This window comes from Labrus bergylta, chromosome 1 (assembly GCF_963930695.1).
Source record: "Labrus bergylta chromosome 1, fLabBer1.1, whole genome shotgun sequence".
NCBI lineage: Eukaryota > Metazoa > Chordata > Actinopteri > Labriformes > Labridae > Labrus > Labrus bergylta.
This window is the reverse complement of record NC_089195.1, coordinates 14,475,641-14,687,046: the sequence shown is the minus strand read 5'-3', so window position 1 is coordinate 14,687,046 and position 211,406 is coordinate 14,475,641. Positions and strand designations below refer to the sequence as shown.

Genomic DNA, 211,406 nt, shown 5'->3' with positions numbered 1-211,406 from the left:
CAATTCTAGAGAAAAGGAACAAAATCATATTGAGTAACACACAGCCTGTCCTTACAATTTTAGATGCGCTTATCTGCAGAAATTTTCATTTATTATACAGAACAGATTAAAAGTTAGTTAAACGGGTCTGACTCGGTTAAATTGGTTTACAGCAGGTTCCTTTTCGGCAGCACATAAATCAGAGATCACATCAGACAAAAGACACAACCAACCAGCAGAGACTGAACGGCAACACCGACAATCAGGTGGGGAATAACTGAAATGAACATTATATGAATTAAATCAGCGATTACAAGTTTTTCCGTTCGTCCGGCTGTGTTTATACGCCTGCTTGAAATGCATCAGCAAGGTTAAGGGGTACTTCTCATGTCTCTTATTTTTAGTTTATCTCCTCGATCCTCGTTTGAGCCGGAAGTCATTACATGCCGCCATGTTGAAGGATGTCTCAAGTCTCTTATTTCATCACAGAGGAAATAACTTAGAGGAGCTTTGATTGAGGAAACATGGTACCAGCCTTCTCAAGAGAATTTGTACTGACAGGCCCGCCCCTTGTTTGAATATCACTCATTGATTGGACGCTGCAGCGGATCGCACTCACAAGTGAGGGAAGCAAGGGAAGGAAAAATTGGAGGCAATTTAAAGGGATACTTCACCCATTAAAACATGAATCTGTATTGACATTGGGTCATATATGTAGTAAAAATGTGAAATACATTTTGAATGCTCATGTGGATAAAAGAAACCAAATCCCAGAATGCACAGCACTGCAGGCCACTCCCACTAAGGTCCTCTAGTTCAGAATCAGAAACACTTTATTAATCCCAGAGGGAAATTCGATTGTTACAGTTTCTCCAAAAAATACAATATAGCAGAAGAAATATTGTAATAAAAACATTTAGAGACATATTTACTTCAACACATGAGGCCATTTCCTCAACAGATTCCGAAATTTCTTGAAGAATTGATCTTGGAAATTCCTGGCAGAAAATAGACTCTATGTGTGTATCCATAGGCAAACAGTGAGAGCACCGACACTACCAGTCCGCCCCAGCTCGAGCCGGCCCCGGCTCCTCGTCCTCGGGTGGCTATTACTATATTGCGTTGTAGTTTCATCCTGCTAACTGCAACAGCTTCCAGTGACGCAAAAATCATCATTTTGCGTCACTGGAACCTCCTTTTCCGACTTACAACAACAAAGATTTCCCACCTCGGGAAAATGAGGGCAGGATGCACGACCATTCAAAAATACTACCAGGTTTCTAATGATACAAAGCTTAATGCAAATGGGTGAAGTATCCCTTTAAGAGACAAGAGAACGAGAACGACCTCTGACCCAAGCTAATTTTTTTGTAAGCAGGTACTGGGATGAAGGCCCGTGTGAGTGGTCTAGTGATGCGTTCCTGACTCGTGTTGGATCTAGGAACTATAGAGCACCAAGTCCTGGGGACGAGATGATGTCATGGTGTCACAGTGAGAAGAGTGAGGGAAGGTTTCCATAAATCTTATGAGCTCAAAACTTTTTTCACTTTCTTAGACTATATTTTATATGGTACTTTATAGCTTTCTCTGAACCATTCATTGAGTCCGTCATGGTGGACGGTGCATGCACAGAGACGCCTGCTCTTGGATTAAGTCGGCCAGAACAGTTGGCTGTGAGTTTCCGCTCGAGCCCCTGCAGAGACCATTGACAGGGCGGTGGAGATGACCAACGGCGAGTAGAAGATGTTCTTTCCAAGAGCGGCTTCAGCGTTCAGCCTTTTGTAGAGGGCAAATGCAAAGTCAGCATTGGGAGAGGACAGCTTGTTGGAGGTAATATCTCTGGTATGGCTGTGTTCAGAGCCGTGGCTCTGATGGTGGTCTGCACAGGCTGCAGCCAGCAGCAGTGCTGCAAGTGCACAACTACTGACGATAGCACACATCTTCACACCCAATCAATGTCCTCTTCAGTGCCGCTTAGCAGAAACTTTGATATTATATTCAGTCGATCTTACAGTCTCAGCCAACAGATCTGTTAAAAATTAACCAGGAGCAGCCTCCTCTTTCCTGTTACTGGAAATTCAACATCATGCAACAAACACAACATGTGATAAGTACTTATATTGAACAGGTGGGTGTTTGGTCTAAAGGTTATATACACCAGGTATATAACTTGTGTTTTTATCCTATACACCAGGTTTTCGCACTTCCAATAATGATCTCATTTGAGACACATCATTCTTCATCAGCCACACAAAGGGCCTTAACCCTTGTGACTCAAATACTAAAACATCTCCCCTCATCATGCCATTAACCCTTTCTCCTATTCCTACCCAACTGTTTTCTTACTTTGCTTTCAAGCCTTATATCCTGATGACTTGCCCTTCTGTTTATGTCTCCGCTATTATCAAGAGTTTGTTTCTTACATGGACCCTTTGAAATGTTTTGCCTCTCAGGATGCTTTCCTATGCAGACCCTATATTTCCAAAAAAAATTTACCTGGTGAACTACATTTTAACTGTACCTGTCTTGTGTCCTTGGTCTGCTTTCAGTTGTCAATATACCAGAAACAAAACACTGTACAAGCTAGAGTCATACAAGAGAAGCAAAGTAATTGTAAATTCAAATCTAAATAACCCTAAAAACAACGGACAATACATTGTATACTTTTAATTTCAATGCAGCTCATTTACTGCATTGTCAACAAAACAAGTTAAATAGACTGGACATGAAAATGGGCAACACCTCTCCTTGTAGAAAAATTAAGAAAAATACCCCTGCGAGGGGCGCTGATATTGCACTGGTGACTTTGCTTGGAGCCAAGACATGCTCAGCAGGGATCTGGTTGATGGAGCCACTGATTTAAAAAAAAAAAAAAAAAATTATTGTGATAAGGTGAACAAGTACAAAACAAAAATGTGCACATAGACATGACAATTAAAGCGACGGCAAATAAACAAAAACAGGCAAAACAGAAATAAACAAAACAAAATCAAAATACTCAAACATTAGCAAAGACAAATGAAGTAGATATAATAAAAGTCAAGTAGTAAGTTGAAGTAGTGTATAAGAAATGTCTGAATGTGTGTGTGGCAGTATAATACATTAAAGTGAGTGGCTGAATGGGAAGTAGCAGGAAAAATAAATAGCAACAAAATTTAAGATAATTGAGAGGAAGAGAAAAGAAAGGAGAAAAACAAAAAAAATATATATATGCGTCAACATTAAAGGAGAGAAGAAAATTTTAAATTTTAATTTCAGTTGGAGGTATGATTTCTTCTGAGATTTAGGTGAATTATGAATGGATTCCAGGTGTTATTAAAGGCTGATATATTGTTATTCTTGCAGGCTGTGATTCTTTCTATTACAATGTGTTCTGTGAGTAGGTTGGTTTAGGATTTATTGTCATATTATGGGAAAACTGATTTTCTCTTGAGTGATCTATATTTACCCAAAGATGCTATCATGTGTTCAAGTGTAAACTGTAATGATATATCTCATGGGAAATCCCTCTGTTACTTGTGTGATGGAATTATAGGAGCTATGCATGAGGCCAGTACTTGCTCTAAGAAGGCATTCAACATCAAACTAGGCTGGAATAAACATGTGGCTATACATCACGAAGCAAAGGAGGCTTTCAAGGCTTGGAATCAGGCAGGTCGACCCAGACAGCCTGGATCACAAGCTCACTAATGCTAGATTTAAATATGCTGTCCGTTTTGTGTGTAAAAATGAGCAGGTAATGAGAGCAGACTCATTGGCTGAAAAACTGCTCTGTAACAAAGTCATGGATTTTTGGAGAGATGTAAGAGCTCTAAATAAGGGAGCAGCTGGGTTATATATTATATATAATATATTGGTACCACAGATAACCAGTTTGGCTTTAAATCCAAGCATGGTACTGTATTTATGCCTTGAAAGAAGCTGTTGAGGTATATAGGAGGAACAACTCCTCAGTCCTGATAGGATTTGTTGATGCCTCTAAGGCCTTTGATCGTGTCAATCATCGAAAGTTGTTTATGAAACTAAGTGAAAAGGGGGTCCCTGATTATATATTAAGGCTTCTGGCGTACTGGTATGCCAACCTGAATATGCAAGTCAAATGGTTGGATAAAATGTCCTCCCCCTTTGGAGTGAGCAATGGTGTGCGATTGCTGCTTTCTCCTGCACTCTTTAACGTATACATGGACGATCCATTTAAACAACTGAATGGTTGCAAAACTGGTTGTGTGTTGGGTAACAGTATAATCAATCACCTCATGTATGCTGATTATTTGGCAATTTTTTCCCCTAGCAGCGCTGGGTTTCAGCAGCTGCTTAATATATGTTCTGATTATGGTCTAACATGATGTGCAATACAATGCTACAAAGAGTACTGTGTCTTTGTCACCGGTGGTATTACATAATTGCTCTTTAGATTTATTCTAGGTTTTAAATGACCACATGACTATCTCACCTGCCGTGATTGAAAGTGTATTTAAATCTCACGCAGAGGTCCCTTCCTAAACAAATGCTGTTTTGATTTGTCAGATTTGTGTATTTTGGAGTTCATAATTTGGCTCCAACATTTACATGCACGCCATGTTATGTGATCTGTCTACACAATGTGGGATTGTTGAATGTGCTCGTGGTGCTGCAGGTGTGCAAAATGAAAGACCGCACGCTCAACATGGACCTGAACAGACGGAGACAGGGGAGAGGTGAGGGGAAATATTTTCTCTGCAGGTGACAGACTTATCACCTTCTCTTCCTCCGACCGAGAGAGTAGGACACCTACATTTAAGAAGAGATTAAACTATCGGTACCGAAAGAGAAGTTCAGGTAAAATATTTCCTGCATTCTGAGACAATTTGAGTCTTTTAAAAAAAAAAAAGTAGTTTATGTGAATGTATGTTGTTGTTACGCCGATTTCAGCTGAAACGACAGAATCAACGTTGACCTCACAACATAACATCACGATGAACGCCACCCAGAGCAACTCCACTTTCTGTTCAGCCTATTCGCTTCTTTTCGTCTCAGCCAGGTTGATCCCCTGCTGCCTCAACGTCGTCTTCAGTCTGCCCGTCAACGGCTTCATCGTGTGGCTGATTGTGTCTGGAGCGGCCGGGACCATGGCCACCGAGTTCTTCACTTTTAACTTGGCAGTGAATGAAATTCTCGTCTGTCTGAGCTGTCTGTTCAACGTGCTGGCCGTGAATACGAATCTGTTGCAGATAATACATGTACTACTCTTGGAAGTTTTCCTCACAGTTATCCGGCCGCTGTTTCAGACTTTGATCTGTCTGGAGCGCTACCTGGCCGTCTGTCAGCCTGTATTTTTCCTGCGGTGTAAACCTCTCAGGTACAGGGTTGCCTTTTGCAGCGTGATCTGGATGCTGTCTATAATCTGTTACCTACATATAGTTTTTCACACTCAATCACAAATGACTCACTTCAGCTTCGTATTCTTTTACGTCTTCATATTTTTGCTCATGTTTTTCTGCTTGGTGTCGGTGCTCAGGGCTCTGAGACAGCCGGTGCCGAGCAACGATGCAAGGCAGACGGAGAGCAGTGTGGGGAACGGCATGAAAAAAAAAGCTTTTAACATCACACTCATCAACATGGCAATTCTTACCTGCTATATTCCCTTTTTTGCAGTATCCCAAGACTGGATCAATTATGACCAGGGGCAATGTTTTATGTCTGTGTCTCTCCTGTCGATGTTGTCCTTTTTGACTGGCAGCATTCACCCTCTCCTCTACCTGAAAAGACTGAAGAAACTCCCCTGCATTCAAGAAAAGTGAAGCTCACTTCTCAGCTGTTCTCTTTCTCTGAACGGATCATTATCGCGATTTGAGGTTTCCCAATAAACACATCGCCAAGGTCGGAATTTATTGCAATGAATTAGAAAATGTATCTATCGCGAACTGGCACTGGCATGTCCAGACTTTTTGGACTTGGGTGGCTCAAGGGCACTGACTGAAGTCTGTGCGCACATAGCTGAATGAAGAGCATTTATTTACCCCTCCTGTCTGCACTAATGTCATCGACTACAAGATGGTGACATAAACATCTTCTTAGTTTAATTCTTCAAGGACTCAAAACCATATCTAAATATGGAAAATTTAAATATTGCAAACAAACATCTGCACACTGAGTCTTACATCTGGCAAGGCAAATAGACAATAATAGTCAGGGATTTTGGGGTGGCTAATAAGGTTTCAAGGGGGGCCCATGCCAACCTTTGAACACCCCTGCAAACAAGCACTGCTTTCTCATTTAGCTTGTGTACATTTTACACGCTTTCTCACCGTTTCCATGCAGTCAGATTCAACTAAAGTCAGTTCTCAGCTCCCTTCAGAGTAATTATCGCAAATTTTGTGGTAAAAGAAAAGCTTGTTTTGTTTTAGATTAGGGAAAATTTGCTAAAGCTGATACGGATATATTCATATCATTTTCACAATATTGAAAAAATAGCATTGTGCATCACATTTTTAGATAAAGATAAAATAGACGTCAAGTTCAAAATGATTAAACAATATTTAAATATTTATTGTCCATATTAAAGTAAACTCACTGCATCTGTTTGAAATTAACTTTTTTTTGACCAAATGCTGTTGATTGTTTTGTAAATATATATTTATTGTATTACAGCTTAACAGCTTTTCAGTACATTTTCTGAGAAAATTATTTTTCTTATTCTTGCCAGGACTTTGAAGCAATTCTTAATTTCAATGTTTGGTTATCTTTACAAGCCCTCAGGGTTTCTTTACCTGTGAATATTTTTTGTGATATAGTGTATTTTTCTTTGCTGTGTTTCCCACCAAAATAAAGATCGATAGTGTTGAATCTTCCTTGTGTCAAATGGGCCATCCTTTAAATACATGGACTCAGAATGGATGTCAAGGAATCACATTTTAGGATATTAAAGGTCACATTTAAAAAATTAAAAAAAATTGATAAGTAAAATATTTAAAAAGATAGCTTAATTTGTCCAAAATGTCTGATGGATTTTGGGAGCTCACTTTTGTGCACTCCCAAAGGGCACAAAATTTTGCACTTTACATATATTTATTATTATTATTATCATTATTATTACTGTATGTATTATTAAATCAATATCGAAGCATTTTGATCGATATCGAATCGTGACCCAAAGAATTAAAATCAAATTGAATTGTGAGGATGTGGACAATACACAGCTCTAATACTTTTCCTCCATTATGGTACAAAAAGTTGACGATAAGAAGATGAATGATTGTTACAACCTGACGGGATGTCAAAGAGAACGAGGAGAGTTTAAGGCAGAGTAGGGACAAGTGAGACATTAGTCAAATAAAGGCTGCATGCAAAGTATCGTGGATTAATTTCCTTACATGTTTCTAACAGAACCAGGTGCAAGCGAGTGTTCACAGGAGAGACACCGTGACCAAAGCACGTCAGTGTAAGTGATTTCTATTTTTATTCTAACACAGCGATAAACAATGATTCATGTTTGTTGTCATTTCTTCTTGTTCTTTTTAATTCTCATTTTTATCATCAATATTGTTGTAGTATTATTCTGCATATTCCTTGGAGTGTTCGTGTGAACTAAGAGGATATTTTCATTTTAAATTAAATGCCAGTCCCCAACACATAATAGTGAGGGAATATTACATCTGAGAATAAATTCCTTACCAAGAAATGTCCTCACTAATGTGTTCATAAAGGTGAACCATAACACAAAGATTTAAAATGAACTCCTGTGATCTATTTGTATGTATTTTTAAAGTAATGGATAAAATATGCAATTTTAAATATTTTAAAGCGACTCGCAGCCCCCCTCTCTGTCCCAACCCTCACTTTGGGAGCCACTGATGTAGAATCTGGAGTAGACTCAGACCTGGACCCCTGTGACATTTGACACTGTGGGGCAGTATTATTTTAAAATATTATTTGATATATCGAAATCAACAAATAAAGCTACTTTTAAAAGGTTGTTTTTTTTTCACCAAGGAATGAATTTTGTGCTAAACAAATGTTTTCAATGGATTCTGAATCTTAAAAAAAAAACCTAATTTGACCCCTCACAAGCTACCTAAGGCAGTTCAACAATAAGGGTCTGGGTACCCCAACGTTGAGCAGCTCTCACAGATTTTCCTACAGGAGCTAAAGTTAAAGAGGACATATTATCCTCCTTTTCTACCTTTTCAAACAGTCCCCTGTGGTCTAAATGAAACATCTATGCTGTGCTTAGGACAAAATATAACATGAATCAAGCACCAGAGGTTTGTGACCCTGTATAAACCAGCTCTCTCAGAACGCTCCGTTTTGGTGTGTGTGTGTCTCTTTAAATGCAATGAGCCCACCTGAGTTTTCCCCATAGACATCACTCCTCTGTAAAGAGAATGAAAATGGCCGACCTGCACAAAAGTTTTGTTCTAGGCTGGAGGTGGAGTCCATGGGTGGAGATACCAGGGGAGGGTTTTTTTTTTGTTTTTGTTTTTTTTACCAAAATCCCACTGTGACATCACAAAGAGAGCACATTTCAAACGGAACATTTTTCTCTGTGTTGTAAGACTTATGCAGACCACAAACAAAGGACTGGATGGGTTTATTTCACATGTTGTTTTTATAATATGTCCCCTTTAAATAGTTTTATATATGTGTTATAAGACACCTTTATGATGACATTTCTATAAATGAAAGGAATTTACTCCAAGATTAGCCAAATATCTGATCAACTTTTCTGACTATAATAAAGCAAACTGAAATATTGTCATTAAATATCAGCAGCAGATTCAAGATGAGATAATCAGATGAATTTCAGCCGATCTACCTGATTGCTCTAATCCATTATATCTTATATAGCATATATATGTGGACATTTCTGTAATTTAACACAAGTTAGTTAATAGTTTTCAGACATTTAGTCTCTCCTTTTTGTGTTTAAATAATTGAAAATAACCTGGAAATAATAAAAAATCTACAAAAAAGAATGAAGTGTGTTACATTCTGATCTTTTTTTTGTTTATTTAGGGAACTCTTATTCTGAAAAAGAAAAATGGCCAACAACTCCACAGTGAGTTTTTCCCCTGTGCTGCAGATGTACTTCTTCATAAACTCAGTGGACAACTTGATCAGCATCCCAGTAAACAGCTGGGTGCTGTGGCTGATCGTCTCCGGGAAGAAGAGTCTCTTCGAAACAGAGTTTTTGACTCTCAACCTGGCTTCCATGGAAATTGCGTCTTCCTTGTGTTTCTTTCTGTCATTGCTGAGTATTCTTTTAAAGGTTACAGCTCTTAACCCTCTGACAAACTTTTATCACGGTAGTGCCTCTGTGGGGAGAGCCCTGTTCCAGTGCCACATCTGTGTGGATCGCTACCTGGCAGTTGTCCATCCTGTGTTCTTCATCAGGTAACTCAGCCTTCAAAGAAAGATCCTCACTGAATCAGAAAACATCAATGAAAGTTCACTGATAAACACAGGGTCTGACATGTGAGTGCAAACCATTGAATATGGACAGGGTGTCTCCATCTCTTTCTGTCCAGCCACTGACAGTCTCCAACTGATTTAACCCGTGGTTTTATTAACAAAAGCAAAGTCAAAGTCTTTTCGATAGCGTCCAAAATCAGGGAGAGAGAGAGAGAGAGAGTGGGGAATGACATGCGGGAAACGAGCCACAGGTTGGATTCGAACCCGGGTCACCCGCCGGGTCACCACAGCCTCCATTCATGGGGCATGCACAGTAACCTACCGGCGTCCCCCTCTGTTCTAGTGTTTAACTCATTCATAGGGTTGTAGCTAGCTTGCACAAGTATTCTCTGAATGTTCACTTAAAATGCATCCTAGAATGTATTTTTATTTATTTACATTTATGGCCTATGACATCCTCCTGCCTGCTGTTTGCTTGATTATATATATCCGGTTTGATTTAGACTGTAAAAAAACTCAATCTGGATAAAGGCTGATATCAGGATTTGTTGGCGCAGCAATGACACGAAAAGGCGCATTCAGAGAAGCATTAATAAATTATTTATTGAACGCATCTGTTTGAGTGAAAAATCTTGTTTGAAAAGTAAAAAAACAACAACGTGTGTTTTCTCCTTCTCTTTCAGGTACAAAAACATCAGGTACAGGGGGACCTGTCTTGCTGCTTTGTGGCTGTTTGTTGTGTGTAAGTTGTGAGAAAATATTGAATTATCATATATACATTTTAATACGTCACAGTATATGAAACATCCTAACATTTGAACTGTTTTATTTTGCTTATATATAGATTCTGGACTGTCCAACGGCTTCTTTCCAAAGGCAACCTTTGTAGTTTCCATGGGTGCAGGTATTCTTTTGGCCCCTGCCTTGGCCATCGAGGCTTTCTGCAGCCTGTCCATCCTCAGGATCCTCAGAAGGCCGCACCCAGGAGACAGTGAAGCCAATAAGAAAAAGGAGGGGAACAAGCAGAAAATGAGAGCCATCAAGATCATCTGGCTATCACTTTTTCTGCTTATTCTCAATGTGTTTCCATTCATTGCGCTTCCATACTCCAATCATGGTTTAGTTAGGGATAGGCTCACAATAGCTTTCACAATATCCACTGTTGGGAGTTCATTCCAGGGAATTTTATTCCTCAGCAGGTCTTGGCAGCTGCCATGTAAGGGATAAAGCTGTAGGAGCAATTTGTGAAGCTACCGTGTGTTCATATCAAAAGCAAAGCGACATGATGCAACATAAAAATCTTAATTTCTCGTGTCATTACACCCCAGAAAGAAGCACCCATTCATCTGTTTCTGGTGAGTCTCAGTTGAGCTGTAAATAGTAAGTTACATAAAGGCGTCACTCTGGATTACTTCAGTGAAATGAACTTGGAAAAAAAAAAGGTGTTCATCCATCTAACATGACTTACAGGGACACTTCACCCTGACTCTGTATTGACATTGGGTCATATATATAGTAGAAATGTCAATTCAATTTTGAAGTTGCTGCCTTCTTGACTGAGAAAAGGCAGAAAGTGTCTTTTTGGCTCATGTGGATGAAAGACACCAACTCCCAGAATGCACAGCACCGCAGGCCACTCCCACTAAGGTCCTATATTTACAGACTACACATACACATCTCTCCTTGCAGCAGCTGGAGATTGATCACATCTGTGGCAAATCAACAATCAGGGCCAGAGTGTGTGCCTTGACATTGAGCATGCTTTAGTGTATTCCTTCTGTGGAAGGAGGGTGTTTATCATATTAGTTATTTGACTTATTTAATGAAAGATTGGCTTCTTGTTGTTAGTTTTGTGATGGAAGCTTGTTTTGAATTGTGAATTTCCTTGGTTTGTTAATAAATGATTTTCAAATCTGCTTATATTTAGTTTTTCTTATTTTTCCTGGGGTGTCATTTTATTGTTACTCCATTAATACCCTACACATCTTGGACCCGATCACAGTTCTTTTTTTCAATACAACATGATGTTTAATTTTGGAAATAATGGTCCCACTTTGAATCAAATAAACCATAAAGCATCAGGGACCTTCATTACACACAAACATAGAGTTAAAACAAAAAATCAGGAGTTTCCCCTCTGGCCTGTTCAGCGAGGCCTTTTGTTCAGGGCTGTGATAACAGCAGGGATCAGGCTTTTCCCAAGGCGAGCTCTTCAGCATCTTAAGTGCTCTGTACCTCCGTCCTGAGTGAAGTGGTGTGAGGTGGGTGTTCAGAGGATATGTGATGTTCTGTTGTTGAGTTCTGCTAGGTTTGTTGTGAGATGAACAACACAGTTCAAGAAACAGAGAGGCCTAACACCATTAAGACAAGAAAACACATATACACTTCCGGTGGGCGTTAGCCTGGAAATGAAATCACAAGGATTTATATAGGCTACTAAAAAGAAAAGGGCCAAAGAAAAACCAGTTAGAAAACAAAAGAAATCCATCTCCTCGTTAAGGCCGGGAAAGGAAGTGGCCCTGAGTGTGCAGATCCCAAAAGTCCCCTCTGAGATTTATGGGGAGGACTTCAATGGCCATGCCTTTTGTAGTTTCTGGATTAGTGTGGCCTGCTGTTCGAGTTTTTAGTCCTTATAGCGTATTTATGTTCAGCCAGTCTGTCACGCAGTCTGCGTTTTGTGCAGCCAACATAAAAAACAGCCACATACACGTCCAAGTCTGTATATGAAATGTGTTGGGTTGCAGTTAGCGAAGCTGTGGCAGATGTACCTATATAATGTATAATGTCTAATCTATAATGTACTTCACATTTGGCCGGACTTGTCTTTATTTCAACTTTGAAATTCCTTCATTGGATCATTTAGCATGCACTTTTTTTCCCTCTGCAACAACGTACTTATTTTTGTGGTATGTGAACAAAACAGCAAATGGGAGTGTCAGTGTGCATAAGTGTAGACGTAGGGACAGAGAGAGGGACAGTTACAGATGCATACTTTCACAGCTGCACCTGTCGAGCAGGTTGGGCTGGGTAAACTTTGCAGGTGGTGGGTTAGGAGGGTGGGGTTGAAAGTTGAAAACACAATGACGGAAGAAAAGAAAAAAAAGGAGAGGAATGCAACAACTCACGAGCAGACGTGAGGATTAACAGAAGGAGAAAAGACTACAGAGAGGGAGAGAGACAAACAAACACGCTGCATCTGTTTACCGACCCCGGTGCTGAAATAGTTTCCTCTCTGCCACAGGTAAGACACAAACACATTGCAGTCCTCGCTATTCTTTTTAGAGTCTGGGTAATATCTGCTCCACGAAGAGGCCTTTTGAACACTTTTAACGGCCATAATGGTTTTCTACAAAACCTAAAAAATGCTAAAAAATGTATTATTATTTTTCTAAAACAATTTTTTGCCTGTATTGGATAGGTCAACTGAAGAGAGACAGGAAATGATGGGAGTAGAGAGTGGGGGATGACTTGCAGCAAAGGGCTGAGGTCAGATTTGAACCCATTGGCTATTGCCTCCGTAAATGGGGTGCATGTCATAACCGTTAGGCTACCAGCACCCTGAAAATTAAATAATGAAAGAGTGCTCAAGGTTATACATAGAATACATAGCAGGTGGTAATGACGCTACGTCATTATCAGTATTAAAATCTATGGGCAACTCTGATCCTGTGAGAACCCCTCCTGTTAATATGTTCTTCATGTATCCAGATGAGGGCCATTTTAATTTTCATCCATTCATTATTATTAAAGGTATATTGTTGTGAGATGTGTGTGAAAAGTCACGAAATGGGTGTGGGTGGAAAGAGAGCTTTCAATGAAAGTGTAGAACTCACAAATTCCCCCATTATGAGCCGAACATTTGTTCCTGTAAGGGTTGAATACATGCACGTGCTTCAGACTACTAAATAAATAGTGTACAGATAAAAACTGCCAGAGAACATGTGTCAGCTTAGAGGAGTGTATTCACGGTGTTGTTTTTGTCATTTCACTATTCAGAACTTTGCTTTTGACTGATTACTTCTTATGTAAGAACGTAGTGAATTGTGCTGTCGACAGGTGATGTAGACCTGTGCTGTGTAACTTCAACGTACACCTGAGACATGACGACAAAGATCAACAAGTTAAGATTGAGAGAACAAACATCTCAGGGTGGATTTATTGCTAATTTCCACATCGTTCGTCCACTCTGCATTCAGTCAGCGCTGGTTGTCACGTGGGAATAAAGAGAATAACGTGCTTTGTCTTTGTCTTTCTGAGGTTGTTTTGTTTTTCATTTGATGTTGATAAAGCGTTGGAAAATACAACCAAGTTCTATTTTGGAATAGCCCGGATGCTCTGTGCATTTCCTTGTCTGACATCCTGGATTTATTCTGTCCAACCAGCGGACTCCATCGAAAATAGCGTAGAGGCGCTGCTGGCACGCGCCGGAGACGGACCGCATTGCTTGCTTTGCATTGACTAAAGTGGCAGCGAATGGCGCAGTGGTGCGCAATGCTGACCAATCGCAGAGCTGTTACTTGAGGCCGTTTCTGCTTCTCCCGTCTGATAGTATGAATTTCTTCTGTCATCTTTGAAAATTGGCTGGCTGGTGGGTTAGGCCTTACCCCGCTCGGTGGAAGCAGAGTTACCAGACAATTCTCCAACTTTAGGGCTTTTTTTCCCTGGTTTTGCGAGAGCAAAATGGCAGAAAAAAAGTGTCAAAAAGCACCAAGACAGCAGCAGGCATGTCTGTTTGATGTGTGTGTGTGTCCCCCCCTTACAAAATATATCAACCCAATGTTTTCTGCGCTCCTGAAACTTTCTAGAACATTTCAGAGGGCTGGTCTCAGGAGGAAGTACATTAAGTAAAAAGGACAACGGTAATGTTCTCCCTGTGCATGCGGGGGCTACTTCCAGGTCCTCTGGCTTCCTCTAACCCAACCAACCCTTCCTCCCACAGTCCAAAGACATGCTCATTAGGTCAATCAGGTGATTGTTTAAATTTGACTGTTTGATTACCACAGCAGAAATTTCAGTCTGTAGATTTATACTTTTGGCTTGAAACGTCACAACAACCCAGTCTGAACTGTCTTGGGTCATCTGTCCCAGATATGATCACTATGCCTAGGTTGTTTACTTCATACTTGTAACTCTGCAGCTTTGCTTCACCAACGGGAAACTGGTGCTACCTGTACTGCAGCCACCTTTGTGTGTGTGTGTGTGTGTGTGTGTGTGTGTGTGTGTGTATTTATATGTGTCCTCAGGTATGTTGAGAAAACTCTCCCTAACCCGTGTACTTTTCATTCACCAGATCCAAACAGGCTTTGTTCTGGAGTTTGTTTAGAATAATTTCTTTAATGGAAGTGTGTGTGTTTGTGTTGCTTCATAAAAGGATACAGACAGTTAAATACAAAGCATTTACACTGCTCGCTGTGTGACTCAGCACTTCACCTTGCTAAATAAACAACTGATGACGCAGAGACTGTTGCTTAATCCAACACTGCAAAAGACATGAGGCCCATTGGACACCAAGAGGAGTCAAACTATTTTTAATCCTGGTTTCTCTTTTTATGTATTGCTGAGTTGGATGCAGCGTGGATGGATGAATTATTGGTGGTATTTGAAGATGACAGATTCTGAAGCTCCCAAAGCTTTCTTTGTTTTCAGAAATTCACTGACAATGGTTTAGTACCAAAACTGAAACATTGCAAATTCATTTGTGCTGTTTAGATGGTGTGCATGAGTTTGCCTGACATTTTGGGTAATAAAAAAAGAGCTTCCCAGCATTGAGTGCCTAGGACTTTAACTTTTTAACTCAAGTCTGGCCTGGTAACAAACCCATCACAAACTTAATTCATCAACCTCCTTTGTACACCCATGAATCTCAGAGACTGATATGTTAAAACCTCCAGAAATTAAACAAAAATGATTGCATGTAAGATACCAGAGCTGAGAGGCAACAGTGATTAGGCTGATGATACTTTCTTTAGATTCATGCATGGTACAGTTGACTGTCATAACACAGCTGTAGCATAGCTTTGGAGTGATGTTAAAGGAGTTGTAAGAAATCTGCATAGTGGTTTGGAAACAGAAAACAGTCAGTGAGATCAGTGTTACCAAGTGTCGACCCAGTACATGGTATCTGTAGCTGCATTGCTGAGTGACAAAACATCAAGATATTGAAAAAAGTAGAGCTGGAAACCTGTTTGCTCTTTTCCTGTGAGAGGTTGATTGTGTAATCAGTTGCTGCCTCAGTACATCTGATAAAAAAAGATTGCAAGTGTTGACAGAAAGAAAGGGCCTTTTCATTGTCGTGAAACTGTCCTAGCAGTGTTTTACATAACCAAACAGAACCTGTTTGAGATGTTTCTGTTGCCTCGAGTAGCTTTCATGGGGTGACACCTCAAGCTGATGTATCTTTGTGATGCTTTGTTTTCCAAACTGAGAGTCCTATAGAATATGACTGAACCGACAATCACCACAATCAGCAAATGAGACTGAACGAGAGGGACTTGTATTCACAGATACAGATTCAATGATGACCCATTAACTACCAACTGCTATTGTTAGCAGACACATAACATAACTGCTTATGAGTGTTATACAACAAGCTATACACAAGCTTTGGCGAGTGTGGCTAACATTGGCCGTTGTAGCATCGCCAGCCATTGGTCTTAATGTTCACAGAGCTGTGCTGGTTACACATTGATACGATCACAGGGCCAGTTTAAACTGACACAGCCTGCAAATGACTTTATCTCCATTTTAGATCAAAATACTGCCAAACAATGCTGCTCCTGAGATGCTATCTGTCCACTTTACAGGCAGTAGAGCTGGGACAGCAGGTATTTTAATCTAACCTAGCCTATGGCTACTTTGGTGGGGGGAAGGGGTACAGCTTGGACATAACAATTGACCATTGAGGGCCCAATATAAATATTTCAATTTCATTGAACCAACTAATTCAGGTGCAAGGTTAAAGATGTTTGATTGTTTCTTTGGCTTATCATGCACATACCATTTCACGCAACTGTTGGCTTGTTGACATTACCGTCAACCAGGAATTTACTCCTTTCCTGAATAGTGCACATACCACTCCATTTCTGATCTGTGATTATTAAACTGTAGTTAATGGGAATTGGACACATTCTGAAGCCATGTATTGAGAAGTGTTGAAGTATGGCTGGATTTTCCTTTTGGTTTCCCCGGTGTATTGTCTTGTCAATTGCTGATCAAATTAGATTTTTAAAATGATTTTTTTTTTTAGATTCTCCATTTGCAAAGTGAAACTCAACAGCATCTGTCAGTCCAGAGTAAAGTGCTTGCCATGTGAATATGTATGATGGAGTCATATTTTTCACAATGAAACACAAAATTAAGCAAAAAAAACTAATGCCTTTCATGCAGACTTTGAAAACAATTTAAAAGACTATAACCAAACGTCTGCCACCCTGACAGTTGTCTCTGACAGTATTTGGTCACGCCGTCACGGACTAAGATTTTGCAAGCCTGGAGAAAGGGGAAACTGCTGAAGTTATGGAGAGAGCAAGAATGACGAATGGACAAGTTGGACAGAAATTGCTGTGGCTCTCAAACCTGGGAAAATATAGATTACTTTCATATTTGTAATTATTATCGAGATGTCCCTGATTTTGCTCTATGGCTGAAATATTTCCCCAATGAGGGATTTCTGTCCACCTTTTTCCTTCTCTACTTTTTTTTGGTACAAAGAGGAAGACATGTCAAAGAGGTATTCATGCGCTCTCTACAACTCAACCAGTTCCTCTACTTTTCCACAGTCCAGTAATTGCATTTTCCTATATGCCTCCTTGTAATGTTTACAAGTTTACAGCTTCCTGTTTGTTGTTGGTGAGACTTCTCCAATTGGTTGTTGACAAGTGTCACGTCATAAGACAAGTCTAAAGACTTGTGATACGTCGCTTTGGACAAAAGCGTCTGCTAAGTGAATTGTAGAATTGTTGAATATACACGTTTGATTTTAGAATAACGCCAAGAGAGGAAAAAGCATGGCTTAAAACAGAATTTGAATTCATGACCACCTTATACCAAATGACTGAGATCACAGGAGCTTCCCCCAACTCTAGCAAAACTCTAATGATTTTATTCTGACTTGTGTCTGTGACGTCAAAATTGCTTGAAAAGTAGTTTGGTTATAGCCAGCACAAAATAATTCATTCTGAATATTTTTTTTTCTCTCAACAGCATCTCTGGTACAGGTGAATGGCGTTGCCTGCTTCCTTTCTGTCCGAAGACCAGTTCACCTGCTCGATCTGCCTGGATGTGTTCAACAACCCGGTCTCTACACCATGTGGCCACAGCTTCTGCCAGGCCTGCATCTCCTCCTACTGGGACGGAGGGAGAAGAGGAGGTGGAGGAGGTGGTTCCAAGATCTACCAGTGTCCTCTCTGCAAGGAGTCCTACCGTAAGCGACCAGAGCTCCAAATCAACCGAACCCTGAAGGAAATCACTGAACAGTTCAAATGGTTGGCCAGCGCTGGTGTTTCAATGGATGGAACAGACGGAGGAGGAGACGAGGGTCTAAACTTGCATACTCAGCATCAGCAACAACCAGCCCCGTCTCAGCCTCAGAGACCGGGGGAGATGCCAGACAGGATCTTTGCTGAGATGATGACTCGTTTTCAGCAGCTCCCATCGCCCGGGGTGCCTGAAGACAGCATCTCCAATCCCAACATCTCCCAAAACCCTGGGCCTGTCAGCACTCGCCCGTCCCTCCAAGCTCAGAATTCAGTGCATCTTGACCTGCCTCCACCTTACTCACCTCCACGCAGGTACCAAACTACAATCCCAAATGTGTGTTCAGATCAAATGTAATGAAAAAATCAGGGCAAAAGCAGGTGACGCTAGTTGTGCAATAACACAAGTTAACCTAATATTTACAGGGTTCAAAAGATATAAACTTAGACAATTGCTTTACATCGTTAAGTGAAATTGACAGAGCATTAGGAACATAATCAATAAATCTTAATTTGTCTGGTGTCAAATCATAGCAAATGTAATCTCAAGACACTTTACAAAAAGAGCAGCACTCTTAGTTAAATCTATATCTACAAAGACCAAACGTTGGATTGTTCGTTTGGTTGGGGTGGTGTGAATGCTCAAACAAACTCTAGTGCGCACCACAGAACCAAACTCTGGTCCGCTTGAAATTGGGGGTCTTGTTTTGCCTCCAACTGCACCAGAGTTTGGTTCTCTGTACATTATGTAAGAACATGATCCGAACCAGACAATGGAAGTGGACCGAAAAGCAGTGCATTGTCTGTAAATGGCCGTCTGTAAATGGTGTCAAATAGGTTTGTATAGCGTGGTTAACGTTAGGATTGCTAACAACACCAGCCTTCAGTCTTACTTGTAGTCCACATGACTGTGCTAATTGTGGTTTGACATTGTTCTGGTCGATACACCAGTTAAATCTGACACCGCCGACAATTTATGTATCTTCATATCTTTTATAGATCAAAAAACAGAGAAGCTTTCATGAGTCTGAAGTAAAAGAGATACCAACGTCGATGTCAAACATTTGTTTAAATGCTGTAACAGGTACACTGTGAGCGGTTCCACTGAATTTTCCTCCAACGTGCCTCTGTGCCCCACCCACCTGAAAGGTCTGGAGTTCTTCTGTCATACTGATAACACCTGCATCTGCTGTGTCTGTATGGAGACACAAGGGCACCGAGGACACAACGTAACTCCAGCCAAGAGAGAGTGGCAAATCAAGAAGGTGTGTGTGTATGCGTGTGTATGTGTGTGTGTGTGTGTGTGTGTGTGTGTGTATGTGTGTGTGTGTCAGTTTGATGGTCTGTTTGAAGTTGTCTTGTTCATCTTCTTGCAAAAATCGTAAATAATTGAAGGGTTGCTTACTAGTTGCAAATGCTACATACAGGAAATTTAAGGGTTGAAAAATGAAGCCAGTGCTGAAGTGCGAAATGCTGCAGGCTAGCTCTAAAAGAAGTCCCACACAGCCCTTAATAAAATGTTTATTTTATCAGCATGAATGAATATGTGTACAGAGTGGTACAAAAAAGGATTCGATGATGTTGAGGTGAGGTGACAGTGTTTTAAAATGTGTGTTTCCTTTCTTCTCCAGTCCCAGTTAAGTATTTCAGAGGTGGAGCTGAAGGATATCATCTGTGAGAAGGAGAGGAACATGGAGGAAATACAGAAATCTTTACGAGAGATACAGGTGAGTTTTAATGAACTGGGTCATTTTTCAGATTCATATCATATTGAAGAGCTTGAGCAGGAATGTTTTCTTAGTTTCAATGTTTAATGTTCTTCACATTAATCAGTTTTCCCAACACATGAGTAGCACGTTGAGGAAAGTTCTTGTCAACGACGTAACGAAACGATTAAACGTACTTCTGAACGGCATCTGAACTTTTTACAGACTTCACAAAGGGAAAGGATGCACATCAATAGATGTGATCAAAGTTTGGATGAACCTTAGCAACTCTCTCAATGTGTATGTGCGTCTATGTGTGTGTGTGTGTGTGTGTGTGTGTGTGTGTGTGTGTGTGTGTGTGTGTGTGTGTGTGTGTGTGTGTGTGTGTGTGTGTGTGTTTTTCTCGGCAGTGGCAGACAGGGGAGGAGGGGCGAACGAGGGCAGACGGTCTTATGTATTGATAACAGATTATGTTGATCACTCAGATGGATAAATAATATTTAAAAAAAAGAATGTGACATTTTTGGCCAAGTTTACAACACTATATAATCAGTGATGCATGTTGTCAAAGTCAATCAGCGAAAAAAATATGTTTTAAATTCTGCTGGACTTGCAATATACTATAACACTCAGCTCACATTTTCAAACCATGGCTGTTCATATCTTCATTCAGGCTGCTGCTGAAAGAGAGACGGGCGGAGTGGTTTCTGTGTTTACCAAGATGATCTCCAGTGTGGAGCGCTGCCAAGCTGAAGTCTTGGAGGTAACAGTGACACAGGAGGTGTTTTCTAACATGTAGAATGCCCCCTGATTTGTTTTTTTCAAACAAAATGCAGTATTTTGACACCTCCACATTTACTAAGATCTGTGTGTTTCCTGTTGCCTGCAGGTGATAGAGATGAGTTGGCGAGCGGCTGAGCGTAGAGCTCAAAGTCTGCTGAGCGAGCTGGAGGATGAGATATCCGAACTGAAGAGGAGGAGCACAGCTCTGAACCAGCTTGTTCTGTCTGAAGACTACGTACACTTCCTCAAGGTGTGGATGAATGGGGGCTAAAATATGTAAAACCCACTTGTCTAAATTCAAACCTATGTTTGTCAATGTTGAGCTTTATGGCAGCAACAGTTAGGAAAGTGTGTGTTTTTGCTACGCCTGTTCATCAGTCAAATTTCATACATCCTGCATCCCACAGTTAGAATCGACTTTATTAGTGTGTTATGTGTGCACAAACAAAGAACTGCAGATTAAATCAAGGACAACAAGCTCAGATAGGTCCAGAAATATGAATATATATTAAATAGTATATTAAGGGTTTGAAACAACAACGATTATTATGGACAGTAAGACAAAAATACAATGGTTAAGAGTGCAAAAGATGAAGAAAAAATGTGATGTGTAAGAACGTTAAACCTCTTATATGTACATTAGTTATGTTACATATTTGACTCATTGTAAACGGTGTATTCTCCTCCGCTTTCCTCTAGCTACACACCTCCAACCTCTCACCCATCGTGTTCACATGAATGAGTTTAGCTCAAGTGACGGACAAAATAGTCCTTGCAATTACCTGTGTCCTGCATTGTTGTGTTAGCAGGCTGATGTTAGCGCTCTTTAGTTAGCTCATAGCTTCACACTGCATATTGACACAGAATGACCGTGATCTAAAAACACTTAGTATGTGTATGTTATACTTCTCTTCTCTTGTACTTGACTTAAAATAAGCTTTTATATGCCAGGGGAGAAGCTGGCTGTCCTGTCCACGTAAAAACAATTTAACACTGTGACAACAGCCAGAACTGGCCCTAACCATTTTGGTGCCCTAGGCAAGATGTCAGCCATTGCCCCTTAAATTATAGCCTGTTTGACCACCAAAGACAATATTCATCCAATTCATCCACTTGAAGAAAACTGGCTTACAGCTTTACATTTAACAGAATTTCTTTATTTTAAAATAAAAAATACTTATAAACGAACATGAATAAAATGGCAATAACACTAATATTTCTTATAAATACATACAAAATAAAATAAATATAAATAACTAGTGTAACAGAACAAACAATATCAAACAGTGCAGGGAGCAGAAGTGGTCAAAGACGGCCCGGGGATGGCAGGGGATGTTTTAAAATTGCATCTGGAGAGAGAAGATGAGAATTTCTGAAGCAATCTGCATTTTATAATATAGTGTGAACACATTATATTATATTATCTTCAGAGCAGTACAGAAACCTCAGCATTGTTTTTCATGAGCCCAAATGTTTTCCTTAAAACCAGACCTACAGCATGCACAACCATCTATTTAGTGGGAACTTCTAGCACAAAATCCATACATGCTCTCAGACATCAATACTCTAAAGGCAAGAGCTTGAAACTATTAATGACAACATTTTCTTAAAATGAATAATCTTTACCTTATGAAAGTACAGTGGAAATAAATTGATGTTAACTCAAGCTATTGATTAGGATTTAGGAAACACTGACGTTACTATCATCCATCCATAACAAGCTAGTTTAACTACAACAGATAAATCATTGAGCTGTGCAGCACCTTACCTCACCTTTTTCAGATTTTTCCTCCTCTTCATTTTCGTCTCTGGGCTCCCGAGGGCTTTTTTTTTTTGACATTATGGTCGTTTATAAATGTGATATTAATCGGTATACTCAGTGTCACTCACTTCCAATAAGTCGACTGCCCTCCTCCTCCACAACGAGCAGGTAACGAGTAGCTGTGCTGTGATGCGCCGGGTCAAGCAGGAGGCAAGAAAATATAAATATGTGATGTAGCCTTGTTGTGGCTTCATGGCATCTTTTGTATCATTACTAAATAATAGTATTAAAATGTTATTCTATAAATAATATTTAAACAAATTTTTCCTTCTATTTCTTCTTCTTATCTTCAACTTTACTGCCTCACTCATTTGGGGCGCCAGCGGCGCCACGGGCCGGCCCTGACAACAGCACAGCCGGCAGGACCCACACATCTCACTCATTGTAGACAGTCATGACTCAGAGAGATATTTTCAGAGGATATACTTGATTTCTGCTTTATTTCTGTGTGAAATGTTGCACATTCTTCCCTCAGTGGAGAAGTCAGTGACTGATCTATTTGTAGATGAAGTGATTTGGATCTAAAATTCACAAAAAGTGTTATGTCTTAAAGAAAGCAATGTTGTCTCTGTGCTTAACGTCTCTCTCATTCTGCAGACTTTTCCTACTCTGTCCAACCCCCCACCCTCCAAGGACTGGTCGGGGGTCTCGGTGGTGTCTGAGCTGACGTCAGGAGTGATTCTCAGGACCATCACTCAAACCGTGGAGAGCCTTCATGAGGAGCTGAGGAACCTGCCAGAAGTCTGTGAGTCTGCATTCTGACTGTATTGAAAATCTATTCAAGAAGTTTCCTCAGAGGAAAAACTCTCAGGCGGGAATTCACTACGAATGGTTTGCAATCGCTAATAGCATTATGAATTGTGCATTGGTTGCCCTGCTCTGTTTCAAGGTCGTATTCACAAGGCATAGTCCTGCTCTGTGCAGTTTTCTCTTGTTTTTTATCTGATTGTTAAGAAAAGCTGTGGTCATTTCTACTCTGTGCTGCTGTGCTGTGCTGCGCTTTTATCCTTTTTTAGTCACCCAGAGGGGGAAGTTTGAATGGGTCATCCCGTATCAATACTGCAGTGCAGTTACCGCCAACTCTCAACAGATAATACATTTTCACTCAAATTGTGCGTGGCTATGAGCGGCATCTTTTTTTTAATTAGACTTTTTTTTTCAGTGAGCCTTATATGCTGAAAAGCACCAATGCACAGAGATGCTTTTTACAATGCAGTTTGGGATGTTATGGATGTTTCTTTTCAATTTTGTGTTTTTACAAATGTTTCTGCTGCATGTATGTATGCATTAGAGCCCAACCGATCAATGATCCAGCCGATAATATCAGCCGATATTAGCATATCCAGTGACTATCGGTATCAGCTCATTTTATCTCAGACGAGCCGATATTACTGATTTATTCACTTATCAAATAAGATTTAGTTTAAGTTTCATTGTATTACACTGGTTGTTATCTGTCACCAGCAAAGTGCGCTATATGGACTACATTATCACTCTCCAGAGGGTCAAGCAGTGATGCATGTACATGCCCATGTTACTTTCCAGTTGAGTGACCATCTTGTCTTCATGATATATCTTTTCCACATGCAATATATGTGTAAATCTATACCTAGCTCTACAGATCGAAGATAGACATAAGAAAGATATCGCCCAATATATCGTATTGGATTGTTTCCCTAGCCAACATCGCTAACAATATCAACCCCAAAAAAGTCAAATCCGTCGTGCTCTAATCTGCATCATATAAGCCAGTTGTCTACCCAAAAATCATTTTATTCTTGAAGCTTATTATGTCTCTAAATCAGAGTGTAAATGACTGTATGTTAATAGATAAATTATATTTTTATCCAACCATTATTCATAAAATTTTTTTTTCTCTGATCAACAGGCAAGCGATCCCTGTTGGACCAACCTGTAGCCAGGCCCAACCCAAGTAAGAAAATGTTATTTAAACCCAGTTTTCCTGCTCATTCTGAGGTCAATCAATCAATACAGATGTGACAAAATAAAAGATGCAAATATTCTCCTACTTTCAGAGATTAAGAGGGTTCAAGAATACTCAGGTATGGGTGTAATTTTTTTTTTAATTTGACATAACCGCATTAGTTGTTACATGTCAAATTTGTCCAACCATTACTCTCTTTTTCACTTTAGATGACATCACTTTAGATCCCAACACATCCCACCCGCGTCTCATCATCTCAGTTGACGGGAAGCAGGTTCAATGTGGCGAGCGCCATCAGTCAGTACCGGACAACCCAGAGCGCTTTGACCGGGTGGTGTGTGTGCTGGCCCGCCAGGGCTTCAACTCAGGACGTCATTACTGGGAGGTAGGTGGACACAATGTGAAGGGTTCTACATGTGAAATTAATTATTCCTTTATTTCAGGCCACCAGCCCATTTTCTATTTAATTCCTCCATCTCATTGAAAATCAATTAATTGGTCTGAACCTCAGCGTCTTTGCAATAAACTGTGCCACACTTCCAGGTGGAGGTGGGAGGAAAGACTGACTGGGATCTCGGAGTGGCAAGCTGGTCTGTCCACAGAAAGGGCAAAATCACTGTCAGCCCCGCCCATGGATACTGGTTCCTCAGCCTGCGGGATCGAACCGAATATGCTTTCCGAACAGAACCCTCGACCAACCTGACAGTCAATATCAGACCGTCCCGGATAGGCATCTATGTGGACTATGACAAAGGGCTGGTGTCCTTCTACAACGTGGATGCCAAAGTGCTCATCTACACTTTCAAAGATACATTTTCTGACACCCTCCATCCCTTCTTCAGCCCCTGTACGAATAAATCAGGAAGAAACGAGGCTCCACTTATCATCTGCCCTGTCTCAAAATAAAATGAACTAAAAACGTATGGAAATCTTACAAAAGACAAATTCACATTTTCTTAGAAGAGACTGAGCTCCTCAAACAAAGCTAGAACATATTTCATTGCAGGACATTAGCTTACAGGTTGTTTTAGGCTGTGGTGTCACTGACACGCTCAAAACTTCAGACTGAAATCAGCACTATCCAATATTTCTGTTCAAATATTCAGAATCCTCACGTCCAAATATTGGAAATTAGGAGTATTGAGACACAGCTTTATGCATGTTTTAGAGCACAGAGACTCTCAGCTCTTGCTAAAATCCAACAAAAAAATGACAAAGCCTAAATAACAAAATCTGTGAAACTTCTTCCACCAACCAGAATAATTTGATGCATGGCAGAATCTTGGCACTATGTTGATTGCCAACTTAGATCTTCTGGAAAGTTTCACAAATATTAGTTTATATGATGCAAAATCGTTTTAGTTGCAGTACCACAGTTGACCACTGGTGCATTGACTTGTCATTTGTATTGATCTCTTTTAATGTACCATAAACCAACCAGCTTCCAAAGCAGTTGGACCGTTGTGTAAATTGTAAATACAACACTGGAGACTCAATATTTCATTCAACATAGCACAAACATGACATATCAAAAGCTGAAACGGAGAAATGCTTTGGAAACCGGTTGGTTTATGGATCCATTAAAAGAGAAGATTACATTAATACGAGTCAACACTGCTGTAAATATGCACCAGTGGTCAACTGTGGTACTGCAACTAAAACTATTCTACAATCATATATCATTTCCCACATAGACTGCTACAATAAAGTGAGACATTTGTAAAGATTAAAATAAAATATAAAAGCTATTGACAGGACAGGAACACTGATTCCAAAAACGTCCTGACCTTTTCAGATTCAGGGTTGTTTTCCTGCTTATGAAAAAGCTGTTTACCCAAAGGTGAACAAAGACGCTGCACATAAAAGACACCAAAAATGTTTTCCCTCTTTCCCATTAGCTGCAGGAAGACAAGTTTCCGCTGCAGTGTATAACATGGCTGTTTTTCAATACAGTAAATGTACACATGAAATTACATTCATGTCATATCAGTGTGAAATCTCATTTTTAAGATTTAGATGTGTGACAGAGTATATTCCAAATTTAACAAAAAAGAAAACTCTGGATACAAGAAAACAGTAAAACAGACCTATACAAATCAAATCAAATACTGGACTGTGTGTTGTTAATATGCTAACATGTTAAGTTTACACAAATGGTAGGAGTAATGTATAAAATGTGATTTTTTAATAAATGTTAAATGTATAACTATAATTTTATGAACAGTTCCCAGAGAAATTAATGAACAAAAATCAGCAGTTGTTAGAACACATTTTCTTCTTATGTCTTCAGATGTTTGATTTGACAGAAAAACCATAAAATATTTGAATGACGTCCAATAATATCAGACGGTAGAGTTGATGAATAAATAAGTGTGTAATTCAGTTTGATACAAGGTGAAGGGTTTGAGCATGGCGGATAGTATGCAGTGGCGCTGCCAGGATTAAATTTCATAGTGAGCACAAGAACCATTCGAAGGAGTGTCTTCTTGGTTCCCACGCACACATATGATCCCAGTAACTGAGCGAGCAAGAGAGATAGAGAGAGAGAGAGAAAGAGATTTATATACCCGCAATAGCCAATGAGAGCGAGCAGACCGGGAAACGTCACCAACCGAATGTCGCAAACTTTGTTTACCGTTATTAGTTATGTTACACCAATCATGCGCCTCCAAATGTATTTACATCATGAAGAAACAAAAATAATTAAACACAGGTTTAGCTTTCATAGAAAATAATTATAGTGGTAATAAAATGTACGCTGGATGTGTCCAGGGTTATGGCTGGCGGCGCCGCTGATAGTATAGTTTACATGTTTACAGAAAAGATGACAATAATTAAACAAATAGTACAATAGTTTTTAACGTGTCCTGTTAAATCTTTTGTTCTGATATGCTATATGAATAAAAATGGACTGATTGATTGATCTCATCGTCATGTAATGATTTATACATTTAACTGTGGTGATTAAACATGACTACAATGTTGAAGTTTGGTTGTTATTCTTTCATATCTCTGTCATCAGTGTCGTTTCTGTTAAGCCTCCTGAAGAAATAATTTGTCTTTCTTCATTTTGAAAGAACAGCAGGCACTGGGAAACTCCAACACTGAACCGACCAATGGTTTGACTTCATCACCCAGTATGTCAGGAAACATTCATTTTGGTTTATATCTTTAACGATAAGTAGATGAGACTCAGACGAACTGCCTCAATATGCAGACATATTTGATCTAAACACACAGTTGTTTCTCAAGTTGCTTGTTGGGCTTTAAAAAATGCAGGCTCTCTGGTTAGCTCACAGTAATCCAATCTGTGACAAATCTACTTATGGCAACATGCCATCGATCAGATCAGGTGGGGACACTTTCTACTGCTCTCTTGTAACACTGATACAGATTCAAACACCTAATGTTGAAGCATTTAGACAAGCCTACTACAGCTGGGCCTCTCATTTAAGATTTTAAATCTGTGTTCAATTTAAGCCAGAGCTCTTACTGGCAAAGATGCCTCACTCATGCCTCACTCATTTGGGGCGCCAGCGGCGCCACGGGCCGGCCCTGACAACAGCACAGCCGGCAGGACCCACACATCTCACTCATTGTAGACAGTCATGACTCAGAGAGATATTTTCAGAGGATATACTTGATTTCTGCTTTATTTCTGTGTGAAATGTTGCACATTCTTCCCTCAGTGGAGAAGTCAGTGACTGATCTATTTGTAGATGAAGTGATTTGGATCTAAAATTCACAAAAAGTGTTATGTCTTAAAGAAAGCAATGTTGTCTCTGTGCTTAACGTCTCTCTCATTCTGCAGACTTTTCCTACTCTGTCCAACCCCCCACCCTCCAAGGACTGGTCGGGGGTCTCGGTGGTGTCTGAGCTGACGTCAGGAGTGATTCTCAGGACCATCACTCAAACCGTGGAGAGCCTTCATGAGGAGCTGAGGAACCTGCCAGAAGTCTGTGAGTCTGCATTCTGACTGTATTGAAAATCTATTCAAGAAGTTTCCTCAGAGGAAAAACTCTCAGGCGGGAATTCACTACGAATGGTTTGCAATCGCTAATAGCATTATGAATTGTGCATTGGTTGCCCTGCTCTGTTTCAAGGTCGTATTCACAAGGCATAGTCCTGCTCTGTGCAGTTTTCTCTTGTTTTTTATCTGATTGTTAAGAAAAGCTGTGGTCATTTCTACTCTGTGCTGCTGTGCTGTGCTGCGCTTTTATCCTTTTTTAGTCACCCAGAGGGGGAAGTTTGAATGGGTCATCCCGTATCAATACTGCAGTGCAGTTACCGCCAACTCTCAACAGATAATACATTTTCACTCAAATTGTGCGTGGCTATGAGCGGCATCTTTTTTTTAATTAGACTTTTTTTTTCAGTGAGCCTTATATGCTGAAAAGCACCAATGCACAGAGATGCTTTTTACAATGCAGTTTGGGATGTTATGGATGTTTCTTTTCAATTTTGTGTTTTTACAAATGTTTCTGCTGCATGTATGTATGCATTAGAGCCCAACCGATCAATGATCCAGCCGATAATATCAGCCGATATTAGCATATCCAGTGACTATCGGTATCAGCTCATTTTATCTCAGACGAGCCGATATTACTGATTTATTCACTTATCAAATAAGATTTAGTTTAAGTTTCATTGTATTACACTGGTTGTTATCTGTCACCAGCAAAGTGCGCTATATGGACTACATTATCACTCTCCAGAGGGTCAAGCAGTGATGCATGTACATGCCCATGTTACTTTCCAGTTGAGTGACCATCTTGTCTTCATGATATATCTTTTCCACATGCAATATATGTGTAAATCTATACCTAGCTCTACAGATCGAAGATAGACATAAGAAAGATATCGCCCAATATATCGTATTGGATTGTTTCCCTAGCCAACATCGCTAACAATATCAACCCCAAAAAAGTCAAATCCGTCGTGCTCTAATCTGCATCATATAAGCCAGTTGTCTACCCAAAAATCATTTTATTCTTGAAGCTTATTATGTCTCTAAATCAGAGTGTAAATGACTGTATGTTAATAGATAAATTATATTTTTATCCAACCATTATTCATAAAATTTTTTTTTCTCTGATCAACAGGCAAGCGATCCCTGTTGGACCAACCTGTAGCCAGGCCCAACCCAAGTAAGAAAATGTTATTTAAACCCAGTTTTCCTGCTCATTCTGAGGTCAATCAATCAATACAGATGTGACAAAATAAAAGATGCAAATATTCTCCTACTTTCAGAGATTAAGAGGGTTCAAGAATACTCAGGTATGGGTGTAATTTTTTTTTTAATTTGACATAACCGCATTAGTTGTTACATGTCAAATTTGTCCAACCATTACTCTCTTTTTCACTTTAGATGACATCACTTTAGATCCCAACACATCCCACCCGCGTCTCATCATCTCAGTTGACGGGAAGCAGGTTCAATGTGGCGAGCGCCATCAGTCAGTACCGGACAACCCAGAGCGCTTTGACCGGGTGGTGTGTGTGCTGGCCCGCCAGGGCTTCAACTCAGGACGTCATTACTGGGAGGTAGGTGGACACAATGTGAAGGGTTCTACATGTGAAATTAATTATTCCTTTATTTCAGGCCACCAGCCCATTTTCTATTTAATTCCTCCATCTCATTGAAAATCAATTAATTGGTCTGAACCTCAGCGTCTTTGCAATAAACTGTGCCACACTTCCAGGTGGAGGTGGGAGGAAAGACTGACTGGGATCTCGGAGTGGCAAGCTGGTCTGTCCACAGAAAGGGCAAAATCACTGTCAGCCCCGCCCATGGATACTGGTTCCTCAGCCTGCGGGATCGAACCGAATATGCTTTCCGAACAGAACCCTCGACCAACCTGACAGTCAATATCAGACCGTCCCGGATAGGCATCTATGTGGACTATGACAAAGGGCTGGTGTCCTTCTACAACGTGGATGCCAAAGTGCTCATCTACACTTTCAAAGATACATTTTCTGACACCCTCCATCCCTTCTTCAGCCCCTGTACGAATAAATCAGGAAGAAACGAGGCTCCACTTATCATCTGCCCTGTCTCAAAATAAAATGAACTAAAAACGTATGGAAATCTTACAAAAGACAAATTCACATTTTCTTAGAAGAGACTGAGCTCCTCAAACAAAGCTAGAACATATTTCATTGCAGGACATTAGCTTACAGGTTGTTTTAGGCTGTGGTGTCACTGACACGCTCAAAACTTCAGACTGAAATCAGCACTATCCAATATTTCTGTTCAAATATTCAGAATCCTCACGTCCAAATATTGGAAATTAGGAGTATTGAGACACAGCTTTATGCATGTTTTAGAGCACAGAGACTCTCAGCTCTTGCTAAAATCCAACAAAAAAATGACAAAGCCTAAATAACAAAATCTGTGAAACTTCTTCCACCAACCAGAATAATTTGATGCATGGCAGAATCTTGGCACTATGTTGATTGCCAACTTAGATCTTCTGGAAAGTTTCACAAATATTAGTTTATATGATGCAAAATCGTTTTAGTTGCAGTACCACAGTTGACCACTGGTGCATTGACTTGTCATTTGTATTGATCTCTTTTAATGTACCATAAACCAACCAGCTTCCAAAGCAGTTGGACCGTTGTGTAAATTGTAAATACAACACTGGAGACTCAATATTTCATTCAACATAGCACAAACATGACATATCAAAAGCTGAAACGGAGAAATGCTTTGGAAACCGGTTGGTTTATGGATCCATTAAAAGAGAAGATTACATTAATACGAGTCAACACTGCTGTAAATATGCACCAGTGGTCAACTGTGGTACTGCAACTAAAACTATTCTACAATCATATATCATTTCCCACATAGACTGCTACAATAAAGTGAGACATTTGTAAAGATTAAAATAAAATATAAAAGCTATTGACAGGACAGGAACACTGATTCCAAAAACGTCCTGACCTTTTCAGATTCAGGGTTGTTTTCCTGCTTATGAAAAAGCTGTTTACCCAAAGGTGAACAAAGACGCTGCACATAAAAGACACCAAAAATGTTTTCCCTCTTTCCCATTAGCTGCAGGAAGACAAGTTTCCGCTGCAGTGTATAACATGGCTGTTTTTCAATACAGTAAATGTACACATGAAATTACATTCATGTCATATCAGTGTGAAATCTCATTTTTAAGATTTAGATGTGTGACAGAGTATATTCCAAATTTAACAAAAAAGAAAACTCTGGATACAAGAAAACAGTAAAACAGACCTATACAAATCAAATCAAATACTGGACTGTGTGTTGTTAATATGCTAACATGTTAAGTTTACACAAATGGTAGGAGTAATGTATAAAATGTGATTTTTTAATAAATGTTAAATGTATAACTATAATTTTATGAACAGTTCCCAGAGAAATTAATGAACAAAAATCAGCAGTTGTTAGAACACATTTTCTTCTTATGTCTTCAGATGTTTGATTTGACAGAAAAACCATAAAATATTTGAATGACGTCCAATAATATCAGACGGTAGAGTTGATGAATAAATAAGTGTGTAATTCAGTTTGATACAAGGTGAAGGGTTTGAGCATGGCGGATAGTATGCAGTGGCGCTGCCAGGATTAAATTTCATAGTGAGCACAAGAACCATTCGAAGGAGTGTCTTCTTGGTTCCCACGCACACATATGATCCCAGTAACTGAGCGAGCAAGAGAGATAGAGAGAGAGAGAGAAAGAGATTTATATACCCGCAATAGCCAATGAGAGCGAGCAGACCGGGAAACGTCACCAACCGAATGTCGCAAACTTTGTTTACCGTTATTAGTTATGTTACACCAATCATGCGCCTCCAAATGTATTTACATCATGAAGAAACAAAAATAATTAAACACAGGTTTAGCTTTCATAGAAAATAATTATAGTGGTAATAAAATGTACGCTGGATGTGTCCAGGGTTATGGCTGGCGGCGCCGCTGATAGTATAGTTTACATGTTTACAGAAAAGATGACAATAATTAAACAAATAGTACAATAGTTTTTAACGTGTCCTGTTAAATCTTTTGTTCTGATATGCTATATGAATAAAAATGGACTGATTGATTGATCTCATCGTCATGTAATGATTTATACATTTAACTGTGGTGATTAAACATGACTACAATGTTGAAGTTTGGTTGTTATTCTTTCATATCTCTGTCATCAGTGTCGTTTCTGTTAAGCCTCCTGAAGAAATAATTTGTCTTTCTTCATTTTGAAAGAACAGCAGGCACTGGGAAACTCCAACACTGAACCGACCAATGGTTTGACTTCATCACCCAGTATGTCAGGAAACATTCATTTTGGTTTATATCTTTAACGATAAGTAGATGAGACTCAGACGAACTGCCTCAATATGCAGACATATTTGATCTAAACACACAGTTGTTTCTCAAGTTGCTTGTTGGGCTTTAAAAAATGCAGGCTCTCTGGTTAGCTCACAGTAATCCAATCTGTGACAAATCTACTTATGGCAACATGCCATCGATCAGATCAGGTGGGGACACTTTCTACTGCTCTCTTGTAACACTGATACAGATTCAAACACCTAATGTTGAAGCATTTAGACAAGCCTACTACAGCTGGGCCTCTCATTTAAGATTTTAAATCTGTGTTCAATTTAAGCCAGAGCTCTTACTGGCAAAGATGCCTCACTCATGCCTCACTCATTTGGGGCGCCAGCGGCGCCACGGGCCGGCCCTGACAACAGCACAGCCGGCAGGACCCACACATCTCACTCATTGTAGACAGTCATGACTCAGAGAGATATTTTCAGAGGATATACTTGATTTCTGCTTTATTTCTGTGTGAAATGTTGCACATTCTTCCCTCAGTGGAGAAGTCAGTGACTGATCTATTTGTAGATGAAGTGATTTGGATCTAAAATTCACAAAAAGTGTTATGTCTTAAAGAAAGCAATGTTGTCTCTGTGCTTAACGTCTCTCTCATTCTGCAGACTTTTCCTACTCTGTCCAACCCCCCACCCTCCAAGGACTGGTCGGGGGTCTCGGTGGTGTCTGAGCTGACGTCAGGAGTGATTCTCAGGACCATCACTCAAACCGTGGAGAGCCTTCATGAGGAGCTGAGGAACCTGCCAGAAGTCTGTGAGTCTGCATTCTGACTGTATTGAAAATCTATTCAAGAAGTTTCCTCAGAGGAAAAACTCTCAGGCGGGAATTCACTACGAATGGTTTGCAATCGCTAATAGCATTATGAATTGTGCATTGGTTGCCCTGCTCTGTTTCAAGGTCGTATTCACAAGGCATAGTCCTGCTCTGTGCAGTTTTCTCTTGTTTTTTATCTGATTGTTAAGAAAAGCTGTGGTCATTTCTACTCTGTGCTGCTGTGCTGTGCTGCGCTTTTATCCTTTTTTAGTCACCCAGAGGGGGAAGTTTGAATGGGTCATCCCGTATCAATACTGCAGTGCAGTTACCGCCAACTCTCAACAGATAATACATTTTCACTCAAATTGTGCGTGGCTATGAGCGGCATCTTTTTTTTAATTAGACTTTTTTTTTCAGTGAGCCTTATATGCTGAAAAGCACCAATGCACAGAGATGCTTTTTACAATGCAGTTTGGGATGTTATGGATGTTTCTTTTCAATTTTGTGTTTTTACAAATGTTTCTGCTGCATGTATGTATGCATTAGAGCCCAACCGATCAATGATCCAGCCGATAATATCAGCCGATATTAGCATATCCAGTGACTATCGGTATCAGCTCATTTTATCTCAGACGAGCCGATATTACTGATTTATTCACTTATCAAATAAGATTTAGTTTAAGTTTCATTGTATTACACTGGTTGTTATCTGTCACCAGCAAAGTGCGCTATATGGACTACATTATCACTCTCCAGAGGGTCAAGCAGTGATGCATGTACATGCCCATGTTACTTTCCAGTTGAGTGACCATCTTGTCTTCATGATATATCTTTTCCACATGCAATATATGTGTAAATCTATACCTAGCTCTACAGATCGAAGATAGACATAAGAAAGATATCGCCCAATATATCGTATTGGATTGTTTCCCTAGCCAACATCGCTAACAATATCAACCCCAAAAAAGTCAAATCCGTCGTGCTCTAATCTGCATCATATAAGCCAGTTGTCTACCCAAAAATCATTTTATTCTTGAAGCTTATTATGTCTCTAAATCAGAGTGTAAATGACTGTATGTTAATAGATAAATTATATTTTTATCCAACCATTATTCATAAAAAATTTTTTTCTCTGATCAACAGGCAAGCGATCCCTGTTGGACCAACCTGTAGCCAGGCCCAACCCAAGTAAGAAAATGTTATTTAAACCCAGTTTTCCTGCTCATTCTGAGGTCAATCAATCAATACAGATGTGACAAAATAAAAGATGCAAATATTCTCCTACTTTCAGAGATTAAGAGGGTTCAAGAATACTCAGGTATGGGTGTAATTTTTTTTTTAATTTGACATAACCGCATTAGTTGTTACATGTCAAATTTGTCCAACCATTACTCTCTTTTTCACTTTAGATGACATCACTTTAGATCCCAACACATCCCACCCGCGTCTCATCATCTCAGTTGACGGGAAGCAGGTTCAATGTGGCGAGCGCCATCAGTCAGTACCGGACAACCCAGAGCGCTTTGACCGGGTGGTGTGTGTGCTGGCCCGCCAGGGCTTCAACTCAGGACGTCATTACTGGGAGGTAGGTGGACACAATGTGAAGGGTTCTACATGTGAAATTAATTATTCCTTTATTTCAGGCCACCAGCCCATTTTCTATTTAATTCCTCCATCTCATTGAAAATCAATTAATTGGTCTGAACCTCAGCGTCTTTGCAATAAACTGTGCCACACTTCCAGGTGGAGGTGGGAGGAAAGACTGACTGGGATCTCGGAGTGGCAAGCTGGTCTGTCCACAGAAAGGGCAAAATCACTGTCAGCCCCGCCCATGGATACTGGTTCCTCAGCCTGCGGGATCGAACCGAATATGCTTTCCGAACAGAACCCTCGACCAACCTGACAGTCAATATCAGACCGTCCCGGATAGGCATCTATGTGGACTATGACAAAGGGCTGGTGTCCTTCTACAACGTGGATGCCAAAGTGCTCATCTACACTTTCAAAGATACATTTTCTGACACCCTCCATCCCTTCTTCAGCCCCTGTACGAATAAATCAGGAAGAAACGAGGCTCCACTTATCATCTGCCCTGTCTCAAAATAAAATGAACTAAAAACGTATGGAAATCTTACAAAAGACAAATTCACATTTTCTTAGAAGAGACTGAGCTCCTCAAACAAAGCTAGAACATATTTCATTGCAGGACATTAGCTTACAGGTTGTTTTAGGCTGTGGTGTCACTGACACGCTCAAAACTTCAGACTGAAATCAGCACTATCCAATATTTCTGTTCAAATATTCAGAATCCTCACGTCCAAATATTGGAAATTAGGAGTATTGAGACACAGCTTTATGCATGTTTTAGAGCACAGAGACTCTCAGCTCTTGCTAAAATCCAACAAAAAAATGACAAAGCCTAAATAACAAAATCTGTGAAACTTCTTCCACCAACCAGAATAATTTGATGCATGGCAGAATCTTGGCACTATGTTGATTGCCAACTTAGATCTTCTGGAAAGTTTCACAAATATTAGTTTATATGATGCAAAATCGTTTTAGTTGCAGTACCACAGTTGACCACTGGTGCATTGACTTGTCATTTGTATTGATCTCTTTTAATGTACCATAAACCAACCAGCTTCCAAAGCAGTTGGACCGTTGTGTAAATTGTAAATACAACACTGGAGACTCAATATTTCATTCAACATAGCACAAACATGACATATCAAAAGCTGAAACGGAGAAATGCTTTGGAAACCGGTTGGTTTATGGATCCATTAAAAGAGAAGATTACATTAATACGAGTCAACACTGCTGTAAATATGCACCAGTGGTCAACTGTGGTACTGCAACTAAAACTATTCTACAATCATATATCATTTCCCACATAGACTGCTACAATAAAGTGAGACATTTGTAAAGATTAAAATAAAATATAAAAGCTATTGACAGGACAGGAACACTGATTCCAAAAACGTCCTGACCTTTTCAGATTCAGGGTTGTTTTCCTGCTTATGAAAAAGCTGTTTACCCAAAGGTGAACAAAGACGCTGCACATAAAAGACACCAAAAATGTTTTCCCTCTTTCCCATTAGCTGCAGGAAGACAAGTTTCCGCTGCAGTGTATAACATGGCTGTTTTTCAATACAGTAAATGTACACATGAAATTACATTCATGTCATATCAGTGTGAAATCTCATTTTTAAGATTTAGATGTGTGACAGAGTATATTCCAAATTTAACAAAAAAGAAAACTCTGGATACAAGAAAACAGTAAAACAGACCTATACAAATCAAATCAAATACTGGACTGTGTGTTGTTAATATGCTAACATGTTAAGTTTACACAAATGGTAGGAGTAATGTATAAAATGTGATTTTTTAATAAATGTTAAATGTATAACTATAATTTTATGAACAGTTCCCAGAGAAATTAATGAACAAAAATCAGCAGTTGTTAGAACACATTTTCTTCTTATGTCTTCAGATGTTTGATTTGACAGAAAAACCATAAAATATTTGAATGACGTCCAATAATATCAGACGGTAGAGTTGATGAATAAATAAGTGTGTAATTCAGTTTGATACAAGGTGAAGGGTTTGAGCATGGCGGATAGTATGCAGTGGCGCTGCCAGGATTAAATTTCATAGTGAGCACAAGAACCATTCGAAGGAGTGTCTTCTTGGTTCCCACGCACACATATGATCCCAGTAACTGAGCGAGCAAGAGAGATAGAGAGAGAGAGAGAAAGAGATTTATATACCCGCAATAGCCAATGAGAGCGAGCAGACCGGGAAACGTCACCAACCGAATGTCGCAAACTTTGTTTACCGTTATTAGTTATGTTACACCAATCATGCGCCTCCAAATGTATTTACATCATGAAGAAACAAAAATAATTAAACACAGGTTTAGCTTTCATAGAAAATAATTATAGTGGTAATAAAATGTACGCTGGATGTGTCCAGGGTTATGGCTGGCGGCGCCGCTGATAGTATAGTTTACATGTTTACAGAAAAGATGACAATAATTAAACAAATAGTACAATAGTTTTTAACGTGTCCTGTTAAATCTTTTGTTCTGATATGCTATATGAATAAAAATGGACTGATTGATTGATCTCATCGTCATGTAATGATTTATACATTTAACTGTGGTGATTAAACATGACTACAATGTTGAAGTTTGGTTGTTATTCTTTCATATCTCTGTCATCAGTGTCGTTTCTGTTAAGCCTCCTGAAGAAATAATTTGTCTTTCTTCATTTTGAAAGAACAGCAGGCACTGGGAAACTCCAACACTGAACCGACCAATGGTTTGACTTCATCACCCAGTATGTCAGGAAACATTCATTTTGGTTTATATCTTTAACGATAAGTAGATGAGACTCAGACGAACTGCCTCAATATGCAGACATATTTGATCTAAACACACAGTTGTTTCTCAAGTTGCTTGTTGGGCTTTAAAAAATGCAGGCTCTCTGGTTAGCTCACAGTAATCCAATCTGTGACAAATCTACTTATGGCAACATGCCATCGATCAGATCAGGTGGGGACACTTTCTACTGCTCTCTTGTAACACTGATACAGATTCAAACACCTAATGTTGAAGCATTTAGACAAGCCTACTACAGCTGGGCCTCTCATTTAAGATTTTAAATCTGTGTTCAATTTAAGCCAGAGCTCTTACTGGCAAAGATGATTGGAGGTCAAACCTCATCTGATTCAGTAGTACCATTCATTTCTTACAAATGGAGTAAAGATGGTTAAAGTTAACCATATCAAAAAATATACTAAAGCCTTAACATTAGGCTGATTATCTCCGGCGAATACTTTTGTGGTCATTTCTGTAACACAGATAAGAAACATCAGGACAAGACAATGGACACCATGAGATTGGCTGATTCGTGAGTTTAATATGATGGTATGCAACATGAAGCAGAATTAATTTGACATAAAAATTAAAGTAGAGATGACTTCAAGTCTAAACTGAGTTAAAATGAAAGTGAAGTGACAACAGCCACCTGGACGAATGTGCACTCAGTCTTCATTGCGTCTGCAGAATTATACTCACACCTGTGAAGTTGTACATCACTGTTCTCTGTGACACGTCTGATCTTTGTCTTATAAGAAATTCCTTATAAGAAATTCCTACAGATGTCTCTGAAGCCTTGTTCACACCTGCACAAAACTCCTGAAAAACTCCTGAAGTTTTCGGGGTGAGCTGCATATGTGAACATAAACAGCCAAATTTTTTCACTATTTCACTATTATCTTGGTGGGGGGAAATTTTTTCATTGCAATTGGTGCAGGACCATAGACTGTCTTCACATGATTGGTATGATCTTCATGCACATAGTTAAACTAAACTAAAGGCAAATATTCTTATTAAAGCGCCTTATAGCGGATTCTGATTCTTCGTTTGCCACTTCTGCATGGTTCTTTTAATACCATGTCTTGAATAGACACCCCCTGCCCCCTAGTCCTTTCCAACAGGTACATGTCTCATGCTGCGAGGTGCATGTGTGAACAACCCGATCAGGAGGATTTCAGGGGAGGTTCTCCCAACATTCTCATAATATTATGTGCATATGTGAAAACGGCTTGAGACTCAATTAACACATTTTCCAACCAACTCACATTTTCTTTAATATGTAAATTGCTAAATAAACAAATAAAAAAAAACTAGTTGTGATCAGTAATTTACACTTTTGGCTACGTCTTCCTTTTTTCCTGAAGTTCAAATGTTATTAATACAGTTCAGTAACAAACACTTTATACTTTACTCTGTTGCAGCATGAAGTTAAAGGAAGAACGTGCGACATATTAATAAAGCAGAAATCAAGTATTACCTCTGTAAATGTCTCTCTGAGTCATGACTGTCTACAGTGAGTGAGATGCTCGAGTCCCTCCAGCTGAACTGTTATCGGAGCCGTGTTTACATGGAGGGAAAGGCCGGCTCCTTCCCTTGTGTATAAAAGCTGTTTTAGTCAAGGACTACAGAGAAGAAGAAGAACAAACTCACTGATTATTTAGATGTCACAGTTTTTAGATCACGCTAATTCCGTGTAAATGTATGTGCAATGTGAAGCTATGAGCTAACTAAAGAGTGCTAACATTAGCCTGCTAACTCAACAATGCAGGCCACAGGTGATTGCAGCTCGAGCCAAGGACTATTTATTACACGAGTGGAGGGGGGCTGGAGGTCTGCCGCTGGGGCAGAGTTGTTGTTTGGTTTCATGCTGGTGCTCAAGAGCGACATCTACTGGATCAAAAAGTCGCACATTCGTCTTTTAAGTTAACACACACCTGATCTGAATTGGACAGTTGATTAATTACAAAAAGAAAACATCATGCAAGTACAGGAGGGAAAACTCCACAATCTCTGTCAGCATACGGTACATTCAAACTGCTGATACAAGCTGTCATAAAACAGGAAACAGGCTACATAAAGGTAGATTAACATCGAACTAAGATCTCATTTTAAAAAAATAAGCAGCACAAACCAGAGAAAACTTATTTTTTCTCATCAGTCAAACATTCACACACCGAAGTGTTTTTGGTGACATGTTTGTTTTAAGATATGTGAATATTAGCATGCTTTTTGAATACTATGTGATTTCAACAGCTCAAGTCTACAGTGTGCTCGATGTATATCAGAAAATAAATTGCTGTACAGTGTTTGGGAAAGTGCTCCTGAAGGTCAGAAGTATAGAGGGGACAGCATGAGACAAAGCATTCCTTGGTTGTGCAGCTGTACAGATAAAATCTGTGTTATAGAGGTTATGACTTATTTGTGGTGCAGATCATGATTTTGATTTGACAGTTTGTGTGTTTCTCTGTTTGTGTGCGCTGGTTCACTGAACCTCCACCAACAGAGGCGTAATGGTTGTGTTGATTGGACAGCTGGTGGTGTTTAAGTTTTCTCTCTCAGGAATTTTGTTGTTGAAAAAAAACACTATTATATTCATTAATTTCTAACAAATGTGTTCAAATACCACAAAAGCATAATAAAGCACCACAGAACCCTTATTCGCTGATCAAAGAGGTTTCACTTTCCTTGGTCTTTGCTGCCCCGCGCTGCCCTGAATAACACTGTCTCAGATATGCAGTAAATATATTCATGTATGTACATTATTATAAGTGTGTATCGTTGCATCATATCCTCTTACGCTCGCTGCTTTGCTTTGTGAGAGCGTCTTTCATTGTACCCAGGCACCTCACCCCCTCCAGCATCACGGGAGTCCCATGATGTGGGTCTGAACAGAATGAGAGAGAGAGAGAGAGATGCAAACAGTGAAAAGACAAAACCTGCTTTTTTTTTAGGGTTGACACACAAACACAATTCTTGATATAAGGCTGATAAATAAAACCGTACTCAATACCTATTTTCATAGCACTGTACATTGAAAAAAGTCATGTTGTTTTGACTGCGTTAATCATGTGACATCTTGTCCCTCTTGGCGCTCTATAAGCCATTTTTGAGGTTTTTAGGAGATTGGTCTGTATCCATCCTGAGTCAGGATTTCATTTCACACAGTAGCTGTGCAGCACTACTTTAAAAAATAAAGGTAACATCACGATCATAAGGTTAAATTCTTTGCATTACTTTGATTCCCAAATCAAGAAAATCACAAGGACTTAAAAAACGTTTTACATTTCAAAATGATTGAGTTTAAAAATATAAAAGAAGTTATAAAATAATTTGATTAGCACTTATAGACAGGAGAGAAACACACAAAATACACATTTCAAAAATCACCAAACCAGCAAAATAGAAGCACACATAAAAAAAAATTACTGACTACTTAAAATAAAACATTTTGCCTTAAGTTCCATTGACAGGAGCATTCAAAAATTAGCTGTTTGATGGATGTGTGTTAGTCTGAGTGTTTAGTAAAGGGACTACATATCCATGAGCTGTAAATGTGTGTGTAGAGGAGTGGTACATACCAATGACCTTGGCCTGGAATCTGACCTTCAGACTGCTGTCCTTCCTCCCTTTGGTAACCAGGGTGATCTCCTCCTGCAGCACCCCCTCCTGGTGAGCCCTGTACTCACACTGGACTTTCACTCCTAAAGATGGGGAAAGAGAGGGTTCATCAAACTCAACATTTTCATTCTTTGAGTTTTATTTGTGTGTGTTAGAGTCTGTTCCAGCTGATCAAGGACACTGTGATTTAAAAGTGATATCGAGGAACAGATAAATAAGAATAAAGGAGCAGAGAGGGAGGGTTATTTTAATCAGTCACTGTTCAGGGTCATCAGAGAGAAGTGCTGACAGAGGAGAGGTGTATTTTCGCCTCCTGTGCTTTAACTGCACTTTGAGACGTTTCGTGTATGTGCAGAATATTGTTAACTCAGCACTACAGTAAAACCTTCAGTCCCCTGAGACAAAGTCGGATGCATATTTGATGCACAGGCTTCATTTGGCCTCTTTGGAGGGCTGGATATGAAGGCTGAGAATAAGTCAAAATCCCACCTTAAATCTATGTAAAGCTGCTGGTTAACTACCTTTGTCTTTTCTAATGCCAGGCGTCTACAGTATGGTAAAATGTGTATGAGCAAAAATCAGGGCATCACCAACATTCAAAGGAGAAAAAAAAGTTACAGAGCTATAAATCTCGGGAGAATATATGTGTAAATTCATCTTATACTTTAAGATGAAGGAAACGCACAAACTTTGGCATCATATAGTGGTGCTAACTGACCTCTAAGGGGATCCCCTACATTAGGACTCCTTCTCGGATTATCACATGGCGCTTACAGACTCCCATTTGAAGGCAGAATACGTATGTCCCTGTTATGCCTTGCTTGCAGCATCAATGATCAATGATGGGGTGGAGTCGTGGAGTCCCTGATCCGCCATCAATGCAGCTGAACTCCAAACAGAGTATTGCCGACCATCCACTAAACCAGTAATGAGACTGTAAACCTGCCTGTGTTAGCAGAAAACAATAAAGTCTGAAACAGAGGTCTGCTCATGTTTCCATCTCTGTTTTACGAGTGTGTTGTAGTCAGCCCTGTCTTTAGTGTCTGATGACGAATACAACAAAGATGCTCATGGATCGACTTGTGAATGAATCAATATGAAAACTGCCACCGTGCATTCAGGAAATCATTGTGGTAGACCAAGAGTAAGACAACCTGGTGCAGACTTGGTGAAAAGCTCCCTATTTCAACCAGACCATCCATGCACGTATCCACATCAACCTTAAACTTTATTGACCCTTTGTTGGCTTTCTGATTGGTCCGTGGACTCACCAATCAGAGGGCTGCCTCTCTTAACAATCGATGGTGGGCTACATCCAGTTAGACAGACTTTAGCCTGGGCTAATTCTTTTCAGTGTGTTGGGGTGACATTTTTACAGTTTTTTTTAGAGATTCTGAGTTGCCCTCATACACCCTACTTTATCTTTACAAATCAAATCAATAAAAAAAATTAAAGTCTTTGAAATCGTGGGGGATTTTTACTTATTTCAAATGGGAAGGAGCCTGGTGACATAAGATTTGGTCTTACCTATTAACAGTATAAGGGCTGGACTTGACAGAGGGTTACTTCCTGGTGAGGGCGGGGCTTGAAAAAAGGGTCAATTTATCTCTGAAGGGTAATTGATTTTTCGGTAAGGCAAAGAACAAAACATAAAACCAACTGGGCCTGCCCGATATGAAAGAAGTCTGAGATGTGTCCATCCATACGTTGTTCAATATTGTGATGAGGACATAGCGTGATAGTGCAAATGGTTGTAGTTTCAATGCATTTCTTCTGTTCTTCATGTTTTGCACGTATTTGGTTTTGTCACAATGGTTTTTTTTAACTCACCTTCTAATGTCGAGTTTATACGGTGAATCCGGAGGCTGGCAGGTTTCCGAGATGGAGAGCAGGAAGGAAGACAGGAGAGCTCTTTTCCCACTGTGGGGACATCGGGGACAGTGAAGACGATCTCATAACAGTGATGGCTCTTCAGGAAACCAGCCTAGTGAGGGAGGGGGTAGTTGTTATAGTTTCATACTCTGGACAACCCACCGGATCCCCCTTCAGCTTGCGAGGAACCGTTGAGAATCTGCCACACATATACACAACAGACCAAGAGAGCCAAAAACACGGACAAACCTTGACCAAGTAGCTGCCATCCTTCTCGAGGACAGCAGTGAGAGACGAGAGATTTGAGTGGTCATCTCTCCGTGTTGGGGAGCCGGGGGGCTCATCGTCATCAGGGAAACGCACCCCGCCCGCCTTGGAGGTGGAGTCTATAATGACAAAGAGACGATACACCTTAAATATCCCAACAATCAAGCATGATCATGATGTAATGAAAATACGTCAAAAGTCAAAGCAGATATCCTATATAAAAAAAAGGGAAATTGGTTAACTAAAGAAGAGCACCAGGTAAACAATAGTTACTTTAGCAGAAGATCACTGTCCAACACAAACTATTTTTTCAAAATTAAGACACATATTTACGAGAATTCAGGGCACTTCCTTTAGTGTCCAGACTGGGTTCAAGGACAAAGAAGCCTGATATATACTTATTATTGACCCATCCGTATTGAAAATATGAAGCTGCCAGTCATTTTTATACTTTTGTTCTACAGTGTAAAGGGAAATATTCTCTAAATACAACGAAACATCAGTGAATTGACGTTCTGACTAAGAATTTGCTGTTTTTAGAAATATAACTAGTGTCCCGTGTGCTGAGCAAGGGTCACACGTGCTCAAAACTTGCAGTTTATCATATTATCTCTGATTTTCTTCAGGTGTCAGGGGATGTAAGCATACGTCATTTTGAAGTTTCTTTAGTTTCTCAAAAGTGCTTTATACATAGTTTGTGTTATTATCACTGCTGTGGTGAAGGCAGACCTGTTGGACATCTTTCCATAATTTTAGGTCATCTAAATCTGTACATTTTCTCCCCTACCTAATGCTGACATGCTGCAGATGAAAACAATCTGCGGGAGCTCAGAAAATGTAGGGTTAAGATAAAGTTACAAAATAATGAAAAGAGAGCATAGAGAGCGGAGAAACATTTAATAAAGACGTCCAGGACTTTAATCTCTGTGAGTCCGGTTAGAGTAATTTTGTATTTTTGTTCTTATTTAGTATAATAGTGTTTTGATGCATTACTCTGTGCAAGTAAGTTGCACAGAGCTGTGTGCCTTTATTGTCATTGCTCAGACTTAAAAGAAAAAAAAGAGCAGAGCCATTTGCGGCAGAAAATGAGAACATTTAGCGCCCCTCCCTTTCCTATGACCCATTTGTGAAGCCTTTTCTTCCACCGATTCTTCCTGCAATTCAATATCTGAACATGAAATCAGGAGGAACACTGCCCCCTGGTGTCTGCAGCCAGACATAACTGTATGAACGCCGAACTAGTGAAGGTCATCACAAACACTCTCAGATAGGTTTTTTTACCCTTTATCTTACTATTTTTAGCTCTAATATTAAATACATCTCGCTATTTTTTAATCTAAAAGAATATATATATATATATATACATGAAAGATAAGACGATAATGGCGATGGCCAACAGTCCCCATGTGACGCACACGCACACACACACACACACACACACACACACACACACACACACACACACACACACACACACACACACACACACACACACACACACACACACACACAATCTTACCTTTTCTTCCCGTTGCCATGGTGATGCAGTTAGGAATTTGGATCAGTTAGACGATATCCGAGTGATGTCATCACTGACCTCCTGAGGACGGGGAGAAACAGAAAGAGCCAACATGACACCTCTGCACAGGATCAGGTGCTCCGGCTCACTTTTTAAGAAAAACTGGAAAGGGTCAACCTGAGTACTAGGCTATACAATCTTTTAAAGGTTTCCAAATCTGGATGTTTCAGCGCTCTTAATGGGACTACATGCTTCACACTTTGTCCACAGGGGGGCACCAAATCCACCAAAACGGAAAGTTCCTCACAGTTGGATGCAGCAATCCAAGAGCAAAATATTACAAGAGGAAAAGACTCAAGGCCATCTGAGCGCTGTAGTTCACACTTTAGAATTACGTAAAGCCTATACTCGTCTAAGGATAGGTGGGGGGGAGAGGGATGATATTTAAATTACAACAGAAGAATGGCTCAACGCGTGCAAAAAACAACACTAAAATACAAATTGATGGACATGGAGGGAGTTTGGGTGGAAAAATCCACTCTGGGAATATGTATAAAACACGACTGAATGAATTTGATCATGAAACCCATGAAATTAGGGTCTGTTGTTTGAGTCATGAGGAATGAGATGGGAAAACGCTGTCAGCTGTAAATGTCAATCATTTTAAAGTATTCAGAACTCCTGCTGAAGCGGAGTGATACATTTTCCACAGCGAATCGATTGTTAGCCATTCAAGGTAGACTTTCCACAAGCTTCCTGAGTTTGAAACTATCGTAAATGCTCCTGCCCAAAGTTTATAATATCAACCTGAAGAAAAATATGGCTTATTTATGATCTCCTGAAAAAGATCTACTACAAAAAACCTTAGGGTGTCACAACAACATCTCTGACTGGTGAAATCCGCTGTTACCATTGAACTGTGGCTGTAGGCTGCTATCCAAGCCCCCAGGAAGTGCGCTGACCATTGAAGCCCATTTCACATGGTGGCCGGACCAGGTATTGCAGTGTCACAAGATGCCATTGGGTCAAATAATACCCCCATAAGCTTACATCTGGAAAGAGATGTCTATCTGATTCATTTGTTTGAGGCACATCACCTGCATTCATGTTGTGTCAGACACATCAGAAAAACGAGTTTGCACGTGAACGCCTGCTCATGTTGAAACAAAAACTCAAACTCGAGAAGAATTTGATTCCCGACTTGACGTCAAAGCCTACTCATCATCAACATTGCGGGAAACAAATGTTTTTTTTTACTTTTAAATTATTAATGTATTGCGTTTTTGCTCCAATATAATTTATAATATGGCATTACCATTGGTTGTTTTTAACAAGAGTGACCTAGAAGTTAGAAAAGTTAACACTGATTCATTCCGGCTTTCCAAATTGAAAGCACGTGAACACACCGAGGTCGGAAGAACGACTTCCCAACTCTGAAACCTCGACCATCCGAGGAGCACACGAAAGTCAGTGATGTTGTTCTGCTACATCCTCACTGCAATGCCTCTTGTCCAATCCGATTGCTAGGTGTATAATGATGGACATTTAGGCCTAACCAAATGTTTTGCAGACAAGTAAGATGTTAATAACAAGAAATAGGGTGCCCCCCTGCAACAATAGCTAGAATTTACAAAAGATATCTGTATGGAAAACATGATCATCATCTGAGACTGAGATAAAATGTTTTTAGTTACAAATGCAGGAAATGGTTGATTCATGTATCAATGTAAAATGGGCTGTTTTAGTAGGTTATAATTACGTTGTCTACTCCTTGTCCTTCATTACCCATGTTTATGCACATAGTAAGTTTAGCACAAACTTAAAATCAGTAAAAAAAATAAAACGTTTCTGAAAAAAATGTCGGATTTTTTAAATCTTCTTCAGTTTGACCTACTTTTACGTTATCTATCTATCTATCTATGTTCCCTTGAAAATCATTCCCATGGTTTTAGGAGACATAAACATTTTTGGCGAGGCCATAATCGCTTCGTCATTGTGAGGGAAGTGATGTTGATTTATGGAGAGCAGGAGAAAAGAAACAGGCCTGATTTTGATTTAATAAGTGTCCCATAACTGTTGGGACATAGAGGAATCAGATATCTACATGCGTCTATGCTCCTTTAAACACAAAACACAGATACACACGCCTTGTTGTCGCGCACCGTGCAGCCTCCCTCCTACAAAACAGACCATCAGTCATCGCTAACAACATCACAGGTGAACGTACCTCTCAGCGAAGATGAGCAGGACGTTTTTCAGTGCAGCTCTACAGCCATCGCAGCAGCGGTGACACGTCGTTAGCTGAACAGAGACAGAAAACACTCTGTCCTTGAGATGCAGCCGCGACGTACAGACAGAGGCGAGGATCAAACATGCTGCGTGCGCGCGCGGGCGTGTGCCTTCACAGCGGACTCGCGCGAGGCGTCCCGCGAGGCAGTTTATGGGACACGGCCCAGCAATGTGGTGAAATGGCTCTTCATTTAGTAGCCTATTCCGGATTTTATAACTCATCTGCAGAGTTATAGTTTGAGGAGTTAGTGTAATAAGTGCGCAAAAATCAATCAATCAATCAATCAATCAATCAATCAATCAATCAATCAATCAATCAATCAATCAATCAATCAATCCATCCATCCATCCAGCTCTCAATCGATCAACTTGATTTACCGGTAGCATCTTTCAGACTTCAATTGCAGTTCAAAGTGCTGCAGGGGAGAAAAAAAAAGTGATTTGACAAAAGTGAATTTGTTAGATGCACACCAATAAGAATTCAAGGAAATAGCATTAAAATAAAAAATATGGACAATAAAAACAATAAGAGACAAGAAATAAAAGACCAAGCATTGAAGTAAAAAGTTATAGACATACAAAATAATATTTGAATGTTAGTAAAATACAATACAATTTTATTATTGGATGAATTAAAAACATATTTTATATTTGTATAATAAAAAAAAATATAGGCCTATAAATTAATAATGTGTTAAGATAAAATAAGATTAACCTTTGTTAATCACACAGCGGAGCTAAAATAAGAAATGTTAAGAAATGGCCTAAATACAAACACCAAAAGACCAAAATGTAAATTTAGTAGAATAACGATAGTGTAAATAAAATAAGTAAATAAATCATAACCCTGAAATTATTAAGCACACAAAAGCCAGACTGAATAAATCACTTTTTAGATTTTGTTTAAAAATATCAATATTCTCCGATCCTCTGGAAGTCAGTTTCAAAGTCTGCATGCGTAACAGCTGAATGCAGCATCACCTAACGTTTATGTTTAGCTCTGTGCAGTGACGATTCTAGAGTCTGTTGGGGCCCTATAGACAAAAATCAATTGGGGGGCCCTCCAACCATGTCACTTCTCCTGTCTTAACTTGTGTCGGTGCTCATGTTTTTGCAGATTTACATTTTGCATTTAATTCTGAGCTTATTCAAAAAGTTCAGTGAACATGCCAGTGCCTTCTCAGAGGATGGCATGTTGGGGCCTGGCGATATAGGGCCTGGCGATATAGTTGCCCAAGGGCAACTATATCGCCAGGCCCCCATGGCAATTGGCTACTTTTGCCTATTTATAAAACCACATATTGTGATGTCACTGAGGCCATGTCCATGTTTTCTACAGTCATGCTCTGAACCCATTGTCCCATATTAAAGGGATACTTCACACGTTGAAACATGAATCTGTATTGACATTGGGTCATATATGTAGTAGAAATGTGAAATAAATTTTGAAGTTGGTGCCTTCTTGGCCGAGAAAAGGCAGAAATTGTCTTTTTGGCTCATGTGGATGAAAGAAACCAAATCCCAGAATGCACAGCACCGCAGGCCACTCCCACTCCCTTCTATTTCAGAATCAGAATCAAAAATACTTTATTAATCCCAGAGGGAAATTCGATCTTTACAGTTTCTCCGAAATATTCAATATAGCAGTAGAAATATAGTAATAAAAACATTTAGAGACATATTTACTTTAACACATGAGGCCATTTCCTCAACAGATTCAGAGATTTCTTCCAGAATTGATCTTGGAAATTCCTGGCAGAAAACAGACTCTGTGTCTGTATCCATACAGCTGCTAGCATAGCATAGTGGCCCCGGCAGCCGGCTATATTTATATCTTTTTGCCATTATCAGCTTTCTCCATAGAGCCTGTTAGCATAGCTTCCAAGCAATATGGCGGACATTAAGTTTCAATTTTGGGAGTGAGTTCCCATCCACTGATCTGTGATAGGTCTGTAGCTTCAGTGGTCAAAAATATGAGGAACTAGCGTTGTAGTTTCACCCCGCTAACCACAACAGCTTCCAGTGACTCAAAAAATGTCATTTTGCATCACTGGAAGCTCCTTTTCTGACTTAGAAATACAGAACTTTCCAGTCTCAGGGGGAAATGAGGGCTGGATGCACGACCATTCAAAAATACTACAAGTTTATACAATTTGTTGATCAATTTCAAAATAAAACACAATATACAGTCTCCCAATCTTATATTCCATCACTTTATCAACATTTTGACAAAAAACAGGAACTGAATGAACAATGAACCTAAGAAAAAAAAAATCAACAAGATGTCTGCATGATTGAAACTGGCTCAAAGTGAAGGATTTTAAGAACGTTTTATTTTATTATCTTTGATAAATTCATCATGGTGAACACACTAAAAATAAAATATCAACACCCCTTTCCTTCTGTTGTCAATTGAAATGCAATGCGAGTTAATGCATTTTGTTTTAAATGAGTTCAAATTTCGGCCACAAAAAATCTGAACGATTTAACCACATTTTATTTGTGTCCAAATGTTGAAAACAAAACAATTTATAGGCTTCATTTGTGTTAAGACTTCAGCCTGTGGTTATACAGCCATGAGAAGTTAAAATTACAATAAAAGTTATTTGATCTAAATATTGAACATTATAGCACAAATGTGAAAGTCTTCGAATAATAAAACTATTATTTTAAAAACTGTGATTTTGATGATCAAGTTTCTAACATAATATTTGTCATTTCCTGTTTAAGAAGAAAAAGTAATAAGTTAAGTAAATATTTTCCATCTGCTTTAAAATGTATGAAATGTAAAAATCTACGTGATTTTACATTTTTAAGCCTTCAGTAAGGCACACGCACTTTATACTCGGAAAACAACATTTTTGTTTTAAAATGCATATTTTGCACAGAATATGGATTGATGTGGATACAGAAATATTTTGAATTAGGCTAATTAACAAATAACATTTAGTCTAATCTCTTATAGATATGTGTATAGGCTAGCCTATGCTAGTTCTGAGGAACTGTGAAACTCAGTCTACCTTTGAGTTTATCTCAGCACTGATCATGTTTAATTATTCATAACTTACTGAGCTCCATACAGCAGACAAACAAAGGATCAATAAACATAAACTCTAAAACTCACCTTTTCCCCATGAGAAATACAAGTGTTTCAGTTTTTATTGATTTATTATGAAAATCAGCTGAAATGTTCACGGTGTCAGTGAGCAGTCTGACCAAACTGCAGCCCAGACCTCAGCCATCATCAGTGTGTTTGCTGCCATCAGAAAAACGTGATTTTATCATAAAGTGATCATCAACAGATGTTTGTTTTCACTCTGAGTCTCTGAACAAACATCCGCAGCTGCAGGAAAACGACTTTTCATGGAGCTCTGATGTGATTTTAATGATTTTAGGAGAGAAATGAGCGTGAAAAGCCGCCGAGCAGAGCTGGTCGGGACGGTGAATGTGTGAGGTTTGGAGGCTCCACAAAGAAAAATGATCGAGCAGCAGAGCTCAACATGACTTCAATATGAAGAGACACAAGTCCCCTATGAGCTCCTTCACTTTCAGCCTTCAGCACGGCTCCTACATTTAGTTAGGACTATTTTTATCACCGACAGAAAACACAAGTTGACCGATTTTAACACGGCACAGAGACGCGGGGTGGGTTGAGTCTCTACGGTTCTCATGGTGGGTTTAAGGGCAGCCTCGAGAGCAGGGACTCCCAATAGTTGATCCACTTCCTGTGAGAGAGACACTCCGAGAAAACTATGGCAGAAGTAGCACCAGCCCCGGCCAAAGAGGCAAAGAAGAAGGCCCCCAAGCCGAAGAAGACCGGCCCCAGCGTCGGCGAGCTCATCGTGAAATATGTGTCCGCATCCAAGGAGCGGAGCGGCGTGTCCGTGGCCGCCATCAAGAAGCTCCTGGCTAACGGAGGCTACGATGTGGAGAAGAACAACAGCCGCGTCAAAGTCGCCATCAAGAGCCTGGTGGCTAAGGAGATTCTGATCCAGGTCAAGGGGATCGGAGCCTCCGGCTCGTTCAAGATGAACAAGAAGGCCGAGGAGAAGAAGACAAAGAAACCGGCAGCCAAGAAAGCCGCTCCTAAAGCAGTCAAGAAGCCCGCAGCTAAGAAACCTGCGGCGGCCAAGAAGCCCAAGGCATCGGCAGCTAAGAAGCCAGCAGCCGCCAAGAAGTCCCCGAAGAAGGTCACGAAACCCGCAGCTGTCAAGAAATCAGCCAAGAGCCCAAAGAAGGCCGCCAAGAGCCCCAAGAAGACAGTGAAAAAGGCCCCCGCAGCAAAGAAACCCTCCGCAGCCAAGAAAGCCCCCGCTGCCAAGAAGGCCCCCGCTAAGAGGGTCGCCAAACCCAAAACCAAGAAGGCAGCACCCAAGAAGAAGTGAGCTGTCAATCAGCGACCCCACTAAAACGGCTCTTTTAAGAGCCACCCACATCAAACATAAGAGTTCATTCCTACCTGTCAAATGTATTAATTGTTTTATAAAGTAAATTTAGATCAGATAATAATTCAACTTCAATGTATTTTATATGGATGGAATTAAGTTATTAATAGATCAGTACCAAGGAAAATAATAACTTAATAATAAATTGTCCATGTGAGAGATTAAAGTTAAGTACTCTGCACATGGATTAATGGTAGATTCGATTAATGAAAAGGTTGGAGATTAAATGGACTCTAAACCTACCCAAATCATTACCTGGAGAAAAAACAATGTTGAACTGTAGTATAAAAGGCACAAACCAGAGGTCTGGGAACACATTAACTGTTCACTAACATTTCAATTACCTTGCCAATGCCCTAAGCAGAAGTTGACATGGACAGGTGGAATAAAGAGCTTGAACTATAATACCCCTTAATTATACAAATTTGAAAACAAAAGGAGTATAAATTAAGGCCCATTACAATTTGAAATGATATGTTCCATGGAGGACTAATTAGATAACCAACAGGATATTTCTATACACGAATAAACAGGATAAAGTAGTTTTAGCTGCTTGGTTAATTTCTGTAAACGTCCTGTGTTATTTTAGAGACGATGAAAATTGGTGTCAATTATTATAATCAGTGGTATAGTTTTCTCTGAATCCTTCACTGATAAGACTGGTACTGTGAGTCATAAACACAAGGTTGTTATTTATCGGCACATGATTTGACGACGGAGGATTAGGGCCACGTTAAAGAAAAAAAACATGACTTAAGTGACTGCTTTGAAAGTCGGTTTATTGATCATTCATTTTGGCATTTGAACATTTAAAACAAAGCTTGTTAATTTAAATAATTAAAAAAAAAATGTAAAAAAAAACAACAACAAAAAAGTAACACATCACTCTTAAGAATACATTAGAAATAAAAGCCAATACGCTTGGCGGAGTACATTATTTGTTGCGTCCTTTGACATGCTAATAAACAGTTTATATTGGACATACAGTTGGCTATAGTAGAGGATATTTGTATTTTAAGGCTAGTCTTTTCTAGTGATGTGTAGTCCGTGATCTGGGTGAACGAGCTGAACTGAAACACTTACTGAAAAGAGTTGTTCATTTCTCAACTTCAGTTGCGCTCTCCTCTCTCCCGTCCCGTATCTCTCTCTAGACCGCAAGAGTCGCTCAAAGCCCGCCCTCCCTCTCATGTCCGTGATCCGTACTGACTTATTACTCACCACCGGCTGTTCTCAGTACGATCGCGAGCAGAACTAAACGTTTGGCTGTGTTTCAACTTATTAAATTCTGAATCACAGACAGAAGTGCAGAGAAGTACATAACGAATCACTTTCCTGAACTGCTTTTCCCATCACTAGTTTTTCTGCAGAGCAAAGCCCAGTAATGTGTCCGTGCTAGATATTTGTCTCGTGGACCTTATTGTCGGCATTACCTGGTTACAAACAGAAACCATTTCTGAGTTTGTTATGGATTTCGTTAAGTTTAAGTCATTTGGTTTCTTAGAGTAAACCTGTACCTACAATTGCATCAGTCTGAATAATCATTAAAATACATTTCCTCCTGAGCACGACCAACATCTGAGACTGAGATCATAAAACATTTTCATTTCGTACAGGTATTTCAGCTCTTCCTGAAAGAAGTGGGTGGTCCTTAGAAGGACCTTTGGATGTTGTTTGTTAATTGATCGGTAGTTTTACTTGGAGCTGGTGTACTTAGTGACGGCCTTGGTGCCCTCAGACACGGCGTGCTTAGCCAGCTCTCCGGGCAGCAGCAGGCGGACAGCGGTCTGGATCTCCCTGGAGGTGATGGTGGAGCGCTTGTTGTAATGAGCCAGACGGGAAGCCTCCCCGGCGATACGCTCAAAGATGTCACTCACGAAGGAGTTCATGATGCCCATGGCCTTAGAAGAGATTCCAGTATCGGGGTGGACCTGCTTCAGGACCTTGTACACGTAGATGGCATAGCTTTCCTTCCTGGACTTTCTCCTTTTCTTGCCGGTCTTGCTGACGGTCTTCGTAACAGCTTTCTTGGAGCCCTTCTTGGGCGCTTTCACTGGATCAGGCATGGCCGGTATCGAGTAAGAGACAAAGACGGATAGGTATCTGGTTGTCTCGTCGTTGCCTATATAGGGTCTTGATGCAAATAACATGTGCTGTTGCCCCCAAATGAAATGTGCTGTTGCTCGCACAGGATTGGCTGAGATTGGAGCGCGTGAGGCTGAGTAGCAGTGGGGGAAGGAAGGCTGAGTCCTACTCAACAGTATAGACAATACATGGAGTCTGGACCCTTTGAAAATATATAACTTTGGGCCATAACAACACAGAGAAAGGCATAAGTGACCCTCAAAGAGCTTTAAGTGACTTGTGGGGTTGACTGCTTCAACTGGTGGGTCGGCTGCTTCGTCAGCCATGTTACCAAGAATCACACTTTGATATTATCACGTGACCTTTTATTCATTTCTTCTGCACAGCTAACTGGAACAGCATTTCGTCAGCAGCCATGGAGTACAACCACAGACTGTAATTACTGGACGAACCCTGACCCGTCTGTGACATAGGCAGCAAATGAGTTCAATCGAGGGCCGCATCCATATTGGATTTGCAGTCTCAACCTAACTTCGGATCAACCTAACTACAGCAGTAAGGCGGGACCGGCGGGACTTAACTCCGCCCATTCAGCTCGACGTTAGCAGTCCACTTCACAGCATAGCTTACGGCTAGGCTGCTATCATCCAATACTGCTTTCCTGCTCGTCCTGAGTTATTTCTATAAACAATAAGTTAACATTTAACTTTTCTACAACACAATTAAAACGAATTATCTTCAACCCAAATATTTAATTAAAGTCTTAAAACTACACTTTTTAAAATATACATCTATGGTTATTAGTTATTAGTCAGAGCAATTACTAGACTTTGTCAGTGTTAGCAAAGTTTTATCCATAGACTGTAAATAAATCTGTGAGACTGTCAGAGAATGTCAACAGCGACGTGGGTGAACATGACAATTGAAAATTAATGTTTTGTTTTTATTATAAGACATTTGTTTTCTCTAGAACCCCATGAAGTCATGGAGTCTGTGGTCAGTGTCAGCTTCACACCAAAAACTTTAAGTATTAGAAAAAAATGTGTTTAAGACTGGCATCTATTATTATGAGTTGCAGGCTTTTTGAATGTGGTTTTTCAGATTAAATAAATATTTCTATATAAATGCACTCCTTTATGTCTACTTATGAGTATACATTTCAGATTTGAAATGACAAGACTAAAATGTGCATTAATGCTCAACTCAATAGCTTAGGGAAGGAAGTCTACTTTTACACAACTTCTTATTCTTTTGACATTTTTTTTTTACCAAATACTAATGTAGTTCATTTCTGAAAGTGGGATGGAACAGAGTCATTGCAAAATATGCCCTTAAACACAGCCCCATTCTTAAATCAAGATACACCAACAGTAAATAAGATCAAGATCAATCAATCAACTGTTGAAAAGTCATTCTGAAGAAGCTCGAGCATGTGACATGGATCCAGGAGAACATGGACTTTTAGTGAGGGGTCTTCAGGATGGCAAAGAAAGAGAGAAAATATCAGTTATTCATTAAATCATTTTTTTGTGCATTTTCTGTATTCATTTACGTGTAAGAGCACATTTATAAATTCAACAGTGTACTACCCAGACAACAAAGGTACAGTATTCAGATAATCAACATCTGTTCAAAGTTAAGAAGATAAACCTTATTGTAATCATGCTGTTTTCAGCTCTCTCACTCACACAATGATATTCCACATCAAATGGTCTCAGATTTTGTGAGGAAAAATTAAGCAGTTTATTGTGGATAGTACTTCATCTTAACATGAAACAAATATAACCTGAATTATTTTAATCATTAACAGGTCCCAACTCTCTGTGCTTTAGTACAGAACATACAGTAACTCATTTATTATTAACATGAGCTCGGTACATGGCTGTATTCTTCAAACTATTTCTTGTACTAATTGCTTTATATCTTATTTTCATTCCATATGTTATTTATATTTTATATTTATACTGCTATATTCTGTGTAAGAGCATCTGTAATGATTAACAACTATATTAATAACCAGATTAAATTTCCCTGAACTCATACAAATTGATTTTTTTTAAAATTTGTTAACAGTTTGCTCAAATCTTAAGACACTACGTCAACCATTAATGTCATCCTCTATAACCTATACAGCATGTTAGGTTCAGTTGAGTTTAGTTTAAGTACTGACAGATAATTACTACAAAGTTTGTTTTTCAATGTTGACATTTACGTGGAGTATAACATTCATCATAACGTCAGATAACCACCGAGGTGAACCTTTAGCTTCTAACATCACACAAACTCACTATTTTCAATATCTTAACAACAAACATTTTTGAATCATTGTAAATAATGTAAATAATGTAAATAATGGGCTACACTGAGTACAGTTAGCCGACTGGTTTATAAGCTAACGCTAAACAAGCTAGGTCCGTAAATATAAATACCGACACATGAGTAAGCAGTAAATATAACACTACTATATCACTTACCGAAAAAAAATGAAGCATCAACTTGTTGGATGGTCTGTTAACCGCACATTCAAGCTGTTAGCCTCCTGACCTGCTATACATCACATCATGTATATTTATATGTGATTGAGAACATAAAACTCAACATTAACCCTGTGTTACACCCTGAAAATCAATGATTAATTAGTAAGGAAGTGAGTTTCTACATGATCTTTTTAACAGGGATAAATCAAAGACCTATTGTCCAGTTTTCTTTGCTTGTCTGTTGTAAAGTCAAATTCTGTAAACGTACAACTGAGGAAGTGTGATCTTAGCAACTCAACAGTCATAATCATAAAACACAAAATGTGTTACAGACCAACATAACAGGAGGCTGTACATGTGTTCACTGTTAGACATTTTATTGTAAATTGTTGATTTACAGCATCACTACTGTAATTAATTTTTAAAGTAAAACAGTCTTACCGTAACTGAATGTTACAGTGAGATTGAACATGTTTATATTTACAGTAAAAATGTGCTAGTAAAATTGTGGATTTGAATAGGTTTATAGACGTACAAACTCTTATTCAGACATAATTCAATCTATCAAAACTCTAACTCACTGACAAATATTAGACTCTCACTACAGTAAATTCTCAAACACAGTAGATAGGAAACAGATGAAAGCTGAAGCAAAATGATAAGTTATTTTAAAAGGTCATGGCAGCAGGGACAAATTAGTTTCTCATTCTCTTTGTGAAGAAAAGTGAACTTCATGCTGGAAAGTTGTGCTCAATTAGCTGCTCAATATGTTTCACAGAAAACTGTGCCATAGATCTAAAACCAGGACAATGACTGGTTTTGAGCTTAGTTATATGAATGATGAACGAATGCAGATTAAAATTCAAGATGATGTGTTTCTGACTTCCGTAAATGCTTTCGACTTTTAATCAAAGCTTTGCAATTCATCAATGCATGGCGACAGTAATTAGTTTGATAACATATTAAATAAGAGTTGCAGTCTTGGGATTGGGTTAAATTTGCCAACTTTGATGTGCCGACATTGAAGTAGGCTATTTTATCAGGAGAGATTCTCCCAGGTCTTTGGTTTGATAATCAGCACTGTATACACTTCATTACCGTGTAGCATTCTGGATAAATAGCTGTATTTTCTTTACTTGTTCTTGGATAATTACTTTATGTAAATTTCTCTACTTCTATAAAATAGATTATTAAATTAGCATTCTGGCTGAGGCCAACATACATCAAAAAAGGCCTTTCACATTCAGGTTTTAGCATGGTTGATGTGATTGCAAGCTATATTTTCAGCTTCCCTATTCTTATCTTGGCCTACTGCAGCATCAACTAAATTTAGACAAAGCTCACAACTTACTTCCCCCCCACTTCAACAATCTCACTTAATATCTTTACATAAGTTACAAACTTGTTATTCTATATTATGTCTTTGAGGAAACGTTCATGATGTTTTGATGAAATTGTAATCATGCGGTAAAGGAATTAGCGTCTCTGTTGAAGAGATGGGTGGCTCTTAAAAGAGCCGTTGTGTTTATTTAAGCCGGTTGTGGATGTTTACTTCTTGGCGGCTTTCTCGGTCTTCTTGGGCAGGAGAACAGCCTGGATGTTGGGCAGCACGCCGCCCTGAGCGATGGTCACTCCTCCCAGCAGCTTGTTGAGCTCCTCGTCGTTACGGACAGCCAGCTGCAGATGACGGGGGATGATACGGGTCTTCTTGTTGTCACGGGCTGCGTTACCGGCCAGCTCCAGGATCTCAGCGGTCAGATACTCCAGCACAGCCGCCAGATAGACGGGGGCACCGGCTCCCACACGCTGAGCATAGTTTCCTTTGCGGAGCAGCCTGTGAACACGACCGACCGGGAACTGGAGTCCGGCCCGAGAAGAGCGAGTCTTTGCCTTTGCTCTGGCTTTGCCGCCGGTTTTACCTCTTCCACTCATTTTGGGATATTCTTTCTTGAGTTAAAGCTCAGAGAAATGATGCTCGATACTCGGCTACAACCGGCTTTATAAGCCCACTGAGCGCGCGGGGTCGATCCGCTGGACCAATCAGAAAAGAGGCCTCTAGTGGGGCAGCAGAGGGCGGACCACTTCAAGATTTGGCGGACAGTTTGAAAAAACAATTCTCCAATTAGCAGCGGAGATTGAGGCAGGGGCTCGTGCTGCATTCATGTGATGTCGGTAACATCAAAAACATTAACAAAACATATTTTGCCCCCAGGTGATGACGACTCTGTCATCAAGTCGGGCACCTAATTATTTTCCAAGTTGTTGTTCCAACTCGAGCAGGTGTTCATGCGCATTTTACAACTCGGAAACTTGTTGTTAATGGTAACATACTTTTTATTAATTCATGTAGGCCTATTGCACATACAAGTTTTGCTCAAATGTAACTTTTAACAGTTACATTTCACTGATCGTCTTGAATCAGCGCTGTTTTGTGCTGTTGTTACAATATTTAGACTTTTTGTACTGAAATAACGACTTCTCAACTCGTAAGTTTGACCACCCGAGCAGCACTTGAATGCAGCATCGCTCCCCCCGGCTGGGCTGAGCTCGAGGAGCAGTCCGTGACCAATCAGAGGCCAGAGCTCTGAAGCAGCGTCACAGTTTCACATCCGCTCCTCCGCTTTAAGAGCAGCTCGTCTCCGCTGCTTTCATTACACTTTTTCTCCTATTCAGAGAAAGAAGAGAAGATGGCAAGAACCAAGCAGACCGCTCGTAAGTCCACCGGAGGTAAAGCCCCCAGGAAGCAGCTGGCCACCAAGGCTGCCCGTAAGAGCGCCCCGGCCACCGGCGGCGTGAAGAAACCTCATCGTTACAGGCCTGGTACCGTGGCTCTCAGAGAGATCCGGCGCTACCAGAAATCCACCGAGCTGCTCATCCGCAAGCTGCCCTTCCAGCGTCTGGTCCGTGAGATCGCTCAGGACTTCAAGACCGATCTGCGTTTCCAGAGCTCCGCCGTCATGGCTCTGCAGGAGGCCAGCGAGGCTTACCTGGTCGGTCTCTTCGAGGACACCAATCTGTGCGCCATCCACGCCAAGAGGGTCACCATCATGCCCAAAGACATCCAGCTGGCCAGAAGGATCCGCGGAGAGAGAGCTTAAACTATCTGCTCCTTAAACAACATCCACAACGGCTCTTTTAAGAGCCACCTACCTCACACTGAAGAGATTCATCCTACACTGAAATACATTTTTGAATTGACACTAAACATCATGCATCTGGAACTTAACGGGATACTCTGTCAATTTGCATTGAGCTTCATATCATTAGAAACCTGGCAGTATTTATTTATTTATTTATTTTTCCCAATGGTTGTGCATCCCGCCTTCGTTTTTCCCTGAGATGGGAAATCTTTCTATTTCTGAGTCTGAAAAAGAGCCTCCAATGATGGAAAATAGCGATTTTTTTTGCGTCACTGGAAGCTGTTGTGCATGTACATGGTTTTGAAACTCCAAGCTCCAAATAAGGTTAAGTTAATTTTGTTCCTATTCCGATCCAAACCCTGGTGATATATCTAAGAAATGAAACACATACTTAATCATTACAATAAGCCATATGAGAGTCATAAAATTACAAAAAGGAGAAAAAGTATCTCTAAGTTTAAAATCCCAGTCTAACAAATAGAAACACATGCAGTTGTCATACAGGAATATAATTATGTTAAGAAAATTTATTTCCGATAATAGTCCATTGTCGTGTTTGTGTAGGTCATTCCAGATGTGTTTGTTCACCACCTTATTTGCCTCGATGAAGGTTTATTCTCTGATGGGCCCACTGCCCAACAGACCTGTAGTATTGCTTAATATGTAAATATGTAAACACAGCAAATAGTGATTTATAGTTAAATTGGATAAATTGGTGGATTTATCTTCCGAAATAGAGCAATAATAAGCTAAATAAAATTAATGTGTATCAAAAAAAGAACAGCTATTAGGATCTAAACCATAAAACAAAGCGATGTAGGCATATTTACCTCTCTGCATAGAGTTAAAAAAGAAGACTGCGATGAACTGTAATACACACTTCTGTCCGGGAGGTGGCGATAATGCAGAATGAAGCTGTTTGTTAACCGTCAATAAACCACAGAAGAAGAAGGAGAATGCGCATGTTGAGGAGCAAAAAGAGACGATTGAAAGGTGACATTATCTGCTTTCATTCTGTATTAATGTATCTGTGTCATTATAAGTGTTTCTTGTAGTTTCCAGCTGTTAACGCTTTCATTGTAACATTTTGAATACGCTTACGGCTGCTATGGTGTCACTCTTTGTCCTCTCTTACCTCCTCATTTGAAGGACGACAGAAAGAGTGACATTCTTGAAAAAGCCACGTATAGGTATTAATATCTATAAACACATGACCGACCTCTTTCTATAAGTTGTGTACCTCACAAAGTTACTGAATGTGAGCACAGCGAGGATATGGGCTGGTTAAAGCCAGAATGATGCAGGCAGGTGTTATATCGAGAAATGCATCCCTGCCAATAATTGCATGCACCTCGCGGAAGTGTTAGAAAGCGGCATGTCTGTGTAAATATGACCTGCAAACAGTGTTAGACTCTGAAGTGTTTGTAGAGTAAATGAAGGGTGCATATTAAATACAGCAGTGTAGAAATTGTTTCTGCCATAATTTGCATTATCCTGCAAGGTGCATGCAATTCTCGACAGGCATGCATTTTTCGGTATAACACCGGTGTTACGGTTTACACGGTGACTGTGTTAACACTTTCAGCCTGAACGGCGTTTTTAGTAATTTGGAGGCCACGGGCAAAGAGAAATATAAGGCGTCAACATAAGGCTGCAAGTGTTGGGGAAGGAAAGCAATCAATCAGTCAGACTTGTAATTGTCCTGTTGTGATTTTTCTGTGTTATTCACTCTTCTAGAGTTGTTAGTGTGTTCATGGACATGACAAAAACTCGTATAAATAAATTTTCCTGTTTAATTGACCAGAGTTGTTTCTGTCTGTGCAGGAAGGAAGCAAAGATGAGGGTTTCCACGAGTCACCTGCAGCAGCTCACCATCTTCACCACCCTGCTGACCGGAGGAGGGATGGGCACCATGTACTACCTTCAGCAGAGTGAGTACAAGTGCTTATACTATGAAGCGAGTTCAACTCACCCAGGGTATCTATCAGGTTACCTGGAATTACTAACCCTGACTTTAAAGATCACGTTAAACAATCCCACCGAGCCTGCTGTCAGTGGATCGTTATATATGAGCAAACTATCGAACTGTTGAAAATGATGAAGAACAACCATCAGATAGAAGAAAAATCCCCGAATGCGTAAACTCAAATTAAGGTTTATGATACCGACAAGAATGACTAATTTCTTCCCTTCTTGAATTTATTGCTCTGATTTTTTTTCTTGTGGAGTGTATGACAGTTTTTAATGTAATATTTCAGCGGCATGGAACCAATACAAATGACAATGCAAAGTGATAAGTATGCATCCTTTTTAAGGCTTGTCAAACAAACAATTTTTAATCGATGGATTTCATTAGTTATTGTTATTTATTGCTTCTTTGAAATTTCATTATTTTGTATTTAAACGTTTTTAATAGGCTTTTATTTTGAATTATTTTACTCACTTCAGACTGAGGGTACTTTACTTCCTGTTTGAATACAAACCTGCATTAATTAAAAAATAAATAAATAAGGACATTCGGGTAGATTAGAAGGTTATGACATTAACTTAACTATGGAAAAAGGTGGATTAATTTCAGACCAAAAGTGGAGAAAATATTCCGCTCATGTTGTTCCAGTGAGTTTGGGCACTAAGGGGAGCTCATATCAAAAGAAAAATAAATATTCACACCAGGGATTGTCACCAATTACACATCATTTCTTGGTTAATAAAATCACCTGGTTGAGATTTCTTTGATGGAGACCAAGTACTGTCTTTGTGTCGCAGCAAAAGTTCATCTGTTTCTGGTGAATCTCAGTTTCACTGTAAATAGTAAATTTCAGAAAGGCTTCACTCAGGCTTACTTCAGCAGGATTTTGCCAAGAAATAAACTTAATGTTTGCAGAAATAACAACACCATGCAGCAGATTTGTGAAAAGTAAAAAGTCAAGCTTTGTCAGGTCTTGTCCTCAAGAGGAGAAGAAAACTTGTGAAACTTTTCTTGAATGGAGGTCGGAGTTCTCCTTTCTGATGACTTCAGGGTAGTCAGGAACTCTCAAAGTGTGTCAAACTCATTTGTTGATTTACTTTAAAAAAAATCTTGAGCTCATGCTTTTGACACATATTTAGCCTCGCTTGTTGCACATTCAAGCATGTGTGAAAATGCATCGCTCAAAGACTTCACCTTGCCTATGTTCTAAACACTTTTTCTGTGATTTTGGGAAATGTTGAGCTCTGTGTGAAGGTTTGAAAAAGTTCTGCCTGTAGGTTTCCACACTACTGATGACACATCGAGTCAGCTCACATTTTTTTCCTCAACCAACACTTTCTGTCATAAATATTAATTTATTTATTTTTTTACTTCTCTGTCCGCTTTGTATTAGAGAGATTCAGTGAGTCGGACTATCACCGACTGGCTCTGCAGAAATTAGAAGATTGTCCGGTTGCCATGGAGAGCCTGGGGGCACCGCCTTTAAAAGTCCACAACATCCATCTATCTGACAGACATAACCGAGTAGATCTGCACACTTCACAGGTACTGTCGATCATAAAGTCAGCTTAGTCTTATTTGTGTGTTATAGTTAAGCTTTAACCAGCCCTTCATTGGTGTCCCTGTGTGTCTCATTGCAAGTGTTTGGTTTTTTTTGGCTCCCTTGTCCTTGTAATTTCTTTAAGACGTCTGAGTTTGATCATAGCTGCATTAAACCCAGGTTAACTTTTAGCTTTACCTTGGAGTTTTTCCATTCAGTAACTGAGCTACAGTAATGTCAGAGATCTCTTTCAAAGCAGACAATTTGTGCCAACAAAAGTTAAGAGTTTGTTCCAATTGAAAAAACCTTAAAGACACTGGAGAGTTTCAAGTCGGCAACAATATGGCACCAGCAGGATGGTATTTAATAAGGGGCTGTTTCCAGTGTTAATCTTCACACCATTTTCTAATTTAGTCATAGTTATAGTCTCCTGACGAAAATGTCCTTTATATTTAATCAGATATTAGTCATTTGTTATTGATTTAATTTAGTCAATTATTCACTGACTAAAATTGCACATCATTTTAGTTGACGAAGATATTTTAGTCAACAAAGCGGGGCTTCACGGACCTGCAGGCGAGAGGCTCCAGGCTGCACATTGTTGCACTCACCACACACGCTCACCTTTGATGAAGTCTGCTGTGGTTTACAATGATTTTAGAACAGCTGAGGGGGTTTAACGCTTCTTTATCAAGGACGTGATAATCCTCACTTGATGATGAAGTTATATTATTTATAAAATTGTCAAATAGCGGAGTTTCTTCTCTAACGTCATAGTTGACTAATTTAAAAAGACCTTTGTCAACCAAATTTTACGTCATTTATTTCGTTGACGAGATTAACACTGGCTGTATCACAAGCTATTTTATACCTTTATGCGCATTGTAGTTACGCTGCTATCACGACTCCCTGCTCCAGCTATGATGGAAAAGTACAACACTGAACTTTTATAAAACTCCCTGATGGCTCAGTTGACCTTTCAAGAGTTCTGTAAAATTAGGTTTATAGGACACTTTATACTTATTTTTATTTCGGGGCTTTTTAAACATTTATTGAGAGCCAGGAGAGTGAATAGAGTCAGATATTGGGGAGAGAGTGGGGAATTGATATGTGGAAAAGAAGCCACAGGCCGGATTCGAACCCTGGCCACAGGCTTCGAGGACTTATAGACTATGTACATAGGAATCTCCTAAGCAGCTCCGCAGAGTGCATTTCTAACAAACACCTGCACGTTTATACGTCTTTTGTAAGCTTGATGTTGATTAATGTTTCAGCTTGTGCGCCACACCACCATGGTGTCTTCACCTTTAACAATCAGTCCAAGCACTTGTACACGTACATTTTGGTGTGGTTTGTGTTGCAGATAAAGATTCCTGTGACCGGGTCCAAAGATGGAGGTTATCTGTACACTTCTTCAATCAGAGATTCTGACACCAACAGGTGAGTACTTTCTGAATTCTTAAGGGTTTCGTGCAATGTATTCTTAAACTTAAGTGTCAAATCTGTAGAGAATATTCTGAGTCAGGTACAGCCCAAGACTTGGGATATGTTGTACTCTAACAGACTCAACTCCAATTTCTATCTGACACACTTTATTTTGAAGGTACATGTAAATATGACATATGTCAGAATAGAATTTGCGGAACTCTCCCGCAGCCTGTCTGACCTGTCTGTCCCTCCTGCAGGTGGAGACTGAAACAGGCAGTTCTGAGGCTCCGAGAAGGACAGACCATCGACCTGCTGAGTCCTCCATCAGCTGCAGACGACACACAGGGCCTGGATACAGGCCACTGGCAATGACTGAATCTAAAAAGGACACTCAGTACGATTACATGCATTTAGAAGAAAAGCATTTATTTTGTTAGTCCGACTGAAATTGTAATAAAATTTCTCAAAGTTACACTAGCACACCTAGATCACGCTGTTTGGGGTTGATTTACTCTACATGTAAACACCTCATTAGGACCCAAACTGGACTATTCATTCTGAGCATGGTCCTCAGTTCCTGCGCCAGGCTTTGATCTGAAAGTCTTGCAACATAAATGCTTAACACAGCAAAATCCACCTTTTCATCAATCCATCAATCAATCAATCTTTATTTATATAGCGTCAATTCATAATAAGTGTTATCTCGATACACTTCACAAAAAGCAGGTAAAACACCATCTGTCTTCGGACATCACCTTAAGTTGGGATAGCGTGCTCACATTTGAACAATAAAGTGTGGAGTATATAGGAAATGTACAGATGTGTAGACTTGTGCGTGTAAACGTACTAATTCACCTGATGATGCAGGTGTATATACTAAAGGACATTTCTTTGACCTCTGCAGCATTTTGGAGTTTGAGCAGGTACTCATGATGCTCCTTTTACAAACACTCATCTGAATTGTCTATTAAATTATTTGATTCTGACTGTTTCATTATTTATGTTTTTAATTAATTCAAGGTGTGATGTTTGACATTATGTGACAATTAGTAGACGGAATTTCAACTTTTATCATTCAATGTTTGTGCCCTCTTTGATAATTGAAGTGCTGATGAATCTTTTTGAATCATTGGGGCTTTAAACTCAACGCGACATCTGGTGGTTTGTAAAGCTTATTGCCGCCTTTTAATGCCGGTCTGAAGCAATCCTACTATCCCATTAAAACTACTGCTGCATTGCTATTGTTAATATTTAGCTCTAAACTTGCCGGCAAAACAAGTGACCTTTAGACAGCTACATTATATCTGATGAACTGTGTGTTTAAAAGAGGCAGAGAGGGTTTCTTTGAGACTTTGACCACATCCTCTTTCCTGGTGACCAAGATAGTCACCACTTCCAAAAACAAAATATGTTTCCTCCTCCTAAAGCACAACACATAGCCTACAAAGGTAAGCAACTGAGTTCTTTGAGCTGTGTTAGTGAACATTATGTAGAAATGAGTCTAAATTGGCCTACAGAGATATGTTTTTATTATGGTATTGTGATGATATTTCTTGTTGTAGGCTACTTTTTGCTCAGTCATTATTGGAAATCTGTACAACCGAAGTTTGAGACAAAACATGGCTCCAAAATCAATTTCTATAAACAGATGGCTGCTGGCTGCGAATGAATCTACTTATGGGTACAAATGAAGTAACCTGAAACTGACTATTGACAAGACATTTGAACTCTGATCTGCCCTTTGTTTCATCATGAAGTAGGCTAGGCTTACAAAGTTCTTTAATAAAATGTATTTTTTGTTTGTTTGTTTACTGTCAGTCATCCTCCACCACCCCAAACTCAGTATCCACAGAATATGACATTATAAAATATGTATGACCGCACATTCAGTCTACTTTAAATGCCTGTTCACTTTGTTGCAAAAGTTTGTTCAACAGCGCCTTTTCTTCCTTTTGCTCCTGTAGTCTTGAAACTGCAAGACATGTTGCCATGGAAACATGATGTACCGTAGAGATCCGCTCTAAACCCATAAAGCAGCTCGACCAATCAGAAGCGTGGGACGACACAGTAGATTTACATACTGGCCGTATACGTCGCCCCTCCTATCTGAAAAGCCTGTGAACGACGCATGAATTCCTGAACCAGCGAGATCAAAGACACCAAACCATAACCATGACATACCTGTGAGAAACTACCCTGTCCTCCAGAAAACCAGAACTGAGCACAACATTTAACACCCCCATGTCATGATCACCAGCAAGTAGACAAATGTCACATGATGCACACACCCAGATAAATGACAATACATAAACTGTAGATATTTTGGATGTGTCTACTTTCGTTGTATTTTGGTGCATTGGTCTGCATGTTCCCTTCAAGCCCTCTGCCACCCCCAACCTTCAGATAGCTAAAGGCACAAGCCCTGAGCTATCCCACCAGGCTCATAGTCCATTTTTAGACTTCTACTGGATTAATTCCAGATTTTTCTGAATCGAGGTGACTCATGGATAGCCACATGACAATGGGAAACATTTTACAAGATGAGTTTGGTGAAAACATGAAAATGACATGACAGCCACAGTAATAAATGTTTTAATTTTAAAAATTATACATGAAAAAGTTTGTGTTAAAGCACACCATTTACACAGTCCACTCCCATTTTTACTGGGGAAGCATGTTAAATCCTGGTACACACACAAAGGTTAAAAACAAATGTTAGCTGCTTCCATGACAAAGACAGACTGATATGTTCAGATGAATTTATTTGAAAATCCACTTCAGTTTCTTCACATTCTCTTTAAATGTTCAAGATACAGCTTTCATTTGAAACACCTTACATAAACAGTGCATCAGACCCAAACATTAATGACTGTACTCTGGTAGGACTGCTCTTCTTTTCTACCACAGCTCAATGCTGCCTACAGAAGCTATTACATGGCATGCAGCCTCAACTTTGTTGACAAAACATCCCGGTGTTTCAGAAATGTCTAATAACATTAAAAAGGTCCCAATAGATTTGGTGTATTTAATAGTATTCAGTGGGTTTTGTCCAGGTAGTGACAAACACATAGTCATAGTCATTATGGGCTTAACATTATAATAACTGTAATCTAAAGTTTTACAGTACAACACTTAAGCTGAACATTTACTCTTCAGACGAAGTGGGTGGCTCTTAAAAGAGCCGTTGGGTTTGCTTGGCAGAAAAGCAGTTTACTTGGAGCTGGTGTACTTAGTGACGGCCTTGGTGCCCTCAGACACGGCGTGCTTAGCCAGCTCTCCGGGCAGCAGCAGGCGGACAGCGGTCTGGATCTCCCTGGAGGTGATGGTGGAGCGCTTGTTGTAATGAGCCAGACGGGAAGCCTCCCCGGCGATACGCTCAAAGATATCACTCACGAAGGAGTTCATGATACCCATGGCCTTGGAGGAGATCCCGGTGTCGGGGTGGACCTGTTTCAGGACTTTGTACACGTAGATGGCATAGCTCTCCTTCCTGGTCTTTCGTCTCTTCTTGCCGGTCTTGCTGGTGGTTTTGGAGACGGCTTTCTTGGAACCCTTCTTAGGGGCGGGTTTCGATGGTTCAGGCATGATGATGCAGAACTGTCACCTACCCTTGAGCGAGCTCCTGCTTTTATATAGTCTGTATGCAAATACTACTGTGTTGTCTCTCGCCTGTGATTGGTTGACGCGCTGATATGTGGTTTCCTGTTTTCATGGTAACTTGCCTTCGTGTAAACTGGTTTACAGATATAATCTGAGAGAAAACGTCCAAAATCAAAGTGTAAATTTACACCTTAACACTGTTACACTGCCTGTCTTACTGGTCAACTTGTAGTCAGCAAACTTCAGCCTTGTATCCTCTTTTATGCAAAGATCAAGACCAGCACTCTCACCGACATTACATTAATATGAGAATGTAAGAGAGAAATAAAGAGAGACAAGCTGTGTTAAAGGAATATAAGGATGATTTATTTTAGAGTGGATCAAAACTGCTACAAGTCCATAAAGATATATAACTGAATATATTTTAGCATAGTTGTATGAGGTACTATCAATGGTAAGTTTATTACCCATAGAAATGTTCTCTATAACGAGAAACTAGACAGTATACTGGCACATGTGCTAGGCTATACATGCTCAAAGACAGGTGCAGTTTCCCCACATAATTTAGCAAATTTGTAGGACAAAATGATCCAAAAACAATGTTGGCTTGAATGTAGATGTATAGTAAAAAATTGACAGCGTTATACTTTTCCTTAAAAGCCTGTTTCTGTCAATACTATTTCACAGGTGCACTGCATGCTGCAGACTGATCAGCTGTTAGGTCTGCTGCAGGAAAAGTGACAAAAAAATACAGCCTAACACAAAATGATACCTCTGTAAACCAGAACAAGGAAGACTGAGTGGGCCAACAGGGAGACAGCAGAAATTTTCTAAATCCCATGGAAAGTCTGAATCGGGCCAAACAGCTGATCGGCCCGCTGCGTGCAGTGCATCTGTGAAATAGCACTAAAACAAACAGGCTTATTTTGTCCTACAAATTTGCTTAATTATGAGGAGAAACAGCACCTGTCTTTGGCAATGTACTGTAGCCTAGCATGTGTGCCGGTATTCTGTCTAGTTTCTCATTAAAGAGGATGAGATGACCTACATTTATGTGGGTAATAAACTTACCATTGATACTACCTAAAAACTGCACACTGCGTTGCTCGCAGTCAGTCAGTCCAATAGGAAACAAAAGAATCAGATGGATTTTGCTGCTGACGCTCGCTCACCTATTTTTTCTGTAGAACTCCAAGGCCTTGTGGACCCACACCTGAAACAGAAATCAGCAAATAAAACAAATGCATTTGAAAATGATGCACATCTCCTTAAGTTATGGATGGATGTTTTATTTTTCTACTTTTTATGGAGGCAGCTGTGAAGACATGGGAACATAGTGACATATCTGATTAGAAATTGCTTCAGTATTTTGGTGTTTCGGGACAACAACTAATAATTAGATTTATCAGGTGACCCTTCCTGTAATGTGTTGTAAAATACACTTTGTTTGCTGGAAACGTGGTGATAATTACATGCATGTAGATCGGGGTCATCTGATTTTGAAACTAAAAATTTATGATTTCTAGCACTCAATGTTTATACATTAAAAAAAGCAGCACTCATCACATCCCATCTGAAAGCTCCTATATGCAGAGCTGCAGACTGGGGTCTGTGTGATCAATGACCACATGTTCCATACAGTATGATGCTTAACATGCACAGAAAGTTACCATGACTCCATATTGCTGTTCATGACCTGTTTTTATTTATATTTTAAATATAATTTTAAAGAGAGAGAGAAAGAGCATGCGTGCAATGTGTACGCTAGACACCGCACTGCTTGGATCTCAACTGTCCTTGAGCCCTCGGCCTAGGCTCTATGTTTTAAAAAGATTCACTCTCTGTGGGGAGACAAGATGCAGCAAAACCAAGAGAGAACAGAATAACAGATAGGTTCATTCCTCTTATAAATGCACCACCTTGCTCAGTTAAACTGAAGTCACTCATGGCTTCATTTCAATAACATTCATGTACAGCTGCGTGCCGCTCTTTGAGTAATAACAGAATATCGCGTGGAACTTTTTAAAACACGAGACGTAATCCCGATGTTTCTGTCTGTGCGCATGTGTGGAGAAAAAGAGGACAAAAAATGGGAATGGCGCAGCGGGGGGCAATCGTGCTCGAGTACAGCACGGTACAGATGACCAGTGTGACCGCGCCCTTAGAGCGCCGTTTTTTCAACAGCTGAACCGACGCTGCTGATTGAGCTGTGTGTTTAGAACTCAAAAAGCACATGTACATAAAAAATTGCTTTTTTTAAATTTAGTCTTGAATGTGTAAGTACGTCGGAGGACTAGGGCCATGTTTCTTTTTTAAATTTCGAGATTAGAGTCGTAAGTTTACCGACTACATATTTGTATTTCCGGAGCTTTATGTTGAGCTTTATGTTGGCTTCAGGCAGAGCACACAGACGAGAGTGCGCCAGGATGCAGCCATACAGTCTTAGAAATGATGGATGATGATTCTGCGAGATGGCGGTGTTGGGGAGGAGCAGGGGCGCACGAAACATAAGCATGGAGGGACTAAGGGGGCGGTCACACTGGCCATTCGTACCGTGACCAAGCACGCTTCAACGCTAAAGTCCAGTTCGTTTGACCGCTCCGTATTGTGCTCAGGCACGGTACACGTGGTACACGTCCTTGGCTTTGGCACACTTCATGCACAAGCACGTGGGTAAACAACGTTGACAGCCTTCATTTAAAAGAAATCAAATTTCATGGCTTTCTGATTTAAATGACACAATATAAAACATAACGTAGCTGTCATGTTCTGTGTGTTGTTCTCAGATGTGTGGGCAACCCTTCCTACTGTATTTACTTACCAATATAAATGTTTCGGTAACAAAACTTTTGTTAAGTTAGAAGAGTGCTGGCAGGTATATTAACATTGGTAACTTTTAATAGTATGAAGATTTGGTTGTTATTGCTAATGGATGATGACTCTTCTATGTTAAAGTGGGCGGCCCTTAAAAGGGCCTTTGGTTTTAGGGTTGTCAGAGATGGATGTTTAACCTCCGAATCCGTACAGAGTACGTCCCTGTCTCTTCAGGGCGTACACCACATCCATGGCGGTGACAGTCTTCCTCTTGGCGTGCTCGGTGTAGGTGACGGCATCACGGATCACGTTCTCCAGAAACACCTTCAACACACCGCGAGTCTCCTCGTAGATCAGACCGGAGATACGTTTCACACCACCACGGCGAGCCAGACGGCGGATAGCGGGCTTAGTGATTCCCTGGATGTTATCACGGAGAACTTTACGGTGACGCTTAGCGCCTCCTTTACCGAGTCCTTTACCTCCCTTTCCTCTTCCAGACATAGTTATGAGCTGATTGTTTTCAACCGAAGATCATGTGCTGAGAAATGCCCATCAATATATATATCACAAGAGGACCTAAATGAAGACATGGCGCATGTTCTTCTTCTGTTAGTTGATTATTTACTAACTCTTCTTAGCTTTAGCGCCCCCGACTGGACGGCAGAATAAAGTGAATCAGACACAGCTTGAGTGAGCTCCACATCGTCCTGGAAGAAAATGTCTGTTACTTGCCTTTGCTGAAAGAGTCATGGAAAAAGTTAACAAAACCCAACCAAAAGTCTGACCATTAACGAGGACAAGAACATTAAAAAAATTAAACTGTATTTGATAAATATATTTACAAAACATGGACACCCTTAGCGATCATATCACAGACACACATTACTCCATACATCACTCATTTATTTCTTGTAAATGAGTGATGTAGCATGTAGGCCTATTGATTTATCCCAGCATAACAATGTAGGGTTTCTTATAACGTGTTAATGTCTTGAAATATCGAGAAAATAAATAACATAATAACGCGTTATCATGTCAAAAAAAAAAAAATCTTGACTGTCTGCTTCGGACTTCAGGAAACCAAAACGTCTTAATTTGAGTTCTCATTTCAGGAGCAAACAAACAGGAAGCAATGCTGATCAATTTTACAATAATGTCCTTATAGGTAAAACATTGTAGGCTATCGTCTTTTAACTTCACCACCAAGTTCAACACAACCGTAAACATGCAGAGAAGATTATGTTCTCATTGTCTTATCACAAAGTTTTCTCATTTGTTGTTTGAATTGTTTTCCTTTCCTTACATGAAGCAACCCTGTATTTTGATGTAGAAAATCTGATATAAAGTCAATTTGTTGATGCAAATAAAAAAACACACGGATGATGAATAAATAAAATCGCAAATTTCACCATTAAGAAAAGCCAAAACATTAATTCAGCTCCTGCTGTTGATTAGTTGAGTCATGTGAGTCTTGTCCACAGCACTGATAAACCTTTGTGTCCAGGCCAAATGGCTTGAATGTTACATCCACAGCTGCCCTTCCAGGCCATTGAACCTCTCCCGAGCACAAGTTTGAAAGCCTAAAGGTGTAATAATGTTCTAAAGTTACAATGAACATCCTGTGGCCCCTCATTCATTTTCATGAAATAACGAGAAGGTGAGATCTGTTACAGACACTGACCCACTACTGGGAAGAAAAGAATGTGCAGTGGGAAAAACATTTAACCTTATCCTTGATACTTAATCACAAACTGTTTCAAACTTCTTCCATGTTATACCACTTCCAAATAACAAAAAAGGACTTGTTAATGACTCATCCAGACATCTGTTTATTAATGGTAAATGTCTTCGGACTACTCAAAGCACTTTCACACTGCACGTCACACACTGATAGTAGTGGTCGCTATGTAGATCAGTAGATTTACACTTCCTCAATCACTAAAGCTTTTGTGTTTGACTGATCATCCGTTCTACCCTTCACTAGATGTTTAATTGATTGTGACTGCTATTCTTTTCTCAATCACAAGATCAGGTAGCTTTTTGAGAGAAGATGAGACTTCCCACCCCAAAGTTAATCATTTCAGTGATGGCGCTGTATTGTTTATAAACAGTGTAATACCAAACACTTCATGATCACAGATGAATATGGTTTAAGACGTGAGTATTTAGGCTTATACTTTATTGGGTAAGATTTTTTTTTGTACTGTGTTCACTTTAAATTTCCCCATTGTGAGGTAAATAAAGGATTCTTATTTTACATGCTTCAGTATTGAGAGGATAGGATAAATGTCTTTAGTGTGAGGTAGGTGGCTCTTAAAAGAGCCGTTGTGGATGTTGTTTAAGGAGCAAATAGTTTAAGCTCTCTCTCCGCGGATCCTTCTGGCCAGCTGGATGTCTTTGGGCATGATGGTGACCCTCTTGGCGTGGATGGCGCACAGATTGGTGTCCTCGAAGAGACCGACCAGGTAAGCCTCGCTGGCCTCCTGCAGAGCCATGACGGCGGAGCTCTGGAAACGCAGATCGGTCTTGAAGTCCTGAGCGATCTCACGGACCAGACGCTGGAAGGGCAGCTTGCGGATGAGCAGCTCGGTGGATTTCTGGTAGCGACGGATCTCTCTGAGAGCCACGGTACCGGGCCTGTAACGATGAGGTTTCTTCACGCCGCCGGTGGCCGGGGCGCTCTTACGGGCAGCCTTGGTGGCCAGCTGCTTCCTGGGGGCTTTACCTCCGGTGGACTTACGAGCAGTCTGCTTGGTTCTTGCCATTTTCTCTTCTTTCTCTGAATAGGAGAAAAAGCGTAATGAAAGCAGCGGAGACGAGCTGCTCTTAAAGCGGAGGAGCGGATGTGAAACTGTGACGCTGCTTCAGAGCTCTGGCCTCTGATTGGTCACGGACTGCTCCTCCAGCTCAGCCCCGCCCGGGGGAGCGATGGTGCATTCAATTAGTATCCGACACATCGGTAAAACGAGTTTCCTAGTTGTGAAATGCACATGAACAGTGGCGGTTCTAGACCACTTTTACTGAGGGGGCCAAACTGGGCCAGTTGTTTTGTCAGAGGGGAACATTAAACCCAGGTGAAAAATATATATATATATATATATATTCTATTATTACTGAACAGACTGGTCAGGAGGGCCAGTTCTGTCTTGGACTGTCCTCTGGACTCTGTAGAGGAGGTGGGTGAGAGGAGGATGTTAGTGAAGCTGACATCCATCATGGACAACCCCTCTCACCCCCTGCATGACACTGTGGGGGCCCTGAGCAGCTCCTTCAGCAGCAGACTCAGACACCCACCCTGCAAGAGCGCTACTGCAGGTCGTTCATCCCATCTGCCGTCAGACTGTTTAATCGGACTCTTTAACAACATCACCACCTCATGCTACACACTGTGTGTTTTTGTAAGAACAAGTTACTGTGTAATTTTACATTATTGTATTTTTTATTTTTTTTATTCAAATGATGTAAATACGTTTGATCTGTTTTTAACTTCTATTTTTATTTTTAATAAGTATATTCCATTCCCCTGTTTTCTGGAGTTGCTGTAATGCACAAATTTCCCCCACGGGCGATCAATAAAGTTTATCTTTATCTTTATTATGCCAAATAATAGCGCACATAATTAAACAACACAACATAAATTACCATGACTTTGTTTCAGTAACACTTTTTAATACTAGATTGTGAGTCTTGTTTTTGAGTCAATACTGTGTTATTAGGGAGGCTTTTGGAGGCATCGCCACAGGTGGGACCAAGCTCAGTGTTACAGGTAGGGTTACCACCTTCCAAGCAGAAAAATAAAGGACAGGGTGCAACTCAGTAGAGGCCTGACCACCACTAGCCCAACGGTGTGGGGCACCAGTTGTGGCGAATCATTTTTTAAAACGTTGTTTTAATGAAGTAATAAGAGTCATACTTTTAAGTGCTTTATTAACACTTTTTTTCCCTGAAATAATTTATAAAAACGCAAAACAAAGTGTAAAGGCAGATACAGTAATGTATGCACAATGAAATGCACCTAACAGGACTTCAGCAGATGATTACTACTAACTAGGCCTATCTAATTTACAACTTAAGTTAAACTTCAAATAAAGTTATTAACTTAACATTAATTCATTAACAGAGTATTATTGAAGTGCTTTTGACACTGCTGTAACATAGAGGGGAGGATGACAGATTTTTAATTAAATAAACGGTACGAATTTAATAGTATTTTTATTCATTTCTTTCTGTCGTTTTTGTTGTTTTCTCATGAAATCATGAATGATACTATTAATATGGTTTTGAACTATTTTCTTATTGTATTAATTAAGTGTCTACTGTCGATATATTGATGTTGTATTGATGATATCTCGCCCAGGCCATAGTGTGAATACAGATTTGATTAAAATAAATGTCATCTTTTTTTTTTTTTTACGTACCGAAAAATATTCACACTATCCAAACCATAGGCTACTGGAATAAACTATCTATAAACATAGGAGAAACTATATTAAGTAGGCCTACAATAGTTTCCTTTACATTATATTCATTTTCACTAACACTATCAAGCCAGGCTTTACTTTCTACTCACGTCTGTATTTCTGCATCCGTTTACGTTTCAATGGTGCACGGTGCAGGTATCAGAGGCAGCTGCAGACATGTTTCCTTCTGACTCCTATGACTTTCTCTCACCCAATCACTGACGAGCTCTCATTGTTCATGCCAAAAAAGAACCAAACAAACCAACGGACACTCTGAGGGGGCGGGAACTAGCCGGCTGAATGATGCTGAGTTCAAGGCATCTTGGAAATACGGGACAACCCGCGTCCCGTACTGATTCAAAACGGGACGCAATATCAAAGTGTGGGACGGGTGGCAACCGTAGTTACAGGGGCACTGGCCCCTGTCGACCCCTGCCTAAACCGTCCATGCACATGGACACCTGTTCAAGGATGTCATAATCGTCATCACCTGGGGGGCAAAATATATTTTGTGAATGTTAACATACTTTTAATGAATTCACATATTTTACCTTACTTCACCAACTTTAACAGTTACATTTAACTGATCTCCTTTGTCGCATCAACGCATTTGTGCTGTTCTAACTACATTCCAATTTTCCAAACTGAAATCACAACTCCTAAATTTGAGTATGAAATAAAATGTATGGAAAACATTGATTTTTTTATTTAATACATTAAGTCACTGTTAACCAAGATGCATTAATGACGTTGAATACAATAAACTCTTACTGTGGAAACATTGGAACATGCTTTTCTACTTGCCTTTAATATGTGACCCAGTCCACAGTGTTATGTGGCTCTTGAAAGAACTGCTGCTATGTCTTGTAAATGCTGAGGGAGTGGAGGGTAAGTGGTAAGGTAACCAATGGGATTTCCCAGAACCGAGTGAGCCTAGATAAACATATATGGGAGCAGTCTATAAATAAAGGGCTCATAATAAGTAATTTTAAACCGAAAGGTAAAGGTAAAGAGAGACTCAGCAGGGAAAACAAGGAAAGTACAGTTCAATGGGTTTGAACTGGGATGTTGGTTAAATAATGATCAGACAGTTAATGAGTCGCAGTTAAGATTCACAATTTACAGGTCATGAATGCAATTTCAATGTGAAGTTCTTTTTAAAGTTTTAAAAGGAATTCTGCCCTTTATGATGTATTGAACTTACAGGATTCACATTAATAACTTATGTATGTTTTACAAAAACCACACTAGATTTCTATTTTCTGATATAATTTAAAACATACAGATGCATCTAACAAAATTAGAACGTCGTGGAAAAGTCATTTTTGCCCTCTGTAATTTAACTCAAAAAGGGAAATTTTATATTCTAGATCCATTAAACACATCACACATTTCAAGCCTTTTAATGTTTTGATCTTGATGATTACAGCGACAAGTCCAGTGTTGAATTAACGCCCACAGAGTTGATTTCAACCTTTTTTCAGGGTTTATATAGCTCCACACTTTCTAGAGTCAAATTAACACTTCTGAAATAGTTAAACATTTAACACTGATACTCACAAGGCAACTATGTGAAACATATGCCTGCATGCTGGGACAGTGCGGTTAAGAAATAAAAAAAACAGAGAAACATTAGCTTCAACCTCAAAATGTAAACATAAAAAAAGCATATTTTCAGTTGCTACAAGCTTTAAAAGTGCCTTATTTATTTTCATTCATGACATTTAAATTATTTTAAGGGTTAGCTAACTGCACGAAGCAGCTTGCTTACATCACTGTGACTGTGGCCATTTAGTTCATGGCAACACATACCAAGCTTTACTTTCACTTTCACAGTTTCACTTTCATTGTGACAAGCATTTTGTGGGTTGGTGCACAGAGACAGTATATAAGCAGCAACAGCACACACTCAGAACTCACTCTTCACTTCAACTGCACCTTCTTCTCTATTCTTTTCAGCTTGAACATTGCTGACAATTACTACAACCTGAAAATGTCTACAGGTAAGTCATGACAATGAATCCATGACTTAAAGTTCAATAATTTTGCGGCAGTTAATCAAATCTTTATGCTTATTTTTTACATCTGAAATGTTAGAATACATTTAAGATTTTTCAGTTGCAAAAAAATGTTTCTTTGGCATTTGATGACTGATAAAACAAAACAAAAAACTTGTGACATGAGTCTGGTTCTGTTTCTGCTTCTTACCTGAGAGAGGCATTGTCTAGAGAAGGGAGGGACGATGCTGAAGGGGAAACATAAGAGACTACATTGACAGATTAAGTTTTTTCTTGCCACTGTAACTTTGCTAAATGTTGCTTAGTGCTCATGATGGATTAATGTTGGGTCTTTGTAGAAAATATACCAAAGAGTAAGGTATTTTACCTCCTGTTTTGTAACATAACAAAGAGTAAGGTCTCGATTGATTTTTCAGTTTTATATCAGTTAAATAAGTTAGTCTTGAAAATGTGTTTGAAATTTCCTTATGTGTTGTGTGTGGACAGCTGATGTACATTAAAGTTCATCCTCACTCTTTCACACAGGATACAGCAGAACAAATAACCAGGAGCTGAGAATGGTGATGGTGGGGAAGACCGGCATTGGAAAGAGTGCCACTGGAAACAACATCCTGGGACGAAAATGCTTTGAGTCCAAGTTCAGTTCAAAGTCGATGACTGAGGACTGTTCTAAGGGCAAAGCTACAGTAGATGGACAAAAGGTTGCTGTTATTGACACCCCGGGCCTCTTTGACACCAGGTTTGGCATGGACAAGACAACTGCAGATTTAAGCCAGTGCATCTCTTATGCTGCTCCTGGACCCCATGTGTTCCTGGTGGTCATCGGACTGGGCAGATTCACTGCAGAAGAGAAGCAGACAGTGCAAAGGATTCAAGAAATCTTTGGCCAGGCAGCAGACAGATACAGCATGGTTCTCTTTACTAGGGGGGATCAACTTGACGAAGACCAAACCATTGAGGACTTCTTAAATGAGGACCAAGACCTGCTGGAGCTCGTGGACAGATGTAACGGCCAGTACCATGTCTTCAATAATAAAAAAAAAGATCCCTCTCAGGTCACTGAGCTGCTCCAGAAGATCAGAAGTATTGTCCAGAAGAACGGAGGAAGCCACTACACCAACGAGATGTTCCAAGAGGCTGAGAGGGCAATCGAGGAGGAGAAACAACGCATCCTGAAAGAGAAAGAAGAGCAAATACGCAAAGAAAGAGAAGAACTTGAGAGGGAAGTACAGCAAAAGTATGAAAAGCAGATGAAGAAGATCAGTGATGAACTCCAGGCTGAGAGAGAGAGAGAGAAACAGGAGAGGATGAGGGAGAAGCAGGAGATGACCGAGGAGAGAAAGAGGGAGAAGGAGGAGAGAGAAGCAGAGAGAAAGAGAGAGAGAGAGGAAAAAGAAAGACAGCTGAGTGAATTAAAGGAAAAGTTTGACAGTGATCTGAAAGACCAGATGCAAAATCTGCAGAACCAGCATGAATCTGCGGCCAGAGACGAAGCAGAGCATTCTAATCCGTTATATTTTCTGGTAAAAGCTGGCCAAAGTATTGTTAATGGTGTGAGAGAATTTGGAAAGGCATTGAAAAGCTTGTTTGGGTGAGCGGTCCCACTTTCATGTGGTTGAGAACAACATGCCCACAGTTATCTTATCTGCTTGAAGGATGAAATGATTTGTATTTTCCAACTATACCACATTATTGTATGTTTTTATTAGAGGTTCAAATGATATCAATTCATTACAAACATTACGTTTGACTTAATTATTTTTATTGTCTTTGAACAATGGTGCTTTATTCTCTGCTTTACTGTTATCCATCATATGATAAAAATGTTCTCACTGTCATCTGATGACCTTTCGGCTTTTCTTCAGATATGTTGACCTCTGCCAATGTTTGTATGAAAAGCCTGTTTAATCTAATGACTGTGATCGTTCCAAGCTTCAAAAAATCAAGAAATAAAGATGTGAAAATCTGACTTAATCTTTTTCTGAGTTATATTTAAATCAGGGATGTAATTGGTAAATAAGGAATATATACCCTCCACCCACACTGCACAACAGAAGTACAAAAAAGTCGTAGTAAATACTGACGTTTCTCAAGGGGTTTTGCATCTCATAAAGATGGCAAAGTTATAATAATGTTTTAGACAAAGTGCAAAGAAGGTGACAACAGTGAAATGTTGTCAATGTGTTGAATTAACACATTGAAGGAGTTCACATACAATTGTTCTGTAATTATAAACAATAAATTACCGTATTTTGGGTGCAGTCTAAAATAGTGACTTACGGTCAACAATATATTCAGTTGTTGATATAAAAATATTCTTATTAAATTACCATATTTCTTATTCCCAATGGTCTTTTTTGCATTTACAGGCTGTGCTGCCCTCTTGTGGTAAAATTAAATTATAACAAACAATGTTCCATAAAACTTTAATTATAACATGATCCCAATAAACACCAGGCCCCTTTTACTAGCTGTGTGCGGTTGCATGTTTTATTCAGTCAAAAAGCAGATGCATGGAGTGCTGCATGGGTGTTGAAAAAAGTTTGGATAGTTTGTCCTTCTGGTGCTCTTCAGTGAGGGCATCCAACTTAGAAGCTTTTGAAGAAGTTTGAGGCACTGAGAGAGTTAAGCATAAAAAGCCTTTAATTCATCAGGGCAATAGATTCATAAAAAAATGCCAACAACTTTCAGCCATATAGGCCTTCATCAGGGCAGATACAAAATGGCCGCCAAGCTACTTCCTGTAAAGGTTTAGAGCAAGTCACATGATCAGAAGTAGCCACATAGTTTAGTAAAAAGGTTACACATTTGAACAAAGAAAGTTAAACATCAAAATGTATACATGATACCAAGGCAGATGACAATTTCAATATTTAAAAGTGACTAAATATACAAGCAAATGACTCAAAATTGCTAAAAAAACAAGCTTAGTATATGATAACTAGCTGAAATTTCTGAAGAGCTACAGCTGCCATGATGAACCTCTTTAGAATGTAAGGACCTTGGATATTGTCGATTTTCTGTACTAATGGCATGTTTGTCTTCAGCCAATCTTGCCGTCAGTTTACCAGAATGAACATGAATGAACATTTCTGGCTTTCCACTATCACCCAGCCATGTCTCAGTGTTGTCTAAAGGTCTTACGTTTGCAAAGAAGAGTTAAAGATTGAATCAGCAGAAAAGATACAAACAACACTTTACTTTCCCGTCGAGTTTGAGTCCTCCTGTGAAGCCAGAACTCAAACTGGACTTTGAATATAAATTCACACCATGAATATCTTAACTTAACCAGTCTTTGCCTTACCGCGTCCAAACATTTTATAAAAACTGTAGTTTGTCAAGTGGCTGCTCGAGGCTGACTAAAAACTAATCCCCTTACAGGCCCAATATTACATGGCTCAACTTTACAGCAGAGCAGAGGTGTAAAGAGTACTAATATATTCTACTCAAGTAAAAGTACTGTTACTTTGCTAAAATTTTACTTAAGTACAAGTAAAAGTACCAGTTTATAAAAGTACTCAAGTGAAAGTAAAAAGTAACTCCTTTAAAATGTACTTTAAGTAGACGTTACTTTGTTACTTTTTGTAACAAAGCATGTCTTGTGTGTCCTGAAAAAGGGACGAGAGGATATTAATCTCAAAGTTTTTTTTAATTAAAGGCAAATCTTAGCAAAGATTGATCTTTTCAGATAAACATATTCTTTTCTACCCCATTGACAAAAACAAAATATAGCCTACATAATGATGGAGAAATAATAAGGATTATATGTTCAAGTAATCGTTAACCGTTTTATGAAGGGAAATGATTAAACTATTTTAAAAAATACTAAAAGGGTCTTTGTCTCAATCATATACAGTGTAAAGAGTATTGTTTTTGGTTTTATTATTCTGAGGCTGGTTAGTTTCAAAGACAGCCTCAAAGGCTGATTTAGCTGCAACTAAACCTGAGTCCATTTATTGTTTTAAAATGAGCCTGTATGAGCTTATAGCCTATTAGATGTTTTAGTCATTGTTTGTTTACCTATTAGCTACTGAAGCTTCTAACTGAATCTGTTTGGTTTGAAGTATTTATTTTCAGTTTAAGTTGCAGCAGCTTATAACACCCAACTTTCTCAAACGTCTACTTCAAAATAAAAGCACATCACAGAGCTGTCAATAAGGGACTTTTACTGTCAAAGCGATTCCGGAACTAAATGTGTTTATTGCTCGGAGCTTTCACGGAGCTGCAGCATCTAAAAAAAATGAATATTGTGGAAAAGTCCTTTTTTGCCCTCTGTAATTTAATTTGAAAAATAAACTTTCATTTAGGCTATTCCAGATTCATTACACAAACACATTACACGTTTCAAGCACTGTTTTGATCTTGATGATTACGGCCTACATAATGAGGCCAATTTTAAAAAGCATTTAGCCTACAAATTTCGACCTTCTGAAAAGCACGTTTATTTATGCACTCAATTCTTGGTTGGGATCCTTTTACACAAATTACTGCATCAATGCACAGTGACAGGAAGGAATTCAGCCTGAGGCCCTGCTGAGTTGTTATGGGAGCCCAGGTTGCTGAACTAGTCTGTATTGTTTGGTCTGCTGTCTCTTGTTATGTCAACATTGACAAAATATATTTTGCCCCCAGGTCATTTAGGTCAGGCACCTAATTGTTTTCTGATTTTCCAAGTTGTTGTTTCAACTTGAGCAGGTGTTCATTTGCATTTTACAATTCGGATAATCGTTTTTCTGATGTGTCCGACACATGTCCGACATCACTTGAATGCAACAAAGACCACCCGAGCAGCACTTGAATGAAGCCGCATTTCCACAGACTTTAAATTTTTGCACATAGATGTGCCTAAACATGCACATGGAAAATAAACTAAAGAGCATATAAAACCAGAAAAAGCATAATATAATCCCTTTAATACTCTCATATGTCTGCATCACTCAGAATACTTCACCTTACTTAAAGGGATTCTTCACCCATTTGCATTAAGCATTGTATCAGTAGTAAACTGGTAGTATTTTTGAATGATCATGCATCCAGCCCTCATTTCCCCCTAGGACTGGAAAGTTCTGTATTTCTACGTCTGAAAAGGAGCTTCCAGTGACGCAAATATTGTCATATTTCGTCACTGGAAGCTGTTGCGGTTAGCGGTGTGAAACTACAACGCTAGTTCCTCATATTTTCGACCACTGAAGCTACAGACCTATCACAGATCAGTGGATGGGAACTCATTCCCAGAATTGAAACTTAACGTCCGCCATATTGCTTGGAAGCTATGATAACAGGCTCTATGGAGAAAGCTGAAAATGGTGAAAAAATATAAATATAGTGGCGAAATGGCTGCTGCCGACAGGCCGTTCTCGTGTTTTGGTTGCAGCGGCCGCCGCTAGCGCTGGCTGCCAAGGTTGGCTGCCAGGGCCGTCGCTGGCTGACAGGGCCACCGCTAGCCTTCAGGGCCGCTAGCCTTCAGGGCCGCTAGCGCTGGCCGCCGCGACACAAGACCGGCCTGTTGGCAGCAACCATCTCGCGGCTATATTGTTATATTGCTGGCCGCCGCCGGCCGCTGCCAGCTCAGCAGCAGAGACATAAGGCCTGCCTGTCGGCAGCAGTGAGGACGAGGAGCCGGGGCTGGCTCGAGCTGGGGTGGACTGATAGTGTCGGTGCTCTCACTGTTTGCCTATGGACACAGACATAGAGTCTGTTTTCTGCCAGGAATTTCCAAGATCAATTCTGGAAGAAATTTCTAAATCAGTTGAGGAAATGGCCTTATGTGTTGAAGTAAATATGTCTCTAATTTTTTTTATTACTATAGTTCTACTGCTATAATGTATATTTTGGAGAAACTGTAACGATCAAATTTCCCTCTGGAATAATTAAAGTATTTCTGATTGTGATTCTGAAATCGAGGACCTTAGTGGGAGTGGCCTGCGGTGCTGTGCATTCTGGGATTTGGTGTCTTTCATCTGTATGAGCCAAAAATAAAATTTCTGCCTTTTCTCGGCCAAGAAGGCACAAACTTCAAAGTGTAGTTCACATTTCTACTACATATATGACCCAATGTCAATACAGATTCATGTTTCAACGGGTTAAGTATCCCTTTAAGTAAGTTGAGTTTACACACATTATCGCAAAAATATGTAGGCTACATAAAAGAGATTAAGCAATAGTTGAAAAACAAGTGAAGGCAAAACAACTATGCCTTCCCACTAGGCTGCATGTTAATGAAAATTAAATGTATACAGTTCAGCTTATCAAAGAAATTAGCTATGTACAAAAGAGCATGGAGACTCTCCCATTTCCTCTGAAAAATTACTTCACTAAGGTTCTGTCAGCATATCAAATGATGTTCACTCTGACATCTACTCAGAGTTGGCAAAATGGCAAAGCTTTAATTTAAAGTCAACAGCATTGACAGAAATCAGAAACGCGTCAAATAATCTTGAATCTTAATCTGTTTGATCATCATTCATATAACAAAGATCGAAACCAGTCATTGTCAAGAAAAGTGAGCTTCCATGTTCTCAGTTTGTTAAAAGCTTGAAGTGACGACATAATCTGCCTCTAGCTGCTTCTGTCATCCATTCAGGTTCATCAAATATTATGTTTGTTTCTTATTATCTCTCAGCAGCCAGCTCCTCACAACAGTTCTAGATGAATGTAAACGACTACAGAGCATTTGAGCTAAAGAAGATAGAAAGTTGAGTTCAATTAGCTGTTCTCTACATTTCACAGAAAACTGTGCCGTATCTTTCAGGTCAAGGGGATCCTCCTTAGTCAACCCTATTAGCCTAATACTCCCAATTATGAAACAAAACAATTCAACCCACAACCAGAAATTAAGCCTGCATGCCACCTGGTGTGACAAACTGTGCTATAAAGGAAACATTTGACCTGGTTTGAAAGCTGCAGCTGAGGATTATAGATTGGACTACAGATGTTGAATTCACATCAGTTAAAAAGATCACAACGTCAACTACTAACATACATATTTATAACCAGCAATGAAGGAGGGGCAGTGTAGTGTACATCCATGAAGATTATTTTTCTTTGCCCTGAGCAGAGGTCAACAGATGTAATAATATATGTTTTTTCCCCTTTCTTAATATGGACCAAAATAGTAACATTGTCCTGTAAAGTTAATTTCACTTCTTTATATTCCAGTTGTATACATTTGTTTTAATGTGATTACCTTATCTATTCTGTTCTGATTTTTATTGACAACCTTCTCAGTAGGATGGCTACGCAGAGGTACATTCAGGACTTCTCTGTGCTGTGTTTCTGTGAAACGTGGCTCGGAGACAGGACTCAAGACCCACGGGGGAGGGACAGCGATTCTTGTCAAAAAGTCCTGGAGCACCAACAACACGGTAATATCGCAGTTATGTACTGAAGACGTGGAGTTTATTACCGTAAAGTGCAGACCATTTAACTACCTAAAGAACTGCAGTGCATTATACTGAGTACAATGTATATCCCCCCCTCTGCTAACGAGGATAACGCACTCAAAGTACTGCACGACATGATCTCTAGACATGAGAACTCATACCCAGATGCTGCTTTTATTATCTCAGAGGGATTTTAGGGCGCCATTCCTACGCTGGCCGGCACGGCCCGCGGTCATACTTGCCAGGACTAACCGTGCTTAAGCACAATTATCTCTTGTAAATAACGTCGTAATACAACACATGCACACTTTATGTTATTATGAAGCATGCTCAGTTTACAAACAGGCGGACGAGAGAGAGAGAGAAAGAGACGTGCAGTCGAGTCCGCATCTGCACATCAGAGAAAAACACAGAGAGCATGACAACTACTTTACTGACTTTACAGCGTATTTTAAGCCATTTTAATCAGACACAGCCATAAATAAATAAAAAAATAAATACATTGGAGACATTGGAGAACAACACAGAGAACATGACAGCTACTTTGTGGCTTATATTGTGTCATTTTAGTCAGATACAGACATGAAACTCTGGATTTCTCCAGAATGAAGGCTGTCAGCATTGTGTACCCGCGTGCTTGTGCTCGTCCATGAAATGTACCGTGCCGAATCACACCTCTCCGAAGTGTACCGTGCCTGAGCACAATACGGAGCGGTCACACTGGTCAAACAAACTGGACTTTAGGGTTGAAGCGTGCTTGGGCACGGTACGGATGGCCAGTGTGACCGCTCCCTCAATCACTGTAACCTCCGGAAAAGTATCCCCAAACTCCACCAATTCATTAACTTCCCCACCAGGGGTAACAACACATTGGATCACTGCTACAGTAACATCACAAATGCTTATGCTGCTGTCCCCAAACCTCACTTTGGAAAGTCTGACCACCTAGCAGTCTTGCTACAGCCTACTTACACCACAAAGCTAAAAGCAAACCCAGTCACAGTCAGAACTGTGAAGATGTGGACTGACAGTGCACTGGCAGAACTGCAGGGCTGCTTAGAGGCCACAGACATGAATATTTTTAAGGAAGCCACAACAAACATTGATGAGTACACGGACACTGTAAGCAGCTATATAGACTTGTGCACCTCCGTTTGTATTCCCTCCCGGACCATTCGTGTGTTTCCTAATCAAAAGCCCTGGTCCAATGCAGATATACGCATGAAGATCAGGAGCCGGTCTGCAGCTTTCAAGTCAGGGGACACCGTGGAGTACAAGCATGCTCGGTACGAGCTACAAAAGTCCATCAGAGCTGCCAAAAGAACATACTCCCAAAAGCTTGAAAGCTGCTACATGAACAACAACACGAGGAGTGTGGCAGGGAATACAGTCCATCTCCAACTACAGAAGTAACACAAACAGAGTCGAAGTTTGTGACTCCACCCTACCAGACACACTGAACAGTTTCTATGGCAGATTTGACAGACAGAACAGCGACACCCCTACAAAGTCCCCCCATAACCCCGAGGAGACTGCACTACAAGTAACACACACACAGGTCCTTCGGGCTCTGAAGGTGAACCCCCACAAGGCTGCAGGCCCTGATGGAGTGGCACCAAGAGTCCTAAAAGCCTGTGCTGAACAATTGGCAGAGGTGTACACAGACATCTTCAACACCTCTCTCATGCAGGAAACCGTCACATGCACCCAGGCCTACAGAGGATTCGTTGAAAGCATCCTCACCAGTGGAATCACTGTGTGGTTCGGAAACACCACACTGTCTGAGAGGAAATCGCTTCAACGGGTCATAAAGACTGCAGAGAGAATCACTGGCTCCAACCTCCCCTCCGGACACACTGTACACACAGCGCTGCAGGGGAAAAGCACAGAGCATCCTCAGGGACAAACAGCACCCAGCTCATGCTCTGTTCAGGTGGAAGAACTTGGGCTATAACCTGCGACTTCACAGGCCAGAGAACATCTCCACCCACAAGGCCCGCTACCACAACAGCTTTTTCCCTGCTGCTGTGAGACTTGTAGCACAGGACATTAAGCTTGGAAGGAAGTACTTCACCCCTCACAGACTAAATGAACAGTTGACCACCTCACAGTGCAATACAAGTGTGCAATATAACCTTAAAAACAAAAAACAGTGCAATAATATAATGTGAAAAATATGTGTGCAATAACTTCAGGTGCAATAAGAGATGTAGAAAGTTAGAGACAAGAAAACATATTTATATTTTCATCTTATTGTACAGTGTTCCCCTTTGTTATTTTTTTTGTATTATATATTTGCTTTAATACAGTGTATAGCTTTATTTTTTTATTTTTTGTACTTTTCTACTCTTTATTTTTTCTTATAATGCTATTCTATTTTATATATAATTTAAACTTTTTTGTAGAAGCTGAGGAGAAACACACAAGAATTCCAATGTACCTCTACTGCCCTGTACCTGTGCAAATGGAAATAAACATCTATTCCATTATATTATATTCTAATATAATCTTATCAGATAATCAGCTTTGATCATTCTTCTTAGGAACAGTAACTATTCAGAAAAGCAAGCTTCAGTGATCTATTGTTTATTCTAAAACCTTATAGTGAACAGATGATTTGCCTCTTTCTGCTTTTATTTATGAGTTTAAAGTTGGCATTTATAACATTTGTAAGAGAGGAATATGTCTCAAAAGTCAATGTGACCAGTTGTAATCTTAGTAATAAACCGTGACATGTTAAAAAAGTAAAATAATTGAGTCGAAAGATGTAGAGGTCTGAAAGGTTTCAAAGACAAATTCTTAAGAACTGATTGAAACCATAATTTAGTCAAGTAATTATACAAATCAGTTACACACTAAAAATGGTCCAAATGCCTGTAATGAGAGTAATCTATTATTTGTTCTTTATTTATTAAAACTGAAATAGAGTTGATATTTTGTACACATTTTTAAGGTATTGTGTTGACTTTAGTGATCAGTAAAGAGAGTCTAATATTTGTAAGTGAGTTAGAGAAGAGAGTTTAATAGATTTGATTATGTCTGAGTAAGAGTTTGTATGTCTATAAAACATGTCTATAACCTCCTGTTATGTTGGTCTGTAACAGGTTCTGTGTTGATTTGATCCTTGATTTTCAGGGTGTAACACAGGGCCATGTATTGTCTATACTGCTGAGTAGGGCTCAGCCTTCCCCCTCTGCTGGTCAGCCTCACGCGCTCCAATCTTAGCCAAATCGTGTGCGAGCAACAGCACATTTCATTTGCATCAAGGCCATATATATTGAGCGACCTGAAAGCTATCATAACATTCGTGTCGAAATATATTCAACAATGCCTGATGTAACAAAACCCGCGCCCAAGAAAGGGTCGAAGAAAGCCGTCGTTAAATCCACCACCAAAACCGGCAAGAAACGGAGAAAGTCTAGGAAGGAGAGCTATGCCATCTACGTGTATAAAGTCCTGAAGCAGGTTCATCCCGACACCGGGATCTCCTCTAAGGCCATGGGCATCATGAACTCCTTCGTGAGTGACATCTTTGAGCGTATCGCCGGGGAGGCTTCCCGTCTGGCTCATTACAACAAGCGCTCCACCATCACCTCCAGGGAGATCCAGACCGCTGTCCGCCTGCTGCTGCCCGGAGAGCTGGCTAAGCACGCCGTGTCTGAGGGCACCAAGGCCGTCACTAAGTACACCAGCTCCAAGTAAACCTGCTGATTTATCAGCCAAAAAAACGGTCCTTTTAAGGGCCACACACCTTGCATCAAAAGTGCTCATTTCCTGTTAACTTACGTTACGTTGTAGTAGTGTAAAATTCACCACTTGACCAAATTATGATTTATTATTTATGGTTGTATACAACTATGAACTTACTTCACTCCAATACTATATTTAAAAAAAAAAAAAAATACTCAAAGCCTAGTACTCTTGATAGTGGGTAATGATTTAAATTTACAAATTCTAATAGTGATTCAAACATAATCGTGATAAAACAAAACTTGCCTACATCTATACAGTTTGTCCAGTCTGTCAGAGAAGGCATTAAATAGTTTACACAGCCTAACTTATTTGCTTTTGTTTATATATTCTATCTAAATAAGACTGATGCCAATGTTATTTGTGTTTCTTAAACCACTTCAATTGAACATCTCCCATTATCATCATCTTGGGTTTTTTTGTCATGTATGCCTACATACTTTCTAAATATGAACCTTTTATTTAAAGGCTAAAATTATAAGAAAGGGATAATAAAAACACCATTCCTACCACCTGAAGAACACCAAATTTGTTACACATTGGACCAGTCCTTTTGGGTGTGTAGATAGATTTTATTGTCTGTCCCAACAGAGACAGAAATTCTCCTTTGACAAAACTTGAACAATAAACAGAAAGTGCAGTACATTAAAAGAGGACTTTAGAAAACAGTTTCTTAAAAGGGGGGTCCATCTGATTTTGTTCAGAATGGTTATTGCAGAGCAAATGTATAGTTTTTGTCCTCCTGAGGTAACATCATGTTTTTAAAAACAGTCACTAAATCATGTGCTGATTAATAACATTGTTGGATCTGGTTTGCCAAATCATTGTGTTTGACATTGCCAGTCAGGAAAATGTTCTTGTCAGTGAATGATTCAGAGAAAACTACAAGTATTATTATTGATAATAATTGTTAATCTGTGAAATAAATAAATCCACATAACTACAGCTCACAGGAAGTCTGTTCACAGAGACTAACCAGGGAGCGCCACAAAGGCACTCAGGTATTAATTTATCCCATCTATATATATATATATATATATATAAATCATTTAATACATTATAGATGTCTTCGGTTGCTGAACTTTTGTTTAAATATTTCAGTTTTAAAATCACCAAATATTAATCAATAAAGAAGTTTTTGTTCTGGCTGTTTTATTTCCACCCATCCATGATGCACTAATAAGATTTTTAATTAAGGCAATTCTAATTAATAGTGAATAAAGGTGTACCCAGATCTCTATAATACACATACCCGTTGAGAGCTTTCAGAGAACAAAAACAAATAATAATAATTAATTAAGGTAAAAATACAATTAACATTTAAGTAAAAAAATAAAAAAATAAATAAAAGGTATGGATGAACTCTTATGTTTGAAGTGGGTGGCTCTTAAAAGAGCCGTTTTAGTGGGGTCGCTGATTGACAGCTCACTTCTTCTTGGGTGCTGCCTTCTTGGCTTTGGGTTTGGCGACCCTCTTAGCGGGGGCCTTCTTGGCTGCGGGGGCTTTCTTGGCTGCGGGGGCCTTTTTCACTGTCTTCTTGGGGCTCTTGGCGGCTTTCTTCGGGCTCTTGGCTGATTTCTTGACAGCTGCGGGTTTCGTGACCTTCTTCGGGGACTTCTTGGCGGATGCTGGCTTCTTAGCTGCCGATGCCTTGGGCTTCTTGGCCGCCGCAGGTTTCTTAGCTGCGGGCTTCTTGACTGCTTTAGGAGCGGCTTTCTTGGCTGCCGGTTTCTTTGTCTTCTTCTCCTCGGCCTTCTTGTTCATCTTGAACGAGCCGGAGGCTCCGATCCCCTTGACCTGGGTCAGAATCTCCTTAGCCACCAGGCTCTTGATGGCGACTTTGACGCGGCTGTTGTTCTTCTCCACATCGTAGCCTCCGTTAGCCAGGAGCTTCTTGATGGCGGCCACGGACACGCCGCTCCGCTCCTTGGATGCGGACACATATTTCACGATGAGCTCGCCGACGCTAGGGCCGGTCTTCTTCGGCTTGGGAGCCTTCTTCTTTGCCACTTTGGCCGGGGCTGGTGCTACTTCTGCCATAGTTTTCTCGGAGTGTCTCTCTCACAGGAAGTGGATCAACTATTGGGAGTCCCTGCTCTCGAGGCTGCTCTTAAACCCACCATGAGAACCGTAGAGACTCAACCCACTCCGCGTCTCTCTGTGCCGTGTTAAAATCGGTCAACTTGTGTTTTCTGTCGGTGATAAAAAGAGTCCTAACTAAATGTAGGAGCCGTGCTGAAGGCTGAAAGTGAAGGAGCTCATAGGGGACTTGTGTCTCTTCATATTGAAGTCATGTTGAGCTCTGCTGCTCGATCATTTTTCTTTGTGGAGCCTCCAAACCTCACACATTCACCGTCCCGACCAGCTCTGCTCGGCGGCTTTTCACGCTCATTTCTCTCCTAAAATCATTAAAATCACATCAGAGCTCCATGAAAAGTCGTTTTCCTGCAGCTGCGGATGTTTGTTCAGAGACTCAGAGTGAAAACAAACATCTGTTGAAGATCACTTCATGATAAAATCACGTTTTTCTGATGGCAGCAAACACACTGATGATGGCTGAGGTCTGGGCTGCAGTTTGGTCAGACTGCTCACTGACACCGTGAACATTTCAGCTGATTTTCATAATAAATCCATAAAATAAAACAGTTATATGCAGGGAGAAACCGACTTAATTTGATTCTTAAACATACTGAATAATCTCAGCTGTAGAGAGCAAATAGTTTATAGGCTACAATTTGTATCTTAAGTGAGTACCGAGGTACGGCTAGGCTACGGCTTTATTAAATGATTTCATTACTTTTTAGAAACATATTAGAATAAACAAATTCAGGATTAAAACTCCCCGATGGGGCTCCACAAAATATCTTAAATGATCATTATTGAACAAAATATAACATTTTTTTAAATTAAAAGCACATTGTTTTAGTGTTAAACATTTTTCACAGCATTTTTATGTTTGAAAATAAATATATTTTTATTTATTTGTTCAACCAAAATCTCAGTGAATGAAGCAAACTTTGCCCAAGAACTAAATAAATGATTCCAGTAAAAAAAAGAAAAGAAAAAAAACAACCTTATGCAACAACCAAATTGCAAATGAAATGGTAGCAATGATGTGAATGTGCTGAACATGTTCAGGAATATATTGCCAGGATTTGCTATGGCCAAATAATTGCAAAAATGAATAGTTATAACAAATACCCTGTTACCAGCCAATCCGCACTGGCCAAAAAAGACTTATACCTCCAGAAACATAAAAAAACATCTCCAGTCCATTTTATATGGAAGTATTTCTGCCTGATGAAGGTCTAGTACCGAAACGTTGCCAATAAATGTTTGTTTGCAAGACAGTGTGCAGGAGTTTATCTTCAAGTTTTTAATGGACACATTGCTCTCCTATGCACCTGTCTTGTGATATGCAAAGGTTTATTTTTCCATTTTATATGGTTTAAGTATTATCTTGTAATTATTTGCACATATTCACCCATTTGTGGTATGAAAAAAGTCATTTGAAGTTGTTTTTTTAAATAAATACACATTAAACATTAAACGATAACATGTCATCCATGGAAAATAAATGGAAAAGTAACTTGTAAATTGTGTTTATCTAAAAACCAGTAAATGTTTGTTTTTATGACCCTGCTCATCTCCGTGAAAGACAAACATTGATATAACATTTGTTTGGAGTTATTTGAATATTCTATCATTTGAAATGGACTCATTGTGGCTGACAGACATTTATAATTATTTGTTTGTTTTGTGGCAAAAGAAGATTAAAGCATGTTTCAGATGACACATCATATATTCCCTTGGAATATATACCAGGATTTTCAAGTAAAAAATTGGTTGAAACCAAGCATCATCCTCCGGTGAAGAAAAATTAAGCCTATGCAGATGTGTAAAATCCTGCAGTTTGTTGAGGAGACCCATAAAAGCCTGTTTTTACAGCAGAAACAAGTTTACAGCCTGGTACCAAAAAACTAGGTTTCCTCATGGGCACACACTGTACTGTACGTAGGTGCAATTTCGTCATAAGGATTAAAACCCGCCCCAGCTCCAGCTCTAAGTCTGTTGTTAAGTTGACTGAAGGTTAGGCTGACACTGGATTTCCAGCATGGCGGCTGCTGCCGTTGAGCCTCCAGAGCCCCCTGCAGTAACAGATGGCTGACGTCACTCAGGCTTCGTCCATTAATATTTACACAATATCAACAATTTTTCAACAAGCTAATGTAGAGTAGCAACATCAACTGTTAACAAATTACTATATGTCATTTTAACCTTGAAAGAATGAGGGCAATTCAGAGTGTAGGCAGAGTGTGGCTAACGTTAGCAGTGCTAGCACAACCAGCTTGGTCCTCCCTGCAGGTTAACATCACACGGCCGTGCTACATGTGATTAAACATTTATCTGGTCTATATGCCAGTTCAATCTGCAACAACACACAAATCACTCGGTTCAAATCAATCAATCTTTATTCGTATGGCGTCAAATGTTATCTCAAGACACAAGCACAAGTCTTCTGTCATGCTGAAATGCATCCCTCTGTTTTTCACTCACAAAGACTATCACTTGTAATTTAATGCACAATTATGACTAAAACAGGTTAAAAAAAAAAATGAGCTGGAAGCGTTTGTCTTTGTAGAGTCTGTAGAGTTTAAGGGTGGATGCATTTCCCAGCATTTTGCATCCAGCTGATTTCCAGCTTTAGAGATCATCACTTTTAAGTAGAAATGTTTTAAAATGAACTTGTGGTTGGAAGAATATTCTGGCTGCCCAGACTTTGTCAGTTATTCATACTTAATGGTTTTCAGTCAGGAGGACTATCATTTTTAGATTTTTGACACTGCATATTGACAGTTGTTTTCAAATGAAAGGGACAAACATGTCAGGCCTTCATCCACATTTTCATTACATCACCCATAACTAAACTTACAGCTGCATAATGAACTTAACAGCACTGTGGACTTTTGATACAGAGGAAAGGAGCTGGTTTTGAATTTCCCTAAATTTGCCTGATGGTTTCACTGATATTGTTTATTTAGAGTGTCACATCAATCCTCAGAGCACCATGGAGAGGACGTTCCTGTGTGTCCTGTGTTTCTCAGGTCAGTAAATTTCCCTCTGTTGATTTCTGACTGCGTGTTATTTTTTTAATTGATCACAAGTGTTGTACTTGTGATCAATTTAAAAAAATATACATATACTTTGTTAGTAGTACCACGAAAACTTAAGCAGTTTGGCAGACGATTGTCCAGACCCCTAACAGGGGGCAGTCATCGAAACAAGTAGGCTAAATGAGAATAAGATTTCAAATGACATTGTGATAGCTTTTCTTTTTGTGATATATTTTCAGAGTGAGCTGATGCGAGAACGCAGCAAGATATAATCAGGAGAATTCACCTTGAGTGGGTGAAGGGGCTAGTGACGCTTAATTGTTCCCTGCACTCGGTGCATGGTGAAAGACTGCATGCATGAGACTGTTACGATTTCAGAGCATGTAAACAAACTGATTTTTTTTTCTGTTCTCCATTTTTGTTCTTCTCCACTCTTTTGTTGATATTGTGATTCTGTCAAACTACACATAGCATTGTTATAAAGGCAAAATATTCACCTTACAGCATTGTCTAGTGGACTCTGTTTCTTTGTGTGCCACTTCCACGTTGTTCTTTTCATGTGATGTCTTGCTAAAGACCCCCTGCCCCCCTTCCATCCAACAGGGACAGTCTCCCGCTGTGAGGTGCATGTATGAAACTAGATCAGGAGGATTTCAGGGGCTATCCTATACTGAAACTCTCAAGACAGCGTATGTGAAAACGTCTTATCTCAGCTGTTTGGGTTTATCTTGTTCTCACAGGCTGGATTGTCTCCTTGTACCTTCCCCCTAAGTACCAGTATGTTGCCAAGCCCATGACTTGGAAGTCACATGGAAGAAATGGAGCAACTTATATCCACAGTCCCTTCACTTTATCAAAATTATTTGACCTGGATCGGCGTGTACAGTAAAATCACATGGAAATGGTCGGACGGCTACAATGGCAGTGGGGCTGATTTTAGAAACTGGGAAGCTAAAAAAGAACCCGACTTCCATGGTAATCAGTCCTGTGTGGCTATTGAAGATGATGGAAGATGGTTGTATTATGAATGCTCTTCCAAGATTCAATTCATTTGTTACAGAGGTAAGAGGAGACGTGAAATATTTTGGTTTTAAGGCAGGTTTATCTTGAAGTTTACTATAAGGACTAAACACTTTCAAACTGTTATTGCAGGAACACAACAGGATCCTGAATTTGTTCATGTCAATGAAAGATTGGATTGGTCCAATGCTCAGAGGTACTGCAGGGAAAAATTCTTAGACCTGGCAACTGTGAGAAACGACATAGAGAACCAGAAGATCCACAAACTGCGGCCAAGTAAGTGGGGATTGACTAAGGATTGGGCATGGAGTAAGGATTGGGCATGGATTGGTCTGTACAAAGATCCTGACAGCTACTGGTCTGATGGGAGTGACTCGTCGTTCCGGTTCTGGGATGGAGGTTCAAACCTGTTAGCCTCCATGAGTGTGATATGTGGCGCTGTGGATTTGCAATTATCAGGAAAATGGAGGCCAGTGTCCTGTGAAAAGCGATTCCCATTTGTGTGCTACAACAGTGGTAAGTGTTTAACATGTGCTTTGGTTTAAGAGAGAAAAAGCATAACGTATAAACAAAACTACTGTTATACTAGCCTATACCTAACTATGTGAGAAGTCAATGTTCATTTATATGAGTTGTGCACCAGTCTCAGAATACAAGTCATCATCCGCTCCTGCTCTCTCATGTCTTTATACATTCACACATGCAGCTAACCTCTAGTTTTCAGGAGTTTTGTGCAAGTATGAAAGCAGAAAAACAATACATCCATGACACATTTGTCTTCTTTATTTCTGTGCACCAGCTCATAAACAGTTTATAAAGGTGAGAATGAAGCCGGAGGACTCCTCTGTGGATCTGAATGATCCTGCTGTGAGAGCAGACATCTTAAAAAAGGCAAGTCTGCATTTTTAACACAAATTTGAATTGGTTGAATTCCTGTGGCGCTTGTATTGTTTGTTAGTTTGTTTGTTTGACTGTTGTTCTGTCCTGTTTCCCCTCCAACTAACAAAACAGATTGGAGTGAATGTTTAAAAATTGTTTCTCTTTGTGTTTTCCAGTTCCAGGACAGGCTGAAGGAGAATGGATTGAGCGGAGTCCGTCTGAAGTGGAGAGAGTGGAGCGATGGGAAAGTTTTCCACAAGGAAGGGGAAAGTCCTCTGAAGAGGAACAGAGAAAAAACTGAACTCTAGCTGTACTTGTGCATATCTGAAATCCATAGTGAAGGCTGATTATTGCACTAAAGCTGGCCACACACTAACGATTTACAAATCTTAACTGATTTTAAGAATATGAGAGACCACAGACAGTTTCCTCAGATTTTTAATAATAAACACTCCAAACGCACACACTAGACGAGTTGGCCAGACCAGGAGAACTCCAATGTGCAAAAGCATGTGCCTGTTAAAGCTTTCAGTTTGCAAACATTATGAATGACAATTAATTTAACTTAATATAGGCTACATGTCAGCAGGAAATATGCATGGCAACGAATATATCCTATGCCAGAACAGTTATATTTTAAATTATATACGCAGGGCAAAAAAATGATAAAAAAATAATAATATATATTTTTTTAAATGGGCTTAGGCTACTTTATGAGTCTCTCTCTTCCTCTCAGTCAGTCAGTGATTCATTCACTGAACGAACCTCACTCTTTTACACAGGATACAGCAGAACATATAACCAGGAGCTGAGAATGGTGATGGTGGGGAAGACCGGGATGTTCAGTTCAAAGTCGATGACTGTGGACTGTTCTAAGGGCAAAGCTACAGTAGATGGACAAAAGGTTGCCGTTATTGACACCCCGGGCCTCTTTGACACCAGGTTTGGCATGGACAAGACAACTGCAGATTAAAGTCAGTACATCTCTTATGCTGCTCCTGGACCCCATGTGTTCCTGGTGGTCATCGGACTGGGCAGATTCACTCAAGAGGAGAAGCTGAGTGTAGCGACTGTGAATCACCCGTCAAAGTACTGGTTTTGTAATCTATGCCCAGTCACTTTTATTTAACATGTTGTTAAATACATTCTGTCATTAATAGCTTCTGTTCAGTGAGGCATTTCTACATTTGCCAGCAGGTGGCAGTGTAAGCTCTTTTGCTGCACAGGAACATGAAACTTAAAGAGCCCATATTATGCCCTTTTTGGGGTTCATATATTTAATCTATGTACCTACTAAATTATGTTCACAATAGCTTAAGTTCAAAAAAAGTGTCTGTTTTCATGTACTGCCGCTCCATGCACCTGCTCGCTTCTGACTCTCTCTCTAAGGCTCTGAAGTGTCCACGTTCAGAGTCCCCACGTGTGCCAAGTCTGATCTGATTGGTTGGCCTGTCAACTCTGCCGTAATTGGTCAGTCGCTCAGCACGGTTCTCGGAAATGTCCCGCCCCTTTTACCATATTGGGAATGCAGCCACTGGCTCCGTCCGAGGGTAGCATAAACATTAGCACCTTAGCACTACTGTGCTACCGCAGGCTACGGCATATTGTGGGCGTGCTACAGAAGTTAACGGGCGTACAACATGAGCTGCTGGGTTTGCCACAAGGAGCCAATGAGCTTAGATCAGTGATATCACACTGACAAGACGTCACACTGGCAATTTCTTTTGAGGGGGGGGGGCGAGCGTTACATGCAGCTAATGCTGCAGCTAACAGGAGGACGTAGGAGAAGCTGCGTTTACACAGACTTTGAATTTTTGCAAATAGATGTGCCTAAACATGCACAGGACACTTGGAAAACACACTAAAGAGCATATAAAGCAGAAAAAGCATAATATGGGCCCTTTAAAGAAGTGGTTTGAGTAAACAGTCTGAGTTTGCGTTGCTAATGAATTGTGCGCAATGCGCATGGTGCTGATGTAGGGCCTACCGACAGCTTGTATTTTTTGCCATCCTTGCCTGTGGAGTGATAAAGTGAACGTTTTCTACATTATAAGTGCCGTTGCAGACTGAGTCCTGTAACACATGTTTAGGAAAATTGTGTTTAACTAATAAAGAAATAAAGATGTTAGATTGAGACTTAACCTTTCTCTGAGTAATATTTAAATGAGGGATGTAATGTGTTGTGAAGGAAAATATCCCCTCCACCCACACTGCACATCAGAAGTACAAAAAAGTTGTAGTAAATACTGACGTTTCTCAAGTGGTTTTGTATCTCATAAAGATGACAAGGTTACAATAATACAAATAGACAAAGAGCAAAGAAGCTGAAGAAGTTAAACAAATAAATTTGCAATGCTCCGGTTTAAATGTTGTCATTGTGTTCAATTAACACAGTGAAGGAGTTCAATTGCCATTTTTTTTAAATTAAAATCAATAAATTACCCAGTTTTGGGTGCATACAGGACTTCCACTTTAGTTTGTGAGGTATCAAGACAGGTATCAATATTTGGATGTACAGTGTTACAATTTGTATAAAAAATATGAAAAACAAGAACCACACCAACATTACCATATATTTTTTTAAACATTGGATCAGAATATATTTATTCCCAATGGTCATTTTTGCACGTACATGCTGTGCTGCCATCTTGTGGTAAAATCACATTAAACAATGTTCCATAAAACTTAGGCCTATAACATGATCCCAATTAAACACCAGGCCCCTTTTTAGCTGTGTGCGGCTGTATGTTTTGAGGAATGATTGGGCACATGTTTGCACAGTCATCATATATGTCAAGTAAGAAATACAATCTACTGCTGAGAAGACATTGCCGACACCAAACTGCCGATAAAGCCCTGTGCTCCTCCTCAAGCTCCGAGTTATCCCACCAACACCAAAGGCCCTGAACAGTGGCGGTGCCAGGGATTTTTTTTTTGCTGGTGCTATGGGGTTGCTCAACTTTTAAGCGAGGGTTCTCTGAGAATTAAGATGTCGGTCACCAGTTTAATTTCCACTGCAACGCTGGAGGCCTTGACACACACGTGTGCGCACACAGGAACCCACTCTGCAACATTCTGTGGTTAACACGAGGCTAGATATTCAGCTCATGGGATACAGATGTACGTCAAAAGCCTACCTATATGTAAACACACCTCAGTGTCATCATCACATGTATGAGCCCTATTTTGTTCATCACACTCGATTCCAGGTTTTGATTGAGTGGACTATTAGGGACTAGAAAACAATAAAAAATGTTCCCCTTACATATTGTGCTCTAATAACCACAGGAAGTGGAGTGAAGTAAGGTCAAAGTTCAATGCTTGCTGCACCTATTGGCTAAATCACCTGTGTTGGTTTAATGTCTTATGTCTATAATATGTTTGTTTTATTTATGTAGGCTATTAATTCATTTTTCAAATAACAAATTATAGTATTCACACACTGAAAAAGTTCTTGGGGGTGGTAGGGGGTTGCTGTCTATAGGGTTAGCCACTGCTTCCCCTTGCCCCTCCCTGGGTCCGCCCATCGCCCTGAAGACCATTTTGTTTGAACTGCTGATCATTAGATTTCTACCCTTCACTGTGTTTTACTTTTTGTCTTGGTTGACTCCTGCCGTGTTTGTTTATAAGTATACCCCATTTTAACATTGTCAATATCTAAAATGAAGTAAAACACAATGACACAAGTGACCTCTGTATTTATTTTACGTTGGGATTGTTTTGGAGCTACAGATCCACAATTTCCCAGTTTGGGATCAATATAGTGAATCTATCGGTCTAGATAGTTTAAGCTCTCCCTCCGCAGAGCCTTAAGGCCAGCTGGATATCTTTGTCTCCGAGTGACCTTTACTTTCTACTTTTCAATTCTGTATCTTACATTTTGTTGTTTTACATCATTTACAGGATTTATCTGATAGCCTTGTATACTTTATTGTTTGTAATATTAAGTCTCAGCATGTTTAGTGATCATAGATTAATGTTTAGTATGTGTATATAACAGTTACATAGGCTATATTATATGCTTTCTATTGAGATAATGTTGGTGATTATTAGCACAATACAAATTGGTGGATTTCACAGCCCTAAACCCCATTGGACTGTGGGACAGGCACTTTGATTATTGTTGATAAATGACCAGGTGTAGAAGATGTGGATCTACTAACAGTTTATTGTTTGTGTTGTTTGTTCATTCAGGTTGTTTTTCTAGTATGTCTAGCACTAAATGAATAGAAATATAACAATTGTAATTAAGATATGGTTAATCACATTTGTGTACATATACTCATTAAGTGTCTGTGTAGGATGAATGTCTTTTGTGTGAGGTAGGTGGCTCTTAAAAGAGCCGTTGTGGATGTTGTTGAAGGAGCAGATATTTTAAGCTCTCTCTCCGCGGATCCTTCTGGCCAGCTGGATGTCTTTGGGCATGATGGTGACCCTCTTGGCGTGAATGGCGCACAGATTGGTGTCCTCGAAGAGACCGACCAGGTAAGCCTCGCTGGCCTCCTGCAGAGCCATGACGGCGGAGCTCTGGAAACGCAGGTCGGTCTTGAAGTCCTGAGCGATCTCACGGACCAGACGCTGGAAGGGCAGCTTGCGGATGAGCAGCTCGGTGGATTTCTGGTAGCGACGGATCTCTCTGAGAGCCACGGTACCGGGCCTGTAACGATGAGGTTTCTTCACGCCGCCGGTGGCCGGGGCGCTCTTACGGGCAGCCTTGGTGGCCAGCTGCTTCCTGGGGGCTTTGCCTCCGGTGGACTTACGAGCGGTCTGCTTGGTTCTTGCCATCTTCTCTTCTTTCTCTGAATGGGAGAAAAAGTGTATTGAAAGCAGCGGAGACGAGCTGCTCTTAAAGCGGAGGAGCGGATGTGGAAACTGTGACGCTGCTTCAGAGCTCTGGCCTCTGATTGGTCACGGACTGCTCCTCCAGCTCAGCCCAGCCGGGGGGAGCGATGCTGCATTCAAGTGCTGCTCGGGTGGTCAAATTTCCGACTCTAGAAGTCGTTATTTCAGTACGAAAAGTCTAAATATTGTAACAACAGCACAAAACAGCGTTGATTCAAGAAGATCAGTGAAATGTAACTGTTAAAAGTTACATTTGAGCAAACCTTGTATGTGCAATAGGCCTACATGAATTAATAAAAAGTATGTTACCATTAACAACATTAACAAAACTATATTTTGCCCCCAGGTGATGACGACTCTGTCATCAAGTCGGGCACCTAATTATTTTTCGAGTTGTTGTTCCAACTCGAGCAGGTGTTCATGCGCATTTTACAACTCGGAAACTTGTTTTTGATGTTACCGACATCACATGAATGCAGCACGAGCCCCTGCCTCAATCTCCGCTGCTAATTGGAGAATTTTTTTTTCAAACTGTCCGCCAAATCTTGAAGTGGTCCGCCCTCTGCTGCCCCACTAGAGGCCTCTTTTCTGATTGGTCCAGCGGATCGACCCCGCGCGCTCAGTGGGCTTATAAAGCCGGTTGTAGCCGAGTATCGAGCATCATTTCTCTGAGCTTTAACTCAAGAAAGAATATCCCAAAATGAGTGGAAGAGGTAAAACCGGCGGCAAAGCCAGAGCAAAGGCAAAGACTCGCTCTTCTCGGGCCGGACTCCAGTTCCCGGTCGGTCGTGTTCACAGACTGCTCCGCAAAGGAAACTATGCTCAGCGTGTGGGAGCCGGTGCCCCCGTCTATCTGGCGGCCGTGCTGGAGTATCTGACCGCTGAGATCCTGGAGCTGGCCGGTAACGCAGCCCGTGACAACAAGAAGACCCGTATCATCCCCCGTCATCTGCAGCTGGCTGTCCGTAACGACGAGGAGCTCAACAAGCTGCTGGGAGGAGTGACCATCGCTCAGGGCGGCGTGCTGCCCAACATCCAGGCTGTTCTCCTGCCCAAGAAGACAGAAAAAGCCGCAAAGAAATAAACACCCACAACCGGCTTAAATAAACACAACGGCTCTTTTAAGAGCCACCCACATAACTTCAAATGAGCTAAAATCTTAATGCTTAAGACTTGGATAGGAGTTAAAATTACTTGTAACACTAAACTCTCACTCAGTTGTAGTCTATGTGCCTTCTAAACTATTGCTGGTTTAAGTCTGTAGCAGAGAATCAAAAAGGTCAAAAAGTGGAAAGGAAATAAAATGCATGGTTATCAGTGACGTGATCAACAAGAACATCAATTCCATTGTAACTTTCAGGAATTTCTGCCATGTGCAGAAATTAAACATTCCAATTATCAAAAGCAATGTGAACCCTAAACTAATCAGTACAGCCTGAAAAATGTGAGAAGCTTTGTTTACATAACATAAAGACTGTACCATTGCAAACTCATACAAAGGCCTAATTCAGTACAAACCTGAGAGTTTCATTCTCATTTGATGATATAAGCTGTGATTGAAAACCAATCTTAGTTCAAGAAAGTGAGCTTCTATGTAAGTTTGTTATGAAAGCTCAGAGTGACTCTGAAAATTTGAGTCTTTGCTTTAGTTCACAACTTGTGATCAGATATTTGCTAGGCTATATTTAATTATTCAAATTTCTGTTTGTTGATGAGATGCTAATAATGGTTTAGCTACCTAAATAATGACAACACTCAACATTATTCACATCACACATGACATGAAATGATAAACATTATTTAGTACAAAATTATAGTAAAGTATATAAATAACATCAGGTTCCTATAATACCAGTGCAAACACTCAAAGACAATCATCCATCAAATTCTGCTCCTAAAAACGCTATATCAGGACGGTGGTCCAACCAGGTGAATATACCTGAGCACCTCAAGACTTACTTTTCTAAATTCACAGATCCATTCTCACTTGCAGAAGTCAATTCTTCAAAGAGACTTAGAGGCAGTGAATTACGTGAAAAGGCCTCTGTATTCCCACCTGGCAAAAAAAAAAAAAAAACAGTTTCTCTGTAAATTGAAAGGACATTCTTCTGTTCTTTAATTACAGTCTTTATTCATGTTGTTTATATTAATTACTTTATTAGTCTTCTTTTTGCTCTGGTCAGTACAAATGTAAAAACAGATGTTGCACACTCACTCATAAACTTCTCATTTGCTGCTTTCCGTTTGAATGTCATTGATACTGTAGTAAGCCCTAATGATTATTATTTTCTAAACAAATGAATAAACAGTCTGTCAGTAACATTTACAGTTCAGTGCATCAGACTACAAAGCTGGTGGGCTAAATTAAAAATGTTCAGATATAACTCTGCTCCTTCTCTCTGTGCCAAGAATTTAGATAGGCTTTTAAAGTTTTCATAACATTTCTAATGGAGGAAATATGTCTTGAGTGTCTGTTTAGTTGTAGACTAACAATCATTAACTGTGACAAGTAAAATGATTTTGTCACAAGAAAAAAAAAGTGTTAGGGGGTCTTCATTGAGCACTTATCCTTTAGTTAGGGCACAAGTACCCTTTGTTACTGTTAGTAGATTATTTATGAGCAGTACAACGTTTTCTTTTATAATATTGACATAATTTAGGTGGAGGCTTCCAATATGGTCTGTGTTTTTTGCATCTTACTGCACCTTTTTGTCAATCTTTGTTTTTCTGTATATGTTTTTATTGTGCATATAAACGTTATATAAATCTGTCTAACATCACTCACTGACCTGCTCCTCACACAAAAGCTAAGTTAATGTTCAGATATAACTCCGGTCCTTTTCTCTGTGCTCAAGAATTTAGATGTTAACGTCTTTATAACATTTCTAATAGAGGAAATACATCCTGAATGTCTGACTCGTAGTTTTGGACTGGAAGTACTTGCTTTTACGACAAAGAAAGAAAGTCTTGTAGTAATATTTTTTATTAAGTTTAAGATCAGCAGAATTAAAAGCAGTGTCTGTGTGTTTCTCTAAAACTTCACATGTCTAACCTTTCGTTGTGTTGGTGTGAAACAACACCTATAAAGCTGCTGGTTAGCACTTAATGATTTTGTTTCCTCCGAGTTCCTCATTGTGCACTCACTTTCAGATGTACCTGTAAGTGTTCGTTAAAGGAAATGTAGATTTTGTTTGTTTGAGCTCGCTTCAACAGAGTCTGCATCTCAGGTCCATAGGGTATAGGTTAAGTAACTTTTCAGTTGCCCATATTTGGGGTGAGGGTATCTACACTAACCGCTTATTTCTCATTAAAGGGCAAAAGTATGATGTGGTAATTTTAATGTGAAAGACATTCAGACTGTTCAATTGATTTAAAAAAAAAAAAAAAAAAAAAAAAAAAAAAATCTTTTCAGTTATTTTTCAGGGCTCAACTCAGTTTAACTTAATTTTTTGTGGTATTAATTGGTGTAATTGAGTCTGTGATTAAGCACTCAGACATAATGAAAGGCTCACACACACACGCAGCAGAAACATGAGAGCCAATGCATCCCCACATGAGTTTTAGTAATTTAATGTTATCCAAAACCTCAGTGAGAGAGAAACGGAATTTGCCCGGGAACTTAACATACATCTCTTTTTTAATACAGAAAGTTTTCATAGTCTTAAAATAATTAGTCATTGATGAATAAACTATTGGAAAATAAATCTTTTAAACACTTTCAGGATTATTGCGCCTAGTTGACAAGGTGGGTGGCCCTTAAAAGGACCGTTTTTTTGGCTGATAAATCAGCAGGTTTACTTGGAGCTGGTGTACTTAGTGACGGCCTTGGTGCCCTCAGACACGGCGTGCTTAGCCAGCTCTCCGGGCAGCAGCAGGCGGACAGCGGTCTGGATCTCCCTGGAGGTGATGGTGGAGCGCTTGTTGTAATGAGCCAGACGGGAAGCCTCCCCGGCGATACGCTCAAAGATGTCACTCACGAAGGAGTTCATGATACCCATGGCCTTGGAGGAGATCCCGGTGTCGGGATGAACCTGTTTCAGGACTTTGTACACGTAGATAGCATAACTCTCCTTCCTGGTCTTTCGTCTCTTCTTGCCGGTCTTGCTGGTGGACTTGACGACGGCTTTCTTGGAACCCTTCTTGGGGGCGGATTTTGGTGGTTCAGGCATGATGAAGCTGATCTGTAAAGTTGGGTAAGAGAGCTCGTTTTCTTATACAGCCTGTATGCAAATAGCACTGTGTCGTCTCCCGCCTGTGATTGGTTGACGCGCTCTTGTGTTTGGTGGCGTTCGCACTGCGGACATTTTTTGTTTCCATGGTAACCCGCCTTCGTGGAGGCTGACTTGCAATTTCTAAAATAAAGAAGGCCTCTAAAAAACGCATTCGATCTTACTTTGACGAGCAAAAGCATGAATTCAAAGTAAATTATTCACATTTTAGTGGATGTAACTTCACAAACACAACATTTCTACTGCTCTTTAGTTTAGCCTCACCTTTTGTCAATGGTAAGACAGAGAAGGTGATGCAAAACGTCTGAAATGTTTTTTAGGTTGCTATTATTATAATGTTGTTGCATTAGCCGACTAAGCAGAACTAAAACTCATAAAACCTTTCAGATAACTAAATATTGAATATGTGGAGATCTTTTCTCCTCTCACCATTTTTTTTGTTCATTTTAAATTTACAGATGTATTTCAAACTAGGCATATATTGGGCCCCCACCCCATTTGTACAGTCAAATATTTATAAATCGTTGCTAAATATTTAGAGTCTTAGCTAAATATTTAGAAATAGTTGCTAAATATTCACAATCTTAGCTAAATATATAGGATCAAAGCTAAATATTTAGAATGTAAACTAAATGTTTAGAATCAGGACATGTATTTTTAACATTTATATATAACATTTAACATTTAGATAAAACATTCAACATTTAGATATAATATTTAACATTTATATTTGCCAATGAAATTATCTTACATTTTTATTCACAAAAGTAAATATGACAAAGTTCACAAATATTTCTCTAAATGTGAATAAAAAGTGATGTTTTAGGGCTAAATGTGAAGAAATGTTGTTGTTATTTGTAGCGTGCGCAACTTTACAATCGGCACCCCATACTGTCATGATCGTTACTTAACCAACATCCCAGTTCAAACCCTCTGAACTGTACTTTGCGTTTCCCCTGCTGAGTCTCTCTCTGTTTCAAATGAGTCATTATGAGACCTTTATTTCAGTTTCAGTTCTGGGAAATCCCATTGGTTACCTTACCACTTACCTTCCACTTCCTCAGCATTTACAAGAAATAGCAGCAGTTCTTTCAAGAGCCACATAACACTGTGGACTGGGTCACATATTAAAGGCAAAGGGAAAAGCATGTTCCAATGTTTCCACAGTAAGAGTTTATTGTATTCAACACCATTAATGTATCTTGGTTAGCAGTGACTTAATGTATTCAATAAAAAATGTATTCAGTGTTTCCAAACATTTAAAAATATCATGTAGGCCTACACATTGTTGAGTTAGGACTGGTCAAGTCATCGGTAACCAACTGAAAACCTATAACCGTCTCATATGGTCGTCAGTTCATCATTAACAATATAAACAATGGATGAAGCCAACATGATGTCACCCATTGGGGTATGAAATAACTCCTCAAGTTCAGAATTTGGCCTCTGTCATTTTAGAAAAATGTAGTCAAAGCTTAGTTATTATAATAAATAAGATGCACTATAAAGACCAAAACCATATTTAAGACCATATATGACTCTGCTGCAGAGGTGCAAATTAAAGAATTAGGGCTACATTTACTCATGTTACTGTAATTGAGTAGTTTTTTTGGTGTAGCCTACTTACTACTTTTTAAGTCGTTTTTAAAATCTGTACTTTTACTTTTACTTGTGTAGGTTTTCTGTTAAGTATTGTAATTCGCTACATTTTAAATCACATCCGTTACTGAGTAAAAAATAATAGGCCTGCTATTAATGATTTTACCTCATCGCACCGGAGCGACCAGAGGCAGAGAGACAGAGACCCTTTTCTTGGCTCGGTGCCACTTCAGCTACAGTGCAGCACGGATAAGCACCCCCACTACAGCGGGTCTACCTGCTGAAGGTGTTAATAAACGTATGTCTCGTTGTCTTAAGTCCAACTTGATTCAAATAAGTTGGCTGGACAAACAAGTGGCTGAGAATGCTTTTTCTCTCGCTGCAGCTCCGAGCGATAAACACATTTAGTTCCGGAATGGTTTTCACAATACAAATCTCTTATTGACAGCTCTGTGATGTGCTTTTATTTTGAAGCAGCCGTATGAGGATGTTGGGTGTTATAAGCTGCTGCAACTTAACACATCTCAGATGTGTGAAAATAAATACTTCAAACCAAACAGATTCAGTTAGAAGCTTCAGTAGCTAATAGGTAAACAAACAATGACTAAAACATCTAATAGGCTATAAGCTCATACAGGCTCATTTTAAAACAATAAATGGATTATCTTTCATCTCAGGTTTAGTTGCAGCTAAATCAGTCTTTGGGGCTGTCTTTGAGACTAACCAGCCTCAGAATAATAAAACCAAAAACAATACTCTTTACACTGTTTATGATTGAGACAAAGACCCTTTTAGTATTTTCTTAAATAGCTTAATCATGTCCCTTCATAAAACGGCTGATTACTTGAACATATAATTCTTTATTATTTATCCATCATTATGTAGGCTATATTTTGTTTTTGTCAATGGGGTAGAAAATAATATGTTTATCTGAAAAGATCAATCTTTGCTAAGATTTGCCTTTAATTAAAAAAAACTTTGAGATTAATATCCTCTCGTCCTTTTTTCACGACACACAAGAGATGCTTTGTTTAAAAAAGTAACTAAGTAACGTCTACTTAAAGTACATTTTAAACAACTTACTTTTTACTTTTACTTGAGTACTTTTATAAACTGGTACTTTTACTTGTACTTAAGTAAAATTTTAGCAAAGTAACAGTACTTTTACTTGAGTAGAATATATTAGTACTCTTTACACCTCTGCTCTGCTGTAAAGTTGAGCCATGTAATATTGGGCCTGTAAGGGGATACGTTTTTAGTCAGCCTCGAGCAGCCACTTCACAAACTGCAGTTTTTATAAAATGTTTGGACACGGTAAGGCAAAGACTGGTTAAGTTAAGATATTCATGGTGTGAATTTATATTCAAAGTCCAACTTAAGTTCTGGTTTCACAGGAGGACTCAAACTCAATGGGAAAGTAAAGTGTTGTTTGTATCTTTTCTGCTGATTCAATCTTTAACTCTTCATTTTCATGAATCCATACATCCATGTGATGTACAAGCAAAGGTTAATACCTTTGTATAGATTTGCAAACGTAAGACCTTTAGACAACACTGAGACATGGCTGGGTGACAGTGGAAAGCCAGAAATGTTCATTCATGTTCATTCTGGTGAACTGACGGCAAGATTGGCTGAACACAAACATGTCATTAGTACAGAAAATCCACAATATCCAAGGTCCTTACATTCTAAAGAGGTTCGTCATGGCAGCTGTAACTCTTCAAAAATTTCAGCTATTTATCATATACTAAGCTCAATCAGAGCTTTCAATCAAGATGTCTTGGTTTTGTTTTTTAGCAATTTTGAGTCATTTGCTTGTATATTTAGTCACTTTTAAATATTGTAATTGTCATCTGCCTTGGTATCATGTATACATTTTGATGTTTAACTTTCTTTGTTCAAATGTGTAACCTTTTTACTAAACTATGTGGCTACTTCTGATCATGTGACTTGCTCTAAACCTTTACAGGAAGTAGCTTGGCGGCCATTTTGTATCTGCCCTGATGAAGGCCTATATGGCTGAAACTTGTTGGCATTTTTTTATGAATCTATTGCCCTGATGAATTAAAGGCTTTTTATGCTTAACTCTCTCAGTGCCTCAAACTTCTTCAAAAGCTTCTAAGTTGGATGCCCTCACTGAAGAGCACCAGAAGGACAAATTATCCAAACTTTTTTCAACACCCATGCAGCACTCCATGCATCTGCTTTTTGACTGAATAAAACATGCAGCCGCACACAGCTAGTAAAAGGGGCCTGGTGTTTATTGGGATCATGTTATAATTAAAGTTTTATGGAACATTGTTTGTTATAATTTGATTTTACCACAAGAGGGCAGCACAGCCTGTAAATGCAAAAAAGACCATTGGGATTCTTTAATAATAATATTTTTATATCAACAACTGAATATATTGTTGACCGTAAGTCACTATTTTAGACTGCACCCAAAATACGGTAATTTATTGTTTATAATTACAGAACAATTGTATGTGAACTCCTTCAATGTGTTAATTCAACACATTGACAACATTTCACTGTTGTCACCTTCTTTGCACTTTGTCTAAAACATTATTATAACTTTGTCATCTTTATGAGATGCAAAACCCCTTGAGAAACGTCAGTATTTACTACGACTTTTTTGTACTTCTGTTGTGCAGTGTGGGTGGAGGGTATATATTCCTTATTTACCAATTACATCCCTGATTTAAATATAACTCAGAAAAAGATTAAGTCAGATTTTCACATCTTTATTTCTTGATTTTTTTTTAACACAATTTTTCCTGAACATGCTCTTACATAAGAGATGACAGGAATTATTCAAGCTTGGAACGATCACAGTCATTAGATTAAACAGGCTTTTCATACAAACATTGGCAGAGGTCAACATATCTGAAGAAAAGCCGAAAGGTCATCAGATGACAGTGAGAACATTTTTATCATATGATGGATAACAGTAAAGCAGAGAATAAAGCACCATTGTTCAAAGACAATAAAAATAATTAAGTCAAACGTAATGTTTGTAATGAATTGATATCATTTGAACCTCTAATAAAAACATACAATAATGTGGCATAGTTGGAAAATACAAATCATTTCATCCTTCAAGCAGACAAGATAACTGTGGGCATGTTGTTCTCAACCACATGAAAGTGGGACCGCTCACCCAAACAAGCTTTTCAATGCCTTTCCAAATTCTCTCACACCATTAACAATACTTTGGCCAGCTTTTACCAGAAAATATAACGGATTAGAATGCTCTGCTTCGTCTCTGGCCGCAGATTCATGCTGGTTCTGCAGATTTTGCATCTGGTCTTTCAGATCACTGTCAAACTTTTCCTTTAATTCACTCAGCTGTCTTTCTTTTTCCTCTCTCTCTCTCTTTCTCTCTGCTTCTCTCTCCTCCTTCTCCCTCTTTCTCTCCTCGGTCATCTCCTGCTTCTCCCTCATCCTCTCCTGTTTCTCTCTCTCTCTCTCGGCCTGGAGTTCATCACTGATCTTCTTCATCTGCTTTTCATACTTTTGCTGTACTTCCCTCTCAAGTTCTTCTCTTTCTTTGCGTATTTGCTCTTCTTTCTCTTTCAGGATGCGTTGTTTCTCCTCCTCGATTGCCCTCTCAGCCTCTTGGAACATCTCGTTGGTGTAGTGGCTTCCTCCGTTCTTCTGGACAATACTTCTGATCTTCTGGAGCAGCTCAGTGACCTGAGAGGGATCTTTTTTTTTATTATTGAAGACATGGTACTGGCCGTTACATCTGTCCACGAGCTCCAGCAGGTCTTGGTCCTCATTTAAGAAGTCCTCAATGGTTTGGTCTTCGTCAAGTAGATCCCCCCTAGTAAAGAGAACCATGCTGTATCTGTCTGCTGCCTGGCCAAAGATTTCTTGAATCCTTTGCACTGTCTGCTTCTCTTCTGCAGTGAATCTGCCCAGTCCGATCACCACCAGGAACACATGGGGTCCAGGAGCAGCATAAGAGATGCACTGGCTTAAATCTGCAGCTGTCTTGTCCATGCCAAACCTGGTGTCAAAGAGGCCCGGGGTGTCAATAACAGCAACCTTTTGTCCATCTACTGTAGCTTTGCCCTTAGAACAGTCCTCAGTCATCGACTTTGAACTGAACTTGGACTCAAAGCATTTTCGTCCCAGGATGTTGTTTCCAGTGGCACTCTTTCCAATGCCGGTCTTCCCCACCATCACCATTCTCAGCTCCTGGTTATTTGTTCTGCTGTATCCTGTGTGAAAGAGTGAGGATGAACTTTAATGTACATCAGCTGTTCACACACAACACATAAGGAAATTTCAAACACATTTTCAAGACTAACTTATATAACTTTATATAACTATTAACTGATATAAAACTGAAAAATCAATCGAGACCTTACTCTTTGTTATGTTACAAAACAGGAGGTAAAATACCTTACTCTTTGGTATATTTTCTACAAAGACCCAACATTAATCCATCATGAGCACTAAGCAACATTTAGCAAAGTTACAGTGGCAAGAAAAAACTTAATTTGTTAATGTAGTCTCTTTATGTTTCCCCTTCAGCATCGTCCCTCCCTTCTCTAGACAATGCCTCTCTCAGGTAAGAAGCAGAAACAGAACCAGACTCATGTCACAAGTTTTTTGTTTTGTTTTATCAGTCATCAAATGCCAAAGAAACATTTTTTTGTAACTGAAAAATCTTAAATGTATTCTAACATTTCAGATGTAAAAAATAAGCATAAAGATTTGATTAACTGCCGCAAAATTATTGAACTTTAAGTCATGGATTCATTGTCATGACTTACCTGTAGACATTTTCAGGTTGTAGTAATTGTCAGCAACGTTCAAGCTGAAAAGAATAGAGAAGAAGGTGCAGTTGAAGTGAAGAGTGAGTTCTGAGTGTGTGCTGTTGCTGCTTATATACTGTCTCTGTGCACCAACCCACAAATTGCTTGTCACAATGAAAGTGAAACTGTGAAAGTGAAAGTAAAGCTTGGTATGCGTTGCCATGAACTAAATGGCCACAGTCACAGTGATGTAAGCAAGCTGCCTCGTACAGTTAGCTTGGCAGAGTTCCTTTTAACACTTAAGAGCTTCACATTGAAAATGCATTCATGACCTGTTAATTGTGAATCTTAACTGCGACTCATTAACTGTCATGATCATTATTTAACCAACATCCCAGTTCAAACCCATTGAACTGTAATTTCCTTGTTTCCCCTGCTGAGTCTCTTTCGGTTTCAAATTACTAATTATGAGCCCTTTATTTATAGACTGCTCCCATATATGTTTATCTAGGCTCACTCGGTTCTGGGAAATCCCATTGATACCTCACCACTTACCCTCCACTTCCTCAGCATTTACAAGAAATAGCAGCAGTTCTTTCAAGAGCCACATAACACTGTGGACTGGGTCACATATTAAAGGCAAATGGAAAAGCATGTTCCAATGTTTCCACAGTAAGAGTTTATTGTATTCAATGTCATTAATGCATCTTGGTTAGCAGTGACTTAATGTATTCAAAAAAAAATGTAGTCAGTGTTTCCAAACATTTAAAAATATCATGTAGGCCTACACGTTGTTGAGTTAGGACTGGTCATGCTATTGGTAACCAACTGAAAACCTATAACCGTCTCATATGGATGTCAGTTCAACAGAACAAACAAATAACTTCAATTCATTTGCTGTTTGATTTTTATGCCCCGGTCAAAGTGAGTGACTGCTGCACACAAGTTGATGATTTTACATTGATGTTTATGTACTTGGTCCTGTCTTGGCCTCGCCCTGCCTTGGTCTTGGTCTACATCTTATTTCAAGACACTCAATAAGTAAATTTTCTTTCCCCTTTGGCAGATTTCTGCCTGACAGCTGAAGGGGAGGACTGACAGGGATTTTTGGATTCCGTCGATGGCAGTCGCCATATTGAAAATATTGTCTTAACCTAACTTTTGGTCAACCCAACACCAGGCATAGACCTGGAGCTGAGGCGGGTCTTAGGCCTCCTGACAAATGAGTTACATTATAGAAGGAGGGATGAAGAGACTTTCAAACTTCCACCATAAATTCTGACATAAAAACACAAGAATACAGGAAATAAAGGGTTTGACACAGTATATTAACAGCCAGTATTTTATTTTTAACAATTGATTTTCAGTTTAAAAAAAAAACATTCCACTATCAAATATCATTTCTTAAAGAAACAAAATCGGAAAATTGGTATCAGCGGGTCAGACCTTGAAAAAAGCTGAAATACGCATTGTCTGAAGAAATTGCAATGGGTGCATCTCTATCTTCCCATTTATCCTACTGTTTGCATAAAATACTTACACAAATAACCTTATCAGAGAATTATACACTCTTCATCTCGTTGCTGTGATTGCCTTCTCAACCTCGCTCTTTCCTCTTCCAGTGCTTTTTCCTGTTGTTGCTGGAGGACCATTCTCATATTTTCTATCTCCCTCTCTTGTTCCTCTTGCTCTCTCTTCCTCTCAGCTTCCATTTCTGCCATTTCCACCATCCTCTCCCTCTCCCTAATCTGCTGCTCCAACTTTCTTTCCCTTTCTCTCTCTTGCCGTTCCCTCTCTCTCTCAGCCCTGAGAATCTTATTTCTTTCCCTCATCTCTCTCTCGTATTCATCCTGAAGTTCCCTCTCCAGTTTCTCTTTCTCTCTTCTTTTTTGCTCTTCTTTCTCTTTCAGGATGCGTTGTTTCTCCTCCTCGATTGCCCTCTCAGCCTGTTGGAACATCTCGTTGGTGTAGTGGCTTCCTCCATTCATCTGGACTATATTTATAATCTTCTGGAGCAGCTCAGTGACCTGAGAGGGATCTTTTTTCTTATTATTGAAGACATGGTACTGGCTGTTACATCTGTCCACGAGCTCCAGCAGGTCTTGGTCATCATTCATGAAGTCCTCAATGGTTTGGTCTTCGTCAAGTTGATCCCCTCCAGTAAAGAGAACCATGCTGTAGCTGTCCGCTGCCTGGCCAAAGATTTCTTGAATCCTTTGCACCGTCTGCTTCTCCTCTTCAGTGTATCTTCCCAGTCTGATGACCACCAGGAACACATGGGGTCCAGGGAGAGCATAAGAGATGCACTGGGTGATATCTTTAGCTGTCTTGTCCATGCCAAACCTGGTGTCAAAGAGGCCCGGGGTGTCGATAACGGCAACCTTTTGTCCATCTACTGTACCTTCACCAATAGAGCAGTCCACAGTCATAGACTTTGAACTGAACTTTGATTCAAAGCAGTTTTGTCCCAGAATGGTGTTTCCAGTGGCACTCTTCCCATTTCCTGTCTTCCCCACCATCACCATCCTCAAAATCATTTCTTTTTTTTCTGCAAGGAAGAATAGATAAAATTAGATTTGAATTGATGTTGAGATACTCTGAAGCTTTGTATTAGCATCATTCAAGGTCCAAGAAGAATCCTAGATACAATATTTTAATCCCTTGATCTTTCCTGCTCCAGTAATTCTGTTTTAAATAGTGTTATTAATGCTGGTTTTTAACTTGATAGCTTTGCCAGGTCTGTATCTTCACAGTTAAAAACATAGCATAAGTAAAATCTTCTTCAACTTACAACTTGTCTATCTTTAGCTTCCTCAAAGTCATCAACATTTCTGCATTCTCTAAATACTTAAAAAGAAAGGTTGAAGTCCCTTAACCTACTCCCTTTATATTTAATAAAATTATCAATGGAGGCTTTGACTGCTTCCCGTTCTATGGTCACTCACTGTAGATGCTGGTTGAAATACAGGCTCCTCTGTTGTTGTTCCTGTTGGATATAAAAATCTTACACAACACGAGCACAGCGACTTACCACATAAGTAGTTGTATCTGCCGGCCATGTTTGAGGTTTCAAAGTGCAGGTGTCAAGTGGAGCAGACTCAGAGGTCTGAGTCTTTCTGCTGCTTCTCCTCTTTGTCATACAACTCCATTCTGCAAACCACATCCACATATATCTGAACATTTAGTTTCAGTTTCAATTTAGTCAAAGTGAAAGTGAAGCTTTGGTTGCGTGAGCTTCTAAAAGTCTTTGGAAATATTAACACCCCTCTTTGTATATTTTTTTGCCTCAAAGATTTCATTTGCTCATTTGTTAAATAAACTTTAGCGAGTTTTTGCTGTCAAACTGTTTATCATGATTACTAATACTGTAGTTATAAATCTATCTTATTCATTTTTGTTGTTGATCTGTTTGTCTCTATCCTTCTTCCTGCATCTCACTCTAACCATTTTTCGCTTATGGCAGATTAAAGGTAACATTGTCTCCTTCTTTTCAACAAGTTTAAATAAATCTCAGAGCTCCCCGAAACCTTTCTGTGAAGTTTCTTGTTCTAAATCCACTCTGATCATGTATTTGATCATGCCTATAAACCCCTCTATTTCAGCCCTGCTCAGAACAGGCTGTTTCTGTGTCTGTACCTTTAAATATGCAAATGAGCTGTGTCTGACCACGCCCCTCTCTGGAAGGGCCAGGTGTCTCTGGCTTTCTCGCTCCATGTCCTATTGTTTACGGTGAGAAGGCAGACTCAGAGGGCAGAACAAACACCTAGCTGTGGGAGTGTCACCTACCTGAGGGAGGGGTTACTGCCCTTTGTGATGTCATGAAGGGAAAATCTCCAAACGGCCTGTTTGAGCACACATTTTCTGAAAAGTGGAGCAGGCAAAAGACAGAGAGGATGGACTTTTGGTTTGTAGACAGACTAGGGACTAGGGATTTGTTATGAATTGGCACTATACAAATAGAGATAGATTAATTCTCTTTCACCTAAACAGGCCAGTAACTCACATGTAAAAATGTAGTCAGCTTTATTATTTCAATTATTTTTAGGCTGCTAAACCAACACTGGCTACTTCTGAATCACATTGCATGTAACACTGAAGGTCGAAGAGACTGATACAGTAGACTTCTTCTAAAAACTTTAAGAAGGTAAAACATCAACTGTGTATGTTATTATTCAACTCAACTTTTTTATTTCAGGATCAAAGTCTGTCAACAAGAGTACCTTATTACACCATGTCCGAGTGAAAGATCATGGAAACAGAACTGTCTTCTAAGAGATTGTTTTCTTTTTTTAAATACCGTAACCTTGTAGCTTTTGGAGCGCAGATGGACTAATGGTTAGTGCGAGTGCCCCATGTACAGAGGCTATAGTCTCGAAGCAGACGGCCCAGGTTCAAATCCTTTCCTGCATGTTATTCCCCACTTCCTCTTCTTGATTTCCTACTCTATCCACTTCCCTATCAAATAAAGACAAACAAAAATCATACAAAAAAAACCTTGTGTCTTTTCTGCTTCATTAAAGGACTGGGATTTTTTGATTGGATGATTTTAAACATTTATTTATTCCCCCCTGGGATTGATTATCCTGACAGATTCTCTGTTTAAGTATTACTCTACTTATCTTTGAAGCAACATGTTTTTTATGTTCGTCTCTACAGCCCTCAGATAACTCGACACTTAAACTGCTGCTCGCCCCTCCCGCCAACATTTACAGGAAACTGCAGCAGCTTCACTTCACATATTCCCCCAGAGATGGAAAGTATGGAGTCAAAGAAGTTACTGAAGCCACGAGTAAATATATTGTTTCGTACCCGCAGATATTAAATGCCACGCACATAATAAAACTCTTTGCACACAAATTCATCGTCAGAGAGCTGCAAGAGTGAAATAAATCACGGGCGAGGACACAGAAGGTCACTGTCTGCTTTGTGAGCACAGGACTGCAGCTGCTCTCTCTGTCTCTCTCCTCGCTCGTGGTAAAGTTGTGCTCATGTGTAGAAAAATGTTTTGGAGGGGGAGAGCAAGGCTGGCTCTTCCCCTCTTTTGATTGGTCAGTGTCAACACCATCACTGTCACATCATGAACTCATTCAACCTTCAGTAACAGTTTTAGTTGAAGCCCTCTGATAGGCTGCCAAGAGAGACAGAGGAAGACGTGGAAGGGGATTTTATTTTTAGATTATTTATATAAATAAGTGAAACTGAAAGAGATTATGCACATCCATATTTTTTATTACAGATTATTGCACGCAGGTTTCTACCTGCAAGAACAGAACCAAACTAGAAATGAAGCGATCCATGGTTTAACATCAGAAATGCTGGGATGAAAGTTATCCTGCGAGGATCCATCGCTCTACCTTTCAGTCAACAGCACATACTGTACACACACAGTGTGTGGAATGATCTGTACAATAAATATTCATACCTGCTTCACATGCCACTTTTTAAGTTACAACAGAGTAATCAGAATGTACATGGACATACATGAGATTCATGTGAGACGGGACTGGATGTCAAAGGATGAACGCTGTGTTAATGGTTGGGCCAGAAGCACACACACATGAAACACCAGTAGCACAGGTTTAAATAAAGCACCGCCTAGTCAAAGCATGGGGTCTTACTGCAAAGTGCTCCAAGATGAAGTGCAAAAATAAAAAAAGGTACATGACAAGCTCAGGAGGAGAAACCAGTCTCTCTCTTTCTCTCTATCACATACATACATACACACACTCAATTAGTTCAACTGCTATAAAAACTGTAGGAAGTCTGCTTTTTTTAAAAATTCTATAAACATCCCTCAATGCACTACAATTAATCAGTTTAAAATAGAATCAACACCTTTTTTTTTTTTGCCACCCGCATACGTTCATGAACCTGCAGCCACACTGAGCTGGATCGTCATCTGTTCTCCCAGCAGAGCCTCCGCTTGTGTTCAGACTAAAAGGAAAGATTATTTTTTAAATAGGCAAATAGAAAAGAACAGAGGCGAATTCTCGCTTGGCATTGTGAGTTGTGAGTTGAGCATCACAAATCACGACAATGAGCCAAACAGCCCAATCACTGCTGTCACTGCATCCTAAAAACCTTACAGCACCTGAGATTCTTCTGACGTTCTGTTTGCATCAAAAACAGTTTGTATAATTTTATAGTGCGTTCCATTTGATCTTGTTAGTTGTTATTTTCAAGTTGCCGGTCTGATACGTCATCAGGAATGCCTCCTTAAAGTCTTAATTCCAACTTGGAAACTCAGAGAACCTTTAGTAGCCCGATTTAAAATCCAAGATGGCTGCTACGTGCATTAAGAGTAACGTTTAAGCTGTAACTATTGTGTTTATTAGCAGCTTAGTCCTTTTTTAGTGTAATTAAATCAATCAGTCACACCGATAGTATCATGCTAAGTTCTATCTGTAGACATGTTGTCATGTGACACGATGTGTGTTGGCGTCGCCTGGTATTAGCTAACAAAACAAAGGCACTCCAGGAGGCGTCCGTGTTACTTACAACTCGCAACTGGAATGCTGTTTACTCGGTGGGACTTCATTCCCAGATTATCCGAGATCCGAGGTAAATGGAGAGCACCATAAAACATGGACCTTACCTCAGTGACATCACCCATTGGTTTCTGAAGCAAACTTTCGAAGCAGATAAAAACAGATTATAATAAAAATGAATCCCCCTGTACAGTGTGATCTGATAAATATATGCGCTCTTCGGACCAAATTAGTTTTTTGAATCTGGCTGTAAACATTTAAATATCTGAATGGGAATTTTTGAATGATTATTTAAGTGACTTTTGGGGATTTTTTCAGCCAGCCTCAAGTGGACACTTGTGGGACTGCAGTTTTTTGCACTTCCTCATTGGCCTAATTTTCAGCAAAGAAGTTTGCCGTGTGATCAGAAAGTGTTTTTTAAAGTTATCTCGTCTCGCGTATCCGAGCCTGGACCGCCCGCTTAGAGTGTTAGCCTCTGTAAATTTAGCGTGCGCACTAACCACTATGCTACCGGCTCAATCTTTTTAATTATGCCAGATTTCAGCCGACATGTTCGATACGGTAAAACTACCACTCAGCGGAGAAGGATGGACAGATGCTCGAGAGCTAAAATAGTACACTGCTAGTTGGTGTCCATCGAAGCAGTCCTGGTCCTGTTGTGACCTGTTTGCCTCAAGTAACTGGAAACAGCAAGAAAGTTGATCTAAACACAGTTCATAGAGAAATAGAGGGAATTCACCGATCAGTTTACGCCTCCATGGGATTTCATGAACCTGGACACGTTATTTCCTTTGAGTGTCTGGATGGAAGAATATTTGTGGGTTGTGTTGAACAAACAAAGACACACAAATGATCCCTCAATCAAACTTGGTCAGGTAATGCAGGGTCTAATTATCCTTCACTTTTAGTCTGAACACATCTTATCATTGCGGGATAGTGGTGGTTAGTCTGATGACCGACATGCAAGGATGTCCTTAAAAAAAAAAGGTCAAGGTCAGCAGGATGCCTGTCTGTAAACCATCATAATGTGCACAGGAGACGGTTGAGGTCACTTTTCTGACCAATGTCTTTGTTTCTTCCAGAACATAAACTTTTTTAATCAGGTCGAAACGTTTGCTGATTTCAGCAATTCACTTTGAGAAAAATGTTCCCATTGACCTTAAAAAAGGGAAGAAGTTATGTACAAACAATTTTGTAATAAACTGCAATTACACTATAAATTAGCTTATTCAATTGGCCCCAAACACTTAATTCCCCCGTGACATCCTCAAGAACAGAATTTAGCACCATTGAGTGCAAACTGAGTCCAGTTTGATTTGGTTCAGTACTGATGAGGTGTTCATCACAGACTAGCTGCTCTGTTTGAATCAGAACCAGTAAAGAGTTACTGACCCTGACTGTGTGTTTGAACCAGAGCTGCCACTTTAACATTTGATGATCAGTGTTTCCCCTAGGTTTACAGCGTTGGGTGAGGGGGGGACACGCCGACATGCCGACACAAACACTTGAAGGAATCTTGGTGTTCATGCGTTACTTTTAATGACAGCTGTCCTTTTCTATCGGAAAGGTATCCTTAAATGACTTCTTTCCCTGATTTTCGACTCTATCCACTATCCTGTCCCTACAATAAAGGCACAAAAAGCCCAAAAATAAATCTTTAAAAAAAACAAAAAAAAAACCTTCAAGGTTGGGGGGGCGGGGGGCGTTGGAGGGGCGGGCCGCCCCCCTAATATAATGGTAGGGGAAACACTGATGATTTCAATCACCAGTTAAAAAGAGCCAGAGCCAACTCACATTTTGTCAGTCGAATCTCAATGCAGAAACAACAGCATGGCAGACTGTAAACTTTACACAGACTTTCAGTGTAATTTTCAACAGACAGTAGCTGAGTGATCCGCAGATTATCCTCCTTCCCAAAACAATCTGACCCTCTTCAAAAGCATCTGTATTTATCTGAGCTGAACTTGAGCTTTCTAGCTGCAGCAAGTCATTCATCTGCTTGAGCGATAAAGTTGAAAATTGATGGCTACCTTACCTGCGAAACAAATAATGTAGAAGACTGGAAATGGTCTAATATCCTTTTATGGTGAAACTTTGATATATGTAAACATGAGACTCGAGTCGAACTCTATATAAAGCCAAATTTGATTCGCCTGACAAAATTCTGAGTCGGTTACTGCTTTAGTTTAAACCTGTCTTGTTGAAGTGTTCAAAGTTTGCCTTCAAACCCTCTTACTTCAAACTGCCGTGTTCGTTAGTGTCACTGTGATATTTTTGTGATTAAATCCTCAACCCCTCCACGGTGGCACTCAATCAACAACATCTACTGCGTGCTGTAACTGTGCTGGATTAACAACACATCTTATTCGCTGGGGTCAGTATTAGGTTCTCAGTATTAGCAAAGCAACATTTGGAGTTGCTCCGTTGTGCATCAACATTATATGCTGGTGCTTATGTCTGGGCCTCTGGCAGGGAACGGCTTGGCTCACATGTGACAGAGGGTCCGGCTACTACGAGTCCGTTCGAGCTGCGACAGAGTAGAGCTTTGGTTGCTGTGGCTGCTGCTGTTGTTGATGAAGCGCTGCCACCAGTTATGGTACCGTTGAGGTTCTGGAAGGGGCGCTGCCGTGGTAACGAAGCCCTTCGACGGGGGGTAGGCACGGCAGCTAAACCACGGAGGCACACCGAGGGGAAACTCAGACCCACCAGACAGCAGCCAGGACAGGAAATTACCTCATCCGGCTCAGAGGGGCCACTGACCTCCGAGGAGAGGACTTGGGCTTGGCTGTAACCATTTGAGCACCCTCCTCCACCCCACTGCACCTGCTGGCCAATCACAGCAGCGGAGCCGTTGTTGTTGTCCAGTCGTGGCAGAGGAGGCAAAGAGGGTGGTCCGTTGGAAATGGGAAGTCGCCAGCCATTGGTCCGTAATAAGGAGGAGGAAGTGGAGGTGAGCAGGGCTCTACCGGGTGTAGATTCCAAGGCTCCCTCTGCTGGCTCTGGAGACTTTGTACAGTCCATGGGTTCTGTTAGACATACACTCTCCTCATCTTCCTCTTCCTCCTCTAACCGTTCGAGAGACACCGTCTCCAATCCGACAGAAGAACCTGAATCCTGTCCCACCCCACCCCCGTCCTTTAACAACTCTCTGTTCTCAGTTACCTTTAGGGGGTCTACCTGCACCCTTTCATCCTTCTCTGATGTTTTCTTCCTCATGCTGTAATCCTCATCTTCCCCTGTCCTTCCTGTAACGACTCCCACTCTGACGGCCTCAAACTTTTCCTCCTCCATACGCCCTGTGTCTCTTGGCAAGGCTACAGTCCGGCTGAGCTCAGGGGTACAGGGGAGGGACTGGCATCTCCTCGGCGGTGCTCTCGACCCTGGCATCCCTCTGAGGAGGTGGGGGGAGGCACAAGGGTCGCAGAGCGCCGGGAGGGTGAAAGTCAGGGAGATGACAGACTTGCTGGGCGTGTCTAAGAGTTTACACCTCCCCCCGTTTAGGTCCTGTCGGAGGGAGAAGGGGTTGACCCGCGCTGGGGTCCCAAGTAGAGGATGGGTCAGTGTTGTTGGAGGTAACATGTCTGACTGACTCCTTGCCAAGCCTTGACGTTGCTGGCTGCGGTCACCGGGTTGACCAGGAGAGCTGAGGCGCCGGTATGGACTGACATTTACTGCCACAAGTTCTGCATGAGAAAGACAAGGGAAAGAAATGTAAGTTTGTTAAGACGTTAGCTCTACTAAGGCAAAAGATCAGCTGAGACAATAAAGGTCTCCGAATGTCCCTTCATTGAGGGGAACTCCACAGTTTTGATCCTTTTTACATGATTGGTCTCTGAAGGAATAACATGTACAAATGTTCAAACCTGAAGCAACACGACTGAATATGTGGCGAATTTAAGTACGGTCCCTAAAATTATTTTTTTTGCATCAATAACAACAACATCCACAGTAGCATGATTGACTCCATTCTCTGCACAAGTCATGAACAAATATCTCCCTGTTGATGATGCGAGTGGTTGCCATGGTTGCTTCTTCTTCTTCCTAAATGCGAAAGCAGGCCAGCGCGGAAGAGGGCACGGTATACAAAACCATTGTGCCTAATGTTAAAACGCTCTTACCCCCAATTCACACATACTCCGTGCGCGCCGCGGTCCGTCAGTGCAGCGCACTACGTTGTACTGCCACTCTAGTCAATCATTGTGTTCACACAGCGTGCGCTGCGGTCCGTCTCCGGCGCGTGCCACCAACCGCACTGCGCTCTGCTCCGTTTCATATACGCAGCGAGTCTATTTTCGCTGCAGGCACGCGTCAAGATGGACAGAATATGACAGCCCGGACAGGAAGTGAGACAAGGCAACGCACAGAGCATCCGGTCAATTTCAAAATAAAACACAATATACGGACTCACGATCGTATTTTTCATCACTTTATCAACATTACGTCAAAACAGGAACCGAATTAACAACAAAGCATCCTCAGAAAGACAAAGCAACATGTCGTTTGCATGTTTTTCTCTTTTTTTTCTCTTTTTTTTTCTCTCTTGTAGTTCTCCTGTGATGTGTCATGGGTGCGCTCCGCTGCGCTGACGTCCCAGAAAAACGGATCCAGTGTGAATGGGCGCGAGCCGTTCGACGGAGCAAAACCGTGGCGCTGACGGACCGCAGCGCGCACAGAGTATGTGTGAATTGGGGTTTAGTGTACCTAAAGTACTGTGAGCGTTAAACCCCAAGGATTACGTCACAGCCATTAACATGAAGCCCTGTTTCATGGCTGCATGCTAAAGCAATCAGCTGGAGCGATTAAAAAAAAAATCTTTTGCACTTACACAAAATGAAAAACATAATTAATCGGGTGCAGGTTAAGAAAAAACCTCATAACCCTTAATGTTTAATATCCAAAGAGGAGATTGGGGTCAGTGTATTTACCGAGTGCGATGGGCTTCTCTGCGTCTTCTTCTTGCTCTATGCTCTCCAGTGTGAAGACGATGTCGGAGAAGGAGGGACGCCTCTCTGCACTCATCTGAAGGCACAATAAACCAAAAAAGGGATGGTATAGTTATGATGATAAATGTGAATCTTAACATCAATTAAACTCGGGCTGTTATAGCACTGCCAGGTTGTAAACAAACGTTGCTTTTCTACCCAGACTAACCTGACTTTTTTGCAACTTTTTGGAACTTATTTTCGCAGGGGTTTTCTTAATTCTGTTGTTAGTGTTTTTTTAAATTGGAAATTCTGGTACTGTTGGAAGTCAAGCACAAAAATTCCAATGTACCTCTCCTGTAACTATGCAGATGGCAATAAACATCTAATCTAAGCCCTACCCTTGGAGCAGGGACTTATTGGGAGGGGAAAGTAAGAGTTTGTCTCCTCCTTCTGAGTCACACTAACATGTTTTGGGTTTCCCCAGAAAGTCCCTGCAGCTGTGTGTGTGTGTGTGTGTGTGTGTGTGTGTGTGTGTGTGTGTGTGTGTGTGTGTGTGTGTGTGTGTGTGTGTGTGTGTGTGTGTGTGTGTGTGTGTGTGTGTGTGTGTGTGTGTGTGTGTGTGTGTGTGTGTGTGTACACTTACATTACAACAGGTGACAGCGAGGCTAAAGAACACAGGAGGACAATCCCCAACCAAGTTCTCAAAAGCACCCACGTCTAGACCAAAGTCCTGCAAGGAAACACACACACAAGCTGCTGTCACACGTGCAAAAATACAGAAAATTTAGGTATGCTGGTTTTAGAGGACTATTTCCTGCTCGCCTGATAGGAAAATTTTTGTGAAGATGTGAGGAGCCAACCGAGAACACAGCAGAAAATGCCAGCTGGAGGGGGTGATGACGTATTTATCAGGCGATCAGTTCGATCTTCTTACACATTGTGAAGCCTCATACACTTTTTTTGCTCACCAGTATGTTATTTTCATCGTTCAATTGATGCTGTTAATATGTTAAACTAATGTAGAAATAAAGGCAAAAAAACGGCCATTATTAGGACAGACTCTGTTGACTTAAGCCTGGCTTAGACTGCAGGATAATCAGGCTGATTTAAAGCCCTGACTCCATCATTATCTTCCCATTTTATCTTGTAGAGTGAGTTCTATAAAGATCCAATCTTAAAAACCCCCATCTGATCAAACATTGTCCAATTTATATCCAACATGTTTGATATTTAAAATTGTGACGATTACATCATGAAAGGGTCTGGCAGAAGTCATGTGAGACTACAATAACCGCGGGAAACAACAGAAATAAGTGTAAAGCAGAAGTGACCAGCGGAAGGGCGAAACCCGCACAGGTGCGCCGGACAATGTATGCATTTGACAGTTACAACCTTACCTGCAGCTCTTGCTGAATCACAGACAATCCACTGATACTAGTGTTCATGGCTCTGTAAGATAACATTTAAAACTCAGTTTGCACCTCACCTCTGTCCTCGGTAAGAAGTCTGGATCAGCTTCAATCCGTGCGATGATCTCACAGAGGATGATGCCGTACGCAAACACGTCCACCTGAGCAGGGTTGGAGGAGTGCATGTCAGCAAAGGAAATTCATTTTAAAACAGTTTACTTACATGGATTTTGCATGCCATACATAAAACTAATTAAATATGGAAGAAAAGTAACAGTAAATAGTAAATGGACTGGTATTGCGCTTTTCTAGTCTTCTGGCTGCACAAAATGCTTTTACACTGAAGGTCATACCTACACATCCACACACTGATGGTAAAGTCTGCTATTTAAAGTGTCCATCAGAAGAAACTAATCCATTCATGCACATTTACACCGACGATGAAGAAACTTGGGGTTAAGTGTCTTGCCCAAAGGGACACTTGGACATGTGGCTGCAGGAAAGACCTGACCTTCCGGTTGACAGAGGCCCCGACTCTACCACTGAGCCACAGCCGCCCCAGTTAAGTTTGAATTTGTATCTTACCTGAGCCCACGTCTGTGTGGTTCTGTAAAGAGCCTGACAGCTTATGGAACACCATGCTGTGTAAAGTCTAAATGAAACTTTCTCGTTGTTTCAAGAGTAAGAAAGCAGGTTCACCTTCTCATCGTACAGCTCTCCTCTCAGGACTTCAGGAGCCATCCAGTAGGGGGAGCCCACGATGGCCAGAGGCTGCTTCTCCACACAGTCACTGCAAAGAGACAGAGGAAGAGTCCGTGGAGTAAACGTCTCTACACTCGAGAGGGATTTTCTGTGCGATCCTGCCACGATTTCAACGTTTTAAATGTTCACCATAGACTAAAAGTAGAATATATTCTATAATAAAATGCAATCTAATAACAAAAACTCCTGCATTATGTCAAAGACCAAAAGGTCCAAAAGACCGGAATGAAAACTGGTTCTGTGCAATTTTTCATTCACATACAGTATAATAATGAATATGTTTATTCTAGAGGGTGTTTCATTTCCTAATCTCAAACATTACAGGTGTGTTTTAATTATTAGCTCTCATGCTCCCAAAATTCACTGCAAAGTGAGTGAGCGGAAGTGATGACGTTTATATTACATAGTCAGGGCGAGCGCCTTGCTCGTGTGAAACTGCTTCACACTGTTTTCTTCTCTTTCGTTGTTTTGTAAGCGAGCAGTAACTGGGAGCCAGTGGAGTCTCATCCATTTGTCTTTGTGTTCTAAGTGATTGTTGTAACTCGAAAACTAGAAGAAAAAAAAATGCTGTACGTTTTTTTCATTTCCTCCCACTGACCTGTAATCAGGGATCTTCTCTGCCAGGCCAAAGTCTCCCACCACAGCCGTGAACACGCCGTTATCACAGCGGACCAGACAGTTCTGCAGAGGGAGCGATAACGTGAATCTCTCAGGTGCCAAAGCAGCAGCACAAAACAAACGTAACTTTTGTTCGATTTGCATCGTTTTAATAAACACAAAAGTGAAACACATTCGCAAACAGTTACGCGGACGGCTGTCTGTCTGCTCATCTCTCTCTTTCTGTATCTCAGCACAAGTCTGTCTGCTTCTGCTCGAGGTTAGGGTTTTACCTCACATTTTACTTTCCTGAATGTTGACAAAGTGTTTGCTCGTGTTGGATTAATGTCTGTTCTCTGTAATAATATGACAAAGAGTACCGTCTCGGCCTGCTTTATTAGGTACAGAGTCTTCAGATAAAATCTGTTATGATTTTGAGTTATGCAAACTATTTAAATTGATTGATGTGGATTGTAAAACAGATTCTGTTTTTACAACCTTCAACTTTTTTTTGTGCAGATTTCACTTTTACTTTTCTCTCTCATGTTCTCAGACATTACCATAGACTACATTAGTATGAAGACATTTTCTAACAGCACTTGGAGCTGCGTTTCAAACATTACTAGACAAATACTGCCACCTTGTGGTATGATTAAGTCACTGTTCACCAGCATTCAACATACAAACCTTAAGGGTGAATTAATGCGCTTAAGACACAACAATGCTTTTCAAAACAACTGGCCTTCTCTGAATATAAAATACACACTGTTTTGGGGCACTGGTGGTGTAGTTTTTAGTTTGTGCGCCCCATGTACAGAGTCTGTAGTCCTCGAAGCCAGCGGCCCGGGTTCAAATCCGACCTGTGGCTCCTTTCCCGCATGTCATTGCTCTCTCTTCCTGAATCTGACTCTATCCATCGTCCTGTCTCTCCATTAAAGGTGTAAAAAGCCCAAAAATCGATCTTCAAAATACACACTGTTTCACCGTTGAATAATCAGCAAGTCTGAGTATACACCCACAATCCTTTGCAAAATGCTTTCTGCCTCAGTCGATTTCCTCTAACCTGTGAGATCATGATTAAAATCAAACTGTAACTTTCCCGCCCCCTTGTCAAGTTAACTCATGCAGGCCTCCTGATCCGCTTGGCTGCTCCGTACCTTGGACGTGAGGTCTCTGTGGAAGATGCCCTTGCTGTGCAGGTACTTCAGCCCTCGGGCGATGTCCAGAGACAGACCCATCCTGACACCCCACGACAGGTACAGATCGCTGTCCAACAGCTGCTCCAGGTTCCCTCCATTTATGTACTGCAGAGAGAGAAGAGAGAGAGGGCGAGTCAGCTCATGTTTACTACGAGAAGTTTTTACATTTACTACATTCTGATCTTTTTTTTCAATTTGAACATATTGAGGCATCAAATAGTTCTTAGGTACCGCGTTTTGAGAAAAGTAAAGCTAATTTTCAAATATAGATTCACTCTTTGCAAGCTCCTTTTGTTTAAAGCAAATTTGGGATGTTCCTAGCCTCGAACTAACTGCCTAGTCGATCAAACGGAAATTTTTAATTCAGATTAACCAACTCAGCTAAGGGTCAGAAAACACCATTAAAGGCCCATTAAACAGGGCTACAGTCCCAACTAGTGGCAGAAGTTTGCGTTACAGCTTGAGCATCAAAGCGCAACATATAAATATATAAACAACTTGTTATAACCACGGGTAATTCTGGTGGCAACAATTAACCATTTAGTTACCCAATCATACACACCCTTAAGGCAGATACATCTGCTGAGTGACATAAATAATAATAATAATTTTGCCATCAGTTGCTTCAGGTATTGTGTCAACCGTCAGTGTAGTCACAGCTATATGGCACAGGGACGTTTATTAAAAAAAGAAGAGAGGGATCAGGTTCAAATGGGGATAGACAGTTTCTAAAGTAATGTGACAACATTTAAAAAGGAGAGATGTGAGTGACGGTCTTACCTCAGTCAGAGCGTGGAGCTGACCTTCATGCACACAAACCCCGAGAAACCTGAGGAGAGGCACACATGGGCAAAACAATCCCAAGTTATAGAGGTTAACACAACCAGAAATGAATTCATGTTAAAAATGCATGCTCACTATTAATGGGAAAGGATACAGTGTTTTAGAAAAGTGATAAAGTGTCACAAACATAAGATAAGGATGCTGAAGTGAATCAATATTTAACTATCTTTAATTTTTGAAAAAGTTTCTGTCTTAAGTGCCATAACTAAGCTCATAAAAGTTCATCATAATGACTTACCTGAGTATGTTGGGATGGCAAAGCCTGTTCATGAGCTGCACTTCTCGAAGCATGTTAGCTTTGTTGCTGGCCAGCGTGTTCATCTTCAGAGCCATCACCTGCCCTGTGATCCGATGCTGCACCTGGGAAACATCCAGAGGAGGTTTGATGTGAGGGGGAGAGTCACACTGAGGGAGCAGGTGAGATTGCTTTTCAGTTGAAGTAAAACTGAGCTAGCTGTTCCTGCTGACTCGTTGTTTTTTGCATATGTGTGATTTATCTGACAGCAAATAAACATACTTCATGCTTTAGTTAATTTCACTTTTAACAGCAGATCACAAATGCGGGTTTTAAACAGTAAGATGGCAGAATGTAAACAGGCTTGTCGACACGTTTTTAATCTGTGAACTTGACACACTCTCACACTCTTGATCTTACAAAAGATTTCACAGGAAAATTGGAGATTCAGTAAAAATTAATGCGCGTCTTGTATCAAACAGAATGAAAAAATCTGCAAAGTACTTTGAGTTTGAGCTTCCACCTACGAGCTGAACCTACAGGTGAAGCTAATCAGACGGATGTCAGAGGGGAACCACATCAACAAAGTCGGCAGGGCACTGTTTTGGAGGTTGTGAATCACCACGGACCTGTGTATGAAACTAAACCGAGTCAAGAGTCAACCATGTGGAAGACTCCGGTCTAAAGGATGTCCTCAGGTCAGAATGTTGTGAACAGTCATATGCCTTAGAGTCACAGGGATCAATAGTTTGACGCATACAGGACCCGTATGAAACAGAGAAAGGGATCATGGACGTCAGTGAGTCACTCTGCCGTTTGACCTCATGAACTATCTTTGTCTGAGAAATGATAAGAGAGTAAACAATCTCGACAACAGCCAGGTTTTTATTGACCCCATAATTAATACTCACAAATGATCCCCTGTAAGGTTATATGTGCTGCTGCCAGCGATGTGTAAAGCATCAACCTTACTCTTTTGGACGCACAGTGATGTTAATCTGTCACTATATCTCACACTCTCATTGTCACTGAGAAGCAGACAAAAAGCTGCTCTGTAGATCTGAGCTGTCAGGACAGAGAGCAGCAGCAACAGCAGGCCGAGGTGGACAAAACAATCCATTCAGTGTCTGGACCTGCAGGTTCATGAGTGTGTGTGTGTGTGTGTGTCTGTGTGTGTGTGTGTGTGTGCGCGTTTACATGTGCATGAGTGTGGGTGTATTAATAGCGTTGGACTAATAGGCTTTCTGGATTTCCCATCACTCCTCCTGATCTGCACAAATCCACAGAGCCATTACCGAGGCCTCAGAGACACACACGCGCCGACACACTGAGCAGAATTTACTAAAGACAGAAGGTTAGGAGGAATAAAAACCAGAACAAACTAAGTCCAAAGTGAATTCTGATTCATATTATTCATAGGGGCTACTTTGGGGGTTTAAGGGGCTTCAGCTGGTGATTAGAAAGAATGTAGGTTTAAGACACTTCTGCATTGGTTTCACATTTTAATCATAATCACAGTAACATGTTGTCATGAAATGTAGGACAAAACCAACTCACTTTTTATAATCATTCATCTGGATGCTCTCACCCTCTAAACTTGTCGAAAACTCAGCAAACAATTCCCTTATAGCTTAATGTAAACGTGCTTTGACTACAATTGTTCTCTCCAGTAACTCATTGATTTGGTGTTATCAACAGAAATTGGAATTGCATGCAAGCATAAAGCGATCCTCTGATTCAATCAATGACGACATCTTTGTCCTTTTAAATATTTTCTAGTATGTCAACGCAGACTGTCTCTGACGCCCACGATCAACTCAACACTATCCACAGGTTTCTCCCAACCATGACCATGCAAAGCTAGGCCATGTCACACGCTGGTCTGAGTGTTTGCTCAGGGTGAGGGTTAATACTAAGTGGACTGCACATACCTCTGTTCCTTTCTGAAAAAGTCGAAGCTATTGTACAAGCTCACGCCCAAAGACATCAGAAACCAGAGGAGAGGTGCTCGGTGTAAAAGTACTTCGGAGAACATTGTGTACTGAAGCTTTTAACGTTGTTACACCTTTTGAAGGTGCGGTTTAGAATAAAACTAGTGTCCACAAAAAGAGGTCCTCACGTGTTTATCCTTTCCCATCTGCAAATAAAGAGAGTTTCTATAAAACACTAAAATCTGCTGTGTATTCCTTCTGTTTCTTACTCACAGGTAAGGGAGCTGACAATAGATTATGGACATCCATTGCATTCCATCACCCACTTTTACTGTTAGCAATCTAATGTTAGCATTTAGCTCAAAACACTGCTGATAGCTGTGTTCTTAGGTTAGTTCTGATCAGGGCTGTCGATCCGTTATATTGGCCTGTTCTTCCTGCTCTACTACCCAGATGTAAACAAGCACAGTGAACGGACAGCATCTCGTAGGAGCAGCGGGTTTTCAGTATTTTGATGTAGAAAATGTAGATGGAGTTATATGAAGGGTGTTTCAGGTTGTACTGGTATGGTATATCAACCAGAGCCTTGTGTTACCACATTCAGCACAGGCACATGGACGTTAACCTGCAGGTACAGGACCTAAGGCTGGTGGTGCTAAAGTTCACATTCGTCACATTCGGCAATCCAATTTGACATCAAGTGTTTTCACACCTGCACAAAACTCCTAAAATTTTCAAGGTTAACTGTATGTGTGAATGCAAACAGTCAAATTTCCCAAAAGTCCCAGAGTATTTTTTTAAAAGAAAGTCCGAGTGAGCAGATGTGAGAATGCAGCAAGATATAACCAGGTGAAGTGGTGGTGTTTATTCACTGTGATCGTTGCACGACCATAGACTGTCTGTATGCGACCTGCTGCATTATGTTTTCCAGTATGTTCTTCTCTGCTTTTTTTTGTGGATGAATGTGATTTTGCGTACAGGGGAAAGACAAACCCTTGAAACTTCCCTCTTAATCACTAGACAATCAATTCCTCTGTATCAACATGTTCATGATCAGATTGAGACTTAAATAGAGGATGGAACAGGGTTTCCTCTAGTGCTGGGCCATCCAGTACGGCAAATAACAAAAAAGTCCAGAATACTTCTGGCTCCAAAAATTCAAGAAGTTGATGACCAAAATGCAAAACTCAAGGGTTCAAACGTTGGATCAGAAACCATTTAGTGATGTCATCATGGTTTGTCCACTTATATAGTCATTGTTTAAAAAGCATAACTTTGTCTAGGTTTAAGCCTATCATCCTTGCTTCTGTGACACTTTTGGGCTCCAAAACCAAAACATTTTGGAATAAAACTAAACCCTGCTCACCTTGTTGTTCTAACTGCTCTCGTGTAGTTTCATTCTGCATTTCAAGACTCTACTTCTGCCTACGACTGAATATATTGTTGGAGTGATTCCTGTGTGTGATGAGCCCTATCAGCTTTGTTTGAGGCTGTATACTCAGGCACGCACATGCTCAGTGTGCATGAACGTTCATGTGACCTGTGTTGTCAGGTCTGTTAGAATGGACGGAGATTAGCTCTGAAACGATGCTAAATCGCTCGTCTGGACGGAGGTGTGCGAGTAATCTACTTAGGATGATTGGAGGACAGGTCCCACTTTTCAGACTGTCTCCGCACAAGCAGGCAACATGCGCACACACACTCACACACACACACTCACACACACACGCACACACATATACACTGTCTGTTCAAAACACAGCTTACATGTAGCACTGAACACACACACGTTAACTACATGTATGACCAACATGGCACAGATGTAATGCACAAACATGCAACATATATTATATAAATTATGCAGAAATAAAAAAACATAGTAAAGATGTTCAAGTTCTATAAGGAGTCATCCATGTTACACTCAGCCTGACCTGTGCATTATGCATCATGAACCCATTGAAGTCATGTTTTCCTCGTGTTTCATCAAAGAAGAATGTGTGACTTTTTGATCCAGTAGATGTCGCCCTTGAGCTCCAACATGAAACTAAAACAAACCGCTGTTTGGCGACACCTCCGCTATTCTGAAGCCTCCGCTCTCCTCCAGCCTCACGCCTCCAACTCCTTTCCACTCACATTCCCATGGAGGAGTTATGAATTGGAGCGACCATAATCTCCTGTGTCCTGCATTGTTGTGTTAGCATGCTAATGTTAGCACTCTTCAGTTATCTTGTAGCTTCATATTGAACATAAATTGACACAGAATGACCGTGATCTAAAAACTCTTTAAAAATGTGTCATTCAAATAATCAGTGAGGATGTTCTTCTTCTTCTCTCTAGTCCTTGACTAAAACAGTTTTATACACAAGGGGAGGAGCCGGCCGTACCGTCCATGTAAACACGGCCCTGACAACAACACAGCCGAGGGGGCTTCTCACTCATTGTAGACAGTCATGACTCAGAGAGACATTTACACAGGATAGACTTGATTTATGATTTAATTGTGTAAAATGATGGCAATTCTTCCATTAAATATCAGACTTCTTTCACCTGCGCTTACTGTACTATGAAAGTTGTTTCACTGCACTTCCAGTTCGCTCTGTAGTGACCTTAGGGTGTTTATAAATTGCTCTATTTTCTCTCTTTACTTTATTCAAGAGAAGTCCACAATGTAAGCGTAAAAACAATGCAAAGGAATCCTGTACTGGCTTATGTGGCATTCATACACACAAAATAACAAAAAAGTAAAGATGAACTAGTCAGTGATTGAAGCATTACCGTCTCTGAGGATTGTTTGTTTAAATATTTTGCCCAACAGTCTGAAGGTAGGAAGACCTTACCTACTTCCAACAATCTCATTATTCTGTATGTAAGTGTCACAACCTACTCCCACTCGCTCGAGGTGAATTCCCCTGATTGTATCTTAATGCGTTCTCACATCAGCTCACTCGGACTTTCTGCAGAAAAAATACTAGCGGGGCTGGAAGGGGAAACTCCAAATAAAGACTGAGAGAAAAATATGTTTTTTTTTGCATTCACACATACAGTTCCTCCTGTATTGAGTTGCATGAATTGCAAATGTTATCTGCATGTGTGAAATCCCTATGAGGATCTGCAGACAACAACAAGCAGCAACAGTGAAAGACAAAGACACAAAGCTCTGCTCTGTAGTCAAACAGCAGCTTTTCTTAATGGGATTGAGCCGCTCAGCTGCAGGGGGAAGTGATGCAGGTGGGGGGGCCATTAACTAGTCAAGATTAGTCTACCACCTTCCTGCCCGCTGGGAATTCAGATCAACAACAACACTGCATCAAAGAGAACAAGCAGATGCTTTGGCTTTAGGAAGTGTTGCTACGAGTACACACGTAGTGTCCGGGTGAGCTGCACACATCTGAATCTGTTCACTCCGACTTTATGAGCACTTTCATTCCTGCCAGTCCGCTGTAAAAGTCAGTCAGTGAGAAGTCGAGGTGAGTCTGTGTGTGAATGCAGCTGGTACAACGTAGGGAAATCCGATGGAAATGAGCGATGACATCACTCACTTTGAAAAGAGTTTGTACTCTTTCCTGCTCGCCTCTGCTGTCTGTATGGTGGTGTTTGTGTTGTGCACACATCCTTAATATCAACACAAGCTGGAGACCTTACTGAACAAACCTTCTCTTTCTGCATGCTCTACCCAAATTAGGAATATGATGTGATACAATGCCATACAATATGATAAAATACAAAGCCACAGGATATGAAACGAAATCCAAATTGATTAGACATGAAATTATTAAAAACGATACTACAATAGGTTGGGATACAATGCAATGCCATACTATGCTATGTGATACAATAGGATACAAAATGAAATGCTACAATGTGGTATGATTTTACACCACAGGATAAGATACAATAAATACAATGACATAATTTGAAGTAAAGAAGGCGATATTCTTTGTTGAAAAATGTCATGCCACGTTCAAAGTATGATTTCAATCTTTTGGAGAAAGCTAGTGTGTCTCGTCAAACATTTAGTTCCACACACTAAGATACTGGCATGGATCTGCATTTTACTGCACAAATCACATATTTGAGACAAACTTTACCAGAGACAGATATTTGCATGAAGTTACTGAACCAAATGATATGATAAGCTTTATTGTCACCTTTGTGAAATTTGTCTTGGACTTAAGTGCTGTACACATTTAGCTTTAGGGTTTCTTAGAACCACATCCAGTTCCAGAAACACTTCTGCTGAGTTTGAGGACTGAGCTCAAGTAAAGATAATTAACCCAGGTGAGCAGATGGCTTAGTGGCTGGTGCGGGCGCTCCAAGTACAGACGCTGTAGTCCTCTGGGCATGAGACCTGGGCTCAAATCTGACCAGTGGCTTCTTACCTGCATATCATTCCCATCTCTCACTCTCACTCTCCCTGATTTCTGACTCTATCCACTTTCCTGTCTCTACAATAAAAACATATACAGCCGAAAAATAACCTTACATTTTTTAAAAGATCTTTTATACCCTAAGTAATTTTAAAGTATCAAAGTGCCTGAGATGGGGTCATTTGGTTTCAAAGAGAGTGTACATGAAATTAGCACATTGCGATATTGACATTTTACTTGTGTCTGAAGCAGGGCTAAACAAGTCATGTTTATCTAATTAAATATTTCCTTCATTTAAGCTGTCTGTAAATCACTGGCGCTTCCCCGAAGTTACAATGATGTCTGGATACAAACTAAAAGGCACAATTTGAACAAACCCAGATGAGATGATTTTCAGAAAAACAGCTGCACACTGTGGTGAAGTGGATGTTCAATGTGACCTCTCTGCCCCTCTGCTACTTTTGCTGATGCATGCAAAAGGAAAACTTGTGATTTATCAAACGACCCCCTGATATCACATTAGTGCAGCCGTTCACGTGCAGAGTCTGTGTATCCGCTTCTTGTAGACATGTATGTGATGCATAACTCACCTTCTGGTTCAGGTGTGGGAAGAATAGATTAAAACTAATTAAAAAATAAACATTATTATTAGTTATATGTCTGTATAGGGATAGCAAACTGCATTGTTCTGGCATCATTTTCTATACTTTTTTATATATTGCAATATATTTTGCAGAAAAACACAAACTTGATTTTGATTGTGCACCCCTGATCTGAATATCAGTTTGAACTATGTTGGCAGGAAAGAGTCAGCGCATTCAAACAGCCTTTTGTAACATTGTTATGGTCCTTAGTATGAAAACAAGACGAGCCTGCATCCTAAATCATAAATTCTAATTCTAATCAAATCTGTCTGCTCGTCTCCCGGGCTGTTTGGTTTTTCTAAACGGCGTTCTATCAGTGTGAGTGTATCTGCGCACTTTGCTGTGGAGTCCTGTGGTTCTGTGACTCTGCCTGCGTTGTTGCACCTGCTCCCGATCATCTCTGCCCACCTGCAGGCTTTCTGACCCTGCACCTGGTTCCCACATGTCTTCTACCTTTCCCCTATAGGACTGTTTGCTAATACGGCCTTCTTACCCAGTGTTTCGCCTAGGTTTAGAGCTCTGGGGGGGCGGGGCGGGGTCCTGCGAGTTGTTCCTGCAACTCCCGTTTTCTGAGTGCACCTGAATGCATCTCTCATTGTCTGAGCACCCCTAAATGCAGCACACTAACAGCGCATCCCCTGAGTAACGGCAGAGAGAGAGACATGCCCAGAAAAGTCCGAAGTCAACTAAACCGACACAGAGAGCAGAGGAGAATTGTAAACGCGCAACCATGTAGAGACAGAAATGACATACCGTCGTGTAAATAAGATAAATAACATAATTCTCTTTAAGTTTGTTTCATAAAAGGACGAGGTAAAGACCTGTTCTATAGGAAAGGTATCCTTATGACTTCTGTTGTGATCTGGTGCTATATAGAAAATAAAATGAACTTGACCATCAAGGGGGGCGGGGGAGTGCCGTTGGGTGGGCGGGCCACCCCCCTAATATAATGGTAGGGGAAACACTGCCTGTTGCCAAACCTGCTGCTTCACGGACCCGGTTCCCTGTCAGCTGAGGCCTGAATTGTTACAGAGATTCTTACGGCTTCTATCCTATCTGTTGAACTGAACTGTGTCGGTGTGTGTGTGTGTGTGTGTGTGTGTGTGTGTGTGTGTGTGTGTGTGTGTGTGTGTGTGTGTGTGTGTCCCAAAGCTGTAAACCTAGGGGAAACACTGGTGTTATTTATTATCTGTGTGATCCTGTACTGACTAAAGTGTAAGACGTTTCCTACAACACCATTGTTTACGTGTGTAATTGGCTCTCATTACCACCCGTCACACTCAGAGGTTTCTTTAAAGAGTAACTAAACCCTATAAACCTCTGTATTTGAGTATTAAGTAGTGTTATGGATCAATCCAAGTCCCAATCTCAACATATGAGTACAAAGTATTGAAATTTGAAATATTGTGTTAGAAATGTGCAGAGTGTTTGCCCTTCCGTTTGAAAAACTCTAACGGCTGTGTGGAGTACAGTACTACGTAGGAGTGAATTACTACATCACCAAACCTGTAAAAGCCTCGTCAACCGACTCTGCGAACTGTGGGGACTCAAGTGTGTGTGTGTATTTGTGTGTGTGGGGCAAACATTGTATCATGTTGCAGCTGATAACGGTGCGAAAGGAGTGAGTGGGCGAGTTTACCTAGGGAGGGGGGCGGCCTCCTCCCTCTCCAAGTTGATACATTGACATTATAAATGCATTTTTTGAAATTCCAGGGTAGAGCAGTACAGCTGAAAATATGGGGTTTAGTTACCCTTTAAACAACAGAGAGCTTTCAGTTTAGTCATTCAGCGAGGGCACATACCTTGAAGACCTCTGAGAAGAAGCCTGAACCGATCTTCTCACAGAAGAAGTCATCAATGCGAGCCAGACTGGAAACGGCGCTCCTCAGGGCTCGATACGAGGATGGGCGCATCCTGTTAGGGGCATGGATACTGTGGAGCGGCGGTTCGTCTGGGTCGCCGTGACCCTCCTCTGGATCACAGAGGCAGCACTCAGCATGGTAATCCATGGTGCTGGTATAGGCTGACCCAAGAGGTCTGTTAGACCGCAACAGTCCGGATGCACGAGGTGACGGTGGCAGCCCCCATCATAGCTTCAGAATGATCCCAACGTCTCCCGTAAGTTATGTGGACGAGCTTTGACTTGAGGATTTAACTTTTCCACAAAACTATCTGACAACACCTGCTGAACAGGTCCATTAAGGCTGCAGAAGACCTGAAGTTAGTTCACAAATACAGAAAAAAAATGTATTCTACTCTAACAAGTCTCAATTCTTATTAGTTCCGCATCCTCTTGAAAATGTGAAGTAAAGGTGAAAAATGAAGTCTGACAATCCTCTCAGATTTGTTCATCCAATCAACCAAACTGCCCCTTAGCAAGACTCCAGGTTCAGACCAGCTCCAGGTTCAGACCAGCTGCAGGTATGCTTCTACACGGCTCCCACGTCACAGAAATGTTTGGAAAGTCTCATAAATGAAAGTGCCACGGAAGGTTTTAAGAATTCCTGCAGCCCTTGAACCCTTCCTCAGCATGGTGTCAGTACGTGAGGAGGCTCGGTTCCCTCCGTCATTGCGTTAGTGTGGAGGCTGGGATGACTGACGCTGCAGCTGCATGGCACCAGGGAGGGTAGGAGGGCTGTGCAGCCAGCTGCCATAAAGAGTCTCTGTGGAGGATTTACAACACTGTGACATCATAAAAAAACACGATCTTTACAATATTATACAAGCAAGTAAAATATCACCAGTGTGTTATAGTGATTTAAGAGCCTTATCTGTGGGCCAAATGCTGACAGTGTGTACAGTAGCCATGTAGACTAGTAGCCACCGGTAATCACCTCTTGGTTTAATAATGGGAGTTTCAGCTTTTTTCAGTGAGTCGGATCTTTTGGCTCAGATTTGCAACATGATCTAACTCTTTTGTCTTCTAAACAGCTCCTCATTCAGTATTTTAAAATACAATCAAATTGAGCAACATTTAGACCTCGTTTGTCCAATGTATCACTTCAATTATTTATTATAATAAAACCAAGCTTTATAATTTCTAAACAACAATATTTGAGCGCCAAAAGAAAAAAAAGACGATTCAAATTGCAAATCAAATCCTCTCTGAATGTATGTTAAAAATATCAATACATCAAACGACTGTAGAACAAGCAGAACATAAACTTAAATACGACGTCTCTGACTTCTAGCAGTCACCTCCCCTCTCATCCATTTACGCATGTGGCTCGTGCTGGATAGCCAGCTGATTGACTGTTTGTTTCTTTTGACTGGTTCCGGACGCTCCGCTGACACCCACAAGCTAAATGTGGGTTGATTTTAATTTCAAAGAGCAGTCCACTTCATGGTGGTAAATATTTATCCCAACAGTCATGTTAAAACTGTACTAAACCGCATATGACGTAGCTGCGGCTACTTGTCCCTGCTTCTCTGCTGTCTGCAGACGGGTCATCACGGGGGCACGCAGAGACGAGACATCAACATACATGGCTGCAAACGCACACGCACACACACCGGATCGCCGACCACCGCGCGCACCTGTTTACTTGTAGTGCAACTGTGCAACGGAACACGGTCGATCCGCTATCCGTATGGACCGAGTCGGGAATGCACGTTCAACTTTTCTCCGTTCACTTCCACCGTGTCTGCTTTTATCAACAATCAATAACTTAACAATCGTAACGTCAGCCAGCTGTAGTCTGTGAACTTCTCCACACAGACTGTCAAACAGCGCTGCGTTATAGCCAGCAAATATATTTTTATTATTTCTCAATTTCCTGATCTGATCAAATGATCCAAATTATCTGTGACTTAAATCTGTGATTATTTGACGTAATACCTTAGTAACTCAAATAAATGTACTTAAACAAATGTGTATGTAAAACGAAAACACAATTTAAAGGAAAAGAGCAGCCATCATAGGAAGAGGGTGAAATGCATATGCAGGACGTGACCTTCCCTCTCCCAAATCATTACACCCCTCTCCCTCAAAATCTCACTCTTCCCCTGTGTCACCGTTGCAATTAAAAAAAAATTCTTTACCAGATTTAATTGGTGTTTCAGTAACTTAAGCATAATGATAATATTATTTATAAAATGGTCAGAAATAACAGGAAATGCACAGATTTCTGTCAAATAAGGTAATACAGACTTGTAAACTATACTGTTATAAGCGGGTCGAACGTTTACTACAGCGCGTATAGTCACCCCCCAAAGGCCCATTCTGAGCCAGGAAAAACCCTGCTGAGAAAGAGAGGGGGAACCAACTCAACATGGGAAGTCTGACAGTGCTTGTCTTTAGATATTTATATAAAAATGTAACGTTTCCAGAAGACATTTAGCATGATGTAATAGGATCGCCCCTTTAAAAGGTACAATATGTAGAATCTGATGACGTCGAGGCCAGCGGGGAATCATGGGAGCCCAAACTCGGCATTGACGTAGTAAAGACGAACGGGCGACACTGGCTTGAGAAAGAGAATATGTTTACCAACGATTTATACAAGTATAATTGACATGACGTTTTTATCACAGCAGCACAAAAAAGTCATGTAAATTATACTTGGATGAAACAGTATGGCAGCTTTCAGTTGCAATTCCTGATTCCTTATGTAGCGGTCTTTGACGTAATATCTGATGTTTCCACGTAGGGCTGAGAATCTTTGGGTGTCTCACGATTCAATTCTTGGGGTCATGATTCGATTCAGGATCTATGCTCGATTCAAAACGATTCTGGATTCATGGATCTATGGATCTATGGATCTATGGATTAAAATCTATGTTTAGACTTTAAAGTTCTATACTTCAGGATCTACTCCAGACATCTGTGAGGCTGGCTGAATTTATTGCTGCGCCAAAAAAAATAAAAAAAATATTGGTAGTTTTGAATCGATTCAAAATCTCAGAAGAGAAGAATCTCAATTTTTACATAAAACGTTTTTTTATCTCCACCTCTATTTCAACATCAACAAACACCCTGTCTGTCAAGGTGGCTCATCATGGCGGTCACGTTACAACTATAAAATTAATAATTTCTTTGGCTTTGATGACTGTTGGAAATATTTGAGGAAATGTTAGTACTCAACTAAATAAATATAAAACATAAGTTTAATCCAATTTAAATAAATGTAAATATTTAAACAATGTCATAATTGTACGTTTATATCTTATTAATATTTCACGATCAAAAAAGGAAATTAAATAAAAGACTTCAGGATCCGGTTCTCATGCGGGAGTCGGTTCTTTGTACCGACTCGTTGACGGACAACCCATCATCACTATCCTCTAACATCGACCGAACTGTTAGGCTTTAAATTAATTACAGGCCTCACTTACACATGATTTTAATTTATAAAAATAAAAAAAATACAATAAATATAAGATATCATAAAGAAATGCACGGGAGGCTGAATAAACCGGAGAATTAATCGTTAACATTTTCATTTTGAAAAAAATAAATCTTCGATACCGTTAATAAATGCAGCTGAAGATGACAAGCGGGCAGAGAGACTCGGTCGGCGGGTTACCTCTCTCCTCACGTCGGTCTGGATGGAGGTCCGAGTGTCGGAGGTGAATTGTAGCCGGAGATATCACTTGGCAGCTCGGCGGTGTCTGCTGCTGATAATCCCGTCTGGATTCCTGCTTTACGAGCCGCTAGTTGGGACGGCTACCATAATGAAACAGCCCGGAGTCAAACTCGCTGCTGCGATACGCACAACTTCCGGTACAAACCTTCACAATAAAACGTTTCAAACTGAACTGTCAATGTGTTCCTGTCTTAAGTCCTGTCCTCTAATTAAAAATAGCCTAAGTTTAAAATTAAAAAAAGATCCAGCAAAACGTGTAATATGAAGATAAACTTTATTTAGGCTACTTAATAAAAAAGTTAATGGATATTGTTTAAATTGCACATATATTTTTATCCCTGCAAGCAAAAAAGCTCATTTTTACAGCAAACATTAATATGTTTACAACCTGATTCAAAAAACAAAAAAAGGGTCTGATTAGCTCATGTCCTGATCAGCACACTCTGTAGGGGGGTTGAATATCTGAATAACTCATCCATAAGAGTTATTGATTGACAGACGGGTGCAATGTTTTTTTATTTTTTGTATTTAACCAGGTAAATTATCCATTGAGATCAGGATCTCTTTCACAAGGGTGACCTGGCCAAGAGGGCAGCAGCACACGTCATAAAAAGCATTACATGATAAAGAGAGAGTTTATAAACAATGGTTCGTCAAGAGGTTTAAAAGCCAACTCAGCTCCAGCGACAGCCTGTCGTTCAAATGACTGAAAGTTAGGGTGAGACAGGATTTCCAGCATGGAGACCACCATTGATGAGCCTCCAGAGCCCCCTAAAGTGGCAGATGGGTGACGTCACTCAGGCTTCGTCCATTAATAATTACAGTCTGGAGAACCAGCGACTTTTTTTCCTAACATAACGAGATGATAACTGAATCTCACGGTAAAACTGAGGGACATAAAAAGTATGGATGAGTAACGTAAAGAAAACTCTGCTCAAAACAGACAAAATGTTCGTGCTAGAATGTAATATTATGAAACTATAATCTTGTTCAGGCGAGTAATATATATTTTTAATGATTATTTGTGTATAATTTCACTTCGTTTCATCCCTTTAAGACTTCTATTTCTAAAGCACGGATGGACTTCTTGTGCCTTTCTTTCTGACTCCGTGGAGCTTGACGCCTGCCTGACACACTTACGCCAGGGCCAACTGCGCGGCTCTGATTGGAGGAGACGAGAAGGCAAAGTCGAGCACTGACAGCTGATCTGGAGTCAGTCTCTCCTGATTGGAGGGTCGCAAACCCCGAGGATAAAAACCGACCCAGGACCAGCTGCTGATCCGGAAGTGGAGCACGGACAATGACACACATTTTGCAACCTAAAATAAATAAATAAGCCGATAATTACATTAAAAATCCATATTAAACACTACTTTAACGAGCGTCTTGACTATTTCAACACCATGCATAAGAAAATAGAGATTATCTTAAATCTCTTATCTAAAATAATACTTAAAGATAATCTTCATCCTCGTCTTCCTCCTCTTGTGTGCTACTGACATGATTTCCCTGCTCACGTTGGAGGAAGTGATGATGGAACTTTTTCGATCATTATTTATTTATTTCTCGGCTTTAACAATAAGACCTCACCATAGCACAAAATTAACACATCTGCTTTGTCATTCATTTTAGCACAACATAAATATAACACAGAGAGAAAAGCTAAAGCTGATATCAGATGGAAAAAAATATAGCCTATATTTTTCTGAAATTGGAAGTGAAAAGTGACGTCATGTTTGTCTTGAAAGCAGCAAGGATGACATCATTGTTTGATTACACCTGGAAGTGCAATACACCCCCATTAATTTTATTGACGTCATAATGTTGAGTCATAAACGGATCATACATCATAATTCATACAATGTAAAAAATAATAAAAAGTAAATTTTGCCACAGAGATCCGTTACAGCCAGAGGATATAGATATAAATGCTACTCGTGTTTAACATAGAGACAAACACACAAAAAGAACTGACACAATAACAGAACAATTAAAAAACAGAGCATTTTTCTCTGTGTTGTAAAGCTTATGCAGACCACAAACAAAGGACTGGATGGGTTTATTTCACATTTTGTGGGTCGGTAGACGCTCAAAAACACTGTAAAATTTGATTTTTCCCAATATGTCCCCTTTAACATCTCATTTCTTACGGACAATTTGATTCTAACTATTTAATGATAATTTAAGAAATATACTGCAGTTAAAATGTTACAAATATCTTAAATTAATTTTCTACAATGAAACTGATTTGTCAAAATCATAGGATGTTTATATGATTTCTTAAATTGCACCTTATTGGACTACACAGGAGTAACCATTTCAGATTTCTGCCATACAAACACCAGCAAAATTTTTATCTGTAACAATAACAACAAATATTATTGAATTATTCAAAATGTCTTCAACTCTTTTCAAAGAACGTCAGAATCAAAGGACTGTTAGCGTGCAGCTATCACAAATAGACTGATAAATACTGATTCACAGATCAGTGATTTCCTTTTACCTCGTGGAAGAACAAACACAGATATCTACCTTTGAATTTCAAAGAGCTGAAGGATGACGATCCAAATTAGTATTTGAGACATGTCTGATAAGCCACAATTAAAATATTTAATTTGGATGTGTAAAGTGAAAATAAAGATTTCCACAATCGTAATTTGAACGGTCAATGTGGAACATCAGCATTTGAAGATCCATTTCTAACAATCAAAAAGGTCTTTAATGTTTCCTGAAGTTGGTCATACTGTAACTTCTTCTGTGGTAAATCCACAAAGGTAGACGATGAGCTCATAAATCAAAAATCAACACAGCACCCCGCTGTACCCCAATTTTATTTTACGTCATCCTCTATGAGATCTTATTTTCATTTTCTTGGCGAGATCACTAAGCGCATTGGAGAACAAACTTTTCCGTTTGGACCCTGTAGTGTTCTCCATGTTGTCATAGTCCGGGTGTGGCCGGGGTGGAGGGTATTTGGGGACACCGGTATTCTGGAAATGAGGAGCTGTTGGCCTGGACGGTATAAACAGAGATGATTATTTTCAGGTAGAGCATTCTGTTCATGACAGTTCACTGCCATATTTTTCTGACCTTAGCCACGTTGTGTGACAATTGTCATAACCCGGCTCTTAAGGCCTGACAAAAACCAGGGAAGTGGTTGGTTAATCCCCTGGAGGAGGATCATCTGTTTTTGGTGAGTCTCAGTATAACTGTAGATAATAAGTCACACGGGGGCTTCACTCTGGATTACTTCAGCTGTATGACTTTGAGAAATTAACGGATTTCTTGTGAAACACCTCCAATTAATGGGTGTTTTGTTAACAGAAATAAAGACATTGATGCAGATTTGATAAAAAATCAATGTCTGTCCTTATGAGGAGAAGAAAAAAAAACATTTAAAGTGTTTGCTAGTTGAATGGAGGTTGGATAAATGATTTCTGACTAATTTCTTGAAGTGGGAAAATCTAAACGCTGAGTGGCTTTTGCGACTCTAATCTAAATATTTGAATTAGAACAGATTGATGTAGATATCTGTCTACGGAGATAAATAAATCATCATCAGATTACCACTGATGGGAGTCTGGATGTCAAAATGGTGGATTGTATTTTGCCTAACAGGTTGTTTTTCCTGTATACTCCAACGCCTTCTGATACGTGATTGGACGATACTTATCAGAGTACAAACAGAAACCAGAACACTTCAAATTCTAAAATCCAGATACTCTCCAGTACAGATTTTAAATGTATATTTAGAGTCTGTACGGTGTGATATCCAGCAGGACAGGAAAGGTTCATTGTGCTTCACACCCAGTCATATTTAAATATTTTAAAATTGTTTATTTAATCTTTAAAAGTAATTTCAGACTTAATTCAAACCTTGACCATCTTGTAACAATAATAACATTTGGCTTGGCACAGTTGGCAGTAGTTAAAACATGTTACTGTTGTCTAATAATAGCAATGGATATATTCATATCTTTATGAGGTGTCTCTTTATTGTTGTTTTTGTATATTTGCCAATGTTTGACTCCTCTGGTTGTTGATTTCCCAACAGGGAGTGGCATGTCAGTGCAGAATGCTGCAAAGCAGCTATGCCTACCTTTGGTTGTTGAAGTCTGGTGGAATAAACATTGAGCGTGCAATTCTCAGCGGTTTGGGTCGTGGGTAATCCATTTTAGCCATTGGAGTTGGATCACTATGGCTGTCAAAAGTTCAAAAAGACAGTTAGGGCTTGTATAGCAGAGCTGGGGGAAATTTCCCAAGCATAATTATTCAAGTTTCAACACAAATACAATCTCATTGTTTTTATCCTGGAAAAGTAGAAGTTTCACATTTTAATATATTGAACCTACAGAAAAATAACTGAACCAAACTGCATGGCTATGTACAAACGAGGCAATCAGGATAAATCTACATTTTTCAGCAGCCATGAATAAATGCAATCATAGTTCATCACAAGCTCATTACTTTTTAAGGAAAAGATAAGTCATAAATTAGAGTTATTTAAATGATCTTGATGGCTGAAATCAGGTGTTTTCCATATACTCTTATCTCAAGGACACATAGCCTTTTCCTCCTGACAAATAGCCTCATTATCTTGAAAAAAATAACACAATATCATGAGACAACCATCATTGCCATCTCAGCAACATGATCAAATTTCCAAGCGATCTCTTAATGGTGTATAAAAAATAACTGCTTAGCCACTTGCTACGTCCATAGTTCACATATTCTCTACCTGATTATTTTGTTGTGCGCTTTCAATATTTAAAATTTTCTGAATGTCTTAATTCAATTCCCATAATTTTGCCTCACAAAGTAATCAAGAACACATATTTCTTACTGTACGCTGAACATGTTGAAGGTGTTTCTCTCCAGAGACTTGTTGAGACTTCTTTTTACAAGAGTGCTCTCAGTTTTGCCTCGCTGTGTCTCTTCTCCCTACTGAAGGGATCAATGACGTTATGTTTCAATGACGCCTTCACCCTGACTGTGATTTTATCTTTAGTAACTACAAGTACAAGTATAACAAGTTCTGCAGTGTAAAGGAAGCTGCAGTCGGGCTGGAGATGCTGTGGAGAAGTTTCTAAAACTGCAGTTCTTAAGAGTCCACTTTTGGCCTTCTCCAAAAATAAGTGCCATACAAAGAGCTATCATGGTAAAATGTCCAACTTTACTGCAAATATAAACATGTGTACAGCCTGGTTTAAAATGGGTCTCCTGCTCATTTATCTATTCGTGACAACCGTACATCGTATATATATATTTTTGTCCACCTCATTTATTTAGAATTTATTACAGCTTCATATTCCACTTAATTCATGACTGACAGGTGGAAGCTGCTAGCTGTCTGCAGAGTGTCACCTCAGCTTATTCAGGCTGGTAGTGTTTGTGGTGGTGGAGCCTTTGTTAGAATAATATGAACGTAATATATGAAAAACAGCCTGTCTTGATGTGAGGTTTATTTTACTAACAGACCGTCCAAGAAGTCTTGTTTGTTTTCAGTGAGGGAAAATATAGCATTAAAATTTTTAAGATGTTAGCAAATTAGCAGATATCTGTGTATAAGAAAACATGGCCTCTGGGCTGTTACTGAAGAAGATACACTTTAATTTATTGAGAGGAAATTCATTTTTTACACTCTGTTATTGAGACATGCTACACACACATAGGCTGAAATACACACAACATACTGTTTCTCATAGGCCTACATGGATTTATTTTTGCAACCTGCTTTAAAACCAGCGCTGTTTATGCCAACAGCAGTGCGTAGTGATGAGAACAATTGTTTTAAGTAAATACCTAGATGTAATTTCACTCAATATGCTACACCTCACAAACTGTCATAGTTTTTTTAGTCTAATACAATGGTTCTCAATAGTGGGATTAGGCCCAACAATGGGTCACCGAGCATCTTTCAGTGGGTCGCAAACGTGCGCCTAGAAAAATAATTATGTCAAAATGTCTCTGAAGCCTATTTCAGACATTTTTTTTGGTTAGTGATTTTTCATGAAGGAGCTGGTGGTGGATCCTGAGACTCGACCAATTGTTAACCACTGGTCTAATAAATTGCATATAGGTCTTACCTGGCTCATTTGCAAGATAAAAAAAATAAAAAACTCTTATCTTAGGCTGAATAACTTAAATAAGTTTTGTTTGCAAAACTTCGCCACTCTGCAGCCCCAGCCTCTAATCCAGATTTGGTCACTTCTTGCTGCAGGAAACAAACAGAATCCTTAACTCAAGGCTTTAAAAAGGTAGTGGACAAACCATTAAATTCATGTATTCATACACTCCACAATCTAAGTTCATATAAGCTCTAAAAATGGGACAGGTACGATTGTTTCACAAGGAACCAATCAGCAGTGACCTGTTCTAAGTCACCAATCAGCGCCTGTTGTAACACATTCGTCCTGATTGACCTCCACACCTTTGAATGAGTATTTATTTTAGCGACTACAAACTGCAACTCTGAACTAAGCTATCAAGAATTAACCATAGCGAAACAGGAAGTTATACATTTTACATCAAATTAAAAACGTTATATGTAAATGTTAATTAAGTTTGTTAAAAAAAAAACATATTTTAAATGATTAATATTCGAAATGATGTATAATATTCACCAAGTGTAAGATTTATTTCCCAAGATAATGCTTCTGTATGTCTGATTGTACATGACGTTTTTATAAATCTGTTTTAATTTGAAGGTGTAAACCGGAAATAGTATTCTGCCTACTGTGGAGCGTCTAACTTGACGTCAGTGAACGCTGAGCATTCATTTTACGCTAGCGGCGCTACCACCGGTTACCTCGGCCTTCTCGGGGAAGGATTCCTACTTCGTTTCTTGTGTGGCACTAAGATAGAAAAATGGCCCTACTAACGCCGCTGTTTGCTTTCTTGTATCACCTGCCGCTGGTGTACAAGTGGCTGCTGAAGCCTTACTATGTATCTTCTCTCTTCATGTCTGTAGCATTTTTAGCTGTCCGCAAGACGCCCGGTATCTGCGACCATCTGTCCTCCCAGCGAGAGGACGGCAACCCCTGCGACTTCGACTGGGTCTGTACTAAATACTACACTGTCTGTTATATAATCACTTTTCTTCTAGGCAGCTAGTCAGTCATTTGAGTTCGCTGGAGAGGGATCGCGGCAAGGCCAGCTGATATGGGCTCAAGGAGAGAAAGCTCCGCCAAACTCCATTACAAAAATATACAATTCATGCTGGTTTGCTTTTGGGCCGTGAAACTCGCATCATAAAACCTTAATTTCAACTATTTTGCATCAGTAACATTGCTATCCTGTATACGGCACACATAGACTCTGCATGGGTGTTTATTAAAAGGCAGAAATGACTTGAAGTAGTCACATTACGCCATTCATTATTGGCATGACGGTAACAAGCTATCGGAAGCTAGCTGATGCTAGCAGAACAATTAGGGTAAAAGGAAAAGGTTACACTAGGTCAGATAGTGAGCCAAATCAGCAGTGGATCACAACTAAACAGTGAAAATACATGTGTTTAACATTGCTATAAAGAATCTACTTTAGAGAGTGACATTTATTAAAATGTGTATATTTTTATATGGAGTCTGGTATGACATTGTCAAGGATGCTTGCGTGTTTTTACGTCGCAAGGTCGCCTTGCAAACATCCGGTGTCCACGTGCTGTAGAAAGTGTCATACATTTTATAGTTTAGATATAAAGCTTTAGATATGAAGTTGAACACTATTCAGACACTGATGTTGTATTTTCTTTAACATTAACATATTGGTCCTTTTACTATTAGATGGTCAATTACAGTTTTCCTAAATGCTAGTGTGAGATTATGGTGTACCACTGTGTTGCAAATGCTCTCTTACATGTTTTCCAAGGCGACACAGTTGCATTAATGTGTATTTTTTTGTTTAGCTTGAAAACAAAAGTGTGTGTACTGTCAGCATCTTGCATGAAAACATGTTGTTATGGCTCTTTAATGATGTAAACAGACCTGGTGAGTAATCGTGTTTGTGTTCACAGAGAGAAGTGGAGATCCTCATGTTCCTCAGTGCCATCGTCATGATGAAAAACAGACGAGCGAGTGAGTGTTTTCCTTTTGCTCTAAATTTCCAGATTGGAGCATTGTTCCCTGTATCAGTTTATAACAGTGTGTCTCTAAACTGCTGCCTACAGTACATCGAGTTTCAGGAAGATTAAATTCAGGATGCATGTTGTGATTGAACCATGATCAGGGCGAAATGTGATCCTGAAAGGAAGAGTCAGTAGCTTTTTCCTAAAAAAAAATACATACACATTAACAAAAGTATTTCATCACTTCTTGGCCTCTGTACATGTGTGGTGGTGACTGTGTCTGCAGAGAGTTCTTTGACTGGCTTTTCATGTTCTGGTTTGTTTTGGGCGGGGAGCTGGTGTATTTCCCCCCAGCCAATGACAGCTTGAAGGGGAATTTAGGAGTGGCTACAATTCAGCGATTTGACATGATTCAAACCTGCGAATATGAATAGGAAGGACACTGACTATCCCGCAAAGAAGATCAAATATAATCATATGGGGCGAAACGCCAAGTGGCTAAAGTTTGTTCCCAAACGAGGGTGAACTTTGGGTTGGCTTTCACCCATGCACACAGAGTTGGTCTGCTGGTACCAAATAGCTTGCAGTGTAGGTACAAGCAGTTCACGTTCACACGTCCTGCAGCGATTCTGCTCTTCTGGTGGCGACGAGCCCAGGAGGAGGGGCCCAGTTTGAATGTTGTGTTTACAAGCTACAACAAACATTTTTTACTGACTCTACCTCTAAACTCTTAAATTATTGTTTTTCAAGGCCATGTTCTGCCTATCAGATCACTCTGCTGGTTTTATATAGAAAATGTTATTCTCTTTTTTTATTTACGCCTGTATGGATTTTTACTGACTATCTACTATCATATTCAGTCAAACCGCATTATTTTTGATCTTACAAACAGAAGTGCTCTGGACTTTGAATGAAAATTGAGCAACATTACTTTCTGCCAGTTTAAATGTTTTTAATGTCTTTTGGAAAAGCAAAACATAAAGCGTCTCTCTCGCTCTCTCTCTCCTTGTCAGTTACCGTGGAGCAACACGTTGGCAACATCATCCTGTTCAGCAAAGTGGCTAACGTCATCCTGTTCTTCAGACTGGACATCAGGATGGGACTGCTCTACCTGACGCTCTGCATCGGTTAGTCCCACCTTACACAAATGCATCAACTGGCTGTTCAGCGGCTGAAGCGCTCACTGAAGCATTAGAAAACATTCTGTGTCTATGAGTCAAATAGACCCTGAAATAAGTAAAACAATAGACTCCTTGCTTATAAAGTTAGGACCACTCTTGGCTAACGACTCCCCTCTCCTTATTAGGCACGTTTAAAACAATAAGCAAGCAATCAGAAAACAAATTGATCGTTTATAGGGCTTTCGCATCTGCAGGAAACTCCTGGAGGTGCTGCATGTGTGAACGCAAACATCCACATTTTTCACTCGAACTTCCCCCCCCAACCCGGGGATTCTCCTGTCAGCCCCCTAGTATTTTTCCCAAAGCTGATGAGAGAACAGAGCAGGATATAATCAGGAGAATTCACCTCGAGCCAGTAGGACAGGGCGGTGATGTCTGTATCCTGTGACTGAAGCAAGGTGCATAGAGTCTTTGCACGCAACCATATTCTCATTATGGCGTCGTAAAGCAGACTCTGTTGCTTCGTCCGCTACTTCTGCGTTTTTTTTTTAACTTCACGTTTTACCTCAGGAGGAGTGCAGTGTGTTTTTGCAGGTGTGAAAACGGCTTTTGTCTCAAATTAAGTGAATAAGTCCTAATGTTCATCCTGTTGTGTTGCTCCTCAGTGTGTATGATGACCTGTAAGCCTCCTCTTTACATGGGACCCGAGTACATCAAATACTTCAGCGACAAAACCATCGACGTGAGTAAAAAGTGGTAGAAGAAGCATCTGTTGGTCCATTTCTCACAGCTTTCTTTTTTTTTATCCATCTGATTCATCAATTTTTATTTGTATAGCGCCAATTCACACATCCTACCCTTCACATCATATCATCCAGCCTTATCCATTCTTTATGAAGCCTCTTGTTCTGAAACTATACCGTCTCCTTTGTTTTACTGAATGTTATTATTAAAGTGCTGAAGTTTTAAGAAACTGCATATGCTCAGTCATATTTCTAACCAAAAGCTGCCGCAGGTAAAAGAGAGAGAGCACTGCGTAGATAGATTGCGCAAATATGTTGGCAACACTTCAATACAGAGGAGTTGCTGATGTATTTGTGCAATCTAGACATTATGCAGGAGTGCGTCTCCATTATTTGGTAATTACAAAATAAGAAATTAGGCGGTATTGGCTGCCAAGGACTTGTATTTATGTTGCCGTGGTAACCAAACAGATATTGATGTTGTTGGATGTTAAATGGAATCGTATCCAAGTTATAGAAACCTAATCTCAAGATTTTAATTACGTGTGTGTGTGTGTAGGATGAGCTGGACAGAGACAGTCGTGTGACGTGGATCGTTGAATTTTTCGCCAACTGGTCTCCAGAGTGTCAGTCCTTTGCTTCAGTATACGCTGATCTCTCTCTAAAGTAAGACTCCCCCCCCCCCCCTTACAAAAAATAGCGAGTGCATGAACAGGAGTGAGTATTTCTGGTTTGTGTTTCAGGTATAACTGTGCCGGTCTAAAGTTTGGCAAAGTGGACATCGGGCGTTACGGAGAGGTCTCGAAGAAGTAAGTCGTGTTTTATCTTAAGACGGTAGACGGAGAGAAATGTGAACGTGTCGTCTCTTATGGTTTTTATTCCTGCTCTGTAGGTACAGGGTTTCTACGTCCCCGCTGTCCAAACAGCTCCCCTCCCTGGTGTTGTTTCAGGGGGGGAAGGAGGTGATGCGGCGCCCCCAGGTGGACAAGAAGTGCAGAGCGGTGTCATGGAGCTTCACTGAGGTCAGACTGGACAGTAAACTTAAGATCTGTGTCTCATTAATTTCCAGCTAACCTTTCATTCTAGAGATGTTTTCAGCCTCATTTAAAGGGGCTCAGGTGCTTTTGAAGAATGATGTTTAAACACCTCAAAATATTTTGCTCTCCAAGGACCACCATTATGACCAACAGTGAAATAATCCTAGGGCTATTAGCTGCTTATACAGTTTACACAGGAGGGCATTTATATTCCTAATATGAATATTACTTATTATCAGCGGCATGGTATGAGTCACACAGAATGATAGGTAGACAGGTTTTCGATGCCTTCCTGTGTGATGATATCCACTGCATTCAGTGAAGTCGACCCTGTACGGTATTGCGCTCTCAGTCTACTGTAACAATGAAAGTTGAGAAGAATGGACCTGCAACCGAGTTGCCAAGAGTCGTGCTGCCCACCTCTTTAGTTGAGGAGTCTTATCAATCAAACCAGCACTCCACATCTTTATTCACTCACACGTATACCACCTTTTTCTTTAACCGCTGGATTATGACCTAATGAGGGAGAAAAGGTGATAAGAAGTGGTGCCACCAGCCTGGTCTGTGTAACTATGTACCCCGGCACAGCTTGCAATACTCGATGAATGTATTTTTCATCAAGTTAGATCTCGTGCAGTCTGTGACGGAGGCAGCTGCAGATAATAGCACCATTAAATACCTCTCTCAGCATTTTCTACTTGTATATAGGACGCAGCTCACTTTTTAGATGAGAAAAAAAAGATAGTAACAGTGTGTCTTGTACACCTTTTGACGGCATTAGTGGGTGAATTATTCTTAGTGACATTAGTATAGGAAGAGGTAGTAACAGAAGAGTCAGCACTGAAACTTTGTTGATACCTAATTCTGAAATCTTTTTGAATTCAAAGTAACTCACATCAGTGACTGTCTCTGTCCCGCTGCATCAGGAGAACATCATCCGAGAGTTCAACCTGAACGAACTGTACCAGAAGTCCAAGAAGCTCAACAAGAACAAAGGAGAAAAGCTCAGCCAATCACAGTTCCCCCCGGTCCCCGAGGAGGAGGAGCCAGAGCAGCAAGTAGACGATGCCCAGGAGGAGGAGCCAGAGTCCAAGAAGGACAAATAAAGACGGTTCGTGTCTTTCACCTCGGACTTGTTCTGGATAAAAACATGTGGCTGCTCTTCAAAGTGTTCCGTTTGTTTGAATGAGAATAAGACTGATGTCACCATCGATCAACCCTCCCCCTCCTCCTCCTTCTCCTCCTCCTCTTCCTCCTTCTCCTCTTACTGGAAATATCACAACAAAAGAAAAGTCCAGACCTTCATATTTTTTTTGTTTCAGACCTGTCAGAGTCCCCGGACTGTTGTTTTATTATTTGCTTGTTTCTCTTCAGCAACATTTTCCTCTAAACCTTCTTTAAAAAAAACTCGACCTTGGTGCAGCTGCAGTGACCTTGCGTTATCTTTCTCGTCATTAGAAAACAAATAGAACACTTTAGCGGAGGAGCAAGCTGGAGACTTCGCAGCAGGGTGTCATTTTAAAGCCTGGTCCAGTGTTTCAACATCAGACCAGGAAACGTGCAGTGCAGACATTCAGATCAGAGAGCTGGACTACGAAGTGAGACTAATGGGTAAATTAGTGTTCAGAGTTTTTAGTATCATGAAGCTGGCGCCTCTCTTGTTTTTCATTCATCATTTTCCCATTGACATTCCTGGTAATAACGCCACAAAAGAAGGCCGTGCAGTTAGCGTAGATCAAAGTGTGTGCATCAGGAATCTCATGCGCTCGCATTGTGATGCAAAGGAGCTAAAACACTTTAATGTTTTAAAATGGCCGATGCATCTGAACCTGTTGAACAAAAGTGAAGCCAAAATACTCGGAGTCAAAGTCTGCCCAGTAAGGAATCAGCTGCTGGAGTCGCTTTATGACATCACGCAGCTTCATCTAACGACTCTTATGTTAGTGTTTCCTCTCACCGCTCCTCCTCCACTCTAATCCCACGCAGTGCTTCAGGGGCCTCATTTGTTAACAGAGCTGTCAATCATGACATCATACATCTTTTCTACAGCATCAATAATGGAAAAATTAACACTGACATAAATCGGCATTAGAAGTGACTCTTAATACAGAAACCACGCTTGCGAAAAAATGCTTCTGACATGAATTTGAATTATATAGTTTGAACCCATGTCCAACATATTGGGTGCCTATCGGACTTCTATTTGTGTTGCTATGGTAACGAAGCAGGTTACGATACTAGTCAAACTCAAAGTCTAACAAAGATGGGTAAAAACCAGCTTCATGATACGTTATCTCTAACTGGAGCTTCAGGCTTTGTTGATCCAGATTCCTCAAAGACGGTCTGGAGAAGGTGAACGTGTCCTGTAGTCCAGCCCTCTCGTCTGAGTCGTCTCCGCACGTTCATCCTGATGAAGCTGTGAAGTCTGAGTGAGCGGAGGTTTTTACTGAAAGGGAGCAATGAATGTGAAGCTACTTTAATGTTTCTGATACAGATTATTTTATGCAACTAATTTAATTTTGAGTAGATTTTTTTTGTAATTATTCTATGATTAACTGTGTTTTTGTAAATGATCCTGTTACTCAAAGGTACACACACACACACACAGAGAGAGTACGCTTTGTGCCGTTATGGTAAAGTATTCAACCACAGTGTTCGGGAGGGATCAGAGAAATATTGAAGCAAATTCTTGACACAAGTCGAAGAAGAGATTTTTTTTTTTAGCTTAATAGAAAATAACTCACCTCGTTTTCATCTGAGGATTTCGTTGCAGCTGTTACAGCCTGTTTCATGGCGGCAGGCTGAAGAAGTTCTACAAATGAACGACTTGTTCACCTAAAACAAAAAGTATAAAGAGGTTTCAGGTTGAGAACTCCCAGATTAAAGGAATAGTCGAACAGCGTCTCTTTTCTGCTGTCGTGAACTAAACTCGGCTCTGCCTCAACTTTAATCAAATTTGACTGATTCACACTCCTTTTGTTTGTCTCATTGTTTCTTAAATTCATTTTATTTGCTTCTTTAATAATGAACCCGTTTGCTGTCTGCTTTCATCCCTTAACTGCCAATTTCCACATAATTTGTGCAAGCTGCGTTCAGTCAGTGCCACGGTTTTGCTCGGTCGGATGTCGTGCGCCTCGCCCCACTGAGTCTGATTCTGGAGCGTGAGCGCAGCCATGAGCAGCAACTACAAGATCACACGGGAATAAAGAGAAATAATATGTAACTTTGTCTTTCTGAGGTCCGTATATTGTGTTTTATTTTGAAACTTACTGGACGCTCTGTGCGTTTCCTTGTCTGACTTCCTACCTGGGTCGCTCTATTCTGTTCAATTACACTCCCAGCGTATTTGAAACAAAGCAGAACGCGGCGCTCGCTGTGGAAAAAAAACCATTGACTGTAGTGGCAGCAAACGGCGGCGTAGTGCGCGGCGCTGATGGACCGCAGCATGCACAGAGAATGTGGAAATTAGCTGAGACCTTTTTGTGATTTATCTTTAATTCTGAACGGGTTGCATTTCTTGTTTGCCCAAATGTAACGTGAGCAGCATGATGAACTGACGGCATGTTTGCAGCTTCAAACTGAACTGTGGTCCTAATGAAACATCTCATTCCAATGCAGTACTTTTTAAAATCATGTTTCCTTCATGTTTGTTATTTTCAGATTCTTTCACTACTTACTTTGGACCAATTAAAGAGTTGTTTTAGATATTCGATTAATGCACAATGATTCCCCACTCTTGTCTCTAACATTCCTAATGTATTTTTATTCCATTGTTGTCATATTTTCTTTTTTCTATTTTTTTCCTTTTATTCCTGAGTTTGTAACTAAAACTGTTAATTTTATTATGTATTGTACACACTGGTCATGTTGCATTTTATTCCAAGGCTTTGATGTAAACGTACTATTTGTGACAGAAATCTGCTGAAAACACCTCGGAGAAGTCGGCCTCTTTTTGTTATTCATGCAATAAAAAAATGTGCACATGATGAAGCGTGTAAATACTGCCATCATTCTCCTGACAGGGTTTGAATGAAGTGTGAACAGAAACACAAACCTCCCTCGACGAGGTCAAGAAGCAAAACAGAATAATTAAATCTGATTACGATGGGATAGGGAGATACGACCTCAAATCAATATCAAGATTAACTGAACATTGAACCTCGAAGATTAATATAAGATTATTTTGTTCTTGATTTTTGCGCTCATCGTTCACTGACATGGTCTCTACTGTAAATATGCTCAACTATTAAAGCAGACATTAACTTCTCTTAAACAGCAGAATATAAATAACTTGCATTTCTTGCCAACAGTTTTTCCCGCAGTGTTTACATTTGACTTCTTTTTGTTCGGTGTCGTGACAAGACAAAATAAAAATAATAATCCATGTCGCGGATTGGATGTGTTGTGGAGATGTCCTTAAAGGAAGAATATTTGACTTTTTGATCCAGCAGATGTCGCCCTTGAGCACCAGCATGAAACCAAAACAACTCGCGCTGAATTGTTGTGTTAGCATGCTAATGCTAGCGCTCTTTATTATGCTAAATTGTAAATTTAAACTAAATGACCATGATCTAGAAACGCTTACATGACATTTAATTAAGCAGTGAGTACAGTATGTTCTTCTTCTCTCTTGTCCCTCAATTAAACAACTTTTATACACAAGGGGATGAGCCGGCCGGCCGGCCGGCCTGTCCATGTAAACACGCTGTAGATACGGCTCGGAAAACATCACAGACAGTGGGACTCGGGTGTCACACTCATTGTAGACAGTCATGACTCAGTTATTTTCAGAGGATTTACTTAATTTCTGCTACATTTAAGTGAAAAATCGCATATTCTTTCTTTAATGTCTGAAATAACCACCACCGGACTCTCAGGGCAGACAACTTATTTATAAGACAGTTCAGTTTCAACCAATCAGAAGGGCTCTTTTTATGCTGAGTCTGACAACACAACCTCTCTTTGAGTCGACATTAAAAACTCTTCATTTATCAATAACTATATTTCCATACAAATTCATATAAAACAATTTCAAATTAAATAGGTGACATAAAAAAAAAACACTTGAATTTCTCAAGGCAATCGCTCGAGGAGTTAAATTTTCTAGAAAAAATCTGCCTCGTTAAGGACCGCATCAACGACAAAAGGCCAAAACATGATTTCCTTGTTCACTTTAGTTTCCTCACTTGGTGTTTGTTCAAACAGACACAGCAGAACACAGCGGCCTACAGTGGCTCGAAGTAATAGTAGTGCATGCTGCAGCCACTTAGAAAAAAAAAAAGAAGAAAAGAAAATCCACATTTAAAACCACATCATCCTGTACAAACATGGAATCATATTCACATCTAAGAATTTATCAACAAATGAATCAAAGAAACAGGGAATCAGCATGATGACGTCTTTTTCTCTCCCCCCCCCCCATTGTCACATTTCATCCCTCGGTCAAAAAGGCAAAAAGTCACATCACGCAGCAACATCGATTAATCGAGAAGTTCATGGGTATCGTTCCCCTTTCTGCCGCTGGTCGATTGTCACGAGTCCAGAGTGGATCCTGCTCAGTGCCTGATTATCGACCTCTTGTCGTGTTGTGCGGTTTCCAAATGAAAAGGAAGGTTGTGAAGGAGGACGACAGGTTGCAGGGATCCTGTCTGGGCTTTTACCGACTCCATGCATCACACAACACCTGAACACAAACTACAATGCAATCTCACCCCACTATATTTATTAGACGCTATTTTTCAAAGTAACCGACGATCGGGGCCTTTAATTAGATTAAAGGGGAATTATATTATTGATTGAACTGGGCTCTGTCTTAACATGTCAGGGATTTAATTACTCGTAGGTAAAAACAAGATGTGCTCTGATTTGATCCGACTGATCACATTTAGTTCACTGGTCGTCAGTGGGCAGCCCTCGACTTCGAATGGTTACTCTGATCTTGATCGGGCTACATGTTATCATGTCTTCATGACGGGCTTTTGTGTTCTAAATGTGAGCATGAAAATGATGACATATTAACATCCGCACCTTTTTTTTTTTTTTTTTAAACCTAATGCAGCTCAAGTCCAAAGTGCATATATGAGCCGTCGTAAATCCAGAACTCCCTGTTGGACCCGGTGGGGGGGGGGGGGTCGAGCTCCTCGCCCTGGCAGTGTTTACGCATTGCGCTGCTGTACTTGTATAATGTAAGACCCAGACCTACCTGTGCTACCTGCTGAGCTACAGTGAGGACAAGACCATCAAAAATTAGCCAAATCCTCATTCCTGTTTGGTCTAGAAAAAAAAAAAAGAAGTCTGTCACAGCCCAGAGTTAGCGAGTCCTGGCTCCAACCGCCATCTTTAGTGCAGTTTTTAAGTTGGAGCTATGAGGGTTCAGTTCACTTTAGCTCCACATTTATCGGCCAACAAGGAGAGAGATCTGGACAATATGGTTCAACGCATCCATAGATGTCTATGTTTATGTTTTTTTTTTTTTTATCTCTCCTCCATGTCAAAGAGAGATGGCTGCATCTTAGCTTCTTCTCATTGGTCCTTTATGCAGGCGGGCAGGCGGGCAGGCGGGCAGCGGCCACTCAGACAGAAATCTCATAGGTTGTGCCCCCAACGCCCGTCACCTTCTTCACCCCACTGCCCTGGGGCTTATGGGCGGGACTCTGCAGCAATGTCGAGCTCGGATAGGCCAGTCCGGGCCGGGCAGACACGCCGATCGGGTGGGAGGGAGAGGCAGGGGCGGAGCAGGAGTAGGTCGGGGAGAAGGGCTGGTTGCCGTTGGTCCGACTCAGATGGTTCATCTGGATCAGCTCATCCCTGATTTTAGAAAAATACAGCAAAGATATAAAGTGTGTTTCTATTCATGACAGGAAGTGCAGTTCATGAATGCAAAGACGGATATTTGAAATAAGAATTTAATCAATGCTACTTTTAATCACGTTTTTTTCATTTTTTCACATCTTTGGCCATGTTTATACCTCGCTTTAAAATCAATCCTGGGTAATCAGACAACAACTGGATATCATTGAAGTACAGGCATTTACATTTTGCATTAACAACCCGTCTCCTTTGAATTTGGATCTCACTTGCCTGCCTCACATGTAAATAAGTGCCTGACTGAATGAGTCATTGTTTACATGGTACAGGTTGGTCCTAATGCTGCCCACGATGCATCAATGTCTTCACTTTTAAACCAATATGAATGAATGCATGTTACACCACCTCCGTATGTAGTCTGAGCTGTCGGATCTCAACCTGTCCTCAGGATGTATCACAGTTTGTTCCCACCTTGCATTGATGATATCACTTGTAATCAGATCACCCAGGATATATGTTTATGTAAGGTATACACAGGGATTTTGTTATTCTCTGTCTTTTTTCAAATGAGCTTTGATGTATTTAATTTGTTTAAGTCCCTCGTCTTTAACTGTCACATCTTACAGGTGACCTTTTTTTGCCCAATTAAAGATTTAGATAATCAGCAGTTTTGTACAAAAGCTCACTAGCTTTAAAATCGATGCGACACAATGTTGCATGTTACATTATTTGCAGATTGGCCGATGTTTGTTTGCATCCTTTTGATTAACTTTGTGTGTGAAATATGTCACCAATAATTAACGACTTCTTGAGTAATGGGTTGGATACATTTTTATAGAAGGTCAAAGTTACCCCATGATATTAAAATATAATCACTTCATCTTTAATTCTAAATTAACGTTTGTACCAGTTTACGATAATCTCTCCAGGCCTGCATAAGATATCAGGCCTGGAGGGAGAATCTCATGCAAACAGACGGACCAAACCACAAAACGCCAAAGGCAACAGCTGCCTGTCACATCTGCAGAGGTAAAAATTAAAATCCAGTATTCTTGGATTTTTTTTTTTTTTACCTTTATAGTTGGTTAAATCTGAATTTAAAACACATTCACAATGTGAACACATCATTCTCATTCGGGACACTCAAGCCATGCAGCTGTGAAATATCTGCAGACAAAGCAAACCCTGAGCAGAGTTGAAAAGCAAACCCCAAGTCACAAAATCAATTAGATTATCATGCAAAAGTCTAAATGAGAAAGTCTTGTATATTGCAAAGGATGTGAAGAAACCACAGACTGTATATACAAATGGACAGTATGCCTTAGCCTGCTCCTGTTGAACAGGATGAAACCAAAGTATCCCGGGGCAGGGAGGTGAAATATTGGAAATTTGCAAGCAGAGTCTGCACAGTAGTGATCTGCTGGAAGAGCTGCAGTATTGAGCTCATGCTGCTTCTGCTTACCAAAAAATAGATTTGACTTACTGATAAAAAGTCAAACATCAAAGAAAAGTGTTCAAAAGTTATGTTTCCTCTCCCAGTTTTTGCTGTACTCTGATTATCTGGTGCACACACCTGCCAATTATCAGAAGCATTTCAAACCGTTTTACAGCATCAAATTAAAGAGAAACTTCAACTCATGTTGAAACTGGGTTCGAAAAAGAGAGGTGGGGTTAATGACCTATGCTGTGAACGGTCAGAAGGGGGAGCTCTAAATCTTCTGGCTTCACTTGAGCTGAGGTATTCTGCTGTCCATTATTTATACAGTCTATTGAAGAAACACACAAAGAGTGTCATGAAAAGTTTCCCTCATATCATATCTGATGTGATTATCTGAATATCAAGTCAGATATGAATGTATTTTTTTTTATATTAGAAGAACATTGATATTGACCATAAACTGTAAGAAGGAAGTGGACACAATCTCATGGCTTTTGTTTGGCATTTTCTGCTGCTGACACCTTGATCATATTTTAAGACAGGGGTGGAAGTGAAGGGGAGCGTGGGGGTGAGGTTACCCAGTTGTCAGCTTTGTAAGTAAACGCCTGACTTTCCCTTTCTTGTTTCAGTTTGGATACTTATTTGGCACCTGGAAAAAGGTCGGAATCCCCCTGCTGGACACTAAAAGGAATGCATTATGAAAGCCACATTCAAATTGGCGTCACTTGTAAGATCAGGCGGCTGAATCCATTTGTTACAGGCTATTATGTAAACATGTGTTTTATGTTTCTGCCAAGACTTTTGCAAACCCTGGATTGATGTATTCTACATTTACATCCTAATTTGTCCTCTGAGTGCAATAAAGGCAACTCAATTTTCTTCTTTAGAACTTTGAGGTTTCCTATGGACAGAATCTGATCAGTTTATTCTATACACATCTATTCAGCTGCTGTATAATAATAATAATCAGTCAATCTGTGCCTTCAGCCTTTTACAGAAGGAGGACAAATACAAGCATGCAGATAACATCTTTACTCAGTGAAAAAACAAATGCAAGACAAGCAGAGGGAGAAGAAGGAGGAACTCACAGGAAATCTGTCAGGAGGAGGAAGAGGAGGAGGAGGAGAGAAGGGAAGAGGAGCAGGAGGAGCAGTCAATCAGGTAGTCAGGTTTTTCAGGCGGGCGGGTGTTTTTTTTTCAGGGTTAGCAGCAAACCAGTCGTCCTGACAAAAGGCGAAACTCATACTCACTTCGGAGCTTGTATTCCTCCTCCTCCTCCCATCCCTCCACCTCCTCCTACCCCCGCTGCATTCGCTCCAGCTGACGCAGAGGCCTTTCGGACCAGCCTGTACTGCATTTCGGCGGCAGCAGCACTCGAATAAGACAGTGACTTGCCCAGAGGTGGAGGATGCGGGGAGCGGGGAGGGTGGGTGGTGGAGGTGGAGGAGGAGCCCAGTGGGGTGTCTGTGGAGCGGGTGCGGTAGGGATAAGCGTGGTGTGGCGGTGCGTGAGGAGGAGCAAAGCGTGGAGGGCGGGAGGTGGAGGAGTGGTGGTGATGATGGGAGTGGTGGTGGTGGTGGTGATGGTGGCGATGATGATGGTGTGGGAGAGGTGGGGCAGAAGAGGAGGGGGGAGCAGAGGTTAGATTGGCTGATGGGGGATGAGCGCCAGGCTGTGGCTCTCCCAGCATCCGCTCCCTCTCTAGAAGAGGAGGCGGGGAGGAGGATGTCGAGGAGGACGAGCGATGGAGGAAGGGGTGATGGTGTTGGTGGGCTGAGCGGTGGTGGGGTGACTGAGAGGTCTGGGAGTGCATCTCGGCTCCTCTCTGCTGCGACGACAGGAAGGGGGAGGTGTAGCCACCTGATGCTGGCGTACAGGGTCTACCAGAGGGAACCTCAGGGGCTGCTGAACCAGCCACCACCCCTTTGGCTAAGTCTTCCCCACCTGCCAGTAAGCTGTCATATGACAGGCTCCCGTTGCGTGACGGGTGATGAGGCGGTGGGGTCTGATTGGCTAAGCTCTTGAAACTGGTGGAAGTGGTTGTTGCCTCGGAGACGTGTGCTGCACCTGCCGAGGTGTGCGTGGAGCTTGAAGATCGCGACGCCACTCCTGACAGAACGGTGGGGTCGGAGAAGGAAGGATAGGAGCGTCCGCCAAGGGTGTAGCCGGGGATACCCCCTCCTCCAACCTCTCTCCCTGCCTCCCTTCTCTCCCCACCTCCTCCCCCTCCCACTCTGTCCGATGAAGTGTCCCTGCGGTCCAGGCTGGGCTGGGAGCGGAAACCAGGCTGCTGGCTGGACTGGAGGAGGGAGGAGGTGGATGAGGAGGAATCTCTGGCACTGCCAACGCTCTCCCCTCGACTTAACTGGAGGAGGCAGGGTGAGGAGGTGGAGGAGGCAGGAGGGAGGAGGGGGGAGGGGGGTAAAGAGAGGAGGGCAGAGAGAGGGAAAAGAAACAAGAAGCTGAGCAAAAAGGAGGAAAGAGCAATGTGGGCGCTTCACCTTGAGTTTCTGCAAAGCTTGAGCTCCCTCTAGTGGTGACATGTCAACACAACAACTCAGCGCCGGCTTTGGAAGAACTCATACTGTTGTGCTTCATTTTAATGTTATAAATGTTTTTATATTCAACATGTAAACTTTCATAAAGCTTACGAAAGATCTAAAACAAAACGAAATTGAGAAACAAAGTCTCTGCAGTTTAAAATCTTAAAACCAAGCTCTCAACCAAGTTACTGGACCGGCATCACAGGTGTTGCCAGTGTGATGGCATCACTCGTCAATCATTTATCCTGATGAAGGCCTTGATTAAAAGTATGTCTACACATTAAAATAAGATTCATTTCATTGGTTCTTTCTCTATCCACTTTAATTTGAAATATTTTAAGGTTTCCATTCCTCTTTTTGGTGCAATGATGCTCTGAAAAAACTGTAGATTACAATGGTTTATGAATAACGATGTTGTATTGTCACTCAGGGTTAAGTATCCGTTGATGTGCTTTAATAAGAAGCAATGACAACAAAGTTTATCTTAAACTTCTCGTACACTGCTCGTCTCCATCTCCAAAGCCATAAATGACGAAAAGACAGAAACAAGTTGATCTTTTTTGAGTCGTCTCATATCTAAGCAGTTTAATTTGTAGGGGCGATAGTCAGCCTTTATCTGAGGCATCAAGATGTGTTTGTTGTCCATACCTGACCAGCAAGAAGAGCCTGAAACATCAAAACTAAAGAACAAAACTTAGTCGCAGGACAGTACTAAAGGGAAAAATTGACGGTAAATTGAATTTGGTAACATACCTGAGCTACATGGGAACAAGATGTTTGTAAAGAATCTACAGGAGACACGTTTCTAATCAGGGAGGAGGAATCAAAGTGAAAAGGAAACAAACACACAAAAGAACTAAAGAGAAATGAATGAAACCCAAACAAAAGAAAACGGCACAGAAAGCTGGGCTGACAGGTGTGAGGAGATGAACCAGATGTGGGTAGAAATACTGAGGGGGAACCAGCGTCACTGTAAAAGGCTTTAGAGGTCTTCACAGGTCAAAACCAAAAGATCAAAACCCAGGTATCGTCAGAGTGGGTCATCCCTTGATTCTATTTTAGATCATTTCCAAACAGGGTTATGGAAACAACCATCCCCCACTGCACAATTCCTGCTGACCCCTACAGCCTGCATGTTTAATAGAATGTAACCACAATAACAATGACGACATTGAACAACACAACGAGCTAAAGATGGAAGTCAAAGCTTTTTAGCTGCAAAAGTGATCATATTAGATAGGTCAATAGATCTGTGATTTTTATAGATCGATTTTAACTTGATCTTGTAGAACATCATAGACCTGGGTCTGGAGTCTGATTTCTTGTTTTAGGGTCCTGAGACCCATGAAGACCTCTACCCACACAAGGCTTTGATGTAAACTAACCAAATTAATTTTCTCTGCGTCCGTTTTATAGTCTTGTTTTTTCTTTTATTTGGTCCAAACTGACATATCGCTGACAGTTACAGACGTATTCAAACAGTATTTTACCCACATCCCGAGCACACAGCGGCGCGGACACAAAGTCGTGACAAGAGAGGGAAAAAAATGCTTCCAGAACAATCACTTACTGATACTGATCAACAGAAAGCCACTGAGAAACCAAATGAAGATGGTCGACAGGAAATCAAAAAGAAAAAAACAAACAAAAAAAACATGAGTTTTGATGATTACTGTCCTTGTTTATTACCTTGCTGTGATTTGTGTGTGTGTGTGTGTGTGTGTGTGTGTGTGTGTGTGTGAGTGTGTGTGTGTTACCTGATTAGCGTAAGCATGTGTGAGCGCTGTGTGGTTCTTGCCGGGGCTGTAGGTGGGCCTGTATTTGTACATGGTCGGAGTGGGAGGGGCTTTGTTCAGCAGACTGCACTCTGCAGGAGGAGGGGGAGAGAGATGTTTCAGACAATGCTCAAGTACAGATTGTTTGTAAAAGTCAAAGAGCTGGATTAGGAGGTTGGTGGGGTTACCCTCCGTGTTCCCCCGGGTGATTCCGGGGTAGCGGAGCTCCGGTTTCGGAGGAGGAGGAGGCTCGGCGTCACACGACTGGCTCTCCATCATCTCCAGACTGGACTTAGACTGAAAACAAGAGAGAAGACAGAGACGAAATCAAAGTCAAGAAGTCACATTGTTGACTGAAAGATGGCCACCAGAAAAGATCTAGCTCTGGGTTAAAATTCCTGTCTCTTACAATTAAAGAACATTGACCATATTCAACCCCATATGACAAGACCTAACGACTGATCTCACAAATAAATAAACAACAACAGTCAATCAGTTTGCAGTTTTTAGCTCACAGAGACGGTGAATGTGGACTCCTGTTTTCCGCCTAAGCTTCAACAAAATAAACTGCAACCTTAAACATTACAGTAATGTCAAGCGGCGTTTTCAACTACAACAAAAGGTAATTTAACTGTACTACGTTATTAGACTGAGGAAATTATCTCTGAAAGCAGGAGTACAAATCAGTAGTCATCATTTATTTCTGAGGGGTGTAATCCATCACGGTGAACACCCTGCTGACACAGTCAGTTAACCTCTCTGCTCCTTCTCATCCTCCAAGTTATCCCACCTTTCACAACCATCACCATGACAACCGTATTTTACAGAGGACTTTACACCTACTCAGAGCTAGGTGTAATATTTAAGGTGTAACTTCTGCCTTTGTAAGAAATGTCTCAGCTGCAGAAACATCTTAAATGTTAGTAGAGTGTTAACTACGTTTGAACCTACACAACCCCGCGCTGCACTCTGTCTTGTTTTTCTGTCTTCTTTGTGAAGCAGCATTACAGACTGTCTGCACTGATAGTTGTGGTTGTATTTACTCATGTGACCTTACCAGATTTCTGGCTTTTGAATTTCAAACAGCCGTTAAACTACCTGCGGCCATCTGGCCCTGCCTATATGCAAACCTACCTGGCACAGATTTGAATGAAAACAGCACACTTGCATAACATCCATCTACCAACATGTAAAAGAGAGTCCTTTTCTATCAAAGAAAAGACATGGTGATATATAACAGGTGTATTTAATGACACTTGGTAAGTTTGTCCCTCTGAGCGCCCGGTCCTACTGATCTTACCCGGTGCAGGTCTCCCTGGATGCCGTTGTCCAGAATCTTTGCGGCCAGCTGGGCCTCTGTCAGCTGCGGCCGCAGAAAAGGAGGCTGTACACACACACTCTGCACACACTTCTTTCTGCCCAGATACCTGCAGGGATCACAGGTACAGTTTTTAGAATCTCTTTCTTCAATGTTTTGACACACTAACCGAGTATTTAACATGCTGTTTAACAGCAGTGCAACTTTTGCAGGTTTTCAAATAAAAAATCTGCCTTGGTGTTTTTGCGCAGAAGGGCCTGTGTCCACTAACGGCATCTGGCAGCGTCTACAACCTCAATTTCAGAGCGCTTCTCAACGTTGCTTCCTGTTGCTAGGTTACAATAGTTGTCTTGCAGCACTTCTGCTTCCTTAAACTGTGACCATTGAGTCTGCATTAAACTGCTCTGTATATTTAATGTTTGCTTTTATTCAATAAAACTTGAGGAAAAAAATATGGAAACAATGTAAAGGAATCATGACCTGTAATTAGTCGCAGCTCTAGACCTGGAAATCCTACCCTCAAAAAAACAAGTCTGGGTACACCGGCCCCATGTTTCTCAAACGGGAGTTCACACCAGAAGCTTGAGTAGTCAGTTAGGGAGAAATTAAATCGATGAGCATTTAATACATCACTATTCTTATACTTATCATGTCAGATAAATTAGTCAAATATCTAGATCTTTGTCTGAGAGGAATGTTTATAAGTTACAGTTGGAGACATGCCTTTGTAACGTTATGTAATGCTATGAACCAGAGACAGGAATCGTTCATTAAGAGGCCAAATGAATCACCTGGGTGCCTGAGAGCTGCAGAGGACATGCGAGACATTCTTCCAACATCCATTTGTGAATGGGTTCACACCTCCTCTGAATTTACCCGTTACCTGAAAAAAGAAAGTAGAGACGAATATAATGTATCTTTTACTAGTCCCTGTGCTTCTCTTTTTTTAATCTTGAACGTAAGATTTATCTGTTTCCTACCTGTTCGTTGGTCGTCCTGCCTCTGGCCACCAGCACGATGTGGAAACCAGTCAGACCAGCAACAGGGATAAAAAACAAGCCTGCGACACACATTACAGCCAGCCTGAGAGCACACAGGTCAAGGAGTCTTGACCAGACAGAAAGATGAGGGACCACAGAGAATACTTCAAAAGGTTATCAGTTAGATGTTTGGATTTCTTTTTTTTAAAGGTTTATTTTGGGCTTTTATGCCTTTATTTATAGACAGGACGGATGAGACAGTCAGAAATCTAAGGGAGAGAGAGAGAGTGGGAAATGACATGAGGTAAAGGATCAACAGGTCGGAGTCGGGGCTGTCCGCCAAGAGGACCTCAGCCTCCGTACATGGGACGCACACGGGACGCACACACTAACCACTAGACTACCCTAGATTTATTTCCCATCGTACCTGATGTGTTCAGAAACAGAAACTTTGAGGCTTTTTCTGCAAGAGACAGATTAGTCTGTCGCAAGGTCAGTATATTTGGCAACATGACCAGGTGTTGAAAAGCTTCAGGAATTGAGGGTAGAAGATGACAGGTGAACTCAAGAGTGCAGCCATTTAATTTATCCTTATGAAAGAAATGCAAGGCAGCTAGATTTTTAAGAAGGCACCTGTCAGGCCATATTAAAGACAGGGTTGTTAATTTTCAATAAACTAGCATGATTTTGAAAGTAGCATTCCCTCAGTGCTCCGTCTACACCCCCTCCCCTCTGTGCTCCCTCTAAAGCCACGCCCCTCACTCACATGCACGGGCGCCGTTGCTTTTATTTAAGTGAACCATACAGACTTTGTAAAATGGACTATTCAAAAAGACATGCTACAAGGATACGTGACGATGGCGTGCAGGCGGTCGATGTTCTGGCGATGGTAGAGGATGAAGAGCAGGCCGAAGCCGAACACGGCCATGATGTGGGCCGTCAAAGAAAGGAGGAAGAGGAAGAAGTAGCGGTAGTTCCTCCTGCCAATGCAGTTGTTCACCCACGGACAGTGATGGTCGAAGTCCTGCATTATAAATGTTTAAAGACGGCATTGTTACAAAAAAATACTAGAGTAGCAACTTCAACATAAAACAGCTGTTCTCATCCTGTCGGGAATCAAAGCTGCAATTTACATTCACATCACAACCATATGAAGTGGCCCAACTCTCAGACATAACTGTTTAATTATTTATGTTGATACTTGACTTTAACTCCTGTTGACTGTTGTAACAAAAGTTGCTTTCCTTTTTGTCTTTGAACATGTCAGGCTATGTGAGCTTCAACCTGAAGTTAAGTTTCATTAATTAACATCAAGAAGCAAATTACCAAAAAAGGTCCCCTTATAGCTGAGCGGACACTGTGTGGTTTAAGGCCGATTTACAGTCGTACATCTTATTTTGAAGTCGGGCCAAATTTTCGGTCGTACATATTAATTTCTGGCATGTTTGATGTTTTGATCGAATGATTGCACACACTCAGCAAACCTGTTTGACATTGATTTACTTTAGATGCTGTAATCCCGTGTTTAGCCAGATAAATAAATGTGTTTACTTAAATTTAGCCTTGATTGGCTTCTTTTCCCCCATGGCTTGCTACTCTAAATCATTATGGGTAGGTCTGTATTACCATTCTAGGAGTGTACTAGAAGTTTGTGGTGCTTTTTATCGATTTAAGACATCTTTTTATTTGTTGTCAGAACATGAAAAATGGATAAGAAGGTTAAGATTTTTGTGTAAGACTTTTCTGTAAGCTATACTACAGAAGTGTCAAAAACACAACAGATATTTCTCACAATAAAAAGTGATTGGAGGTCGTGCGCATGATTCCCGCATAGTATTAATGAACCAGGACTAACATGACAAGCTTTCTATTCAATACTTGAACTTGTAATCAAGCTGTGGTACTGAGATGTATCACATTATTTATTTTTTTCTGAAGCCTATGCTGCAATGTTTAATATCAGTGTGGTCGTGCAGAAGTCTCCATTGACAGTTTTTTAAATAATACACGTTTTGATAGAATTCTCAAAGAAAATAAAGCGATAATGATCATTGACTCCTTTTTTCAAAGACTGAGATAGTTTTTTGATGCACTGATATCAACTATTTATAGCCCGATCATTTTGATTGATCAATTAAGCACCCACTAGGAGAACGATGTATGTGTGCTGCCTCAGGACTAGAAGCCTTCCAGAATCACTTTGGGTACATTACAGAAACATTTTGCAGATGTATAATGTCTCTAAAGTGCTGCTGCTTGTTTTAGCGTCAGTGTTTTGTTCATTTAAAGGATGAAGAGAGGCTCTCTAACATCCACCCAAACTGTCCTGCCACATCAGGTCATCACCCACACTCCTCAAGGCATACTGCTGATAAAGTTTAGTCAGATATATCTACACTGCACTGGTTTTAAAATCTGATTTTTCTTAATGGACAGGGAGCAGCTGATATAATCTATTTGAAGAACATAGATGATATGTGCATGTGTGAGTGTGAGTGTGAGCCCACCTCCACACAGTTGTCGCAGACGGAGCAGTGGGAGCACCGCGGCGGTCTGTAGAAGCGGCACGTTGAACACCACTTCATCCTGACCTGGATCCCTCTGATCTCCACCGTCTTGTAGAGCGGAGCACGGAAATCGTCCTCCTTGTCCTCGTCCTCTTCCGCTACAGAGCGAGAAAAGAAGACACAAACATGAACCCACACAACTCATATCGACCGTTAATTGAAACATCAACCTCGGTGTTTGTTTCATGTTCCATTTCTGAGTAAAATTAAAGCATTAGACATTAAAGGCATTTTGAATAGAAAACGACTTAAAAGGTTGTAGAAATAGAATCATATAACAAGAAATATAAACGATAAAAATTTAGCACAATGTAAACACAGTGCAGGTCAGCAACACACAAACAGTATATGTACTCACCTCTGGGGAAGATGCCAGGATCCATGAATGTGGCCATACAGAAGTTTGCCAGAACAAACAAGAAGATGACTCCATTATAGATCGGCACAGCTACGGAGAAACGCTCCGACAGCCACGGACAACTAAAACACAAACGCAGAAGATAAGCCCTCGACACCTTGAGGATGAACGATAATGAGATTCTTTCATATTCTGTGGTTCTATTGTAATCTGAGGATTTAAAAACGACTCATGAATAAAATACATTTGTTTATAAGCAAATGTTTCTCATCAGGATGAAAAAGTGCATTGTGGGAAACTTTCAGACTACTTTATTTATTTAATTTCTTTATATGGATTAATGCAGGAGTTGCAAACCTTTTTTCCCCGACTCCACCCCAGACTAGGGCTGGGCGATATGGACCAAAACGAATATCTCAATAGTTTTTCACTGAATGGCGATACTTGATATATATCGATATGTCTTTTATTAACAGTCAGTTGCACAACTTCAACATGTACATGAAAATAAACTACCTGTTTGTGAAGTCAATTAATTTTATGCATAACAAAGTAAACACAGTTGTTTGTTTTGTTAACCATTTAGTTTGTTGAGTTTGGCTCAGAGATAGAGAGAGGAGCAAAGTGAAGAGGGAGAGACAGTGACATGATAAATACGTGAACTGGCAGCTCTACCGAAGACGTATAAAACATTATTTTAATGCAACATGAACTATATCGATATTAACAATATTGTCTTACCCTTTATCTCGATTGAAAATATATCGATATATCTTAGAAACTTGCTATATCGCCCAGCCCTACCCCAGACCAACACAAATAGTGGTACACATTTGTCAAAAATGTATGAATGACCTAAAGACCTTTGTATGAACTATCCAGTAAGTGTCTTATATTGATTTTGGTTAGTTTGTGCAAATTTAATTTTGACCACGCCCGGACGTGTTGTCAGCATTTTTCAGGATCAGCTTTACCTCTCTGCCTCTTACTAGGTTCACCACAAGTTAGGTTGAGAGAGCATTTTCAATATGTCGACTAACATCAATGTACTTCAAAACACCTCTTCAGTAACCAATGGGTGACGTCACTGAGACTACATCAGCTTTTATCAGTGGCTGCATTAGGGACAGGCATGGTAAATGGACTTGAGCTTCTATAACGCTCTTCTATTAAACTATTAAAAAAGTGTTTTTACACCGCAGGTCACACCTACACATTCACACACTGATGGTAGAGGTTTCTATGTAAAGTGACAATCAGAAGTAACTAATCCATTCATACACATTCATACGCCACCGATGAAGCAGGAGGAGCAACTTGGGGTTAAGTGTCTTGCCCAAGGACACATTGGACATGTGGCTGCAGGTGTTGGGGATCAAACCTCCAACCCCTACAACCGACTCTACCAACTGAGCCAAAGCCGCTCCCATGTGAACATTAACCTGCAGGGGGGACCGGAGGCTGGCGGTGCTAACACTAGCCTGACATAATTTAGCTGCTGACACTGCATGTGATCCCGTGTTTAGCCGTGTTCGATATACTGTGCTCAATTTCAGAAAGAGAAATACATTTGTTTGCCACAGTTGCTCATAACACCAAAATCAGTAGGAAGTACAGATAAGTTTACATTTGAGCAGAATAAGAATAGCCGCCTGCTCTGAATTTAAAATGTTGTTTAATCCACAGGACAATGAGTGGCTATGAACATCCCTAATCCAAGTCAAAACAGTGTTTGGTTATCCGGCAGGAATAACAAATGTTAGATATTAAGTCACATTTTGAATCAAAACGTTTTATTAAAAAAATGCATTAAATAATCCTTGCAATGGCTGTTGTGACATTAAGTTGCCATTTTATTGTATTTGACAATCTGTTTACTCCATAATAAGACATCTTATCAAAATGATAAGCCTTACGGCCCTCATGGTGTTTCTTTGTTATCATGTAGGGAGTGAGAGAGTGACGATAGGCCGACTCGGAGAGAAACAAACAGAGAGAGTCTGGATGATGGGCTTTTGTCAGAGTGACAGATGTTGGCCTATTTTCTCCTCGCTAATCTGAAGCACAGAGCTGACTGCCCACCACGCTGACCACACACACACACATTACATTTTCTCCCATACGAGCACTGTTAGATACCCACATGCACACACACACACCTGTCAATCTGACTTTCTCACTTTAAACATTGTACACGTTTTTCCCCGACAGACATTGCTTCACACACTCCAGCGCTCACCAACATTTTGTCCTTATCACACACACACAAACAAACACACACACACACACACACACACACCAGAGCGAGGCGTCTGCAAGATTAGTGATGACAGTCTATAACACCGTTGACTTAGCATTCTGCAGAGACACTCAAGGGGTTGAAAGCCTGAAAAGTCTGTTTATACATGAAAACAAACTGTTCAGTTCAAATATCTGTTTTCAGGTTTTGTCACAAGAAAACATATTTATATTTTCATTTCATTGTACAGTGTTGCCCTTTGTTATTTTTTGTATCATATATTTGCTTTAATACAATGTATAGCTTCTGTACAGTTTATCTTAATTTACTTAGCTGTTCCTACAACTTATTTATTTTATTTCTACTCTTTTTTCTTCTTTATAATGCTATTCTATTTTATATATAATTTAAACTTTTTTTGTAGAAGCTGACTCAGGGAAAAACACAAAATTTCCAATGACCTGTATTGTCCCGTACCTGTGCAAATGGCAATAAACTGTTTGTTTTTTAAGTTTTGCATCTAAACTTCAACTTCTCAACTGTAAAACCACCTGAAAACCTTGTTCCTCTCATGACCTTTCATACACACTGGCTGTTGGCAAAAACGGCCGACTAGTCACCTGATTACAGCCTCTCTCTATTATGTTTTTATTTGTTTCACTGAATCTATTGTTCAGTGTGTGAGGTATTTTTTGGGGTTGATAATCAGGCCTGTATGTGTGTTCGACACTTACGTGAAGCAGAAGAAAAGCGTGGTGGAGCCAACCAGGAAGAACGTGGCCGCCGACACCGGGACGTAGCGGGAGGGTCGCAACGGTCTGCTTGGTGGGACGACGGTGTGGGGGAGGGGGGAGGAGGATGGACCCCGCCCTCCACTCTTACTACTCCCACCTGGCATCACTTGCTGTGTGGCTGTCTGCTCTGCTACTACTACTACTCCAAGGGATATCTCATTCAGAGCTTAATGTTTCTTAAAGTGTTTATTGATGGGTATTTGGGGTAGAGGCGATGGAGTAGCAATAAAAAATAAAAATATGGCGATAGTTGATGATGGGTCCTTTATGTAAAACAGACAAACACACTCCTGTGCATCACAACACGGAGATAGTAGGAGAAGCTTGTCTTAGGTCAATCCTGATCTTCTGTGGGTGTGTGTTCCAGATTAAAAGAAGCTTACAGGTCGCTCTGCATGTAAAGGCCTTGTTTTTCTATCAGCTCAAAAAACAGGTGGGAAGGTGGGATGAACAAATAAGCCACTGATGGGAAGAGGAATAGGAGTCCGGCCAATCTCTTAAAGACTTTTAGATCAATTCAGACCACCAGTTTGAATCTTGTCTACTCAATGATTCCATCAACTACGTACGAAAGCAAATATAAAAGTCATCATTCTTATGGGTTTAAAAAGATGTTCTGCTTATTTCACAGCAGTGTGAATAAAAGGCTTGGTGAAAGAATAATAATAATAATGCAATTAACGAAAGATGGATGACATTCAAAAGTAAAATATAAATAGATAAGGAAACCCCTTTGCAGACACAGAATTACCTCTAGTTGTTCAGTGGTGTGAGAGTCTAAAACTGAGGGACAGGTGAACTTATGAGCCAAAAGTCTGATATTTAACTGATGCAGTTTGATTGAATTGGTCAATAACTGGCAATTTAGTGAGGTACCAGAGTAAGGAGAGGTAGACCTGTTTTAGAACAACTGCAAAGAAATGAAAAAGAGAAAGAAATAATCTGAGATTTCTATTTTTCTTCCTCTGTGACTCTCTTCATCAGAGAAGCAGTGCAGATGAAGGTGCTATTGGAGAATGAAATTTGATTTATCGCACTGGCAGATCAACATTTGATGTGAGAAAAAGTCTTGAAAAACAAAAAAACAAACAAAAAAAACAATAACCCCTCTCTCCTGCTCTCTGTCAGAGAAGGAGACAATTTGCTTTCAGTCCAGGACTCGTATTAGAAACAGGAGTCTGTAAGCGGGCCAGTGGAGCAGCCTGGTTTTCCTGTGTCGGGGCATCCCTAAACCCCGTCGGTGGCTGATTCAGACCAGCTCACCTGCCTGTTGCACCGGGGATGTGATTGGAAGACAAAAAGCAGGAAGTGATGGAGGGGTTCTTTCCGAAACATGTGAGGGAAAACCCAGGAGAACATCCATCAGTATCCATGTACGTGAAATAATTTGAGAAAGAGCTACGATTAGAGTGAATAGATAGTCATCATATCTGATATATCAGTCAGATCGCATAGAACATCTCAGTTCCCTCCCTGTTCTGCTGCTTTACTGGACTGTTAGTTATGCAACTATTGGCCTCCCAAGGCCGTTTTCTCCAGGGCCTTCCCTCGGCTTCCTTCCCCAGCGGAGAGCACTGAGGCTTGGATAACGCCCTCTTGCAACAATCCCTTCGAGGGTTCAGACTCTCCAGAGCAAAAATAACCTCAATGAAATGTGAAAAAGCGTGCACTTTATGTGTTGAGGATGAAGACTCCCAGGGCCATTTCTATCTCAAGGATTGTTTGGGTCCTTCTCCAATTTCTGAAAACTCTTAAATCCAACGGATGTAATACAAATGTTGATCATCACGGGTGAAAAACATATGGATCCAGCCTGATGGTTGGTCAGGATGCTGCACCTAGAAGGTAAAGAGAGGAAGGGTGAGTTGGTAAAAGAGTGTACACATCCTCTACAGATTTATTTCCAATCAGTCAATCGACACTGCAAGAACAATTAAAAGCCTTGTATGTACAGTCAGAGCTCTGGTTGCACTCTATCAAACTGAGAGCTGTAACTAAACAAACTCCAACAATCACCGGTGCTGGATAACAATTATAAGGGAAACATGGACTTCCTTAACTTGTATGAGAAGAGTCAGACTCAGCCAAAAGACTGGAGGACAAATGTTTCACGGTGTTTACACTGTAGGAACTTTCCAGAGGGACCAATAACTTGGAATAACTCTGGAACTCAGACACTAAAACTGGTACTAAATTACCGTAAATAAATGAGTCACACAAATCTATAAGAGGCACACGTCTGTTTTAAAGGGTCAACCAGCAGGAGAAAAGGTTTGAAGTCCACAACATGCAGTTTCTGTGCAGTTCTGATTTCCACCATGTGGAGTTTGTAGTCCCAGTGTTGGTGTGTGAACCCAACATCGTCCTCGTATCATATCATGAGTGGAGTCTACCGTTGCGGCAGCTGAACTTGCATTCATGAAGGCACATGTTTTGACAAAGCTTAAGATAGATTATAGTCCCTCTCACAGCTTTTAAAACTGGTTTAGTAGTCACACAGGTGTGTTTTGCTATTGTTTTTTGTCAGCAAAATAATGATCATACAGAAGTGTGTAGTGTTTTTTTTCCCGTTGGTTGAACACGGTAGTTTTACGACTCTAGAGCAGACTCTCTTGCACTTTTCACTCGTCATTTCACACTTGACATACGTACTTCCAAAAACTGCTAATTTTCTCTTCAGGGGGACCAGCTCTCGCTTGTTTTCCTCTGGATGTCTGATTTTCGTTTCAGTCTGTAGTTGTTGTTGTTTTTTTATTTTTTGCTCTGGACTGCAGGCACAACATTCAGAGAAATTAAGCAACTTTAGACTGCAGTGAAACCAAAACTTCTCAATCAATCTTTAATTTATTAAGTGCTAGATTATATATGCAGCAAGGTTTTCTATGAGTGGAGCATGCATTTTAAACTTCAATGTAGCAATCTTTCATTTCCCTTTATTGGGAAAAGCTAAAAATCCTGATCGAGATTAATGTTTGATATTTTGCAGCACTAGAAAAATTAGGAGAAATCCCTGCGTGGGAGGTATTACTTTCTGGATCAGAGACTATCCGGGCAGAGGGAGCAGAGCTAAAAGTTGCTGATTTGTCAAGTACAAACGTAGCTTCTGTAATAACGTCTTTACTCCTTTGTTGACAATCCCAAAAGCGTTGCCAGGGACAGGGGTTTCAAATTAGCCATGGCTAGAGACCTGCAACCATGGCATCTACTTTGTATTTTGCATATGAAGCAATGTTCATCGCTTGTGTCCCTGTTAAATAAATTAATAAAATCAATAAAAAGGGTGAACCTTTAGTATCGATAAGTTAAAACAAATAAGTGTGGTCCACTTTGTAACTAATTTAAAAAAGAGGGAGTGCAAAAGGAGAGGAGGTTAACAAGTGTGCTAAGGAGTTAATAAGAGAGTGGGAGCAGCAATTAGAGGAACATTTTGACTTTAATTGATGATAGTTTCGACTAAAGAAGTCGAGTGCAAAACATTACTGGGAAAAATATATAAAGGTCTTTTGGTAAGAACAAGTGTGTAGGCATACTCTGATAGGATTTTATCAATGAAAAGAAAACTATTAAAATGAATGCATATTTTTGAAAGCAATGTATCATTTTTTTCCTGTCTGTCCTGGGGGGTGGGGAACTCAGCTTTTCATATAGGGCTTTAACACTTACAGAATACTCCTGAAAAACTATGTGTGAACACAAACCGCCAAATTTTTCACTCGGGGTTTCTCCTGCCAGACCCCTAGTATTTTTTCCACAGAAAGTCAGAGTGAGCTGATGTGAGAACGCAGCAGGACATAATCAGGAGAATTCACCTCAAGCCAATGGGAGGAGGTGGTGAGGGTTATATTCTGTGCACAACACCAATGATCTCCATGCACGTGATTAAACTGCTGCAATATGGTCTATTCACCATTATGTTCTTCTCTGCTCTTTTGTTGACAATTTGATTCTGTTGAACTACACATAGCATTGATATAAAGGCAGATTTTCCCATTATAGCGTTGTGTAGCAGGAAAATGTCTGCTATATTTCCTCATCGTTTTTTTAAAAGCCATGTCTTGCCTGAGGAGACTCCCACCATCTCTTGCTGTGAGGCGCATATGTGAACAGCCAGGTCAGGAGAATTTCAGGAGCAGTCCTCATCAAGTAATCTAGATATTTTTAGGATTGCAGATGTAAAAACTGCTTTAAATACAAGTATGGGAGGCTCCAAAGAAAGGTAGGATGTAATCTAATCAAAATGTCAGCAATCATTGTTTTTCCAGCAATATATTTTTTAATGCTGGTTACTCAGTATCTCCAGATACTCAAGTCTAGGTATAAGAATGTGAAAAATGGTATGGGATAAATCTCAGGATGGATGTTCTGATACCCCCCAGTCTAAGCCTTATTGGTATAGGATGCAAACAAAACAAACTCACTGGATCATTTCAGCTAAAACTTGTTAGACTGTTTGTTAGAGTAGTGAGTGCACACATCCCTGAGCTTCTACTATTAAAGATCCTCCACAGGAAAACCATCTAGTTACACACTGTGTTGTATGTGTCACCAACAAGAACACCAACAAGTCTGACTGTAGGTGTCACTTGCCTCTCCGCCTCCTGTCACAGCTCAGCAGCTGAATTAGAGACTGAGACATGCAGAGACTGAGAACCTGTACTCTGCTGTTCACCTTATGGACTCAAGACTTTAACCTTTCAATCAACAAGCAGATGAGTGCACCTGTTCAGAGTCAGACCATGATTGATGCCCTTTCTGAACACACATAACATTCATCTATGAACTGCTCATTCCTGCGTCCCCTTTGCCTTCGGCTCAACCTGTGTTCATGTTCATTGGGGGCGTTTGCCTTTTCAAACCTTATAAAGTTGAAGAAAATGAGGACAATATTCTCTGACAGAAGGTCTCCTTCCCCATAAGCATCCCCTGAGTCTGGCACAAATGAAAACTAAGAAACTGTGTCTCCAGTGGGGCTGAAATGAAAGATTAGCATCTGTTCTAACCAGGGGTGTCACTGATTTTAAATCAAAATGAGTCCAAGGCTGGATTGGCGATTGCTTATTATATCCCTAGTCCCTTTTATTTGAGCACATTCAAAAGGGAAAAAAAAAAAAAAACTTGACAGTGTAGTTAACTGGTGACCTTTTAGCTGCACATTTGGAGACACCATAATAGCTTCAAGAGTCAGAGCTGACAGGGACTTCACAGAAACAGGTTTAACAGAACTGGAAAATCCTCCCGCTTCCCTGAAGTCACCGGCATGGAAACCCTTTGTGTTCCCTGGGAGAATCAATCGTCTGGCAGTAAAATAAAATGCCAACATAAACATGCACAAACTATTCAGTAGGTGGTTCTTATTCTGAAAAAAAAAAAAACATTCCTTCTAAGCTGTTTGTATGCCAACTGAAAATTAATTATTTTCCAATATTCCTGTTGGCATGCAGGCGTAGATACTTTGAATAAGGCGCAGAGCTCTCTTTTTACAGGCTAGAGGCTGTGTGTCACAAATTGTAGTGAAACTACTCAGAGACGTGTGTGTGAGATTGTGCTGTGTACGCTCCTAAAACCTCAATTATAATTGCACATCCCACAAATCTTGAGGATGTCTTGACTTAACATCTCTATTGCGCTGTAAATATGCATTATGGCTTATTTAGGTATTTTACAGTGATGTTATGAAATGCACTGTCTCTGAAAACTTAAAAAACAATCTCTCAGTTTGGCAATATTATTTTATTGGTATTAATAGGATTTGTTTGTGTGCATATAAAGCTGTCATTGGCTATAAAATGCTTAAATCCAAAGTCAAATCAAACTGCAGTTGGAGAATCATGAAACACTATCTTCTTAAAAAATAATTGAGTTTATGTGTATGTAGATGAATTGACCAAATATATACCAGATAAAATAGTTATCTATTTGGCATTGGCAGAATGAATCTATGATTGCCGATATGATGGGATTTTGGGCAAACCCTTTAAATCATGTAAGCCTGAAAAAGGGGAGCAAAAATTGTGAAAATGAGGACACGGATACTGATGTTTTTAAAACATTTAATAGAAAGAAGCAAAAAAAATCTGCACACCAATGGGCTCTTCCTCTGACTTGGAAGACTTGTACGGATCTTTTTTGCTTCTATTTACCCATTTGTTTTTGTTTTTTCCAAGCATCCACTTAGGGATGTGCATGTCTTTTTTTATTTTATATAACAATTGAGCCATTTGCAAAATCAGCTTTTTGAACCTCTTGGTAATTCTTGGTGTCTGTTTTTCAAATGGGCTATAAGCATTAATGTATTTAAATGTTGTTATAGACCCTCCTCTTGACATGTCACTGGGACACATCTTACAAACTTCATGTCGCTGATCTTTCCCAGAGACAGTGCAAGACTCCCCCACTGACAATTTTATTTCACCTTTGACCATGAAACAAAATCAAGACTTGGTCCAACAGGTGACCCCTTCTGCCCAATAATAAACCTCAATTCTGAATCAGTTAGTTATACTAGAGCACAGGATTAAATTGATGTGTCACAGCAGATATGCATCAGCTACTGACTTCAGTGCATGCTACATTATTTGCCTACAGCCAATATATTCAACCAGTTCATCAGTGGAGCCTTAAAAATGGTCTACTTTTTTTTTTACCCAAGGGTTTCTACTCACAACCAAGTAGAAACCCTTAAAATAAATGTTCTACAAAAAATAATGTAAAAAAAGACAAGTGTTCGGTGTTGGAGGAAATGTGTAAAGTCTGCTAACACACACATTCACACTACAGCGCAAACTAGCAGCAATTTAAGATTTTACTTGCTATTGATAGATTCATCTGAGCTTTACAGGCCGCCACAGCAGGCACGTTTAGGTCAACAGTAAAGAGGATTTCTCTTTCACAGTGCCTCTGAGTAGCATGAATATAAACTCCAAAACAATAAAGAACGAATCAGCTTAGAACATGCTGAAAAATTATCAAATTTAATGCATTAATGTAAACCATTCCATTCATCTTAAAATGACAATGTTTGGTTTACATTATTACTCTCAAATAAGTCAAATCTATTTGCAGATTTTATCAATTTACCATAAGCTCATAATTTAATTCTTGTTTGACCAAGGACAATTTCCATTAAACCATGTTACATATTGTATTTTAGTGGTGCACTGTGTCCTCTTTTATTCTATTACAGATGCACTGAACAAGCAAACCTCCTATGTGTAAATCTGCTTGACAATGCACCTAATTCTTATCTTCTTTATCATTATAACATCATTATAACACTGAATCCTCACTTCCTCAGGCACATTCTCTACCCTCCAATACTGTAAATGTTGCAAACCCTTCACAGACACAATGGCACCTTCTTACATCTTAAGGAGCCTCCAGCATTGCCAGCACTTCCACGCATAGAGCCTGGGTGTGTATGGCCCGTTGCAGTCACGGCAGCAGGACGAGCTGTACATGCATCAAACCTGCACAATTGTGGCTTTCCCCCATTATTACCAACAAGCTAATTTCCAGGAAATGACAGTCCCATTTGGATTATAATGTGGTGCAAGAAAGGAAGATGTATGGGGCGTCTAAAATGCATGGATAAAACGCTTTATAGTAAGTAACACACCAGCCCGTATTGACTCAGTCACACGGCCCAGCAGCGCTCGGTTTGACAGCTCATAAGATGTGATTCATCCGGGCAAAAGGTGTGCCATCCTCCTCTGAACGCGGAAAGAAACGACAAGCCAAACCCCGATTAAAAATCTAACAATTCAGCGCTGAGGTTGCGATATGACAGTGTGAACGCTTTCATACATTTACACCAAATAATTTACTCGATCAATTAGGGAGCCACTCTGTTCATCGGCGTGGATATGTAATGGTGCAATGACTTTCTGGGTGTTATTATCGGGAAGCAAAGCAGCAGTTCCCAGGAAAAATGCAAGGAAACGGAATATGGCATAGCGTTGTGTGCAAGCCACCCAGCCCACACTGGGGAGTGGGTTGTACTGAAGCCGGGGTGGGGACGCTCAGTGAGGACGATAATAACCATGCAGACCCGATTTAAGGTGCAGAAACGCTGGTGTTAGGTTAATGGCAGCTTCTCCTCTTTGAGATGGCTGTTTTATCTATCTGATGAATAGCAGGGTGGAGACAGCACACCGGCAGTACCTTAAAGGATATTACTGAGCAAATAAAAAAAAAGAATTAACATCACACCAAACGTGGAAACCTTATTACTTAGACAAATCCACAACATGGTGAATTTTAACTAAGTACACTGGTTTTCTTTGGTTAATCTGGTTAGCAGCAGGCTAACAATCCAGCTCACCTGTGAGGGGTTTAGCAGAAAGATGTCCCAGTCCTTTAGTTGTTTAGTGTCTCTTGGGGTGAAAAATCAGCACGGATAACCTCGACACATCCATTATTATCCCGACATGTCATTAATCTGTCCTGCTTTCAAACGCTAACGTTAGCTCTCCCAGGCTAATTTATAAAAGGTTTTGGCTAGCTGCAGTCAGCGCAACTAACTCTTCGCTTCTTTAACTTCCCCGCAGGCTTCTCCGCAAACACGGAAGTTAGGGAGAAGAAGAAAAAAAAAATAAGCACAGTCCCAAGCGTGTGTACTTCTCATGTATCCATAAAATTGTTAGGCAGCAGTAGACTCCCAGAGGCCGACATATTTGTCAGTACTATAAAACTCTGATGCCAGGGTCCAACGGCAGAATTATCGCAATAAAATCCGCCCTGATTCGACGACACGGGTGTCAATCAAGCAGAAGTCGAATTCTATTGGTTTCTTCTTGACGTTGCCCCGCCTACCCAGGAGTGAACGTCATGATTGCACTAAATCGTGATTACAATTTATTCCCCAGCACAGCGGAGCTGCCCGCTGCTTGTTGACTGAGTTAAAATGGATAATAAAACCTGGGTAATATGTTTCATTGTCACTAAGCATGGTTGGCACATAAGCTGTCTCTGACATGAGGTTTTAATCCTCTCATGTGACACAGTGACACAGTAACGTATGTTTGTGTGCGTGTGTGTGCGTGAGAGAGAGAGTGTGTGTGTGCGTGTAAAGTGCCTTAGTGTCCACCACATAATGAGAATGCACACACAAACACACGCACACACACACACACACACACACACACACACACACCCACACACACATATACACACACACTTGCCACACAACAAAGGGGAGATTAAAATGACAGCAGGGGCTATGAGGATAAACCCAAGCTCCTCATCAGCACACACACACACACACACACACACACACACGCACACACACACACACACACACACACACACACACAAATATTAGAAAATCTCCAAAATAATAACAAATCTAAAATGCTGCCAACAGAAAATAATACACTGACTTGAGCTGTGTCTCGCTCTGTGTATGTGTGTGGGCTGTGTGTTGAAGACCCTTGGCATGTGGGTCCATAAAGCTCTTAAACTAAGGGGGCAATCATGGCATAAAAAAAACAATGGATGATCTTTTTATGACCCATTTCCCATGCGGGGTCGAACAATGAAAACAATCTTTCACTATGTGCCTCACTTGACACTGAGTGTTTTTTTCTGCGAATGATATTTTCTTTGTTTTCCTTTTAATTTAGGGAACAGATAGAGATGTAATCAGGTGGGAATCAAGAGAAGACACATTGATCCAATAATAATGTTGATGATATTTTCTGAATAATGCAATACAAAAAATTATCAAAGTGGTCAAAGAGTATACCAGGAACCGAAAAACACAGTATTTCAATGCCTTGGGCGTGGTTTGAACATGGGTGTCACAGTGGGGGAAAAAGATAGACTGATGCTGCAATCATTTGAGCAAGTTATTTGAGCAAAAAGTTGATGTGCAATACATATCATGTGCAACATAATAAGTATGTTGTAACATTATCGAAACATATTTTGTCCTCCATGTGATGCCGAATATGTCGTCAAGTCGGGCATCTGATTGTTTTCTGAGTTTCCAAGTTATTGTTCCAACTCAGGAAGAAATTTTTCCGGTGTCTCCGACACCACATGAGTACAGGGTGAGTCCCGGGCCCAAATGGAGGAAGAGGCCTGAATTAAATACATAGTTTTTCTTTGAATTTGACATGCAGCAAAGGGCCGATGTTGGATTCTAACCCACCACCGCTGCGCTAAGGACTTTTGGGGCCCTCGTCATAACCGCTAGACTAACTGAGTTTTTAAGGGTGCAACACAAAGTTATGGTCATATAAAGTAGTCATGATACCAGAAATCGAGAAATTACACTTTATTGAAATCTATTTCTATAACACAGATAGTCATCATCGAGTAATTATTTTTTGTTTAACTACCAAAAGTTGCAAGCAAACAAATGAAATTAAGATAATGAACCAATCTGATGCAAAATAATAAAACATTTAAAAAGTACAATCTTTTTAATTGATTTCTTCCTCCATGTTAAAATTTCCACTTTTGCTGACTTCTGGCTCAGGACTGGTAGGTAAAAAAATATGACCATAATAGTACTACTATCTGTTTCAGAGTATTCAGTCCAAGTGTAGTGAGTGCACTTGCAGAAGTGACACAGTGGAAAATGATGTGAAATTATAAATTATATGTTCCTGTTTTTTATTTTATTTTTAAAGGTCACATATTATGAAAAATAAACTTCTACCGTGTTTTCTAACACTAATATGTGTCCATTAGTCTGTCTACAAACCCCCTAATGATGCTAAAAGTCCATCCTCTCCGTCTTTTGTCTGCTCCACTTTTCAGAAAATGTGTGCTCAAACAGGCCGTTTGGAGATTTTCCCTCCATGACATCACAAAGGGCAGTAACCCCTCCCCCAGGTGGGTGACACTACCATAGCTAGGTGTTTGTTCTGCCCTCTGAATCTGACTTCTCACCGTAAACAATAGGGCAAGGAGCGAGAAAGCCCGAGCCACCCAAGTCCTTCCAGAGAGGGGGCGTGGTCAGACACAGCTCATTTACATTTAAAGGTACAGACACAGAAACAGCCTGTTCTGAGCAGGGCTGAAATATAATTTATAGGCATGATCAAATAGAGGATCAGAGTGGATTAAGAACAAGAAACTTTACAGACATGTTTTGGGGAGCTCTGAGACTTATTTTCACTGGGTGAAAAGAAGGATATGTGACCTTTATTGCAGTATTTTATCTGGCCCCAGCACGCCAGAGGAGTGTGCAATTAGCTGGCCGGTTGTCTTTCAATCATGCGTCAGGGTCCTGATTTGATCTAAAACCAAAATAAGAAACTCAGCTTCATGAAACATGTTTTATTTTTTTCTTTACATTTCTCAACAACAAAATCAAAGCAACATTTAAAATAGAGACAGAAACAAAAAACAAATCTTCCTCCTTCGAGAAAAGCTATTTACAATGAAAACTTTAAATTAAACTTATATCTTACATTATATCTTGATGACAGGATTTTTGATCTAACTTTGGCTTCTTTTTCATCACCTCCAAAAGTGATGGTGATAATGTGACAATTGATAACTGCAGCCACCTTTTTAATAAGGCTATAATAACGTCACACTGTGGACGGATACATCAAAGCAACACTATAACACAATAAATACTACCTTTCTAAGCAAACACATTTGAAGTCCTTTAAAATTGTTGATCTATATCTATATGTGTATTTTTTTATGTTTTAAGGTGAACCGGATGTATGCATAGCAAAAAACAAGATTCAAATAAGGTGCTTTGTTTTTTGTGCAATTCTGTCTCTAAAGCAATAAAACTATAAGATTTTATATTAAAGGGTTTAACACCAAGGCACTCCAAAGCATGCAGATTATGTCAAACATGTTTTTTACATTTAATCACAGAATTAACCTTATTCTTAAACTATACATTCTTATATTAACACTGTACATGTTCCCCATCTACAGACACTCACAACAAAATATGGAAGCAGCCAAAGATGGAGAAGCAGTTCTCCTCAACGCACTGCACCGCTCTTTACTGTATTTTACTTACTCTTAATTTTATAATCACATTTTCATATTTGCTCCAAACAAGTCTGTGCCTGCACAGAATCTCAGAAAATTTTCACGAGAGGAGAACAAAACGACTCCACACTTCGTCTCGTTTGTGAAACACTGGCCTGAACAGAGCTGCGATTGGCTCAAATATCCCTCGTTAGTGATTTAGTTCCTGTTTAGTTATTGCAATATATCAAGTGCAGCAAAGAGGAACAACCACTGACACTAATGAACAGCTTTCCAAACTTAAAGAAAAAGACACAATGTGCTTCTGCTAACTAAAAAAATATCAACTAAAGAAGAGACAAAGTTAAGAGTCCCATTTACAGAATCAAATACAACTATTACAAAGACTCTCGGAGAAAGTTGGTTGTCTGAGACCGTCAGAGTTAAAGATTAATTAAATGTGGTTTCTAGTATTATAAACATCTTAAACTGGCACTCAGATGATATAGGCTTCAGTCAGGACAGCTGTCAAGTTAATGCAGTAAATGTAATAATTGTTTCATTACATTTAGTGGTCTTTGGCATCTGTATAGGTCTTTGAGCTGAAAACACTTTCTTTTGCATATTTGGGGGAAAAGAATACAAGCTGTGAACAGATGTCGGAATAATCACCTTTGAACTTGATTTATAGCAAACAGCTGCTTGATTACACATCCAGCAGTTTATAAGCAACATGCACATTCGTGTGGAGTCGATGAGTTCAAATCCAATTTGTAGTCTTTTTTTGGTCTGCTTTGGTCTGCTTTGGTCTCCATCGACTCCTGAGGTTTGTACCAAACTATGAAAAAGTTGTTTTTAAGTTGTAAGAGGAAGGAACTGTTCCTCTTTTCAAAAGCAACATAGTCTTGTTTTAAATATCTCTTCATCTGTTTTTGATGATGAAATCTTTTTTGCCTTTAAAAAGATGGTAATGAGATGTGAATACTATGTAAAGGCTTTATTTTTTAACTTGTAGTTTTTACAGGTGACTTCTTGAATGCAATTTTCAGGCTCATGAAAATTTTTGTTAAAGGAGCAATATGTAACTCTGACACCTAGTGTTTCAAATGGGTACTGCAGCCCAAAATCAAAACATCGGAGATATGTCTCCCCCCGCCCCCTCCTCTCTAGAGTCGACGCTCACGCAGATTGACAAGTCGTGGACATTGAAGCTTCAGTGTTTAGCCAGCTCTGCATTGGTCTGTAAAACCTTTCTGTGTTCTAACCTCTCTCCATGTTTCAAAAGCATCTCCAATATTGATCCTAGTTTGAGCACGTTTCTGCTCGTGGAGCTTATTAGAAACATGTAGAGGCTTTTTAGGTCGGGTACAATCACTTCTATCTGAACCAGTTCTCTTGCACGCTTCCATCGCTGCAACACCTGTTGGTTTGACCTGATAACTGCTCTCATATCTGGCAAACCGAGGGGTGTCCAAAACAGCCGTGTGGGGGAGCCTTAAAACCACCTATCTTCTCTGGTCCAAACAAATCCAGAGCATTCAGGACCAGAATCTAAAGTTAGAAGGAGGACATACTGGCTGCTGCATTGTTGTCACAGAAGCCAGCACTTCAACATAGCGTGTTTCCTTAATGTCTGATCAAATAGTAAGTTTAAATCATTCAAATCAGTACATATCTTACATTACATATTGCTCCTTTAAGTTAGGCTTTGAAAAATGTCTAAAACGGTTTTGTAGAGCTACTGAATGTGGTTCAAACACACAGAGTGTGGTGTGGTCCTTTAATTATTTTACATCAATTACTGTAAAGGTCAAGGGTTTAGGGATTGGAGTATTTCCCAGAATTCAGCTCACTGGTAAATCATATGTACATCTAGCCTGTGTCTGAAATCACACACGAATACGCCATTTTGTAGCGGCATTATCATACCCTATACAGTCCATTCATTGTACCCAACAATGCATTGTGAAAAGTAATGTACAAACTGGTCACTATCCAACGCAATATATATATCATCATGCATTGCGGTTCAAAGATTTTTACGATCAGAAAGTGGCATTTTACTGCGGTCAGACGGATTAGAGGAGCGTGAAAACCGAACACAGAATCACAATAAAGTTTGTATTTGGAGGATATGTTACTGAACTCTAGAAGCTGTTTTAATGAAGAGGAAAGGACTCTCAACTTTAGTTTTTCATAATGATGAAGACAGGCATGAGATCATCGTCTGTAAGCACCTATATATATATATATATATATATATATATATATATATATATATATATATATATATATATATATTTAAAATTCAGTACTTGATATTTATTTATCATATTCAATTGTTTTTGTGAAATTACGAACCATATCAATTAGCATTGAAATTCATGCCGTATTAACCTTATTTTTGATGCCGACATGAAGCTGCACAATTCAGTTCTGCTAAAAAGATTACATCATTACCGACAGCCAGAGTGGTGTCTGAAATGTTTTTCTTGTTGTGCCAAATGAGTGCCCTATATAGTCCGCTGCAATGTAGGGAGCTGGGAATGAGAGTGTGATTTCAAACACAGCCATAGTCTAATTTTTTTTAAGTTTAATGTGTTTCATGAAAAAATCCTTTTACTTTAGGGCACAGAAAGTTATTGTTATTTATTTCCATCTCAGTTGTTCCTGTAGCACGTTCTTGTCACTGTTTGTGATCTTTGTGTGTTTTAAATAAAGCTTGAAAACTATTTATTAAATATATTTCTCTCTTGTTTCATTTTTGGTACTGTTATTGCCGCTCTTCTCAGTCTAGATCGAGTTGAGGCTGCGTTAATGTTAGTCCCAGAGTGTTGATTTACCTGTGCACCATAACTACAAACAAATGGTCTATAATGAAATAAATGGATCATATAAATCCTATAAATCATTTTAAGCTGTGTGCCCATTTGGTGTGTAACCGTTACCTACATGCCCATTCTTTTTGCCATTGGCTGTTACGTTCTCTGATTGGTTAAGAGGAACATTCTCTTTGTCTGATTGGCGGGCGGCCAGCTTATCACGCCTTGCCCTTGCCAGGATCAGGTTTCTACGGTGATAGAACAGATAGCCTGGCAACAGGAAGCCGGCTGAGGAAAAGATGAGAAGTCCCAGGTTGATCTGTTGTGAGGAGAGACATGTCAGTGCTTGTGATAAAAACCTGTTATAGAACCTGTCCGATTTGTCTGTTTTCTCTTGTCTTCTCTTTAACCGTGTGTGTTTGTGATCTCTCACCCAGTAGGGATCTCCTCTCAGGTGTCCCACCATCAGGATGAACAGTGGCTGCTGGAGCAACGCAAATGCAGCGCTGATCATTGACTGCATACCTGTCAGCGTCCCAAAGTGGTTAGCAGGATACCTGAAGAGACAGAAACAAAAATCATCAGAAGGGAGGAAAATCATGCAATCATTGTTTGATCTAGAGTTAAAATATAGACTAAACATCACATGATCATGTAGTATTGAAATGAATGTTAATGACCGACATAGTTAATCATGAGCAAACAAAATCATGTACAATAGTATAAATGTTCTGGTGGAAAGGTCACCTTTCACTATACAGATGAATTATGTGCTCACTCTGAATGAGGTTTCAGCATGAAGCTTTGATAAGTGTCCAAACAGTTTCCTTTCAAAACCCCCACAGAGAGAACTTTTAGTCAGAGAAGAAGGAAGTTGAAGTTGTTGCTTAACTACCCACCGGAAACAAAAAGGTTGCTGCAATGCAGACAAAGTAAAAGCATGCTGCCCTGGTGATCTATGCTGCCCTGTGTGCTGAAACCTCAAAAGACGGGGCCACAGCCTGCCCCCCCTGCGTACTGCCAGTGCCATGCGCGATCAAATCCGTCCAGACCATAGTCGGTGATAAATAGTGGATGAAGCATGAGTGACCATCAGTTACAGCAGCGGGCTTTGAAGCCCATTGATGGCGGTCTCTATGCTGGAAATGCTGTCCCAACCTTACTTTCGCTCAACCTAGCTACAGGCTATTAGGTGGAGTTGAGTTGGGTTTAAAGCCTTTTTGACAAATCAGGTCAACCACACACCCAATATGTATAACTCATACACTGTTAATTTCTGGTGTAAAAACAGGTTTTTATGAATGTGACTTCCTGTGCTTCTGCAGCCAGCCTCAAGTGGACACTGGACTAACTGCAGGATTTTGCACTTCTTTACTGGCTTCATTTTTCAACACCAGCGGTTGCTGCTTTCACGATAATGATGCAAGTGTGAAATCAGCGCAGCTTGAGTTGTCTGTGTGAACTAGCTGGCAGGCATCGCTCCATTTGTGCTACTCTAAAATCTTGGTAACTTCCTCTCATTTTTATTGTATGCCTGAATACACATAACACACACACACAACACTGTTGTATGCCCGGATTATCTTTATATAACCTGAAACATATAGCCACAAACTCAGAAACGGTCAGTGCCTTTACGCACAATATTCAATGCCATTAGTTGTTCAAATGTTCGGACACGCCGACAGGATTGGACACCATTTATTTACTTTACTACTCCTGGAATCCAGGGCTTTATGTTGTACTTTCTCCATAATGGACACAGCAGGAAATAACGGTGCCATGCACTTAGAGCAGATTTCAGTTGGTTTATGGCGCAGTCGCCAACGCAGAAGGCCTCCTTTGCACCTGAGCAGACCAACACACGTAAGGGACCTAAAGTTAATGCAAGTTCATTTCCTGTTTACACAATGTTACTAAAATTTCGCTGGGTGGAAAATACCAGTGACACTTGGGCTGTGCTCCAAAACGTTTAGTGCCTGTTGACGATAGGCCCCCTCATGTTCAATCAGAGAACTTCCGACTGTTGAAGGAGGTTGAAGGAAAACTCATCTAGGTCATTGTGTTCCTCACAAATGCCTACCTTCACACAACGCTTTCAGAATTATACATAAAAAATAAGGATGAAAATGAAATACTTCAGTACACTTTGAAGATAGCAGTGTCTTTACTCACACAGCAGCATAGAGACCCCCACAGCAGGAGTGAATAAATCCTCTAACTATGGTATGCAGGACAAACGACACCACCTTACAGAGAAAAGTAAACATAGAGTCAGATAGCTCAACATTCACATGTCCGTTTCTTTATATAGATATTTGAATTCTGCGTTAGTATGCTGGGAAACTTTGATCCTTGTGATTCAGGTCAGTATTTTACAAACCTGAATGGGCAGGTTGTCAATCAGGGAAATGATTCCAAACGAGACCAGTAGGAGGTTGGTGAAGATGAAAGCTCTCATGGCATTGGTCAGTTTCTGGATCTTTCTGTCTCTTTTTGGTGGATCTGATTGGCTGAAGAGGGAAAATGTCAAGAGATGTTAAAAAGAAAAGGAGAGTTACAGCTATGACATATTTGAAATGCAGGACAATGCAACTGTGCAATTAAGAGGATTGTTGTGCAATATATTGGGGCCAGTATGGAAACATACACATTCTTTTTTTTAAAGATTTATTTTTGGGCTTTTGTGCTTTTATTGGAGAGATGGGACAATGGGTAGAGATGGAAATCAGGGAGAGAGAGAATGGGGATTTACATGCGGGAAAGGAGCGGACTATGGCCTTCATACATGGGACACGCGCACTACCCATTACGCCACCAGCGCCCCTGGACACATGTCTAATGTAATTCCAGGGTTAGCATGAAAAAAAACTCAATACTTTGCTGTAAACAAACTCTTGCCTTTCTGACTACTTTGTTATTGCAGCAGCATGATACCTAAATACAACTACCTCTTTTCAGATTGTGTGTTTGCATTTTCCTCCTCACACTCCTTCATCCTCCAGTCCATGATGTATCCAATCAGAGGACAGGTCAGCAGACACAGGAGCTGCATCGTACCGAATATCGACGAGTAGAAACCCACTTGGGAGCAAAGCGATATAGAGAGAGGTAAATTCAAACTCACATAACAACTACAGTAATGCTTCTACTGACAATATGTTTTTTATGTATGAGTTTGAGGGTTATTTTCCGTAGGATCACAGGTTCCCAAACTTTTTCTGCCGGGCCCCCTATTTGGCAGGTGTGCATTGTTAATGACCTCAGGCCCACCACTTTGGGAATCACAGGTTGAACGGGTGTTTGAAGCATTCTCCTTCACTTATAATATATGAATCAAACAATACCAGATTATCCTTTTTAAAAGAAGGACAGACAACTAAGTATCTTGTGTCTTACCTTGGTCCTTTGCCTCCATCTGCAGCTCCTCTGAAGCTGAAACAAACAACAGGTCAGGAATCACCACCACAGATAATTTCAGACATGTTACCTGTCTCAGTTAAACTCAGTGAAAACAACATCTTTTCTTAGGTCATTGTCATCTTACGGTTAGGGTCGCCGTAGGTGACCAGAAACTCCAGCATCTTGTTCATGGCACCCATGAAGAAAATCAACCTCAACTGAGTCATCGCCATGGTGATGACACTCCACAGGAAGATGGGAGAACACATAGAGTGACAGAGCGGCAGTGGGGCTGAGACAGACAGAGAGAGAGAGAGAGAGAGAGAGAGAGCGAGAGAGAGAGAGAGAGAGAGGGATGTGATGTGTGAAAGCAGCTTCTAGTTCAGTTGCAGAGTTTTTCAGACAGTCAAGCCAAATAGATTCAGTTCACTGAAAGTTCAGTTTTCTGCTAGTTTCACAGTTTCTCTTTTATTTTTCACACTTTTCTTTCAATTGTTTTACAGTTTGAATAGGGCAGACAGATGTGAACGGAGAGGAACTGATTTTCTTATGTGGCCTGACTTTAATTGACTAATCAGCAGCAGAAAGTGCAACGCATCTGAAAGTGACAGTGCAAGGTATGGGACAGATTGATGAGTCGGATGAAAGATCAACACTTACGATGAGCAACGCTTTCAGTTAAAGCCTCGGGGAGTTTCACATGATTTTAAAAGAACCAGTTTCTCAGTTAAATGTGGTTTAGTTAAAGGAAGGGAAATTGATTCAAAGGTCAGACAATGTGATGCAGGTTCATGTTTACTAGAGTTTGCTGTGAGAATGACAAAAAAAAAAATTCCAGAAAAATTTCAGAAAATGTGTTTCCGTTTGGAGAATTTCCCTTCATGACATCACAAAGGGCAATAACCCCTCCCCCAGGTGGATGACACTCCCACAGCTAGGTGTTTGTTCTGCCCTCTGAGTCTGCCTTCTTACCGTAAGCAATTAGGCAGGGTGCCATAAAGCCAAAGCAACCCGAGCCCTTCTAGAGGGGCCTTGTTGAACACCTCTCATTTACATTTAAAGGTACAGACACAGAAACAGCCTGTTCTAAAAGGGCTGAAATAGAGGGGGTTATAGGCATGATCAAATACAGGATCAGGGTGGATTTAGAACAAGAAACTTCACAGACATGTCTTGGGGAGCTCTGCGACTTATTAAGTCAGTGGGCTGAATTAATTTATCCCAAATCATCGACTAATCAAGGGGGCGTGTCATGACACCTGTCAATTATTTGCACTACAGAGGTGAATGGAAGAGGACGCCACTGTGCAGTGCTTGGGCTGTAAGATTTAAACCCATTTAGACATAAGACATGTTTTTTCTTGTACGTTTTGGGTTTGGTTGCTACTTCAGGTTGTTCTCATTTTTATTGTATAAGAAAGTAAGAACTTAGCCCTGCTAACCCATTTAGACCTGCTGTACCCTGCTCTTATTTATGTTCTGATCGTCTTCTGTAAATGTGTTTCTGGTGTATTGAACAAAAAAAAAAGATTTTTTGTTTTGATAGTAAAATGTATCACTCATTGAGACTCTTTGCTGTAAAAATGCAAAATAAAAAAGGCCTTTTTGGCAGCGTGCTGTTAATCACTTTGTCTGACACATACCAACCACATCACCTACTCTAACGGCTCTTACCCTGAGTCGTTCCTTGTGAGTCCGTCTTCTCGGCTTCTGGCTGCTTGGCTCCCATCATGTCTTCCATGACGCTCACATGGGTGACGTAGGTTTCCCCGGTCATCTTGTCCTCCGTCACGATCCCACTCAGCTTCACCGTTTTACTGCTCAGAAAAAGGACGGTGAGAGAAAGTAGGCTATAAAACATATAACATATCTCCAGCCTTTATCCAACAGGACAACAAAGAGAAGGAAACGTTTTGTCTGCTTTATCTAATCTTAACCCTCAAACTGAGGAAATGACCAAAAACAAGTTTTTTATACATGATTACTTTAGTGGATGAGATCCATGTAAAGTCAGAGGTGAAGAGGAGTTGAAAAAGATCCATATTCTTTGTAATGAGTGACTAAGCAAGAGGCCAGACAAGAGTCAAATTTGATTTCCTTAATTTGAATCTCATCAAGAGAGTTGATGAAACATTTTGGATTCAATCTATTAATAATAATTGCATATGCCTTCCCATAAAAAGGTATAGGCTACATGACTCATCACTTTATTTTCCAGGAATGTGCGACTGTGTTTTTTGTATCTATGGTCCTGACTGATTGTACTGACGTGTATCTGATGTCTTCGGGTGCAGGGAAAGATTCAACGGGCCAATTCAGGAAGCAGTTGAGGAAAACCATGCAGGCTATACCAGACCACACCCACATGATGATGTGGAACGACACGCCGAGGTCGTAAATCACCTGAGAGGAGGAAGAGGAAGAGGAAGAGGAAGAGGAAGAGGATTGGTATGGGAGAGAAATAGAGCAGGAAAAAGGGGAGATTGGAATTTTTTTTTAAAAGGGCATAATCCACAGCTTCATTGTATCATAGTAATATATGATTGTTCTTTTTACTCTCTTTCACCCCGTGTGCTCCCACTTTTATTTAAAATCACTCTAATTAAATGGAATAACTGATCTATCTCCATCTCCCCCTTTTCAATTTATATATTTGCTTTAAAGGAACTTTCTTCATGATTCATATAGAGGTTCAAAGTAGTCGATAAAACAGTAAATATCAGGGGTTTTCTGTCCTGACGGGGAAAGCTGAATCCTCCTGCTCAAGGAAAATGCCAGCAGTACCTACATGTACCAGGGTGCATTGCAAAGGAGCCACAGCTGTGCTGCATCTTCAGCGTGGATGGCATAAACACAGCTGAACATCCGACTGAGCCAAATCTCTTTAGAATATTCTTGTCCATCACATCCTGTGCACCCACACTCTGTGATGCCTTTCTCTTGATTCATAGAGTAGTATTGTAGCTGGGCCCCAAAAAATGATGGCGCTGCAAGTGTAACAGATTTTAGCTGTGCACAAGAGACACAGAGAACATGAGCAAAATCTGAAGTTTTTCTAAATGTAAAGCTTACTCTTATTAATGTCACAACTGACAAGTTCTTGTGTTCCTTTTTGTTCTCTCCTTCTGTCTACAGTTCTTCAGCTGTGTCTTTGACAGTTATTCAGCTTCATCTCTCACAGAGGAAAGGCAGGGGCGATGAAGAGAACGAGGAAGACAATAAGAAGAAGAAGGCAAAAGAGGAGGCGGGGGAGGAGAAGAGGAAAGAGAAAATGGAAAAAGAGGCATAGGAGAGAGATGAATAGTAGGACAGTAGAGGAGAAGGATAATGAGAAAGAGGAAGAATAGGAGGAGTGTGTGTGTGTGTGTGTGTGTACGTGTGTGTGTGTGTGTGTGTGTGTGTGTGTGTGTGTGTGTGTGTGTGTGTGTGTGTGTGTGTGTGTGTGTGTACCTTGACCCCGGGGAATGTGACGGCTGAAGAAGCGTAGGAACCGATCATCAGGGAGAGGACCGTTGACCGAACATTTCCAAACATGTTAGGCAGCTGGAAAAATTGAATCAACCATAATCATCAGGAGAAAAAAAATCTATAAATATGCATAAAATAATCTTCTTTCAATGCTTAATGTTCATGTAAATAGTTTTATTTCATCTGAAAGAAACTGTAATGAATAATAAAAAAAAAGGCTCATGTTCTTCAGGTGTTTTAAAGGCACTGTAAAAGGTCGAACAGCAGGGGGTGCTATTGCATTATTAAAACCTTACCCCTGAGTAGTAGAACTTCAGCTAACACACACACACGCACACACACGCGTGCACACACACACACACACACACACACACACACACACACACACACACACACACACACACACTCACAATCACAATCTGACAGCAAGGCTCAGCATTGACATGTGCAGTCAGTATTTCAGTATTTACAGCTCCAACACTCAAAGTATTGTAGTATGTGCTTTTAGTGCCAGTATGCTCTCTATCTGCCCTTCTCTCTGTCCCTCACACACAATCACACACACACACACACACACACACACACACACACACACACACACACACACACACACACATAAATGCACACACAACCTGACTTTCACTCGTCCTTTTGTCGTGCCGACTTGGCATATGTGATTTTTGTGGTCTTGTGAATGTTCTCTAAAGATGCAGATGAGAGTGAGCATGTGTTTAGTGTGTGTGTGCGTGTGTGTGTGTATGTGTGTGTGAGTGTTAGCGTGTGTATGTGTGTGTGTGTATGTGTGTGTGAGTGTTAGCGTGTGTATGTGTGTGTGTGTATGTGTGTGTGAGTGTTAGCGTGTGTGTGTGCGTGTGTGTCTGTAGACTTTCGCTCTAACTTTAGTAGCCCGTGTATCAGTTTAAAGCTACAGGATGGCCTTAATGCTCAGTTTACACTGACTACACACACGGCAAGTGATGAAGATCCACTCCAAAACCAGAAACTCCATCTTCTTGAACAGCACTGCCCTAGAGGAGGTAGAAGCTTTCACCTACCTAGGCAGTGTTGTGGACACCACTGGAGGGACAGAGGCCGACAACAGAAGCAGAATTATCAAGGCTAGAGTGGTGTTTCACATGCTCAGAAAGATCTGGAGCTCAAAAAACATCTCCACAAATGCTAAGATACGCATCTTCAACTCCAACGTTAAACAAGTGATGCTGTATGGACCTGAAACATGGAGAACAACAAAACACACAACACACAGGCTGCAAACATTCATCAACACCTGCCTCAGAAGGATATTAAACATCTGGTGGAAAGACAAAGTCAACAATGCGGACCTGTGGAAAAGAACAAGCCAAGACCCCATAGACTTACAAATCCGAAAGAGAAAGTGGAGTTGGATTGGCCACACCCTCAGAAAACCTGCCACAAACATCACCCGACAAGCCCTTAAATGGAACCCCCAGGGGAAAAGGAAAAGAGGTCGCCCCAGGAACAGCTGGAGAAAAAGTGTAGAGGCAGAAATGTCAGCGAGTGGGCTCAACTGGGGAGAGCTTGAGCGAAAAGCCACAAACAGAGTGAAATGGAGGATATTCGTCAGCGGCATATGCACCCAAGAGGAGCAGACACACATGGCACGAGACACTGTGGATGTATAATGTTGATAGTTCTGAAAATGACAGGGATATTCTTGATTTTATATGCACAGTGGAGATTGGATGGACTTGTTTGTCTTATGTCTTTGCTTGTTTGTTCAAAGGGTCTTACATGATGTTTAGTGAATAAAACATCAAACTCTGAAAGAAAACAAGAATCCGAGTTCTCAAAAAGTACTTTTTGATGGTGTTTACTGGACATTTCTGAGCTTTATTGACCTTTGGGATTTTTGCTGCATTGGGTATGTTTTATGTATGGGCACACTGGTACATCATATTCTTACATAGAATCAACAGAGAAAAGTTGAGGGAAAAGATCTGAAAGAATTTGAATAAGTTTGATATCGACTGTAGTTGACGTTCATTTGCCCTAAAGCCCTTAGGAGATAGGAGATGTAACATTGTGCTGCTTCTATCATCTGAAGGCCATTCAATGCATTTATTTTCTGAGATTCTTCACCACTTTTGAAACTATATATAAAGTGAGAATAAATGTTCAGTTTCCTCTCAAATAAGCAAACAAATCAACTCTGAACCGCCTCCCTCCGCCCCCCCTTTTCCTTATTGATCTGTCTGCTTATCTGTCCAGTCTGTCTGCGTCACAACGGCTGAGTCAATGGTTTAAATTCTTAGCCTAAAGTTAACCAAAGAGAAACGAGTCAATACCAATGAAGCCTCCCAAATTGTGTAACAAGGAGGGGGATTTCTCACAGATGGACTAGGATGTATATCTTATGTTCTGCAAAAAGCCATTAACTGACTTTTAATCCAGTTTACTTTTGTATATTCTTTATTCTGCCAAATAGTTTTTAGTAAATCATTATCTGACTATTTTATTTCAAAATAACCTTATTTTATTTTGCTGTAAAACATTTCACATCAAATTCTTCCCAGCATTATGTCCCACTTTCTATATTGTGATATCCTGTTCCTGTTGGAAATACGTCACATAACTGCAGTTGAATACTCTGCAGGGTCTGTTTCAAGGGGACCTTCAATCAAGGCTCTAATCCAGTGACACGGCATGACTCACTCGGTATGTCTCAGTTCCGGAGACGTATCCCTCTGCTCCCTCCTTATTGGTGGTGGTGTGTGTAATGCGATCATGGAGTCATATTTCTTGCACCCATCCAAGCTCCAATCTTTTGTATTCAAGAGGAGCAAATGTGCATGTGCAACTTTTAACTGGAGTTCATGGAGGCCCAGGGTTCACATTTTCTGGCCTAAGACTGGAAACATGTCAACAATCAGTCACTTTAGACACATAATGTAGAACTATATTTTACTACATATCTAAATAATATTAAACCTGCCCTTTGAAACTGTGGGTGTACATAAATATCCATTCATTATCTTCCACTTATCCGGGGCCATGTCTCGGTGGAAGCAGGCTAAGCAACTTAGCAACTCCCTACCAGCTCCTCCTGGGGAGTCCCAAGGCATTTCCAGGCCAGAAGGGATAAACAATCCCTTCAGTGAGCTCTTGGTCTTCCCCTGGTGCTCTACCCAGTTGGACATGCCCGGAAGACCTCCAAAAAAACATCTGTCTCTTTGTCATTCTCCTTATGGGGAGTGGTTGGGCGGTGGCCTCGCGCCCTCTATTGATCAGCTGCCATTGCGCTTAAGGTAATGCATAATCAAGAGTGGCAATTTCTATCAGCCTCAGTTGTACTTGGCTAAATGTGAAACTACACTTAGGGTCTCAGAGCTATAAACGTTGCTGAAGTCTTTCAATAAAAGGACTATTTGATCGCTCCTTAGTTCCCTGGAAATGGAAGCTTCCAGGATAAGGTTTTTGTTTTTTGCTGGCCCCAGAGAGAGCCTTTATTTTTGTGCAAACTGCCTTATCAAAGTTGACAGAGCTGGTGAGGTTAGCTGGGAAAATGTTCACGTTTACCACAGGTCATTATGTAAAAGCTTATCAACCAGATAACACACAGACACAGACACACTCACACAAACACACACACACACACACACACACACACACACACACACACACACACACACACACACACACACACACACACACACACACACACCTGAGTAGGAACGACAGCAGTGAGGCCAAAATGACCATGTCAAGTCCAGGACAAGGTCTGTGTCAGGAAGTGGGAGGAAGAGAGACAGAGACAGGGGACAGGGCTGTGAGGGTGTGTTTGCCTCCCAGGGTTCGGATTGGCTGAGAGGCTGCAGCAGAATTTAGAACAAGTGGAACAACATGTGTTTTCCAAAATACACATCCCAACCCCCTGTTCAATGAAACACACACACACACACAGGAACACGTGCTTTTGTTCACAGGTACTCAACTCACAAAGAGTGTTCGGGACAAGACCACTGAACTTTAAGTTTGTACATCAGACTCATAGCAACACTGCATCATAGAAGTTTGCTGCCCTGCTCTCTGTATATCAAAATCTTGGGGTCTTTAAACTTTTCGCCACTCCCCTCTCTTTGATGTCTAGGCATTGACAGACAGAAGGGCAGAAGTGGCTGTAACGAGTGACCTGGTGACCCAACAGTCAATGCAACGTATTCCATACATGGGGCATTGACGTCCCAGGTTCAAACCAGACTGCCGACCTTTGTCCTCTGTGCCTGTTCCCATGTTCCCCCATCACTGCTGACTGTGTTTCATGACTTCCAGACAGACAGTTAGCTTCCCCTACTCTGATGATGTACATAACCTCAGTGTCAGTACTGCAGGAGACGTCATTTAGTTTGACATTAACCCATTTCATGCAAAATTACTCCAAACAATGTGTCAATAGTAATCCTTTGTGTATACTATATTAACCTATTTCTCTTTCGCAGTTAGCAAAATCATTACATTTATGAACAAGGTGACATGAATAACAATGATCATGATATGGACCAATAAGTCACAGCTACACGACTGGGTCAGGGCATCTCCTGTTGTTCCTGGTATGTGCTGCAGTACCAACACAAGTGATCCAAGGAAGGAAAATGTGAACTGACAACCAAAACCAAGGTTCATCGATGGGCATGGAAGCAAAATCTGGCCTGTGTGGCCTCTTTCAACAGAACTGCCACTCAAGCTGAAATTGCTGACAGTGATTAATGTTGTTTATGATCACACAGTGCATCATAGTTTGTTGTGTAACTGGCTGTCCTTTCTCACAAAAAAATGTGCAGCTACACTCCTGCACAATGTCTAACTTGCAATAAAATAATTAGCAATGTGTTAGACCTAAAACATTGTCATTATACTGTATGTAGTTATTTGTGCGCCAACTTTTAAGTACTTTAGAAGAATTATATCAAAAGATAAAAGTAGTATTATGTTCAAACAATTGGAGAGATCCATCACCCCGCCCCCTCCTCTCTAGAGTTGATGCTCACGCAGATTGCCATGTGGTGGACACTGAAGCTTCAGTGTTTATCCAGCTCTGCATCGGTCTGTAAACCTTTCTGCATTCTAACCTCTCTCCATTTTTCAAAAGCATCTCCAATATTGATCCTAGTTTGAGCACGTTTCTGCTTGTGGAGTTTATTAGAAACATGCAGAGGCTTTTAGGTCTTGTACAATCACTTCTATCTGAACCAGTTCTCTTGCCCGCTTCCATCACTGCAACACCTGTTGGTTTGACCTGATAACTGCTCTCATATCTGACAAACCGAGGGGCGTCAGGGTACCGCCTACCTTCTCTGGTCCAAACAAATCCAGACCATTCAGGACCAGAGTCTAAACTTAGAAGGAGGACATACTGGCTGCTGCATTGTTGTCAGAGAAGCCAGCACTTCAACGTAGCATGTTTCCTTAATGTCTGATCATATAGAAAGGTCACTTGATCATTTAATTTAGATCCCATTACATGTCTTTTCAACCTGAATATACATACCAGAAGTTTGTGTGTGTGTGTGTGTGTGTGTGTGTGTGTGTGTGTGTGTGTGTGTGTGTGTGTGTGTGTGTGTGTGTGTGTGTGTCTGTGTCTCTGTGTGTGTGTGTGTGTGTGTTTGAGTGGGTCTGCAGCGTACTGTGAGTGAGGTGAAGGTCAGGCAGATTCCTCCAAAGCCATTGAAGGAGACAGCGAGGAAGATGAGGACAGACAGCACTGGTGGAACACGTAGAAATTAAAAATATGATAAGCTATGATGAAACTTTCAAGGGACATACAGTTGTTTCCCCCAATGTTTACTTATTTGTCTTTACTTTGTCCCTCAGTATTTTTCCTTATTAAAAAAGCAAGAAAAAAAAAAACTTTCCAGAAAGCACTCTATATGTGTGGGAATATTTCAGTAGTCGGATATAATTAGAATAAATTGCATTCATATGTTGTCTTACTGTCAGGGTCGTACGTTGCAGCAGCTATCATTGCACAGGAGGCTGCAAAACAGGCACTGAAATATGAACAGATACTGTAAGTCAAACGGGCCTGGCCTTTTAGTGATTTATAATGAATTGCTGTCAGATAAAAAAGGCAAAAATAAATGACTGTAGTCGTACCTCCCGAAGAGCCTCAGTGGGCGTGGTCCATATTTGTCCATCAGGATCCCGAGCGGTAAGGTGGCAGCACTCAAGAGAAACGAGCCGATGGTGAAGCCCAGGTTTAACACCTCCTCCTGCTCCACACAACTTCGCCAGTGACCGCTCTCCATGGAGGAAACGTTGACACTGACAGTCTCATTTTCTGTCAAAAACACATCAGAGAGAGAAATAGTGAAGGACCAAACAATGGCCACAGCATGGATCACTAAACAATGAGTTGTCACCTTAGCACCAGAATGACTTGTCTTGTTAAACGAATTAATATTCATTGATGTACTGTAAGCCCACAATGCTGGTTACATGTTGTGTCTAAGCTGTAACACAGCCACCCACCACTAGACGTGGCTGTAGCACTGGTTAATGTGCCTGCTCTACCCGCTCTACTCCCCAAAGGAAAACCAGCACATGTGACGGATGGCATCTCGTAGGAGCAGAACAGGTATACAAACAAATGACCACTTAACTGGAGTGATGCGTTCACCATATTCAGCACATGCATGTGGACGTTAACCTGCAAGAAGGACCGAAGGCTGTTGTTGCTAGCACTGTTAATGTTAGCCACACTGGTTAACCTACAGAAATGCACGTCTCAAAATGCCACATATTTCAGTAACGTTTATGCATTAACTTAGGTTTGTGAGCGGAACACGCCTAAACCACACCTTTAATCACCTGACAAGCCTAATTATATACCTAGTCATTCCACTTTACTCGTTTGTCAAATTCTAGTTAGCCTATATATAGGCCAAACCCCCTTCCTGAGTCTCTCTCTGCTGTTCACCAAGACCAACCTTACTAACAACATCCTCTTCCACAACCCTCGTCATCTCTACATACAGTACATATATCAGTCTCAACATTCACATGATCTTTTTTTAAATATATAAAATTATTGCACCAAGTGAGGTGGTTTATGTGAAGAAGATAAGGGGACCTAGCATTGACCCTTGTGGCACTCCTGTGGATAAATTGTGCGCTTCGGACATCTTCCAAGACCCAGAGGGCAGATCCTGATATGCCAAGTTCAGAGGGCAAGGATAGCAGCTGACAGGTCCAGCAGCAATAGAACTGAGGACTGACCTGCAGCTCTATAAATATAGTGTGTTTTTACTGACAGTAATGCACTCTCAGTAGTGTAGCCCCACTCAAAGTCTGACTGATTTGGGTCAAACAGATCATTTCTGGAAAGGAACTCAAAGACTTGATTATAGACTGGGCGCAAGTTTTTTTGATAGAAAGAGCAAATGGAACCGGTCTGTAGTTTTCAACTTGGGCTAGGTTGAGTGTGGAGCTAGCTTGAATGCAGTGGGGAATAGAAAATAGCCTTCAATTTGTTTTTTGAAAAATGTAAAAAACTGTTTCAAATAGCAATTTAAGAGGCTACACAAAATATGATTTTGGACAGTGTTTAACCATGTTAAATAATTTGTGCTCAATTTTGAAAATTTTCTGACCTTTTTCACACCTTTAAATTAGTCGACTAGTCTGAATTTAAATGTCCTTTTAATAAACAGGAAGATTACTTGTTAGGAACACGCCTAACTAACATGATAGGCTGATCCCTCTGTTCTTTTTTCTCTGCATTCTCTTTGGCTCACATTGGGTCATCTATTTTTGGATAAGCTAACAGTAACCTAAACATCTGACCTAAATCCCAAGACTAAACCTACAAGAAACCCCACATTAAATAAAAACATTTTTTTCTCATTTATTTATTTGATTATTCACTTATAAAGATTCACTTTAATGTTTTGCTACTTGTGACTTAACTGCTAGCAATCTGAAACTGCAACTAAACTTCATGCTGATTTCTTTTAAAGGATAAGAACAACTCAATTGTGCTCAAAATTGTTGTGATGTAGATTAAAAAATGTCCTACTAAAAAAGTCAAGGATTGTGCCCCCCCTGGAGCTGGAGCATTACTTTTACGGCTAGGATATAGCAGGACTAAGTCCTAAGAATGTCCGACTAGTATTCAAGGTTACGGGAAATGTTACAGTCACAACTATTAAAAGGCAAGTGTATAATGGCAGCACGCCTTGTTTAGATAATGGATCACTGAAAAGGCATTAAAACGAGAGTCATCTGTGATCGGACCACAAACCCTCTGGACGTGTACTCAGACAATGTGCTGATCAAAAAGCCTTTGGCAGGCAAGTGTTGCTTGAATAAACAGAATAGCTTTCCCATAACTACAGCATGTGTGGGACAGCAACACAGAGCAGTCACATGCCCTGCAGGCTATGATTGCTCTGAGTGTGTGTGCCCACTTTTAAGTCCTTTTCTCTCTCCATATGTCATAGTCAGTCACTTAAAGAATACAGCAATATACTGTTAAGTAAATAATTCTTGAGGGGTGCTCATTTAATAGAAAAAACTCCAAACTGTCCGAAGACAGCAGAGCAGGGAGGATGTGAAAGTAATTTCAAAACCAGACCATATGACACGTTTCTTTGGCTCGACAAAGTCGGCCACAGATCTACACCTACCTTCCACGTCATGTTGTCTTTCAGTTTTGTAGCCGGAAAGTTATTAAGATCAGCATACAACTCCATGAGTTTCCTTCTTTTGCTATCTGTACAGTTATTATTTATTTTCTTCTGGTGGGATGGAGGTGAGTTACTTGGCAACATTCAACGCTCCACTCATGTTCACGTGGACGTGCAGATAAGATTAGCCATCTGTGAGCACAGTTTCATAAACTGTGGGCAGGGTTTTGGAAACACAATTTGTTTCTTCAGAGGAAGAGGTATAGACCATTTCACAATGACCACATCTGCCAAGTGAGTGAGTTAATGCTATATTGTGTTTTTGCATTTGACTTGAGTGAAAAGCAAAATAAAGTCAATTAGTGAAAGCTGTGAAAGGTCCAACGCGAATCACAAAACAGCATAAAATCTACCCTTAAATCCAGAGAAATAGGACTTCACTGGTGGATGTGGTCGCCGTGAAAAGAGTCAATTTATTGTTCTCAGGAGTTTGTGTTTACAAGTCATGCCCACATATTGCAAATCAGTGCGCATAGATTATGAAATGTACGCAGGGATTTGTAAAACTTTTTTTTCTTAGCTGACATCAGAGGGGCTCCGTACAATTCAGATCCAAAGCTGACAGTTAACAGTTCTGTTTGGTTTAAGAGAAGCTTGGATTTAAACATCATGTCGTCTCATTTACAGCATCATCTGAAACGATGTCAAACGTCCGTGTGAGAACAGTCAGAGAGTGAAGTGTCCAACATGTCTTAATGCATATTATCTCTGGTCTTTCTGTCTGGATGTTGAGCTTACCGACACAGAGGCTTGAATAGAAGCCTTCACTCTTCAGCATGATGAGCAGAGAGCCCCAGCCCAGCAGAACGGCGGAGCACAGTAGGTTCTCTATGATGGCTGTGATCGCCATCCACCACCTCCTCCTGTACGCCTGAGACAAACTGGGAGCCATGATGCTGTGGAAAAACAACAACAGGAGACAAGAGAGGTAAACATCACAACATCAAGCAGCAGTATTATCATCCTCTGGTGTTTGAGCAAAACTTTGCAGGAAAATAACACAGAGCAAAAGAGACGAAACGCAATCTCTGGAACCCTTGGAGGTCATCTAAGGATTATCTCTATGAACATCTACATGAAAGCACAGCTAACTCCATATTAAGATATCATTCCTCACAATTCACATTTCATTCTTGCTCCTCATGTTGCTAAAGGTGCTTTAAACAACCAGGATGATAGCTGATGGGATACGAGACTGATACACTCATTATGTTTGTTAATAATCGCCCACAATTGAACCCTTGACTTCTGAAAAAGGGACCCCAGGTCACCTTTACAGTAGCTACAGCTATCAGGTGTTACGTATTTGATCCCACACACGTGCACACACACATGCATGTGAAAACACACACACACACACACACACACACACACACACACACACTCTCTCTTTCTCTCTCACACACACAGAATCAGACAGCTGATCAACAAATCAACAGAGCCGGTGTTCTTCCCAGCTGAGTGTGTCAATATTTGTGTGTAAGTGTGTGTGTGCGCAGAGCTTCAGAAAGTGTGACTAAACCTGTGTGAGGCACATGTTCTGGAGGTCACTCTGACTGTGGAAATAGACGTGCACTCTCTTCAAAACACACGCACACACATATTTGTCTTGTTATTAATCTATTAATCACCATAAGAACAGGATGCGTTTCACCTTGGGTCACTATTTTCTGTGTCTAAGTACACATTTAGATTTTTTCCAAGTGTTTTCAAACAAAAGCCCCATAAATGTCCTGAAATTTTCAGGATTAGCTTCATGTGTGAACGCCACACAATGTGTTAAAAAAGACGGCCATTGTTTGCATTTTATGTGAAAGCATTTAAAAAAGTGGACAGCAGTTCAGTCCACCTAAAGCTCTGTTTTTTTCTGACTGTGTGGAAAGTTTTGAAAAAGTTCATTCTTACAAAATAAAAAGAGGTGAAAATAATAATAAGGTGCAATTAATCTCATTCAGAGTCTGTGAGGAATACCCATTATTGTAAAGATTTGCATAATCAGAGGCAAGACTTCAAATCAACTATTCTGGCTGTTTTCAACAGGCTGATGGTACTTTGCTTTATGTATAAGTAGTATATTTTTGTTAGTACTCTCAGTTGTAAATAAATACAAGCAAAATTGTGCATGCATTGCATGCAGAGTGTTTGCATGCAATTTTATAGGTACATTGTGGATTTGCACATCTTTCATTTTCAGTTCCTAAAGAATCAAGTTCAGAAGATGAAAGTGTTGCCAAACTGTGTTACTTAAGTGGGCTACATAGCATAGTGGGAATAAAAAGGATTAAAAAAAATATTAAAATCATTTGTGTGTGTGTCCACAAATTAAATGCCACCCCTGCATAAGTCGGTAGGTCACCCTGGTCAAAAAAGTCTTGACACGCCCCTGACCACCTCCAGGGACGATGGGGGGGGGCCCCAGCCTGACACTCTTATTTTGGGGGTCAGGAGCTGAAAATTTTTTAACCAACCTTGTCTTTAAAGAGGTCATATTATGCCCTTTTTGGGGTTCGTATATTTAATCTATGTACCTACTAAAGTATGTTCACAATAGCTAAAGTTCGAAAAAAGTGTGTGTTTTCATGTACTGTCACTCCATGCACCGGCCCGCTTCTGACTCTCTCTCTAAGGCTCTGAAGTGTCCACGTTCAGAGTCCCCGCTTGTGCCAAGTCTGATCTGATTGGTCGGCCTGTCGGCTCTGCTGTAATTGGTCAGTCGCTCAGCACGGTTCTCGGAAATGTCACGCACCTTTTACCATATTGGGAATGCAGCCACTCTGGCTCCGAGTGGAGCAAAAACATTAGCACCTTAGCACTACTGTGCTACCGCAGGCTACGGCATATCGTGTGCGTGCTACAGAAGTTAATGGGCATACAACATGAGCTGCTGGGTTTGCCACAACGAGCCAATGGACTTAGATCAGTGATATCACACTGACAAGACGTCACACTGGCAAATGTTTTTCGAGGGGGGCTAGAACCGAGCGTTACATGCAGCTAATGTTACAGCTAACAGGAGGACGTAGGAGAAGCTGTGTTTCCGCTGACTTTGATTTTTGCACATAGATGTGCCTAAACGTGCACAGGACACTTGGAAAACACACTAAAGAGCATATAAAACCAGAAAAAGCATAATATTACTCCTTTAAATCTGACGCACATGTCACACATTCAAGTGTGCAGAGATTTTTTCAACATATTTCATTCAGAGTCTAAATAAAAAAATAAACTTAGAAAACAAACAAACTCACTCAAAAACAAATATTTAAAAAGAAACAATCCCAAAAACTCCAAAACCTATAAAACACAGAATCCCACAAAAACCTAAAGAAAAAGAAAGACGCACAATCACTCATCCAGGATGATTTACCATCATTCAACTCAATCAACGTCACCTTTATTTCTGTACTGTAAAATACAGTTTTGTTTACATACTGACGTCTGCTGGTTTGCTGTAGAAGCGATTACTGAGAGTTCATGTTGGATAAATAAAGTGATTATTACTCTGCATGAAACCCTTATATGTGAGTAAGTTTTTAAGAATTTTTAAGTGTCGTCTCACTTCTTAGTTCCCAAAAGAGGACACACAAAGAGATAACACAAATAAGAAAGTTATGATTTTGAGGTTATATAGTGGCAAACACATTCACACTTTATATGATCCCACGAGCTGCAGGCATTTCTTTACACCACCGTGTTTACATTTTGGATTATTTGCATAAGAATGTAAGATGTATGCATCATCCAGAGAATAAAATAACTGATCCTGGTGCTAAGTTTTTTTAGAATATGACTCTTGGAAAAAAGACATGCACATGCAAAGTTGTTAAAGTTACTTACTTTATGATGTAACTCTGTAGATAGATTTCTGTCTTTTTTCCTTTCTTTCTTTGTGTCTTTCTTTCTTCTTCCTCTTCTTCTTCTGTGTTAAAGTTGTGTGATATCCTTCTGTCAGCTGTGTTCACCGGCACATGTGTGCTTACATTGACTCTCTCTCACTTTCTATATTTGTCTATAAATGGAGCTCAGGTCTCTCCCACCCACCCTCTGATCTTAACACAATCACACGCACGCACACACACACACACACACACACACACACACACACACACACACACACACACACACACACACACACACACACACACACACACACACACACAGAAACACCCCACATTTAATTGCGCCTGAGTTTCTGATGTTTTAATAATGTGTGATGTCTGATGTGTGTTCCCTCACATTTGTTTAGGATTGTGTCACCTCTCAGGGTCATATTAAATCTTCTATTTGGCAGTTTGGTTCCTGTCGGTCTAACATGAGGCTGAGAGCAGCTCTGACACACGGTGAGCTCGCTATCTGGCTCCTCCGTGTGGTCACATTTAGTCATGCATACCCCTCAACATATTTGAGATCGTCATGAAGAATAGTGAGTCATCAGAGTACAATACAAAATAAAGAATCTGTAAATGGACCACTCAATAAATGTGGGAAAATGAGGAGGTGTCAATAAAAATAATGAACACGTGAATAACAAAAGATATGTGGTTATACAAACAAACACTTATTTTACTTTTATTAATTATGACTAAAGAAATGTTTGATACATCCATTAATTTATGTTTTAATTTTAATGTAACGCTTTTCCCCTAAAGGTCTGACTGGTCACGTCCTTTCCGTCCGTTTTTAAAAAATCTTTTCATTTTCTGATATAGTGTCACAATGCTGGGTAGAGTTTCAGATCATGAGGTAGACATATGTTGGAGTAATCCCAAGATAAGTCTGCAGAGGGCGCTAAACGGCTTGTCCTGCAAATCACAGGATAGTTCCCCGATATGAAACCAGGAATTTCTCGAGGCGGCTTCAATGCAGACATTTCAGAAACTTATCCTTTAAATATATATATAAAAAAAATCATTGTGAAACTTCTGTCATATTCTCCTCTCTTCAACCAGTTTAAATAAGTCTCAGAGCTCCCCAAGACATGTCTGTGAAGTCTCTTTTTCTAAATCCACTCTGATCCTATATTTGATCACGTCTATAAACCCCTCTATTTCAGCCCTGCTCAGAACAGGCTGTTTCTGTGTCTGTAGCTTTAAATATGTAAATGAGGTGTGTCTGACCACACCCCCTCTCTGGAAGGGCTTGGGTGGGCTCGGGCTTTCTTGCTCCATGCCCTATTGTTTACGGTGAGAAGGCAGACTCAGAGGGCAGAACAAACACCTAGCTGTGGGAGTGTCACCCACCTGGTGGAGGGGTTACTGCCCTTTGTGATGTCATGAAGGGAAAATCTCCAAACGGCCTGTTTGAGCACACATTTTCTGAAAAGTGGAGCAGGTAAAAGACAGAGAGGGTGGACTTTTCTCATAACTGGGGGGTTTGTAGACAGACTAGGGACATATAGTGTTAGAACAACTGTATATGTAATTTAAATAATATGTGACCTTTAAATGAGCACAGCACACTTTAATTCTGAACCTTTTTATATTTATTGTTTTTTTCATCCTGGAACATCGTTTTCATGACAACAAACTTTTTAACATCTGAATGAGCAAGAAAAGAAAATTAAAATAAACTTCACTAAGATAATCTCCGAGTCTGTGTAAATGTTGTTTGTGACGTCATGTTGAGGGGAGCAGAGAGGACATGATGAACCCTCATTTCAAACCTATCTTCTCCTAAACATTTACTACTAATAATAATTAAAAGAATATCTATGATATAACGTTAAGAACAAAGAGTGTAAAAAAGTGGATAAATTGGAGATTTGTCAGAGCGAGGCGGTCATGGAGACAAATTAAATATAAATAAATAATTAAAAATAAATACTAGTAGTGTTTACATGTGAACCTTCTGCCTTGATGGTATCAAAATTAACAATATCCTACAACAAATGACGTCCCAATGAGTGTTGGAAAAAACATTTTAACTCCAGAACTCTGAAAAGAAAACAACAAAAGAAAACAAAAATAACGAAAAATATTGAAACAAAAAGAGGCAAAAAAGTGCCCAGCAAAGAAGAAAAATCTTCATTTATGGTGAAGGATGATAAACAAAGAGGAGTAGAGAAAACATTTAATACATAAAAATCAAAAATGCAACAACATTCCTCAGAAATATAAATACGTCCCTTTATTAAAACAAAAGATTATTGGTCTTTATTAAATGATGTCATCAGGAGACGATGACCTAGAGGGTCACTTTGAGGGAAACAAATTGAATGTTTAAGGAATAAAGTTGCAGCTTGTTTGGATGAAAGAGAACGTATGAAGAATGGACAGCGACAACCTCGCCTCAAATTAAGCCAGAAGATTAAGAGCTCCCCCTGCTGGCTGTGTGTGGTATAGGTCATAAACCCCGCTTCCAACGTGCTAACACATAGTTGATGGGATCAAACTGTAATATCCACAAACATGTCAGATTTTTTTTTTTTCTCAAACTCAGTTTCATCATGAAAGTTATTATCCCGCCGCTTTGCGTTCAAGTCAAGTTTCTTTGTGATTTCTTATCTGTTGCTATAAATACAACAAACGCAAAAAAAATATAAATGTTTGTTTTTCATCTTTTCAATACCGTCACAAATCACACAGCTGTGGCAACAAATCTCTTCAAAGTTTACAATAACTGAAAGATAAGAATACCCACCCTCGCTCCCGCCAAAACCCTGAGACTTGATTGTGTTCATTTTTTAAAGAGTGTTTACTGCGATTACAACGGATTCCCGACTAAATAAGTATAAAAAGCCATGATTGAAAGCTCTGTTGAGAAATGGGGCTCCTGCGATGCTGTGTGCACCGGATTATCAGAGTAGAGCAGAAAGGCGATAGAAACAACGACAGTGTCTCAATACTGTCATCAGAACTGCAAAACATTAATTATCAGCATTGCATTATTTAGTAATTTTTAACATTAATTTGAATTTATCAGAATTTTTGACCCAGCTAATTTCGCTTGAGGTTATTTTTGTTACTTGAATTAACTTTCGGCAACTCAAGTCAGCTGACCTCGTTTGATCCCAACTCTCTGAAGAGACGAGACAACTGACGCTGGAGGAGAAAGAAAGTCCTGTTTCTATTCAGACTCTCATTGGCTAAATTGGCCTACAACAGCAACTGGAAGATCCTGATTGGTCAAATGAAGCGTCTATCTATACCGCTATTCCCATTCAGGGTCGCGGCTCACAGCTGTCATTGGGTGAGAGGCGGAGTTACACCCTGGACTGGTCGCCTGTCAATCACAGCTCTGACATATAGAAACAGACAACCAGCCACACTCACATTCACACCTACGGGCAATTTTAGAGTCAACAACTAACCTAACGATCATGTCTTTAGACTGTGGGAGGAAGCCGGGGGATGCACAGAGGGAACATGCAAACTCCACACAGAGAGGCTTCTGTCTGACTGGGATTTGAACCAGGAACCTCCTTGAAGAGAGGCAACAACGCTTACCACTGCACCACTGTGCAGCCCAGTTAAAAGGATTGAGTTGAGTAGTGATAATTGGTGCAGACTATCAAAAAAAACAATAAGCAGAAACTGCCAGACTGGTGACCTCCACGTTTTGGAATACAATATGAGAAGCCATTTTGCAAATGAAGACCCCGAAAAAAGTGTCTGCTTCAAACCGACACGATAATCTGTTCTACAGGTGACTGAACCCACCTGAGGGACCTTTGGCGTTTTATCTGCAAGTTAAACGTGTGTTTTTGTGAGCGTAAGCGGTGTGACGTAAATCCCATGGGTCTTTCTGCCAACCCCTCTTGCTGCAAAACTCTGGTTCCAGACATGTCTGCGCCCGTCTTGGAGATATTTTGGCGTTGTCTTTGTTCAACGGAAAGAGATTGAGGCACGCTGTCCATATGTATATGCGGTCTTTGGAATGAACTAAGCATAAACGTGTGAGGATATAATCACAATTTAATTATTTTTCATTACCTGTCACGAGTATTTGTTTCCCCCTCACCGTGGTCATCGTGGAAAATGTGACGAAACAAAAGTTACTAGGAATACATGAATCAACATCGAATAAAAGATACAAAAAAATCCCTTCAATGGCAAATGGATGTCACAATGACATCACCAGAGAAAATGGCAGACAGGCCACTGATAAAAAAAAGAACAAAACATCATTTCATCATAACCCTCAGTGTAAGGTTCAACGCATGAAGAGGGTAAAATTAAGTAATCAGGTTTCTGTTGGTCAAAACAGACTGAAATCCTGCGTCTGAAACTGCAAAAGCAAAGAAAACAAAGAAAGCGACAAAAAGTGCTGCAGAGCACTGAGCCGAGTTAAGAGTGATAAAAATAAAGTACAAATACACCAAAAACCATGAGTCCATACATGTAGCAGTGACATTATTAGATACTGACTCTACCTAAACAACACACTCTTACCCCTAACCACGAATAGAAATAATAAATCAAAATGTTTTAATCAGGATAAACTGAATTCCTTCATCCCGGTGTGAAGGCTCAAAGACCCTTTAATTACATATTTTGGGGTTTAAAGGAATAATAATAGGTACAAAAGTTTTACAGTCGCTTCAATATATTGCTTCAGACTGCAGCCTAGAAACAGGCTGTAATGGCAGCAACATGATTTATGCAGGAAATATGCCTGATTGAAAATGCATACCTTTTTGTGGAGGCAGAAGATGATTTTTACGAGACAACACACACGGTTAAATCCCGCTCTTAATAGCAAACAAACTCCGATGACAAAAAGAGCGATTTAGCTGATTTGAAAACACAAGTTTCCAGTCAGATGTCTGTTAGTGTTTGACTTAGTGTTAGGGTTCAACTATTAGGCCACTTTGACCTGTAGTAGATAGGACAGCTGAAAGGAGACAGGAAGTGTTGGGAGGAGAGAGTTGGGAAAGATGTACAGCGACCGTAGGATTCAAACCAACGGCCGCTGCGACGAGGACCATTGCCTCTGTAGATGGGGCGTGTGACTAAACCGCTGGGCCACACGGCGCCACAACACCCCCCCTTATTCTGTGATGCAAAATCGCAGTTTTTATCAACGGAGTCTGGTGAGTTTGAAGATTGTGTTGCAATGGATGCTTCTGTCGACAAAAGGGTCTAATTCTGCAGGGATTCTGAGACAATCTGATCAAAGCATTTTTAGTTGACGCACTTTGAGCAGCAACGTTTGCCACCAAGGATTATGTTGAGGCCATCACAGCCTGTGTTGCGCCTGCCGGCTAAGGAAATCTACTTATAGAGCTGCGTAAAAGTAAGAAAAGAAAAGACAGAGTGAAGGGTCCTGAGCCATAAATCAGTGTGAGGGTCTGAGCAACTGGCCTTCAACGATCAATCAATTCTATTCAGATAAATTCTGAGATGAGTGAACTCTACTCTCAACATTTAGATATTTGAAGCAATTATTTTTTTGTGTACAGGAAAATAACGCGTTTCTGACTCATACACAGACTTGGGCCGATCGTTTGAAACATGTTAGAAAAGAGTGACGTGCGTTGACATGCATTCTACCAGTCCTTCCACGCAGGTTTGAATGTTTGTTTGCGGACATTACGGACATTTGTGTTTTTTTACAGCA

At 40.4% G+C, this 211,406-nt stretch overlaps 24 protein-coding genes and 2 long non-coding RNA genes across 30 annotated transcripts in view; 11 read left to right on the top strand and 15 right to left on the bottom strand.

The window, feature by feature from the left end:
- The first annotated feature begins 12,445 nt into the window (after window positions 1–12,445).
- LOC109986901 (E3 ubiquitin-protein ligase TRIM39) lies at window positions 12,446–27,022 on the top strand. The gene is made up of 11 exons (XM_029278019.2): window positions 12,446–12,610; window positions 17,572–18,158; window positions 18,928–19,108; window positions 19,475–19,570; window positions 20,223–20,312; window positions 20,439–20,582; window positions 22,752–22,899; window positions 24,043–24,087; window positions 24,191–24,217; window positions 24,309–24,484; window positions 24,643–27,022. The coding sequence occupies exons 2-11, from the start codon at window positions 17,590–17,592 to the stop codon at window positions 25,003–25,005; spliced, it is 1,839 nt and encodes a 612-aa protein (XP_029133852.1). The 5' UTR covers window positions 12,446–12,610; window positions 17,572–17,589; the 3' UTR covers window positions 25,006–27,022.
- An 816-nt stretch (window positions 27,023–27,838) lies between these two features.
- LOC136179978 (erythroid membrane-associated protein-like) lies at window positions 27,839–32,181 on the top strand (the record flags this gene model as incomplete). The annotated part of the gene is made up of 5 exons (XM_065959098.1): window positions 27,839–28,058; window positions 29,202–29,246; window positions 29,350–29,376; window positions 29,468–29,643; window positions 29,802–32,181. Coding segments are annotated over 5 exons (831 nt in total), but the record flags the coding sequence as incomplete, so codon positions are not given.
- Window positions 32,182–32,997: 816 nt separating this feature from the next.
- LOC136179913 (erythroid membrane-associated protein-like) lies at window positions 32,998–37,340 on the top strand (the record flags this gene model as incomplete). The annotated part of the gene is made up of 5 exons (XM_065958604.1): window positions 32,998–33,217; window positions 34,361–34,405; window positions 34,509–34,535; window positions 34,627–34,802; window positions 34,961–37,340. Coding segments are annotated over 5 exons (831 nt in total), but the record flags the coding sequence as incomplete, so codon positions are not given.
- A 774-nt stretch (window positions 37,341–38,114) lies between these two features.
- LOC109986865 (adipose-secreted signaling protein) lies at window positions 38,115–47,265 on the bottom strand. Its single transcript, XM_020637719.3, has 6 exons — window positions 47,099–47,265; window positions 44,872–44,952; window positions 43,335–43,471; window positions 43,044–43,197; window positions 41,174–41,296; window positions 38,115–40,479 (listed from the first exon to the last, which is right to left on the bottom strand). The coding sequence occupies exons 2-6, from the start codon at window positions 44,888–44,890 to the stop codon at window positions 40,379–40,381; spliced, it is 534 nt and encodes a 177-aa protein (XP_020493375.1). The 5' UTR covers window positions 44,891–44,952; window positions 47,099–47,265; the 3' UTR covers window positions 38,115–40,378.
- Window positions 47,266–48,794: 1,529 nt separating this feature from the next.
- On the top strand, window positions 48,795–52,239 carry LOC109986879 (histone H1-like). The gene has a single exon (XM_065954675.1). The coding sequence runs from the start codon at window positions 50,913–50,915 to the stop codon at window positions 51,543–51,545; it is 633 nt and encodes a 210-aa protein (XP_065810747.1). The 5' UTR covers window positions 48,795–50,912; the 3' UTR covers window positions 51,546–52,239.
- Window positions 52,240–52,366: 127 nt separating this feature from the next.
- Window positions 52,367–53,681, bottom strand: LOC109986881 (histone H2B 1.2). Its single transcript, XM_029278022.2, has one exon. The coding sequence runs from the start codon at window positions 53,666–53,668 to the stop codon at window positions 53,297–53,299; it is 372 nt and encodes a 123-aa protein (XP_029133855.1). The 5' UTR covers window positions 53,669–53,681; the 3' UTR covers window positions 52,367–53,296.
- Window positions 53,682–55,169: 1,488 nt separating this feature from the next.
- Window positions 55,170–58,324, bottom strand: LOC109986888 (histone H2A). Its single transcript, XM_065954701.1, has one exon. The coding sequence runs from the start codon at window positions 58,094–58,096 to the stop codon at window positions 57,713–57,715; it is 384 nt and encodes a 127-aa protein (XP_065810773.1). The 5' UTR covers window positions 58,097–58,324; the 3' UTR covers window positions 55,170–57,712.
- A 527-nt stretch (window positions 58,325–58,851) lies between these two features.
- Window positions 58,852–60,024, top strand: LOC109986896 (histone H3). Its single transcript, XM_020637755.3, has one exon. The coding sequence runs from the start codon at window positions 58,852–58,854 to the stop codon at window positions 59,260–59,262; it is 411 nt and encodes a 136-aa protein (XP_020493411.1). The 3' UTR covers window positions 59,263–60,024.
- Window positions 60,025–60,184: 160 nt separating this feature from the next.
- Window positions 60,185–65,227, top strand: coa1 (cytochrome C oxidase assembly factor 1). Its single transcript, XM_020637741.3, has 5 exons — window positions 60,185–60,297; window positions 61,129–61,235; window positions 62,667–62,818; window positions 64,177–64,253; window positions 64,499–65,227. Exons 2-5 carry the CDS (start codon window positions 61,142–61,144, stop codon window positions 64,611–64,613), a joined length of 438 nt encoding a protein of 145 aa, XP_020493397.1. The 5' UTR covers window positions 60,185–60,297; window positions 61,129–61,141; the 3' UTR covers window positions 64,614–65,227.
- Window positions 65,228–66,817: 1,590 nt separating this feature from the next.
- Window positions 66,818–67,857, bottom strand: LOC109986889 (histone H2B 1/2). The gene has a single exon (XM_029278021.2). It carries the CDS (start codon window positions 67,824–67,826, stop codon window positions 67,452–67,454), a length of 375 nt encoding a protein of 124 aa, XP_029133854.1. The 5' UTR covers window positions 67,827–67,857; the 3' UTR covers window positions 66,818–67,451.
- A 2,948-nt stretch (window positions 67,858–70,805) lies between these two features.
- On the bottom strand, window positions 70,806–71,162 carry LOC109986909 (histone H4). Its single transcript, XM_020637771.2, has one exon. It carries the CDS (start codon window positions 71,157–71,159, stop codon window positions 70,848–70,850), a length of 312 nt encoding a protein of 103 aa, XP_020493427.1. The 5' UTR covers window positions 71,160–71,162; the 3' UTR covers window positions 70,806–70,847.
- A 1,670-nt stretch (window positions 71,163–72,832) lies between these two features.
- LOC109986895 (histone H3) lies at window positions 72,833–74,158 on the bottom strand. Its single transcript, XM_020637753.3, has one exon. It carries the CDS (start codon window positions 73,421–73,423, stop codon window positions 73,013–73,015), a length of 411 nt encoding a protein of 136 aa, XP_020493409.1. The 5' UTR covers window positions 73,424–74,158; the 3' UTR covers window positions 72,833–73,012.
- A 2,884-nt stretch (window positions 74,159–77,042) lies between these two features.
- On the top strand, window positions 77,043–79,105 carry LOC109986875 (GTPase IMAP family member 4-like). The gene is made up of 2 exons (XM_020637734.3): window positions 77,043–77,121; window positions 77,662–79,105. The coding sequence occupies exons 1-2, from the start codon at window positions 77,112–77,114 to the stop codon at window positions 78,729–78,731; spliced, it is 1,080 nt and encodes a 359-aa protein (XP_020493390.2). The 5' UTR covers window positions 77,043–77,111; the 3' UTR covers window positions 78,732–79,105.
- An 8,734-nt stretch (window positions 79,106–87,839) lies between these two features.
- LOC109986892 (histone H2B-like) lies at window positions 87,840–88,489 on the top strand. The gene has a single exon (XM_020637750.3). The coding sequence runs from the start codon at window positions 87,846–87,848 to the stop codon at window positions 88,218–88,220; it is 375 nt and encodes a 124-aa protein (XP_020493406.1). The 5' UTR covers window positions 87,840–87,845; the 3' UTR covers window positions 88,221–88,489.
- Window positions 88,490–88,802: 313 nt separating this feature from the next.
- Window positions 88,803–90,424, bottom strand: LOC109986880 (histone H1-like). Its single transcript, XM_020637739.3, has one exon. It carries the CDS (start codon window positions 90,306–90,308, stop codon window positions 89,694–89,696), a length of 615 nt encoding a protein of 204 aa, XP_020493395.2. The 5' UTR covers window positions 90,309–90,424; the 3' UTR covers window positions 88,803–89,693.
- Window positions 90,425–94,114: 3,690 nt separating this feature from the next.
- LOC114920435 (uncharacterized) lies at window positions 94,115–97,411 on the top strand. Its single transcript, XR_010666196.1, has 3 exons — window positions 94,115–94,444; window positions 94,535–94,918; window positions 95,202–97,411. It is a non-coding gene; the product is annotated as an uncharacterized lncRNA (long non-coding RNA).
- A 2,018-nt stretch (window positions 97,412–99,429) lies between these two features.
- Window positions 99,430–100,503, bottom strand: LOC109986885 (histone H3). The gene has a single exon (XM_020637743.3). It carries the CDS (start codon window positions 100,064–100,066, stop codon window positions 99,656–99,658), a length of 411 nt encoding a protein of 136 aa, XP_020493399.1. The 5' UTR covers window positions 100,067–100,503; the 3' UTR covers window positions 99,430–99,655.
- A 23-nt stretch (window positions 100,504–100,526) lies between these two features.
- Window positions 100,527–101,860, top strand: LOC109986887 (histone H2A). Its single transcript, XM_020637746.3, has one exon. The coding sequence runs from the start codon at window positions 100,824–100,826 to the stop codon at window positions 101,205–101,207; it is 384 nt and encodes a 127-aa protein (XP_020493402.1). The 5' UTR covers window positions 100,527–100,823; the 3' UTR covers window positions 101,208–101,860.
- Window positions 101,861–103,677: 1,817 nt separating this feature from the next.
- Window positions 103,678–104,294, bottom strand: LOC109986891 (histone H2B 1/2). Its single transcript, XM_020637749.2, has one exon. The coding sequence runs from the start codon at window positions 104,290–104,292 to the stop codon at window positions 103,918–103,920; it is 375 nt and encodes a 124-aa protein (XP_020493405.1). The 5' UTR covers window positions 104,293–104,294; the 3' UTR covers window positions 103,678–103,917.
- A 4,385-nt stretch (window positions 104,295–108,679) lies between these two features.
- Window positions 108,680–114,285, bottom strand: LOC109986874 (GTPase IMAP family member 4-like). Of its 2 annotated transcripts, XM_065954652.1 has the most exons (4): window positions 113,749–114,285; window positions 112,664–113,265; window positions 111,269–111,273; window positions 108,680–110,170 (listed from the first exon to the last, which is right to left on the bottom strand). In XM_065954652.1, the coding sequence occupies exons 1-4, from the start codon at window positions 113,774–113,776 to the stop codon at window positions 109,108–109,110; spliced, it is 1,698 nt and encodes a 565-aa protein (XP_065810724.1). In that variant the 5' UTR covers window positions 113,777–114,285; the 3' UTR covers window positions 108,680–109,107. The 2 variants fall into 2 exon arrangements, with proteins under 2 accessions (XP_065810724.1, XP_020493388.2); XM_020637732.3 differs by lacking the exons at window positions 111,269–111,273; window positions 112,664–113,265; window positions 113,749–114,285 and adding an exon at window positions 110,736–110,881 and having other exon boundaries at window positions 108,680–110,177.
- Window positions 114,286–115,925: 1,640 nt separating this feature from the next.
- On the bottom strand, window positions 115,926–139,875 carry LOC109986872 (dual specificity testis-specific protein kinase 2-like). Of its 2 annotated transcripts, none has more exons than XM_065954646.1 (11): window positions 139,585–139,875; window positions 135,920–136,780; window positions 127,179–127,300; window positions 126,878–126,926; window positions 126,056–126,202; window positions 124,900–124,982; window positions 124,239–124,329; window positions 123,617–123,700; window positions 122,774–122,860; window positions 122,131–122,224; window positions 115,926–120,888 (listed from the first exon to the last, which is right to left on the bottom strand). In XM_065954646.1, exons 2-11 carry the CDS (start codon window positions 136,124–136,126, stop codon window positions 119,657–119,659), a joined length of 2,196 nt encoding a protein of 731 aa, XP_065810718.1. In that variant the 5' UTR covers window positions 136,127–136,780; window positions 139,585–139,875; the 3' UTR covers window positions 115,926–119,656. The 2 variants fall into 2 exon arrangements, with proteins under 2 accessions (XP_065810718.1, XP_029133851.1); XM_029278018.2 differs by having other exon boundaries at window positions 139,643–139,875.
- Window positions 139,876–141,261: 1,386 nt separating this feature from the next.
- LOC136179208 (uncharacterized) lies at window positions 141,262–144,700 on the bottom strand. Its single transcript, XR_010666406.1, has 3 exons — window positions 144,546–144,700; window positions 143,802–143,903; window positions 141,262–142,714 (listed from the first exon to the last, which is right to left on the bottom strand). It is a non-coding gene; the product is annotated as an uncharacterized lncRNA (long non-coding RNA).
- A 1,761-nt stretch (window positions 144,701–146,461) lies between these two features.
- Window positions 146,462–154,654, top strand: tmx2b (thioredoxin-related transmembrane protein 2b). Its single transcript, XM_020637736.2, has 8 exons — window positions 146,462–146,758; window positions 147,717–147,777; window positions 148,781–148,894; window positions 149,554–149,630; window positions 150,191–150,297; window positions 150,375–150,440; window positions 150,524–150,653; window positions 151,595–154,654. Exons 1-8 carry the CDS (start codon window positions 146,570–146,572, stop codon window positions 151,772–151,774), a joined length of 924 nt encoding a protein of 307 aa, XP_020493392.1. The 5' UTR covers window positions 146,462–146,569; the 3' UTR covers window positions 151,775–154,654.
- An 885-nt stretch (window positions 154,655–155,539) lies between these two features.
- Window positions 155,540–180,204, bottom strand: zdhhc5a (zinc finger DHHC-type palmitoyltransferase 5a). Of its 2 annotated transcripts, none has more exons than XM_020637725.3 (12): window positions 179,808–180,201; window positions 171,428–173,325; window positions 168,455–168,576; window positions 168,037–168,194; window positions 166,381–166,553; window positions 165,530–165,632; window positions 165,341–165,432; window positions 164,532–164,658; window positions 163,420–163,528; window positions 163,214–163,323; window positions 160,164–161,278; window positions 155,540–157,475 (listed from the first exon to the last, which is right to left on the bottom strand). In XM_020637725.3, the coding sequence occupies exons 2-12, from the start codon at window positions 171,589–171,591 to the stop codon at window positions 157,241–157,243; spliced, it is 2,508 nt and encodes an 835-aa protein (XP_020493381.2). In that variant the 5' UTR covers window positions 171,592–173,325; window positions 179,808–180,201; the 3' UTR covers window positions 155,540–157,240. The 2 variants fall into 2 exon arrangements, 1 of the variants encoding a protein (XP_020493381.2); XR_010666405.1 differs by having other exon boundaries at window positions 157,335–157,475; window positions 160,002–161,278; window positions 179,808–180,204.
- Window positions 180,205–181,906: 1,702 nt separating this feature from the next.
- slc43a1b (solute carrier family 43 member 1b) lies at window positions 181,907–205,828 on the bottom strand. Of its 2 annotated transcripts, XM_065954635.1 has the most exons (16): window positions 205,686–205,828; window positions 202,587–202,744; window positions 199,258–199,441; window positions 199,096–199,151; window positions 198,789–198,865; window positions 193,108–193,200; window positions 191,927–192,060; window positions 191,332–191,474; window positions 189,803–189,949; window positions 189,655–189,690; window positions 189,207–189,339; window positions 188,639–188,768; window positions 188,431–188,504; window positions 186,689–186,812; window positions 186,386–186,574; window positions 181,907–182,733 (listed from the first exon to the last, which is right to left on the bottom strand). In XM_065954635.1, the coding sequence occupies exons 2-16, from the start codon at window positions 202,738–202,740 to the stop codon at window positions 182,716–182,718; spliced, it is 1,692 nt and encodes a 563-aa protein (XP_065810707.1). In that variant the 5' UTR covers window positions 202,741–202,744; window positions 205,686–205,828; the 3' UTR covers window positions 181,907–182,715. The 2 variants fall into 2 exon arrangements, with proteins under 2 accessions (XP_065810707.1, XP_020493387.2); XM_020637731.3 differs by lacking the exon at window positions 181,907–182,733 and having other exon boundaries at window positions 182,759–186,574.
- Window positions 205,829–209,743: 3,915 nt separating this feature from the next.
- The window catches only part of si:dkey-28b4.8 (sarcoplasmic/endoplasmic reticulum calcium ATPase 2), a 23,128-nt gene continuing 21,465 nt past the window's right edge, over window positions 209,744–211,406 (bottom strand). The window contains exon 24 of the mRNA XM_020637723.3: window positions 209,744–211,406. This exon is cut by the window's right edge and continues 2,355 nt beyond it. The gene's annotated coding sequence lies outside the window, so the exon portion shown is untranslated.

What these genes read in the sequence shown, in the direction of transcription:
- coa1 (XM_020637741.3), top strand. Translation starts at nt 61,142, where the DNA reads ATGAGGGTTTCCACGAGTCACCTGCAGCAGCTCACCATCTTCACCACC. An exon ending in CATGTACTACCTTCAGCAGA is followed by an intron (nt 61,236 to 62,666) that starts GTGAGTACAAGT and finishes GCTTTGTATTAG; the next exon opens with AGAGATTCAGTGAGTCGGAC. An exon ending in TAGATCTGCACACTTCACAG is followed by an intron (nt 62,819 to 64,176) that starts GTACTGTCGATC and finishes TTTGTGTTGCAG; the next exon opens with ATAAAGATTCCTGTGACCGG.
- LOC109986896 (XM_020637755.3), top strand. Translation starts at nt 58,852, where the DNA reads ATGGCAAGAACCAAGCAGACCGCTCGTAAGTCCACCGGAGGTAAAGCC.
- LOC109986879 (XM_065954675.1), top strand. Translation starts at nt 50,913, where the DNA reads ATGGCAGAAGTAGCACCAGCCCCGGCCAAAGAGGCAAAGAAGAAGGCC.
- LOC109986892 (XM_020637750.3), top strand. Translation starts at nt 87,846, where the DNA reads ATGCCTGATGTAACAAAACCCGCGCCCAAGAAAGGGTCGAAGAAAGCC.
- LOC109986909 (XM_020637771.2), bottom strand. Translation starts at nt 71,159, where the DNA reads ATGTCTGGAAGAGGAAAGGGAGGTAAAGGACTCGGTAAAGGAGGCGCT.
- LOC109986872 (XM_065954646.1), bottom strand. Translation starts at nt 136,126, where the DNA reads ATGGATTACCATGCTGAGTGCTGCCTCTGTGATCCAGAGGAGGGTCAC. An exon ending in TCTTCTCAGAGGTCTTCAAG is followed by an intron (nt 127,301 to 135,919) that starts GTATGTGCCCTC and finishes GATGTTTCCCAG; the next exon opens with GTGCAGCATCGGATCACAGG. An exon ending in ACAGAGACCTCACGTCCAAG is followed by an intron (nt 124,983 to 126,055) that starts GTACGGAGCAGC and finishes CTCCCTCTGCAG; the next exon opens with AACTGTCTGGTCCGCTGTGA.
- slc43a1b (XM_020637731.3), bottom strand. Translation starts at nt 202,740, where the DNA reads ATGGCTCCCAGTTTGTCTCAGGCGTACAGGAGGAGGTGGTGGATGGCG. An exon ending in CCCGAAGACATCAGATACAC is followed by an intron (nt 191,475 to 191,926) that starts GTCAGTACAATC and finishes TTTTCTGAGCAG; the next exon opens with TAAAACGGTGAAGCTGAGTG. An exon ending in CTCACAAGGAACGACTCAGG is followed by an intron (nt 189,950 to 191,331) that starts GTAAGAGCCGTT and finishes TGTCTGTCTCAG; the next exon opens with CCCCACTGCCGCTCTGTCAC.
- LOC109986885 (XM_020637743.3), bottom strand. Translation starts at nt 100,066, where the DNA reads ATGGCAAGAACCAAGCAGACCGCTCGTAAGTCCACCGGAGGCAAAGCC.
- LOC109986865 (XM_020637719.3), bottom strand. An exon ending in TATAAACTCGACATTAGAAG is followed by an intron (nt 41,297 to 43,043) that starts GTGAGTTAAAAA and finishes CCCCATCTTTAG; the next exon opens with GAGTGAAAGTCCAGTGTGAG. An exon ending in ATTCCAGGCCAAGGTCATTG is followed by an intron (nt 40,480 to 41,173) that starts GTATGTACCACT and finishes CATTCTGTTCAG; the next exon opens with ACCCACATCATGGGACTCCC.
- LOC109986895 (XM_020637753.3), bottom strand. Translation starts at nt 73,423, where the DNA reads ATGGCAAGAACCAAGCAGACTGCTCGTAAGTCCACCGGAGGTAAAGCC.
- zdhhc5a (XM_020637725.3), bottom strand. Translation starts at nt 171,591, where the DNA reads ATGCCAGGTGGGAGTAGTAAGAGTGGAGGGCGGGGTCCATCCTCCTCC. An exon ending in TGCAGCTCTCAGGCACCCAG is followed by an intron (nt 164,659 to 165,340) that starts GTGATTCATTTG and finishes TGATCCCTGCAG; the next exon opens with GTATCTGGGCAGAAAGAAGT. An exon ending in TCCAGGGAGACCTGCACCGG is followed by an intron (nt 163,529 to 164,531) that starts GTAAGATCAGTA and finishes TCTTGTTTTCAG; the next exon opens with TCTAAGTCCAGTCTGGAGAT.
- LOC109986888 (XM_065954701.1), bottom strand. Translation starts at nt 58,096, where the DNA reads ATGAGTGGAAGAGGTAAAACCGGCGGCAAAGCCAGAGCAAAGGCAAAG.
- LOC109986887 (XM_020637746.3), top strand. Translation starts at nt 100,824, where the DNA reads ATGAGTGGAAGAGGTAAAACCGGCGGCAAAGCCAGAGCAAAGGCAAAG.
- LOC109986889 (XM_029278021.2), bottom strand. Translation starts at nt 67,826, where the DNA reads ATGCCTGAACCATCGAAACCCGCCCCTAAGAAGGGTTCCAAGAAAGCC.
- LOC109986874 (XM_065954652.1), bottom strand. Translation starts at nt 113,776, where the DNA reads ATGGCCGGCAGATACAACTACTTATGTG. An exon ending in CAGATACAACTACTTATGTG is followed by an intron (nt 113,266 to 113,748) that starts GTAAGTCGCTGT and finishes TCTTCCTTGCAG; the next exon opens with AAAAAAAAGAAATGATTTTG.
- LOC109986881 (XM_029278022.2), bottom strand. Translation starts at nt 53,668, where the DNA reads ATGCCTGATCCAGTGAAAGCGCCCAAGAAGGGCTCCAAGAAAGCTGTT.
- LOC109986880 (XM_020637739.3), bottom strand. Translation starts at nt 90,308, where the DNA reads ATGGCAGAAGTAGCACCAGCCCCGGCCAAAGTGGCAAAGAAGAAGGCT.
- tmx2b (XM_020637736.2), top strand. Translation starts at nt 146,570, where the DNA reads ATGGCCCTACTAACGCCGCTGTTTGCTTTCTTGTATCACCTGCCGCTG. An exon ending in CTACCTGACGCTCTGCATCG is followed by an intron (nt 148,895 to 149,553) that starts GTTAGTCCCACC and finishes GTTGCTCCTCAG; the next exon opens with TGTGTATGATGACCTGTAAG. An exon ending in TACGCTGATCTCTCTCTAAA is followed by an intron (nt 150,298 to 150,374) that starts GTAAGACTCCCC and finishes TTTGTGTTTCAG; the next exon opens with GTATAACTGTGCCGGTCTAA.
- LOC109986901 (XM_029278019.2), top strand. Translation starts at nt 17,590, where the DNA reads ATGGCGTTGCCTGCTTCCTTTCTGTCCGAAGACCAGTTCACCTGCTCG. An exon ending in CCTTACTCACCTCCACGCAG is followed by an intron (nt 18,159 to 18,927) that starts GTACCAAACTAC and finishes ATGCTGTAACAG; the next exon opens with GTACACTGTGAGCGGTTCCA. An exon ending in ACTACGTACACTTCCTCAAG is followed by an intron (nt 20,583 to 22,751) that starts GTGTGGATGAAT and finishes CTCATTCTGCAG; the next exon opens with ACTTTTCCTACTCTGTCCAA.
- LOC109986891 (XM_020637749.2), bottom strand. Translation starts at nt 104,292, where the DNA reads ATGCCTGAACCACCAAAATCCGCCCCCAAGAAGGGTTCCAAGAAAGCC.